The sequence below is a fragment of the Galleria mellonella genome, unplaced genomic scaffold (genome assembly GCF_026898425.1).
Source record: "Galleria mellonella isolate WM207_F2 unplaced genomic scaffold, CSIRO_AGI_GalMel_v1 utg63, whole genome shotgun sequence".
In the NCBI taxonomy this organism is placed as follows: domain Eukaryota; kingdom Metazoa; phylum Arthropoda; class Insecta; order Lepidoptera; family Pyralidae; genus Galleria; species Galleria mellonella.
In genome coordinates this window covers 14649153-14892945 of record NW_026442130.1, presented here as the reverse complement: position 1 = coordinate 14892945, position 243793 = coordinate 14649153, and the positions used below count along the sequence as shown (strand labels likewise).

Sequence of the window (243793 nt, the reverse complement as noted above, 5' to 3'; positions counted from 1 at the left end):
ATTGATGGAAAGTGGTAACCGTCGCATTAGACGTTAACAGTTCAATAATCACCAGAGGGAGACTTTGTACAAAAGTCAATTGCTTGGGTATCTCTATCCTATTCGTGTTTCTACCGTGAAGCAGTTGTGTTTACATGGCTGTGTTTCGGTTTGAAGGGTGGGATATGGCTTGAATTTACAGGGTACACAGGAATAACACCTGAGTCTTCAGGAATGGCAACGCATGGGGGGTATCATGAGCGAAACAGTATTCTCTGTTATGTCCATGGTACTGCTCATGTCTATAGGCGACGGTTACCACTTTCCTTCAAATGTACCGTCAGCTTGTTTGCCATTCTAAGTTGTATAAAAAAATATATATTAATACTAACATTTAATCATCTAATTAAACATCCATAATCATTAATGCAAAAGGGGAGTTCGTGAAAGGTTTAAACTGTTCTACTTCAATGATTTTGTCTGAGCGTTAAGGACCACCTTGTGACACTAGTCATGTTTTATATGTGTCTATTGTACCTATAATATCCCTCAATACCTCAATACCTCTGGTATTACGCGCGCGTTGCCGACCCTGAAGAAACCTCTTTACCCCCTTTTGATGTTACCCCTTAACTGTCCACTGCTGAACATAAGCCTCTCCCTGGGGGGGATTTTGCCAGTAATTGCCACGCTTCGCCTGCCAAGCAACCTGATTGGCAACCGCTGTTAGGCTTTAGAGGTGTTTTAAGAGGGACCCCGCTGCTCATCCCTCGCTTAGTCGCTTCTTATAACACCCACAGGAATTAAAGGGGTGGCCTATTCTATGCTGGGGCCATATGGCCATTACTAAAAAGCAGTTGTTATTACTACAGCTGTAACCGTTCTATAATAGATATACACATAAATAAATACAAACAAATAAAAACATATTTCATTATTAAACATAACTCTCCTTTTAACACCTTTAAAAGTAATTTTGGTGCCCCTTTGACTATCGACTGTAAATTACTCGCTGTGAGTAATTTAATTCATAAATTATTATGCCATTCGACGTAAAAATATATTATTGGATTCAAATTATCGAACGCTTTAGAAAGTAAACTCGACTGGTTTGTGATAAACGCCCGGTATCCAGGCGAACTGTCTACTTGTACCCACCGAGCAAGTTTTAGTGCATCAATACTCGTAAATGTTCAAGTTCATGATTAATTTACTCGATTTACAATTGTCCGAATGACATACATTTCACCGAAATACACTATATATATATATATATATATATATATATATATATATATATATATATATATATATACAAATAATGTTAAACGACAGGTTTATTTGGGATCAATTGAATAGTAAATCACTTAAAGATAATACTAAATACAAATAAATCTACGTAGTTAAAAGTGAAATATAAATGACTGACGTAAAAGTGTCATTACTCAAACCGTGCGAAGATATCTGTAGAAGAACCAAAGTCATCAATACCCATAGTTTGTAAGATATTTCTTTAACAGAAAATTAACAAGGTACAACGAGCCGGTCTTTTCGCTCTAAGAACCATCAAGAGTTGTGAAGTATTGGCACAATGGTGTCAGATCAACAGATCTGTAAGGCAAATGTATTGCAGAACTATTAGAAGCCATCACAACTGGCTGCAGAGAATCGATGGACGCTAAAAGATCAGCTAAAAGCAATGAGTAACAGAAACCATGATGTTAAATCAAACGACTGGACGGTACGAAATAGATTTTGGTATATTCAGGTATTGTTCTGGAAGATATGGAAAAAAACATTACTTGCGATGAAAATTCGTTTTTTGATCCATTATTTCTTATTCCATTTTATTCAAAGAAGGACTTGCAATCGTAAGATGAATCTCTCAACTCAATAAAATCTTGTTAACACGAGACTTTAAAGGATTTATCGTTTTCAATATTCGTTTATCAGGCAATCGATGGACCAAATATAGTTTTAAAGTAACACTGTGTTCCTAATAAAACTACATAATTGTAGCTTAAACTGCAATTCCTTTACAGTCAGGACGTTTTAGGACTACTTACAAATATGCACTTTTATTATAAAAGTGTATTTGTCTAATATATCCGTTTGCTTTTGCGTCAAATACTAAGCAAATTAAGAATGTAAACGAAGTTTCCGTTTTTACAAACTTCTCTGAACTAGCAAACAAACAGATAGTGATGGAGTTGTAAATGTAGCCATTTGGTAAGTGCAAAATGGTCGTCTTTTAAAAAGGTTAACATCTCGAATTATAATGTCCTTTTTTTACAACACAGCGGGCAAACGAGCATGCGGCTCACCTGAAGGTAAGTGACTAACACTGCCCATGATCACTCACAACACTAACGGCATTGCATGTGTGCTGCGGACCTTTTAAAAAGGAATATGCTCTTTTCTTGAAGGTTATGATGTCATATCGGTTCGGAAATACTGCTGCTGGAAGTTGATTCCAAATAGTGGTAACGCCTGGAAGAAAGTGTCATAAAGTTTTGCATTTTTTGTGCATCTCGGCTTCTGAAGACATTAACTATAGCCATTGACTTGAAGATTGCACTGGCCAGCTTTACCGTTTAGATGTAAACACAATAGTATGTGCATTGCTGCTTTATAACAGAAATAGGCATGGAACTGGTATCTACTTAGGAGAACAACAGTTAGTCCAAAGAATTTTGTAGTCTATATAAATGTATTACGTATATCCTAGGCACGTTTCCGTTAGTTGTGTGTACGACCACATAATTATGGCCAGCCACCTGCCTATGGATATAAGTAGATACATTTTCAGTTCACTGTCCAGTCACTAAACCCTTTTATTAAGCACGTCGTTAAAGTCGACATTTGCTGTTCTAAAACTTTTAACGCATTTCCAATCAGCTGTTTCCAATATGACTTAGCTAGTGTTAACGCATTCATATCTTATTCAGGAATAGTGCAGCATTCTATTAGTAAGTTATTTTAAAATGTATTAGTTATATTGTATTGTTATTAAACTTGTATTGTTTCATTATTGGGTCTCATTTTTTTAATACTTTTAGTTTTGCCTCTTTTGAGTTCCCTCAAACCAGTCCATTCAGAAACTTTGTATAAAAAGTGTGGCATTTAAAAAATGTACTTTAAAAAATTTATACCTATAAAAATAAAATTTATATAGATATCACAGAATTTATCAAATATTTCATTATACATCAATCTATTGATCACTTTCAATAGCTAGTTAATGAAAACGTCACAGAAAAAGTAATCAAATTAAATAGAAATGAGCAATAAACAAACTAAAATACTTAATAGTTATAATGGTCATTGTACGCAGGAAGGCTGAAGTGAAAATCATTCGCAATCAATCATCGAAGCTATTATTTGGCCTTAACTCCATTAAACGACTATCAAGAGCGCCGCAAGTTATTAATATCGATTAAATTCATCTCAGACTTTCTAGTCGATGCTAATTAAACGGCAAGAGGCGACCGGTGGCCGAATAATTTACGAGTATGACGATTCATATCGATGCGTGACATATTCGCGGTAGAACCTGTTCGAATTAATAACAAAAATAAAGAATTCAAATTTCAATTGTAAAGGGATGGGGTTTTCGATCTATCCGCCCTTTTCTGTTACGCTCGAACGTCTATCTACCATTTCGTTTTGCAGCACTGCCTCCGTGCCGCTACTCAGTTGCGCACACGCAGCCGCGGCAAACGACCGCGTTTGAATTTCGAATTGTTTTCGCGCGTCTATACATCCGTTGGCATCATTGTGTTCGGTTTTCGAATTACGGCCTGCTATGAGATTTTTAATTTTCAATCAAAAAAGTGTTGCGCCGGATTCACGGTGGTGCGCGCGTGTTGTGCCAGTGAGATGCGCACTTTTTGTGCGCCATAGAAAGTGACTTCATCACAAAGGATTACAGTGATTAATGTTGTTGGAAAACACGTGTGAATAGAGCTCTATAGGTAATTTAGTTAGGAGGGAAGACGATTGTATCGATGAGATTGCATTATAAACAAACATTTACATACTGTTATTTTTTACAGTTGTAACTGATATGAACTTTTTCATGATAGGCTCGTTACAATAATGTGAAAATAATGATGATAACGGAAATTTAATCATTGTAATATAAAAGGTTATGTAAAAAAACATTTGAATGAGCAATTTATTTTATTCTTCCTTTGAAATAAATTAACACATTATAACATGAAAATGATTGAAGATTGAAATATATACGCGTACATGAGGTTCGATGATTTGTTGCAAATGCGAGGCATTCTATTGTGAGAACGTCTAGAATCAAATCGTCAGTACTAAAATAGATGTACTTAATTAAGAAATCCTAGCAAACATACATTTAATAATAATACCTTATATTACACAAATTCTAAATTAATCTCCATCTATATTAAACATATAAATTCAAGTTGGACCAAACAGTGTAACAAAATCGCCAGCAACAAATAGATGCTAGTTTGAATCTGCATATATTCGAATTTAAGGAAAAGAAAACAGATTTATTTTGGACAAATATAGAAAATTATAACAAAATTTATTGCTTATACATAAGATATTGTCCAAAATCTATCCAAATAAGTTAGTAATATCACTGATAAATTAGCACTCCATTCAATAATAGTCTAACACGCCAACAAATAATCTTTACTTTTGATACTTAAAACGCCAAATCTTTTCTTGGATCTATACATGTATTTCTTTTAAGAAATCAATAATAGAAACGCATAAAATTTGTGAATAAGAGATTGACATATAAGCTTATTGACATAACACGTTCTAGTAAGTTTATATCTGTAATTTTTCACTTGGCATTATTATTGATATTACTTTGTTTGTAGATTGTTCTAGAACTCGGAGAAAACACTTCATGGAAACTAACCTAATACAATGTATTTTGTGCTTTGGATAAATAAATAAATAACAATATTCAGAATGTTTCTAGTACACCTTGATTGTAACTTAAGTGAAGCAGTTGTGTTTGCATGGCTGTGTTTCGGTTTGAAGGGTGGGATATGGCGTGAATCTACTGGGTACAGAGGAATAACACCTGAGTCCTCAGGAATGGCAATGCACGGGGGATATTATGGGCGAAACAGTATACTCTGTTATGTCCATGGTACTGCTCATGTTTATAGGCGACGCTTACCACTGTCCATCAGATGGGCCGATAGCTTGTTTTTGCCATTCTAAGTTGTATAAAAAAAAAAGTGGCTACAACTCTTCATTGTAATTGTGACTGCTTTTCTCGATTCTAAATAATTTAATTCTGAAACAAAAAATACCCTAATACTTAAATGGATACTGCAATAATTAACTTTTTCGATTTCGGGGAAACACTTGACCGTTCAAATATTGGATCGAAGGATATGAAAGAGATGAGAGCTCTTTATTTGAAATCGATTCAGTCATTTAATTGCTACAAGAATATAACAGTCATCATGCTCACTCGCTCGCACATATATAATTGAACATGGGAAAAATTCCTCCCGACAGTCCGTTAATTATGCAATATTAAATTGTAACCAATTACTGCTTTGCATGTCGATGGCATAGGATGAGTCGTATAGGTAATATGAAGTTTGCTTCTCCGAATATTTACAGTCAACATGCGAACCCCACAAGAAATAAATTATATTACAAGACTCATATAGTTGAAAATATTCAAACATACCGATTTTCCAAAATATAAATTTAACCTAAATTATACATAATACGTATTAAATCAAATATATTTATGTACCATTGTTTGTGTCATGACTTTTTACTAAGTACAAAATTTTAATAACATCATTTATTGAAGGAGCAATCAATAATATGTCACTTGTTTTCAATACCCGGAATATCAGAAGACGTGATTTGCGCACTAGTCCTTCACACAATATATCTATGCAAGAAGAAAACTTCAATAGAATGAAAGGCCAATGCCCATTGGTGTAATATTCATCTTTTATAATGCTAATGTTGATGGCTACAGGGAGTCAAGAATAAAAGAAAGTCAAGAATAAATATCAGAATCAACTATAAAACTGAAGATTCAGTTTAAGAAAGACATCAAATAGGAGAAAAAAATATCACTGATTGGTTCAAAGACTCCTTAAATCCTGAATCATCGTTATGAAATTTAAACACAGTTGATCTTCGGTCAATGAACACTGTTTATTTGAAGCAAGTACTTGATGCCACTAACTTGTTGTTTAGGAACAAAATTACTGTTCGATGCTCACCACGTGGTTTTATTGGTCATAAATATCTTGCATATAAAGAGCAGTTTAATGGGCACGATGATACTCGTGATTATGCAGCTTTAAATACTTTGCATTCATGATAAGTAATTTAATTTATTTATTTTTATCTCCTTCCTTTCCAAGTCTCTACTTGTACCTTCGTGAAACATATAGTTGATAAGTTTTTACATCTACAAGAAATATGAAATTATCATTTTCTCTGTTTTTATCGTAGACACATTGTTTCTTTCATTTCACACAATGTTGTACATACAAAAAGTCCAATCGTTGTCTTGTCGTTGAAAACCCATCAATTATTTATATATTTTATCAGACAATCTTATCTTTCTTTCATCCTATCATGAATTCCATATTTTCATCATATCCAAATACAGAGATATTTCATAGAATCTTCTGGTTGGATGAATCATAATTTACGATCTGCGTAACTAGTTATTAAAATTTAAAATAGGACGAGTCGACAAGTGGCTCGGTAACATTGTAGGAATCTAAGATTCCACGTAATGCAGCTCAAATAGACTGAGTTATTCCATATTTCATTAACAAATGCATTTTGTAATCGCTAGTCGTGCTCTGTATAGGATATATATAGTGAAATATGCAAATAGCTAAGCTTGTTCCATTGTAAATTAAAAACCTAAAGAAGTATAAGTGTTAATATTATTTCGTTTAATTATAATCATTTTAAAACATGAATTTTGAGCTTTTGTCGTTAGATTCAAGAAGCTACATTAATATGTAGCTTCTTGAATTGAAGAATTATTGATAGGTCCAATTTTAGGTAAGTAAATTCCAGTACTTCAATAAAGATTACAAATTTTAAGAAAATCTTACATAGATAGAGTGTTATTATTATCATTGAAAGAGGGTTTTTTTCAGGCAGCAAAGTCTATGACACTACGACCTTTCCATAATAGATTTGTGCTCGCCCTTTTTGAGAGTTTTAGAGAGTTTTACTTAAGTAGCAAAATGGCGAAAGTATCACACCGTAATAACACGAACGGATGTACTTGATTACGAGAATTTGTAGTATTTGATTGTGAACATTTCACTTGAAACTAGTTTTTAGTTTTATGTTAGTGGTCAATCTTCGAGTGTTGGCAGTCACATACATACTAATGGTAGTGGAATTAAACAAAATAATACTAATTATATAACCAGTAATTTTAAGTCTTTAAATCTCAGTGATAATTCCTTATCATTACGTTAGAAAGAAGAAATTTAAAGACGTCAAAACTATGTAGAAACTTATGGTACTGATGTTAAAACAGCTTATTAAGAATGCAACAGTATTAATCTAAAATTCTAAGCCACGCAGTGTAATTTACAGGAAGTTATTCTAATCGCTAGAATCTTATTCAGAGGCAATGCAATTTTATCATCTAAATCATATTTAGAAACAGGTATGTTGCAGACAGTCAGCGACTTGAATATCTTACGTCAGTCAATATCACACAGTAAGTGTATATCTAGTTCTCCAAGAATTTTATGTCATCGACGCTCGAGTGTAAAAAGGACGCATATTTTTCAACACCACCTCTCTCATCTAGCCTTCAACTTGTCTATAAAAGGATACATTGTATTGCCATCTTTTTAATACTGCACCTTTTTATTGGCATAAAAATATTTGCTGAATAAAAAATCTCGAGATTTGTTATCGACCAGGCAAAAGATGTCTTGATTGTTATTGTAGATAGAATATTCTATATGAATATTTATAATATTGCATTTACATGAGACTGTGTAAATATTGAATATATCAATGTACCGTAATTCGTATGCTTTTAGACATCGGACATCATTAATTCAATCTCGTTACCTATCTAGCAGCGTCACTGGCCGCGCGTCACATGTCCCCTGCAGTGCCGTTAGCTACAAATTACTGCTTCAAAGCTAAGCTGAAACGTGGAACTCCCGACAGTGTAGACTAGAGAAATTATGTATCAACTGGAACTGGTTTGACACTGGCTCTCATGAGAACGTGCGAACTTATCACGTTAATAAGACAGGGATTTGGTTTTCATTAGATTACTCCGCCAGATGAGTTTGAATTGACATATTTGTTGCTAGAGTTAATCTCATTTCCTCGACAGATGTGATCGTAGACTAGCTGACGTCTTATTTGATAGAAAATGATAAACTTAATATAGGTATTTGAAATTCTAAGATAATAAGTTTGAATTGGTTTTTGATGTTTGCTTAGATAGATATCTTGGTCTCTTGATGAAAATGATTCAAATATCTTTTTAATCAAACATTTAAAACCATATTTTTAATAATGCATTAAAATCCTACTGCTGAGTACGGATCTCTTTCCACAAGATGAAAATATAGCGTACTTTTGCTAAACTGGCCATATGGGTCAATATACTATATTTCTAGTTTTCAATACCTTACACTCAATATTCATCATATAAGCCTTTTATTGACCATTGCTAAACAATGAGCTTCCCACTTGGGGAGGTTTTGCCAGTATTGCCATGCTTTGCAGGCGGATTGACAATCACAATTAGGATTTGCAGATGTTTTAAGAGAGGCGCTGCTGCCCATCCCTTGCCCTCCTTTAGTCGCTTCTTACAACATCCACGGAAAAGTAAGGGGGTTCTATGACTATGATATGACTACACCGGATATTATACTAAATATTATATTTCGTTTTTTTTAGTCTGCTTTTACCATATCTATAGAAACGTCTGTCCATGTATACTACTTTGCACTGAAAAATTCTTGCGTCAATTCTCATGAATAATAAATTTCTTCTCAGATTACAATTTTACTTTTACATTAATTTATTTTAAAATCGTTACCTAATATTTTGAATACCAAATCAGACGTCTCCAACTCCACATCACTAACCTCGGCGAAACCAACAACCTTTTTCGACAAAACTATTTCGAGACCATCAAATAGTAATTACAGAAAAAACAATATAAGTAGCAGCTGTGGAGGCCTCGGGCAAAACTGGGACTGTAGCACTAACTAGCAACCTGTATACGTTTCAATAATCGCAAAGAAGAATGCACTTTATTTGCTTGGTTACAAAGGTTTTAAATTCTTTATATTGGATAGGCCAGCTTCGTAATGATAGCCGGAGGTCCTTTAAATTGTTGACTCCGTCTTGCCTCCACAGTACGACTGTTTCCGAGATTTCAATAATCACAAGGCACAACGTGGACGTAGGCCTTAGTTTTTTATTTGTGTATATTGTAATAATTTGATACTAAAAAAAGCTAATATTAATTAATAAAAAAATTTTTTTTACTGTGACTATTATAGAAATATGTGTTAGAGATGGTATCAGTCTTCTATATTTTTGTATTTATGTTTGTATCTATCAAAATGATGGCATGCACAGTATTTAGAACATCGCGTATCAAAAAATCTTCAACCAACTTACTAGTTAGCCGACGCGTACTTTTCTAACAAGCTAAACAAAACACACCATTTTCTGATGTTTCGAATAATCACTATAATGTTTCAGTATCTTTTATTCATGAACAAAGTGATGAATCACATAACTCTACAGTCTATGATACGAATTCACTCGTACAAGAATAAAGAAATTGAGCTGTTTTTAGTGGTATATTTTTAAAACGACATGTTAATAAGCTAAGCGTCTCGCATAATACGGACATAGAAGTAGGCGTTATACCAATAGACAGTAATAAAGTTAATAAGTAACTAACAGAGATATTCAAGGTTATTAAAGTAGTATTGACATGGTGTTATTAGTGATGAACAAATATAACTAATTCATGCAATTTCGCTCACACGCCACGACAACGTGTTTAATGTCAACGGTTGATGAAGAAATAAATGTGTTTGCTGTCAGCCAGAGCTACTGTTAGTTACCGTTTACTGTTCTTGTACAAAGGTTGTAATTTTGTTAAATACTAATAATAAAATTGCATTGACATAACCTGCACTGTCTGTCCAGTAAGGTAATAGGAAAGTTTTGCTAAAAAGGTTTGCTTTGGCACCTCTGTTCCATTCGTGTTTCTATCGTGAAGTAGTTGTGTTTGCATGGCTGTATTTCGGTTTGAAGGGCACTGATATGGCAGTGAATTAACAGGATACAGAGTAATAACACCTGAGTCCTCAGGAATGGCAACGTATGGGAGGTGTCGAGGGCGAAACAGTATACTCTGTTATGTCCATGGTACTGCTAATGTCTATAGGCGACGATTACCGCTTTCCATCAGGTGGGCCGTCAGCTTGTTTGCCATTCTAAGTTGCATAAAAAAAAAGGTCCACGGATATTAGTTCGTAGAAAATTCACAGATTTTGGACTTTCGATATTGCTAATATTATGCTACTTCGTCTTGGAGTCAAATTCCTAAATTTCTAAATGTTTATGTAATACCTTAATGTAGATACCACTTAGATTTATGCCAATAATTTATTTGTATAAGCCTTTAACTGATCACTGCTCAATATATTAGGTATATATATTTTTTCCTTAGCCAATTCAAATTCTTTAATTGTTGGGAAATAGATTTCAAGATTTCTCTATTGGACCCATTTTGGGGATATCGTCAGCTCTGCACAGAGGATTTCTACCAAATTTCCTCAAGCTATTCATTGTGGCTTTTTATAGCCTTGTGAATGTATGTTTAATTTCAAATAATTCTAAAAATTTTGTTTCTCTCTGTCTGATTGTTATGTTATCAAGTTTTCTGCACAAACGCTTTAATGCCAGTAAAAGATTCACAAAAATAACTAAGTATTAATCAAATATTAGTTGACTGATGCGATTTTTATTCACTTTATTAATTTACTAGCGATCTAGTTCGGCTTCGCACAGACAGATAGAAATTTCAAAAATACTATAAAGCATATGTTTCCCCTAATGTCTGATGATGTAGTTTTCTGCAGGTAAAAGAATTCTTAAAATCGGTTGAGTAATTTTGAAGTTTTTTCTTTACAAACAAACAAATCAACAAACAATCAAATATTTCCTCTTTATAATATTAATATAGATGATTAATAAGGATTCATAGTTACCATCCACGAGTTCATTTTAAATATTCAGTATGTGGAATAACTGGAGGCGGTAGGTAGTAATAAGATTTCCAACTAAAAATTTCCTTCAGTAGTAACGTACCATTACCATAATAACGTACGCCCAAAAATGAACACGCATATATATAACCGTCACGCTCGAATGTACTGTCGCTGACGACGTGCGAGCGAGATGAGTAACCGCGCTTCTGCGGTTTCGCTTTCTCATTTGCATGTCTGGTGCGTAAGCGCAGGTCTTGGTGTTTCACGTGTAAGGCGATTTATAAATGCGATAACAGTTTTACCAACAAGTTGAATATTGTTTATTTTTCGTTTGTATTATAAAATTAAAAACGTTTACTTTGCTTGATTATTTTACCCTTGATTTCGAATACCACTAATAATAATCAGGATACGGCTTAGAGACATTTAATCACCACTCATTTACAGTTCAAATAATACCTACTACATTTATATAAGCTTATTTATTGATGATCAATTTCTAAAAATATCAAATATATTACATTTTATATCTTCAACACACTTATTAGTCTTGTAGCGTTCGCTCGCAAAAACCTTTACATCAACGCCACAGTCGACCATCGTTTTACGATCCCTGTAATATAGAGACATTAACCCCTTAACGACTTGGTGGAGACAAAGTTAATTAAAAACTGTCTTAGGGTTGTCACCTACATTGCAACCATTATCAGGTATAATGCAAAAAAATACATCATTATCATCATATTCTTATTTATTTATCATTCAACACTGAGTTTGTAATAATTATCCTGATCCCCAATATTATTATTATTTAAAAAGTTTTGTTGTGATAAAAAAAAATAGCAGTTTTTATCGTCAGCAAATGAAATACTAAATTTAATAATCTTTGTTCAAATAGGCTTGTTTACAAGCTCTTTTAAATCGTCATCCTTATGTTTCTACTACTGGGGTTGGATTATAGCTATCAGCTGAGAAGAACCCTCAATAATATGGTAAACCTTATCAATTCCGAAAAGAATTAACAAAATCGTCTCAAAATTGGCAAAGGTGCCTATCACGTTACGATAAAAAAAAGTGAAATACTAAATCTCGTTTTAGGAAGTCGTTATAAAGTCATGCAATTCGTAAATTACCTGATGTCAATTTGACGATGTTTCTAACGATAAACAACATTTTTCTAACAACTTTCTCGTTTATTTCCAGTTTAGTTTTGCATATTGACGGCTAGTTTTTTATTACTTCTCTCAAGTGCACATCGTTGTTCGACTAACATTACTAACTTTGCTATCCAGTAGTCTATTGGCATATTTAAAATTATGTTTCCGGCGACCCTAGTCTCTTTTCTTACGCGACTTAGTATGGCAAACAAGCTGATGCCCTACCTGATGGAAAATGGTAATCGTCGCCTATAGACATGAGCAGTACCATGGACATAACAGAGTATACTCTATCGCTTATGATACCACCGGTGCCATTCCTGAAAGCTAAGGTATACTTGTGCCCTGTAATTTAATTGCCATATCCTACACTTTAAAATGATACAAAAGCCATGCAAACACGACTGCTTCACGATAGAAACACGAATGGGATAGAGATATCCAAACAAACGACTTTTGTACAAAGTCTCCCTCTGGTAAATAATGTATCTCTTAGCTATCTTAGAGATACATTGTCAATGTAATGTATTTATATATTGTACATAATGTACTCATATACTCACCTTCTATAAAAAAAGATTTAAATGACAGTGAAACCAGTACAAAAAACCGTTCCATAATTTATATAGGCATGGGTAATATGTATCATATCGATCCGATATCTATATATCGGATTTCTTTGAACATTGATGGCGGAAAAAAGGTCATCACCCATTTTGATATCGGTCCAATATTTATTTTTCCACATACAATTCTATTATCAGATATGTTGAAGCGTAAAGCAATCATATATGGTAAAAATATCCAATATTATTTTTTAGTTAACAGACTTTTAATATATTCGTCATTGGACCAGTATATATATATTGTAACTAAAATATATAAATATTGATATTACTCATCCCTATATAAAATAAACTAAGAAAAAGACAAACAACTAATTAAACTAAATATATCTCAACCCTAATTCAAAGACATAGATCCTGCGAACTGGTGATTTAATATATCAATATAACGCGAGATAGATCCAGCATGTCTTGTCGTCTTATATTTGACGAGCTCGTTACGACTGCATGTCATCAAAGTAACTACAAGATCACTGATGACACAATCAGCTTCCGACCATATGTTATTATTACTAATCAAAATTTAATGTTACATCATTATTAGGTACGAGACATCGATGATTAAGGTCGCAAGTCTGCAGTGTGGAACAAAAAGAATTTGTTTACCCGTATTTTCTTTTATTGTGACACATAGTATGTGTTGTAATATAAATTTATTATTAATGTTATGCTCCTATCGGAAGTTGGGAATATAAGGGCGCAAATTTTTGAAGCTGCCACTCTAAAGAGCGAGGTGGTGCTACAGCTAAACTACTCCTGCAGGTTCTTCAATCAGGTGTAACGCCTCTTCCCAGTATTTTTACCAGCAATCTTAGCTTGAATGATTATTTGGTGTATTCTGTACATTCTTCTCATGACGTGACCAAAGTATAACATTTTCCGATGCTTAACAATGTTCATAAGCTCCAACTTTTCCTAAGCCTGTCCAATACTTCAATAATTGTGACTCGGTCATGCCTTGAGATTTTCAAAATTCGACTGTATGCCCACATCTTAAACGCCTCCAGTTTCTTCATTGTATGTTATGTGAGCATCCATATCTCTATGCCATATAGCAGCAAAGAGAATATATAGCATATATTGCTGTATATACTCTCTCTCTCTCTCACACACACATACACACACACACATATATATATAGTATAAGTAAACAGCTACAGTGACCAGGTCGATATTATTTTTGATACTCCAATTATTTTGTACGAAATATCTATAAATATATAAAATGAGTCGTGCTGCTGGATCTGCTTATGGATATGGTAGTTAGTTGTTAGTTGTTAAGTATTTAATAATAGATGTAAGCTATATATATATATATATATATATTTCTCTGTACTTATTGTTATACATGTATCAATATTGGTAAGATGTGTTTGCCTATAAAAAATTGTTACACTTAGTTCTAAGCTCCATAATTGAATATATATTTACATTATTTTGTGGAAACAAATGTTGGTAAATCTAAATAAATAAATAAATAAATCCTTAGATTAATATTTAAATCTCGATCACACAGAACTTTACTCATTTTGCAAAAACTCGAGCGAGCTATCTCAAGCTAACATTGATTTCTAGTGGCATGGTCTCCAGTTTTAGTCATCCAACTTCCCAAATACTTCATATTGTATATATTACATTTTTCTAAAATAAATTACTTTTAAAAATATAAATATAATATAATATTTATAAAAGAATTTATGTTCACTGCTTTATTTTTCTCGTGTTTTGTCATAGAGGTCACAGTGCGTTCTGACCTTTGTACATTTTAACCTTTTGTTTCTGGATGTTTTATATTTTCGTGACAGCTAATAAAATGTATTCTTTCTTTAAAATTTATGCAATGCAACAAAAATAAACCACATTACTTGGTGTAATCATGCCCCATAAATAAACTGTGAAGTTAATAATTTGTCTCTTTGCTGTATTGCGTTCCCAAAAATTCATGGGATGTTCCTGTATGACAGTGCTTGATAATTTTATCGTTAAAAACAAAATTTATATGATAGAGACATCAAAAGCGTAATAAAAATACAATAAATGTTACATCTGGAATGAAATAATCTTAAAAATAATATGTAATTTAAATACATTAGAATTTTCTATTCCGACTCGCTAATTCTGTTAATTTAAGATGTAATAAAATATCTATAAAAGTATACATTTATCATTCGAAATAGTGGAATTATGGTGTACATATTATAAACAACATGACATAAATTTAAATCTTATAAGTGGTAAGACAAAGTTAATAACATAATATGTACTGGCTGATACCCGCGACTTTGTCCGCGTGGTGTTTGTTATTACTGTTTAGAATGTATCGATGTATGTACCTACCTATTTATTATGTCTAGGAATACTGCACCAAAATTAACAAATGACGTGTCGTTCTCACTCTTTGCCTTAGGTCAAAATGACTTTACTTAAGTAGGTCGTGTACTAAGCTGTACAAGTTACTATAGTTTTTTAACTATCCCACGGGAACTCTTTAATTTTCCGTGATTAAAAGTATGTAAAATATTGATCGGGGATGTGAGGTATCACCATGTAAAATTTCAATTAAATCGATCTAACAGTTTTCGTAAATTAGCCGCACAAACAGACAGCGAAACAAAAAATCTGGATGAGTTCTATTTTACTTCTAATATCCCCCAGACTGGTTTGTTAGCGTTTTTTTTTCTTTCTATGTACAGACATTCGACCTCTACGCTTTTATTATATGTATAGATTAGGTAGGAAGTCTCAGCTTCTTTATTAGATGTGCATTAATTAATACGTATTAGGTATATATTTGGGGGGGTAAGACAGTGTTGGTCTCGGTGGGGTATATTTCTGCCAGGGAATATACCTCTATAAAAAGCTGAGAATACCGGAAGCGCATGTCTAGTTGGAGCTAGGCAAAAATGTGTGCACTGTTAAGTCCTAATACAAACGTCCTCGCCAGTTCTAAGATTGCCTCTGCAATCTGGGACTGGACCCACATACTAACATCTCTGTGGGTCGTCCTCCCCGGGCAATGTTACAGTTTTAGGTGCTCCACTATCATACACCGATCATAGACTGTAATAGCAATTGTAAAGGGCGAAAGCGAGTCTTCAGCGCTACAAAACTGAATACCTGGCTAGGGGTAAAACCCCCCAAAAAAAAAAAAAAAAACCATGGAAGCAAAGCTAAAAGAGAAACTACCCCAGGAGGGTACCAGTCATACTGGAGAATCCCTCCCTGAGCACAGCTCAGGCAGCCCCTCGTATTCTGGGGGGGGCAACGTTTTGCCAGAAGTGGACCTAACAAACAAAGAGCAAACAAAAGATAAAGAAAAAGGAAATAACAAAACAAATCCAAAAACAATGTTGGTACAGCAAACTATTCATAGGAGTATGTTTCTAAAGACACGTTCCAACTCAGTTGGTGCAGTTCCAAAGAACATCAATATGACAAATTTGACAGAAGGTTCTAAAACCCCTATAGAAACGACTGAAAATGAATGGCAAAAGGATAAAATACCCACCAGCAAGAGAAAAAGAATAGAGAACAGTCCGACGAACAAACTAACAGAGAACCCAAACAAAAAGACACAAAGAGAAAGAACTTATGCGGTACCAACACAAAATCAATTTGAAATATTAGAGGATGAAATTGAAAGTAATAAAGAAATACCAATTAAACCTCCCAAATCAGAGCCTATCTTTGTTACAGGAGTAAATGACATCAGCATGCTAAAAACTATTCTGAACAAAATCACAAGTACTGGAAACTATACAATGACAACACTCAGATCTGGCCATATAGTTAAAATAATGCCCTTAAACACGGACATATATAAAGCCATCAGACAATATTTTGTTACAGAAAATGTCAGTCACTACACCTATCTACTCAAAAGCGAAAGACCGTATAGAGTGGTATTACGCGGCCTACATCCGTCAGAAGATATTTTAAATATTACTAAGGAAATAGAAAATCTTGGCCATGACGTACAACAAGTTGTAAATGTACTTCACAGAATTACTAAGGAACCTCTTCCGGTATTTTATGTTGATCTAAAGCCTAAACAAAACAACAAAGACATATATAAAGTCAAACAACTCAATTATATGAAAGTTACCTTTGAACCACCCTATAAGAAAAAAGAGATTCTGCAATGCAAAAGATGTCAAAGATTCGGACATTCTAAGAATCAATGTCATAGGCCTTTTCGCTGTGTGAAATGTGGAGGAGATCACTCAACAACTTCATGTACTAAAAGTCCAAATACAGAAGCCACTTGTGCAAACTGCCTTAAAAATCATCCGGCCAGCTATAGGGGATGTACAAAGTACAAGCAATATAAGGAACAAATTCTTAAACTCAACCCAAAACCAAGAGAAAACCAGAACACGAAAAGAACAGAAGAAACTCAATTGACTAAAAAAACAGAAGGAAGACAATTTATACCCACAATACACAAACACCAAAATTCCAAACGGAACACAAATCACCTACCAATAAGCCAGCCTGAAATAAATCCTACACAATCAGGTCCAAAATTGACAACCAGCTACAAGGGTATTCTTATGCCCGAACTTGACAGACATTTATCAATGTCGACCAGACCAGGCAAATCCTTTGCCGATATAACTAAAAATAAAAATAAAAACAACGAAGAAGATACAGCTACCGTCAGCAGCGTTCCAGGAACAATTAACCTGGACGTAATTATGGACAAAATGTTCAATAAAATTGAAATAATGATGACCAACTTGATGGACAGAATGATGGATCGTATGATCCAGCTAATCGGCAGCCTTCAGGTTCCGTGAATAACCTACGTATCCTGACATGGAATGCCAACGGGCTCACGGAGCGAAAACAAGAATTAGAAACCATCCTCATAACAGAAAAAATCGACATTGCTCTAATATCAGAAACAAGGTTTACTTCAAAAAGTTACATAGACATTAAAAATTATAATATATATACGACAAATCACCCATCAGGAAAAGCTCATGCTGGGGCTGCTGTCATAATAAAGTCTAACCTAAAGCACTATCCACTTGAACCTTTTTGCACAGAAAAAATTCAAGCATCTTCAATCAAAATCACCGATAATGTCTCGGAAATTACTGTATCAGCAATCTACTGCCCTCCACGGCATGCTATAAGTGCAGAAAACTACAAAGAATATTTGAGTACATTGGGACACCGCTTTGTTTGTGGAGGTGACTGGAATGCCAAGCATCAACATTGGGGTTCACGTCTTATAAACCCCAAAGGAAGACAACTCTTTCGTGTTGTGGGAGACCTCAATCTTGATTGTTTGTCAACTGGCGAACCTACTTACTGGCCTACTGATAGAACAAGAAAACCAGATTTATTGGACTTCTTTATATCCAAAAACCTTTCTCTTAACAGCATGAGTACTGAACAAATAATAGACCTTTCCTCTGATCATACTCCTGTTGTCCTGAATGTGCATTACAAAATATTACTTCAGGAAGTTCCTCAAAAGCTACATACCCGACACACTAACTGGGAAGAGTATCAAAATATAATTACATCTATGATTGAATTAAAAATATCATTGAAAACCACTGATGAAATAGAAGATGCGATAGAGGACTTTAATAGAATATTACATATTGCGGTGAACAGGTCTACTCCGAAGCGCAGAGTACTGATCCCAAAAACACATGTATATCCGACTTTCATAAAAGACAAAATTGCTGAAAGACGACAACTACGTAAGGTTTGGCACAATACTCGGTACACAAGAGATAAAGCTGCTTTTAATAGAGCATCAAAAGAATTGAAAATCTTAATTAGCGACCTGAACAATGGGAATGTTCAGGAATATCTTAGCAAACTTACCCCGACAAGCGACACAAACTATTCTTTATGGAAAGCCACAAAAAACTTAAAACGTCCGAAAACCCAAGTTGCTCCTATAAAAACCGAATCTGGAACATGGGCTCGATCTGATAAAGATAAAGCAAATGCGTTTGCAACTCACCTGCAAAGCGTATTCCAACCACTTTCGTGTAACAGCATGCAACACGATGAGGAAATAGAGGATTATTTAAAATCGGATATACAGATGTGTCCTCCCCTGAGAAGCGTTTCACCTAGAGAACTCAGAAGAGAAATTCGTAATCTTCGGGATAATAAAGCACCGGGATATGATCAAATAGATGCAACACTTTTAAAGAAATTACCAGCGAAAGGGATACTACTTCTCGTTTCAATTCTTAATGCTTGTCTGAGATTACTAACATTTCCCAGCCAGTGGAAGATCGCACAGGTTGTTATGGTTTTGAAACCAGGGAAAACTGCTCAAGAAGTGTCTTCATACAGACCGATAAGCCTATTACCTATCGTTGGTAAACTATTTGAAAAGATAATATTAAATCGGATGCATCAACACCTAGACAAAAACCTACCGAAACACCAGTTTGGTTTTAGGGAGGGACACAGTACGATCGAACAAGTCCATCGTTTAGTTGACACCATAAACAGAGCTCTAGAAAACAAAAAATACTGCTCTGCTATATTTCTGGATATCAGCCAGGCATTTGATAAAGTCTGGCATGACGGGCTTCTATTCAAAATTAAACAGGCGCTTCCTCACTCTTTCTTTCAAATAATAAAATCGTATTTAAATAAAAGATGCTTTGAAGTAAAACATAATGGCGAACTTTCTAAAATGTATGAAATACTATCTGGAGTGCCACAGGGCAGCATTTTGGGTCCAGTCCTGTACCTGATTTTCACTGCTGATTTGCCAACACTCGAGGATGTCACCACCACTGCCACATATGCGGACGACACAGCTTTCCTGTCTGTCCACAAAGACCCAAAAATAGCATCGGAAAATCTCCAAAGGCATCTTAATATGGTTGAACAATGGTTTGAAAAATGGCGAATTAAAGTTAACAAATACAAATCTGTTCATGTAACCTTCACACTGAGAAGAAAAACATGTCCACCTGTCCTGTTACACAATGAACAAGTACCTCAGGCAGATGATGTTAAGTACCTGGGTATGCACTTAGACCGCCGACTTACCTGGCAAAAGCATATATGGACCAAACGTAAACAACTAGACACAAAAATCCGTAGCTTGTACTGGCTTATAGGACGACAATCCCGACTGACACATGATTGCAAAATGACCATATACAAAACCATCATCAAACCTATTTGGACATATGGCATACAGCTTTGGGGCTCAGCTAGTAACAGCAATATAGAAATACTGGAAAGGTTTCAAAATAAGACAATAAGAAACATGCTTAATATACCACAATACATAAGTAATAAATTTATGTATATGGACATCAAACTAAAAACGATAAAACAGGAAATCGAGACATTCAGCAAAAACTATCAGTCCAGATTGAACAGCCATAGAAACGAATTGGCCGCTCAATTACAGGGATCGGGAAGCATTAGTTTCTCTCGATTAAAAAGACACAGTATCCAAGGACTGGTAGAAAGATTTACAGGCAGAGACTGAGAGCTGATTAATGGATTGGCCTCATCATTTATTAAAATTTAAACCTGACATCCAAACAGCAGATTGGATTATTGTTCTATAAGGAACAGATTGCCAATTAGCAGACTAGAAAAAGAAAAAAAAAAAAAAAAAAAAAAAAAAAAAAAAAAGGTATATAGGCGAAAACAAGTTAACATTTAGAAAACAACGGATTAAGAATGTGTACAAATTTACGAGTATTGTGTTATTTTTTATGTGACTACCATAATAATATGCAATATTTTTAAATTTTTTAAACGACTTCCTAAACAAGAAGTTAGTAGAAGTTTTAATATATATATTTTTTTGTAAATATAATGATGATTTTTTTTTGGTGGATGAAAATGGTATGGTAACCCCGCCTGCGCTAACGGGATACGCTGGCGGAGCACCAGTGAAGGGTGATAGATGAGAATGAGAACAGGCCAGTTAGTCCATCATGATGAATTCATCAGGAATTAACCATGATAGTTTCCAGGGAGAACCGCGAGGAGGTCGACCTGGTTGGGTATATTGCCAGCAATGGGATTTTTAGTCTCCATTACTAACAATCCCCTTCCCCCCACTATAATGATGATATCAGGCGTTATCTGTCCACTGCTTAGGGCTTTCCCTATTGGGAGGTTTTTCTAGCAATTGCTACACTTGGCGAACGGATTGGCAACCGCAGTTAAACTTTGGTTATGTTTTACAAGAGACGCTGCTGCTCATCCCTCAAGTTCCCTTAGTCGTCTCCTTCATTATCCACGGGAAAGGAAGGGGGAGAAAGGGCAGTCTATTGTTTGCCGGAACCACACGACCTATGATTGTGACTATATTACGCGATTATATGGTCAATTCGCGACTTCAATAGGGTTTACTTCTGTAAATGATGGATTAAATTACAATGTGATCTATATTGTTTTTTGCAAATTAAAATCCTGCTTGTCGTATCATTATGTACCACTTGAAGATTCCTCTACATTCGACGCACGACTCTACGTTCTAAATTCCAATATTTTAAATCGACACCTCTATGAATCATCTCGTCTACCTAACGGTGCGTTCTTTTTTTAATTAACATAGTGTTTATTAATTAACGAGAAATAATTACATGGGACAGACGAAGAAACCAAAAGGTGTCGTGTCGAATAAAGAGGTCAAAGATATGGCCTGGGATAGAGCTGGCTGGAAGAAATTGCGTGAATTAGTTGCCTCAAAAGAGGAAAATCTTAAATAAAAAAAAAGTAGTGATTACTAATAAGTATTACGTTTGTCTAATTTTAAAATAAGAACAGCGAGATTACTGGTCATCTACAAAGTAGCATGTCTCACCAATCAAGGCAGAATATACGAAATTCTTACGCTAGGATCATCGCTAGGATCGACGATAGCATCGTAATTGTAATGCGTCGAGCCTCAACCACCGCTGCTAATTAGAGTTGCTCAAACATTACTGGCTCTAGATCTTTATCGATCCAATTTCGAACCGTATCGCGATCTAAAATTACTATGATATTAATTTATCTCTTGATTGAAAGATGATTTTATTGTTTGAAACACGACGTGCGTAGGAAGAACAAAAGTGTACCTAGAAATTATAGCTGATGGGGAACAATGAAAATATAGCATCTGCTGTAGCCCCTATCAGCTGTAATTTTAAGTCAATTTTAGAAGATAACAATGGTATATGGAAGGGTTCTGATTACGATGATTTATCTTGAATAAATGAATTATTTGTGTATGTTGTTTGTATCGGCTAAAAATATCTTCCAAAATCCACCATTTGCAAAAAATCCTTATTAATATTTAGTATTGAGTTTGTTTATTTGTTTGTTACATTATAACGTCTTAACTAATCACTATGAAATTTGGTATACAAGTACTATATAGAATGAAGAAAGATATAGGTTACTTTTTCTCCGGGTAAGTAAACATATCCCGGTCTAGCGAACAAAGTCATTGGTAAAAACTAGTAACATATTAATGATTGACAAAACAGAATGATATTAGGAACGGTCTTAACTAAATTATAAAAATCAGAAAGATTCATCAGAGGAAAGAATCAAGTTTGTGGAATTAGTGAAATGAATTATAAAAGAATGGCATGTAAAGATAGAAGTAAACAACACTTGGTTCGCTCTGCAAAGGATTTGGCGTGAATTTAGATATAAAACACCATTTCAACACTACAATTTATGTAAAGACACGTCATCATTCATGTTATAAATATATACACATGTGTACACAGAAATATCACATTATGACCAAATTTAAATTCAATGTCTTGATTTCGGGTCGCACCTACAATAATTACGAATACAACTATAAGACTTTTGTTCAAACTTGATAATAGAAAACGCTTTTTAATGGTCATTTCAACTAAACGTTTGTTTATATCTAGTATAAATTCCATTAATATTAGTTCATTGTTCGCATATTTTCTTCAACAGAGCAACTGAGCTAACGGCAAACTATAGTCTGGAAGGCTTGATTACAGTACAATTTCATTTCGCTTCTGCGGTTATATCCCATTAAGTTTTATTTATTTTACCTCGACTCTCCTGCACAATGTGATTTACCGTCTAATTGTGTTCTGATGAAAACTATCCGTTGTCTAGATTTTGTCTGTTATTTATTACACTGTGTTCTCAATTATAGTATGATGATTTAAGAACATCGTCATCAGATACTACTGTTCTTGAAGTATTAATAACTTTTATTTGAATTGTCAGTATTAAAAAAGGAAAGTTTTCAATTCATGTGTATTTTATTTATATTACGTTATATTCTTACCAATTCTGAATTGATTTTAATCATACTTTTTAATTTTTTTATTTAATCTCAAAATTTTTCACAGAAAAAAAACTAGACAATTGTCTTCAAACCAAGTAATAATTTTCCCTAATTGATCTCATTTTAAATACACTCTAATCCTGTCATCTAAAAGACATGATAAAATATACGACGAATCAATTATTATAGTACTATGATTCATAATAATTTACTGGATCTAACCCAGGAATCAGCGGCAAATGCCAGTCGAACCACTTTGAAGTGTCAGTAATAACAGAGGATGTCGGCACGCGGAACATCACGGGGCAAGATTGAAAACCACTGATAGAAGGCTAATATAGCTGATCACATCTGTGACTTAAAAAAATAACTTCAATATTAAAAACTAGAACTTTTAAACGATTCGGATGATTTTGAAAATGATTTTCAACAATTCGTATACATATAAGATAGGTTTTTATCATTTCCTATCCTAATCCTAAACCTAACTCCTAAACGATTACTTCAATGAAAGCGTGTATGGTGTTAGTTGATCATGCACGGGCTTTTTAATGACCATGTAATTTTAGACATAGTACATTTAACTAAATACACGTAATTTATTTAAAATTTAAAAATACAAATAACAATTTACAGTGGTACCCAGCAGTTTGGTTATGTTTTGTTAATAGAGGGACTGGCTGTAAACCAGCGCTGTGCAGCCGTTCACATTGCGCTGGGACACTCACAGCATCAGCTGAGCCGGTTCCTTTTGCCGGGTGTGGGACACTTTTTGTATATGTTATTTATATTTTATATTGTAATTGTGTGTTTACTAGCAATAAATGTTTCTATTCTATTCTATAATGTTAACAGAGATTTAAAAGAGTAACTGTTGAGTTTCTTGCGGGCTCTTCTCAACAGATAATAAATTTCCAAACCTTGCAGTAGGTTTAAAAACAATAACGATTTAAAAGTGTTTGTAATCAAATTTATTATAATTTTTATTTTATTATCTTTATTTAATTATATCTATAATTAATTATATTAATCATCTTTATTGAGATGATTTGAATTTGAATTTAATAATGATGTACCGCGTTCGTGATTCACTGTACATTCCAAAGGTTGAATGGTAGAGAATGCTACTAGCATTAAGTCAGCTTTTTGTATCATATTTTCATTTGGCCAATAAAGTTATTTAAATGAATAAATATTATAGCAAAGAAGCTGCCTAAATATAAACAACACCATTAAAATTACAGAATATATAATTAAATTATTGTTACAAAAGATTTTAAAGTAGATTTAATCCTCTATGGAGCAGTAGTTAACCACTCTTGTGATGGTGGTACCTTCTGATATGAATAGTTTCTAGGCAGCATTCATTAATCACGAAGACATTTGACGTAATTGACGTCACTGTTTAAAAAACAGTCCCCATAAAAATCGTATAACTAAGTTGATATAGATTGTAAATAGATAGAAACACAAAGCAAATGGCAGTCCATTTCAAATTATCCATACATAAACTTGATAAATTTTAAATTGTAAACTTGGATTTGATCTTTAGATCTTCTCAGATTCATCACTGAATATTGTAAATATACAAGATATATAACATCCGTTAACCAATATTTAGATAACACTAAAAGAATAATGAGTAACTTCCTGTGCGTATTTGTACTTGAATTGAAATATTTTGAACACAATAACGAGACCTTATTATTAAATGACAACTAATTTTCCAATGTCATTATACAATAACCAACATCATCAAATAAAAAAACGTCAATTCATCATTGCAATCTGAATCTATGCAATCAATCCCTCTAACTACTTACCTTGTTCTGTGTCAGTGATACAGCAAAATGTCTGCGACGGCCACTCGTCATGTGAAATCATCGAACTCGGCGAATATACTTATGTGCAAACAGTGGTGGAAAGTGTGTTGGATGCACGGCGATCAAGAGAAATACTACAGACAACTATATGGAAAGAGAAAGATCAATAACCTCAACACAAACTTCATCAATTTCGAGTCAATCGATACCAAACGTCCCGGAGCACAAATAACTGAGTTAACGGATGATTTTTTCGAAAATAATTTAACTACACAAATAGAACCAGCACCTGATGAGACAGAAACTGATAATACAAAAGAATTCACGTTTGGAGTTGAATCTGAACCTATATATGGATTTGATAATCAAACGACATGGCAAAGAGACCAAAGAAGACAACCTATACAGCAAAACTACGAAGAGTATATGAACACGGCAGATCTAGATCAAATATTAGGCTCAAGTATAACTGCAGATAGTATAAAGAGTATGTTAGAGAACGGTCTACCTCTGGAATCTAAATCAAAACAATTATTAGATTCTAAAGAAGAGATACTCAGAAAAGGCAATGTGTTTGGCAAATCAACAAAGACAGTGTGTAGAACTAAAAAGGGCGCGATAGTGACCGAAGATACTGAAATATCAACTGATGGGAAGACATTAGCTAATTTTAGGTTTCAAAGGTCGACAGTGAAGTCTGGGCCGAATAAAGTTAAAGAAGTGTTACAGCCTTTGAAGGAGGATAAAGTGCTGGATGAGTGTTCGAGGAAGAAGTGCATTGGCGATAAATTGACGACGACTACGACAACGCTGGTCACCGTCACGCAGAGCACCACCACCTGCTGTAATGAGTAAGTACATTTTAAACAAATCTTTTTATCTTTAACTATAAAAATAACAATTTTATCTAAATGACGATCTACGTGACGCAGTGGTGGGCTTGTTGCTTTGTAGAAATGAGGTCCTCGATTTGATTCCTGGTCGGGTCAGTTAAAGATACAAACTTTTCTGAATTGGCTGAGGTTTGGATGTACTAGGTTGTGCCCTCAAATATTCGTTGCCGTTGTATATAGGTTAAGAGTCATAACACATTTATCCTATCTTGTAATCTAGGCCATGGGTGTGATTGTGTAGCACTACTACTGGTACTATTATTATTCTGTATGTGTCACTAACCGATGGGTTCTTGAGTGGTGACCCCGTATGGACAAACACAGTATAGAACGACCCCGCACTAGATGGAGTGACGCCCTCAAATACTTTGCAGGAAGTCAATGGATACAGGTGGCTCAGGACCGTTCCTTATGGCAGTCTATGGGAGATACCTACGTCCAGCACAGGACGGATAATGGCTGAAATGATGATAATGATGGTGACGTGTCACTGATAGAAAAGTTTTATTTTAATACAATAGTATATAACAACATTATATTAATAGTCGTGGGCATATTTATTTATTTTATATCTTTTCTACGTATATACATTTCACAGAATCACAAAATAAAAAAATATATATAAAAAATTCAACAATCAGTCCCATTCATGATCCGATATATTATATTAATATATTAATTCCAAATAAATTATTATTATTATAAAAAAAAATAAAAAAAAATTAAATTAAAATAAAATTAATATGTAAATGCACACTTCTTATTCCAATAACTAGAAAATTCTAGAATTTTCGAATATCTATTGTTGTTTAGACACTACAAGAAAGTTTAACTCAACTGAGAATACTTATTACATTTACTCACCAATCCAAATAAAAACTGGCCTCAAAGATTTATGGACATAAACCAACTACTGTAGCCAAGCTGTAAACATGTACATCTAGATTGAGAAATTGTTACGTAAAACTCTTTATTATTTTTTATTACCTTGCAATAACTCTGTCCTTTTCTGAAGCTGCAGTTAAATTTCTTATTCGCATCCTTTTACTTGCAAGTGTAAGGTCCTTTTAAATATGCAATGAAAGTTACAATACACGCAAATCTTTATAGACTTAGCGACATAAATTTCCAGGCTTAGGAATGTGTCGCAATAGACAAGAGTTGGCGTTTAATGACAAGAATCTATATATCAAAAACTTTGTGCTACTTTTTACGAAAATTTCGCATTGGAATAATATAAAATTTGGTACACTTGTAATTAATATAGAGAAGGAGTGCAGAATGCTAATTTTTTTTAATTATGGATAAAAAATAATTATCAAACTAATAAAAAAAAATACCATGTATTTAACACACACACGCATATATACTCTTTTGTCTATTGTTAAAGTCTGCGGTCAAATTGAGAATAGATTAATATTTTTTGTCTTTAATATTATTTGTCTATAGTCTTACTGAATGTCAAACATAACCGTAATAAATTAATTTATTACAATATATGTTGTGGTCGAATTTCGACCACTGGGCGACCACTAGTCTAATATATAAAATTCTCGTGACGCGGTGGTTGTTACCAAACTCCTCCGAAACGGCTTTACCGATTTTTATGAAATTTTGTGTGCATATTGGGTAGGTCTGAGAATCAGCCAACATCTATTTTTAATACCCCTCAATGATAAAGGTGATCCACACTTAATTTTTTTTTTTAATTTTTTGACAAATAATTTTATTTTTATTTTATTATGATTTAGCATTGAAAAATACATACAACCTCAAATTTTCACCATTTTACGATCAACTCCTGTTTTTTAATCACGATTTTTATATTCCGCAATAGGGTTGCAAGATGGCAATCCAATATAATAATTGTAGTAGGATAAATTTTCATGTATAGTTCTCGAAATAACGTATATGGTAAAACAACGTTTGCCGAGTCAGCTAGTATGATATAAAAACAGACAGATAAGTCGACATACGGATGTTAAAATAATAAGTCTAAATTTGAAAATAAGTTTGAATAATAACAAATAGGATCAATGTTTTAACTGCAAGAGTTTTAAATTAAACAAAAGGCTTACATATTTCGCGTGCGCTCATGGTTTTGTTTTGAAATATCGAGCTGTAGTTACGTATTGGAAGTCGCACGTCCCAAAACCGCGCAATAACAATTTAAAGCATTGTGCGCATGCGTTGCCGGTGTTGCCACTCGCTCGCAATAATGATGTTACCAGGAATTTTACAATGCATGCAATGGCTGAATGCAGTGTGGTATAAGTTATAGGATATATACGATTGTTAGGGGGGAAGGGGTTGTTAGTAATGGAGACTGAGAATCCCATTGCTAGCAATATACCCAACCAGGTCGACCTCCTCGCGGTTCCCCCTGGCAACTGTCATGGTTAATTCCTGATGAATTCATCATCATGGGCTAACTGGTCTGTTTTCATTCTCATCTATCATCCTTCACTGGTGCTCCGCCAGCTTATCCCGTTAGCGCAGGCGGGGTTATCATTCCATTTTCACCCATTAAAAAAAAATTGGGTTCCGTATCACCTAAACTAAACCACTTTATGGTGGTTTTATTATTGAAATGTAGAAATAAATTACGACCGTTACTCCATTCGGCTAGTCGTTCGTTCATTCATATTGGCAAGTGGGCTGTACCTTATAAACATTGGAATCAACATTTTTCATATTCAACCTTATTTACATAAAGACAATAGCGTCGAATATCCTTTGGTGAGATGTAACATTTTATTTGATACTTATCATCACTCTCCACTACTACCACTGTGACGAACGTAACCTTCCTCCATAGACGAGGAAAGGTCCTGATTCACCTTCATTCAGCTTGCACCGGTACAAAGCGAGGACGGGTCACTGGTCTCTCATATTTCGCTCCACTCAAAACTCAGGCCAGCGATGAAAGTTTGCTAAAACCTCGACGGGTATACGTAAGTTATTACCGGCAACATTACGGGCAATTTATTTAATTGACAACACGCGATCTGGCATCCCGGGATGTGCTCGGCTCATTGTACTACAATTATATTACCGTTTGGCTAATTCAATTTGCCATTGTATTACATGTGCAAGCTTTCATTGCCTGGAAAGGTTTTTTTTTATTAATGAAAATGGAACGGTAACCCCGCCTGCGCTATCAGTATACGTTGGCGAGGCACCAGTGATAGATGATAGGTGAAGATGAAGGCAGGTCAGTTGGCCCATCGTGAACAATTTGACAAGAATTAACCACGATGGCTTCCAAGGGGAATCGCGTGGAGGTCGACTTGATAGGGTATATTGCTAGAAATGGAGCTTTTAGAACCCATTACTAACAATCCCTTTCCCCCTTGGAAAGAGGTTCAAGTACAGTTATAGGAATGATAAATAATAGATCAATGTAAAGGTACATTCGCCATGTAGGTCCTGGCATAGAATGGCTCTTTCTTTCCCGTAGGTGTCGTAGGAGGTGTCTAAGGAACTTACTGGTCGAGGGATAGGCAGCAGCGTCCCTTTTTAAACATAACCAAAGTCGAACTGCGATTGCCAATCCGCCTGCCAAGCGTGGCTACTATTGGAAAAATCCCCCAACAGAGAGAGGCCTTTGTTCAGCGGTATTGATGAATATTGATGATAAAAAAAAATGGATCCTTTAAGTGGTAGTAAGAGTCAAAACAACGGTCTAGATTATCGTTTCAAATCATCGTCATCATCATGATTCATCTGTATTTCAAACATCATCAATTCGTTTGTATTTTTTTTTTATTTAGAGCAAACGTCGTATCTTGCCTTTTAAATACATTATCATAAAAGCAATTACGCCATACAAAACATTATAAATCATAACTTACTTATTCAGCTGTGTTTAATGTATTGCCAATAGCAATTTAATCCACAATTTAACGACATTAAGAAACACGGTTCCTTTGCCCGGCGGCGAAGAGAAAAAAATAAAATAAAAAAAGAATATGGCGTCGCGTCGGTCGAGCAGAGCAGAGACAAGCTGATGCTATCTCTGTAGCTACCGTTTACAGATTTCGATGTCGCCGGGACTTGTGTTGCGTTGATGGATGAATGTCCCCACGTCCAGATTTCTGTATCTTGTTTCATAGTTTTATTGATATTCAAATTTTTTTTTATATCAGCAAACAAGCTGACGGAGCACCTGAGTGAAATGTTAACCGCCATCTTCTTTAAATAAACATTACACCATCATATAGATTACAGATTAAAACCGAAACAATTAACTTCCAGCAGCGGTATTTCCGAACTGATACGATATAGTAACCTTCAAGAAAAGACAATATTACCTTTTAAAAGGCCGGCAGCACACCTGCAATTCCTCCAACATTGTGGGTGTTTATAGGCGGCGATAGTCATTTACCATTAGGTAATCCGTATGCTCGTTGTATTATAAAAAAATATATTATAACTACTACTCTATCAAGAATCATAACATTAAATTACGTACATTTATTATCACATTACCTACGTAGGCGATTCCCTAACCAACATAATCAAAACTTAACATGCACGCCGTTTCGTCTAGATCGCTCCAAAGTAATTACTGTATCTTTAAAAATAATCACAAGTTCCACGCCTACGTGTGTCGCCGGGGGCAATAACTAGTTTAAATATAGATTGGAACAACCGCGACGATCAAAGTTATGATTATTTTTTAACACCGCATTATTTTTTTAATCGAATACTTTTAGTCCGCCAAGCCCAGATCCGCCCTCCCACTGTTACTGCTGCATGCCATCTTAACCGACTTGTTTAATAATATTTACTATCTAATATTATTTTACTTATTATCATAAATATGAGCCTGTTATATTAGCCTCATGATGTTGATGCATCATCCGATGATAGCAATTTCGATCTCCACTCAACACGATAATATTTTTTTTCATTAATATATGGGTTGGTTTATCTGTGAGCCATCAGTTTGTTTCCCTTATCCAGCAATTTTAAAAAAAGAACATATTTTCGTTTTAAAAAAAGAATTTTTTTTTTACTAATATTTAAATGGGTTCTTATGTCGTACAAATCATGTAATTTGAGAACCCCAAGCTTTTATAAGCTTCAACAATATGGCTTCCCGATATCCTTCCATAGCCAAGTGCATATTACTAAACAGATTTCCTGGATTTTTTTTTACTTTTTTTTTATCTTTTTAGCACTTTTTACTATACGTTTTTATTACCAACAGATTTTATTGTACAAGAAAAAAAAATAGAAATAGGGGCGTCTATCACGACTAAATTATTAAAATTATGAATTCTATTATCAGAAAAAAAGAAATATAGAAATAAATGGTTGGAAATAAATTAAACAACAAAACTGTATACTATTATATAAAGTCTGTGATCACCATTCTTAGGGTTCTGTACCGCCTAAGGTAAAAATGGAACCCTTATAGGATCGCTTCGTCGTCCGTCCGTCCGTCTGTCAAGACCCTTTTTCTTAGGAACGCGTGAAAGTATCAAGTTGAAATTAATATTATATAACTACTCAAGTCTGCAATTTCATAGTTGTGAAAAAATCAAGCTTCTAAATCGACGCAATCAAAAGATACGGCCGTTTATGTTTCATTTTAATCGCATACTCGTATTTTGACATTTACAGAGAGAAACAAAACCTATGTATAGAGTACTTCCCGTTGATCTAGAATCATGAAATTTGGCTAGAAGCAATGTCATTTATTTATTCTTTATTGACCATATTACAAAACAATGTATGGTACAAAAGGCGGACTTAATACTATATAGCATTCATGTAGCACAAGTAAAGGGAAAAATCCAAAAACCGTAAATTTGTAGTTATTTCTCAAAAAAAAACTTGATGATTTTGTACGGAACCCTCGTTGCGTGAGGCCGACTCGCACTTGACCGGATTTTTTAAGCATCTCTTAACTTTCTCCGGTATTGGCAACGGGGGGTCAAAACCCAGTCAATTGCTGTCAATTCGAAAAGTAATAAATGTCTTTGGCAGACTAATAGCACGTAACACCGGTGTTACTCCAAACGAAGCTTATGTGCATGCTTTTACAAAAGACGGATTTAATGCTAGTAGCATTCTCTACCAGTCAACCTCTGGGATGAACAGTGAATCACGAACGCGGTACTTTATTTTTTTTTTAATAGATGAAAATGGAATGGCCACCCCGCCACGCTAACGATATACGCTAGCAGGGCACCAGTGAAGGGGGATCGATGAGAATGAAAACAGGCCAGTTAACACATCATGATGAAATCATCAGGAATTAACCATGATAGTTTCCAGGGGGAACCGCATGCAGGTCGACCTGGTTGGGTATATTGCTAGCAATGGGATTCTCAGTCTTCGTTACTAACAATCCCTTTCCCCCCTGGTACTTTATTATTAGGACAGGTAAAGAAAATAACAACTAAGAATGTATATCTATACAAAATAAATAATATATCTATATATATAAAAATTAATGCCACTTTTCGTTGTAATTTTATAACTCAAGAACGGGCTCACCTATCCAAACCAAATGTTCAAGCTTTGTTCGGACTATTTAGTAGATGGTTTATGTGAAGTTTGCACAATATCGATCGAGCGGTTCTTCATTTATCACATTTTTTGTAACAAATAAATTCAATAAATGGCGGATAATTTTGTTAATGGGGATTTTTGCGTCAAATTCAAACTTTTTTTAATGATGGCGATTGTGCTGTCAAATTGAATGTTTTTTCAGTGTTGACAGTACAAGCATGTTGTCATTCATGCGGTCATTTAAAATATTTGTAAGTAATGCAAATAAATTATCTATCTATCTATCATAATAGTTTTATTTAGATTAAAGTTTCATTTTTTTTGCAGAACAGTTTAAATTACGTTTCGTGCTATTTAGTTACTAACTATACCATACAATTGATAGATAGACAGACCTCAAAAAGCACAAAGTGATTAATCAAACCTAATGAACAATAATCTACACGCTACTAACATAGTTGTAACTGTAACGTGGTCGAGTCCATTTCTCATATTATACGATAAAACGTGACATGGACATACCTATTTGATTGATAAAATTCAATGATTTAATAGGTAGATTTTTCTATGAAAAAAATTTGCAACTTCAACTGTGTCGAAATTAATAATGACTGATAATCAATCACTGGTGAATGTCACTGTATATTCTGTGGTGACCATGGTACTGTTAATTCTATAGGTGTAGGTTACCATTTTCCATCATATAGGTACTTAGATCATTTGGCCAATTTAAAGAGTAGTGTGCCATGTTAGAGATTTTTATGTTTAATGAATTTGGTCTAAAAATTTTTGACGCCAGCGGGCGCCATACTCACTAGAGTATAGTAGTAATAGTATATAATATATGTACAGTAAACAGCTATATTAATGGGTTATTTTATATTAAATTCTTAATTTTAAGTATTTTGAGTGTTTCGCCAGGGTTGCCAGGTGCATTTTTTATTTTTAATTAATTATTCTATTATTCTTTTTAAATTAATACAATTTCCTTCACTTGCTCCTAATAATAGTATCAATTTCCACTACGTTTTACCATACAATCCCCTAGTGAACAAAATCCTAGAAAAAATCCCTCTATACCTTCCTACATAGTACAGTTTATAAATACAAAAAAGTTTCAAAAAAATAACCCAAGCTCATTTCACGTTTCTTCAAAAAATTCTCCAGAGAATTTTTTACCCAAAATTGCGAAAAACATACCCAATCTGGCAACGCCTGCATTTCATCTGTTATCTTTACTCTTTTAAGATTATAGCTTACTAAAATCCAAGGGAATGCTTTCTCCTCGTGTCTACCGAGTAATAGCTAGTTTATTACCTTCAAACTCATCAGCAATTTTAATTAGCGCATAAATCACCATACGCCATGGCATTCCAACTGAATCTCATTATAAAGCAAATAACTCAATAGTTTCCGTGCTGGCTCACCGTAAATCTGTGCGCGCGCGCATTATTTAAAGTCTAAATCCACAGTATTAATATATGCAGTAGTGTGACACGATATGCTTCGACACACAGGTAGTGATTGATGTCACAAAGGACTCAGTTTGTTAATCTTACGTTAAGAGATATTAACTAAGCATGTCAAAATAACCAATACGGTTTCTTCAGGGTCATAGGTCAGGCGTTTAGTCTACAGTAACCACTTAACATCAGGTGAGCCATATGCTTGTTTGCCACCTCAGTGGTAAAAAAAAACGGACAGAGTAAACTGTATTGATTGAAGAAAAAATTGGTAGAGAAATTGTAGCAAAGTAGCAAAATTTATTTATTTATAAGACTAGCAACATAAGATACAGCTAATCATTTCAATACAATACACTGGCAGATTAGATCTAACTGTTCTTACATTTATAGGCAACCACAGCATGCCTTGTGTTTGATAAACATTAAAATATAATTAAATTATTAAATGTCATTAAATAAGTAAAAATATTAACAATATGAATAATAACATAATATAAATAATAGAAATTGCAATGTAATTATTTTAAATTATAAATAAATAAAATGCAATGGCGAGGTACATCAACATTTTAATTTAGCCATAAACACAGACTATCGTTGTGAATATCGAGTTCAGGCTTGGTTTTTACAATATCATTATAAAGACGCGTTATGTGGACGATAGGTGATTCGCGGCCCAAGTTTGTTCGGCAAGCTGCATGTTTAAATAGATTGCATTTATTCAGAATAAGTGAAGATATTATAAGGAGAAATTGTGTACATAAAATCACTTTACAAGTTAGTCATTACTTGTATAACGAAATCTTATTACTTCAATAATTATGCATATTAAATTACAATGTAAAAAAATAATTTATATATGGTAATTCTTAATTATATTTTATGGCCAAAGTCGGAAGCAATGAGATATTCAAAACATGGACGATAATTATAGTGCGTAATTGATTGTAATTCAAAATTACAGCAAAGCAGTAAATGATAAGCAACTTTCATTAGATTAGTAGGCGTACAACCGGAATATTAGTAGCGCGGACCACTGCGCGGGTTTGTTAATCTGTGGCTAGAAGCCAATAAATCGGTGCGCCTGCGCACGCGTATGATTTCAAACCACACTCGCCGCGCCATTGATATCGGCTTGGTCGCGAAACATGCGCGTAATCGTGTACTGGTAATAATCATAACGGTATTTCGTATAAAATGTTTTATTACAGTGATAATATATATATATAAGAAAAAAAAACAATTCATTTTGCTGGTTGCTGGAGCCGCCTCAGCTGTTGCTATATATGCACAACTCCAGCGAGATACAGCGCTACCTATACAGCGCTGATTTTCAGGTGGCCCCTTACCTCATTTAAGTTTAGCATGCGTGCGGGTCGCCAATAAACGAGAAATGGGTTCTCGGATGAGAGACCCAATACACTTAACAAAAAATAATATATCATAGACACCAAGTAGCTATAGATGCGCTGCGCAACCGAGATGTATGTTTACATTCATATAACCCACTCTCCGCTTGTATGACCACGAATACACAATACAATTCCAATAACAAGCTCCAAACCAACATCTCCAAAATCGAGTGTTCACGAATTATTTACTCACACATCGCCGTCTCATTCGCTCACACTACTGTCTTATAGGAGTGAGGGGGACGTAACTATTGAGATGCGAACGATGTTTGATTGTTTGACAAGCTCTTCGCCTCTCTAAAACAGGTGGTAGTTGCTACTGCAAATGCAGACCGGTTAAAAAGGCTTTATGTAATGAGCTTGGGTTTGCTATTGTCGTGAAAGTGCTTATCCAACCGCGACGATACTAAAATGGTTGTGATTTTTAATCGACCTCAAGCGGTGGTCTCGATTCGGGCTGCTTCAAAAACAAGAAGCTTCTCAATTCGCCTGTATTTTTCTTGGACGTTTGAGCAAATTTTGTGCACATCTTAGGAGTGATCCATTTGTTTCGCCTTTGATTTTGTTACTTACTTTGTAAGACCTTTGAGCAAATTTTGTGCACATCTTAGGAGTGTTCCATTTATTTTGCCTTTAATTTTGTTGAATTGAGAGAGTTTATTTCCATAATGATCTTTAATGACTTCTTCACGAGTGAAATCAGTGAAGTCACTATTATTTCGCAGAGCAATACATTAAAAACCTGTTTAAAAACAAACTAAAGTTCCATCCCAACCATCTGAATTAGGGGCGGTCCTCCATCGTGCATTTTTAAGGCTGTTTACTTCCACAAATAAGCACTCTTTGGAATCAACTTCCAACAGCAATAATTCCGAACCAATATGATATCGTAATCTGCAAGAAAAGAGCATATTCCTTTTTTAAAAATCCCCGGGACAGATCTGTAATGCTAGGTTGCATTACGGGTCCTTACAGTCGGCGGTAATCACTTACCATTAGGTGAGCCGAATGCTCGTTTGCCCCCTGTGTTATAAAAAAAAATATATAAAAAGAACTAAATTTTTAATTATTCAATTCCGAAATTATTTACATGATGATTTTTATAAACGTACACAATAAATTTGACCCAATATGAATTATTGGGGGGAAGGGATTGTTAGTAATGGAGACTGAGAATCCCATTGCTAACAATATACCCAAACCAGGTCGACCTCCTCGCGGTTCTCCCTGGAAACTATCATGGTTAATATCTGATGAATTCATCATGATGGGCTAACTGGCCTGTTTTCATTCTCATCTATCACCCTTCACTGATGCTTCGCCAGCGTATCCCGTTAGCGCAGGCGGGGTTACCATACCATTTTCACCCATAAAAAAATGAATTATTTAAATCTATTCAGGATTACCAAAGATATTGGAATTTTCTTCGTATCCTCTCTACCATCAAACCTGAATTCGCGATATTTCTACGAAGGAACGAACGAAAATATGCGTATTCACACATTAGAACCCGTATAACCCTTACAAAGTTACCACCGCCTTATAGGGCTCGTCCAAGATATAAATAGCATAATGAGCGGTAATGTAAGCAACGCCGGGCGGCGAGGCGGTGTCCCGTCCTCATTACCGTCTAATTAGCAATGTGTATGCATTAACTCGAAATGTTGCGAGCTAATTGCGGTGCGGTGTTAGGAATGCACCTAGAAATCTTATATGGCGACCGTCGTTCTGGACCACTATGTTGTACTCGTATTTTGCCACAGAGTAAAATAATTCGGTATAAAATGTAAAAGGGCATTAGCCTTTGATTTTCTCCCTACCATAGCATCTGGGGGCTTGTTACAAACTTGTAAAAACCTGATAGGTCAACTGAGAGCAGGACAAAAAAGTAAATTATTTACATTCATATTAAAAACATTGTCAAATTTAAGACACAAGCCTTTACTCTAAGATTTCAAACTTTTATTTAGGTAATTTATCTTTTATTACCGATTTACAATTTGAATCTGTAATTAATTTATTCTGTAGAACTATATGTTTTTAAGTTCTCATAAATAAAATTTCAAAATATACAAAGAAATCCTTCTGAAATACAATTGATGATTTTTAAAATACTCTTTTAATATTTTATGCCTTACTGATGACATTTGTAAATTGATTGTAATGTTATTTTTGACAATTATTATTGGTTATTTTGTTGCTTTTTGTTTTTTTTTTTGTTTTGTTATTATTTATGATATCTTCTTGTTATTTATAAAAAAATGTTCAACACAATGCAGTATTGTAGCGAATAAATAAATTGGATTGAATTATATTGTCTTCTATGTGTCGTAGTATAATGCGAGTGACAATTGATACGTGGGCAGTTTTTAAGTTCACCCATGATTGCCTCTTCATGCATCTCTCATTATCCATCTTTGCACCAAGTCTTTTGAAGGGTAAGCAGTTGTAAGTCAAACGAACAATCATATTAAATAGTATATCACTGTGAAATATTGTATTAAATATGTCAATAACGTAGCATATTATAAATATGTAAAGATGTCTAAACGTTTGTAACTAGCCTACTCTATTATAATCAATTATCCGCGTGTGCAGAAAATATAACAATGTATGCAAGGACCTTAATATCTTCCAACAATCCTTGTAATGTTACATTAAGGCTGCCAATTTGTTACTTTAAATTTATAGCCGTCATTCCTTTAATGTATATAATATCGAATGTTACGCAGAGCAGTTATTGGAGTGCAAATTTAATGCCATTTTATGTAATATTTATTTTATAAATGTATTAATTTGTAATCTGTTGCCTTGCTATAAATAAATAAATAATCAAAAATAAAAATAATAGATTTCTTTTTTTTTTTTCAAATAAACTAAATTTCAAACATTTCTGAATAGTCATATTTTACGTGGCAGAAGCCGCCCATTCGGAATGCTATTGCAGCTTAGAAGAACAGGCAAGAAATTCAACTGCTGCTTTTTTCAACAAAGATTGTTTTTACAATACATTTGTGTCCGTACAGACTAGCAAACGGCACAACAGTTTTTAAATTTGGACAAATCAAGTCTATTATTGTAATTATTGTATTGAATTATATGTCAAACTCAGTTTTTTTAATATATGAATGAACGAATGAATTTTATTACTAAAAATGTGGTACAATAAGGTCATATGGTAATATTAGAGTTCCAGACATTTTGTCATTACTATGACAAAATAATTCTTTAATATGTAATTTTCTTTTATTTTTCATTATAATAATTACAACATTACGACTGCAAAAGCCAAATCAATGTTATAAACCCAAAATTATAATAAAAGTATTTAACCCGACTATCAAATAATATTATAAACATAGATAATAACGTTCATTTCATTTAAATTTCGTTTCATTTAAATTTTTCTTAACGCAACTTTTAATTTTAATAAAAATTCCAACACATATTTCCAAATCTTGTTTTATAAATTTTAACGCCCATTTCCCATAAATGAACAATTTACGAGTAGTTTTTCTAAACGATTCTGTTGCTACAAGCTCTATGATAAATAAATAAGCTTCAATATGAGCATTCTCAACAGTTGGTACAATTCAGTAGGAGTATTTAAAATGCAAATAAATATCATAAAATAAACGAACAACGGTTAATAGGTTAGTTAACTTTATTCTTGTAACTCGTAAAAAAGAAAGTCTATTGGTTCGAGTCACGGTTGAACAAGTTAACTGATCTAAACGAAGATCGTTAAAGATAATTTGAAATGCAATGCACGCTGCCAAATGTGAATTTTTACCTATTATGATTTTTTTAAGAGTTTAACATTAAGGTAACAAAAGTAACTCATATATATATATATATATATATATATATATATATATATATATATATATATATATATATATATATATATCTTCACCAGAAGGAAGACTGTACAAAAGTTGTTTGCTTAGGCACCTCTGTCCCATTCGTGTTTCTACCGTGAAGCAGTTATGTTTGCATGGCTGTGTTTCGGTTTGAAGGGTAGGATATGACGTGAATTTACTCGGTACAGAGGAATAACACCTGAGTCCTCAGGAATGGCAACGCATGGGTAGTATCATTGGCGAAACAGTATACTCTGTTAAGTGTGTACCTTCAAGAAAAGAGCATATTCCTTTTTAAAAGGCCGGCAGCACACCTGCACTGCCGTAGGTGTTGTGAGTGACCATGGGCGGCGGTAGTCACTTACCATCAGGTGAGCCGCATGCTCGTTTGCCCCCTGTGTTGTAAAAAAATAAAATAAAAAAAATATCCATAGTGTTGGTCATGTCTATAGGCGACGGTTACCACTTTCCATCAGATGAGCCGTCATTTTGTTTGCATTTTGAACGAATGACTTATAAAGTTTCATAATTTGTATGCTCATTGTAAATTCCCCTGCATGTTTCCATCTAAATTAGTTTAGTTACTAGTATGATATTACATTATAGAGTACATTATCTGTGGTTTAGAAGACATTATAGCGATACCGCTGCGCGCTGTTCGTGTTACATGCTCCTGCGCAGACTGTGTTCCAGTTATACCCGTACAAATACGAATAGATACATAGTTTCAATGTTCGCTCGGAGACGTATACGCCTCCGGCATACTCTTCTTAAGGTACTTATAAGATACATAATTAAATATAAATCTAGAACTGACATAGATCTAAGTAGGTATAGATGTATCCTAGATATATTTAATTGTATTTCTTATTATAAAAAAGTTAATATATATTAAGACAGTGTTCCACAAAAAAAGACTTTAATTGTGGCAAAACCAGTTATTTTGATTTAAAAATGAAACTGCTGAACTGTTTTTGATAAAATTTCTATGGTACCAATCTGTAACTATATATTTTTTGACATAAAAAAAGAATTTTCCAAATCGGTTCATAACTGACGGAGTTATGAGGTAATAAAGATAAAAAATATAACCGAATCAAGAACCTCTTTTTTTTTAAATCGGTTTAAAAATTATGTGTCACGATCTTAAATTGTATAGATAGTATCGCCATAGAAATGCTTCGAGGGAAACGTGTAATTTTTTTCATACAATTTTTTGTGATAAATACTCGTAATTATGAGTGATTCCTTTATCACTTTTACACACTTATTTTGTCTTATATTTTTTTCATCTTTATAAGTCGTAAATATACATTTTATTTATTAAATAATTAAATAAAGATACGTTGTGTGCGCAGGTATATAGAACGATAATAAAAAAAATAATTAGCTGACAAAAAGGTATTGTTGTTATTGTTCTGGTACATTTAATCTATAGGAGTAAATTATATTAAATTTCTTCTATTATGTATAATACATCATATATTACAAACAGTAAGAAATAATGGAACAGTAATCCTTACTAATATTATAAATGTAAAAATAATAGATATAGGATATTCAGTATTTTATACTCTACATAAATATATACATATATATATAAACAAAAAAAATAGGCTACTTCACATCAATAGGTCACGAGGAAATGACAACATTCTTCTTCTTTTTGAACTCAACTGAAAAAAAAAACAATATTAGAAAGAAAGAAAAGAAAGAAAGAAATAATTTAATCGAAGAAGCACGCGGCGCACACAGTAGCGCACAAAACGAGAACAAAAGAAATCAAAACAAAACAAACAAAAGAAAATAATAATTGTATACAAATAGAAAGCAATTAAATTATAATAGTAATCAATAAACAAACAAACAAACAAACAAACAGTAGGACAACTCTTGAATCCGACATCGATCTCAATCCAAATCTATTGCTAATGACAATTGAATACTGCACTCATGTAACAACAGTTAGGAATTAGCTACAATTAGGATCGGTTTACAACAGTTTGCATTGGCAAGTTGCACCAATAATTCATTTCATATTCATTTAACACTTCATAGTTCATAAAGTAAATATACAATATGTATTGCTTTTTTATATGTTTATTACAACGGTATAATTCCGTACAACGTCACCGCACACAATGCGCTCTGATTACAACCCTAGTTTCACTTACCGGTGGGACGTCCACGTTCACTTTCATTTCAATACAAGTATCAATAACATAATCTATTTGTCATTGAGCAACAATTCCTATAGAGACCACTTTATCTGAAATCGGAAATCTGTCAGTGTTTCTGTCAACAGGGGAAATAACTGGTAAACATTTGTCCCGGGCTAATATATTGTGGCGATTGTATCGATACACCGTTTGTAGGTTGCAATAGGTCTTTTATTACACAAGTTGATATTACACGGAACTTAGTCCGCACAAAGCTGGCCACTGATCTGTATCATTTTAATGTAATACTAGTTTTTGCCTGCGATTTCGTACGCCTCTCTCGTACTCGCTGTGCCCAACAGGGTACATAATTGAAATGTTATCTACTAAGTATATTAGTCGTCCTCCGTGGCGCAGCGGTCAACACGCCTGCCTGCGACGTGGAGGCCCCGGGTTCGATCCCCGGCCAGGTTATGATGGAAAAACCGATCTTTTCCTGATTGGCCTGGGTCTTGGATGTTTATCTATATATGTATCTATTATAAATATAGAGTACCGTTGAGTTAGTATCCCATAACACAAGGCTCGAACTTACTTTGGGGCTAGCTCAATCTGTGTGATTTGTCCGTATATATTTATATTATGGAATGCAATAAAAAATAAATAAATAAATAAAAACAAAGAATGCAAGATAGTGATGTTATGTACTTACTCCATCACTACGTAAGCAGGCAATGTCAACACGAAAGCCTTTTATTATATCCATCAGATATCCATTTAGTTAACGATTAACGAAAGCATCGGTGAAAGGTAATTATTGAAAGCATTGAATAGGCCTCTAAATCATGGCAGATAACGTGCACTTGGCGTTTGCACTGCACGCCGTGTACTAATTGACGTTTTTACGTTATGCACTCACAAACAGGGTATTGAGTTATGGGGACGATGTGTTTGAGATGCAACGTGATGTCGTACATGGGGAAAAACATATTAATGAACATTTTTTCTGACATATACCAAGATATATGGATTTACTTGCCATATTAGAGAAAGAACATGAAGTTGTAAACAAATAACGGCTTTGATAAAACATAAAACCCTCTTAGACGATCTCCTTGATTGTTTTTTAGCTTTTTTCTCGATTCGTATGTATTTTTGTCTTTTGCTCATTTGTTAAGCGATATTTTAGGTAGTGAATCTGAACCGATTTTGATAATTATTTTTGCAATCGATAGGAATCTCAGGAATGGTCATTCCTGAGGACTCGGATGTTATTCCTCTGTACCCTGTAAATTTTGCAAAGCGACATCTTGTATTTATTTTAAGTAACAAATTACATCATTATTGCAGCCAGCAGGATTTGCGAGTAAACAAACCGTGGTTACCATATCATTATGTTGACCATACTGTTTAGTAGCCACGATCCAGACAACAACCTACCACGGTCCACTGCGCCGACGTGTTGATAATTCACCTGCAACGATATAATGAAAGTGTTTCAAACTGACAGACGTTGTAAACGAAAATATATATAAACATATGTACTGCCTATATGTATAATAAGACTATGGGGAATTGTCTGCCTGTGGACTGTACTTGACACGTGGACATCACTGTGAACTTCAAAATAAGTACTAAATCTTTAGGCGTGTTGAACTTCTATTATTTTTATTTGTTTTAATCTGTGTTTAATCTGGGATATTTATTTATTTATTTATGTATTTACACTTTATTGCACCATTTATAAAATAGTAAATACATTTAACTGTAATAAGAAATGATACAAAAGGCGGCCTTATCGCTAAGCAATCTCTTCCAGACAACCTTTGGGTAGAGAACATTGAGAAAAGAAAGAAAAACAAAGGGTAGGTGGCGCACTATTATATATAAACAAACATATACCAAGATATATACATATAAACAAATACATACATAAACATACACAAACTTAAAAATACACATACAACAGGAGAGAGTGACACTGGAAGATGAAGATAGAAAATGAGAAAATAGTTACTTAAAGGGAGAGATAATGGGCTTTAACAGAGGTATTTGTTTATTAATATTTTTTTTATGCAACATAGAATGACAAACAAGCTGACGGCCCACCTGATGGAAAGTGGTAACCGTCGCCTACAGACATGAGCAGTACCATGCACATAACAGAGTATACTGTTTCGCTCATGATACGCCCCATGCGTTGCCATTCCTGAGGACTCAGGTGTTATTCCTCTGTACCCTGTAAATTCACGCCATATCTTGGCGTGAATTTACAGGTTGAAACACGAATGGGACAGAGGTACCCAAGCAAACGATTTTTGTAAGTCTTCCTCTTGTAATATACAAAGGTAATAACCGTACAACTAAACCAGTAAAAAATGCATACTAAATACAATAATGCGGGGCACCAGTAAAGGACGATAGGTGAGGATGAAGCAGGCCAGTTGACCCATCGTGACGAATTCAACAAGAATTGTTCACGATGGTTTCCAGGGGAAACCACGTGGAGGTCGACCTAATAGGGCATATTGCTAGCAATGGGGCTATCAAACTCCATTGCTAACAATCCCTTTCCCCCCAGAGGCCATTTTAAGTACGTCATTACAATAACACCAAAATAAATGGTACCCAGTTGCCATTGTCTATTATAGTAAAGCACGTAGGTAGGCACTGTGCTACCACACGGACAGCCTCGCCGACCGGTTCGTGACATGTCTATTATGCAGTGCAAGTGTTACAAGAGCTTGCTTGTTATAAAAATTCCTTTTGTTTCTACTGCCTCGGAGAGTGAACGGTAATTGTTAGGTGTGCACTACACGGGCGACTAGTCGCGAGTGTTTTTTTTATACCACGTAAGTGGCAAACTAGTATACAGCTGATGGTAAACGGTCACTGTAACCTATGGACGTATGCAATAGTTTTTAAGTACACTTGCTAACAAAAATGGATTCAAGTTGTCTAAAATAAATGAATAAAAATAATGCCAGCGGACATGACAGCGCGCGTTGTCGAAACCTTAAATCATCCCTCTTTATTGATATACTATCGATTTGCCCTGGCTTCACAGAGCTTTTTTAAAATAAATTAAAGCTCGTGTTACTCGCTAATAATGTAGCTTTATGTAGGTGAAAGAAATTTTAAAATTGGTTGAGTGTTTTTTTTTTAATTATTTCATTACAAACAAGTTTTTTTTTTAATTATTCCATTATAAATAATGTAGTAAATAATTAAATATTAAATAAATATGTCAATTACCTATATAATATAACCTAACTGTATGTAAATTCAATGGTTAATAATTGCATGCCATTTGATGTGGCGAAACATAACTGACATCTTGTAAACTTGACAAATGCAACATCTTATGTACAAAGTTTCTGGCAAATAAATTTCATTTCATTTCATCATATTATGCAATTGCATATTATCAATGCATTAGTGCAATGATAACCTCGCCTGTACTAACGTTGGGGCACCAGTGAGAGGTGACAAATAAGAATAAATATAAAACTAAGGTATTCACATATTTATTTCGTTTCGTCCGCTATTATGTTTTTGTTTTTCTGTAAATATATTTTTTTTTATTATTATTAGTTAGTTGTAAGGTGTATATGTTATCTGTGCGGTGTTTGTATCTACTACTACTACTGTACTACTGTACTAGTATAGAGTGTTAGAGTAACAAACATCTATCTATCTATCTATCTAAGTTACCTGTATTATTTAATGTTGCAAGCACTTGCATAAATCTATTAGACACAAGTCTGCGCGTTCACCGCAAAAAAGACACCGTTTGTCGTATCACCTCACTTTCAGGGCACTTCCCTTGATAATAAGTCGAGTCTGGGGATTCTTGGCGTCGATATATCTAGCGACGTCCAGTTTTGCGGTCATCTGGAGGAAAAAGCTAAGATAGCTTCCAAAAAGTTGGGGGTGCTCAATAGGGTGAGACGGTATTTCACGCCAGAAAACCGCCTGAAACTGTATAAAGCTCAAGTGAGGCCACACATGGAATACTGTTCTCACCTGTGGGCAGGAGCGCCACAGTACCAACTCCTTCCGTTAGACCGCATTCAAAGTCGGGCAGCTCGAATTGTTGACGATCGGCGTCTTACTGTCCGGCTCGACCCACTGAAACTGCGTAGAGATGTTGCATCTCTGTGCATCTTCTACCGAATTTATCATGGGGAGTGCTCTGAAGAATTGTTCGGATTGATACCTGCTGCAGATTTTCACCATCGTACAACCCGCCATAAACTAAAATTTCATCCCAACCATCTGGACGAGTGGCGGTCCTCCACCGTGCGTTTTTCAAGGCACTTTCTTCCACGCACAACCACTCTTTGGAATCAACTTCCAGCAGCAGTATTTCCGAACCGATACGACAACATAACCTTCAAGAAAAGAGCATATTCCTTTTTAAAAGGCCGGCAGCACACCTGCAATGCCGTAGGTGTTGTGGGTGACCATGGGCGGCGGTAGTCACTTACCATCAGGTGAGCCGCATGCATTTTTGCCCACTGTGTTGTAAAAAAAAAAAAAAATATATTAAGAAAAAATACGTAAATTTAAATTCAATAAAAAAAAACATATCTGTAAAATATGTAAAATATTATATAAATTATAATAATGATTTTTTTTTTATTGTTAAAAGTTTCGTAAGCACACATTGTAACTAGTCGAAACAAGTCGAGCTTTTTCAATTAAATTTAAAGCTGTAGTTATTATATTAATTGTTCTTTTCTCTTAATGTAAGATCTAAAAGTAATTACAATTATAAAATGACGACCATGATGTCGGATGTCACTGTTTCATTTTATCATTGCATATATATATATATATATATATATATATATATATATATATATATATATATATATATATATATATATATATATATATATATATATCGACTATTATCAGATTCGTTTGCCACCAATCTAGAAGACTGAAAAAAAGCAATGCGACCAATCGCGCGTGTGTAGTAGTCCTACGATTTTTTTTCTTTGAACTATTTATTTGATTTAGTATTTTAAACGCTCACTTGTACTTACATGCAAATGTTAAAGGTAGCTTTTATCAAAGTGACAGCTTTTAATATAAATTAAGATTACGTTCCCTCACTTACAGTCTCTTGATATTTTTACGCAATAGAAGTGACTTTAAATTACCAACGTACCTGAAGTATATATGTATGAGAATATGTTACATTTTATAACCATACACACACATTTACCATACATACATTTTGTAACCACATCGCGAATAGGACGTAACTTTGCCAAGGTTAATCTTTTAAACGTAGGTGCTAACTCACTAAGAAATAAATAGAACTGACAGGAAATCAAGTAGAAACGGAATAAAAGAATGGATGGAAAGGAAGGAAAAATAAGGAAACTAGCTAAATAATTAAAAGTAATAGATGCATAACCTGGAATATCCGGGGAAAAGCGTGCTCCGAAGGGGGAGCCACAATAAAAAAAAATAAAAAAAAAGTTAGGTGCCTTTCTTATAATCAGATAGAATAATAATAATATTTTTTATTCAACGAAACTTAATCATAAACGTTTTATAGATCATTGAATTGAATTTACTGGGTGCAGAGGAATAACACCTGAGTCCTCAGGAATGGCAACGCATGGGGGGTATCATGGGCGAAACAGTATACTCTGTTATGTCCGTGGTACTGCTCATGTCTAAACGCGACGGTTACCACTTTCCATCAGGTGGGCCGTCAGCTTGTTCGCCATTCTAAGTTGTATAAAAAGAAAACGATCATTATTTTATAGCGCCTACCGCCTATTCGAAATGCAAAATTGAATGAGAATAAAAGAACGAACAAGAAACACAGCTGTTGTTTTCTTTTTTTGACAAATGTTTTGTTTATAAATAAAGACAGTATGTAAATGTATATAATGATTCACAAACTTCATATAGATAGAAAAATATATCTTAATACAGAAGTTGGATGAAAATTACAATCAATCGCAGCATTGATAGAAGAGATCGCGGACTCTTCTCAACAGATAACAACATCCTGGATCCAGCGGTACAATCTGTTTTTTACTGACTATTCTACAGTCTCCCTCTGGTTCTTATTTGTTACCTTCTTGGTATAAAAAAAAAAGTTATTATTATACAAGGCATAGATAATCGTCACGTCACGGTCCGCGATCGGAGACGTAACGGAACCGTGTCGGTCACGGTGGGCTCCCTCCGTCGCATCGTCAAGGACGAGGTCCCCGCGGAAGTTGATCATTACTGTGCAATAAATACTTAAAATATGTAACGGATTTTTATAAAATAATTACGATTTATATAATTATAAATTAAAAAAAATATAGTAAAAATGTTGTTAAACGACTTTTATTTTAATTTTTCTCGAAAAAAAAATGTATCTAGTAAAACTAATTTAATTTGATTTTTGATCTACGTGTTCTTCTTTTAATGATACTGACGATAAATGCTAGCGACATCTATCTTTTAGATGCTACAATTTTTTTTTTTATTTGGACGACAAACTTGCATATAAATTATATAAATGCAAATTTACTAAAGTAAATAATAGACATAAATACATATAAACTACTCAACTCTTTCTGGATTCATATATAGTAATAGTTATCGAAAAAATAGCTGCACTTGTCAACCCGCCTGCCAAGCGTGGCACTACTGGCAAATTCCCCCAATAGAGGGAAGCCTATGGTCAGTAGAGAACATTTAACAGTTGATATGTTGATAATGGTATAATAATTAATAATTTAACTTCACTACAAAAACAAAACATCTTACAAACCATATTTGACATCGGTTTTAATTTTTTTTTATACAACTTATGGTAGAATGGCAAACAAGCTGACGGCCCACCTGATGGAAAGTTGTAACCGTCGCCTATAGACATGAGCAGTACCATGGACATAACAGAGTATACTGTTTCGCCCATGATACCCCCCATGCGTTGCCATTCCTGAGGACTCAAGTGTTATTCCTCTGTACCCAGTAAATTCACGCCATATCGCACCCTTTAAACCGAAACACAGCCATGCAAACAACTGCTTCACGGTTGAAACACGAATGAGACAGAGGTACCCAAGTAATCGACTTTTGTACAAAGTCTCCCTCTGGTAAATTTTTATATTCTCTTCGTTAATGATAATTTAAAAAAACGAAGGAGCTTTTAACCTTCTTTTAAGGGAAATTCATACATATATTATTTGATATTATGTTTTCAATTAAAATATTAACGATAAGAAACTGTGGATATAATGCACGAAATAATGCATAAAACTTCATTTCGTAACGGTACCAACAACTGGATCAGTTCACACGAACGTTACCTACATTTGTGTTTGAATTATTTTGAATACCTACTAAAATAACAGCTCTCATTGAATATTCATGATATCTGATGTCCTATAGTTTAGCCTCGATTATATTCTCAAATATAACTACTATATATTTTTATAATATATGTGCATATTTGTCGCAAAAAAAAAACAAGCAACTTCGACTGTGAATGAATGAAAAACGACAAGATGTTTCGTAGATATTTTTTTAGTGGGTGAAAATAAAGTAACATTGTAGGTACATGAATCAGGAATGAAAAAAAAATCTTCGTGATCAGTGTGATATAAATAGAAATATTACCAATATATTAAATGCATATAAATCAATGTGTTTCTTAAGTGGGCTCAGTTCCTGTTAAATTGTGTATTTACAATTATTAAAAAAAAAAGTATTTATGCCATCACCATTATCATAGGTCTTCTAAACGCTCCTAGGAGGGTTAGATGGGGGCCTTTACCCCCTTTACAACATCAACTACCTTCAAGGAAAGAGCATATTCTCTTTTAAAAGGCCGGCAGCACACCTCCAATGCCGTTGGTGTTGTGGGTGACCATGGGTGGCGGTAGTCACTTACCATCAGGTGAGCCGCATGCTCGTTTGCCCCCTGTGTTGTAAAAAAAACTACCCCCGGCTCACTATATCCTCGCTCTTCCCTTATTTGAATGAGGCGTGTTTTATCTTTTATTTTTTCATATTATTCTGGTGGTGACGTGGAACCTCATCTTATCTCTCCAATGAAGATGTGAAGACCACCACTCACCAAAGGGAGACTTTGTACAAAAGTCATTTGCTTGGGCACCTTTGTCCCATTCGTGTTTCAACCGTAAAGCAGTTGCGTTTGCATGGCTGTGTTTCGGTTTGAAGGGTGGGATATGGCGTGAATTTACAGAATACCGAGGAATAACACCCGAGTCCTCAGGAATGGCAACGCATGGGGGTTATCATGGGCGAAACAGTATACTCTGTTATGTCCATGGTACTGCTCGTGTCTATAGGCGACGGTTACCACTTTCCATCGGGTGGGCCGTCAACTTATTTGCCATTCTAAGTTGTATAAAAAAGGACCTACCTTTGGTCTAACTTAACTACTTAGCTTGCCACGCTGTTATGCGATGTTGAGTTACTTAATATGGGCTTTTGTAATGCAAAGGTTAATCACTCCCCAATCGAGCGATTCGAATTTCACTTAATTTTAGTATCTCGAAGTTTCCATCATTGTTCACCTGTAATATAGATCCATTATTTAATTCAAATTAAACATTATGCGTTAAAAACTTAATTTACATAATTACATATTGTTTACAAAAAAATCCTCTCAAGCTATACGATTACTGTAGCGTTGAAAGTCACAATTTTTGAGGTGCAAATTTGAAGTTTAAGCTAGTGACGCATAGTCTAAATTTGCATAAACAAATACTGATCAGAACTAATTTATCGTGAGACCAAAGATATGCAGAGCTGCTGATAACACAGTTTGATTCAAACTTTCTATTGCTCTGATGAAGAGACTAAGTCTGAGTAATTTTGGAAATCGTAACACTGGGTTTTTTTAATGGGTGATAATGGCATGGTAACCCCACCCGCGCTATCTGTATACACCGGCGGGACACCAGTGAAGGGTGATACATGAGAATGAAAACAGGCCAGTTAGCCCATCATGATGAATCCATCAGGAATTAACCATGATAGTTTCCAGGGAGAACCGCGAGGAGGTCGACCTAATAGGGTATATTGCTAACAATAGGGGTGTCAATCTCCATTCCTAACAATCCCTTTCCCCCCCGTAACACTGGGTTGTCGTTGTCAGTCAAATATGCAAATCTATGATAATATCATATAAGAGGAAAGATATTTTTTATATATATTTGTTTATAACGGATGCAAAAACTTCTTAAACTTAAACGATTTTTAAAGATTATTTTACCTACAGAAAGATACATTATCGACTAGTAATATAGTGTATATATATATATATATGTGATGTGATACATGTAATAATATAAATATTATCCCTACTCATTATTATATATATATACATATATATATATATATATATATATATATATATATATATATATATATATATAATGAGTAGGGATAATATTTATATTATTACATGTATCACATCTCCCATATTTAGAACTACCAAAATTTTTCATCGCGCCAAATTGTTTATAACTACTCCTCTCCATCCAAAGGTTGCCTGGAAGAGATCGCTCTCAGCGATAAGGTCGCCCATTGTTTTCTCATTGTGATTATTTCTTGTAATTGTTTATATCTATAATAAGTTTACTATTGTAATCCTTTGGAGGAAACAATAAAGAGTATCTATCTATCTATCTATAGGCTATTTTTTTCTTTGATAGAGATCTAGAAAATTCACAATAATATAATCCATGGCGTGGGGTTACCACTCCATTATTATCCGTTCAAAACAATTGTATTATATTGTATTGTAAAATCTTTATTGTACACAACTCAGATTAAACACTGGTAAATAATTTAATATACAATGGCGGACTTATCCCATATAGGTATGTTTGTAACACATTGGATGATGTTCATCATATGATATCGGTATGTACGAAGTACAAAACACAAAGGGAAGTATCGATACAGAAATATAGTCCCAATAGACAGGAGATTGGTTTATTTTCAAATATACTCGCAGAGCCACATTCCGGAATGGCAAAATCTTTAATTACTATATTTTTGTATCAATAATTCCCTTTATCAAAATAGACTACTGAGATATTATGTATTATCTATTTATGTATCAATGTTTTAAGTATGGAAGTGTATTTTATAAAATTAGGGTATGATGAGGCTGACATGTCCTTATAGGATAAAAGCCTCTAAATAAAAAAGATTAAAAAAAAATCTCATATAGGGATCTCTTACAGTCAACCTTTGGGAAGCTGAAAGAAAATTGTAGAATGTATAACAGTATTGTACCAAGGTTAATGTTTTTTTTTTTTCTTGTTCCAGGTAAGTGATTATTTCCGCGATACGATTTCATTCGATCGTGTTACATCCTACATAGTAGGTATGTAGGTACTGTAAGTACATAAAGCTTAATAAAAAGTGTATGTTCGCCTTGATAACAAGGTCGGTAAATTTATAATCTACGTAAGAAATACGCACTTGTTATACTGTTTGAGGTCCTTAATTTTGTTCCATATATTTATTTTACTTATTTATTTAATTCTTTATTGTACACACCAGTTATTTATAAGATGATGACAGAGGTAGTCAAATGTACAAAAGCTTAATTCTAATAGAGTTCTCTCCCAGCAACACCCAAAGTGGTAAGGAGCATCAATGTCAGCGGGTAGAGCGGTGTACAATATTGTGACAATTTTTAAACAAACTAGACAATTAATTATATTATATTTAATCATATAATGTGGAAGAAGCGAAAGAGGTTTGTTTGAATCGAAGCATTTGGCGTTCCATTGTTTCTGCCTATCCTAATGGGAGACAGGCGTGACAGATATGTATGTATGTATGTATAAATATACATATACATAAATATATACCTACATCTATTTATTTATAAGAAAACCAGGGATACACTAGAATAAATAGATATAGTTTAGAGTTACAAACTGAGCCAGTAATTGGATTTTACAAATAGCAACAGAATAAATTAAAGGCACTGTACACAAAGTAACAAAAATAGGAATTAACAAAAAGAATATATAAAAAAATAAAAATAATAATGAAAAAAAAATAATGAATGAAATACAAAATAAAAATTAAATGTAAATACAATGATTAAAATGTGGCCTTCTTATCCATACAATACATATTCAAATAGTTTATTACTCGAAAAATTGCTTACTCAGTCGGTTTATCGCTGATATTATATTTTTCGAAAATATATATAACATCTACATATGTATAACATACGCAAGTACATTTTATTCCCAAAAAAAAAAACTACGTCAATTGTAAAAAAAACATACCAATGAACAAAGAGATCTTTCATAAATGTGTTTTTTTTTTATGTATGAAAATGGAATGGCAGCTGTACCTGCGCTACCGGTATACGCCGGCGGAGCACCAGTGAAGGGTGATCGATGAAAATGAAAACAGGCCAGTTAGCCCATCATGATCAATTCATCAAGAATTAACCATGATAGTTTCCAAGGGGAACCGCGAGGAGGTCGACCTGGTTGGGTATATTGCTAGCAATGGGATTCTCAGTCTCCATTACTAACAATCCTATTCCCCCCTTCATAAATGTGTTAGGTTATAAATAAATATTTGAAATTAGAACACGGAATCGTGTCAACAACTACTATTTGCTGTACAAACAAAGATGGCGGCTTTAATAGTTATAAAATTAATATAAGACTAAGACAAAAGTTAACTCTACTGTTTGTAAAAAAAAAATTAAAATCAATTCAGATAAATTGAATGCGTGAAACGAAATGATGAAATTTGAAAATGACTTATTTAATTACTTCCGTGTGTTGATTGAAGTGAAATGTAATTTAAATTATTAATTGATATTAAATAAAAAAAAAAAATACAAGCACATAACGGCCGGTAATAACTTCGCCTGTCAGTGCATGTGTCGTTTGATTAATGGTAGATAAAGATTGTTCCCGTTGTACTTTAACTATAACGGTATTGTGCTCTCATGGGCACCATCAAAACAAACGACTAACGTCACAATAGGCCGTGTAATCCAGGCGAAGAGGGAGGAAAGTGATTGTTAGTAATGGAGACTGAGAATCCCTATGCTAGCAATATACCCAGCCAGGTCGACCTCCTCGCGGTTTCCCCTGGAAACTATCATGGTTAATTTCCGATGAATTCATCATGATGGACTAACTGGCCTGTTTTCATTCTCATCGATCACCCTTCACTGGTGCTCCGCCAGCGTATACTGTTAGAACAAACTACAAAACAAAAGAGTATACTCTGTTAAGTCCATGGTACTGCTCATGTCTGTAGGCGACGGTTACCACTTTCCATCAGGTGGACTGTCAGCTTGTTTGCCATTCTAAGTTGTATAAAAAAAATATAAATCTCAGTGGAATCAAACCTAGTTCCGTAAAACGTTGAATCGGTACACTCATTTTTTTTTCTCCCATCCAAAATCAATTTACCGCTGTAATTAGAACTACGATAGAATCGAAAAAGGTAATATACTATAATTATTAATGCCTTACAAATGGACTTACGAACTGATGGAAGCATGATTAATTATTTAAAGTTAATTTAGTATAGTTAGTTATTATTGTAAAATTAATTTTTGTGAAGTTAAAATTTCAAAATTACAAAGTTATACCACAATCCCGGCTTCGCACAGGTTTTTACATTTTAAAAAGTGGCCATTAAGGCTGCACACGCGACGGAAGCTTAAAAATGGAGTAACTTCTCCCGTTTTCCCAACATTTCCCTTCACTGCTCTGCTCCTATTGATCGTAGCGTGATGAAAAGTATACTGTAACCTGGCCAGGAGTATGAAGAATAATTGTACCGAGTATCGTTAAAATCCGTCGAGTAGTTTTTGTTTCTATAACGAACATTATAGCATTTTTGGCATCAGTATCGATCACTAATCACCGCCTGATAGTTATTTTGGAAATATATTTCATGTACAGAATTGACCTCTCTACAGATTTATTATAAGTATAGATGTGAAGGTGAGATTTTTTGTTACCTTGTAGGCGTATATATAATATTAGTGATGTAACCAAACACTATGAAATTTTATATCATCATTCATCATATCATGCTTTAACTGTCCACTGCTGAACATAATCCTCCCCCTTGGGGGGTTTTGCCAGTAGTTGCCACACAAGCGGATTGGCAACCATAGTTTTTTTAATATATGACAATGATTTAACAATCATAAATGGCTTAAATAAAAAGTTTATCTATCTATCTATCTATATGGTAACCCCGCCTGCGCTAACGGTATACCCTGGCGGGGCACCAGTGAGGGATGGCAGGTGAAATGAAAGGGCAGGTCAGTTAGTCCATTTTTGTCATCTTCCATATCTTGTACTTTCATTGTCATTATACTGCCTTTCAAACCGAACAGTCAAATACATGCATACAGCCAAATATTCACTGTATATATATATATATATCTTAACTAGTTTTTACACACAACTACGTCCGCGTCATCGGGATATGTTTTTACTAGTCCATCCATAGTTATTAGTCCATTTTATTATTTAGTCCATCTAACTGAACCTACCTTTTCATCCTCACCTATCATCCCTCACTGGTGCCCCGTCAGCGTATACCATTAGCGCAGGCGAGGTTACGATTCCATTATTATTTCTTAAAAAAAAAAACACAAATAGGACAGATGTACCCAAGCAGACGGCTTTACACAATCTCCCTCTGATTTTTCATATTTCATTGCAAGTTAAAAAAAAATACAAGTATTGATTGCGTGTTCAGTACAAGTTAAATCAGCGGGCACAATGTAACTAATAAAATAACTTGTACAATGTAATCCCAGCCAGTTGAGATGGCAGCACTGATATTATAAAATAAATTGCATCGCAGCCAACCCTGCTTACGGGAGCGGCGGCGGAACTTCTTTTTTTGGTGCCCCGAGCGATTTGATTCAGACGCTGTTATCGGCTGAAGATTGCGCTTTAGGGTTGTCAACTTCTGTATCTTACCTGTATACCTGTGAGTAAAAACACGACAAGTGTGTGTTGGTATATTAGTCCACAGATTATAGTAAAATAATTATATTTCGGTGGCAATTTTATTAAGTTTTATTTATTTATTTATTTATTGGAAAACGTACAGCTGAATTACAGTCAATACATAATCAAATTTATATCTATGTTAAGCCATGAATCGTTCTCACATTTGCGTAATGACACAATTGATCATAGTCATCAATCATCATTGATGGTTTTTATATATGCAAAATATATATATATATTTATATATATATATATATATATATATATATATATATATATATATATATATACATATATATACACATACATATACATACACACGCATACATACACACATCTATAATAATAAAAAAGTTAAAAATTTTAATGAGACATTTAATAGTTGTTTTTTTTATTATTCTTATTATTTTTTTGATACCGCTGAGGTGGCGAACAAGCTTACGACCTACCTGATGGTAAGTGGTTACCGTAGCCTATGAACGCCTGCACTACTAGAGGCATTACCCGGGCTTGTATGTCATTCTAAGTTGGATAAATTACCCGCTACTTCGTCTACATGATCGGAATATTTTAATCGATAGAAAACAGTCAATGACCATCTTTTTTTCCAAAAATACGTACTATGTATATACCAAAATTCATGATAATTTGTTGAGCCTTTAAGACATTAAGAGGTAACAGATACACTTTCATATTAACAATATTAATAGGGATAGACATTAGTTTTTTTTTTTTATTTTAACCGACTTCAAAAAAGGAGAGGGTTCTGTTCACGACATAAATAAAATATGTAGGAACATATTGTAGTTGAATGTAAAAGCCGTGTTTATTTAATGAAGTGAATTATGTTTAATGCGACCATGGTGTGGTATTCCATAGGGAGTGTACAATAAGTCATCATTGCGAGCGACACCACAATGCACGCGCGATTACAGTCAAGTTATGGCAGCGGCAATTGCAACGCATTTGTTGCAATTCAACCGGCCGTTATTGACAATGGCCAGAATTTGGAGGGAAGGGATTGTTAGTAATGGAGACTGAGAATCCCATTACTAGCAGTATACCCAACCAGGTCGACCTCCTCGCGGTTCTCCCTGGAAACTATCATGGTTAATTCCTGATGAATTCATCATGACGGGCTAACTGGCCTGTTTTCATTCTCATCTATCACTCGTCATTGGTGCTCCGCCAGCGTATACCAATAGCGCAGGCGGGGATGCCACTCACAAGTTGTAAAGGGTTTTTTTTTAATGGACGACAATGGAAAGCTTGACCCCACCTGCGTTAACGGTATACGCTGGCGGAGCACCAGTGAAGGGTGATGAGTGAGAATGAAAAGGCAGGTCAGTTAGCCCGTTGTGATGAATACACCTGTAATTCAGCACGATGATTTCCAATGGGAACCACGAGGAGGTCGACCTGACAGGGTGTATTGCTAGCAATATGGCTACTAATTCCTATTATTAACAATCCCTTCTCCCTCCCCCCCCCCCCACCTCCTGCAACGAATCTGGGATACCTGGAGGCATAGCTTGGAACACCCAGACCCGAGCTGAATACTTAGAGAAGAAAACGAACTGACGGACGTTAGTGATTTTTTATTTATACAACTTAGAATGGCAAACAAGCTGACGGCCCACCTGATGGAAAGTGGTAACCGTCGCCTATAGACATGAGCAGTACCATGGACATAACAGAGTATACTGTTTCGCCCATGATACCCCCATGCGTTGCCATTCCTGAGGACTCACTTGTTATTCCTCTGTACCCTGTAAATTCACTGCCATATCCCACCCTTCAAACCGAAACACAGCCATGCAAACACAACTGCTTCACGGTTGAAACACGAATGGGACAGAGGTACCCAAGCACTCGACTTTTGTACAGTCTCCCTCTCCCTCCTGCTGATGTTATGGGTGACATAATATATACTATGACATTCACATAATTGTTCATGTCAGGCGACGCCAACTTTATTGTTAGGACGTCAATTTATTTATCAATCACGGTAGTAAAAAAAACTAATTGACGCCTTAATACATTAAAATATAATCAAGACATACACGAAAAACACTATCCTCCTTCCGGCGCAGTCGGTAAAAACTCACGCTTAGACGACTTAAAATGGCTACTTTAAATGATTCATATAATTGGATCCATGAACGTTCACAATATGACAGAATCTAAATAATCTGTTCTCTTCTAACGATCCAAGTAACTATAGAATATACCAATTCCAGAGTTTGTTAGTACTTCTTGATAAATTAAGTACCTGTAATTTTATTATTATTATTATTTCAGCCGTTAACTGTCCACTGCTGGACATAAGCCTTCCCCATAAAGGGAGTTTTGCCCGTAGTTGACACGCTTGGCAGACGGGTTTTTGTTTTTACAACACAGGGGGCAAACGAGCATGCAGCTCACCTAATGGTAAGTGACTACCGCCGCCCATGATCACCCACAACACCAGCGGCATTGCAGGTGTGCTGCCGACCTTTTAAAAAGGAATATACTCTTTTCTTGAAGGTTATGTTGTCGTATCGGTTCGGAAATACTGCTGCTGGAAGTTGATTCCAAAGAATGGTTGTGCACGGAAGAAAGTGTAAAACGCACGGTGAAAGACCGCCACTCGTCCAGATGATTGGGATGAAACTTTAGTTTGTGGCAGGTTGTACGGTGGTGAAAATCAGCAGTAGGTATCAATCCGAACAATTCCACAGAACAGAACTTCTTGGCAACCACAGTTTGGCTTTTAGGCATATTTTAAGAGGGACGCTGCTATCCATTCCTAGCCCTCCCTCAGTCGCCTCTACGACACCCACGGGAAAGGAAGGGGTGGCCCATTCTATGCAGGGGCACACACGGCAAAAAACGTTGGAGTAAATCTAGAAACTTCTTAAATGCAAATTTAATTATTTTCGCTTATGTAATATGTAAATGTTTCGAGTTATGAATAATATTAGGAATTCCAATTTTAAATTTTTTTTTTTATTAAACAAATAGATAACGGGGGGAAAGGGATTATTTGTAATGGAGACTGAGAATCCCATTGCTAGCAATATACCCAACCAGATCCACCTCCACACGGTTCCCCCTGAAAACTATCATGGTTAATTTCTGATGAATTCATCATGATGGGCTAACTGGCCTGTTTTCATTCTCATCTATCACCCTTCACTGGTGCTCCGCCAGCGTATCCCGTTGGCGCAGGCGGGGTTACCATACCATTTTCACCCAACAAAAAAAAAAACAAATAGATAACTCCTACATTAAAATATACAATACCTAATTTAACCAGATCTTTTAACTTTATATTATACCTAAAATGAATTAATGTTGGAATCTCCTAAAGTTATCATTTTAGACACTGCACAATGCCAAAACAGAATCTCGACGTAGTATTTAAAGAAAAAAAAATCCGTTCCACTTAAATAACATAAGTGGCGACCATCGAAATCTGTTCTGTTCTATTAGTGACAGACAGACTGACAAATCCTTTAATGGCCCGATGTTTTATAGATAACGCCGTCGGTAATGCACTGCCGAGGTGTGCTCTTATTTATTGGTGTTTTTTTTTTTTATTTGTAATATTAGATTTCTATTTTTGTAACAATAACATGTAAGCTTTTCTTGTTTTTTAACCATCTTCAAAAGTAAGAAGGTCGTCAATTAAGACGTATTTTTTTATAACTCCGTCAGTTCTAAACCGATTAATTTTTTTTTTTATTTGAAAAGATGTATTTACAGATTGGTCCCATAAGATTTTTTTCGATTAAATCGATAATTAAATCGATTCAGTAGTTTACTTGTTTTTAAGCAACTTAGAATAGCAAATGGCAAACAAGCCGACGGCCCACCTGATGGAAAGTACAGCGTTAGTATATTCTATTCTCTTAATAAATAAGAAAAAAAATTAAAATTGGAATTCCATAACTCGAAACATTAAAACATATTGCAAAATTAAATTACAAATACATCGTGAATAATAAAATTTCCATTCGAGTTTCGAGTTTCCGACGCTAATCCGATAGCAGCTGTCATCGATTTGAGATCGAGTCGCCGCGCCGCATCGTGTGGATTACGTTCGAATACCATTCGTATGCATCGCCAGGCGGGTATTAGTGACGTCTGACGTGCGATGACAACTCGATATACGAGTGCGGACGATTTGATACCGATTACTGTGCGAGTGCACGTGTTAATTTCGTTTTGTCGTTAAATCGTCGAGATAAATATTGCTGATAACTTATTTAATACTGTATTAGTGTTCGCATTCTCGTTGGAATATTTGCTACTTTGCACTGAAGGATAACTATTTCTTCGTTTTTATTAGGTAAATATTATGTTTTATATAATTAAAACGCATACGGCTGGCCTTTTAAAAAAAGAGATATTAATATACACTGAAAATAAAATCGTTGAGATTAATAATAAATTATTTCAATTTAAAAAAAAAAACCGACATGAATTGTGGCAAATCCTTTTTGATTTGATTTAAATCAGTACACTCTGTTATGTCCACGGTATTGCTCATGTCTATAGGCGACGGTTACCACTTTTTTTTTATACAACTTAGAATGGCAAACAAGCTGACGGCCTACCCGATGGAAAGTGGTAACCGTCGCCTATAGACATGAGCTGTACCATGGACATAACAGAGTATGCTGTTTCGCCCATGATACCCCCCATGCGTTGCCATTCCTGAGGACTCAGGTGTTGTTCCTCTGTACCCTGTAAATTCACGCCATATCCCACCCTTCAAACCGAAACACAGCCATGCAAACACAACTGCTTCACGGTTGAAACACGAATGGGACAGAGGTACTTTTCTTCTTTTTTTTTTTTAAAACTTAACCTAAGCAGTAGATTTGTAAAACCATAATGCACTGCCTTTCAGATGTCGGCTTAAAACATTATAAATGCTTACATCGCTTTATACCGTTCGCAATAAAATAACATTTTAAGTTTAACTTCGTATGCGTAATCTTAATTACCTCTCCACTTCAGGTTTTTATGTTCCTCTCGTATTTTTCAACGGAAAAACCAGTCTGAGGTTTAATTTTAATGACAGGGGAATATCGAATTACATTTCGTGTACCTAACATTAATGCAAGGGGGTATTTTGATGGGTGAAAATGGTATGGTAGCCTCGCCTGCGCTAACAGGATACGCTGGTGGAGCACCAGTGGAGGGTGATAGATGAGAATGAAAACAGGCCAGTTAGCCCATCATGATAAATTCATCTGGAATTAACCATGATAGTTTCCAGGGGGAACCGCGAGGAGGTCGACCTGGCTGGGTATATTGCTAGCAATGGGATTCTCAGTCTCCATTACTAACAATCCCTTTCCCCCCAATAATGCAAGAGGGGAAAGGGATTGTTAGTAATGGGGTTAAATAACCCCATTACTAGCAATATACCCTGTCAGGTCGTCCTCCACGTGGTTCCCCCTGGAGACTATCGTGGCTAATTCTAGTCGAATTCGTCAAGATGAGCTAACTGACCTGCTTTCATCCTCATCAGTCATCTCTCACTGGTGCCCCGCCAGCGTATACCGATAGCGCAGGCGGGGTACTATTTCATTATCGCCCGTTTAAAAAAAAAACATTAATGCAAGTGGTAAGGATATAAAGATTTACAGGCTACGGTAACTATTGAAGCAGTCGTGAAGCAGTTGTGTTTGCATGGCTGTCTTTCGGTTTGAAGGGCGGGATATGGCGTGAATTTACAGGGTACAGAGGAATAACACCTGAGTCCTCAGGAATGGCAACGCATAGGGGTATCATGGGCGAAAATATAGTCTGTTATATCCATGGTAATGTCCATGTCTATAGGCGACGGTTACCACTTTCCATCAGGTGGGCCGTCAGCTTGTTTGCCATTCTAAGTTGTATAAAAAAACAAATAAAAAAAAAAAGTTTTAAAGTATTTACTGTAAACGTCAGAGATTATTCTGCAGAACAGAAACCTTGTCAAAAAAAATGTAGACACAATTAGAAACATATCGTAAAAGAAAACAAAATAGGCCGTCTACACGCGCGGCGATAGTATCGAAACTTGACGGCGCATTATGACGTGAAACGAATTAATCGCTCGCGCCACACATTTACATAAGCCACGATTATCTACGCATCGACTACCTGTCACACGGTGATGGGTGATGGCTTGATTCCTCGGACGTAAATCGATTTGCTACCGATTCGTAATCGGATAATCCGATACTATAGATTACAGACATTTGTTCGTAAATCCGTATAATGTATTGAATTTTTAATGGATTTTATTAACTTGATAAGATCATGTAGCCTGTAAACTAATATGCTCACGACTATAATGTCAAATGGATTAATCATGGTATTTGTAAGCCATAGTTTTTTTTTAATAATTATTATTACTTAACTACGAGTAAATTTATTTATTAATTGAATTTTTATAAAATACAATCAAAAAAGAATAAATAACATAACAAATGCTAAAATTATTCACCACTATAGTAATCCTACATTTATTATGTTTCTGTAAAGCTTCAGGGGCGTTTTATATGAGGTAAAATGGAATGATAACCCCCCCCCCCCCCCACCCCGCATCTACTTTCGGTATACGCTGGCAACAAATGAGACATGATAGGTGGGGATGAAAGCAGATCGGTTAGCCCATCGTGATAAATTCTACAAAAAATAATCACAATGGTTTCCAGAGAGAACAGCATGAAAATTGGCCTGATAAGGTATATTACTAGCTATAGGGCTGTTATATCCCATCACTAACAATCCCTTTCCCCCAGTTTTACAGTTATTATATGAATACGGAATTCCATATTCATTCTAAAAATAAAAACATGATGTTTATACTTACCTAGTCGTTCATTAAGTAAGGAATAAGTGTTTTGAACAGCATCGACCGTATAAATCAAAAGAAAGTATTTTCTATTAAAATTGCATCTAACACCACAACTTTATGCTAAGTGGCAAGTTAACGTATGGCTAACATTTGTCTACGCCTGCGCTGTCGGCCGCACCGGCGTAGGCGGCGCCCGGACGTGGCGACTATCTGTCGACCATCATCACAACGCTGCAAGTTTGAACTACCATAGACAAACTAGTTATATTTTATCCCAAACCCCAAAATAAGTGATGGATTTAGCGCAACTTAAGGCTACATGTTTTGGTATTTTTTTATGGGTGCTTTATAAAATGGCATGGTAACCCCCCCGGCGCTATCGGTATACACTGGCGGAGTACTAGTGAAAGGTGATAGGTGAAGATGAAAAGGCAGGTCTGTTAGCCCATTGTGACGAATTCAATGATAAATTAATCACGATTCTTTTCAGTGGGAAATGCGTAAAGATCGACCTGATAGCGTATATATAGCAATATATGATAGCAATGGGAACTAACGTCAAGAAGTGGCCCATTCTATATCGGGATCACACAGCAAGGAATCATTAGATTCGTTTTATTTTTAGATTTTGAGGGTGCTATCACTGTACATATATTACTATATAGCAGGGGTGGCCGACTTGACTAGACCCAAGATCTACTGTTTACGAAGTTTGATGAAATCCTATGCGATTTTCTCTCGATTATTCTTAGTAAGTACTTATTTATATTAGTGTGAATATTGCGTGTGAGCATATTTCGCTAGATTCGCTATATATATATATATATATATATATATATATATATATATATATATATGTATATATATATATATATATATATACGTTATGGCTTTTTAAATGGATAATTCGCTTAACACATAATATCCTTGTATGAGGATCAAACAATAGCCATTATTACGTATTATTGTTACCGAAACGTGATTTATTTCTAAAATTATTTGTTTACTGTAAGGAGACAAGCGCCCCCGCGCGATTCGCTCACGATCCGCAAGTCTGTGGGCGCCCTACGCGACTAGGAATTTAGCGTTTGTGCCATTGTAAAGTATTCACATATCCGTGATACCGCCATTTTCATTTCAATGAATGAATTACCTTCGTCCACTATTATTCATTGGATAACATATTGCTGTAATCTTTAGTGAAAATCGTGTCTGCATAATTATATTTACTAGCTGCATGGCCCGGGTACGGTTGTATGAAACCCAATAATACTTTTCCCGTGATAATTACCAAACATTCCAGATTCCATTTTTTTAAATGAAGTCTTTGTCATATAAACATTTTGCTCCACAAAACATGATTCAGTTGTAATATAATTATACATATGCATTATATTTATAATAAATTATGTGGTGTGTCGTAGATACATTAGATGGAAAATAAACATTTTTTTAGATCGCAAAATCGTGTGTCTACATGACTGTCTACACTCTATACAAATCGAATTTGCTTCACAACAAGGTAACATTATAACCATGTGGTCCCGGCATAAAACAGGCAGTCTATTCTGGTGGTGGCCCTTCCTTTCCCGTGGGTGTCGTTAGAGACGATTAAGGGAGTGCAAGGGATGGGCAATAGCGTCCCTCTTAAAACACCTCTGAAGCCTAACTGCGGTTGCCAATCCGCCTGCCAAGCGTGGCAACTATTAACAAAACCCCCCAAGGGGGAGGCTTATGTTCAGCAGTGGACAGTTAAAGGCTGATATGAATGAAAAAATAAAATTTTGCTCCACAAAGTAAAAGGTGAACTTCAGTATATTAGAAATAAGAATCATGAAAATCGGAAACAATATCGCTTCATATACACTAAAAATGTGGACAAATAGATGAAACTTAAAACTTCGAAACTTACATGTGCTTCTCTGGTATATTTACCTGCTATCATCGAACGGGATTCGAACCTAAAACTCTGGGTGAACGAGTCACAGCTATCGGCAGTAAGATCGCGATGCCAATACAAGTACAGTATGTCACAGCAAATGTTCCCCTATCTTGCACTGTATCTGTCTGGGGCAGTTGTTCTCAAAGTTTACCACGTGCATCATGTGGATCCGTTTACCAAGGAATGCCAAAAGTCCACAAAAACCCGTGCGCATTTTTTAAAATTGCAAGCAATTAAAGTTATCATTCATTCATTCATTCGCGTTTTGATTTTTTTTTATAATATTTTTTCCAAATGTATAGAAAAATAATACTATTTTATTACTGCTTTATATTTATACGTTTTTTTCTTCAACTAATCCCTGTCATCATATCTCCTATAATTTCAAAACAGTATTGGCTGAACTTTATAAAGGCTAATATTATTTTAGACGCAATTCGTCCGTTTATTCTATCATATAGTCTATGAATAATTCCAATATTTTGAGAGCCAGTGGACGATGCATCGTGTGCGTTCACCGATACGATAAAGGTGCGGTTAGTATCTACAGTCTGATTGACACCGACAGGGCGCTGCGACGCGACAACGGACGGGGCGATTACGTTTAATTCATGTGTCACCTGCCCACTGAAATCGTAAGACGATACAGCGAAATACAATCCCATAAAAAAAGAAGTCACAGGTCTGTGCATACTGCATGTGGATTTTCGTAGCTTTTGATGGCAATAGCAGGGACAGGGAAAGTGATGTTGCTGGATTAAATTACACTTGTTATATAAAGGAATTTCGGTGGAATATTGACTTTAATCACCTACTTCGTCTCACACTTAGGTGCTGGTTCAGGGCTCCCGTAATTCGCTTATCGTTGTCTACTTTTTCTCGATTTATATGTATGTATATATATAAAAATAATAACCTAAACTCACCCCAAATAACCGAAGATTGTTAATATTTCCAAAAACTGCCGTAGAGGTCAATGTTTGTTCCCGCGTCAAAGTCACACACTGGCCTTGTTGCACGACACTCACACCAGAGGGCAGGCGTCTCCATATATCCCGTAATGAATCATTTTGAAGGACGATATATATTTATGTATGTGTGTTGTAGAATTGTGAAAGTGTAGTGCCGCGAAGTTATTCAAAATATTGCAGAGAAATTAAACAACACTGATGTGTTTATTTCTTCATTCCAGAGATACATTGAGACTTGAACGAATTATTAGATTAAGCTTAATTGTAGGAAATAATGAATAGTAATTTGTATGACGAAAATAAAAAATATAGCAACCACAAATTATGATAATCTTACTTTTTAGTCAGGTTTTTGAGATTGTGATATTATCATGTCTTCTTTTTTTAATTTAATCCCAGTTTTTATATTTTACATTCTACAGATTATTACACAGATTTAGTGTTACATTTATTTATCACATACAAAAAGTGATATGAACATCTTCCAGATACACATTAAGTGTAGCAATTAAAGGCAATTATATCGATTTTTAAGCTACACAAGTAATTAATGAATGATGAGAACTATTGTTCCCTTCAAAGAATAACAGTAATTATAGATAATAAAGATAAAAAATACTTTCACAAAAACATTAACTAAACTTAACTACAAAAAGCAAGATAAAGAGGCAACAGTGGGATTACAGTTATAACTTTTTACTGACAATTAAATACGCCAGCAGCTTCATAAAGTAAATAATTCATTTAGATATGGTCATATACAAATTTGAACAACGGATCTCGTAAAAGAGAATTGATTGACGATAACAATTTCATAAACATACTACGAGTAATATGGTATATAGACAAATAAAAGAATTAAAAATTTCATCTCAAAACAAACTGTTTACCTTAGGCTTCGAGCAACGATCTAATAATTTGCCTGAAACACGTGTCGCAAAACGTGCGTGAACAAAATGATAGTCAAAGATTGATAGCTTATATAGAAAGTCGTGGAACTTCTGGTAGTAAAGTGACGGTCAATCTTTGAATGTTGGCAGTCACACACACACTAATGATAGCGGAGTTAAACAAAATAATTGTAATCAAATAACCAGTGGCATGAATTTTCGCAAGACAACACTTAGTTCAGTAAAATAATCTAAAAATAAATAAGCGTAATATTGTGATTCTGTCGTTCGTCGCGTTCAGTCTGAATCAGACTTGGGCGACATTGTAAATTACTAAGCGCAGATGACTCGATAAGGGAGGCGGTCATTACGTTATTTCAAGATAGCGAGTAATGTACTATTATGTTATTTGACTTTAAGGTTACTAACGTGGTTATTGCGGGATCTTCCCACTATTTACATAAGGGTATCGCCTTTTATGTACCTAAATATAACGCTTCATCGATCTAGTCCTAGATTTAGGTGCCCATTTCCATGCTTAAATTAATAAGGTGCTAACTATATAAATAAAATAAAAAATAAATTCATACTCAACATAAGCCCCTTGGATTTTTTTATCCAACTTAGAATGGCAAACAAGCTGACGGCCCACCTGATGGAAAGTGGTAACCGTCGCCTATAGACATGAGCATTATCATGGACGTAACAGAGTATACTGTTTCGCCCATCATACCCCCCATGCGTTGCCATTCCTGAGGACTCAGATGTTATTCCTCTGTACCCAGTAAATTCACGCCATATCCCACTCTTCAAACTGAAACAGAGCCATGCAAACACAACTGCTTTACGGTTGAAACACGAATGGGACAGAGGTGCCCAAGCAATCGACTTTTGTATCTACTTGTTGAACACAAATGTCACAAGATACATCATAAGATATAGGTAAAATATATGTGTATGTATATGTAGTACATATTATTTGCTATAATAAGTAATTTAATGAACAATATGTATTTGATGTTTTTGTGCATTATACGTAACAATTATTATTTCATTCTTGCGCCACCTACCCACTTCTATCTGTTCTCCTTTAACCAAAGGTTGTCTGTAAGAGATTGCGCTAGCGATGAGACCGCCTTTTGTACCTTTATATGTATATTTTAATCTGTACTCTACGCTACTGTATTTCACTTGAATTATTTATACGTCATTGTTTATTTTTATGTTTCTGGTGCAATAAAGAGTTAAATAAATAAAATATTGTACATTGAAATATAACAAATTCCGCGATACTCACAGTACCAACTTGGTAATGTGCTAATTTACATTATAATTTTAGCATTAAGCACCAAGTTTATTGCTGTGCTGAATCCCAACAGCCATTAATACCAAGACAAAACCTGATATCCCACTTTTCGTATAATTTCGTCGCAGCAAATGTCATATGAGTGAGCGAGATGGAAATCGCAATTAGCTTACTAAAAATTCATATTTCTCTTTATGCATTCGCAATAAGAGCGTAATTACAGTGCATTTTAGCTCAAAAACTTATGAGAACTAATACATGTGTTGCACTCAAAAGATGCTTACTTTTTATCTCCCATAAAATTCATTACTGCGGCCTGTGGTCGTGTCATCATTTTAATATCTCAATGTAAAACCATAACGGTTATTTTTCTGAAATGGCTTTGCCAATTATCATACCCATAAGTTAGATAGAGTCCATCAACTTTCTGTTCTCTTTATCTACCTCGCATTGAACTTTTTTTTTATACAACTTAGAATGGCAAACAAGCTGACGGCCCACCTGATGGAAAGTGGTAACCGTCGCCATGGACATAACAGAGTGTACTGTTTCGACCATGATACTCCCCATGTGTTGCCATTTTTGAGGACTCGGGTGTTATTTCTCTGTACCTTGTAAATTCACGCCATATCCCACCTTTCAAACCGAAACACAGCCATGCAAACACAACTGCTTCAGGGTAGAAACACAAATGGGACAGAGGTACCCAAGCAAACTTGGCATAAAAATAGAGTTTTTTAATAGATGATTATGAAATGGTTACCGGGGTAACCATTTCATAATCATCTATTAAAAAACTCCGCTATCGGTATACACCGGCGGGGCACCAGTGAGAGATGATATGTAAGGATGAAGCAGGTCAGTTAGCCCATCGTAACGAATTCAACAAGAATTATTATATCCAGGAGGAACTACGTGGAGGTCGACCTGATATTGCTAGTAATGGGGTTATTAAACTCCATTGCTGACTATCCCTTCCCCCTCGCCCCAGATAGATATATTAGGTTTAGGCTATTCCAAACTGCTCCCCGCAGTGAACATCTCTCTTGAAAATAGAAGAGGCACATGTAAAGTAACAATTAAGGAACCTTTCTTTTTATACGTTAACTAGCGGCCTGCCCCGGCTTCGCACGGGTGGACATTTTTACAACATTTTAAAAAGTGGTTATTGTGGCATAACGATAATAGTTGGACATATAGTATCGAGAAGTTTTTTTGTAGTTATTGATATTTTCTTCAATATTGTAGAACATACTTTTGTTCTATCACCAATAGTTTCCGCAGCGCACGCGACGAAAGATATTTTATAGCATTTTTTTTACACCTTGAGTTACGTTACTAATGTTTTATTAAAGATCCCTAATCTCTTCTAGCAATAAATATAGCCTCAACTCTGGGTGAATGTAGTTTTCTAATGAAGAAAGAATTTTTGAAATCGGCAAAGTAGTTTTTGAGTTTATTAATTACGAACATACATACACACAAAAATACAAATCTTTCCTTTTTATAATATTAGTGTAGATTAAAATATGTATGCAAACCTAGACTTGATTTACCATCGTCAATCCTCCAGAACTGATAAAATAAGACAAGTTATTAAAGTGAATGAGTCAAAAAATACATTTACCTAAAAATACCTTTAGAACTTTTTCTATCCCGTAAGAGGGATGGGATGAAGATAATGAATTCCCCTAGATATATCATAAAGTACCGTCTATTCCACACAAATATTTCTTTTATTATAAAAGAAAGAAAGAAAGAAAAAAATATTTACTGCTTAATTTCATACATAATTACAAAAATATTTACACAATAAACAAAAATAAAAAGAAAAACAATAAAATGGCGTCACTCAGCTACATATATGGCATGTTCTTTAGTGCATTACGCTGATTTACATTGGCGCCAATTTGTTGGAGGGAGAGTACCGCTTAAAATCATATTATCTGGGACCGAACCTATAACTTTCGGATGTTGAGGCAGTACGTTTTTTTTTTTTATTGGATGAAAATGGTATGGTAACCCCGCCTGCGCTAACGGGTTACGCTGGCGTGGCACCAGTGAAGGGTGATAGATGAGAATGAAAACAGGCCAGTTAGCCCATCATGATGAATTCATCAGGAATTAACCATGATAGTTTCCAGGGGGAACCGCGAGGAGGTCAACCTGGTTGGGTATATTGCTAGCAATGGGATTCTTAGTCTCCATTACTAACAATCCCTTTCCGCCCGAGGCAGTACGTTAAACCGCTATACCACTAGGTCTTTCTTAAAAAACACATTTAATTAAACAACCCCTGGTTAATGCTAATAACTTACTAATCTTCATATACTTCGACAATTAGAACACGGATCGCTCTCAAGAATTTTAATACGTACAACATCATAGTCGTTCGGTGCAAAATACACGGACCCTAAATAACCTTTTATCCGTGTAAACGTTCAAATGAATATGTATTCTTTATTGATTGCAATAAAGTGCAGTATGGTATGCGCCATTTGGACGCATCCAATAGTCCATACTCCCATTTGCATATTAGTGGCGCGTTCATTAAAGCGAAACAAATTATATCCCCGCAGCGCATACGGCAAATGGGTATTACACTATTTCTTGTAAGGTTTGCTTGTAAATAGATTTTAGATTATTTTGTTTGGTCAAGTATAGTAACTTGTATATAGTATTTACAGATACCGTGTGGTTCCAGCATAGAATGATCCACCCCTTTTTTTCCCGTAGTCGTAAAAGGCGACTAAGGGAACGTAGTGGTAGAGGAATGGGCAGCAGCGTCTTTCTAAAACTTCACCAAATCCTACCTGCTGTGTAGTTCCCGGCATAGAATAGGCCACCCCTTCTTTTTCCATGTCGTATGAGGCGATTAAAGAAGCTTATGATGGAAGGATCGGCAGCAGCGTCTTTCTTAAAACTTCACCAAATTCGACCTGCTGTGTAAATCCCGTCATAGAAGAGGTGGTTTCTTTTCCCATGGCTGTCGTATGAGGCGAAGGGAGGTTAATGGCCGAGGGATAAACACCAGAGTCCGTCTTAAAACATCACCAAAAGCCTAACTGCGGTTGCCAATCCGCCAGTCAAATGTGGCAATTTTTTTTATACAACTTAAAATGGCAATCAAGCTGACAGCCCACCTAATGGAAAGTGGTAACCGTCGCCTATAGACATGAGCAGTACCATGGACATAACAGAATATACTGTTTCGCCCATGATACCCCCATGCGTTGTCATTCCTGAGGACTCAGGTGTTATTCCTCTATACCCAGTAAATTCACGCCATATCCCACCCTTCAAACCGAAACACAGCCATGCAAACACAACTGCTTCACGGTTGAAACACGAATGGGATAGAGGTATCCAAGCAATCGACTTTTGTACAAAGTCTCTCTCTGGTATAGAGGAGGCTATGTTCAGCAGTGGACAGTTAACGACTAATACAACAAAGCCTAACTACAGTTGCCGTCCCGCCAACCAAGCGTGCTTACTGGCAAAATTACTCCCTTATGCGGAAGACCTAAAGGCAAAAAATAAAACCTCTTAGCATTGTTACACTATAACTAAGCACCGCAGCGCTGAAATGAGGGATATGCTCTTTTCTTGAAGGTTATGATGTCGATGATAAAGAGACGTTGTGCGTAGAAAGAAGTGCCTTGGAAAACGCATGATCGAAGATCACCATTCGTCCGGATGTTTGGGATGAAATTTTAGTTTATAGCAGGTTGTACGATATGAAAATCAGTCTCTATATAATACCAGCCATACACTTAAACATTATTCTTCTATTTTGGAACAATACGAGAAGCGTGTAACAATACAACAAAGAATTACAATTAGGGCGTATAACCACGTAACACAATATGAGAGTAGACAGGAGTACAGCAAACGGGGACCGTGGTAGGCGGTTTTCATTTCATCTGCATGTATTGTGCTACCTTAGACAGTCTTTGTCTAAGGTAGTACAATACATTCAGGTTGTTGCCTTATGGCTCGTTCAAGACTTCCAATCAATATATAATGAAAATTGGACTCCATTCACCACCCTTAGGGATAAGTAAAACTGATCTTCGAAAGATTATCCTTTCACAAGTCTCTTCAATGTATTTTTGTTGAAATTACGCTATGTATAAATGTACTCGAATATAAGATTTGAAAAAAATGTATTAGGGTCCGATTTGCATGTAACTCTATAATGTAATAGGCTTTTATAGATCATTTATTTATTTATTCTTTATTGCACAATAAAACTTTGTACAAGTGGCGAGCTTAATGCCATATGGTGTTCTCTACCAGCTAACTATTAGGTGAAAACAGAAAGCGTATGAAGGGCATATGTGGTTAAAAATATATGCTACAATTATGAAATCTGTTATCTTTGTGATATTTTTTTTTTGCAACTTAGAATGGCAAACAAGCTGACAGTCCACCTGATGGAAAATAGTAACCGTCGCCTATAGACATGAGCAGTACCGTGAGCATAACAGAGTATACTGTTTCGCCCATGATAGCCCCCATGCGTTGCCATTCCTGAGGACTCAGGTGTTATTCCTCTGTACCCAGTAAATTCGCTGCCATATCCTACCCTTCAAACCGAAACACAGCCATGCAAACATGACTGCTTTATGGTAGAAACACGAATGGGATAGAGGTGGCTAAGCAAACGACTTTTGTACAAAGTCTCCCTCTGGTAAAATAAAAAAGTATATTACACTTATTTATTTTTATCCACTTTTTTATTTATAAATTATTCAATGATACGTTTATCAGTGTGCTGGAAATATTCACTCTTAATGCTTCATTCTTTATTTCACAGTTAAAAAGTACCAAAGAACCTCACTAATGATATTAACAAGGACCAGTTTTTTTTTTTTTTTATGGGTGAAAATGGTATGGTAACCCCGCCTGCGCTAACGGGATACGCTGGCGGAGCACCAGTGAAGGGTGATAGATGAGAATGAAAACAGGCCAGTTAGCACATCATGATGAATTCATCGGGAATCAACCATGATAGTTTCCAGGGGGAACCACGAGAAGGTAGACCTGGTATATTGCTAGCAATGGGATTCTCAGCCTCCATTGCTAACAGTCCCCCCCCCCCCAAGGACCAGTTAGTCCAACTAAATCATTAGCTTATGATGAGTTCCAAATTATTAATAACTCACTATGAATATTATTCAAATAAAATATTATTTACAAGTAGACCACCAAGACATGTTTGATTAAAAAATTCAAGATTTTTTACAGAATTGCCAGCCTAATACATTCTTTATGATAATGCATGACGATATGTTCAAATAATGATCTGTCCGTTATTTTTATCTGTAAAAAGACCAAAAGTCAAAATAAATTTTATATTTCACTATAATAAATGTATTTTTGGAGGTTTTTTTTTCTATCGATTTACGATAGAAATTAAAGCATATAGCAAATTATGTTCAAAAATCAATCTAAGTCTACATATATAGCCATGCTTGTTTGCCACCTGTTATAAAAAAAATATAGATTTAATTTATTGATAAACCATAAGAATTTATTTATTTATTTACACATTATTGCACCATTTGAAAAATACTTTATTTTTATTGATTAATAAGTGTTTGGAAGATGCGTTTTACATATGGATCATTATCGCAAAATCCAATTTACACAAAGAGAAACTGCAACTTTAATCGTCACTAAACTAAAATGAGACCAACATAGAAGTAAACCCTATCGATTATAAAAAGAAATATGAAAATCGGTTCAAGATTGAAGACTTAATCGTTTGGAAATTTTACAACACGCTGTCTAAACTCGAACTATAGGGGGCGAAGAGATTGTTAATAATGCGGACTATCGGTCCAATTGCCAGCAATATACCCTATCAGGTCGACCTCCACGTGGTCCTCCCTGGAAACTATCGTGATGAATTCCAAGTGTATTCATCACGATTGGCTAACTTACCTGTCCTTTCATCCTCTCTAATCACCCCTCACTGGTGCTCCGCCAGCGTATACCGTTAGCGCAGGCGGGGTTGTCATTCCATTATCATCCATTGGAAGAAAAAAAACTCGAACTATAGCTTATAATATTGGTACTAGACAACTGATAAAAATACTCAAATAGTTTTTTAAAATTGCAAACCTCCTTTTTGAAGTCGGTTGAAAATATTTGAATATTTGAATATTTGAATATATATATTTTTTTTAATCGATTGATAATTTATGTAAAATACAGGTCCTATTGATGTTCGGCCACTAATTCGATGGCATTAGTACTTCATAATTCATACGATCTCACCCACCTATAACGGTGATCTCTCACACGGATCGAAATATATTTTCAACAAAAAGATTTGTCATTAAATCATTTGTGTTGTGACTTCTTAATGGAAACTCATTATACAGGTTATATAACAATTAATCAAAATGCCGACACTCAATTTATTTAATTTGTAAATATTTTTATTAAAAAAAAAACTTGCTTGTATTGTCGTAGAGGAGTTTTTTTACACAACTTAGTATGGCAGAGAAGCTACCGGCCCACCTAATAGAAAGTGGTAACCATGCGTTTCCAAAGAATATTGCTACCCACTCAAGACAGTGAATTTACAGGGTACAGAAGAATAACACCTGAGGAACACCACTCAGAAATGGCAAAGCAGGGGGGATTCTATTGTGTCCATGGTACTGCTCATGTCTATAAGCGACGGTTACCACTTTCCATCAGGTGGGTCGTCAGCTTGTTTGCCATTGTAAATTGTATAAAAAAAAAGCATGAAAAAATTTAAATATATTATTTGTCAGTGCCTAATTAAGGTTATTTATGATAATTTACTAACCTCACAACATTATTTAGAAATATATAAATATTATAAAACTAACAAGCCTAAAGATACGACGTAGGAGCTTACAAATTACCATGGTAATTAGAAATAGTTACAGCACTAACAAATCAAAATGGCGCCATCGACGGCAGCCATCTTTAATCATGGTGTGTTATTTATGGCGGGATTTAATAAATATTATATTGATTAATGTATAATTAATTAAGTTTTAGCGTTAATAGATGTTGGCTTGAATAAATATGTAACTAGTACATTTTGTATCAGAGAAAAACGCCAATTTCGCAACAAATACAACTATTAATGGCGTAATGTTTTGTAAATACTGTACTAAGAATATTATAGTAGAATAGTATAGATTATTACCCATTCTTTACCGTGGGTGTCGTAAAAAGCGACTAAGGTGTCTTAACAGTCGAGGGATGGGCAGTGTCCCTTTTAAAACATTATCAAAGCCTAACTACGGTAGGCAACCCGCCTGCCAAGCGTGGCAACTACTAGCAAAGTGGCCAGTTAACGGCTGATATTATGATAATGATGGTATGATGAATATATTTAAATTTAGAACGCAGTTTATATCTAACTCTTAAAAAATTTTATCAAAATCGATTCTGTAGTTTTTCCAATAAAATAACTAGTTTTACCACAATAAAAGTCGGATTTTGATTTTTGTGGGACACAAATTTAAGAACTTAAATTATTATAAATTTAATTTATTAAAAATAAATTAATAATGACTATCTGTTTTTTTTTTTTTCTTTTTAATGGGTGATAATGGAATGGTAATGGTAACCCCGCCTGCGCTATCGGTATACACTGGCGGGGCACCAGTGAAGGATGATAGGTGAGGATGAAGCAGGTCAGTTAGCCAAATATAAAAATAAATCAGTCACGATGGCTTCCAGGGTAAACCACGAGGAAATCGACCTAACAGGGTATATTGCTAGCAATGGGGCTACTAATCTTCATTACTAACAATCCCATAACATAACTAGCATACCATAACTGTACTCCCCCATAACATTAAAACGTGAGTTTTATTTATGTAAAAACTTATAAAAGATTGTTTTATGGCTCTTACCGTCTAATTAAGTGAGACCTTTAATGAGAAACATATAGATCAGTCGCCCAAATCGTGTATTCTTTGTCTGGCCCACCGCGAACGTTCAGTTATGATTAACAAACGGAGCCGGGTCGTTAACATAGTTGCCGGATCTCGTTTCCACACTTTCGAACCAATTATAATAAAAACTTATTTACATACCCGGAGAATGCAATAAAGTGTGTACGGACTAATAAATATTGACCGGTGAAATTGGAACGTCGCTTTGAACTAGATTACCTTTAGGTGTTATCAAAATGGCGTATGGCCGTGCTAATGTCGCCCATTGCGATTTTTTATTTCTGCCCAAAATTTCAAAAGTTTTTTTTTCAAATTGTTTTACTTTCTAACCTACTTCATAAAGAAATAAATTCTCAGTTTTACTGCACTTTTTATTTTTTATGTTTATCATAAATAATCACCAGAGGGAGACCTTGTACAAAAGAAAACCTCTATCCCATTCGTGTTTCTACCGTGAAGCAGTTGTGTTTGCATATCTGTGTTTCGGTTTGAAGGGTGGGATATGGCGTGAATTTACAGGGTACAGAGGAATAACATCTGACTCCTCAGGAATGGCAACGCATGGGGGGTATCGTGGGCGAAACAGTATACTCTGTTATGTCCATGGTACTGCTCATGTCTATAGGCGACGGTTACCACTTTCCATCAGGCGGGCCGTCAGATTGTTTGCCATTCTAAGTTGTATAAAAAAAAAGATTTCCAGTTTTCCATATCGTAGTGAGTGGCAAGAGCTTCACCGACAAGAACGCAGCTCTTAAATAAGATAGATAGATACTAACAAAAATGGCTCCAAGTTATCTAAAATAAATAAATTAAATTAAATATGCTACTTTTTGTCCCCGTCAGTGAACACATCCTGATCACACGGACAAAGCCGCAGGTAAAGGATAGTAGTAGACTGTAATTACATATTAATATTGTAAGTACTTGTTAGTTATGAAAGAGAGCGCTTTCTTAACATGAAGCTTTATATTTAACTTAAATTACTTACGGTGGTGCTTGTCCCAAATGAAAAGCGCGAGCGGAAGCGAATTACTAAGCGATAGCGTCTTTTTGATGAAACGATAGTGTCGCCATGTTATCTACATATTTCCACGACGGTGTAACATTTTTATAGATGTTTTTGCAATTTTGCTTGAGGTATAAAAAATCAATTTTTAAGCCAGAATGGACTTGATTTTTGAGATTCTCTGAATAATCTTCATAACTGAAGCTCTTAATGTAACGGAAAGTGTATCAGAGTTCAACGATAATTTATAAATTTAAAAGACTTAGGTTTTTTTAAAGAGTTGTTTTTTATATCAATCGTGTTCAGGTCATAATATGAATTATTATATAGTACATATTTTTTAAGTATGGAATTTGCATAAATAAACAGAGACTAGGGAAATATTAAAAATTCAAGATTTCAATTGCAATTCAAGTAAATATTTGACGAAGGCCATATTAAAAAGAAAATTTATAAAATTCAATACATTGTAGGTGTATGAAAATTATAATACATACATAAATACATACAACAAGAACATAAATATGATAAATAGGAGACACTAAGCGTAGTTAGCGCTAAATATATATACATATAAAGTAATAAAGTCCTCCATTCGTCCCCACACGTAATAACAGCTTATGGCGAAATGTGCCATGCATACAAATGGATATGGGCACGATTGACGAACCCGGAATTTGAGACACGAAGTCAGTTACAGAAGTCGTATTTGTGAGACTTCATCTAGCCATTTAATAAAATATTTCTATATAGAATAATAATATTTAATTAATATAGTAATGACAAATAAAGTTAATATTTATTCTTGAAATAGGTAACTCAACAGTCCCTACTATGCTTGCCTAATATAAAAAATTGGGGGAAAGGGATTGTTAGTAATGGGGTCTCATTGCTGGCAATATATACTATCAAGTGGATCTCCACGCAGTTCCCCCTAGAAACCATCGTGTATAATTCCAGTGGAATTCATCACGATGGACTAACTAACCTGCTTTCATCGTCACCTATCATCCATCACTGGTGCTCCGCCAGTGTATATCGATAGCGCAGGCGGGGTTACCATTCTATTATCAAAAAAAAATGTAAAAAAAATGTGAAAGCGAATTTATTAATATTGTAAGTTTATTTATTCGAGGTGTTTTAATTAATGAATCAATAAATCATCATTAAATAAGAAATTACTCATATTATATACGATTGAGAAGGACATAGTCTACTTTTTATTCCAATAACTATCAATATATGTGAATGTGCTAATCACACAGATGCAGCACAATCATTGCAAGCATAACTAGCTACGAATAACTAGTGTTGTACCATATTTTTTCCTATTTCCTCACCAAACTATGGACACAATATATCATTGACGGGCGTCAGGCGTGGATTTTTTATCTTAAAATACATGAGTTACCCGTAACAGGTGTAAATCATATTTTTTTATACTATCTGTCAAACGAGAAATGTTTTCAAATATTTCTTAGCATTTTATCCATACACTTTCACACAACTCATGTAGATAACTACGATGTTTGCTTACATTATTTATTAATCACCTTTTTTTTTTCTAATATAAATTCGAATTAATGAATGGTTGAAAGGCTATAAAACCTTTTTGAGAATGCTACGTTTGAGTACGTTTATGAAATTCTATGCTGTCAAAATAAATTATTTCCAAGTAATAATGTAAGTTTCGAATGCTACTACTTGTATTAATAGCTGTACTTATTTACTTTTTTTATTTATTTATTCGAGCTATCAACCAGACATCAACTATGATTATAATGTATTTTTATTTCATAATTGACGTATATTAAAATGCTCGTTTAATTGCTGGTTTCCAGGCCATGCATTAATTATATTAGAAGTTATAATTTAACTACTTTAACTAATTGCCATAGAAATATGACGTATGCAAATATATATAGACATATATGTCAACTCACAGTTCTATATTTCAATAAAACAGTGAGAGTGTATCTCTCGAAGCGATATTACACTTGCAAATTAATTAAATACAGGAATGGTGTCTATACAGTGAGCAATAAAAACGTCCGCAGAATATATATCACATAATATTCATAATGAATAAAGTCTACAGCGATACAATCTCATGTGGAAAACTAGCTGTCGCCTATGGCTTCGCGCGCGTAAAACGTTTTTTACAAAACTTTACTTTTATATTTCTCAAAATTATTATTTGTGTATTTACAAGCTGAATTTTCTTTCTTTTTTTACAATTGAAATAGTTCCACGAGTGATCACAATTTCACCTGATGGAAAGTGATCATGTGGTAAATATATAATATAATGTATATCAATAATTAGTAGTACCGCATTCGAGTATTCTGACACTTCCCTATGGTTGACTGGGAGAGAATGCTTTTAGCATTAAGTCCGCCATATACACATATTTGTACTAATGAATAAATAAATAAATGTATATAATATTTAATTTTCCTCTTCAAATAACTCTGTTTTATTATAAAAACAACTCACTAATATTATTTTTCTTATTTAATAACACACAACAAATGTATTCAGAACAACTAATATGCTAAATAATTTAAAAATATTTACTTTTAAAATGCTCACAAGTGTGATTCCAGGTGAGGTAGTTACAAATAGTGTCAGATTGTTAACGCCGGTGAATGCATCAGTTAAATTGTGCATAATTTGCTTATATCGCTTTTGACCACAACAGAATATCAGTGTTTTGCTATTTTGAGGGCAAAACAATAAGTTGAGTTGTGACCATTTTGTGTTGCAATGGCACACGCACGAAAGAAGATAAAATATAATATTATATATATTTGTATATGTATATTTTTATCTCTTTTTATTGTGTATGTCTGTCTATATCTGTTGTATTCTGTATGCGTTAAATAATGCAAATAAACTATATCTGTATTGTCAGCCATAATGGAGTCTACAATAACAAAACTGTCTACCATTGCCTCGAGGATTGAAATAATAAAAATACATTAAAAGAAATAATCATACAAAGCTTCCCATCTTTATAACTTCATTAAATCATGAACGGTAATTTGATTCCAATCCGCCGATGCCCATTAGTAATTGATGCGTGCGCACTATCGCGACATCTGATCGCTTGGACCATCGCGACAGACGCTAGAGACGGGAAAACTTAATACCTGTTAATAAGTTAATTCTGTTAATCGTCGGTTAACCGTTTCCTCGCTACTAATAGTTACCGTTGGCAACGAACATAATTAACGTTGCAGACGGAAAATTGAAATAAACTGATGCTTTTGCTGGGGAATATTGAAAAGTCTAACTTATATTATAAATGTGAAAGTGAGTTTGTTTGTTACCTCTTAGCGCCTTAATGGCTAAACCAATCACTATGAAATTTGGTAAGTATACACTATATGGGATGGAGAAGGGTATAAGATACTTTTTATCTCAATCCCGCTCATGCGGACGAAGTCGCAAGTAAAAACTAGTATTTGTTATATAAACAATAAATATGTACAACACGATATATCGCACAGCATCATCTAGTTGGGAGGAAAGGGATTATTAGTAATGGGGTATGACATCGCCATTGCTAGTAATATACCCTATCAGGTCGACCTCCACGCGGTTCGCCCTAGAAACTATTGTGATTAATTCTTGTATTAGTCCCGATGGGTTAACTGACCTGATTTCATCGTCACCTATCATCCCTCACTGGTGCCCCGCCAGCGTATACCGATAGTGCAGGCGAGGTTACAATTCCATCGTCGCCCATTAAAAAAAAACACCAGTACTCTAGTCCATAACGAAAACTTTTCTACTTTATCCCAGCAGTAAGTACTTTATATTATTCTCAATTTCGTGCATAATATAGTATATGCCATATATGTGTAAGTATACTAGTATGTATGTATACCAATAATTAGTAGTACCGCATTCGAGTATTCTGACACTTCCCTATGGTTGACTGGGAGAGAATGCTTTTAGCATTAAGTCCGCCATGTACACATATTTGTACTAATGAATAAATAAATGAATAAATAAATAAATAAATATTTAAACTTGTTTAGTTAAACATAAAATGTTTCTATTGCAGATATTTTACTTCTAAGAATTAATTAATTTTACATGCTTTAAATAAAAAACAAAAGGTTTGGTACATCACTTATTTCGGTCTAATACCCGTATCGAGGTCGTTGACATTGTCTACGGTAAAAAAAAAAAAAACATTAATTAAGCATCCAATAACACTGTGACTGACTTGCTTAATAGTAAAGTCGAATACTTTTTCGTTTTTCTGTAATTTCTATGCCTTTACAGCGACGTTGAAACGAGAATTGTGTTCTAAAGCAAGTCAATATGGTCAATTTAAAGGTTGAATGGCTGAACAGATTAGAACGAAAGGATTCACCTATTGAAGTTCACTTCTATGGTAAAATAGCTTATTACTATAGATTTCTGTGACGGTTTTTTTTTTACAATTTTGACAACCGACTTCAAAAACAATGAGGTTTTCAATTTGGTTATAATTTTTTTATGTTTATTATCTCATAACTCTATTAGTTCCAAAACTGATATGGATTTTTTTATTTGAATGGAAATACTTACAGATTAATCGCAAAGAAATTAACTTAAAAGTTTAGTTAGTTTTTAAACAAAATAACTACTTTATAATTGTAGTCGGTTTTTTTTCGATATATATATATGTATATGTATATATATATATATATATATATATATATATATATATATATATATATATATATATATATATATATATATATATATATATATATATATCTTTGAAATCGATAGAATTTACTTCCATGCTAATAACATAACTAATTCTATTATTATTATAGTAGCAATAGACGTGAATGGGATGGAAGGGAATGGAATAATAAAATGTGTATTTTTAATAACGAAAACACTGTTCTTCTTTATATCACTTTTTTAATTCTTTTCTTACATTTTTGATATAATATAAATCTTTATTCTTAGACATTTAAATCTTTTACAGCAAATACAGAGCTCCAATTAAAGACAATTAACCATAAATCTTACATCTATTTTTTTTACAGAGACAAAACCATAGATAAAATACATAAAGGTTGAGCCTGTTCTTTTTTACCTCGACATGGAAGAGGGTATTCCGTGCCCACCCGTTCTGTAGTAATTATGTTATATTTATTTATTTACATATTTAAATAAATAAATAAAACATACATACTTTCCAATAAGATCTCACGAACCAAAACAATACATAAATAATAAACAACTTTCGTTATAATTGCATATTATTATTCACCAGCTAATTGTTAGTTAATAACAGTTATTTATTAACGCCGTGTAACAGTTATCAGTGAGAGTAGAAGTTTAATCTGTAACAGTGGTGATGCGACGACTTTTTGTCTCAGCGTAATTGTGTATGTAATTATTCCCACAGTAACCGCGGCTTATCACACAATGTAATTTTGTATCGTGTATTCTATTTGTAAAAAAATACAAATGAATAGAGAACTCTCTTTGAAAGTCGGTTAAAATTCATACACGTTTATGTTGTAACATTTTGGTGGATAATAGACTCATACATCCAAAACGCTATCACTATAGACAAGTAGCAAACGAATGTGTTAATGGAATCGTTATAGTTTATTTATTTATTTAGGTCCACCAACAATTGTTTCCACAAGATAGTGTAAATATATATACAATTATGGAGCTTAGAACTAAGTGTAACAATTTTTTTATAGGCAAACAGCATATATTGATACATGTATAACAATAAGTACGGAGAAATATATATATATATAGCTTACATCTATTATTAAATGCTTAACAACTAACAACTAAAGCCACCATATCCATAAGCAGATCCAGCAGCACGACTCATTTTATATATTTATAGATATTTCTTACAAATAGTTACATATTCCATGGGATAGAATGAGACAGCGATATCCGGTGTCTTGTTCCTTCTCATGCGAGCGCTTACCGAAACGATTCTATCGATAGAGTCGTTCGCCATTTGTTTACGGTTGCTAGTAAGCCGACCGTAGCAAACACGCAAACGACCCGCTTGATGGGAAAGGGTTACCTTCACCACAGTGCAATTAATAGTAGTAAAAGACTTTAACTAACTCCCATATTCATAAAAACTAAATTTATTTATTTACAAGAAACATGGTAAGTGTATAGATGTTACAATATGTATAAGTTCTCATATTTCGCCATAATTAGGCGTGCAAATAATAAAATTTAAAAGAATGAATGTTAAATAAGTCATTAAAATTCGAAATATTATATAAAAAATACATCAAAAATGTCGGACACTTGTCAACAATAAAAAAGAAAGAAATGTCACTGTTAAATCATGGACTATTGGTAATCTCCTACGAACAAGTTAAAATAACTATTATACTGTTTTGTCATTTTTATTCAAACTTCATTACAAAAGAAAGAGACAAAACAATTCAATAGCTAAAATAAGCTTTAAGAGGTTTAACGTTTTTATAAAGAAGACAGTATTTAAAAGCATGTAAAACCAAGAATATTGATATAAGAACATAATTTTGAATTTTCAGCTAAATGCCTTCAAATTTATATCTTCAACTCACGTCTTAATACCTTCAAAAACATTTTACACTCAGCCATCAAGTCTCTTTGACATGTTCATATTTTTATGTATTTTTATTATTTGCATGTACTTTATTGTTATTTACCACATTCATATGCTTTCTTTATATAACTTTATAATTTAACATTGTTTGCCGACTGCTTTAACCGTGCTGTGTGTACACCTGTCTGGGTCTCAATCTAGTTCAAACTATTATCTTTATATAAATGTTTATAATATTATTGATTGTAACCTACTGTGTATACCTTTTAATAAATAAAAAAAAAATGATATGCACGTGGTATATATTCTTTTTATGAAAAGTGACTGGGTCTCAGACAACATTATTCTAGTCTTTTTAAAATCACGAAGCAAGTACAAGAGGTCTGTTTATACACGGATCATTTGGCATTTTATTTAGTCTAAAGAATTCCCTGTCTTGGTTTTCCTAAACGCTACAGTATGGGATTCTTCAAGAAGAGCATATATTTCTTCAAAGTCGTCGTCAATATGCAACACTTTTGGTACTTATTTATTATACATACATACATATTCGTCACGCCTGCCTAGGGTAGGCAGAAACAACAACAACTAACTTATTAATAAATAATATATATATATATATATATATATATCTGCCAAGTGTCGGCACAAACGTAAACCTTTTTTCCTTTTTATTTAGTATATTGTTTAAAAAAAATTCTTATAAGAGACTAGTACAGTGGTACCCTGCATTTTAGTTGTATTTTGTCAAGAGAGGGCCTGGCTGAAAACTAGCGCTGTGCAGCTGTACACATTGCGCTCGGACACTCACAGCATCAGCTGAGCCCGTTCCTTTTGCCTAATATGACACACTTCTTGTATATGTATTTTCTATATTTTACGTTTTGTTTTATACAACTAAGAATGGCAAACAAGCTGACGGCCCACCTGATGGAAAGTGGTAACCGTCGCCTATAGATATGAGCAGTACCATGGACATAACAAAGTATACTGTTTCGCTCATGATATCCCCCATGCGTTGCCATTCCTGAGAACTCAGGTGTTATTCCTCTGTACCCAGTAAATTCACGCCATATCTCACCCTTCAAACCGAAACACAGCCATGCAAACACAACTGCTTCACGATAGAAACACGAATGGGACAGAGGTACCCAAGCAAACGACTTTTGTACAAAGTCTCCCTCTGGTGATATTGTGATTGTGCGTTTATTGGCAATAAATTGTTTTCTATTCTATTTTATATATTGTAAATTACATTTTTAAATAAATGATAGAACCTATCAAACCTGGATCCGCTATTTTCTTTTTAACACGAACTAGCACAATAAAAGCTACTGACCTTTCGTCGCGTACACGACAGCAGTTTTGTATGCGCGCGCGCACCACGCCGGGACGCGACGTGGGAATGTTTGTAGTGTACTAGTATACCATTAACTGCTGGATACGCTTCACAAAACTGCTATTTGTTTATTTAATTTAAACGACGATGTCTTTACATCGCGTGGAGATCGATCTGATAGGGTATGTTGCTAGAAGGGGGACCATTTTTTTTTATGAGTGAAAATGGTATGGTAACTCCGCCTGCGCTAACGGGATACGCTGGCGGAGCACCAGTGAAGGGTGATAGATGAGAATGAAAACAAGTCAGTTAGCCCATCATGATGAATTCATCAGGAATTAACCATGATAGTTTCCAGGGAGAACCGCGAGGAGGTCGACCTGGTTGGGTATATTGCTAGCCGAAAGGGGACCATTAGACCCCATTCTTAAAAATTCCTTCCGTGAAAATAATTATTTCTGCTGGTAGAAGATTTCCTTAAGAGAATGCTCACAATTTTGATATTTTATGACAGGTTAAAAAGTTAACCTGCAGCTCGATCTGATGGAATTCCAACTCACAAAGTCGAAAGTCAATTTCCAAAAAATATTAAAGGGTAAAGAGATTTCTTCGGGATCGCCAACGCGCGCGTAAAGCCCTTGGTATTGCCAGCGTTCATAGGCTACGGTAACCGCTTACCATCAGATAGGCCGTATGCTTGTTATACCACCTCAGTGGAAAAAAAGGTTATATTTTTAATTGTGACATTCTTTTCTATCTACAATTAAATGCCATATTTTTTTTAATTAATGTCGAATTTGTTAATTTTTTTTTCAAGGTGTTATTAATACCTGCCTCTCCATCTAAGCAAATTAGATAATACTCCATCAAAATTCACCATTGTGAGCATCCTTACAAGATGTCCTTAACAAAAACTATATGTCCAAACCCGTACTTACACCACACGTGATTTGACTATGTATCACGCCATGAATAAACCATGAAGTTTATAAAACATGTCAAGTGTGATAGCTGTAATAGTGTTATGTTATCTGTGGCCAACAAGTACGAGAAATAAACTGATTCTTACAAGCTCACTAGCAACCGCCCTGTCTTTGCTCGGACAGTGACTATATAGTTTATAGATAAATAGATAGATAGATACCCTTTATTGTTTCCTCCAATAGATTACAATAGTAAACTTATTATAAATATAAACAATTACAAGAAATAATCACTGTGAGAAAACAATGGGCGACCTCTTCCAGGCAACCTTTGGATGGAGAGGAGTAATAATAATTATTAACAATTTGGTGGGAGGTATGATGAAAAATTCTGTTAGTTCTAAATATGGAGATGTGATACATGTGATAATATAAATGTATATTCCTACTCATTAGTATATACATATATACTTACTTATAGTTCACTGCATAAATAGAAAGATAAAGTGGAACAAAAGTTTGTGATGTTTTAAAACTGAATGAGTTGCAGATGGCGCCACAAAATACAATGATAATAAGTTGCCTCAAAACCCGCAAACGCTGGCATTCACTCAATTAATTCATTAAGTCGTATTTCAATAAAGTATCAAAAAAGTTTACTTTTTAATTTAGTTTAATTTTTTTTATATTAGTAAGTAAATATTTTCGTATTAAGCGTTTTTATAAATTTAGAAAGATAAACTACACTGTGTTTTTTTTTTCTGTAATGTCTAATGTATACTTTTAACTGACTTCAAATAAGAAGAAGGCTCCCAATTAGTTTTTTTATCTAAAAACGTGTACTTACAGATTGATCCCGTTGAAATTTTATCAAAATCGGTTTAACAGTTCAGTTTTTAATTCAAAATAACTAATTTTACCATAATTGAAGTCGATTTTTTGATGGGACACCATTATAAAATATTTTGTTACATACAATAGATGATAATAAATATGTCACTGGGTGTTGTGAAGGAATTACTAGTAATAAGATCTGGCAATAAAAGCTAAATCTAGCTATTAAATTGCCTACACAGGTTACACTCTGGATTTGTTGTACGCGTCCGTGTAGCCTAACTTCAGGCTGCAGCTGAAAATCAGTGCTTTGCTTTTAAGCAAAACTATCACCTATTTGGGTCACTGCGACACACATGGTGAAAACATATTTCCATATTTTATCTTTCGTTTTATATTTAAAAAAAAATGTAAATAATCTGATTGTATAAACTCATTTCTTAATTTACGTGTGTGTGTGTGTTTATCTATCTATCTATCTATCAATAACTGTATAACCTAATAAGTCGAACTCCACAAGAACCTCCTGGGAACCATCATTAATTTTTTTTTATACAACTTAGAATGGCAAACAAGCTGACGGCCCACCTGATGGAAAGTGGTAACCGTCGCCTATAGACATGAGCAGTACCATGGACATAACAGAGTATACTATTTCGCCCAGGATACCCCACATGCGTTGCCATTCCTGAGGACTCAGTAAATTCACGCCATATCCCACCCTTCAAACCGAAACACAGCCACGCAATCGACTTTTGTACAAAGTTTTCCTCTAGTAATCGTCGTTATGGACCAACTGACATTCCTTCATCCTCGCCTATCATCCCTCAGTGATGCCCTGCCAGCATTTCGCGATAACACAGACGAGGTTGGCATTTAATTTTCTTTTTTAAATATTATACATAAAAGTATCATCATCATCCATACCATTATTCGTCCACTGCTGGACATAGGCCTCCCCCATAGACTGCCATAAGGAACGGTCCCGAGCCACCTGCATCCACTGAGTCCCTGCAATGCATTTGAGGTCATCACTCCATCTAGTGGGGGATCTGTTAAATACTGCGTTATCCCGTACGCGGTCGTCAACTATGAACATTATTTTTTTCCGTATCCGTTGTCAGTTCTTCGAGCTATGTGACCAGCCCATTGCCATTGCAGCTTGCTTATCCCATACAAGTATATACTTACATAATTATAGATTTTAATACGTGATTGTTTCTTTTTTTATACAACTAGCTAGAGTTTTTTTGCAAACTGATGGCCCTGATGATATGATATTACACGATGTTAAATATAATACTTTACAAAACACCAGTATACAATATCCAATTAGGACTTTACAAGCCGAAAACTGCCCACGTAACCGTTCTTAGCTATCAGGACATCATAAAAATGTGTCGAAATAATTTTTTTTATAACCCTCCGCGTGGCCGAAGTCGTAAATACCGACCCGCTACGTTCCGAGTCCAATTTGTCGTTCACAACCTGTTGACCAACACATTGTCGATGTGTTTGATAATGCTGATATGGGTTTGCTTATTTGTCGCTGCCATTTTAAGAGTGGAGGACTATAAATATAATTAAAATCTATCAGCGGTGTCTTTATAAACGTCAACAGTTTCTAATTTAGTCGATACTACGAATATTGATACGGAATGAGCTCCCTGCCGAGGTTTTCCCAAGAGACTACAGCATGGGGCTCTTCAAAAGGGGGGTAAAGAGGTTTCTTCAGGGTCGGCAACGCGCGCGTAATTCCTCTGGTATTGCAGGCGTTCATAGGCTACGGTAACCGCTTACTATCAGGTGGGCCGTATGCTTGTTTGCCACCTCAGTGGTATAAAAAAAATATTATGATACGTTTTTTGTTATGCAACTTAGAATGGCAAACATGCTGACGGCCCACCTGATGGAAAGTGGTAGCCGTCACCTATAGACATGAGCAGTACTATGGACACAATTAAAACATCACGAAAATCCTAACGGCGGTTGCCAACCAGCCTGCCAAGCGTGGTAATAACCCAACCTTACGTTCAACAGTGAATAGCAATTGGTTAATATGACGAAATTAATATAAAAAATAGTAATATTAAAAAAAAAGAAAGAGTAGCAGCGTGTACGGCGATTGCGTATACACTTTGCAGATTCGATCACGGTAAACGAGTTTTTTTTTTTGCGTCAGGAAATGAGGCGATTGTAAAACAGTCCAATAAAGCAATCATTTTGATACTTTTTTTGGAATCGCCATTCGTTTAATTAAGATCTAGAAACAATTACAGTTGATTATTTATAATAAAGTTAAATAACATCAATACGTATTAAAGATTTTATAATAGAGTTAAGTAGACGTTTAGACAAATTAAAGAATTTTATAATAAAATTAAGAAGCATTAATACAAATTGAAAGTTTTTATAATAAAGTTAAGTAGCATTAATATAAATTAACAGTTTTTATAATAAAGTTAAGTAGTATTAATACAAATTAAAGAATTTTATAATAAAGTTAAGGAGCATTAATACAAATTAAAGAATTTTATAATAAAGTTAAGTGGCATTAATACAAATTAAAGAATTTTATAATAAAGTTAAGTGGCATTAATACAAATTAAATAATTTTATAATAAAGTTAAGTGGCATTAATACAAATTAAAGAATTTTATAATAAAGTTAAGGAGCATTAATACAAATTAATGGTTTTTATAATTAAGTTAAGGAGCATTAATACAAATTAAAGATATTTATAATAAAGTTAAGTAGCATTAATACAAATTAAAGAATTTTATAATAAAGTTAAGTAGCATTAATACAAATTAAAGGTTTTTATAATAAAGTTAAGTAGCATTAATACAAATTAAAGAATTTTATAATAAAGTTAAGTAGCATTAATACAAATTAAAGGTTTTTATAATAAAGTTAAGTAGCATTAATACAAATTAAAGATATTTATAATAAAGTTAAGTAGCATTAATACAAATTAACAGTTTATATAATAAAGTTAAGGAGCATTAATACAAATTAAAGATATTTATAATAAATTTAAGTAGCATTAATACAAATTAACAGTTTTTATAATAAAGTTAAGGAGCATTAATACAAATTAAAGATATTTATAATAAAGTTAAGTAGCATTAATACAAATTAACAGTTTTTATAATAAAGTTAAGGAGCATTAATACAAATTAAAGATATTTATAATAAAGTTAAGTAGCATTAATACAAATTAACAGTTTTTATAATAAAGTTAAGGAGCATTAATACAAATTAAAGATATTTATAATAAAGTTAAGTAGCATTAATACAAATTAACAGTTTTTATAATAAAGTTAAGGAGCATTAATACAAATTAAAGATATTTATAATAAAGTTAAGTAGCATTAATACAAATTAACAGTTTTTATAATAAAGTTAAGGAGCATTAATACAAATTAAAGATATTTATAATAAAGTTAAGTAGCATTAATACAAATTAAAGGTTTTTATAATAAAGTTAAGGAGCATTAGTACAAATTAAAGGATTTTATAATAAAGTTAAGTGGCATTGATACAAATTAAAGAATTTTATAATAGAGTTAAATGAGCCACACCTAATTGCCTCGTGTTGTCATTTCGAGTTCAGGCAGAGAACAGTTTTTAACAATTGAATAAATGAAAAAATGAATATAGTTAAAAGTTTATTGTTAATTTCAACTAATTGCGTTACTGCGACCCACATGGCGAAAACATATTTTTATATTTTATGTTTTATTTTTATAATAATGTAACTCATTTGTTTGTATGAATTGAATTCTTAATTTACGTGTGTCATAAATGACTCAAATAAATAGTTTATCTATCTATCTGTCTAGTATTATTTACGAAATACGATATAACTTTTAATGCGAAACATTCCACAGGTATGTTGGACGATTTTTGAATGGATGTATTAGTTTGCGATACCAACGTGCTAATATTCACTTTCACTTCTGTCGACTTTCTTTTTTTATTCGAAAAAGTAAACTTTCGGGATTGTCTCATGTTATTTTTAATTTTGTATTTTTATTTTTATAACTTGAATATATTATTTTATTAATTAGATTATAATAATAAAATAAATGACAGGGAAAATTTTACGTCACAGACTAAGAAAAATATAGCGTACACTAACTTGTTAAATTATAAAAGTAATTACAACGAACAAAGTAACAAAAGGTCAACGTAAATTTTTTATAACACCATTAAAGCCGCCGGCAATACACTTTGAAACATGGGAAAGATCCCCGTACAACGATAAAACAATAAAATCTACTATGAATCGGTATCAATCTTGCGGTGGCATTCCGTATCTTTTTTAACGGACAAGAGCATCCGTTGAGCGATTACATTCAATCGAGTGATGTATCGATTCGGCCTGATCGATTGTATCGAGTCGTGAGATCGGTCTGCGCGACCGCCCGCAACAGCGGACGGGTTAGCTGAATCATTGTGGGTAGGTTTATCTTATTACACTAGTTTAGTGCTCCCGATCTATTTGTACTTTAGATTAGAGTAAAAAATATTTGATAGTAACTGTTTTCTGCGACTTTACCCGCGTGAATTTATTTATTTATTTACATTTATTCGCATGGCACATGGTACAAATTAGTTATTATGGGGAAAGGGATTGTTAGTAATGATGTTTAACAGCCCCATTGTTAGCAATATACTCTAATTGGTCAACCTCCACGCGGTTCCCCCTGGAAACTATCGTGAACAATTCTTGTTGAATTCGTCACGATGGGCTAACTGGCCTGCTTCATCTTCACCTATGATTCTTCACTGGTGCCCCGCCAGTGTATACCGATAGCACGGGTGGGGTTGCCATTCCATTATCACCCATTAAAAAAAATGAGACACTGCTTATATTTATTTATTATTATATATGTAATATTCCATATTCATCATGAAAAAAAAAAACAAACTTGACGACTGACGACTAGCACGGTCACTATATGAAACCTATTTACAGGTGCATCTCTTATTTAAATGCAAGTAAACAGTAAAGTCAAATGGTCGTGTCGGTTCGATCCGGCCGGGCCAGTGTCAAGTCAATAAAGTTAATTTTATTGGTACGGCAGCCTCTATGCATGTAATCGACGGCACTCAGGGCCGGAGTGAAATTTCAAAGGGCCGGTACTAAATTAAGATATATTTTTATTTAATGAACCGTCCGTTTTGAGCTTCTTGCAGTTTTAAAAACTATTTTGTTTGTTGATTTTTTTTTTATACAACTTAGAATGGCAAATAAGCTGACGGCCCACCTGATGGAAAGTGGAAACCGTCGCCTATAGATATGAGCAGTACCATGAACATAACAGAGTATACTGTTTCGCTCATGATACCCCCCATGCGTTGCCATTCCTGAGGGCTCAGGTGTTATTCTTCTGTACCCAGTAAATTCACGCTATATCCAACCCTTCAAACCGAAACACAGCCATGCAAACACAACTGCTTCACGGTAGAAACACGAATGGGACAGAGGTACCCAAGCAATCGACTTTTGTACAAAGTCTCCCTCTGGTAATGTAGGCCTAATTATTTCCAAATATATGTATAAATAGCAAATAAATTCGCCCTGACTTATATAATCCGACCCTGGTACAGTCATTCGCAAGTAGTCCCAGAAACCAGTGTAAGCTTTTCTCTCAGCGATACCCTATAATGTAGATGATCTAGAAATATCTAATTTGTATGCAAAAGTATTCTGTGTATTGATTATTCACTTAAAAATATAGTTTAGGTACTAGCTTTTACCTGCGACTTCGTCCGTGTGACCGAGATATATTTACTGACCAGCATATATAGTAGCCGACATACTAAACATAATATCCTTCTCTATTCTACATTGTTTTTTTTTTATACAACTTAGAAAGGCAAACAAGCTGACAACCCACCTGATAGAAAGTGGTAACCGTCGCCTATAGACATAAGCAGTACCATGGACATAACAGAGTATACTGTTTCGCCCATGATACCCCCGTGCGTTGCCATTCCTGAGGACTCAGGTGTTATTCCTCTGTACCCAATAAATTCACGCCATATCCCACCCTTTAAACCGAAACACAGCCATGCAAACACAACTGCTTCACGGTAGAAACACGAATGGGACAGAGGTACTCAAGCAAACAACTTGGTATGCGGTTTTATCTTTGTATGCGGGGATGGTAAACGGTTGGTAATTGGTGGTACATACGAACCGTCAACGGTGAAGAGTCGAACAGGCGGGCTCTCACCACACAAAACACTATAGCCGATATAATAAATGTTCAAACACCATCTTCTACAATTGATAGATTAGAAACAGTCTGACCCCAACTTTAGATGTTGCGCAAGAAGCCAATGCCTTTTTACCTGCGTCCACTAGGGCTGGAAAGCCTAGAATACGTATGAGATGGAACAAACACGTAAACACATTCATCATGCGTCAAAAATATGCCATGAAAGAAAGAAAGAAAGAAATAATTTAATCAAAGAAGCATGCGGCGCACACAGTAGCGCACAAAACAAGAACAAAAGAAATCAAAACAAAACAAACAAAAGAAAATAATAATTGTATACAAATAGAAAGCAATTAAATTATAATAGTAATCAATAAACAAACAAACAAACAAACAAACAGTAGGATAACTCTTGAATCCAACATCGATCTCAAACCAAATCTATTTTTTTTTTGATGGGTGAAAATGGTATGGTGACCCCGCCTGCGCTAACGCGATACGCTGGCGGAGCACCAGTGAAGGGTGATTGATGAGGATGAAAACAGGCCAGTTAGCCCATCATAATGAATTCATCAGGAATTAACCATGATAGTTTCCAGGGGGAACCGCGAGGAGGTCGACCTGGTTGGGTATATTGCTAGCAATGGGATTCTCAGTCTCCATTACTAACAATCCCTTTCCCCCAATCCAAATCTATTGCTAATGACAATTGAATACTGCACTCATGTAACAACAGTTAGGAATTAGCTACAATTAGGATCGGTTTACAACAGTTTGCATTGGCAAGTTGCACCAATAATTCAAGAGTGTGAGTTCTCAATTCCAATATCGATGTATTTGAATTTATTTCAAGAGCGACCAGCGGCATATACGAATGTGTACGCATGCGCGCGTGTGCGTCGCGATGTTCTGTGATGTAGGTCCGTGCTCAGCATATTGCTGCAGCGCTTGAAGCGCTACAGCGCTGTTCTTCAGCAAGAACCAGAATTTTTCAGAATGTTTTTCAGAATGAACGTACTTACATATCCAAAACTCAACCAGTCCCTGTTCAACATGCCATCGATGAATCACAATTTAATCATTCAAATTATAAATCATTGTTATAACGTACCGTCAGATAGGTCAGCACACGTTGATAATGATGTCTCGTCACGACCAAATATTGTTGTCGATAGAGTCGAACTTGGGACTTAATTGTGGCCTATATGAATACCATATGTCTCTTTCGTAGACGCAATAACACATGCCTAATGTACTGATGTAGGAGAGAAGGGATTGTTAATAATGGGGAGGTTAGTCCTCATTGTTATCATTATTCCCATCAGGTCGATCTCCACGCGGTTCCCCCTGGAAACCATCGTATTCTAGTTCTCATCCTATAAAAAACTGCAAGAAGTTATAGAATTTATTCAGATATCTATAGGAAAGTCTATCCATGTTGTTAAATTATTTAATTCATAATTTCTAAAGCCTTATTCTCTTTTCTTTCCAGGCCTGTCTGCAGAAACTGCGTGGTATCACCCACCGGATCATCGCCACCTCCTCTCCACGAGCAGGCATCTTCACCGCCGCCGCCAGCGCCGTCATCACCCACCAACTCACCGAGACTCTTGCCCTCCCTCCCATCACCGCAGCCAAGCCACAGCGGCTCCTCAGTACCTAGCCAATCGAATTCCCCCCACCCGTACTCCTACCCTAACTTTCGGAGAAGTCAACCAGTCCAAAGCCAGAACTATCCAGACTACAATCTGCTGCATAGCCATAGCGTTTCTCAGATAAATCAACCAGGTCATAATTACCATTCCCCCCAGTCTCCCCAGTCTGCGATGTCGTTATCCCCCCATCCTGTTCCTCAGGGAAAGTTCAGGGGATTGTTGGAGCATGCCGAGAGACTGATGAAGCCTGGCGATCCCCACAGGCACTCCCAGTCCGACGATGACTCGGGCTGTGCCTTGGAAGAGTATACATGGGTCCCGCCAGGACTGAGACCTGAACAAGTAAGTGACTAGTCATTTCATATTTTTTTAACCGAATGAATGAATGAACATTTATTTGACAATCCAATATACTGTGACATCGGTTGTTATCAATCATCAGAGTTTCTTATTTCGACTATTTTATTTTTATGATCAGCAATATCTTTGCCGAATTCTGATTAAAAAAAAGCTAAGGGTTTTTAAAAAGGGGGGTTTTTTGTAATTATTCATATTTTCTTCAATATTGTAGAAATACTTTTGTTCTATCACCAATAGTTTCCGCAGCGCACGTGACGAAAGATAGTTTTATAGCATTTTTTACACCTCAAGTTACATTACTAAAGTTTTAGTAAGGATCCCTTATCTTTTCTAGCAATAAATATAGCCTATGTTACTCAGGGTGAACGTAGCTTTCTAATGGTGAAAGAATTTTTGAAATCGACAAAATAGTTTTTGAGTTTATTCATTACAAACATACACACACAAAAATACAAACCTTTCCTCTTTACAATATTAGTAATCTAGAAATCTATATCATTCTTTGAAGGGCATAAAAAAATGTTTTCATTCATTCATTTATAAATAAGTCATTAATAAAAATACAATGCAACTTAAAAATGCAAAATTCAGAAATTTAAACATGCATTTTATTCATGAAAAAAAAAAAAAATAAACGTCCACTGTGATTTATTGTCTACATTTTTATAGAGTGGTCACCATTGTAGTGGTCGGAGTGTTCCCGTCTCTGTGCGTTCACAGCTCCATTGTTTTTCCATGCAAAATTTGTACGTCTCTGACACAGCGGTTGGCTTTTTCATAAGGAAAGTGCTCACGGTACCTGCTTATTTTTTACCATATTGGAAAAAATGTTTCTTGTATTTTATATATATTTTTTTATACTAGTTGTTGCATAAAGGAATTTAGGTAAAATATTGACTTTCATTGCCTACTTCATCTCACACTTAGGTTGCTGGTTCAGGGCTCCGGTAATTCGCATTATCGTTGTCTATTTTTCCTCGATTTATGTGTACACGAAAATAAACAGTAAAAATAATATATAATCCCTAAACTCACTCCAAATAAACCGAAGACTTACACTTATTTTCAAAAACTGTCGTACAGGTCGATGTTTCTTTTCCCGCGTCAAAGTCACGCTATGGTTGCACGGCGTCCGCAACAGAGGGCAGGAGTCTCCATACATCCCCGTAGTGATTCAATTACAAGAGCGATATATATACATGTGTGTGTATGTACGTGCGTGCGTGCGAGCGTGCGTGCGCGCGTGCGTGCGTGCCTGTGTGTGTTTGTTATGGAATTGTGAAAGTGTAGTGCCCCGAAGTTATTAAAAATATTCCAAATAAATTAAACACTAGTTATTACTTTCATCTGCGTGATTGAAATAAAACCAAATACTGTTATACCAAATTTATTGATGGCCAGCATTTACCCGCTACTTAGTTCATTAATCGGGATAAAAAACATTCATCCCAATTAATAATAGCAAATTTCATAATGATGTATTAAGCCGTTATGGCGCCAAGAAGTAATAATTTACAACTCGCGCTCAGCCTGCCGAGGCGCGATGTCAGACTCGTGCTCGCGTCACAGTCGCTCATAATTAAAGATCACGAATTGATTCCGAAACTAGTCGAGCTTTTTCGATCTAATTACACGTAAATTAAACCGATAGTTATTACATTAAAATATAATTTGTACTAACAAAAATTTTTAATTATTATTTATATATTTTTGTTATGCAACTTAGAATGGCAAACAAGCTGACGGCCCACCTGATGGAAAGTGGTAACCGTCGCCTATAGACATGAGCACATGGACATAATAGAGTATACTGTTTCGCCCATGATACCCCCCATGCGTTGTCATTCCTGAGGTCTCAGGTGTTATTCCTCCTTGAATTTACTGGGTGCAAGTAAATTCACGCCATATCCCACCCTTCAAACCGAAACACAGCCATGCAAACACAACAACTTCACGGTAGAAACACGAATGGGACAGAGGTACCCAAGCAATCGACTTTTGTACAAAGTCTCCCTCTGGTAAACATCCCCCTGACTCGGCTTTTAGTGTTTTTTTCTTCTATGTACAGAGACATTCGATCTCTTCAGTTTTATTATATATATAGATTACGAAATTCTACCATAATCGAGGTACCTAAATCACCAGCGCGGGTGATAGCGACCATTAGTGACAGGATCTTGAAGCCCAATTACTTACAATATACCCTGTTTTTTTTTTTATGGGTGAAAATAGTATGGTAACCCCGCCTTCGCTAACGGGATACGCTGGCGGAGCACTAGTGAAGGGTGATAGATGAGAATGAAAACAGGCCAATTGGCCCATCATGATGAATTCATCAAGCATTAACCATGATAATTTCCAGGGAGAACCGCGAGAAGATCGACCTGGCGAGGTATATTGCTAGCAATGGGATTCTCAGTTTCCATAACAATCCCTTTTTCCCCTAATATACCCTGTTAGGTCGACACATGATAGCTAACCTGCTTTCAATGTCACTTATCCTTCACTAGTATATTACTAGCATGTATATACCGATAGCGCAGGCGAGGTCACCATTCTATTTTCATCCATCAATAAACTCTCCGTAGCCAAGCGACAGAGATATCACTGCAATAATAAAATATCTATATTGAAACGACGTTAACTTTACATATTTATATTCTTTATTGCACCAAAACATATAGTAATAACATAATTAGCAAAGGCGAACTTGTCTCTAAAAGAGATCTCTTCCAGTCAACCTAACGCAGTGGCATAGGAAGTAGTGAGTGAGGCAATAGTAGTGCTAAACAGAAATTATATATATATATATATATATATATATATATATATATATATATATATATATATATATATATATATATATATATATATATATATATATATATATATATATATATATGTAAGATAAATAAAAGAGAACACAATGATGACAATCTTCTAATCAATTATATTTCAACAAAATTGGAAAGATAGAATGATTTTAATCTTTTCTTGAAGGAACTGCTAGACGGGCTGTTCTGAATACCCAATTAATGTACAATAAATATTACCAACATAACAACAACTAACAAGGCAACACTTACCAAACGCATTCTTCCGACACTTGATTTCTCGCGCATAATGACGCTCTGCTACCATAAAACGTATACGTACGTTTTATATTAAAATACATGGGAAAACAGTAAATTACATTAACAGTCGTGTTTACGATACTGTGTTCTATAAAACGATATTTACCGCATTCTATTACAAGCGCCGACGGTAAATTATTTGAGTATTCGACTGTTTCATAAATTGTGGTGATTGTGGTATAAAATTTGTTGAACGATAGCCGCCATGTTGTGGGTATATAAATTGTCTTTGTGAAATTGTAGCTAATGGCGTGTTGACATAGGAAATTACTGCATTACAGCTTCAATATAATTAGCCAGCCAGAACAGTTTTAACAAAACAATCAAACATAAGTTTCATAAAATAATTTCTTGTATAACAACTTGTATATATATAAACATATTTATTATTTCCTAATAGAAACAGCTATTAAGAGACTACCGACTAAACAGTCTTTCAAAAAAAGCGTTCACGCTCACTTTTTATTTTTATCCGAGCAGTAAGTACTTTATATTATTCTCAATTTCGTGTATAATATAGTATATGTCATATATGTGTAAGTATATTTGTTATTTATATATATTTATTCGTTTATATATGTAATTTTAGTATGTATGTATATCAATAATTAGTAGTACCGCATTCGAGTATTCTGACACTTCCCTGTGGTTGACTGGGAGAGAATGCTTTTAGCATTAAGTCCGCCATGTACACATATTTGTACTGATGAATAAATAAATAAATAAATAAACAGCTATACTGTTTCCTCCTCTTATTGTACGCATACTGCCCGCTGGTAAATAATGCTCCTTTCCACTCAGGGTCTGCTAGAAGAGAACTCTTACAGAGTTAAACTCACCTGTTGTACATCTTTATTTTATATAAATTATATGTATGTAATTGTTTATGTCTAATAAAGTATAAATAAATAAACTTTCTGATTATTTAATTATATTTATTTTGTTTAATTCCGCTACCATTAGTACGTGTGTGACAGCCAACATTCGAAGATTGACCGCCACTATTACTACCAGAAGTTTCACAACCTTCCATATTAGCCATCAATCTCCGACTGCCATTTTGTTTTCGCGCGCATTTTGAACAAGTGTTTGACCTCTAAACGAGACATCTTCAGGCAAATTATTAGATTGCTGCTCGGAGCCTAGTATTTTTTTTTATGATGGGTGAAAATGGAATGGTATCCACGCCTGCGCTATTGGTATACACTGGTTGGGCACCAGTGGGGGATGATAGATGAGTATGGAAGCAGGTCTGTTAGCCCATCGTGACGAATTCAACGATAAATCAGTCATGATGGTTTCCAGGAGGTACCGCGCCCGTCGGAAATGTGGTGAGTGCGAAAGCGAACCCATGTCTCCGACATATGGCACCTCGAGGGTATATCGTCTGGTTTTTAGTGGGTACACCCCCACCTTACGGGGGGATTCCCACAGTACCCATTCACCTCCCACAAGGTGTATGGGTCTGCATAAAGCATTTTCCAGACGTTAAAAAAAAGGGGGTACCGCGTGGAGGTCGACCTGATAGGGTATATTGATAGCAATGGGGACTAACCTCCCAATTACTAACAATCTCTTCCCCCCCGGAGCCTAGTATTAACTGTTAAACACCGAAACTGTGAATGACATTTGCATGTCAATCAAATAACCAGTGCTATGGATTTCCGCAAGATAACACCTAGTTCATTAATTTTATTTTATACAACTTAGAATGGCAAACAAGCTGACGGCCCACCTGATGGAAAGTGGTAACCGTCGCCTATAGACATGAGCAGTACCATGACATAACAGAGTATACTGTTTCGCCCATGATACCCCCATGCGTTGCCATTCCTGAGGACTCAGGTGTTATTTATTCCTCTGTACCCTATAAGTTCACGCCATATTCCACCCTTGAAACCGAAACACAGCCATGCAAACACAACTGCTTCACGGTAGAAACACGAATGGGACAGAGAGAGATACCCAAGCAAACGACTTTTGTACAAAGTCTGCCTCTGGTATAAATGTAAAAATAAAATAACAACTTATAATTTGAAATACAATTCGGTGCCACCATAAAATAGATCACTACCATATATATCCTTTCTTATAATAAAAACAATAAGAGGACACCATAAATAATACCATAATACCCGGGAGACGCTCCGTTTTCATTGGCGTCCGTATTTAATAAGCGCGGCTAATGAAATCTCTACGTGTTCAGCATCTATATGGAATAGCGTGAAGTTTGCTTATTGGAGAAGCGTAACTTGTGGTTACTGAAGAAATATACTAAGATATATATATATATATATAATAACTAATTAAGCTGTTAAATTGTATAATAAATTACCCACTGCATTAAAAACTATTGAACTTTGGAGAATTTTGAAAATAAAACTTTATACTCTTTTGTTGGAAAGGTGCATCTACTTAATTGATGATTTTTAAAATACTCTTTTAATATTTTATGCCTTACTAATGACATCTGTAAATTGATTGTAATGTTATTTTTGACAATTATTATTGGTTATTTTGTTGCTTTTTGTTTTTTTTTTTTTTGTTTTGTTATATTTTATGATATCTTCTTGTTACTTGTAAAATTTATTCAACACACACACACACACATATATATATATATATATATATATATATATATATATATATATATATATAATAAATCTACCCTATCTTACTAACTAATAAAACTATACCAGACGATATCTGTACATAGGAGATATTTAAAACAAAAATATTTTATTTTTTACAATACAGTGCTAAACCTGTGTTAAAACGCCGAAACAATTGTCGGAAATAATAAAAATACAATGAGTTCATTTATTACCCGTTAAATATATATGTATATAGGCATCGGTTAAAAAAATAACGCAAGTTTTAAAAATACCATTATCTATTTATCAAAATTTATTCAAAACGCACAAAACTAAAATCGAATCATCATTTCGAAGACGCTTGAAAAACCTAACTGGAAAAACACAATTACAGATATAAAGACAAATAATCATAGATATATAAATGGCAAGTTTCTTCATTACCGCCGCAAAAGTAATAAAACTGCTTTGAATACCAAATACCGACTCGGTATTTATAATTACAGCAAAAATAAAGTATTAAGAAGTCCGGGGAGAAGGCAGCCGAGCAAAAAATTAAAACGGCCCTCGAGGGTACGACCCACCCCGCGATCCGTCCTGTGCCCTGCAGCCATCGGACTTTATAAACGATACTTAGTTAAGCACACTTCTTATGTCTGATATTATTAAGTAGGTATTTAACTTGTTTTATAGCCTTTAAGCCTCTTTTGTTTTTTTATAGGATAGAACTCCCCGCTTTTTGGGTGATTATAGAACGATAACCTCGCCTTTGCTACCGGAATATGCAGGGTACCAATGAGGGATGACACATGAGGATGACAGATCAGTTGGCCTTTTATGACGATTTACCTCTGTCCCATTCGTGTTTTAACCGTAAAGCAGTTGTGTTTGCATGGCTGTGTTCCGGTTTGATGAGTGGGATATGGCGTGAATTTACAGGGTACAGAGGAATAACACCCGTGTACTCAGGAATGGCAACGTTTGGGGGGTATCGTGGGCGAAACAGTATACTCTGTTATGTTCATGGTACTGCTCGTTTCTATAGGCGACGGTTACCAATTTCCATCAGGTGGGCCGTCAGCTTGTTTGCCATTCTAAGTTGTATAAAAAAAAACCATCAAGAATTAACTTAAACATTTTCTAAAAGGAACTGTGTGGAGATTAACCTCTCAAGGCGTTAGCCTCTGGATTCTTCGATTTTGTATCTAGTGTTTAAATATTATTCTTTACTAGATTTCTTCTTTATGCAACTTAGAATGGCAGACAAGCTGACTGACAGCCCACCTTTAAGAAAGTAGTAACCGTCACCTACAGACATGAACAGTACGGGCATATTGTTAAAAGTTTTGTAAGCACACAATAGTGTAATTAGATCTAATTTTTTTTTTATTTATTTTTTTATTTAATTATCATACATAAATACATTAAAAAATTTTTATTTTTAGTACCACTTAAACCTCTTGGGCTTGTGTGTGATACTTTACATTCGGTGTGATAATTTACAATTACATGTAAGGTTTGGTTTTACCGTGTGATCCCGGCATAGAATACGCCACCCCTTCCTTTCCCATGGGTGTCGTAAGAGACGACTAAGAAACGGCAAGGGATGGGCAGCAGCGTCCCTTTTAAAACATCTCTAAAGCCTAACTGCGGTTGCCAATCCGCCTGCCAAGCGTGGCAACTACTGGAAAAACTCCCAAAAAGGGAGGTTTATGTTCAGCAGTGAATGATGATCATATTTTAATTATTTATTTATTTAACCCTTTATTGCACCAAAAACATAAAAATAAACAATGACATATAAACAATTCAAGTGAAATACAGTAGCGTAAAGTACAGATTAAAATATACATGTAAAGGTACAAAAGGCGGTCTTATCGCTAGCGCAATCTCTTACAGACAACCTTTGGTTAAAGGAGAACATATAGAAGTGGGTAGGTGGCGCAAGAATGAAATAATAATTGTTACGTATAATGCACAAAAACATCAAATACATATTGTTTATTAAATTACTTATTATAAAAAAATAATATATACTACATATACATACACATAAATAAATACATAATAAAGCTTTTTTATTTATACAACTTAGAATGACAAACAAGCTGACGGCCCACCTGATGGAAAGTGATAACCGTCGCCTATAGACATGAACAGTACCATGGATATAACAGAGTGTACTGTTTCGCCCATGATACTCCCCACGCGTTGCCATTCCTGAGGACTCGGGTGTTATTCCTCTGTATCCTGTAAATTCACGCCATATCCCACCCTTCAAACCGAAACACAGCCATGCAAACACAACTGCTTCACGGTTGAAACACGAATGGGGCAGAGGTACCCAAGCAATCGACTTTTGTACAAAGTCTCCCTCTGGTTAGTTAATGATATGATGGCACGTAAGTTAAACTGGTAGTTAATACATTAAAATATGGATATAATATAGTGTACAGGTGACCGAAAAATCTTTTTTTTTATTTTTATGTTGTATTTAAAAAAAAACAACTCGTGTTCATGATAATCATCAAAAAGCCACAAAAACTATTACTCCGTTAATAGCCTAACAACAGAGAGTAATGCACATATAATGACAAAAAAATATGTAAGATTCCGTGCGATAGCCGTGATGAGATCTCGGCGGTTATTATGCGATTTGAAAGAAAAAAAAACGGTATTTTTTTTTAAATTGTCAAGAGATTAGGTTAATAAGCTTGATTCGCCAACGTCTCAATCACTCGTACCTTGTTTTTTTTTTTTTGATGGGTGAAAATGGAATGGTAACCCCGCCTGCGCTAACGGGATACGCTGGCGGAGCACCAGTGAAGGGTGATAGATGAGAATGAAAACAGGCCAGTTAGCCCATCACGATGGATTCATCAGGAATTAACCATGATAGTTTCCAGGGAGAACCGCGAGGAGGTCGACCTGGTTGGGTATATTGCTAGCAATGGGATACTCAGTTTCCATTATTAACAATCCCTTTCCCCCCAACACTCCTACCTTGTATCTATCTACGTTGAATGTAAAAATCTCTGATGAGTTTTTATATATTTTACTAACAGATGAAATGAAAGTTGTGTGTAAGGATAAAAAAAAAAATTAAACAAGTAAACATATAATATAAAGGACTTACTTTACCAGAGGGAGACTTTGTACAAAAGTCGTTTGCTTGGCCACCTCTATCCCATTCGTGTTTCTATCGTGAAACAGTTGTGTTTGCATGGCTGAATTTCGGTTTGAAGGATGGGATATGGCAGTGAAATTACAGGGTACAGAGGAATAACACCTGAGTCCTCAGGAATGGCAACGCATGAGGATCGTATCATGGGCGAAACAGTATACTCTGTTATGTCCATAGTACTGCTCATGTGTATAGCGACGGTTACCACTTTCCGTCAGGTGGGCCGTCAGCTTGTTTGCTATTCTAAGTTGCATAAAAAAAATCGTTTTGGAATGTAATTTCAGCTGATTTGACCGGTTATTATAAACTAACCCCTTATTCATAATAACCAAAATTAACTACAAAACTGTTATAACTATTAGAATTTTGTGACTGTCTTCAAGATTGAGAAATTCACGCAAAGATAAGAAACAAAACAATTCAATAGCTTAAATAAATTAGACGTTTCTATGAATCATCGTTATTGGCATTCCACAGAAATTTCTTGGCTAGCGGTTGCAATCTCATGTAATGATTTTTATTTTATTTTTTTCTATGTTTCTCTTATTAATATTTTCTTTTTTTTTTTTTTTTGCTTTATCCTTACCACTCAGTTAAAATTATATCAAATTATACTCTGAACTATTTACATTATTTTTATTATACACACACCGCACAGACAATCACCAATAATATTGCTCTTTTTATTTTATATTTATTTTAATTATTATTTTCACGTACCCTCAAATGGGTTAAAGCTGAAAATCATTGTTTTGTTCCTTGAACAATATTGCACGCTGAGCTTCGACCTTTTTGTATTGCTGCAGATCACACATAATAACACAGTTTTATAAATCTTATGTTGTTTTATGTATTATCTATTCTTATGTACATGTTGTGTGTGATTAGTAACAAACAAATAAACGATATATCTATCTATTATTTGGGAGCGTCGTAATATGTTCTTCTCTTCCATTCTTCTCTATTCCCAGTCATTTCCGCATTCACTCCCATTCTGGCCATATCATCTTTCACACAGACCATTCATGTCTTTTTAGGTCTTCCTCTGCCCTTATAGCCATCTACATTCTATGAATAAGCGAGACAAATATAGATAGATATAGGACTTGAACTTGTCTAGTTCTTTTTTTGTTAAAATTGTCACCATATTGTACACCGCTCTACCCGCTGACTTGGACGATCCATTCCACTTTGGGTTTGTTGGTAGACAACTCTTTTAAGCTCGCCTTTGTACATTCACTTACCTCTGCAATAATTTTATGTATTATTCTAAATGAATAAATAAATATATTTGGAGATTATTTTTTATGGATGATAATGGAATGGTAAACCCGCCTGCGCTATCGGTATACACTGGCGGGGCACCAGTGAGAAGTGATAGATGAGAATGAAACAGGTCATATAGCCCATTATCTTAATTTACCTGGGATTCAGCACGATGGTTTCCAGAGGGAACCACGTGGAGGTCGGCCTGACTGGGTATATTGCTAGTAATGGGACTGGAGACTACCAGTCTGAATTACTAATAAACCCCCCAATATATTTGGAGTGGTTGACTAAACAGGAGTACTAAAGTTACCATTGACCGTTTCCAGGTGCACCTGTACTTCTCGGCGCTGCCAGAAGACAAGGTTCCGTATGTGAACAGTGTGGGCGAGCGGTACCGTCTCAAGCAACTGTTGCAGCAACTACCGCCGCAGGACAACGAGGTAAGAATCTAACGACTTTCTTTTTAAATCAACAATACAAATCTCGTGCCTTCCACCAAACTGTTTATAATTACTTCTCTCCATCCAAAGGTTGCCTGCAAGAGATCGCTCTTAGCGATAAGGTCGCCCATTGTTTTCTCACTGTGATTATTTCTTGTAATTGTTTATATTTACAATAAGTTTACTATTGTAATCTTTTGAAGGAAACAATAAAGAATATCTATCTATCTATCTATGTATATTTTTCTGAACTATTATTTCCAAGCTCTTATTAGAATATAGTAACTATATTTTTGTTAGCTGACCAACATATCGTCCGTGTGGTCCCGGCATAGTATATCCCACCCCTTCCTTTCCCGTAGTTGTAGTAAGAGGCAACTAAGGTAGGGCCAAGGATGGGCAGCAGCGTCCCTTTTAAAACATCTCTAAAGCCTAACTGCGGTTGCCAATCCGCCTGCCAAGCGTGACAACTCCTGGCAAAACCACCCAAGGGGGAGGTTTATGTTCAGCAGTGGACAGTTAAGGGCTGATATGACAATGATGATGATGACCAACATATGATGATATAAATTAGACTTAATCCTACCTAAATATTCCTTTTCTATTCCTAGCAACCTTATCCATTAAATCAGTATTCAAATATTTAAGATTTGCCAAATAGGCCCTGTATTATTTGTAATTGGTACTGTATTTCGGTTTGAAAGGTGGGATACGGCAGTGAATTTACAGAGTACAGAGGAATAACACCTGTGTCCTCAGGAATGGCAACGCATGGAAGGTATCATGGGCGAAACAGTATACTCTGTTACGTCCATGGTACTGCTCACGTCTATAGGCGACGGTTACCACTTTCCATCAGGTGGAGAGATTTTTTAATTAAATATAAATTATATGTTCACCATATTCCAGGTGCGCTACTGCCATGCGCTTTCTGACGAGGAGCGGAAAGAGCTGAGGCTGTTCAGTGCGCAGCGCAAGCGGGACGCGCTCGGTCGGGGGCAGGCGAGGCAGCTGCATGCGCCGGCGCCGTGTGAACGGGTGAGTACTAAGCATGGAGTAATACCTATATATTTTAATTATATATATATATATATATATATATATATATATATATATATATATATATATATATATATATATATAAATCGCAATTAAAATACAGGGGTTGATCGTAAAACGATGAAAATTTAAAGTTGTATGTATTTTTCAATGCTAAATTATAATAAAATAAAAATAAAAAAATTTGTCAAAAAGATAAAAAATAAAATATTTTGGGGTGGGTCACCCTTTACCATTGACGGGTATGAAAAATAGATGTTAGACGATTCTCAGACCTACCAATATGCACACAAAATTTCATAAATATATATATATATATATATATATATATATATATATATATATATATATATATATATATATATATATATATATATATATATATATATATATATATATATATATATATATATATACGTGAGGGAACGTAATCTTAATTTATATTAACAGCTGTCACTTTGATAAAAGCTGCCTTTAACATTTGCATGTAAGTACAAGTGAGCGTTTAAAATACTAAATCAAATAAATAGTTCAAAGAAAAAAAATCGTAGGACTACTACACACGCGCGATTGGTCGCATTGCTTTTTTTCAGTCTTCTAGATTGGTGGCAAACGAATCTGATAATAGTCGATATATATATATATATATATATATATATATATATATATATATATATATATATATATATATATATATATATATATATATATATCTCACACAATAACAACATAATAAAATTTACATCTACATAGGTTACAAATTAAAACAATCTTTGCGAGAGACTGGTGTCGGTACTAGGATTACCCGTCTTACAGATCACCACGCTGCCAAACTCAAGGGCATCTATTTTACTCGATTTGTAAAGCAACTGTGTTAAGTTCATTAAATATCTCACCATATTGTCAACTGTCTAACGCAAAGCTCCAATTTATCTAATTACGCCGGTATTAACGCCGCCACCTCGCTGTATAATCCGTAGCCCGTGCAGTTTAGACTGTGGACACGTTAAATGAACACATACAACATTGCAATTTGCAATTAAATAAAAATTATTTACATTTATACAGCATTTTTATTTAAAATCATGTTATGACATAACAATACATTATTTACTAGCGACCCGCTCCGGCTTCGCGCGGGTACACATTATATCACGCTACATTAGAAACCTCTAAAATTATCAGTGTTTCTCTACAATATTATGCATGTATTATACATATAAACCTTCCTCTTGAATCACTCGATCTATTAAAAAAAAACCGCTTCAAAATCCGTTGCGTAGTTTTAAAAATTTAAGCATACATAGGGACGGACAGACAGCGATATATATATATATGATATAAAATTATATATTAACAAATACTTTGGCTATCTGTTACATTTAGATAGTTAAAAACGGTGTATTACATTACCAAGTCAATGTATTTGTCTTTGTATACGCCTGTGTAAAAAACAATGTGTAAATCTATTACATTACATAACTCATTTATAAACATCGTGCGACAAGCGTCACCATCATTTCAGCCATTATCCTAATTAATTTCTTTAAATCCAATACACGCTACATTCCATTTATTTATTTTATTCATTTATTTACACAATTTGCGTCCATTTTTGTTAGTTAGTGTACTTAAAAACTATGTTGATACTTAATCACTAATAATGATCTAGTCCTCTCGGCGAGCATTCTCACAAGAGGACTGTCTGATTTATTTACAAACATGTTCAGGATACTGTTGCCACTCCCGCGTATTCTATGTAGGAAGAAAGCTGTCTTTTTACACCAGACATTATAATATAATATTATTATTATTATTATTTATTTGGTTTGGCTATTTGGAGAGAATGAATGAAAGAAGAATTACGAAAGAGATTTATCGAGCAAGAATAAATGGAGATGTCGGTAGGGGCCGCCCTAGACGGACGTATGTCGACCAAATAGGCGACGTGCTGAAGAAGGGCCAAATTAAAAGTACCCGTAACCGGCGAGCGTGTATGAAAAGATTGATGAATGTGGAGGAAGCGAAAGAGGTTTGTTTGAATCGAAGCATTTGACGTACCATTGTTTCTGCCTACCCTAATGGGAAACAGGCGTGACAGATATGCATGTATGTGTGTATTATTATTTTAAAAAATATTTCCTATTTATTATATACTATAACTTCAATTTAGACATTAAATTCGCTTTCCGCCCCGCTACCCGCCTCGCTACCCGCCCCGCTGTCCGCCGGTCACGATGCTCGCGCTATACCCCATGTTTTTCCCTTGCCACGTAACATTTTAATCCAACTACACATTAATCATACGGAACCCCTCCTGTCTACTGCAATTGATACAAGCAATTTTTTTGCTCCGTTTGCCCCACTGGTTCTATCGCCAATATTGTGAGGTGAAAAACATTTTAAACATTTATTTTAGCACTAAATATTTAAGTACACATAAAAGTTTTTGTTTTAGTATTTTTAGACATAAGATTTCTTATATGAATAAAAACGATGCTAGTTTAAATACATCTTTATGTTTTCCCTCAGTACTTATTTACAGTCATTCATCACCTGTTTTTCAATTTTTTTTAAATAGATAACCTTTATTACCAGTATTAAGAAAATAAAAAATTAAAACAATAAAAAGAAAAAAAACAATTAATGTTGCTGGTTGCTGGAGCCGCCTCGGCTGTTGCTATATATGTACAGCTCCAGCGAGAAGTACTTATATAGCGCTGATTTTCAGGCGGCCCCTTAACTCCTTTACCTTTAGCATGCGTGCGGGTCGCCAATACCTCGGATGGGAGACTCAACACGCTTAACAACAAATACATAAAACATTACAACAAATACATAAAACATTACAACAAATACATAAAACATTACAACAAATACATAAAACATTATAACAAATACATAAAACATTACAACCAAAACTGAAAAGAACAAACTCTGAATCTCTCTCACCTCTATCGCACCTCACAATGACAGCATCATAAAAAAAATAAAAAATAAAATAAAATAAAAGAACTTGAAGCGTCAGTTTCTCAACTGTTTCGCTGTATAAACTTCAGAGATAAGGGGGGCTATATATATTTTTTTTTATATAACCTATCTAATATTCGTGTTATCTATTCGATATGCGGATGAATTCATGTATTGTGACGAATTAAAATGAAAACTAATTAAACTAATAAATTACCTCTAATAAATCAAGAAATTTTATTTATTTTTTGTGTATTTTTGTACATTCACGTATAATATAGATATTAGGTTATAACAAAAATGTATACAGGCAGATTTATCCCTTAAAGGGATTTCTTCCAGTCGACTTTGAGAACACGAAAAGGGAAAGTGTCTACAGGGTTTATTTATAAAGCGTAACATATATGGTGCAAAAATAATACGGTAAATAATAAATTATTATTACTCGTAGCTATATAATTTTATTAATAAAATAATAAATTCATTTGAGAAAATTAATGTAAATCTTATACTGGAGTAGACCCGTTCGAGAAACTTTAAAGGCAATTCGCTATCGACAAATATATCGATTTATATATAAAAAGAGCAATACAGTCCAATCGAGGGGAAAGGGATTGTTAGCAATAGAGTTTGAGTGCCCCATTGCTAGCAATATGCTCTATTAGGTCGACCTCCACGTGGTTCCCCCTGGAAACCATCGTGAACAATTCTTGTTGAATTCGTCACGACGGGCTAACTGACCTGCTTCATCCTCACCTATCACCCTTCACTGGTGCCCCGCCGGTGTATACCGATAGCGCGGGTGGGGTTACCATTCCATTATCACCCATAAAAAGTCCAATAGAAAATATCCTCCTTTTCGAAATTGGTTACAAAAAGCAATTCCCATAAGAATAACCATGAAAATCAGCAATCCACATTCTCGCAGAGAACCCCCTGTTTTTTTTTTTCCACGAGAAATTTGTTAAGACGGAGTTATATTTAATTTCATTGCGTTCCCAAATTAAGAGCAGTAATTAAACTTCCTGGCCGTTACAATCGAGTGCCGGGCGCAGGTTCTGTTCCCCGCCGCGCCGCGACGGATTGCTCTCTCCTTAAATCGTCCAACTTTAAAAGGTTCCCGTTAATGACTTCTCCCGTTGATTTTCCTCTCCTGCAAGCGGTGGATAATTTAAATTTTTATTGGTTAAGTTATGATCATTTCGAATTTTACTCGCACTACGAAGCAGATGGATGGCTGCAAATAATCTCCCGGATTATGTTCTCGAGTTGAGACAATTTAAAAATATAACATCTAAATTAGCTCGCTTGGTGCTAGATATAATAGATAGATAGGTAAATTATTTATTTACCATTACAAGAACAGAATTGGACGTGTGATCCCGGCATAGAATAGGCCACCCCTTCCTTTCCCGTGGGTGTCGTAAGAGCCTAAGAGAGAACGAGGAATGGGCAGCAGCGTCCCTCTTAAAACATGTCTAAAGCCTAACTGCGGTTGCCAATCCGCCTGTCAAGCGTGGCAACTACTGACAAAACCCATGGGGGATTTTGGCAATAAAATGTTGATTATTTGCTTACTTTACATAGTATAGTTTTTCTCAATAAGGCAATGATGAAATGATTCCCAAACTAATGGACAGTGATATGGGGTAAAGCGTTGACTGTATAAGTTAGTGTAAATTTAAAAATACATAAAACATTAACATAAGTTTTTTAAGTAAAATGTACAAATAGCTTTGCTCTTTTTGAATCAAAAATTCCCTCAGAATATTTTATTCACTTTACGAGAGCGGTAGGTAATCTAAAATTCGAGGCACGGTCGACTCCGCCGGAGAGCTAACTCCAGACGGGAGTAACTCGTTTAACTAGCGTCCGAGACTCCGACGGGATGAAGATGTTACGCGTACACTTCTGATGTACCGGCAAAGTGCTACTAACACTAGCTGTAAACCGCGGCTTTGTCCGCACATATCAAATTCAAATCGTGTTTATTCAAATAGACTTATTTCCAAGCACTTTTAAATTCTCATCTTTTATAATTCAACTGCTGGATTTGGGGTATTTATTTTTTAATGGATGCTAATTGAATTGTTACACCGCTTGCGCTAACGGTATACACCGGCAGGGTACCAGTGTGCGATGATATGTGAGGATGAAGCAGGTCAGTTGGTTTGTCGTGACTAACAATTAAACAATCACAATAGTTTCCCGGGGAACCGTGTGAAGGTTGACCTGATAGGGTATATTGCTAATTAGGGGAAAAGGATTGTTAGCAATGAAGTTTGGCAGCCCCATTGCTAGCAATATGCCCTATCAGGTCGACCTCCACAATGAGGTTTTTTCATACATATACATACATATACATATCTGTCACGCGTGTCTCCCATTAGGGTAGGCAGAAACAATGGAACGGCAAATGCTTCGATTCAAACAAACCTCTGAGGTTTTTTCATTGATAAATAAATTATATATATATATATATATATATATATATATATATATATATATATATATATATATATATATATATATATATATATATATATATATATATATATATATATATATATATATATATATATATATATATATTATTTAGTTACCATCTAAACGCAATACCAACAAAACGTCTTATAATGGAAGTAATGAAATTTCCCAAATTCCAAAATCTACGTCGCATGAAATGACAGTTATTAAAATCTACACTGTCACAGCCACAGCTCGTGGTGCGTGGGGGACACCCCTCGTAACCCCCTCGGCCAATTAGCGATTAATGTAGTGGAAATACTTTCAGCCCACCGATCTTATTGTCTAGTCGACGCACTCTTTGATTTTAAGATATCTCTCGACTCCATTGTTTATACGGACACGACACGATAAAGTTAGGAAAAAACCGTTCCATTACATTTTTGTTTTTATAATTTTATTGTCTTATTATAAAAAAATTTTGGGACACTTGATACGACACGACGAACTTATGAACATTATAATAGAGGGTAAGATAGAAGGAAGGAGGGGAAGAGGGAGACCGAGGCATAGTTATATCACGTAAATCAAGGAAAGAAGTTGGTGTCGTGTCGTATCAAGAGGTGAAGGGACTCGCTGGAAATCGTAGTGAGTGGCAAGACCTCCAGCGACAAGAGCGCAGCTCTTAAATAGGATAGATAGATTGTAAAAAATAGAAGTCTCGATCCTTAATAATATTATAAATGTGAAAGTGAATTTATTTGTTTATTTATAGCCTCTTAGCGCCTCGACGGCTTCATAAAGTGCTAATTTTGCTATACTTATACAATATGAGACTATATTGAGCGACTGACGGTTACCGGCTAGATGGGCATAGAAAACGACCGAAAAAGCGCAATCAGATTAAATCAGCGGGTCTACTATGAAATGAAATTTCGAACTCAATTTCGTGTTTTTGTTTATACCAAAATCGGACCAATAAATGGAGTTTAACATTTCGTTCTTCATACATCCTATCATAAAAGTCCGAAGGAACAGAATTTTAACACTTTTAATATTTCCAAACGGCATGTATTATGTAATTTCAACATCAAATTTCTGTTTCGTTTAGCTCCGAAATTTCGAAAACCATTTCATGGTAAACCCTCTGTATGTCTATATATACTACATTCTACATTACTCTCAATGATGACAAAGATCATCACAAATGGAGAATATTTACAGAAAACATGATCCATGGGAAAGTTATGATCACCAATAATGAGAAATATAACGGGAACGGAAGTATGTGGCTTACATAACGAGAAGTAACTACTTGATGTTACGTGCTGTAAAACACTTATAACGAGCAAAGCTGTGTACATCTACTCGATTCTATTTCAACTGAAATAAAAAAAAAATATAAATATCTATTTTGACGTATGACAATGCGAACGTAGCCAGTCTAGCGCTCTTTGTCGCCAAAGTAGCTTTAATGGCCGCGAGTGGTACTCGTTTGGTCGAATTTAACGCCCTCTCTGGAGTGAATGGTCCTTTACAGTGGCACACAGATTTCCCCTTTGAGAATGCATTTGCGTTTTAAGTTTTATAACTGAAATGCATTTTGCATTTTAAGTATCTATTATTGTTTTTAGATATCTATTATGTACCTATTGTTTAAAATCGAAATTCCTTGTTGAAAATAGCAATCCAATGTTTCTGCCTACCCTAATGGGAGACAGGCGTGACAGATATGTATGTATGTATGTAAAATAGCAATCCATTAATGTCCTACTGCTAGATTTTTTTTTCTCAAAGCATATTTAAGGGGAAGCCAGGTGGATAATGCTTATCCCAAGATACGGAGGAGAAGATTGTTAGTAATAACAAGGTTAGCCTTCTTTACTCACAGTATACTCTGTCAGGTCGACCTCCAAAAGGACTCCCTGGAAACCATTATGGTTAATTGACCATATACTGTCTCCATGGTTGCTCAGGATGGTAAAATCACAAGTCATATTGCAATAATAAAAAAAAAATAACCATGATGGTCTAACTGTCCTGACTTCGTCTTCATCATTCCATCACTAACTGATGCCCCGCCATTGTATACCGTTAACAGAAATGCATCAATTCATTTTCATCCATTAAAAACCCCCCAGGATACGAAAGGAACTTTCAGTTATGCTCAAACACATCTGAGAATACATATTTTATAAAACCTCCTTGAAATATAAACTTAAATACGCTAACATCTGTAATAGGCGGACATCATAATCCCTCCCTACAGTAGCCTGGAGGTGCAAAAAGTGATGATACATGGTTTTCCTACACCGTCACCCCTTCACCAAGTGGAGAACAAGAAAATAACTTTTTATTCAACTTATAATGGCAAACAAGCTGACGGCCCACCTGATAGAAAGTGGTAACCGTCGCCTGTAGACATGAGCAGTACCATGGACATAACAGAGTATACTGTTTCGCCCATGATACCCCCCATGCGTTGCCATTCCTCAGGACTCGCGTGTTATTCCTCTGTACTCTGTAAATTCACTCCCACCCTACAAACTGAAACACAGTCATGCTTCACGGTAGAAACACCAAAAGGACAGAGGTAGCCAAGCAAATGAGTTTTGTACAAACTCTCCCTCTGGTAATAACTGTTTTTATATTACCTATGACTTTATGTTAACACCAGAAAGAGGCTATCATTTTATGGCGTGTACATTCTGCGTTATTTATACCTATTTCAGTCTAAACTTACGACACAAGAATGTTTCGTAAGTTCTCAGATCATTAATTCATGTGCTACAAAACAGATGGCGCTGTACACCGATGAATAGATACGCGGGAAAACGGAGTTGTGAAAATGTGATATTAAATTTTACTTTATTGCCATGTCTCGTTATATTTCTCACTATATTTAATATTATTGTTCATGTTATGAAATCGTATTAATATTTTATTATAATTACACACTTGTATTCGTGATAATTAAAGAAAATAAAAAAAAATATTATTTTAAATGTTAGAATACACATAATATAAAAAAAAGGTTATCATGTTACAGTGCTTACCATTAATCAATTTTCTAATACAATAATCAAATAGCTCATACTATATGCTCTACAGGGGGGAAAGGGATTGTTAGTAACGGAGACTAAAAATCCCATTGCTAGCAATATACCCAACCAGGTCGAATTCCTCACGGTTCCCCCTGGAAACTATCATGGTTAATTCTTAATGAATTCATTATGATGGGCTAACTGGCCTGTTTTCATTCTCATCTATCACCCTTCACTGGTGCTCCGCCAGCGTATACCGTTAGCGCAGGCGGGGTTACCATACCATTTTCACCCAACAAAAAAAAAATGCTCTATAAAATACCTATAAATACTTTGCCAGAAAATATGACATTAAAAATTTAAGCAAATTGATATGACAATGTTACAAAATAATGGATATATTTTTTTATTTATTTATTTATTTAAGGACAACCAACTAAGCATACATTTATATCTACTTAAAATACATGATAATATGGTTACATTATAAAATGCTGCCTCAATTAAACGTCGCCACGACACGCGTATTCATAATATATTATTATTATTAAGAAAATTTATAAAAACTACAATACTAGTTATACAATAAATAGTTGGACTTCAAAGATTTGTACACTTATAATCTGTACATATGTGCAACGATACATGCCATGCTGTTATTAAGCTGAATAAATTTAACAAAAGAATCTAAACAAAGTTTTTTTTTAAATTCTAACAGTTATAGTTCCCCTATTTATATTATAACAATTGTAACTTTGCATCTTTTCTCGCTTTGCATCTTTGAATGAATAAATTATATCTAAGATATGGTTCAATCATTTAAATATAATTGAGTAACAAACATACTAACAAATCTGCGCTCCGCAGCGGAGACGAATCATTTATCTAAACTTTATAAAAATCCTATTATTGTCATATATGCCCACGTAAATATATAAAATCCCACCTTCTACTTATATTGGGGTAACATATGATTGAACATGTTTGAACCAGTTACCCTTAACATTTCATTTTCAAAATTCTCCAACGAACAGCACAGGAATTTTGTAAATTATTCATTTGCAAAAACTGACGCTTCTCTTGATAAATTACTTTTTTTTTTATGTATTCCACTATCACTTATATCTTTTTTTTTATACAACTTAGAATGGCAAACAAGCTGACGGCCCACCTGATGGAAAGTGGTAACCGTCGCCTATAGACATGTGCAGTACCGTGGACATAACAGAGTATACTGTTTCGCCCATGATACCCCCCATGCGTTGCCATTCCTGAGGACTCAGATGTTATTTCTCTGTACCCTGTAAATTCACTCCATACCGCACCCTCCAAACCGAAACACAGCCATGCGAACACAACTGCTTCACGGTAGAAACACGAATGGGACAGAGGTATCCAAGCAATCGACTTTTGTACAAAGTCTCCCTCTACTCTTAATTACTATTTATCAAAAAAAAATTAATCAAAAAGCCATTATCACAATGTTTTTAATTAAACACTTATATTAGCATGAGATTCGTATAAATCAGCGATAAAATCTCACAATGGCTGCTTAGAAGGAGCCGCGCCACATGTGGTTCGGAAATAGTCCATTATACGGGTCCCTGCGGTGTGGCGGCGCTGGTACGGGGAACAGTTAATAGCCTTCATTGTGCAGTAAAAGTGTCTTTGTTTGTTCCAAAATATCAACTAAATAGTCGATTATTTCCTCTCTATTATTATGGCTTGTCGACTGTTTTAAGACTTAACTGTGTTAACCCTTCTTCGCATAATGGTGGAAATTTCCATCATAACATTGAATGCCCAAAAATTATATAATAGAACAAGTGCACTTTAAGTTAATCATGTCTGGATACCTTTTTAATGTCCATTGTAGAAAAAAAAAACATAGCTGTCAAATTTATTTTTTTAATTACTTTTTCTTTAATTTTGAACATGAATTATATCACCTTCATTTATTTCACCAATAAAAAAAAACATGCAAAGAAGGATTAATGATGAATAAAGTATTTATTTCGCACGACATTTATTTTATCAAAATACGCAATATCCTTGATGCAACCTTTGGGCTACGGTATGGCAAACATTGTCTGAATTCTAAGTTTCCATCGTTTCGTTTTGAAAAGAGTCGTGGTAGACAGGGCCGAATTAACCACGTCAGGGCCCCTGGGCAGTGCACGTTTTACTTATTAAAAAAAAAACAGTTATAATATGATTTAACACTAGCTGGCTATGTTTTTTTTTTTTATATATAGAATAAATAAGCTTTATATAGGTCAAAGAATTTTTACAATCAGTTGAGTTGTTTTTGTGTTAATCCATTACAAACATTGTTTGTTTGTAATCAAAGCATTCCTCTTTATACTTTACTAATATTATCTATTTTTAATTCTACATATTATAATAACTTGAAATGCGTTATAAAATATACTAAAATATGACGATGTAATATAAAAAATGCAAGGGGTTGTTAGATACATATCTTCACATTCTCAAAGAAAAGATAAAAAATCTAAATAAATATTTATCGGGGCGCGTAACTTCTAGCCGATGAGGGGCCCCTATACAGTTGCCTACGCTGCCCAATAGATAATCCGGCCCTGGTAACAGGTTCTGGAATATAGATAGTTTTTTTTTAATGGATCGTAATGAAATGGTAAACCCGCTTGTGTTATTGGTACTGACAGGGCACCAGTGAGAGATGATATGTGATGACGAAGTACGTCATTTCGCCCATCGTGATTAATTCAACAATAAATCAATCATGATGGTTTCCAAGGGAAACCGCGTGGAAGCAAGACCTTAGCTAGAACAAAGTTTAAAGTAGGGCAAAATAACTTTTTCGTAAGGCAGAAGCCATAGTGCAGTGACTTCGACAAAATGAATCCGTCTAATTTTCTTGGAGTCTTTCATTTTAAGGTAGAGCATTCATAGGCTACGGTAACCGCTTACCATCAGGTTGGCCGTATGCTTGTTTGCCACCTCAGTGGTATAAAAAAAAAGTATTAAGCCTTTTAAGGTAGGGCATTGCCGTCAATGCCCACCTTCCCCTAGCTACGGTCATGCGTGGAGGTCAACCTGATAAGCTATATTGCTAGCAATAAGATTGCTAATCTTCATTACCAACTATCCGCCCCCCCCCCCCCTAGTAGTTTAATTTATGTCCATAGACTTCTGTTATTAAATGGTATTGTGAACACAGCTGTAAAATTAAAAATGCTTATCAATACTATAAATATGAAATCGACTTTGTTTTTTTTTTGTTACCTCTTAACGCCTTTACAGCTTAACCAATTACTATGAAATTTGGTATACACATACAAAATATGAGTAGAATGAAAATATAGACTACTTTTTATTCCGACCACATGTACAAAGTCGCTGAAAAGTTAATAATAGATATATAATTCATTTTTTATTTTAATTCTGTTGGAAATTAGCTTAATATAAATAAAACATGAAGATTTTTATTGAAATTTTATTTTTATACAACTTAGAATGGCAAACAAGCTGACGGCCCACCTGATGGAAAGTGGTAACCGTCGCCTATAGACATGGGCAGTACCATGGACATAACAGAGTATACTGTTTCGCCCATGATACCCCCCATGCGTTGCCATTCCTGAGGAATGTCAACAAAGTCTTCCTCTGGTAAATTCTACACAGGTGATGAAATAAAACAAACCTGTATACAGTTGTGTGTTTAACTAATATGGAGCGTATGAAAGTATTGCAAAGTTTCAGTAATTTAATTTTCAAGGTATGAATTGAACTACCTTCTTCTTTCCCCCCTCTCAAGTTTTCATCTAAAAAGCACTTTTCATAATTATTTAGAGCTTCGTAACTTTGCACCTGCAAACGTCTCGAACAAAGCTCGTAAACACAATCTTTTGCCAGACTCACCCCGAAGATAGATCGTGAAACTTGTGGCGCCCTCTGTTATTGTACTTATGATTTATCGTCCAATGTAATGAGCACATGTCGTCAACAGATGGCGACACAGAGTTGTTTATTGGAATCTGGTGGATTTATTGCCGAGGGTGGGCAGACATAAACAATAAATAATCTAGAAGAGGGTTATTATTTGACAATAAGAAGTATTTTCGCTATTTTTTTGTCACATTTCATTATTACAAATTGCGTAATGATATTGTTTTTATTAATTTAATAATAACAAACGCAATTAATAATAAAAGGTAGATAGAAACAAAAAAATATATCTACATTGAAAAAATTTTATGTTCATAATTAATTTAGATATATACATTGTTTTTATGTGTATTTTTTGTACTAGACTAACTTAAACAATGAATCGTACTTAAACTACGTTACTATTTTTTATAGTGCATTACTATAAAAAAAAAATGTTTTATTTCTATGACATCTTATAGTTTAATTTGAAACAAACTAAACTGTTGTGTGAGTAAATACATATTTACAATAAAATATATTTAAATTAGATATCATGATAAGAAAACGAAAGTACTTTCAAGAAAGCTACCAAGATATAATTGTATTTTAAAATTGCTGTTTTCTATTCGTAATAAAACCACTGAATGTATGAGAGAAAGCACATAATAACATTGTATCATAAACTATTTACAATTCACTCTTAGTATTTTATCTGCAAAATGGATAAATCGAATTGTTGAGTTGGCATTTTACTTTCAGCTTTGAAAGGGTTAACTTGTGTAATAGTTTGTGATTAAATAAACGCATTTTTGTGATTAAGAGCAATAACTTTAACCATGACAACTAGCCGATTTATAATATCCAAGACTATTATGCAAGTAAGTAGTTTTTTTTATATACATATTTTTACATATACCCAAGTAACCAGATACATATATTCAGGTAACCATTTACCTAATTGATTTGTTTTTTATTAATTTAATAATTTTTTCTAAACATCATCAACAGTTGCCATAAAGAATTGCACATCTGTATGAATGAAGAACCTGAAGAATATAAATAATTTAATAAATAGCTTCAAAGATTGCATTTTCTTTTTAAACAATGAAAATTACGTAAAGCTGCCATCTATCGTATTATGTCTGTAACATTTAAGGTTTATACTTCATAATTTAGAAAATACTAAAGCATAGACTTTCTTTTGCATCTAGCGTTACTTTCACTGTTAAACAGATGGAGCTATCTTACAAATTTACAAATCCATAACTAGATGTCACTAGTAGTTACACATCTATAAAAGTTCCGCTCATCCCAAAGAAAGTTTATATATCCATTAATATTTTACATTGGTAATAAAAGCACCTTAAAGCCTTTCTGCGAAGGTGTGAAAATGATTTTTGTTCTTAGTATATATATTTTTTTATTATGTTATTTGAGCGTGGGAACGGGGCAGGTAGCGTATTCATTTATTCATATAAAATGAGCGTCGTAAAAGTAGACGCCGAGTAGTTGTATGGTTTTATTGTTGTTTTTCTCTGGTTGCATCACGTTCGGCCGAGTGGCTGGCTGGCGTGGCGCATCGTAGGGCCGCGCGCGACGTGGCCTCACGCCTTTTTAGCGACCTCCAAAGGAGGTGATTCTCGATTCGTTTGTATGTTTTTTGTGTGTATGTTACGCGATTACGTCGCCGCTACTGAGCCGATATTGATAATTCTTTTTGTAATCTATAAAATTCACACTTGCATTGGTTGTTAATTTTGCGACTTTTGCTTTGTAGAGCAAAGAACTACTTTTAGACGATCTGCATTTTAAATTAAAATACATTAAAGTCATTTAATTTAATATTTCAAAATTCTAATTAAACAAATATATCTACATAATATGTATTACTACATATATATTTCATTATTTAAAATAATAAAGTTTGTCGTGTAAAGTGGTCGTATTTTCTTTTAACCTTTGTTAAATAACCTCATAACTCTGTCAGTTGTAAACTGATTTGGGAAATTTCTATTTTTATCTGATAGAATATCCTTACAAATTAATCCCATTAAAATTTTATCAAAATCGGTTCAGTTTAGTTTAATTTTTAAATCAAAATACCTGGATTTGCCACAATTGAAGTATTTTTTTTTTGTTATTATGGAATAAAATTTAACTATTATTTAGAGCAAAACTTCATTATATCCCAATCTATGTATTAATTGTATTTCCTATGGGAATTATGTATTTCCTAGGTGTATTATATATTAGTTTTTACTAATTTTATATACTTAACCCAAAAATAATTGTTCATGCTTCAAGACACTTTGTAATCTAGTTAAGTGTAAACTGTAAACCTCAAGTTAGACAATGATCCAGATGTAGATACCTAGGTAGATTAGATACATATCTAATCGGCGCGCCTACTTAGTTTAAAATAACAGTACATACTGTATCACCGTTTACTTTACATTTATACACATACAACTTACAAATACAGGCTTCATTCTATGAGAACTTAGTGCTTTGTTTTATACACATACAACTTACAAATACAGGCTTCATTCTATGAGAACTTAGTGCTTTGTTTTATACACATACAACTTACAAATACAGGCTTCATTCTATGAGAACTTAGTGCTTTGTTTTATACACATACAACTTACAAATACAGGCTTCATTCTATGAGAACTTAGTGCTTTGTTTTATACACATACAACTTACAAATACAGGCTTCATTCTATGAGAACTTAGTGCTTTGTTTCATACACATACAAGTTACAAATACAAGCTTCATTCTATGAGAACTTAATGCTTTGTTTCATACACATACAACTTACAAATACAGGCTTCATTCTATGAGAACTTAGTGCTTTGTTTCATACACATACAAGTTACAAATACAGGCTTCATTCTATGAGAACTTAATGCTTTGTTTCATACACATACAAGTTTCAAATACAAGCTTCATTCTATGAGAACTTAGTGCTTTGTTTCATACACATACAAGTTACAAATACAGGCTTCATTCTATGAGAACTTAATGCTTTGTTTCATACACATACAAGTTACAAATACAAGCTTCATTCTACGAGAACTTAATGCTTTGTTTCATACACATACAAGTTACAAATACAAGCTTCATTCTATGAGAACTTAGTGCTTTGTTTTATACACATACAACTTACAAATACAGGCTTCATTCTTTAAGAACTTAGTGCTTTGTTTTTAACTAACTTTCTTTAAACAACACTAACTCTATTGTAACCGAATGGAAAAAGGTAAAAGGTCGATCTGATAGGGTATATTGATAGCAATGGGGCAAAATAACAATCCCTTCGCCCCGCCCGGCCAGTACATACCGATAGCGCAAGCAGTGTTACCATTCCACTATCACTTATTAAAAAAAATAACTCGTACCGGTCACGCAGACGAAGTCGGGGGTAAAAATTAATTATAAAAATTAACTATTATTTAACAATGTGTTCAGATATAAATTTCTAGTTTAACTTTCAATACAACGCCATACATTCCCGGTAACATGGGGACATCGCTGTATCGCGATGTTTCCCAGTACGCTATATATAGGCGCGTGGCAGTCCATTCATGAAATTGTTCGGCGTGCTTGATTAATGACTTACCATTGTAGTGAACGAGGGATATGGGATTAAATGTCTAATTTTATACAGTAATGATTCACGCGTCGTCAGCAAGAGGACTGGACAGAATGGCCAGTGTGTATCGTACCAGGGCTTACGTTCACTACGTTCGCGCTTCACTCGACAAGTTTGTATGGAAATATTTTTCTATAAAATACTCATATTAATGATTTTTTAAACGACTTCAAGGTTTTTTTTATACAACCTAGAATGGCAAACAAGCTTACGGCCCACCTGATGGAAAGTGGTAACCGTCGCCTATAGACATGAGCAGTACCGCGGACATAACAGAGTATACTGTTTCGCCCATGATACCCGCCCATGCGTTGCCATTCCTGAGGACTCGGGTGTTATTCCTCTGTACCCAGTAAATTCACGCCATATCCCACTGTTCAAACCGAAACACAGCCATGCAAACACAACTGCTTCACGGTTGAAACACGAATGGGACAGAGGTACCCAAGCAATCGACTTTTGTACAAAGTCTCCATCTGGTACTCGTACAATGTTATTGATTTACACCATCTTTGACATAAAAAATAAAATCTTAAAAATGACAATGCACGGGAGGTACCACGGGCGTCACAGTGTATTCTGATATGCCATAAACCTATTCCTGTACATATAGGCTACGGTTACCACTTCCGATCGGCGAGGTATCAGCTTGTTTACCATTCATAATGTATAATACAAAAAGCCCATAATTATAGTCGGTTTTCGTTCAAATTGAAGGTACCTAATAAAATTAATTGTGGCAATAGAGTTAAAAAAAACCGGTGTCCTCTGCCTTTTTTTTTATATAAAAAAACAATATTCAAATCGTGAGGGAAGCTTTTTACCCTCCGCCCCACACCTGCTGCCATCTGATGGAACAGCTTGTCCCTAACCTTCTGTATACACATCAACCAAAAAAAATACTGCTTCGATAATTTTTTTCTTTTTCAAAAAATCCTCCCTACAAAAAATCCTAGATACACAGAGATTAAAAAACAACAATGAAAATTGAGTGCTTTGAAACAAATCTTGCATTCATTTCCAATGGCGTTTGTATGTAAACGGGCCGAAATATTATTAAAAAAGTAACAAAAATATGTACTTCCTTCCGATGTCCAGTCTTAGATTTTTTTCCTATTTACTGTATAAAATTATGTGTGTGTGTGCGTGTGCGTGTGCGTGTGCGTGTGCGTGTGCGTGTGTGCGTGTGCGTGTGCGTGTGCGTGTGCGTGTGCGTGTGCGTGTGCGTGTGCGTGTGCGTGTGCGTGTGCGTGTGCGTGTGCGTGTTCGTGTGCGTATGTGTGTTAAATAGTATGACTAATGAAAGGAAATTTAACGCAAAATATACGTAAATATCTCATATTGTTAATAATTTGCACGCCGACATACAGGCAGAATGTATATGGGAAATGTAAACCTCTTGCATCTAAAACCACCTACATTCTAGCAAAATAAATTCATTTCATTTCCCAGATATATTCACTTACCGAGATAAAAAGTAACCTATATCTTTGTCCATCCCATATAACACGTGCGAACCAAATTTTGTAGCGATTGGCTGAGTTGTTTAAACTCATAACCTTCAAGGAAAGAGCATATTCCTTTTTAAAAGGTCGGCAGCATACCGGTCATGCCTCTGGTGTTGCGAGTGATCATGGGCGGCGGTAGTCACTGGATAGTAGATCAGGTGAGCCGCATGCTCGTTTGCCCCCTGTATTAAAAAAAAAAAAATGAGGTAACAAACAAACATACTCACTTTCACATTTCCAATATTAGTAAGGATTACCAGTATATACCTATCAATTGTGAAACGACTTCTTTTTATACAATTTAGAATGGCAAACAATCTGACGGCCTACCTGATGGAAAGTGGTAACCGTCACCTATAGACATGAGCAGTACCATGGACATAACAGAGTATACTGTTTCGCCCATGATACCCCCCACGCGTTGCCATTCCTGAGGACTCAGGTGTTATTCCTCTGTACCCAGTAAATTCACTGCCATATCCCACCCTTCAAACCGAAACACAACCATGCAAACACAACTGCTTCACGGTAGAAACACGAATGGGACAGAGGTGTCCAAGCAAACGACTTTTGTACAAAGTCTCCCTCTGGTCTCTTCTAGATTGTTTATGGAAAATGTCAAATAAAGAATGTCTTCACTAGCACTTTCCCATGAAGCCATAGAAAAGTTTACATTGAACTCACAAATAAAACTACACATAACCTATATAACTGCCATGCTCAATCGAAACATGGTTTTTATTTTATGGAAAGTGTACAAAATTACACGTGCAAAAACCAGTAATTACTTATAAGCATGCGAAATTTTAACGTTGTTTTCTTTTATTTGGAAACGCCACTCAAAGCGACCGCTCCGGGGCAAAATGTAGCTGGTTTCGTGTAAGTAGAGCAGCTAAATGGCTGCCTTCTTATGTAGATACTTATTGTTTATTGCGTTTCGATAAAATTGGGATATTATTGAAAAGCGCGCGAGATTAACTTTTTAGAAACCTACCTACCTATAATATGATTTGATACATTTTGTTTTAAAAAAATATTATACTTTTCCTTTAATGGGTAATAATAGAATGGTAACCCCCCGCCTGCGCTATCGGTATACGCTGGCGGAGCACCAGAGAGGGATAATAGGTGAGGATCAAGCAGGTCAGTTAGCCCACCGTGTGGAATCTAACAATAAATCAATCGCGATGGTTTCCAGGGGGAACCACGTGGAGGTCGACCTGGCAGGGTATATTGCTAGCAATGGGGATACTAATCCCAATTACTAACAATCCCTTCTCCCCCCAACAATTGGACTATTAGACCTTATTACTAACAGTCCCTTTCCTGGGGGGAATTCGTAACATTGTACCAACTGACCTGCTTTCATCCTCGCCTATCATCTCTCACTGGTGCCCCGCCAGTTTACTCATTCACTAACAGCGCAGACAGGGTTACCATTTCGTTTTTACCCATTTAAAAATAGTATTGCATAGTTAGTTTGCAAGTTCTTTAGCAAGTTTGCTGTTTTAGTCCAGTTTTTGGAAAAATCGTAGTTCATATAATTTAAGACGGCCGTGCGATTCCGGCGTAGAATAGGCCATCCCTTCCTTTCCCATGAGTGTCGTAAAAGGCGACTAAGAGAGGGCAAGGGATAGACAGTAGTGACCCTCTTAAAACATCTCTAAAGCCTAACTGCGGTTGCTAATCCACTTGCCAAAGATGGCAACTACTAAAACATGAAAATATATGAAATGAAGTTTCTTCTTTTATAATATCGATTGGAAATCATTAAAAATATACGTACACAAATAAAATAATATAATATAATAATAAAATTGTAAAATTATCGATTTTCACAAATTTTTGCACAATAAATATTAATCGTAAGTAGCATCGAAGTAACAAATTCACGACAGATGTCCTGCGCGTGCGCCACCGCACATCAGTCAGGGCTGTCACAGCTATGTTTATGAAATTACGGACATTCCGAGCGTTATGTCACGATCAATGTCCAATTTGTCGATCAATGATTCGTAAGCCATTAAAAAATAACTCGGTGAAAGAAAATGCTTTCAACTTATTTCTCTAGTTTTTGTCGTATTAATATACTCGTGTTATTAGCGATTTTAAAGACAGATACTCAATTCACTTGTATTTTTTGCGTGTTTTTTTTTTATACCACTGAGGTGGCAAACAAGCATACGGCCCACCTGATGGTAAGCGGTTACCGTAGCCTATGAACGCCTGCAATACCAGAGGTATTACGCGCGCGTTGCCGACCCTGAAGAAACCTCTTTACCCCCTTTTGAAGAACCCCATGCTGTAGTCTCTCGGGAAAACCTCGGCAGGGAGCTCATTCCATAACCTGAGTGTTAGTGGGAGGAAGCATCTCTGAAACCGCGTTGTACGCGACCATTTAGGCTGTAAGGTATGAGGGTGAACTCCCTGTCGATGGCGAGCGATGATAGAAAGTGGCCGTGGGCATCATATTGAATAATTCCTCTGAGCACAATCCGTTGTATAAGCGGTAGAACACGCAGAGTGAGGCAAAATCTCTCCTAAGACTTAAAAAAGTGTTTGTTTGTATGTATCTTCGTCCATTATGGACCGATTTTCATATATATGTAGATATATATTAATTTTATCACTGTTAAATTTCAACGACCGGTACCAGAGGGATGAGGGTTGAATCGGGATGCGTCGATGGGCGACAAATTTCAAGACAGGCGCTGAAGTTAAAGACGGACGTCACGGGATAATTTCATAACAATAAATAATATAATTTATTTGATAATAAAATCACTATCTTTAAAATTAAATCCTTAGCATAAAGCCTTGTTAAAATTGGTATCCTATATGAAGCTTAATAATGAACTGCATCAAATTCGATGTTCGTACTTTGGAGTGAAAACCAGAATCCCGGTGACTTTCTTTTTATTTTTTCGCTATCGCCATTCATCATCGTCATCATATCAGCCTTTAACTGTCTACTGCTGAACATAAGTCTCCCCCTTAGGGCGTTTTGCCAGTAGTTGCCACGCTTGGCAGGCTGATTGGCAACCGCAGTTAGACTTTAGAGATGTTTTAAGAGGGGCGCTGCTGCCCATCCCTCGCCCTCTCTAAGTCGCTTTTTACGATACCCACGGGAAGGAAGGCCGCCTATTCTATGCCAGGATCACACGGGGTTCTTCAAAAGGGGGGTAAAGAGGTTTCTTCAGGGTCGGCAACGCGCGCGTAATACCTCTGGTATTGCAGGCGTTCATAGGCTACGGTAACCGCTTACCGTCATTAAATACTGAAAATTCTTCACTTTTTAATTGAAGAATTTTCAGTATTTGAAATTGAATTTTTTTTAATCGAACACGGTCCGAAAAATATAATAATAAAATATATAATAAAAATATATAATATCTAACCTCTTCAATATAATCATATAAATTAGTCGAAGTAACGTATAATAATATTATAGCTATAAATTTTTTAGAATAACAGATAAATTATTATTTTATTTTTTTTATTTTTGCTTCGGTTATTTTTGTCAACCCTGTCGCGCCAGGAGGCGCCTCCCATAACATCCTCTATTTAACCTCAAAATGAGCGCTTTTTGTGATAAGTTTTTATTGAACTACTGCCGTCTACTAATATTATGCTTATGTTTCCATTTTTTCAGTCACTTATCTCCGCTCTGGGTGTTTGATGAATAAAAAAAATTGTTTTTATGTACGCTGAGGTCGCGCATATGGTGCGGCCGCGGCGCGTGCTCCGAGCACATTGCGTCTGATTTTTTTCGCATCCGATTCGAAATTCAAAATTCAAATATGGCGGTGCATGTGCGCGGGCAGATATTGTAGTGGGTTTTTGTTTGCTTTTTTTATTATTCTCGAATAAAAGACGCCGGCGTCTGCCCCCAAGTGCCCTCGATCGGCATTGTCTAACTTACCTCGGAAAGGAAATTATACTAACTAGCTCGCTCAGTCGCGGTTCTCCCGCGAGTTTTTTTACAAATTAGATTAATAAATGCTTTAAACTCCATAGCAAGATTCTATGTAATGCAAAGTAATCACTACGTTATTTAGGAGTCGGCACTGCCGTTATATTTACGAAATTGCAAAAATGAATCTATGCAACCGTCTATAGCCTGTATCGATTCAAAACATCAATATCGACATGCATCTTAAAAGTTGTAATGTAAAATTTTTAAATTTAATAAACTGGTTACATATAATTCATACAAATGTTTTTTTTTCATACAAATTAATTAACACTCATTACCCCTAAAAGAAATAGCACGAAAATAGACAAATTGTATCTGATTCTCGGATTCATTTTTTATTTAGTACTTTTACGTAATATAGTATGTAAACAAATATTCCAGCTTTCAATCTGTAAGGAAATCGTGCTCCCCCGCTATTTCTTGCGGTAGGGTAAATGTACGTATGCTGTGCCACACTGAATTTTTTACCATCTTTTTTATTCACCGTCTGCTGTTCCTCAGTACTGCGACGTTGTTTATAAAGACTCTATGTTTTATAGTTAAAAAGGGAGTGTCGATTATATTTTTAAATGCTTTCTTGACGACTTATAATTAATGGCACCACAGGATTAGCACTTTCTAATTTGTATGCCTTTTTTACGTCTATAACCCTTTGAGGTGTTGAGTTTTATGATCTGTCGGTTTTATTTATATTTATAAAATAATGAAATGGCTTTTTACGTTTGTTTTGGTGTAAATAAAATATATTTAAAATGTTTAGCTTATTTTGCCAGAGGGAGACTTTGTACAAAAGTCGATTGCTTGGGTACCTCTGTCCCATTCGTGTTTCTACCGTGAAGCAGTTGTGTTTGCATGGCTATGTTTCGGTTTGAAGGGTGGGATATGGCGTGAATTTACTGGATACAGAGGAATAACACCTGAGTCCTCAGGAATGGCAACGCATGGGTGGTATCATGGGCGAAACAGTATACTCTGTTATGTCCATGGTACTGCTCATGTCTATAGGCGACGGTTACCACTTTCCTTTTTCGCTGTTCTAGGTCACAGAAAAAGCTAATAATGTTTGCGTCTTTTATCCAACCGCTGACGTGAATAAAAAAAATAGTAAAAACCAGAAAAATATTGGTTTCTTTAGTTAATTAAATTAAAAAAGGTACATGAACGTATCTTTGGCCATTTAATAATTGACAAGTAAATTTATTCACCCTATTTTTCATATATAAATTCGCACATGTAAATAAAAGGTAAAGAGATATTTTGGCACAATTACTATAAAAGGTCCCGTTAAGTTTTCTTTTTTATCAACCGACGACAGCTGCTACTCGCAAGTGTAGTGTGTATTACTAATGAAATAATTAAATGTACTTGATAAGTTAATCGTAATACATTGGACATGTTATAACGTTAATAAACTGTTTAACATATTTTTTTTATCCAACTTTGAATGGCAAACAAGCTGACGGCCCACCTGATGGAAAGTGGTAACCGTTGCCTATAGACATGAGCAGTACCATGGACATAACAGAGTATACTGTTTCGCCCATGATACCCCCCATGCGTTGCCATTCCTGAGGACTCAGGTGTTATTCCTCTGTACCCAGTAAATTCACGCCATATCCAACCCTTCAAACCGAAACACAGCCATGCAAACACAACTGCTTCACGGTAGAAACACGAATGAGACAGAGGCACCCAAGCAAACGACTTTTGTATAAAATCTTCCTCTGATAAACCCAGGATATAGCTCCCACAGGATATACAAAAATAATTAATAAATTACAATTTTTATTTAAATAATACGTATTATAAAAATTGAATAATGTTATCACATATGTGTCTCGAAGGCCACGTGTTGCCGCTGTTTTTTCCTACACATATAATATTTAACGATACATTAAACATTTCCTAATCTATTAAGTGCCTATTATGCTTACTATTTGTCTGAGCTTTCAAATTACACCGCTATCAATAATGGCTTTGAATAATTTTTTTTTTTTTTTAGTTATAGACACCTGTCAATTTATAGATAAACTTTTTATAGGGACTTACACAGAATATGATACGATGTGAGATCATTCTTGGAAGATTTCATTGTTGTGATATTTCAGGTTTATATACCTGAACAGCATATTAGGGGGAAAGGGATTGTTAGTAATGAGTCTAATTGACCCATTGCTAGCAATTCCTCATGAAAACGCCTGCGCTATAGGTATACACTGGCGGGGCACCAGTCAGTGATGATTGGTAAGGATGAAAAGGCAGATCAGTTAGCCCATCGTGACGAATTCAACGATAAATCAGTCATGATGGTTTCTAGGGGTACCGCGTGGAGGTCGACCCGATAAGGTATATTGATAGCGATGGGGACTAACCTCCCCATTACTAACAATGTCTTCCCCTCCCCCCACAATGGGGCAGTTAGATCGAATTACTTTTCGTTATTTTTCTTAAAGTCCTCTAACTAAAGGTTGTCTGGAAGAGATTGCTTAGCGATAAGGCCGCCTATTGTAGCATTTATCATTAAAATTTACTGCATTTTATTATTTTTATAAGTAGTGCAATAAAGTGTAAAGAAATAAAAAAAAAAATACTAACAATCCCTTCCCCCCACAACGCGAATAGTCGATCAACCATAACTGTATTTCTCGTCACTACTTTGACATCTGACGTGTATCAATCTTGTGCTTCTTACCCGTGTGAGGTCATTGCGCAGACGCACGTCGCGCCTGGTGGGCGAGCCGAGTATGGTCTGACCATAACACCGTGTCTGTACAGAACGGTCGTAAGTGTCTGCTTACCCTAATGGTGGGACCATATTAGTCAATCACAATATTTAGGTTCTTTCTTTTGACCCCAAAACTAACAATTCCTTTTGGGAAATAAGGGATGTTAATTATGGGTTCTAAAAGTCCTGTTACTAGCAATATACTCGGACCCTAGCAGGTCGATCTCCAAGTGTTTCTCTCTAGAAACCGTAAATTAGTTCTTGACGAATTCGTCACGATGGACCAACTAGCTGATCTATTTTCACCTATCATCCCTCACTAATGCCGTGCCTGGGTACGAGTCCACCTTTATCGCGGGCAGGATTACCATTCCATTATCATCCATTAAAAACAATTCCCTTACTCCCCACTCCTCCCTCCTCTTGTGGATTTAATTCTGCGCTACATGGAGTGATGGTTACCAGAAGGAGACTTTGTACAAAAGTCGATTGCTTGGGTACCTCTGTCCTATTCGTATTTCTACCGTGAATCAGTTGTGTTTGCATGGTTGTGTTACAGTTTGAAGGGTGGGATATGGCGTGAATTTACAGGGTACAGAGGAATAACACCCGAGTCCTCAGGAATGGCAACGCATGGGGGGTATCATGGGCGAAACAGTATACTCTGTTATGTCCATGGTACTGCTCATGTCTATAGGCGATGGTTACCACTTTCCATCAGGTGGGCCGTCAGCTTGTTTGCCATTCAAAGTCGTATAAAAAAAAATTACTTGCTAGATTTATGACAACCACCATGACGAAATGGCATGAACATTGCTTCGACTAAATAAAGTCCTGACTTCGTCCCTCAGTGTGGAGAATTTAGGAAACAGACTTTTATAAACTGTCTCGAGTCTGTATGTGCAAAGTTTTCATAGAGCGTTCCGTTTATCATAATAAATGGAATTCTAGCTGGATAAAGACACCCTTGGCGACGACTGGCCATGACATTGAGTTGAACGCACTGTTACGAGAGGTTGCTTAACAATTTCTATGTAATAATTTATTATTTTTGGCATCGGTTCAGTCAGACTGCGAATTATTGAGCCTGACCCTTCCTCCCAGCTCTTGTAATAAGCGTAGGCGGTTTTTTTTTCGCATCTAGCAAAATAATAACTAGAGACGATCGACAAATGATATCGACAATTTTACATGATATGTAAAATTATAACATGCACCCTATACTTTTGTATTTATTTGGTTATATTTTCTGTTATTCCTGACTACAGTTGACTGGTAGATAACACCATATTGTCTTAAGTCTGTCTACCTTTTACACTTTTTTTAAGGTGGCAAACTAGCATATGTCTGATAATAAACGATCACTGTAGCTTACGAACGCCTGCAGCTTGCAACACTTCCTAGTGCGTTACGTGCGCATTGCCGACCCTGAAGAAACCTTAATATTGGGTATATTTTCAAAAACCCCATACTGTAACCTCTAGGGAAAACTTCAGCACGAAGCTCATTCCACAGCCTGAGCGTTCGTAGGAGAAAATTTCTCTGTAACCACATTGTATGTGACCATTTAGGTTCAAGCGTGTAAGGATGAATTCCCTGTCGATGGCGAGCGGTGCGATGTTAAAAGGTGGCTGTCATTCTGTCTAGATGTATTGAAGTTTAATAAATAACCCGCCATAAACTAAAGTTTCATCCTAACCATCTGGACGAGTGGCGATCTTCCACCGTGCGTTTTTCAATGCACTTTCTTCCACGCACAACCACTCTTTGGAATCAACTTTCAGCAGCAGTATTTCCGAACTGATACGACATCATAACCTTCAAGAAAAGAGCATATTCCTTTTTAAAAGGCCGGCAGCACACCTGTAATGCCGTTGGTGTTGTGGGTGATCATGGGTGGCGGTGGTCACTTGCCATCAGGTGAGCATTGTCGCATGCTCGTTGCACCCTGTGTTGTAAAAGAAAATATAAATATTTCTATTATATAAATATTTAATACGAGCTCATTTTTCTTGGCTAAGGTATAGCGATTTCAACAGAAATGTTTCGTGGACGCTTTGGAATAAAAACATTTGAATTTACAACACAGGATTTAAAAAAAAATATGAAATTCACCTCAGGCTGTCGATGTTATTACTCGTACCAATGTATGGGAGTACCGGTAACTGTCGACTGCATAAACATAGCCTCCCCATAAGAAGGGATTTGCCAGTAATTACCACTTGCCATAAATTGCCACATTTGGCAAACGAGCTGGCAATCGCAATTTGGCTTTCTGTGATGTTTTAAGAGGTATATTGCTACCTATCCTTTGACCATTAAGTTCTCTTAGTCGCCTCTACGACACACAAGCGAAAGGAAGGGATGGCCTATTCTAAGCCGGGATCACCAATCCTTCCTAAAGAAACCGAATGAAAATTATCAAATCATCATGTAATCTAATTAATATTTAGAATTAACAGATTTTTTCATCGTGCCTCCGTTCAAACTGTTTATAATTACTCCTCTCCATGCAAAGGTTGCCTGGAAGAGATCGCTCTTAGCGATAAGGTCGCCCATTGTTTTCTCATTGTGATTATTTCTTGTAATTATTTATATTTATAATAAGTTTACTATTGTAATCTTTTGGAGGAAACGATAAAGGGTATCTATCTATCTGTCTAATTATATCAAAACACCTCTTTCGAAACTGCTTACTTACTTACTTAAGGAACACTCCTTCCTTTTCCCGTGGATATCGTAAGAGACGACAAAGGGCACGGGATGGGCAGCAGCGTCTCTCTTAAAAGAACACCATAACCATAACTGCCTTGGCTGGGCTCGTTAAAAATAGACCTGAAAGTAACATTTCTGTACTAAGTAATTAGTAAGCAATTGTGATAACGTTGTAAACACGATTCTGTAGTAGAGACTCGCTAATAGATCCCACACTGTGCGTACCAGTGCCATGGTCACCGTGGAACACCATCAGTAATACCTGATAAAGGTTGCTTTGAAATTTATGATGCGATTTTACTGCGAGTTTTATGTATTTTTAGATTTTAACTGCTACTTCGTCCGCATAACTAAGATATGTTTACGGACCAGGATGAGTTTTTTTTTTAATGACGCCATCCCATCATGACCATACCATACCAGAGGGAGACTTTGTACAAAAGTCGATTGGTTGGGTACCTCTGTCCCATTCGTGTTTCAACCGTGAAGCAGTTGTGTTTGCATGGCTGTGTTTCGGTTTGAAGGGTAGGATATGGCGTGAATTTACTGCGTACAAAAGAATAACACCTGAGTCCTCAGGAATGGCAAAGCATGGAGGTATCATGGGCGAAACAGTATATTCTATTATGTCCATGGTACTGCTTATGTCTATAGGCGACGGTTATCACTTTCCATCAGGTGAGCCGTCAGCTTCCAAAAATTATCATGTTGTCAAACTTATTAGAGTATTGCCAAAATTAGCGTGTAAATAAATAGATAGATAGATATTTAATATTAGAATCAAAAATAATAATTATAAAATGTGTTAATATTGTCAAAACATCGATACTGGGCTCATCTCTATATGAAAAGACAAGACAAGTTGGCTGCAATTTTAGTTGGAGGGTTCCCAAGAGGAAGGGTCGGAGACCGCTGGATGGCTTGGCAACGGAGTCCCCATAAGACCATACTATATTCAGCTTAAGATTTGTCTGGAGAAAACTTCATTAGCCTTGAGTTTGACATATTTTAAATATAATATTCTGCCCATGATTTCTTCATTTAGCCAATAGTCATGAGAAAGGGTTTTTTTAATGGCTGATAATAAAATGGTAACTCCACCTGCACTATCGGTATACGCTGACATCCCTCATTCGTACCCCACCAATGGGGGATGGATGATAGGTGACGATGAAAGCAAGTCAGTTAGCCCATCGTGACGAATTCCACTAGAATTAACCACGATGGTTTCCAGAAGGAACCGCTTGGAGGTCGACCTCATAGGGTGTGTTGCTGGCAACAAGTCAGCTAGACTCCATTGCTGACAATTCCTTTCTCCCCATGGGAAAGGATTAGTAAGACATAAGAAGGGATTATTTATTAGAAGGAGAGGATTGTTAGTAATAGAATCTGGTATCATTTTTAGCAGAGTATGTTTTTTTTAATGGATGTCAATGGAATGGTAGCCCCGCCTGCGATAACGGAATACACTGGTGGAGCACCAGTGAGCGATGATAGGTGAGAATGAAAAAGCAGGTCAGTTAGTCCATCGTGATATTTTTGTTTATACAACTTAGAATGGCAAATAAGCTGACGGCCCACCTGATGGAAAGTGGTAACCGTCACCTATAGACATGAGCAGTACCATGTACATAACAGAGTATACTGTTTCGCCCATGATACCCTCCATGCGTTGCTATTCCTGAGGACTCGGGTGTTATTCCTCTGTACCCTGTAAATTCACGCCATATCCCACTCATCAAACCGAAACACAGCTATACAAACACAACTGCTTCACGGTTGAAACACGAATGGAACAGAGGTAGCCAAGCAAACGACTTTTGTACAAAGTCTCCCTCTGGTCTTACACCTGGGATTCAACACGATGGTTTCCAGGAGAACTACGTGGAGGTCGTCCTGACAGAGTATATTGCTAGCAATGTGAGTACTAGTCCGCATTACTAACAAACCCTTCCCCCCCCCCCACGCAGAGTCCTATCCATCAAGTCGACCTCCACACTGTTCCTTTGAAAACCATAATGGTTTATTCCTCGCCTATCATCTCTTACTGGGGGGAAAAGGGATTGTTAGTAGTGAGGATAAGCAACCCTATTACTAGCAATATATCCTGTCAGGTCGACCTCCTCGCGGTTTCCCCTGGAAACCATCGTGATCGATTCATTGTTTAATTTGTCACAGTTAGCTCATTGTGACGAATTCCACTAGAATTATCTACAATGGTTTCCAGAGGGAACCGCGTGGAGGTCGACCTGATAGGGTATGTTGCTAGCAATGGGTTCATCAAACCCCATTACTAACAATCCCTTTCCCGCCCATTATCATCCGTTAAAAAAAAACCATCTCTCACTGGTACCCCGCCAGTTTATACTGGTAACGTAGGATTTACCATTCCATTGAATTCAAAAGCTGGGTCAATCAAGTACTTATAGCAATATTGGATATAAATCATTCCTTATGACCGCAATAAAGGATCGGCCCTCGGTAATATAACGATATGTTTTGTGTTCCCAAATTTCCATATGGATGAATGTAACAGGCCATTTCCTTGTCAGATGGCCAAGGCTCTGTGTTATCCCCATTTTCGATGCGTATGGGGGTATTGGTTTACCATAACTTTCAATATATGAAACGTCATCGCAGAATGATAGTTTAGTTAAACAACTATAAAATATATATAAAAGATCCTTTACCAGCCGTGCTACTTGTGGATTTTCCATCCAATGCCTGTCCCTAAGAGTCAGTCCTTAAATATTTTTAAGAATAGACTTAAAGAGCATCTTCTTTGTTAGCAGGTATCTGCATGTTTAAATATATATTTATGTCTATGTATCTCTGCATGTGTGCATACGATTAAATATGGTATAATTAGCTATGTATAAACATAATCTTGTAAAATTTTTTTTTTGTTTGTAAATTGTCACAATATTGTACACCGCTCTACCCGCATTGATGTTCCTTACCACTTAGGGTTTGCTGGAAGAATTCTTTTAGAGCTAGCCTTTGTACATATGCTTACCTCTGTCACGTTATTGTATTACTAGTGTGTACAATAAAGTATATATAAATAAATAAAAAGGTCATTTTTATGATTCTACTACTGGATTCCGAATATTATCTGCTGCAAACAACCCGCAAGTAACTAAATAGTTACTTTTTCGATTTACATACGAATATATACAAGATAATTTAACATTTGTACAGGTACCAGTGGGAGACTTTGTACAAAAGTCGATTGCTTGAGTACCTCTGTCCCATTCGTGTTTCAACCGTGAAGCAGTTGTGTTTGCATTTTTTGTTTCGGTTTGAAGGGTGGGATAAGGCGTGAATTTACTGGGTACAAAGGAATAACACCCGAGTCCTCAGGAATGGCAACGCATGGGGGGGTATCATGGGCGAAACAGTATACTCTGTTATGTCCATGGTACTGCTCACGTTTATAAGTAACGGTTACCACTTTCCATCAGGTGGATCGTCAGCTTGCTTGCCATTCTAAGTTGTATAAAAAAAAAAGGTACTTCAAGTAACATTGGGTTTTGTTTAATGTGAAATAGACACGTAAACATGTCTTATAAGAGACGGGACTTAGCGCGATGATTTATATAAACTATGATAATTTGCCTGAAGCTTTTAGAGATGTTTTAAGAGGGACGCCGCTGCCCATCCGTCGCCCTCTTTTAGTCGCCTCTTACGACATCCACGGGAAAGAAAGGGGTGGCCCATTCTATGCCGGGACCACATGTATGTAATATAGTATAACTTGTTAGAATAGATTCCAGCAAGCCACTCATGAGGCCCCGCCTCAACTTAGCAACGGATTGTTCGCTAAAATTAAACGGCACCGACTCTAAATATACACAGACGGCTAAATAAGGCGACACCGTATATTTTCGCGAGGACTCCACGTCTAGACAACTTATTTCGAACTGTTTGACGTTTCGACACTCCGCTGTGGCAGTTTGTGGAGCATAATTCATTTGGACTGATTTAAAGATTTGAATGTATGTTGATTTGTAAGTAAATGTAAGAGATTTCAAAGACCGCTAAGTGGTAGTCATCAATTAGAAAGGGCGAGTTGATGATTCTTTTTTTATACTACTTGAAATGGATGGACTTAAAGCCTATGCTATAGGAAATGAGACATCAATCCCTCTTCGGTGAAGATATTGCATCAATGCAATCGTTACTGAATTATTAAGAGGCAAATGTAAAAAATAATTTTATTTATTTATTTAACACTTTATTGCACCAACATAACAGGATTTGTTAAACGATTTTCAATACGTAGATAGTGTAGTACAAAAGGCGGTCTTATTGCTAAGCAATCTCTTCCAGACAACCTTTGGGTAGAAGGAATTAAAGCATAAATAGGTAGGTGGCGCGTTAAAAAGAATAGATCTGTAAAAATAAATATCTGTGAGAGCATAGTCATATACACATACATAAATAAACACATACATCCAAATATATACATATATGTACATACACATACATATATAAATATATATACATACATACACATATACATACATATATACGCATAAATACAAACAAATTACAACACTAACACACATATATATAAAACACATAAAACTGGAAATACGTAGGACTAAGTGATTATAAGGATAGGTAGTGGGATTTAACTAAATTTTAAAAAATGGGCAACGATTGAGCGCCCTGTATAGAGTTGTTCATTGTTTTCTCACTGTGATTATTTCTTGTAATTATTTATATTTATAATAAGTTTACTATTGTAATCTTTTGGAGGGAACAATAAAGAGTATCTATCTATCATCATATCAGCCTTCAATTGTCCACTGCTGAACCTAAGCCTCCCCCTTGGGAGGTTTTGCCAGTAGTTGTCACACTTGGCAGGCGGATTGGCAACCGCAGTCAAGTATAAGAGATATTTTAAGAGGGACGCTGCTGCCCATCCCTCGCCCTCCGTTAGTCGCCTCTTACGACACCCACGGGAAGGAAGGGGTGACTTATTCTATGCCGGGACCACACAGCTATCTATCTATCTATAACAGTAGCAAAAGAAGCATCAAAATCGGTACATAATTCACAACTTAATCGCATAGCATAACCACAAAATCATTTAGACGAATCGAGTACTTTTTTTTCTTTTGAACATCTCTTGAAAATACGTGACAATTGCCTCTCTTGTCAATTCTGGTAACAATTTAATAAAACAAAATTTTAATAACATACGTATTACTCAGTTGGGACATGAAAAACGAAGCCACCAAGTCAACAATCGAATTAAAAACTGGGCAATATACTCGTACCTCTAATTACGTACCTGCACAGCGAGCACCGTTGATTAATGTGGACAAAAAAATAATTAAAATGAGTTATTTCGCAAAAAAAATTAGTGTTTTATTATTATAAGTGCACTTTATAGCGTGCGATAAGAAACAATTCACACCATTAAAGTGAAATTAATTTTGTCGTGGTCTAAAGCTTTCAATATTAAAGCGACAGGAAAGCGCTTGTCGACGTATCTATACACGATCAAAGATCTGTACTGTGTGCACATTAAAATGTCATTTCTTAGTACATTTTAGTCATTTAGCAAGTGCTATTAAGTTTAAAGCACGATGTACTGTTGGTAGAATCAAATGGTGTAATTACTCGATTTTAAATATAGAATAATTTTACAATACAATATAAACCGTGGTTTTTTTTAATGGGTGACATTTATACCCCACCCGCGCTATCGGTATACACTGGCGGGGTACCAGTGATAGGTGAGGATGAAGCAGGTCAGTTAGCCCATGGTGACGAATTCAACAAGAATTGTTCACGATGGTTTACAAGGGGAACCACGTGGAGGTCAACCTAGTAGGGTATATTGCTAGCAATGGGGCTGTCAAACTCCATTGCTTACAATCCCTCTCCCCCCTATGAACTCCGGTTAAATGTTACATGATAAAAGTTAGTTTGTCGATAGAATGATAAAGATAAATAGTCATCATTTGTAAAAAATAACGTCTCATATAAATATGTTTTGTTTCACTATACAATTTTAAATGTTATGTTTTGTATACTGTTAACTGTTCCATATATTGTACGCTTATATACCAGGACATGGAGATACTATCTAACTGATGTAATACCTTAATTTGACCTATGATCCACAATAAAGTCATTTGTATTTGAAAAAAAGAAATTTATATTTAGTTAACTCATAATTTAGTCAATATTAGATATAAAATATGATAATCTTGCGCCACTTGCCCTTTTCTATCTGTTCTCCCTTAACTAAAGGTTGTCTGTAAGAGATTGCCCTAGCGACAAGACCGCCTTTTGTACCTTTATGTGTATATTTCAATCTGTATTTATGTTACTGTATTTCATTTTTCACTTGTCATTGTATATTTTTATTTATGGTGCAATAAAGAGTTAAATAAATAAATAAATAAATAATCAAATTGTATTAATAAGAGGACATATGATCGATTCCCGTCTTTTCAATTTAATGCGGCTTCTCCACAGACTTTATTCCCAACTGAGCGGTAGATCCATAAAAAAAATGACTATTCAAAAATGCTTGTTATTACTTAAATAAAAATTATTTTAAGTTTATTTTTTATTTATTTATTTATTTATTTCTATCAACCGTCGTAACTAGGCTCACTTCTATTTTATCCATTATCATTCTTCACATTTGTTTTTTATACAACTTAGAATGGCAAACAAGCTGACGGCCCACCTGATGGAAAGTGGTAACCGTCGCCTATAAACATGAGCAGCACCATGCACATAACAGAGTATACTGTTTCGCCCATGATACCACCCATGCGTAGCCATTCCTGAGGACTCGGGTTTTATTCCTCTGTACCCTGTAAATTCACTGCCATATCCCACCCTTCAAACCGAAACACAGCCATGCAAACACAACTGCTTCACGGTTGAAACACGAATAGTCACATGGTCCATCCACTTTTTTCAGTCCCTTCCTTTGCCGCCATGTTAATTTTTAATACCTTCTATTTACATACATACCTATATAAACAATAATTAGCTATTTATTATTCACTTATATACATATATACATATTAACCATGATGTTACTAAATTTATACAAGTTAATATACAACATTGTATGTGTATAAATATAATAATGAATAGGGATAATATTTATATTATTATATGTATCACATCTCCCATATTTAGAAATAACAAAATTTTTCATCGTGCCTCCCACCAAATTGTTTATAATTACTCCTCTCCATCCAAAGGTTGCCTGGAAGAGATCACTCTTAGCGATAAGGCCGCCCATTGTTTTCTCATTGTGATTATTTCTTGTAATTGTTTATATTTATAATAAGTTTACTATTGTAATCTTTTGGAGGAAACAATAAAGAGTATCTATCTATCTATCTAACATTGTATGTGTATCGTATGGTGTACATAAATAAATAAATATTCATACACGTGATCGAATATATTTTACTAATTCCGTTTTAAAAAAGATACAGTTTGTACTAAATATAGTTGCTTTTAGCAGCTCTTCTTTGCAAATAAACTGCATACTCTGTGCGTCGGCCCCCAACAGACCGATGGCGAATAGAGCTATCTAATTATTAGAACTGAACATTTACACACATATTTTGTTATTTTTATACTTTTTTCATTAAACTAATTGTAATTTTGCACTATTTTTACTATATAGACATATATAATAAAAAATATAAACATAATAATCTATACCTATAATAAATCTGTAGGGAGGTCAATTCTGTACATGAAATATATTTCCAAAATAACTATCAGCGGGTGATTAGTGATCGATACTGATGCCAAAAATGCAATCAGTATAATTTTTGTCTGTCTGTCTGTATATTCGTTATAGAAATCAAAAACTACTCGACGGATTTTAACGAAACTTGATACAATTATTCTTCATACTCCTGGCCAGGTTATAGTATACTTTTCATCATGCTACGATCAATAGGAGCAGAGCAGTAATGGGAAATGTTAAAAATGTCCATCCGTGCGACGCCGGGATGGGCCGTTAGTATTTAATAAATTTTAAATGTAAATATTTGAACACAACGTTATTGCTTTACTTCTATATAAAGTTAACAATTCGTTTAATCGCCATATCTAAATGTACGTAAATCTGTAGTCGCGGTGATCAAAGAGTGCATACGGCGGGATGCGCAGACGACGTCTCGACGCATCCCCCCCCCCCTCCACACGCAACCCCCCCTCGCATCGTGGCGCCTCAACTATTTGCATGTGTGCATAATTGATTCAAATTGTTGCATTGACTGACTATATTGATCACGTGGGAGTGTCACAGTTCAATTTACGATATAATCACAGACATTTGATAACAATTAATAAATCTTTGATAGGGTTTAATGTTGCATGTTTAAACAATAGAATTAACATATGTACTTAATTTTCTTTATTGCTGTGTTGGTTATATAAAGATATGTATTCTATTAGTAGAATTGTTATTAATTGCTCGTATTATGTGTATAATATAGACAGACAGATACTCTTTATTGTTCCCTCCATAAGATTACAATAGCAAACTTATTATAGATACAAACAATTACAAGAAAATTTTACACTTAAAAAAACAATGGGCGGTCTTATCGCTAAAGGCGATCTCTTCCAGGTAACCTTTGGATGGAGAGGAGTGATTTAAACAGTTTGACTGGAGACACGAAACTGTTAGTTTTTAAATACATATAGATATATAGCATATATAGCATAATATAATGTTTTCATTTGATATAAAGTTTTTTTATTTCATATTATATATAATAATACTAGCTTACCCGGAAAACGTTGTTTTATACCCTACCGCCACCTATCGGATTTAATTTAAATAACGGGATAAATCGATCCTGTCTCTTCGACTTGTGAAATAAACAACGTTTAGGTACAAAATGTTATTAACATCAGTTGAACGGTTTTGTTAATTAACATGAACAAACAGCGTTACAGATTTGTGTATATGTACATATATTATAAATGTCAATCTTTTAAAATGGAGATCGTAGAGCTAAATAAAAATATTTTAAATATTTATATGGCTTGAATTTACAGGGTACAAAGGAATAACACCTGAGTCCTCAGGAATGGCAACGCATGAGGGGTATCATGGGCGAAACAGTATACCCTGTTATGTCCATGGTACTGCTCATGTCTATAGGCGACGGTTACCACTTTCCATCAGGTGGACCGTCAGCTTGTTTGCCATTCCAAGTTGTATAAAAAAAAATTGTTATTACAATCAACATAACGAGGATTAACTGCCATTATCTCCCAACTAACACGGACAAAATTTTACAACATACACACAATACATCCTTATTATTATTATATTTTAAATACGAATAAGCCAAAATGTAAATTACTTTTAATATAAATTGCCAAGGTATTAAAATAAAAATAAAATCTCTATGTAACATAGAAAAAGAGATCATGTTAGAACAGTTAATAAACGTCGATATTGAACGACCGTAAAAAGTAAAAAATAACAACAATATTAATAATCTAAATTCGTTTTCATATTTAATCATTAAATTCTTTATATAAAATACCACAAAATGTTTAACATTTTTGTAAATAACAAAAGCCTAATGTGAAACAGGTTTATTAGAAGAAGGCAAATGTCAAAAGTCAAAACTGACAACGGTTTTCTATAGAACACCATGAATAAAGCCATTATTTGTGACAAATATACTTTTGTACAAAACGAAATTATCATTGCGAAAGTTCAAACTTTGACATTTACATATACGCCGTCAACAAACGAAATCTGTTCGTTGGTCTCTCTTTATCTTCTAACATATTGTTGTTCGGCATTAATTAAATGTTTATTATACATAATTGTTTTTAAAATGCTTTCATTGTGTTCAGAATTATAAATTCTGGTTAATTATTGTTATAATTACGAATTAACCGTAATCTACAAAGATCTAAATTTTTTATCAAACCTTAAATAAGAAGATAGACAAGTCTTGCTTTTATAAATGGATATTTTTTTTATACAACTTAGAATGGCAAACAAGCTGACGGCCCACCTGATGGAAAGTGGTAACCGTCGCCTATAGACATGAGCAGTACCATGAACATAACAGAGTATACTGTTTCGCCCGTAATACCCCCCATGCGTTGCCATTCCTGAGGACTCAGGTGTTATTAGGAAGTTTATTAGTACTTAGTTAGTAGTACTTTTTTTATTAGTAGTATTTTATTTTATTTTATTTAAATGTATTCACTAGACACTCAATTCCAAACGCATTATAAACCTTTAAACGAGCTAGAAATAGCAGATAAGTTGCTTCATAAAACCAAATCTGCAATTGAGAGCGAAATCCAGTTTACTGAGCTAGTATAAAACTATCGTGTTACGTGACCTATGACATTTAATTCCATTGTTGAATACCAATTTAGTTTTCTGTTCCCTAGATAATGTAGCGTTTCACACTAACAGTGGCACAAACAAAAGGCAAGCATACTTCACCTACGCAGCACATTTTGAGGCAGACAATGAACTTTTGCTATAAATTACAAAATATGGCGACGTCTTTTGTACCTTGTGTATCAGAGAGTGACAAAATTGAGCTCAGCCCACCATAAATAGGCTTCATCTTGTAAACATACTATACAAATAGAAATACAGGTGCTTTACTAATTAAGTAACTAATTTAATTAATTGGCAATAATAATTATCATTTATTAGAAAAACAAATAATCTATACACTACTATTTAGGACCAGAAACAAGTTTATTTATTTATTTAAGGAACACCAACAGCATATTGCATTATAACATATAGGTATAACAAACATTAAATACAATACAATATTAATGCACACGCCTATTATAGGTATTCACAGCTTTCACTTTAACATAATTATACAGTGTAAGAAATTTAAGTAAATAACAAAAACAAACATGTAATCTAAGTTGTGAGCAATATCAGAAAATAAGATTACGAGTGAATTAAATAAAAAAAAAAAATATTAAAAAAATATATATTATGACAAAGTCGAACGAATTAATTATGTCTTTCATTTAATTAGCTTACTAAAAGATAGAAAATTATTAAGTAAATTTGACATTTTCTAAGTAAATATTTTTAAGTCGTAATCTCCGCTCGTGCCTTAGTCCGCCTCCCAAAGTTATTTCAGAGCAGACACACAAAAGAAGGTTACGATGTGTTTTAAGGAAATTGCAATAAGGTAAAAATAACCGTGGGCGTCGTAATCACTTAATTATTACCAGCACAATTGCCTTCTCGAGTTATTACAGGTTCAATGTGTTTACAGGTACATACGATTTTATTATTCACAGGCATACACGTCTACGAATACATTCTAAGTCCTGAACGTTCCTACAACATTTTTCTTTTTTTATTATTTTCATAAATACCAGTCACTAGATTTTGTTGTAAATAGCAGGATGCAGTAATAAAACATATATGTATTTGCGATATAAAATATTAAGTTTAGTGAAAAAAATACGAGACATGTCTTATAAAAATCTGACATAGAACAAACTTAAAAATAATACATTGTTCTAAAAAACCTCAGTGTCAACAGCCAGTATTAAAACTCCAACAGATTTTAGGATTTACAATGATATGAAACACGCGCGTAATCCCTCTGAAATGGGGGGAAAGGGATTATTAGTAATGGAGACGAAGAATCCCATTGCTAGCAATATACCCAACCAGGTCGACCTCCTCGCGGTTCCCCCTGGAAACTATCATGGTTAATTCCTAATGAATTCATCATGATGGGCTAACTGGCCTGTTTTCATTCTCATGTATCCCCCTTCACGGGTGCTTCGACACCGTATCCCGTTAGCGCAGGCGGGGTTGCCATACCATTTTCACCCATTAAAAAAAAATACCTCTGAAATAGTTCATGAGTTATAGAATCCGGTTACCATCAGATCATTCTTATACTAATTGCCACTTTTATTCTATAAAAAAATAAGCTAAATGTAATATATTAATAACATATTTATACAACAAACAAATTATGCCAACAAATAAAAATTCCAAGATATAAAACAATCTTAAATAAAAGAATAATGCATCCAATGCACCCTCAGGATATGTTCAGTTATTTAGAAACGTACAACAATAATATTTTTTCTAACGAGCAACAGGATCTGATAAACCGCTACACATTGTAATGTGTAAATGCAAAAACAGCTTCATATACGAATGACATCTCGAAATCAACTAGACACGCCATCTGGTGAGCCTTGGCGAAATATACACATGTCTTTTTGTCCAGATGACTTGCTTGCTAGATCACTGTGTACACGTTGTACGTGCAACATAGAAAACAGTTGTTTAAATCTAAATCGTTTAAGCTCAAAATTGATTGCAAAATTTTTGGTAAATTTAATTCGTGCTCTTATTGAACTTTGAACCTTTAAAATTGATTATAAAGCACATTTCAGCGTGTAGCCGCTTCGAATTTTTTTCGGAAGTAGAATAATTCATATGGTAAGGAGCGTGTCAGGTTTCACAGCAGATGCGTAGGTACCGGGCGCGTTTTAATTCCGCGCACGCGTCGCAGTCTCGATGACGATGAATTTCAAGCTCCACTTAGTTTCCAGTAATTGTTTTTGTTGTTGTAGGTTGTAAATTTTTGTCCATTGCTATTTGTGTTATTACCCAATGGGCGCACACATTTCATACTAAAAGAATGCTGACGGATATACCGAATGATTATCAAGTGCGGTTTCAAGTTTGCCTAATTCAATGATGCTTTTTAGTTTCAAATCTTCAGACAGATTACCAGAGGGAGACTTTGCACAAAAGTCGATTGGTTGGGTACCTCTGTCCCATTCATGTTTTAACCGTGAAGCAGTTGTGTTTGCATGGCTGTGTTTCGGTTTGAAGGGTGGGATATGGCGTGAATTTTTTAGGGTACAGAGGAATAACACCTGAGTCCTCAGAAATGGCAACGCATGGGGGGTATCATGGGCGAAACAGTATAATCTGTTATGTCCATGGTACTGCTCATGTCTATAGGCGACGGTTACCACTTTCCATCAGGTGGGCCGTCAGCTTGTTTGTCATTCTAAGTTGTATAAATAAAAATTCCTTTGACGATCAAAAAAAAAAGCTTGATCATCTCTCGTCATCATCATCTCTAGAACAAAACTGACTGTTCTTAATAAGTTCCCCCGAGGACTGTTAGTGATGGGCAGGTTGCTCCTCAGTGCTAACAAATTATTCTGACAGGTCGACCTTCGCGCGGTCCTCCCTAAAAACCATCGTGGTTAATTTATAACTTTTTAATTCCTTACAATAGGCCAACTAATTTGACATCATTCTCACCTTACTCACTGGAAGCCCACCAGCGTATTTTCATCTCTTGAAGAAACTGACCCTAGTTCACCTTTATATTTCTAGCTTAGATAGATAGATAGATACTCTCTTTATTGTTTCCTCCAATATATTACAATAGTAAACTTATTATAAATACAAACAATTACAAGAAATAATCACAATGAGACAACAATAGGCGACCTTATCGCTAAAAGCGATCTCTTTCAGGCAACCTTTGGTTGCTTCTAGCTTAGATAGAACATAAGGCGTAGACTGTTGGGACAGGTCTAGTCGTCATCTCGTAGCATATGGTAGATACATGCAAATTATGTCAAGTTGTCACGTGCACTGCGCGCAAAAACAGCCCAGCTGCGCGCGCAGCTGCGCCGTGGACCGCGCGCTAACTGTACCGCGCATGCGCCGAGATGCGCCGCCAGGTGGCGCGCGCGCACTTTAAGTAAGAGCCCGCGCACACGACTCGGCACAAGACGTAATATTAAAAGGCTTAATACACTATTAGGTCCTTACATATGAAATTAGCGTTTTGACGTACTGACCATTTTGATCTGAAATATCTACTATTTGATTAAGAATTCCAAATTTAAAATATATAAATTCATTTAGCTGGCACATTCGAATTTTGAAAACGGTCATTCATTTGTTTTTTCCTCATTATTTTTTACCTTGGCGTCGCTTATTACCGCGCAATGGGAAACATGAAATATCGGTATATTTTTTTTATGGGTGAAAATGGTTATGGTAACCCCGCCTGCGCTAACGGTATACGCTGGCGGAGCACCAGTGAAGTGTGATAGATGAGAATGAAAACAGGCCAGTTAGCCCATCATGATGAATTCATCAGGAATTAACCATGATAGTTTCCAGGGGGAACCGCGAGAAGGTCGACCTGCTTGGGTATATTGCTAGCAATGGGATTCTCAGTCCCCATTACTAACAATCCCTTCCCCCCCCCCCCCAACTAACGCAGTTATGAGGTAATAAATTAAAAAAAAATACAAGCGAATTAGAATAAAACCTTCTTCTATTTGAAGTCGGGTGATAATAATCCGGAACACAGCACGGTGATCCGTGCCGAGTCATGGCGTGGTCAGACCTCTTATATAACATCGCATTATGAATAATTCAGGGCAGCCAAACAAATAACAGGCCAGAGATTCTGCATAATTCCTTAACGACTTGATTGTGCGCTGCCACGGAATATTGTTTTGAAGGCGAAATCGTCCGAATGAGAGATCGATATGGAACGATTGTAACAAATAATAAGATAGTATACCTATTTATATTACTAATTGGTCGCCTTGTATTTGTGTTGTCCATGGAGATGGGGCACTGGCGACTTGTACAAAAGTCGATTGCTTGGGCACCTCTGTCCCATTCGTGTTTCTACCGTGAAGCAGTTGTGTTTGCATGGCTGTGTTTCGGTTTGAAGGGTGGGATATGGCGTGAATTTACTGGGTACAGAGGAATAACACCTGAGTCCTCAGGAATGGCAACGCATGGGGTGTATCATGGGCGAAACAGTATACTCTGTTATGTCCATGGTACTGCTCATGTCTATAGGCGACGGTTACCACTTTCCATCAGGTGGACCGTCAGCTTGCTTGCCATTCTAAGTTGTATAATATATATATATATATATATATATATATAATAAAATAATAATCCATGTCCTTCTCCAACACACATGTTAGTGCTTTAAGAATAAGAACACTTGCAGTTAATGCGTTAAAAGGTAACAAACAAATACACTTTTAATTTTACACTTACCCTACACATGCCACGCGATAGTCATACATCCATTGCGTCAACCACAAAAACTATCACAAAGTATGCATTAAAATAATATAATATTATGAACATTATTATATTTTAAAACAAAAATACAGACGCTTCGTGCATTGCAGGTGAGTGAGCCACTAACAACGTGCAATTACTTTCGGAGGCGTATCCGAACGCACGCGCCGTTCTATTTTTGAAATTTGAACTTTTGCGATCGGTGGTGTTTTTCTTAATTCTTATTTTGTTTTGTTTTTTTTTTACACGGCCAGTGTTGTGCAGGCTGTATGATTATGGCACAATATACAGTTGGCCAGTGCCACCGAACTGGTTATTGTAAAAAAAGTTTTTTCTATTTTACTTTTATTTATTCACAAGCTGTGCCCGCGACATCGTTTATGTTACTGGGACTTAACTACTACTTGAATATAAGTATGTCTTTCGGGATGAGGAGTTAAAAAAAATCTCGTTTTCAATTTAATATTATACCTAAACACAAAATTATATTCGGATGGATTTCATGAATAGATAAAGAAAAAAATTAGTTAAATTATTCCTATTAATACCAGAGGGAGACTTTGTACAAAAATCATCTGCTTGGGTATCTCTGTCCCATTCGTGTTCAAACCGTGAAGCAGTTGTGTTAACATGTCTGTGTTTCGGATTGAACTGTGAGATATGGCGATGAAATTACAGGGTACAGAGACATAACACCTTAGTTCTCAGGAATGGCGACGTATGAAGAGTATTATAGGCAACACGGTATACTCTGCTATGTCCATGGTACTGCTCGTGTCTATAAGCGACAGTTACCACTTTACATCAGGTGGATCGTCAACTTGTTTGCCATCTAAGTTGCATAAAAAAACTTCAGACAAAGATCAGATACTGGTATTAAGTTTAGACATTAACTGCATTTATTTACTTTTTTAGATTCATTTTAAATCATCATTATTGACGATTTACATTTACCAACCTGAAGTCACTTTATACAACAAAGTCTGCACTAATAACCAACACAATTGGACTCACCAAAGCGTATATTTAGAGCATTAAAAATCATTTAAAGGCTAAAGGCGGGAGTTTTACGAGAAAATTGTTACCGACCGCAATTGAGCTACTTAAACTAAATTAAATGGCGGCTCGCATATAATTCCCTAGCCGCACTTAGGGGTCGCGATTTCTGGAGGAAAAAAAAAATAAGAAATAAAAAAATTAAAGAGTCAATGCCCCTTCAACGCCATCTGGCGCGCGCCGGCGTCGGCTCGGGCGAACCTAAAAGAGGCTTTTTTGTTGATACACCCCGTAGCAACGCAACACAAGTTTAATCTCACATACTGAATTCGTAACACATAATCGACCTTATTCCCTCCTCATAAGACATGAAGTCTCTTATGAGCATATTTTTAAAATTAGGTAAGTTGTATTATGAGGGGTAAGTATAGCTATTAGGCTAAGATGTTGTAGCTAACCAAAAAGACAACATCCCTATTACAAAGCAATAGGGTTCAAAATCGATTTATTTTTCCATTGTTAGATGTACATTTCTATCAATAGGAGATTAAATTTAGATAAGGGAGGTATTATAGAGCATTTGCACAGTTGCACGCGCCGCAAAGGATTTTTTTTAACTATTTATTAATTGTATTATAAATTAATCAGAGATGTAAATTTTGTACTTCGTCCAGGCATAGAATGGACCGCCCTTTTTTCCGTGGGTAACTAACGTACGAGGCGACTTAGAGAAGTAAGTAGTTGAAAGAGAAATGAATGAAAAAATGGGCAAAAATGGGTAAAACCTACATTCAGCAGTGGATAATGACAAATTTTATAGGCTATACTAAACTCATTAATCTTACTAAGATAATAAAAGTATGAAATATCGTTTAAATCAATAAGAATACACTGCCAAACTTCATCTCCAAGCTCAGTGACCTCCCCTTCCGTCACGCCAGCCCCAGTGGGGGGGGGGGGGGCTGGCGGTGCCGGTGAGCCTGTAAGTAGGTCTCTCGCAGCACGTGATGTGGCGTGCACCCGCGGACATTTGTCAACCCCAACGATTTCAATCTTGCCGACATATTGTGAACTTATATGAAATTGGCGCAATTTTTTTTTTATTTTTACTAATAAAAATCTATTATAAATTATATAATGTAATATTAAATTATAATATGATTAAACTATTATTATTATTATTCTCAAAGAGGGTTGACGTCAGGCAGGCGACCGGTCGTAAAACTAAAAGCCAAATCTTTTTGTAATATGGATAAAAACATATTACGCCGACCACAAATAATAATTCGGACAAGGCTAGGAATATGATGATTTATTATTATAAATATTATTATTTTAAACTATTTTAAATTTACTATCAAAACTTAACGCGACACGAATACAACTAAATATTATCAACTAACTACATTTTTATATATATATATAACTTAGAATGGCAAACAAGCTGACGACCCACCTGATGGAAAGTGGTAAATGTCGTCTATAGACACGAGCAGTACCATGGACATAACAGAGTATACTGTTTCGCCCATGATACTCCCCATGCGTTGCCATTCCTGAGGACTCAGGTGTTATTCCTCTGTACCCAGTAAATTCACGCCATACATACTTGTACTGCTGACGTTTTTATGTAAATTGCACCCCATCGTGGCGCGGCAGGACTGAAACGAACGACTCGACGACTTCTTCTGACAGTTCGCATTTTTAAAACAATTCGAAAATTTAAAATTAAACTAGCTTTTATCCACAAGTAATATGTATTAATTGCCTATATCCTTCTTCACTCCAACTACTGCGTGTATACTAAATTTGATAACAATTGGTTGATCCGTTGAGGCATTAAGAGGTAAATAACTCAATCTAATCAGATATTATGTGGCCATATTAAATTTAAAACAGTGTATTAGAATTCGCGGCATCGTGTGTCTAAAAGGAAGAGAATCAATCACCAATATTTTGTAATTAAAGTACATTCAATCAACAATCATTCACTCTGTCAATCAAAAGCTGCAGTTTCAATTGCTACAAAATTACACACTACATTCAATCAACAATCATTCACTCTTTCAATCAAAAGCTGCAGTTTCAATTGCCACAAAATTACACACTAAAATACATTCAATCAACAATCATTCACTGTTTCAATCAAAAGCTGCAGTTTCAATTGCCACAAAATTACACACTACATTCAATCAACAATCATTCATTCTTTCAATCAAAAGCTGCAGTTTTAATTGCCACAAAATTACACACTAAAGTACATTCAATCAACAATCATTCACTCTTTCAATCAAAAGCTGCAGTTTCAATCGCCACAAAATCAAAATAGGACCAACAAATAAATGCTGTCAATTGTAAAAATAATTGTAAATGTTGATTTAAAACTGGCAATATAATCGTCTTAGAATACACGTCTGACGTAATAAAAAAAAAATTCAAAACCTCCTCTCTTAAACTCCTCAACTGTTAAATTTCCTGCATTCACTTCCACGAGACAGGCTTTGCCAAGTGTGGGATCACAGTTATATTGTACCATAGGCTAAATTTGTTTAAGGAAATAAAGTTATTACCTTTTAATTTCGCTTAAAAACAACCAATGCGCAACATGTCCACTAAGTATTAGTCCCCGAAGGCAGACTAGTTTAAATGAAAAGTCACTAAAAAGCGACTATAGAATCGCCACCCGTATACGTTCGTCACAAATATAGGCCGATTTGAGAGGTACATACTCTGTTGGCGTCGCCTCCCGACCTCCCAAAACCATCGATTTATGGTAAAATCACCCAAACGTGAACATTTTTACAATCATTAATAGCGGATAATAATCTTATACAATATATCATAATAAATATGTCATTAATTTGTGATAATAAATGTACAGTGAATTAATGACAAAGATGTACATAAATATGTAACAAAAACTGTGGCCCCCATAGTGTAGTGGTGGGCACGTCGCTTTGAGTAAATTAGTTTCTGAGTTCAATTCCCGGTCAAGCCAATTTAGTTAACGAACCCATGTTATGACGGACCGGGTAACCAATTTCTGAATTGGTTACCCGGTTACTCATAACATGAGATATGCTGGCTTGAAGACGAAGCGATCGGTGTAAGGTAATTTGCATAAAATAGATATCACAAAAAAAAACAGATACATTACTTAATAATAAAATTATGCAAAAATAATTTATCTTGCAAAAATTTCGCCCCATAAACAGAAAATTTTGATGGAATTGTTTTTTTTTTTTCGATATCACGATTAAAGGCCCAAAGGTTTTTTTTTTGTTTGCTAAAAATAGTCTTATACTATTATATACTTGTTCCTATTTTGTTGATTCATTTTTTGTAATCGAAAGGGTTTATCCTTGACTTACATGTAGTGAATAATTCTTGACTAATTTTGGCTTTACTCTTTTAATAATCTCATTATTAACATTATTATCATTATTATCAAGATTGAAATAGGTCTAATTCTGTCTTGAAAGCTTGTTAGAAACAGATTTGTAAATTATTCATAAATACTATTTACACAAAACCTCTCTATAAACATTAAACAACCCACAACATCACAAATAGAAACCCATCAGAAACGATTGACCCCCTCAATTCCAGAGCCCTTATAATTGGCACAAGCCCGCTCAAGGACTCCACTAAATCAGCAATACAAACTCACAAAGCCGGAAAAACATTATGGCGATCTAATTCTGTTTATATTTGTGCCGTACGGAAGTCGAAAGCTGTGTTAGTTTTTCTGCGATACCACCCTCCGCCACGTGTCTCGAGATTGTGAATCTAAAATAAGTGCGGTCCTAAAGCAGACCCTTGCGGCACACCTGCGTTGGTAGTCGTCGGAACCTAATTATTTCATATACAAAAACGATCCTTATTGCTTTCTGATAGAGTTCATTGAAAGACAACGTATCTATGTAAGTGCATACCGTATATTTGGCAGGAAGAGGGTGTCTATTGAATTATATTTAGTCGTAAGCTCCCTTGGTTATGATTTAACAAACGATACGCGACAAGGTGTTCAAGTCGAGACATGTTATTGATTCTGATAATGAAATATAAAATATTCATACATCTTTCTATAATAGAGTTACAAAATATTAGAAGATAGAGAATCAGTTTTAATCTGCAGAGATAAAGGGTAACTCCAAAAGAAATAGTGAATGTTGACACTGTAACTTTAAAACTGCAGTTTAGATAATAATTTAAAAAAATGCTCAAAAAAAAAAAACAGATAATTGTAACAAAATTAAAAGGTGCGCGAGTTGATTTAACATTTTTTTTATACCACTGAGGTGACATAAAGCATACAACCATCTGATGGTAAGCTGTTACTGTAATCTATATATGCCTGCAATACAAGAGGTATTACGCGCACATTGCCGACTCTAAAAAAAACTTCTTTACCCCCCTTTTGAAGAACCCCATGCTGTAGTCTCTTGGGAAAACCTCGGCAGGGAGCTCATTCCATAACCTGATTGTTCGTGAGAGAAAAGATCTCTGAAACCGAAAAACAGTTAGCAAAATCATTTCACAACTAGACAATATATCTCATGTCATATCAGACGTCAACTGTCCATTGCTGAACCTAAGCCACCCCCTTGGGGGGTTTTGCTAGTAGTTACTGCGCTTGGCATGCGAATTGGCAACCGTAGTTAGGCTTTGGTAATGTTTTAAGAGCGACGCTACTGCCCATTTACGATACCTATGGAAAAGAAACTGTTACATTACTTGTAGTCATTAGTAAACCCATCAAATATATACATGTGAAATATACCAAACCAGTTTCAAAAGGTCGACCTCCACGTGGTGCCCCCTGGAAACCATTGTGGTTAATTCTAGTGCAATTCGCCGCGATGGGCTAACTGGCCTGCTTTCATCCTCATCAGTCATCTATCACTGGTGCCCCTCCAGTGTATACCAACAGCGCGAGCGGAGTGATCATTTCAGTATCACCTATTTAACACCTGAGTCCTCAGGAATGGCAACGCATGGGGAGTATCATGGGCGAAACAGTATACTCTGTTATGTCCATGGTACTGCTCATGTCTATAGGCGACGGTTACCACTTTCCATCAGGTGGACCGTTAGCTTGTTTGCCATTCTAAGTTGAATAAAAAAAATTAAAAAAAAAACAATTTCAACGACACATTTTCAATATGAAAATTAATACCTATTTCTGATAAAACAAGACACGAAACTGTACCAATAACTGCAGTATCACTATTGCATACAAATTATACAGTTGCGGATTCCCTTTCGATCAACATTTGCACCTTTCTTGCACTATTTATAATGATCGGGGCTCGATTTTATAGATCCACCATCTGTTACACGACTTTTTCTATGTATGCCATTGTATTTTTGTCTAATAGTGTTTTTTTTCTTTCGTTTCAGGTATGTTCGCAAGTTTTGTTGTAAAAAAAGAGGGGAAAGGTGAATCCTGTGGTGGGTGCCGCAGCACGTGAGTGACAATTTGGATTAAACGGAATTTATTGATCACATATGTGAATCATAGGAAGTGAAATACAAAAGAGCAAAACATCTGTCGATAAAATGTTAAATTTTTTATTACTAATTCCTATATTTAATATTTAAAGTTTCGTAAACATACATTATACGTATTTTAATATATTATAACTACTGGATTAACTTGCATGTATTTGAATTAAGAAAACTCGACTAAAATACATGCCTCGAATCCCAGAGGGAGACTTTGTACAAAAGTCGATTGCTTGGGTACCTCTGTTCTATTCGTGTTTCAACCGTGAAGCAGTTGTGTTTGCAGGACTGTGTTTCGGTTTGAAGGGTGGGATATAGCAGTGAATTTACAGGGTACAGAGGAATAACACCTGAGTCCTCAGGAGTGGCAACGCATGGGGGGTATCATGGGCGAAACAGTATACTCTGTTATGTTATGGGCCGTCAGCTTGTTTGCCATTCTAAGTTGTATGGAAAAAATGGTCCTGAAACTAGTCAAGCTTTCTCAACTAAATCATCATCATCATCATTTCACCTGTCCACTGCTGGACATAAAGAACGGTTCTGAGCCACCTACATCCACTGATTCCCTGCAATGCATTTCAGGTCGTCACTCTATCTAGTGGGGGTCGTCTTACACTGCGTTTACTCGTACGCGGTCGCCACTCAAGAACCTTTCTCCTCCATCTCAACTAAATATATATAATTTAATCCGGTACTTATTACATTAAAAATATCCTATATTATCAATTCAGAAGAATCTTACTATATTTTTTTATTAATATCGGTATAAGAAGATATTTGGGCAACCAAAAGGATTGATGTCATATCTTCTACAAATAATATGCTTATTCTACGTTTTCTAACTAACAAATACAAAGACTTGTACAATTTTTATTTGACAAGTGTACAAATGTTAAGTAAATTACATTTCTAAACGGAAAGTATACTTACATTTTTGCTTATAAAAATAAATTGAAAAGAGTATAAAAACAGATCACTCCATTAGAAAAAATGCTAAAATTCGTGGTATTTGATGTTAAGACCCGATGTTCAAGAGATGCTACATACTCGTAATGAGTAAAATACTTTATAATCGTTGACCTCACCTGACCGGTCATTGTTAACAATTACATCTTATTAAGGTAGAGTTTTTATTTATAAATTTTTCATCCATTTAGTGTAACATATAATATAATGACCGTGTGGTCCCGGCATAGAATAGGCCATATCTTCCTTTCCCGTGAGTGTCGTAAGAGGCAACTAAGGGACGGCGAGGGATGAACAGCAGCGTTCTTCTTAAAACATCTCTAAAGCCTACCTGCAGTTGTCAATTTGTGCCAAGCGTGGCAACTACTGGCAAGACCCCCCAAGATATATTGTCTATAAATGTAAGAACAGTTAGCAGTTGCCTAATGTAAAAGTCTTTTACAGACGAACACCACATGCACTATTATAATATATAATAAATTATTAACAATATCTGAATAATAAGTAAATTAAGAACTTATGTCTAAGATTTTCCGCAATAAGCTATATCTGCTGTTGATGGGTCCAAAATTGATGTCAATTTGATCGCTGTGAGCATTCAGAATCCTACATAATCTGGGTACAGGCGAGTTGGCTCCTAACACTGTTCTTCTTAACGGAGGACATAAAGGTGTTATCTATTTCCGTGGTATTCTAGAGAGGACACGAAAGTTAAACAATTGAAGCATTTGTGGACAATCTATTATATGCGTCAGTATTTTTAAACCAAAAGAAATGTCAATAAAATCTCTATAATATATATATATATATATATATATATATATATATATATATATATATATATATATATATATATATGTTTAAATGATAATAAAAAAATTTCAAAATCTATATAGATACCATATCAGTCAACAGGAAACAACGGCAGAAAGGTTATTGTACAAAGAAAATATAAGTGCTCGAGTAAATTACGCAATAAAAACTAAAACAAGGCACCATGACGGGCAGACGGACAGACAGGTGTGCTTGAAACAATCACGATCCGAATCGAGCGTGAAATCGACGACACAACACCGGGGGTAGCTTTCTTTGACCTTTGGGAATAGCTCCGTTTGAAGCATGAGTTGTCACGTCTACAAACTTGGTAATATAACACAATTGCAACTAGGCGACGTCTGTACATGGGAGAGTGGGGGGAGGGATTGTTAGCAATGGAGTTTAATAGCCCCATTGTTAACAATATGCCCTATTAGGTCGACTTCCACGTGGTTCCCCCTGAAAACCAATTTAAACAATTCTTGTCGAATTCGTTGCGATGGGCTAACTGACCTGCTTCATCCTCACCTATCACCCCTCACTGGTGCCCCGCCGGTGTATACCGATAACACGGGTGGGGTTACCATTCCATTATCACACATTAAAAAAAAATGTGTACATGGGAGAGGGGGGAAGGGACTGTTTTTTTTTTAATGGATAATAATTGTTCACGATGGATTCCAGGGGAAACCACGTGGAGGTCGACTTAATAGGGCATATTGCTAGCAATGGGGCTGTCAAACTCTATTGCTAACAATCCCTTTTCCCCTGGGAAGGGACTGTTAGGAATGGAGACTAAGGATCATATTGCTAGCAATATACCCAATTAGGTCGACCTCCTCGTGATGGCCCCCTGGAAACCATCGTGCTGAATTCCAGGAGTATTCATCGCAATGGGTTAACTGACCTGCCTTTTCCATTCTCACTTGTTATCCCTCACTGGTGCCCCGCCAGCGTATACTGTTAGCGCGGGCAGGGTTGCCATTCTTTTATCATCCATTAAAAAAAATTTACATGAAAGATATTTAAAAAAAAATTAATATGGGGAGATCTTAACAAGAGCAATGGCCAGAGCCAAAACAATAAGTTTTTTTTTAATGGTACAAAGGAGTAACATATTAAACATGAATACACAGAGAGATGAAGATATGAATATACACTCAGATTGTGGAATGAGCTCCCTGCCGAGGTTTTCCCAAGAGACTACAGCATGGGGTTCATCAAAAGGGGCGTAAAGAGGTTTCTTCAGGGTCGGCAATGCGCGCGTAATACCACTGGTATTGCAGACGTTCATAGGCTACGGTAACCACTTACCATCAGGTGGGCCGTATGCTTTGGAGGGAGACTTTGTACAAAAGTCGATTGCTTGGGTACCTCTGTCCCATTCGTGTTTCTACCGTGAAGCAGTTGTGTTTGCATGGCTGTGTTTCGGTTTGAAGGGTGGGATATGGCGTGAATTTACTGGGTACAGAGGAATAACACCTGAGTCCTCAGGAATGGCAACGCATGGGGGGTATCATGGGCGAAACAGTATACTCTATTATGTCCATGGTACTGCTCATGTCTATAGGCGACGGTTACCACTTACCCATCAGGTGGGCCGTCAACTTGTTCGCCATTCTAAGTTGTATAAAAAAATTCTAGACAGCTTATAAAGATGAATTATGCACCAGATTTTAAAGTAAACCTTCGAGAATATAACTGTGAAGACTGTATATAATTTAGTATAGTAGTTTTTGGGTGATATCGGAAAAATATACAGACAATATTTTTTATACCATTGAGATGGCAAACAAGCATTTTATTTATTTTTTTTATTTTTTTATTTTTATACAACTTAGAATGGCAAACAAGCTGACGGCCCACCTGATGGAAAGTGGTAACCGTCGCCTATAGACATGAGCAGTACCATGGACATAATAGAGTATACTGTTTCGCCCATGATACCCCTCAAGCGTTGCCGTTCCTGAGGACTCGGGTGTTATTCCTCTGTACCCTATAAATTCACGCCATATCCCACCCTTCAAACCGAAACACAGCCATGCAAGCACAACTGCTTTGCGGTTGAAACACGAATGGGACAGAAGTACCCAAGCAATCGACTATTGTACAAAGTTTCCCCTGGTGAAGTAATTCGTTTCATTAGTTTTTTTACTTCTGAAATCCACGTGTACAAAATAGCAGGCAAAAAGCAAGTAGTGGATACGATTTCGTATTACGATCAATTTGGACTAAAATAGATAGATAGATACTCTTTATTGTTTCCATCAAAAGATTACAATAGTAAACTTATTATAAATATAAATAATTACAAGAAATAATCACAATGAGAAAACAATGGGCGACTTTATCGCTAAAAGCGATCTCTTCCAGGCAACCTTTGCATGGAGAGGAGTAATATATATAGGTAATAATATATAGGTAATAATATATAGGTACATTAATATATAACTAGTCTATTTCAATAGAATTTAAATAAAATTGTAAACAAACGAATCAATGTTCCGACCATAAAGTAGCTTGCTGGTAATAGTACTAACTAAAATTCGAATAATTGATTTTTTCAATTTATTATTAATTTCATTTAGATTTATATTTCAGTAGCAATTTCGCCAAAACTTAATCACCTTTTTATAAAACATATACATACATATATATCTATCATCTCTCTCTTCAGTCGTACACTCTTGGCAGAGTGGTCGTGGTTTACACAATGACGGTGGATCGTCGGTGAGGCTCTCCTTCGCGATTGAGGTCCTCGCAATATGTCTCCACCTACTTCTGTTCGCCGCCGAGCGAGCGATATATCTATCATACATACATATAATGGCTTCGATTCAAACAAACCTCTTTCGCTTCCTCCACATTCACCAATCTTATCCTTTTAATGAACTTTTATCACGTCTATTAATTATTCCATTTTTGACGTATTTTATTTGAGGTCTCCATACAAAAATTAAATATTTCGATTACTTATATATTATTTTTTTTAATAATTCCACTATACATATATGACATTCGTATAATTTTATTAAAAAAAATAATAATTTAACTTCATTTGGAAATTATGACGACCACTCTTTGGAAAAACTCGCTACATTTAAAACGAACAATTAGTTTCTACTTAATTTCTTTTAAGCGTTAAAAGGCTCTAACCGTTATTTACATACATAAAAACAATATGACATTCTGCGTGTTTGCGTGATAGGAAGTGGATAATAGGCGTTGAAACATCTCGTAAAACAAACAGTCGTTTTCTCAAATACCTAGCTTTAAATGTCGACTGTGTATAAATTTTTGTATGGTCGTTAAGTGACCCTAAAGTTGCAGCCAATGTTGGCACAAACCTTTGTACCAATCTTTGTTAATTTAAAACAATATCAAATGCGAAATATCTGGTACCCATGTCTAGGAGGAAAGGGACTGTTAGCATAGTTAGACAGCCCCATTGCTAGCAATATGCCCTAACAGGTCGACCTCGACGTGGTTCCCCCTGGAAACCATCGTGAACAATTCTTGTTGAATTCGTCACGATGGGCTAACTGACCTGCTTCAACCTCACCTATCATCCTTCACTGGTGCCCCACCGGTGTATACCAATAACGCGGGTGGGGTTACCATTCTATTATCACCCATTAAACATATATCGACTGTCTGTTATTATTCTTATTCCTAGCAACAAAATAAGTCCGCTTGTGTACATTTTGGAATAACCTAATAACTATATTATAAGTGAATATACAAAAACATATAAATAAACAAATAAATAAAAAATATTATAAATCTCACCATCATATCAGCCGTTAACTGTCCACTGCTGGACATAGGCCTCCCCCTTATGAGAGGTTTTGCCAGTAGTTGCCACGCTTGACAAGTGGGTTAGCAACCGCAGTTAGGCTTTGGTGATTGTTTTAGGAAGCACGCTGCTGCTCATCCCTCGACCATTAATCTCTCTTAGTCGCCTCTTACGACACGCACAGGAAAGAGAGGGGTGGCCCAGTCTATACCGGGGCCATATGGCGAAAATAATTATAAAAATATGTTTTCATTTAACAAGTGACGCCATCAAGTGTCGTGGTATTGAAAAGTATTGTGATGATGTCCGTAGTCAAAACAAGTCGATCACTCGGTGTAGTTTTTTTTATGTTTAAAAATGGCATGGCAAGCCCGTACCACCCGTACCACCCGGCGGAGTACTAGTGAGAGGTGATAGGTGAAGATGAAAAGGCAAGTCAGTTGGCCCATCGTGATGAATTCAACGATAAATTAGTCACGATAGGATATATTGATAGCAATGGGGACTAACCTCCCATTACTGACAATGCCCATTCCCCCGGCTCGGACGTACTTAATAGTTATTTTATTAAATATGCCCAAATTTATATAATCGATTAACTATACAGACCATGCTATCAAAAATTTTTGCTCTAGTTACAATCTTTAGCATCAGGGTGCATGAAATAAATTACGAAAACATAGTAAGGTGAAATAAGAGATTTGCAAAAGACACAAAATGATAAAAGGTCTTTTAAATCGCACCATGGAAAAGAACATTTACGACGTATTTGAAAACGTAAAATAACCTCTTAAAGAAAGAAAGAAAAGATATTAAGAAAAACAAACAAATAAAATGTTTAAACGAAAGAACTATATAAAGGTCAATAGGTCCATGACTCCACAAATAAAGTCCATCATTCGAATGTATTAAGAATCCAAATTATCCAAACCTATTTATACGGTGAAAACGAGAAATCACTACGCAAACTTGCTAACACAAATATTGTGTGTTCAGTGACCGTTATAAACGACCTAGACTGGCCACTAAACAAACTCCCCAGACTTGTAATGGCCGAAAAAAAAAACAAATGAACGACCACAAAACGCGAAGGTCGTTCCACCGACCTAGCAGCAGCCGGTAATTACATTGGACCTAGGCACGATATGTCACCCCGCCCTAAAACCTAGGCTAAACTAAATACTGTCACGCACAGAGAATTTTATTGCCCATTCGTCACCTTCGTCGACATGTCTCACTGCGAGGGTCCTGCGAACGAATCATAAGCATAATCTTCGAGTCTTTAAGTCTATAGCGACACTTTGCCTCCCTGTACCTTTTCTACCACTTGTATAACGGGTTGTGATCTGAAGAACTATTTGGAATGATGTCCACAGCCATCTTTTATCATCGCACCGCCCGCCATCGACAGGAAACTCACACGCTTAAACCTAAATGGTCACGTACAGTACGGTTACATTTTTCTCCCGCAAACGCTCAGGCTGTTTAATGAGCTCCCTGTCGACATTTTCCCTAGAGACTATAGTTTGGGATTTTTCGAGACAGTATACTCTGTTATGTCCATGGTACTGCCCATCTCTATAGGCGACGGTCGCCACTTTCCATCAAGTGGGCCGTCAGCTTGTTTGCCATTCTAAGTTGTATAAAAAAAATAATTCTAAATGATAACTTTTTATTAAAAACTCGTATATCTGCTTTCAAGATTTGTATCAGCCCTTAACTGTCCACTGTTGAACATAGCCTTCCCCATAAATGGAATTTTACGAGTAGTTGCCACGCTTGGCAGGCAGGTTGGCAACCGCAGTTTGGATTTTGGTGATATTTTAAAAGGGACGCTGCTGCCTATCCCTCTACCATAAGTTCCCTTAGTCGCCTCTTACGACACTCATGGGAAAGAAAGAAGTGGCTTATAGAATAAGCCACTTCTTTCTTTCCCGTGAGTGAACAAGACATATACGATTTAAACGGCGTTTTCAAAGCACTTTTATTAATTTTTTTCCTACATTTTGGCACTTTAGTAGTTTTTGATTGTCCATATTACTACGCTACTGGTCGTCTGTGAGACTATAGCCTAATTGTAATAATATTCACATTTTACTCGAGAAATAAGTCATAATTTTCGTTAACGAAACGGTCTACATGGGAATTGCGATAATGTGCCTTTAATAGCCGAATAAGAGGTACAGGCACAAAGCAAAATGGTCCAAGTGCTAATTTATACGCTATAGAGTCGCGTGACAAATTTTCAATGACTTTCGTATGTTAATCCAAATATGAGTTAAGGTAATAGGTTTACACCCTTCAAAAATCAATCCAAAAATCAGGCAGGCCTCTGGTGTTGCATGATAGTTTTTTTTTTTGATGGATGAAAATGGTATGGTAACCCCGCCTGCGCTAACGGGATACGCTGGCGGAGCACCAGTGAAGGGTGATAGATAAGAATGAAAACAGGCCAGTCAGCCCATCATGATGAATTCATCTGGAATTATCCTTGATAGTTTCCAGGGAGAACCGCGAGGAGGTCGACCTGGTTGGGTATATTGCTAGCAATGGGAGTCTCAGTCTCCATTACTAACAATCCCATTCCCCCCTTGCATGATAGTTACCTACCATCAGGTGAACCGCATGCTCGTTTGCCCCCTGTGTTATAAAACAAAATTATTCAAGTAATTCGTAAATATATATTATTGTGAATTAAATTAAACTAATCAAAACATGCATTTATAAATACAGTTTGCTTCTTAAAAAAATAACGATAAAAATACAAAATATTTTAGTATTTTTTTTAAAAAGGGTATATTAAGGTTTTTTCAGGCTCGCCAATGCGCACGTAACACCTTAGTGTTGCAGGCGTCCATAGGTTACAGTGACCGTTTACCATCAGATGAGCTGTAGGCTTATTTACCACTTTTGTGGTATAAAAAAAAACTCGGAATTGTGTATCTACAAGTGAACTGAATTTATTTACTTGTAGAAGTACTTTACACTAATAACGCAATAATATTTTTTTTGCTCCACCAAATTACATGTTTTTATATAGAATAACATAAAACCGAGATAAAAGAGAATTGGATCAATAGGAGCAATAGGAATTATCAACATCTGTTTTAATTACTAATCCTTCATATTTCTTACAGCAAATCGCTGCGTGACAGAAATATTAAGCGCTTAGTCGCTTGAAAATATAAATACGCTTTGGCTTTTGTATTTCGATCTGGAGCAAGAAAGAGCAGTGCAATCTTTAAAACATGAATACTAGATTAAAGATAATAACTCATTCTGTTTCTATCTATCAATCAGTTTATTTATTCTATAAAATCTATGATGTTGATAGGGTAATTATGAAATTAACTCATCTTTAGTCGACAATTGTCATTTCCCAATTGGTAGCATCGGCTTGTTTGCCATTCTAAGTCGCATGAAAAGAAATGGCGGTATAGTCTGCGTCAACCAATTTGGAACCCAATAATATAAGAGGACGTTTTCTTTCATCTATTCTGTGAAACATTCTGAACAATACTCCAATTATATTATTTTGATGTATAAGAAAAATATAATGTAATTTACGTAGCTTGCCCGCCGTGATCGAGCCCGTTCGGGGAACTGACTGTTTCAGACACAATAATTGTCTTGTTTACAACTCTCGATCTCGTTGCGTTTCTGTTCGGATCTCTTTTATTTTATTTCTTCTTTCACCGAATTGGTATCCTCCGAGCACGCCATTTTCGAGATTTCGGGAGTTCTTTGCGTGTTTTTGGGATAACTTCAATTTGCTATGCAAAATTTCGATTAATTTTTATTTTTATTATATAATTTTCTAATTGGAGGTTATTTAATATATATCTACATATATGCAAAAAAAACTAACTTCAATTGTGGTAAAATCAGTTATTTCGGTTTAAAAACTAAACTATTGTACCGATTTTGATAAAATCTCTAAAAGACCAATTTGTAAGTACAACTTTTCAGATAAAAAAGAAGTTTCCAAGTCGATTTACAACTGACGGAGTTTTAAGGTAACAAACTTAAAAAAAATACAACCGAACTGAGAACTTCCTTCTTTTTAAAGTCCGTTTTTTATGCAATTTAGACTGGCACATAAACTGACGGCCCATCTGATGGAAAATGGTAACTGTTACCTATACACATAAACAGTATCATGGACTTAACAGAGTATACTGTTTCACCCATGATACCCCCCCCCCCCATGCGTTGCCATTCCTGAGGACTCAGGTGTTATTCCTCTATACCCTGTAAATTCACTGCCATAACCCACCCTTTAAACCGAAACACAGCCATGCAAACACAATATAATACTTTTAAATGTATCCATATTTAAAAAATTCGAACAATGTGATTGTTCCCTTAATGTTAGGTGAACATGTAAAAATCTAGATTTCTCCCCTTTCCCCTTAATTTGGGAGGCCATTGATTTAGTTCAATGCTCCTTTATCAGCGTCTAGAATCGTTTCCACGATTTATAACGTCACTTAGAAAATAATATTAAGTAGATTTAGAGATTTCTTTTATGTTTATACCTTATTTAATATGTTTCCACAGCATTATAACAACTCCTATAGCCTAATGGTAATAAATAATACCCAACCAGGTCGACCTCCTCGCGGTTCCCCCTGGAAACTATCATGGTTAATTCCTGATGAATTCATCATGATGGGCTAACTGGCCTGTTTTCATTCTCATCTATCACCCTTCACTGGTGCTCCGCCAGCGTATACCGTTAGCGCAGGCGGGGTTACCATACCATTTTCACCCATCAAAAAAAAAAAAAAATGGTAATAAATAAGATTTTTTTTATTTTATTTATATATTTATTTAAAGGAACACCAACAGCATATTGCATTATAACACATAATAAGAAACATTAAATACAATATAATATTAAAGGCACATGCCTATTATAGGTATTCATAGCATTTACTTTAACATAATTTTACAATATGAAATGAATGAATGAATGAGTATACTTTATTTGCATTATACAATATAGGAAATAAGCAAGGCAGTTTACAAACACAACGATACAATTGTATAAGTACAGTAAGGCGGTCTTATTGCTGAGAGCAATCTGTTCAAGACAACCTTAGGGTAATGGACTAATTGTTGTACAAGTAGGTATGATAGTGCTGTATAATTAAAAAATAATCTTTTGCAAATTAAAAATATATAAAAATTATATGCATACATACATACATACACACACATTAAATAACAATTATAAGGAATTAAATAATACTAGACTACGAATTATATATATATATATATATATATATATATATATATATATATATTATTACATATAGACTATTATTACTATATGTCACGTTGTTTTTCTTTTTATACGATGGAAATGGAATGGTAACCCTGCCTATGCTACAGGTATACGTTTGTATATCACAGAATATACTGTGACGCCTGTGACACTCATGCGTTGCCATTCCTGAGGATTGTGCTGTTATGCCTCCATACTTTACAATTTCACTGCCATATCATCATCTTCATACCAGCCTTCATATTCTCCATAGCTGAATATAAGCCTCCCCCTTGAAAGGTTTTTCCAGTAGTTGCCACGCTTGGCAGGCGGATTGGTAACCGCAGTTAGGCTTTAGAGATGTTTTAAGAGGGACGCTGCTGTCCATCCCTCGCCCTAATTCGTCTCTCACAGCACCCACGAAAAAAAGAGGGGTAGCCTATTCTATGCCGGGACCACACAGAGGGAGACTTTGTACAAAAGTCGTTTGCTTAGGCACCTCTGTCCCATTCGTGTTTTTACCGTGAAGCAGTTGTGTTTGCATGACTGTTTCGGTTTGAATATGGCAGTGAATTTACTGGGTACAGAGGAATAACACCTGAGGTCTCAGGAATGGCTACGCATGAAGTGTATCATGGGCGAAACAGTATACTCTGTTATGTCCATGGTACTGCTCATGTCTGTAGGCGATAGTTACCACTTTCCATCAGGTGGGCCGTCAGCTTGTTAGCCATTTTAAGTTGCATAAAAAACACGGCCACTATCAATTCTACCCTTTCAAATCGAAACACGCGTGCAAGCATACTTGCTTTACAGCATAAAGTCTCTAATAAACTTGCTTATTGTCGTTAAAAAATTAATGCGTTCAGCAATGAACTAGTCAGAAAGTCACCGTATCACCATTATTGGCGACCGGCCGATGCAAAGTCTTTAGACAATATTATACTATTTTATATACATTTACTTTTAGAATGTTCTTATAACATACTCGTACATCATATTGTTCTGTTCCTTGCTTGCTGTTTAATACATTTTATTTCGCTACTAAATTCCGTGTCTACCTCATTTCATCACCTCATCACAGTCCACCGCTCCGTAATATTTGGTCCATTCGTAGCCATAAGTATAAAGAACCGATTTTTTGCTTTTTCATTCAAAATTTTTTTCCAAATTTTTCATTTTCATCTCACACGACTTCACCGTATATTTTTTCCTAAATCGTGTCATTCTTCATTATAATGGTGCAGACACGCAGTAAGAGCATATCGTTTGTGTATTTAGCAGTAATAACCATCTTCTTGTATATGTTACTGCTTATTTTTACCAAATTAATCCGCCTTCTATATCAAAGACGGTTGTTTTTTATCAAAACAAACATACCAACAAGAGGTACGTATAAAGTTAAAAGCAAAATATTTCAACAACCTTGTGTTTTCCGTCGAAAGGCCGAGGATCTCTTGTGCCGAAGCTGTTTTTGGGTGCGAACGAGGTTTGTGTTAGTAATGGATGACTCACGCAGTAAATGGGTCAATCCATTATCTCTGTACCGATCTGATAAGGGATCGTTATATTTATATTTATTTTCTTATTTGGCCGCCCGCGGCGGATTCCGATCGTGGTTGCCGGCGAGCTCGGAGCGACTGTGCTCACTGTCACTTGGATATTCTAGTACTTCTTTTGTTTTTATACCACTGAGGTGGTAAACAAGCATACAGTACCTGATGGTAAGCGGTTACCGTAGTCTATGAACGCCTGCAATACCAGAGGTATTACGCGCGCGTTGCCGACCCTGAAGAAACCTCTTTACCCCCTTTTGAAGAGCCCCATGCTGTGGTCTCTTGGGAAAATCTCAATCGAATTCTAGAAGAACGAGGTTTACAATTCGTGTACGTAACGCACCATATTAGTTTTCTTTTTAATTTTATTAAAAAAAAAAGTAAGTAGTTTTTTTGTAGCTTGAAGTAATTGTCATATTTCGTTTGTTAATTTTTCTAATTGTATCGCCTTCCTAAAGACACCGTATTTCTGTACTAGCTTACAGTCATTTCGCCCACAATTCGATTGTATTTTTTTAAAGTTCGTTAAAAAAAAACTCATAACTCCGTCAGTTATAAACCGATTTGGAATTTTTTTTTTTTAGTCTGAAAGGATATACTTACGAACTGATCCCATAGAAATATTATCAAATTCGCTTTAGTTTAGTTTTAAATCAAAATAACTGGACTTATCACAATTGAAGTCTGTGTCGCCCATGATACCCTTCATGGGCGACACAGACTTTAATATATAGTATACTTTATTATGTCCATGGTACTGTTCTATTCGTAAGATGGACTGTCAGGTTGTTTGTATCAACCGTTAAATGTCCACTGTTGAACATACCCCCATAAGGGGAGTTTTGCTAATAGTTGTCATGATTGGCAACCGCAGTTTGGCTATTGGTGATGCTTTAAGAGGGAAGTACTAGTAACATATACTAGTAACTATTGCATAGTAAAAAGATATCAATTCCAGTCCTCGCAGTATTGAGTGCCTCATCCAAAACATTAATGTGCCGATGTGTGAACCTGTTCCAAGAACACAATACACTGATTGTCGCTTAGTATCGAGACGCGAGCGCACAGAAAAAACAATGACAACTGCCCTCGCTCCCAAGTGTGGAGGCGCCATACTACGCCACGCCACCCGCCATGGAGTTACAACATCGTAAACGTACGCACACGCTGGAAGAGCACTGCATGACCGGTTTAAAGGGTGGGATATGGCGTGAATTTACTGGGTACAGAGGAATAACACCCGAGTCCTCAGGAATGGCAACGCATGGGCGGGGTTTCATGGGCGAAACAGTATACTAAGTTATGTCCATGGTACTGCTAAAATCTATAGGCGACGGTTACCACTTTCCATCAGGTGGGCCGTCAGCTTGTTTGCCATTCTAAGTTGTATAAAAAAAAAAGGAAAACATAAGCCCCTTCCTTGTGGTGTGTGTATATATATATATATATATATATATATATATATATATATATATATATATATATATATATATAATATTAGTATGTCTTTCATACTTCGCATATTATAAACCAGTTGGGGCATTGTTCTTGAATGCTTCCTTTTATACAACCTTCAGTGGATGTTTTATTGCTTTCAACAGCTTTATTACAATTTAAATAACTATATTAAACACAAACAGTTAATTTGTTTACACTTAACCATCGTTAACTCTTTTAATTATGCTACGGTGGCGATAATTAATTAATTAATTAATTTTATTTGTACTTTATTGTACAGAAAAATTACAAAAAAATAATTTATACTAAATAAAGATGTACAACAGGCGAGCTTAACTCTGTAAGAGTTCTCTTCCAGCAAACCCTGAGTGGAAAGGAGCATTAATTACTAATAATAAATAATTAATATTTATAATTATGTGAATATATCAAGTATTGTTTTATATTTCCTCTATTCAATATTGCACCGCCTACGTATTTCTCTGTTCGCCCAATGGTTGACTGGTAGAGAACACCGTCCGGTGTTAAGTCCGCCAAATGTACATAGAATTTCACTATGCATTAAAGTTTAAATAAATAAATAATTGTTGATGATTTTAGTTTACTATTACTTAATAGTATTTAATGATTTGTTTATTAATTTTCAACAATTTACCATAATGTTTTCCCTACTTAAATATGTAAATAAATAAATATTACCCGAAAACTACTTACATATAGATAACTTATTTAAACCTCATTAATTTGCATCTTTATACAAAACTAGCTACGTCCCATGGCTTTGCTTGTGTGAATTAAGATAATAAGTGCCATATGAGTTAATCTAGTATATATTACACCTTTATATCAGATTTCATTCAATCCTATGTTTTTTTTATACAACTTAGAATGGCTAACGAGCTGACGGCCCACCTGATGGAAAGTGGTAACCGTCGCCTATAGACATGAGCAGTACCATGGACATAACAGAGTATACTGTTTCGCCCATGATACCCCCATGCGTTGCCATTCCTGAGGACTCAGATGTTATTCCTCTGTACCCTGTAAATTCACCCTAAAAAACAATAAGGACAACTATAGGCTACTATAAAGTAGCCTATAGTAGCCTTCTCCAGACCGCATGCCATTCTCCGTATTTTCTCCAGATGTATTAAAGTGAGTGAAGTAACATATTCACACATATTTTTAAAGTCCTAACGTCCGCAAACCTCTTAGTATATGTAGCATGGAACTATAATCAGTAAAAAAACAAACAAGTCGGCAAAGCGCGCGTGACACTCCTGCTGTTACAGACATCCATTGGCCAGCCGTATAGGGGGGGGAGGGATTATTAGTAATGTGTTCTAACAGCCCCATTGCTTGCAATATTCCCTATCAAGTCGACCTCCATACGGTTCTCCCTGGAAACCATCCTAGTTAATTCCTATCGAATTCTTCGCGATGTACCGACTGACCTGCTTTCATCCTCACCTATCAACTATCACTGGTGCCCCGCCAGCGTATACTGACAATATAGGCGGGGTAACCATTCCATTTTCACACATTACAGTACCAGGATATAATAAAAAAGAGATAATAATCACAAAATAAATGCCCCATCTAGGAGCGCGACATCCATGGCGGAATACCCCAAGGCGCCATCTCGTTATCAGTGACACGATTTGATGGTGGTCACCACCGTCCCACCGTCACTTTATTATACATTTAATTTGCCGATAAAGTGAACAGATACCACTAAATGGTCAACGATTGGGTTATCGCGGCGCCAAAATTTATAACAGCGTGACATATAGATTCTCATTTTTAGTACATTTTTGGTTTGTTTGTCGATGTATCGCGTATTTTATATATATTCTTTATTGCACTTGTAAGTTAAATATAAAATAAAGTATTTATAAATATTGTGAGCAAGGGTGGACTTATCTCTGACAGAGATCTCTTCCAGTCAACCCAGTACAGTAAGAAAGCATTTCGTTAGCGGTTTAGAAATTGTAAAAATATCGTGTAACGTGCATATAAAAAAAAAAATATTTAAACAACTTAGATACTTATGCAGTTATTCATAAAAACTAAAACCCTTTATATACCTCTTTTAATTATTACGCCGTTTTGTCACTTTCTTTCCAATAGGAAATTTAACGTAAAAGAAAGAGACAGAACGGTTCAATAGCTAATCAATTATTAATGTTTTTATGAATAAAGAAGTTAAAATGGAATCTGAAACGCCAACATCCAATACATAATACACTATTTGCATTTATTAATCAAGGATGTGTAATACCCAATTTCTAATACAAATGAGGATTTTTAGTCATCAAGAGGCGTAATATATTGCTTCTGTCACGGTTAGGGTTGTCAACTCCTGGGAGAAATTTATATTTAAAAATTTTATCGAGGGGGAGAGCGGGGTGTTAAAAGAAATTCCTTAATTAATTTTTAAATTTATATTTATTTTGATTTTACTAAAGAAACACTCATTCGGTTTCTTTGCATGCTCCATACTTGCTCTATAATGCTGAATACGCGTTCGCATGTACCTAACATTAGAGACCGCAAAGCGAGTGAGTAGCGACAAGCAAGCGACGGATACATTTAGATTTTAGAGAAACTAGAGAAATTATTGCTCCCGGAGTGCCATAAGTCGGGAGGTTTTTTTTTTAATAGGTGAAAATGGAATGGTAACCCCGCCCGCGCTAACGGTATACACCGGCGGGGCACCAGTGAAGGATGATAGGTGAGTAGTCGCCACGCTTGACAGGCGATTGGCAACCTCAGTTAGGCTTTTGGTGATGTATTAAAAGGGACGCTGCTGCTCATCCCTCCACTATATCGAACATTTTATAATTACTCCTCTCCATGCAAAGGTTGCCTGGAAGAGATCGCTTTTAGCGGTAATGGATAAGGTCGCCCATTGTTTTTTCATTGTGATTATTTCTTGTAATTGTTTATATTTATAATAAGTTTATTATTGTAATCTTTTGGAGAAAACAATAAAGAGTATCTATCTATCTATAAGTTCTCTTAGTCGCCTCTTACGAACTGCTCTTATGCATTTTTGCTGATTTCAGCTTTGTATATATTTCAATGGATGCTACCAAGTTTTTCTTATGGATGATAATGGAATAGTAACCCCGTCTACGCTATCAGTACACGCTGGAAAAGCACCAGTGAGAGATGTTAGATGAGAATTAAACAGGACAGTTGGCCTATAGTAACGAATTCATAAAGAATCAACAAGAGGATTTCCAAGCGGAACCGCGTGGAGGTCGACCTGACAGAGTATATTGCTAGCAATAAAACTGTTAGGTTCCCATTATTAATAACCCCCCTCCCCTTTAGGGGGAAAGGGATTCTTAGTAATGGCGTCAAATAGCCCCATTACTAGCAATGTACCCTGTCAGGTCGACCTACACGTGGTTCCTCCTGGAAACCGTTGTGGTTAATTCTAGTTGAATTCGTCAGGAATGGGCTAACTGACCTGCTTTCATTCTCATCAGTCATCTATCACTGGTGGCCAGTCTATACCGATAGCGCAGGCGGGGTTACCATACCATTATCACCCATAACCCCCCCCCCCTCCTCGATGCTGCCAAGTTTGTGGTGTAGTGGACAAAGCGTCCTATTTATAAGAGGTCAATTGTGATGCGAGTCACACGCGCGACGTCACACCGGCGCGCTCCTCATACGGACATTAGCATCGGTTTCCGCTAAACCGAGGAAACAGACAGACGGAACAACACGTACTGCTATATAGATGCAAACATGTTCATGTGACTCCATTTCACAGAACGCAAATGTCGATCTTCGCGACTTGAGTTTAGCAAATCTTATTGGATTTAAATACTGCTGTTTTGCCAAAACTTTATCTTATAAGCCAGGTTAAAGTCCACAAATTAATACCAAAAGGTAATGATTCTTTTTATTGTTAGAGAGGCAAACGAGCAGTCGATCCTGGTGGGAAGCTACCGTCGCCCCTGAACACCTTTCAAATGTTTGTAGGTACATTCTAATATTATTACTAGGGGGGCAAGGGATTGTTAGTAATGGAGACTGAGAATCCCATTGCTAGCAATATACCCAACCAGGTCGACCTCCTCGCGGTTCCCCCTGGAAACTGTTATGGTTAATTCCTGATGAATTCATCATGATAGGCTAACTGGCCTTTTTTCATTCTCATCTATCACCCTTCACTGGTGCTCCGCTAGCGTATCCTGTTAGCGCAGGCGGGGTTACCATACCATTTTCACCCATCAATAAAAAAAAACTCCATCTAGTGGGGGTTATTATACCTACGTCTTTATATCAGTAAATAAAGGATTGTCACTTATTAGTTTTAACTATTGCTTAGTAGGGGGGAAAAGGATTGTTAGCAATGAAATTTGACAGCTCCATTGCTAACAATATGCCCTATTAGGTCGACCTACACGTGGTTCCCCTGGAAACCATCGTGAACAATTCTTGTTGAATTCGTCACGATGGGCTAACTGACCTGTTTCATCCTCACCTATCGTCCTTCACTGGTGCCCCGCCGGTGTATACCGATAGCGCGGGTGGGGTTACTATTTCATTATCACCCAAAAAAAAAAAACAAAAAAAAAACTATTGCTTAGCTTTACTGCTTCCAAGATGTAAAAACAAGACCGGCTTCCGAATGATGTATATCCTATGATTCATCCTTTATGTTCTATTGAATTGGATTTAATATGATAACACGATGCCCTGACAGCAATATTAATGGCGTACCGGTTCTGACAAGTTTGTCCTTTTTTATATGTGACAATATGTTGTGTTTAACAAGGTCAGACTAGCGGAATTATTGGGTCGAAGACTGGAACTGTTAGACTAGGATACATTTTTCATCTTGCAAAAGATCGAAATGTAAAAACGATACTTATTTATTTACTAGCTGACCTCGTAAACGTTATTTTACCACTTATTGCGAAATATAAAAATCGCGATTAAAATGCAGGGGTTGATCGTAAAACGATGAAAATTTAAAGTTGTATGTATTTTTCAATGCTAAATTATAATAAAATAAAAATAAAAAAAATTGTTAAAAAAATAAAAAAATATTTTAAGGGGTGAGTCACGCTTATCATTGAGGGGTATGAAAAATAGATGTTGGCCGATTCTCAGATCTACCCACTATGCACACAAAATTTCATAAAAATCGGTAAAGCCGTTTCGGAGGAGTTTGGTAACAAACACCGTGACACGAGAATTTTATATATTAGATTTATTTATTCATTAGTACAAATATCGTCATAGTGGTAGAATACTGACGGATCTGACGAATATTACATATACAGATCCGTCAGTATTCTACCACTATGACGATATGTGTACATGGCGAACTTAATGCTAAAAGCATTCTCACTTCTTGGCCACAACAGAATATCAGTGTTTTGCTCTTTTAAAGACAAAGCAATAAACAGAGCTGTGACCATTTTGTGTTACTATGGCACACGCATGAAGGAAGGGAAAGAAAGGAGATTGTTACTTTATATATTTTGTTTTATTTTTATTTGTGCTTTTTTTTTATTTTCATTCTTTTATCTCTTTTGCTGTGTATTATGTGTATGTTTTTTTTTATTGTAATTTGTGTACTGTAAGTAATGTAAATAAATTATCTATCTATCTATCTCTTCCAGTCAACCATAGGGAAGTGTCAGAATACTCGATAGCACTTACCTTATAAATAACAATCAATTTACTAAATCAGACGTGAATTTTATCTTTAGCTGAAAACCAGCCTGAAAGAGCAGTAACTAATATACAGCTGATTCCAAAAAAATTAGAATTTCTAAAAGACTATTACCACTTTCAGTTTTCTTCTTCGTGTAATATATGTAATATAATAGCATTATCATTATTGAAATGAAAAGTATTATAAATAAAAATATATCTATCTTTATTTCATACAAATAAATGAAATGAAGTTTTTGGGGAATGGGCAGAAAAAACCGAGCGCCAATAGCCTTTATCCTTACATAGATCTTTTGTTTCCTGCACTTTCTTAGCTCGTCTCACACGTCGCATACATGACGGTCGATCTAATTGTAATAAATTAGTCTAGGTCTTGGGAGAGACTTACGTCCATCCACTTCACCAATTTATTGTCAATATTTCACCTGACATGCCTTCCACATGCTCAAACCAAGAGAAACCTACTATATTTATTTATTTACCAAAGGGAGACTTTGTATAAAAGTTGTTCGCTTGGATACCTCTGTCCCATTCGTGTTTCAACCGTAAAGCAGTTGTGTTTGCATGGCTGTATTTCGGTTTGAAGGGTGGGATATGGCGTGCATTTACTGGGTACAGAGGAATAACACCCGAGTCCTCAGGAATGTCAACGCATGGGGGTATCATGGGCGAAACAGTATACTCTGTTATGTCTATGGCACTGCTCATGTTTATAAGCGACGGTTATCACTTTCCATCAGGTGGGCCATTAGCTTGTTTGCTATTCTAGGTTCTATAAAAAAAAAAACATTTATTAGCATAATTAATTTATTGTTTAATTAAAAAGCGCCGGTCGTTCTATTAAATCCTTGAAAAAAATTTTCACGGTAAATATTATTGGAGCTGCCCACGCAAACTTGTGATATAGATTTTATTATGTTCCTTCAAGTCAAATCCATTAAAATTTCAAGCCCGCGTCGCTTGCTCCGTGCACACCATAAAAATCATTTCGGCCATTCTTTATGTGTAGGTACCTCGACACAATCGCGGCCGTCCCAAGTCCCAACACGCCCGAAATAAAATTAAGTTATTCAAAACCAACCCTTTGTGGATAAAGCGATATAATTCTTTGTTATCAGAACGTATCTAAATCGATTAATTAAAAATTTGAAGCCTTACACACTCGGATTTAAAGTTTGGTTTCGTTTAAATTTAGTTATAAAATGAAACTAAACAATTTTCATACAGAGATAAATAAGATTTGATGTATGTAAAATTATTAATTCTACAATAAGTAAGAGGTTTATTTGTAATTCAAAGTTAACAAAACAAAATTGAATGACTTTTGGTTCATTAATAATGTAATAACTGCGCTGGTTAAATTTTGTGGTTTGTTGAGGTAAATATTGCATTTATTTGTTGCTTGAACTGGATTGATCAAGTAATTGCCCAATACAAAAACCCCATAATACCTTAGTTCTCAGCGATGGCAGCACATAATATATCCCAGGCATTACAATATCACAGTTTTCATGAACTTAATTCAACTTCCTTTGTCATGTCCGATACTTAAAAAAATAAATTTTTGCACACTAGTGCATATAGCACTAGTTATAAGTAACTAAGCACATTAATATTATATACTGACAAAGCCTCCTAGGATAACCCCCCACTAGATGGAGTTTTTTTTTTATTGATGGGTGAAAATGGCATGGTAACCCCGCCTGCGCTAACGGGATACGCTGGCGGAGCACTAGTGAAGGGTGATAGACGAGAATGTAAGCAGGCCAGTTAGCCGATCATGGTGAATTCATCAGGAATTAACCATGATAGTTTCCAGGGGGAACTGCGAGGAGGTCGACCTGATTGGATATATTGCTAGCAATGGGATTCTCAGTCTCCATTACTAACAATCCCTTCCCCCCCCCCCACTAGATGGAGTGACGACCTGAACTGTAATGTACTGCAGTCAAGTCGTCCATTATATAATATAATATTAAATAGTTATTACATTAATAGAAACAATATCATAAGACTTCTAATAAGAAAAATCAAAGTTAAACGCAAAATGAATTGTAAGATTGATTTAACGTTCGCACACTAAAAACAAACCAACATACAAATAGAAATTTTGTGCAACACACTATTATGATATCCCACCTAATGAAGGGCAAATAATATGCTACCAGAGGGAGACTTTGTACAAAAGTCGATTGCTTGGGTACCTCTGTCCCATTCGTGTTTCAACCGTGAAGCAGTTGTGTTTGCATGGCTGTGGTTCGGTTCGGTTCGGTGAAGGGTGGGATATGGCGTGAATTTACTGGGTACAGAGGAATAACACCTGAGTCCTCAGGAATGGCAACGCATGGGGGGTATCATGGGCGAAACAGTATACTCTGTTATGTGCATGGCACTGCTCATGTCTATAGGCGACGGTTATCACTTTCCATCAGGTGGGCCGTCAGCTTGTTTGCCATTCTAAGTGGTATAAAAAAAAATGCTAATATAATATTGTATTGCATATATAAACGTCTTTTATCTAAGTATTAACTCTTCAAACCCGTTCAAACCGAAATAAAACTGCTCTCTCAAAAAATTGGTCAGTACTCCAATATATCTTTAATATGCATATGTTTTTATCAAATTTCAGAAATTTTTAATAACAAGTATATTGATAAGATTAAAGGACACGCGACTCAAGGTGCGTTCATATCGGGATCACTCTTACAAATATTGATTCTTTTATAAAACCTGCAGCTCGTGGTTATCTTTGTAGGTGGTTTTTTTTTTATTTTGTTTGTCACGGTGGCAGGTGCTTCTATTTATAATTAGGTTACCAAATAAATGATAAGTTTTTAACAAGTCACCCTTGTGATACTTGTTTGGACCCTCGTGGTGTTGGTAAACAAGCAAGTAGTGTATCATATCTTTGACTGATGACTACATTTTTTTTTTATTTCTGTTCGCTTTATTGATATTTGTGATAAAGGTACAAAAACTGTGAATAGTTTTCTTTAGTTTTGCTCATGACATTTTTTTATTTCCTTATCATGATCAATTCCATGATGGTTAAATTCTAAATTCTACTTTGAAATAAAAAATTTTATTTCAACAAATGACAAAATATTTGTGTTTATATAGTTCTTATTTTACTAAAACACACTCATTATTTTAACATAAAATTAAATCAATTACCAACATACAAACAAAATATACTTAAAATGCAACAGGTATTTGCTATCATTGTTATAAATATATAGACAGATACTCATTATTGTTACCTCCAAAAGATTACAGTAGTGGACTTATTATAAATACAAACAATTACATACGTTTATTATAGCAATAAAAGAGAAATTACACAAAGAAACCACTAGGTGTCCAGTCCAAATTGTTTTATTGCATCCTTCCCACGTCCGCGCACTATACTTACAGTTTCACCTAAACAAATAGAGCGGACATGATCTTACGGCTGTCTGCCAAATATTTAACGGTAGATATAAACGAAAAGTGAAAAAAAAAAATGACCAGCAGATATCCCGGTGGGCCGAGTGTGCTCGCCGGCGACACAAAAAACTTTTGTGTTGCATCTTATTATTGAATTTACACCTTCGCGTGAGTACGGCATAAATGTGTTCAGAAAAAAAATCCTTTAATAGCTACGGAAATTGTCCCCCAAATGAGTTTATTTTCGCCAATATCTGTTAGTGTGAAGACACCGACCGATTGTTGAATGGAAGCAGGTTACAATAATGCCAAATTTACTTAGAATTGGTGTCAGGATTGTCGCGGACGTTCGTAGATTTGTTAAAGAAAGTTTGAGGACGGATAAACTGCGGTCGCCGTGAAGGGCCACCTAGAATGTTATTGTAAACACTTATACAACCATTCATAGAATCTTGAATGGTATGCATATAAAAAGATCTTGTATTATGTACGCAAAAAACGATATACGTCTCATAGGCTAATTCCGAAATCTTAAAAACTATGAAAGTGATAAATTTTAGACGCAGAAGTTTGACAAACTGGCTGATGACCCACCTGATGGAGAATAGTAACCATCGCCTACAGACAGACATACATTGTGATATCCGTGGTATCTCTCACGTGTATTATAAAGTATGTCAAGTTCCCCGTGGACTGCACATACACATACATAAAAAAAAAGAAATAAATATAAACTTTACACAGAAAAAAACACATTGTTCATACCAATTGGGTAGGTAATAAATAAATAAATAAATAAATAAATAAATATATATATATATATATATATATATATATATATATATATATATATATATATATATATATATATCAAAATCAAGTAAATACATAGCTACGAGGAAAAGTAATGTTTCTTAACACACTAAATTTTTTTTTCAGAATTGCCAGACTTTAAAAAGTTCTTAAAGTCCTCTCTAATGATGACAGCAAACATTTCCATAAGTCGAGATGACGTTGACGTTGACTCTACACGAAAGTCTGAATAAACACAATACATTTCTATGTCATACAAAAGTACGTTCACAATAGTAATTTCATTACTTAGTTTTACCTCAAACCTGACATAATTATACTTAATGTTGCATTTAAGCATTGAGATGTATCGACAGAATTTTATGCCCATTTCACTATAATGGCCCCGAGCCCCTGACAAACAAGCGTGATGGATGTGATGCGGCTATCACAAAGGGTCCCATTGACGGCGTTCACCTACCTCTGTGCCCAATTATCCCCTTATGTCGAAATGTAAAGATTCACAGACGTGCGGGTGGACAAAATCTTTTCATTTTATCCGCCGCACGCCGTCTGGCGGTCCACTGGTCACAAAAAATGGTAAGAAATATTTCGCTTGGACATGTTGAGATAAACAAAATACATGTGACAATAGATTTATTTATTTTCTGTAATTAATACGTTTCACACAAAAAAATACGACACGATGTTTAGATTGTAGACACAATTTTTCTATATATAGGTACAAATATGGACAATATTTCTAACATTACCGCAATAGCATGAGACTAGAATCAACATCATGGGGCTTCCCCAGTCTCTTAGCACAAGATTGCTGGTGCAGGTCACAGCAGTATGCCCTGGTGAATCGCTGACCGCAGTACTGACAGGCAAACAGGCCAGAAGGACTGCGTCGCTGCGTATCTAGAATGTGACGGCATACACAGCAATCCCTGGAAGATCACTGCATATAAATATGTTTGCGTTATGCGCAAAGTGAAATAAATTGTTACAAAATTAAAACTTTTCACTGCAAACTACAGATATTTAGGAGATTTTTTATCTCAATTTATTGGGAGACATAACAATATTTAAATCTTATAAAAAATCTACGTCTGTAAATTCTATCATTGCCATGTACACATTTCATCTAGTAATTAATATGTGAAAAATGTTAAATTTAATAATATAATTTTCATTGATTACCTTATTTCTCCTAAATTGTGATTACGAATGTGATCACTTAACTGTGACGATCTCCCAAAGGCCGCTGCACAAATATTACACTCAAAATGTGATATACGGTTCGTCGGTACTTGCGGTGTCATCATCATGGATAAATACGAGTGATAAGGTATATTTGGCATGTATGATAACAACTGCCTTACTGTCTCTCTAGACACTCTGAGTAAAGCTAATAAACCTAGTGGGTCCGTATTCACAGCTATTGTCATTCGGCTTTCATTTCTAGAAGGAATTTTCGACATTTTATCTATAATTTCTTTCTCTACCTTCTCAAGTTTAGTTTTTGAAAGTGACTTAGTAACTTCAGTCGATCGTTCTTTAGTCGGTACATCAAAACTTATCTGAACAGCACGAGGGCGGTGCGTCTGTCCATTCAATATGTCCTCTATATCTTTCTTAACTCGGTCAGTCTTATCCATTTCTTCGATGATTATTTTGTCAAACTTAGAAGGCGCATGCCGTCCGCAACTTGAATCAAATTCTGAAGTTGCTATGTTGCTTCTAGATGTATCTGTTACCATTCCACAAATTATCTGCTCAGCTTTTCTAAACCCACGGGGATCACTCTCAGATATGTTAATTTTATTAATAATACTACTCGATTTGCAAGACACTGAAGTACTTATTTTATTTCCTTGCTCTAAAACATTCTTCGCCTTCACTTCATTTATAAAACAATTTATAGATTTAATTAAAGTATCTAATTTATTTTCAATACTTGTTAAGGAATCGTATTTTTGTTGAATTTGTGAACCATATATTTTCTTTTTTAACCTTTCCACGTTTTCTGCTACAGTGTTATACTTATCTTTTAAAGTTTCTTTTTTCTCTATAATATGAATACCTTTATGTTCTAGTTCTTGTGAAAAAGGTAGTACTGAAATATCTGTTTGTATAGATAAACTTTTTAGTAAACTATTTAATTGATTTTGAGGTATCGATGAGCTTTTTGATCGAGAAATCTTAATTTTTTTACTATTATTATTTATATTTGGGTCTACTACTATCGTGTTTCTATAGTAACGTCTGTTCGCAGGACAATTATCCCATTGATTTGCAAACTGGCTTCTTTGTTTTTCTTTATTTAACATCATCAGCCGGCTTTGTGAAGATATAGGATAACAATCAGAGTGATTTTCATACAGATACTGTGAATAATGAGAAGGTGATATTGTAGTGTCATTTTCATATCTACTTAATGGATACTTATTAGAATAATTAGTTAGCAATGTATTGCTTTCCCCATAAAAATCCCTTAAGTTTCTACACATATATGACTGCGCCCTGCCATGTTTGGTACTATAATAATCGTTGATGATATTTGAACAATCGGGTGCTTGAGAATTATTTTGAAGTATAATCTTATGATGATCATTATCATGCAAATGTTTATTTTTCAAATCATTTATGTAATTATTCCAAGCTTCTGTTTGCTTCTCTTTCTGTCGAGCTATTGCTAATTTCCTTACAATCCGCTGTAATCTAGTATTCCTTTGCATAGTCTTATATATCGATTCTTGAGAGTAAAAGTTGTGCACAGGACGGCAATATGTGGATTTTTCTTTATATTTCTCATCACTCATTGAAGATTGAGATATTTTTTCATTATTTATAATGAAACTGTCAACTTTGGTAATTTTGTCATTTCTTTTAAATGTCTCTTTGTTCTGGTTAAGTAAATATGTTAATAGCTTCTTTGTATCTATTTCAACATTGTCAAACTGAGCGTTGTCATTAAAACTTTGTGTATAATGTGTGAATTCTGCATTATTCACAATCAAATGTTTATTTGTAAATTTACTTTTTTCCCCCCTATCTTCGTTGCCATTAGTCTTTGGTTGCTCTTCATCATACAAATTTTGCTCTAGTGAACTCTCATTTATAATTTCGTTTATAAGAACTTTAGAGATAGTAGAATATGCTTCTCTAGTAGTTTTCTTGTTAAAAACGTCACGAGTTTCAATATTTCTATCGATAATATTACCTCTAGTAGTGTACTTTGCGCCTTTCAGTTTATTGAGAAATGAGCTTGTTGTTTGGACAGATATGTGGGTTGTGTTCGATTCTGATAAACGACTTTGGGTGGCCGAATTTTCCTCGACCCTGTTATTTGTCAAATTTTCCTTGTTGTCCATTGTTTAATACACGGAAAATTTAACGTTAGACGAATGTACCAGACATTTTGACATTTGAACTCTCGTGAACTTGCCAGGTTGACAAATTCTAGAGAAAAACGACGGAGTATACAATATTTTTAAATTAAAACCTTTTTTAGGATTTCACAAGCAGTAGGTACTATAAAAATAAATATTAGGGGAAATACACAGTGTAAATTTTCACCGTGGGGTTCAATTCTACAATTTAAACTATGTGAAACTACACATAGTGAGGGATGCCCTACACGAATATTAATATTATTTTCGTAAGTAATAATTCTGAGCTGGAAGCCCCCCAGTCAGGGAAAAAAACGCATAGTAAAAATTCATTCATTGTCCTAATAATTGTAAAATAAATATATGTACATATACATAAAACTAAACAAGTTTCCACAAACAGTACTGTCGAAATATTAATTTTTACCTTTTTAACTAATAAACAAACTAATCATACGTACATAAAAGTACCACTGTAACCACAAAAGCAGACGATCATGCGATACCGAAGGCACAATGTGAAGGACAGACGACATTATACAACCTATTTAGATAACACATCATCACAAACAGTCCTTTTTTATTAATTTCCAAACTTATGGTTGCATATTTATTAGTTTTTTTCAATTGGGCTAGTGATGTGACTTCGGACAGTCCCTTACATTAAATTGATTGAATGAATTAAGTACGTTTAGAAGAGCTTATAAGACAGCATATGCTATGTTTACATATAAATGAATGATTTAATATAAAAAGGTAACAAGAAGGTAAACAAGATCGCATTAACTAATGTCCGATTTTTTTTTTAATAAAACAAACTGAGTTCAATATTAAAAATAGAAAAATGGGCATAGATCTGTTTCCATTTGGCAAAAACTTTTAAAAAATATACAATACAATGGAAATCTTTTTTATCGATTTCAATACATTAAAATTTTTCCTCTTTTTGAACTTGATTAGAAAGTGTTCATCATCAGTTAAAGTGCATTAAATTCACATATTAAATAAAAGATACCTTCACCATCATTATTTCAGCCATTGACTGTCCACTGCTAAACATAAATGTTCAGAATAGAAAGAAAGAAAGAAAGAAACTTTATTTTACAAGAAATATCTGACAACACCCACACAGGGGGAATAGATAGCTTATATTAAGATTGTAATAATAGAATAAGTATTTTATATGTAGATTTTTTTTTATTTATTTTATTTTTATAAGATGGTAAAATTTAATAAAAGTTAAAAGCCTTGAAACTAACATCCGGGGCGGGCGTATTATAAAAAAAAACATAAGCCTTCCCCCATAGGGGGAGTTTTGCCAGTAGTTGCCACGTTTGGCAGGCGGGTTGGCAACAGTTACGCTCTTAGAGATATTTTAAGAGACGCTGCTGCATCCTTCATACCATAAAACTTACCTTAACATCACACAATTCAACGATATACCTGATAATAAATTGTCTTCATTCAATCGAATATAAATGTCTGTTGCACATCACTAGATTTTTTTTTTCTTTTCAAAAGCCACACCCATGCCTCGTTCGCGGCTTGTTAACTTGTTCGTCATACTATTATGCTAATACAATGGAATATTCATTCGAAGACACCCTTATACTTTATCCAATGTTACTATTTCACCTCGCTGTCGCGTCGTGGCGCAATGACGTTTGACGGGGCCCATGTCTTTTTTACTATGGAATTATTAAGGGGCTATTACACCGTCTTATTTATAATGTCAACTTTACTTGTTTGAATAGGGACATAAATTATTATATGTGTTGGTGTAGGATATGTGAAAACTGTGGTAAAAGCCAACTCGCTTATACCCAAAATATGTAAGGTTTTAAACGCCCAAAGCACTCGGATTTTTTTACACCACTAAGGTGGCAAATAAGCTTACGGTCCACTTGATAGTATGCGGTTACCATAGCATATGAACTCCTGCAATATCAGGATCATTACGCGCATGATACTGACCCTGAAGAAACCTCTTTACCCATTTTTTTAAGAACCCCACGCCCTGAGCATTAGTGGAAGAAACATCTCTGAAATTGCGCTGTACGTGACTATCTAGGCTTTGCAGTATGGGGGTTAATTTCCCGTCGACAGCCAGCTTTACGATGGTAGAAAGTGGCTATGGGTACTCAACAACTCCTTTGAGATCAGCTCATCTTTGACATCAATTTCGGACTCGGAGAACATCTTAGATTTAATCTCTTAAACTGTTTACGTAAGTGACGCATACTATTTTGTTAATAATTTCGCATGTGGCATTCGCCTGTAAAAAACTTTTACAATAAGTACCGTTGTTATTGGCCATGTGGTCCCGGCATAGAATAGGCCACCACTTCCTTTCCCGTGGGCGTCATAAAAGGCGACTAAAAGAGAGCGAGGGATGGACAGCAGCGTCCCTCTTAAACATCTCTAAAGCCTAACTGCGGTTGCCAATTCGCCTGTCAAGCGTGACAGCTACTGGCAAAACCCCCCAAGGGGGAGGCTTATGTTCAGCAGCGGACAGTTAAAGCATGATATGATGAACGTTGTTTTTTTGTTATCAATTAAATAGTAAAGATTTATTTATTTATTTTCACCTATAACCTTAACAAATAAATAAGTCTATGTACCTTAATTCATACAATTTCGTCCAACCATTTTTTTAATGAATGATAATGGAATGGTAACCCCGTTTGCGCTATCGGTATACACTAACGGGGCACCAGTGAGGGATGATAGGTGAGGATGAAAAGGCAGGTCAGTTAGCCCATTGTGACGAATTTAACTAGAATTAGCCACGATGGCTTCCAGAGGGAACCACGTGGAGGTCAACCTGACAGGGCACATTGCTAGTATTATATATCTATTGAGCTATTTGACGCCATTACTAACAATCCCTTTCCCCCCCGCGACTCCGTTCTGACAAACTCAGTATCTTCTTTCCCTAGATGAACGATAAATTAGTTCCGATTACTTTTCCAGAGGGAGACTTTGCAAAAAGTCGATTGCTCGGGTACCTCTGTCCCATTCATGTTTCAACCATAAAGCAGTTGTATTTACATGGCTGCGTTTCGGTTTGAAGGGTGGGATATGGCGTGAATTTACAGTGTACAGAGAAATAACACCTGAGTCCTCAGGAATGGCAACGCATGGGAGGTATCATGGGCGAAACAGTATACTCTGTTATGTCCACGCTACTGCTCACGTCTATAGGCGACGATTACCACTTTCCATGAGGTGGGCCGTCAGCTTGTTTGCCATTCTAAGCTGTATTAAAAAAAAAAAGGTATCCACATGTTATTGATGTAATTTTATAAGCTAACGATGTTGTTTGTCTAGTAATAAATGTTTGTTGTATTAGGCTGTACTGGTAGTATGGAATTAGAGTAAATGTACTTATCACTGGAAACAACACAGCAGGGTATACACTCAGTGTATACGACTGATTATTGTATTAGATTGTACATAATGTTGTAAATTACCATTTGATGTACATATTCTATATGTGTATTACTGTATTTACCTATAATATATTGAATATATATTGTTTTTATTATTTACTTAGGTAATTTTCTCTCACTGTACAACTATGTTAAAGTGAATGCTGTGAACACCTATAATAGGTGTGTGCATTAATATTGTATTGTATTTAATGTTTGTTATACCTATATGTTATAATGCAATATGCTGTTGGTGTTCGTTTAAATAAATAAATAAATAAATATTAGTTGCGTCCCACGACTTCACCTGAGTATAAGAGTAGATACATAAAGTATCCTGTGTACTGTAAAAATAAAAAATAAAATTAAAAAGAAACAAATTTAATTGTATCGACTGTAAATAAATGTAATTTATAATTTTTGAAATGTTGTTACGTGGTATCTATCCTATACGATGAATTTGAATAATTAAATAAATAAAAATACATAAATAAATACTAAGTTAGATTATAAACTGTCCGTGTACCAAATTTCATTTAAATCTGTTCAGTACATACATACATACATACATACATACATACATACATACATACATACATACATACATACATACATACATACATACATACATACATACATACATACATACATACATACATACATACATACATACATACATACATACATACATACATACATACATACATACATACATACATACATACATACATACATACATACATACATACATACATACATACATACATACATACATACATACATACATACATACATACATACATACATACATACATACATACATACATACATACATACATACATACATACATATCTGTCACGCCTGTCTCCCATTAGGGTAGGCAGAAACAATGGAACGCCTAATGCTTCGATTCAAACAAACCTAACCTGTTCAATACATTTCTTGTGATAAAGTAACGAACATCTGCCCTCATAAACTTACGTACGTATACTTATAAAAGTATGTCAGCATATATGTTATAATAATTATATTTTTTATTTATTTATTGCATCAGGAATAAAAAAAAATTACCATTGGACAATTCAAGTGAAACACAGTAACATACATACAGATTGAAATATATACATAAAGGTACAAAAGGCGGTGTTATCGCTAAATAATATACAATGTTTTAATGCTCCTTTCCACTCAGGGTTTGCTGGAAGAGAACTCTTACAGAGTTAAGCTCGCCTGTTGTACATCTTTATACAAAATAAATTTGTATACAAAGTAAAATGTAATTGTTGTGTACAATAAAGTATAAATATTTAAAAAAAGTTAGTAATTTTTAACCAATTTCCAAAACACATTATATCAGTCCATTTATTTAGCAGTTATGATGACACAGACAGACATACAACTATGTCAAACACCTCTTTTTACGTCGGAGGTTAAATATCTTGAATCCTGCCATACCTAATTAATTACCTAATGTACTAAAAGGACTCCCACAATAAGCTCACACGTTACTTGACGGCTTTAAACTTTACGATTCGACTGATGACAAAATAATCTGTGTAGGGTTGTCAACAACGCTGTAATTAATTTAATAATTATCAGTATTAGCAATAACTTTCCAAAAATGTTTCCATGAGGCATACACCTTCAAACACTGTAAAAACATTGAATTAACATGTTTCATAAATGCAAGAGCTCTGAACTCAGTCTTACCTCTATTACAAATACAAAAATTTGTAATAGAGAATGGATGTATATTACTATTTAACGCAAAAACTATTGAACGGATTTAAATTAAATTAGGTACTTGAAACTTAGAATACTATATATAATGATTTACACAGGCGGAATCGTGGAGTACACCTAGTATTGGGTATAAAAGCTAATTCTCAACTTTTGAGCATTTTCGAATTTACCATATCTTTAAAATTCGCTTTATTTTATAAGCACTCGATTAAATTGGAATTCAACATTTGTGACAAAGTGCTTGGGTACCACTGTCCCATTCGTGTTTCAACCGTAAAGCAGTTGTGTTTGCATGGCTGTGTTTCGGTTTGAAGAGTGGGATATGGCGTGAATTTCCTGGGTACGGAGGAATAATACCTGAGTCCTCAGGAATGGCAACGCATGGAGGGTATTATGGGCGAAACAATATACTCTGTTACGTCCATGGTACTGCTCATGTCTATAGGCAACGGTTACCACTTTCATCAGGTGGGCCGTCAGCTTGTTTGCCATTCTAATTAGTATAAAAAACATAACTTGACTGTCCTCACAAACAGCAACCTGTAAGGTGTACCACGGGTATCACAGTATATTCTGCGCCGTCTGTCAGCTTAATTGCCATTATAATTCGATTTAAAAAAATCGTGTATATTAAATGATTAATTATAAATAAATAAATAGATGTGACAACCCTAAGTGCGCGCGAGTGTGAGCCGCAACAGCGACGTACAAGCGCACCGCATTGTGTATGTACAATAGAGGGCTGTCTACATGAGGCCACGATTGTGTGTGCATTCTTTTTTTTTTTATTTTATCTTATTATTCATAGGTAAGCATTATTGTAGCAGCCAGTTTTCGGGTACCGCTTCTTCAGGGTTCTTAGCTTTTTATATTCCTTTATTAATGCCATCGAAGTGGACTGAAAGACGATGTAGTGACAAAAATCGAAATAAGAATGTTGCGATGGTTTGGTCATTTGGAGAGGATGGATGAAAGAAGAATTACGAAAGAGATTTATCGAGCAAGAATGAATGGAGATGTCGGTAGTGGCCGCCCTAGACGGACGTATGTCGACCAAATAGGTGACGTGCTGAAAAAGGACCAAATTTAAAGTACCCGCAACCGGCGAGCGTGTATGAAAAGATTGATGAATGTGGAAGAAGGAAAGAGGTTTGTTTGAATCGAAGCATTTGGCGTTCCATTGTTTCTGCCTACCCTAATGGGAGACAGGCGTGACAGATATGTATGTATGTACGAAGTTAACCCAATAACGTCTAAATATCACTACTTAAATCGGTAAATAGGTGCATAATAATTCAAAGTAAAATAAATTGTTTAAATAATTTGTAGTGATATATGGGAAGAACCTATCACCATCGTATTAGCCATTGACTGCTAAACATAAGCCATAAAAGGGGTTTTTCCAGTAGTTGCCAACCTTGGCAGGCAAGTTGGCAACCGCAGTTAGGATTTGGTGATCTTTTAAAAGGGATCATGCTGCCCTTCCCTAGATCATTAGGTTCCCTTAATCGCCTCTTACGACATCCACAGGAAAGGAAAATGTGGCCAATTCTATGCCGGGACCACACGGCGGAAAACCTATATTGCAGGTAACGACAAATTAAAATGATTTTCAGGACGTGATGAATTTTCAAATTTAATTGTCAAGCTGAAGTTACATATGTCTAGTTTATTTAGCACAACTTAACTCTAGCTTAACCACAATCCCTACAAATGTTGTAAATTTGAAAAAGAGTTTGTTTGTTTGTTACCTTATAGCGCCTTTGCGGCGCAACTAATCACTAGGAAATTTAATATACACGCACTATAAGGGATGGATAAAATACTTTTTATCCCGGTCACGCAGGCGAAATCGCGAGTTAAAACTAGTATATTTATAAACGCTAAATAATTGAAAAAAAGAAATACATTTCCTACTATTTATGACACAATTTTTTTAAAAAAAAGTTAAGTCTGACATTCATGTATTGCCTCTTATTAAATATAAAAAAAAGAACTAGGTAAATGGCATTTGGACTAACTTTTTTATAGTATTAAGGAATATCTTGTACATTAAGCTTGACATTTTAATTATTTCACCCCTTCTATTGACATTTTCCTAATTTATATTATAATTTTGATTTTCGCTTTTTTTTTTATAAAATGTAAATATTTACATGTCTACATCGCTTAAGGCAGTTAAACAGTTGCCAAAAAACTACGTGGCTTTTTTTAAACAAAGCCCCTTAAGTATTTTAAAAATTAAAATATACCTTTCCCTCCTCTTTTTAAAATCGCCTAAAAATATTCCAAATCTCTTCGTACAAACTGTGAAATCGACTCGACATATTTACTGACGTACGGGACCAAGTATAATGGGCTAGTATACAACTTGGCGATGGTTTTTTTCACCATCTCATGTGAGGAATGCGTAGTTTCGGAGATTAGAAGCGCGGCGGTACAAAGTCGATCCGCTCACAGTCCGCCATTGTACGCCCTCAATGGCACCCTTACATTATTGTATTTATTTCCATGAAATGAGAATTCGAATAGCTTTGTCAATATTTGGTGCTTTATTGATCGATATGTTCTGGAATAGTGACCGTGTAGTAACAAGTGAAGTTTTTGTTTTTTTATACAACTTAGAATGGTAAACAAGCTGACGGCCCACTTGATAGGAAGTGGTAACCGTCGCCTAAAGACATAAGCAGTACCATAGACATAACAGAGCATACTGTTTCGCCCATGATACCACCTATGCATTGCCATGCCTGAGGACTCCGGTGTTATTCCCCTGTACCTTGTAAATTCACTGCCGTGGGATATGACAGTGAATTTACAAGGTACAGACCGAAACACAACTATGCAAACACAATTTCACGGTAGAAACACGAATGAGACAGAGGTACCCAAGCAATCGACTTTTGTATAAAGCCACCCTTTGGTTGTCTAATTTAAGTCTTATTTCCCGATAGTCCATAAAAGTAGTTTGTTATTTTGTTTAATTTTATTTCTTTTAGTATATGCATGCATTATTTGCCATATTCAATATGCCACAGCCATCTGGGGGTACAACTCAGAACCCCAAGTCGGAGACAATTCAAAAAATCATTTTTATAAATTGACCCGACTGGGAATCCAACCCATTACCAAACGCAAAGCAAAGCGTCCACCACTACGCCACGGAGGCTGTCCAACTCTGACGTCTTCCAAATGCTAAGATGATGTAAATTTTTAATTTTATGTAAATTCCGCTTATTTATCCTTTATTGACCACATTCCAAAAAATCGATACAAAAGACGTACTTAATGCCACATAACATTCTCTCACAGAATACTTTCGAAAAACTATGGAAGTCAAATATTAATTTTGGAGATAAAAACAGAGAATGGCACCTCAGTATCGGCGCCATTGTCTATGGTGATAGGTGACAAAGCGACAATCGTTCCTGAACGCCGATTAGTGGAACGAGGGGCGCGTACCGAACATTATTGGGTGTCGATAAGATAGCAGGATCCCATGCCGTGGCAGAGTTCCCACGCCGTCCAACAGTGACGAGTGTAGCGCAAACACTGTATTTAACTTTAAACAAAAGATAAAACGAACTGAGGTATGACGCAGGCATTATACACTAGCCACCCGCCCCGGCTTCGCACGGATAGAGAAAATACAATACAGCCATGTCACTCGCTAACAATTGCTAATTTTTTTTACAAAAAGTTAAGTTTTGAGTTTATCGATAACAAACAAAAAAATATATTTTCTCTTTGTAATGTTAGTTGGCGTGTGGTCCCGGCATAGAATGGGCCACCATTTCCTTTCCCATGGGTATCGTAAGAAGCGACTAAGGAAACTTAATGGTCGAAAAGTGGCTAGCACCGTCCCTTCTAAAACGTTACCCAAAATCTAACTGCGGTTGCGAACCTATCTGCCAAGCATGACATTGACAACTACTGGCACAATCTCCCCAATGGTAAACTGCCATAAGGAACAACTCCTTTCCTTATGACAGTCTATGGAGGAGGCCTATGTCCAATAGTGGACAGATAACGGCTGATATAATGATTAGAAGGATTTAGCGATAAGGTCGCCCATTGTTTTCTCATTGTGATTATTTCTTGCAATTATTTATATTTATAATAAGTTTACTATTAATTTCAAAAATTCTTTCACCATTAGAAAGCTACATTCACCCTGAGTAACATAGGCTATGTTTATTGCTAGAAAATATTAGGGATCCTTACTAAAACATTAGTAACGTAACTTGAGGTGTAAAAAAATGCTATAAAATATCTTTCGTCGCGTGCGCTGCGGAAACTATTGGTGATAGAACAAAATTATGTTCTACAATATTGAAGAAAATATCAATAACTACAAAAAACTTTCCTATACTATATGTCCAACTGTTATCGTTATGTCACAATTACCACTTTTTAAAAATGTTGTAAAAATGTCCACCCGTGCGAAGCCGGGACGGCCCGCTAGTTTTTAATATTAGTAAAAACTCAATCGAAACGTACAGTTGCGGACAAAAGGTCTCTAATTCGAAACCCAGGTGGCGTTGATGTCACCGTCAAGGTCAGTGAATGAATACAACACATTCTTCGTTGCATGAAATAAATCTGTATTCAAATAAAAACTAGAGTGCGTTAGACGGTAAACGGTTAGAGCAAGGGTTCCCAAACTTATTACGTCTACTGCCCACTTTGAGAATAAATTATTTTTTAGCGCCCCCATTTTTTCACCTACTTAAAAACCACTATTACTTCAAAATCAACAAATCACCCCCCAAGCCTCTACACAACGCCCCCATTTTTTTTCTGGGTCTCTTACTGCCCCCCTTTAGGCCTGCAGCGCCCACAAGGGGGCGTTATCGCCCACTTTGGGAAAGGCTGAGTTAGAGAATGCCCCAATATATTTAATCGTTTTTGTATTTCACCACGCCCCCCAGTGGTTGGAATTTTAACTAAGCTTTTATTATTTTTTATCTTTATTTTTTAGAGTTTAACAATTTATATATTGGAAACCGTTCAGTACAACTACAGGCAAAAGGTGTATCACCTTAGTTCAAGATTATAGAATCTAACGCTAACGGTATACGCTGGCGGGGCACCAGTGAGGGATGATAGGTGAGAATGAAAAGGCAGGTCAGTTAGCCCATCGTGATGGATACACCTGACTGGATGTCAGGTGTATCCACGACACGTCCCACGGCACGACAGTTTCCAGAGGGGACCACGGGGAGATCGACCTGACAGGGTATATTGCTAGCAATGGGACTGGTAGTCTGCATTACTAACAATCCCTTCCCCCCAATATTTAACTAGTAACTATATTTATTTATACTTTATTGTACACAAAAAAAATACAATTAAATAATATATATTAAATAAAGATGTACAACAGGCGAGCTTAACTCTGTAAGAGTTCTCTTCCAGCAAACCCTGAGTGGAAAGGAGCATTAATTACTATTACGTTATTACTATATAGTAATTAATTACTAACAATTTATGATTTGATTACTTTAATATAAGCATGTCTCATTGTATCTCACTGTGATAAATTGTGAAGAGAAAATAAATCTATAAAAAAAAAAGAATAAAAAAAAATTAAGCTCGCCTGTTGTACATCTTTATTCAAAATAAATTATAAACATGTAATCTATGTATATGCAGTTCAGTATAAATATATCGTCATAGTGGTAGAATACTGACGGATCTGACGTTTATTACATATAAAGATCCGTCAGTATTCTACGACTGTGACGATATGTATTATACGAATCAGTTCTTTTTTAGTGATTAAAAAGACATTTTAACCTACCTGCACTATGAGTACAGGCTGGCGGGGCACCAGTGAAGGACGATATTATGTAAGTTGGCCCATCGTGACAAATCAACCGGGAATTAACCACAATGATTTACAAGTGTCCGTGTGGAGGTCAAACTGAGGGAGTATATTGTTTACTTAGATCATATAGATAGAGCATCGAGCCTCTAAAACAGGTAAATTTTTTGTCAACCAATTGTCAAGTTAGCTAATAAAAAAAATCACGTATTATTTAATAAATAAAATGTGTGTTTACGTATTAAAAAGATGCAGAAATTATAAAACAAAATAAATATAGAAGTCATAAAGGAATCACTCGTAACTATTTATCACGAAAAATTGTATGGAAAAGTTGAACCGTTTTTCTCGAAGCATTTCTATGAAGACACTGCATCTATACAATCTATGATTGTTTACTATAAATTGGATAATTAGATAGATTATTTATTTATATCAATTATAGGACACAAGTAATAACAAACACAGATAGACTAACAATTCCCTCCTTCTAGAATGACACAGTGGCTACCCCCTCCAAAAGAGAGAGTCCCTCTGGGAGTTTTTTTTTTACAACACAGGGGGCAAACGAGCATGCGGCTCACCTGATGGTAAGTGACTACCGCCGCCCATGATCACCCACAACACTAAAGGCATTGCAGGTGTACTGCCGGCCTTTAAAAAACGGCTCTCTGGGAGTCTCTGTCATCTGCTAGTTAATACTAGTAGTTCTCATGTACATGGTACCATGCAATTGTAAATAGACAGTTACATACATCTTTACTCTTTCCTCCAAAAAGTTACAGTAGTAAACTTGTTATAAATACAAACAATTACAAGAAATTATCGCAGTGAGAAAACAATGGACGGCATTTTCGCTAAAAGCGATCTCTTCCAGACAACCTTTGGATTGTAATAAATGTTGCATGGGCGAGAAGGTGAGATATAGTGTCCAAAAAACTGGTTACGCATAGCACTACTGTTTAAAACTTGCAAATATCAGCGAAACGATCAAACTACAGCTTATATTAATTATTTACTTTGTGCCTAAACGTCTAACGCATCAGCGGAGGTGTAGTTTTACTAAAAGGTAAAGCAACAAAATCGACACCAAACCAATCAATTAGTCGACGCCTCGAAAGCCAATTGGATTAGATTCCTGTGAACAAAAAATGGTGGCCACAAAAAAATATAGATAAAGCCGAGAGCCTCCTCTTAATTATCGCTTACCGACGTATTGTTTAACTGACGAGAATTAAAAAATACGGTCAACGAAGATAGGAACTTGCGCCCTGCGGTTCACTCCTACGGAACTATGGAATTCCTAGAATAATATTATGTGTCATTGCATTCTAGAGATTGTATTTTTTTTTTTTATTATGAATTATATATCATACTAGCTGACTCGGCAAACGTTGTTTTACCATATACATTATTTCGAGAACTATACATGAAAATTTATCCTACTACAATTATTATATTCGATTGCCATCTTGCAACCCTATTGCGGAATATAAAAATCGCGATTAAACAACAGGAGTTGATCGTAAAATGGTAAAAATACATACAACTTCAAGTATGTATTTTTAAATGCAAAGTCATAATAAAATAAAAAAAATTGACAAAAAAATATATTTAAGGGTGGATTACCCCTATCATTGAGGGGTATGAAAAATAAATGTTGGCCGATTCTCAAACCTACCCAATATGCGCACAAAATTTCATAAAAATCGGTAAAGCCGTTTCGGAGGAGTTTGGTGACAAACACCGTGACACGAGAATTTTATATATAAGATTTATACATATATCAGATCATCATCATTTCAGCCATCCGTCCACTGCTGGACATAAGCCTTCCCATAGACTTTTTTTATGGGTGATAATGGAATGGTAACCCCACCCGCGCTATCGGTATACACCGGCGGGGCACCTGTGAGAGATGATACGTAGACAAAGAAGACCTAATATTAAAGGTCTGCATCATACCATACATTTCCTAAAAGAGGAATTTAAAATCCGATTCCTGTGTTTACCTTGATACGACGTCAAACTCAAATTTTAGATTCCAATCATGTTTATTCAAATTTGTTTTACAAGCTCTTTTAAACCGTCATCTTTTAGCCTCCTACTGCCGGGTTCGGAATGTAATTTATCTTCTGAGAAGAATCGGCAAGAAACTCAAGAGTTGCTCGTTTAAATAAATTTATTTAATGATAACAGAGTAATATATGTATGTATTTATTACATCTATAAATTTAAATTATTAAATTTTTATTTTTTTTACGTCTAAAATCACGCGTAAAAAGTCGCGGCTGATCTATAATGATTTCCGAATAGCTCCGTGCCAACGTTGCCAGAGTGGGTAATTTTTCGCTATTTTAGGTAAAAATTTATTTGTTCGTAAATTTTTAGAATATAGATAGATAGATACCCTTTATTGTTTCCTTAAAAAATTATAATGAATAATGAAATAATGAAATTATTGGAAAAATTTTTGGAGAAAATTGAAATGGGCTTTGAAGAAACTTGAGTATTTTTATTTAACAGTTTTGATACTTGTAAACTGAATAGCAGTATGTAAATATAATAAAATATACTTACAAAAATAGAAAAATAAAGGTTAGAAAAAGTTAAGCCAAGTAAATTGCCTTTTTCGGCGTTAGCTTAATAGCTACATGGCAAAACGTAATGAAAATGGGCAAAAGTTTGTGACTGATTGAAATGAGAGAAATCGTATCAATTTGTATTAAACAAATTTTGCTATTTGGGTAAAAATAAAAAATAACACCTGGCAACCCTGCTCCGTGCCTACACAATGAGCGTGTAGTGAGACATGAGTTTTTCTCGGGTCCGACCGACGTGGCGCGGTGATTTCACGCGGCGGCCGTTCCCACCCGGGGCCGGCCGGACCCCCAGGTTCGATTTTTTACAAGTGACGTCTATTTTAGAAGGCCTGTCGATACATTGTGTAGCTGATAGTTTATTGGAGTAAATAAGTTTTATGGCTGCAGGTTTGGATGGCGCTACGTGTGGCTTTAGGGTTCCGCCTTGTAACACTGACAGACTTTTTTAAATCATTACAAAAAGGTTATTGTTCTGTAAAACTTAGAATAAAGACAGACATGGCCTAATTATATTCTGACCCGTGTTTTAGACCTTAAAAGTACAGAGTTAAAGTCTGGCCGAATCCAAACATTTTGAATCAATTTCCGACTAAGTTTCAAATGATGGGAGTATGGCGTCCGTAATAACCCTCCCTGCGCTATCGGTATACACTAGTGGGGCACCAGTCAGGGATGATAAGTGATGTTCATCATCACTTATCAATAAAACACACAAAAACAACAAAAAAACCTCACAAAAAAAAACCTTTTTTTTCAATAGATGATAATGAAATGGCAACTTCGCCTGTACATCAGTATACGCTGACGGAGTACCAGCGAAGGATGATAGGTGAGGATGAAACCAGGTCAGTAAGCCCATCGTAATGAACTCCACTAGAATTAACCACGATGGTTTCCAGGAGGAACCGCGTGGAGGTCGACCTGATAGGGTGTATTGTTGGTTGACGCCTTTTGTACAAAGGCTCCCTCTGGTAATATAAAGATTACAGTAGTATATACTGCGATACACAAAATACACTGTGACACCGATGATACCTTCTTGCGTTGGTATTTTTAAGGACTAGGATATTTCGTACAGTGATTGCCAAAAATCCCGCATATTTTTCCACTATAATTAGTACATTTGATGTAATTCCAAACGCTTTAAAATATCCTCAAACGAAATAACAAAGTAAAAGATATATTATAGAAATGGAAAAAGTACATGCAATGGGACAAACAAACAAACAACGGGAGGAGCACTCGAGACGCGACGGCAACTCCCACACCGGCGCAGCGCCAGCGCTTCACAAACAAACAGACAAACACACATAGTTCATACCAGTGCTACGGTGGAGCGTGTTATGCAAGACATAGCTATTGCAACAAACTATTTTTTTTTATGGGTGATAATGGAATGGTAACCCCGCCCGCGCTATCGGTATACACCGGCGGGGCACCTGTGAAGGATGATAGGCGAGGATGAAGCAGGTCAGTTAGCCCATCGTGACGAATTCAACAAGAATTGTTCACGATGGTTTCCAGGGGGAACCACGTGGAGGCGACCTAATAGGGCATATTGCTAGCAATGGGGCTGTCAAACTCCATTGCTAACAATCCCTTTGCCCCCTATAACAAACTATTATATAGCCGTGTGGTCCCGGCATAGAATAGTCCACCCCTTTCTTTCCTGTGGGTGTCTTTACGCCAAGACTCTTGTAAGGTAAGCAGAGGGAACTGAATTCTAAAGGCTCTGTCTTTATAGAATATATATGGTAATTGTCATCGTATCAGCTCTTAACTGTCCACTGCTGAACATAAGCCCCTTGAGGGGTATTTCCAGTAGTTGCCACGCTTGGCAAACGGATTGACAACCGTCGTTTGGCATTAGAGGTGTTTAAAAAGGGGCACTGCTGCCCATTCCTCGCCGTCCTTTAGTTGACTCTTACGACACCCACTGGAAAGGAAGGAATGGCCGGGACCATACGGTGAATTTATAATATTAGTTAAGGATATTCAAATTTTATTCCTTTTTTCTTTCTTCTTTCTTTCTTTCTTTCTATTCGGCCCAGTCAATCGCCGTCATGAGAAAAAAAAAACACAAAAAACATATTTTTTTTTTATGACTACCTTAGTAAACTTTAGTTATTTAACATTAGACTCTAGTTATTTCGTAAATATATTTTTAGTATTTTTTTCTTACACAACTTAGAATGGCAAACAAGCCGACGGCCCACCTGATGGAAAGTGGTAACCGTCGCCTATAGACATGAGCAGTACTATAGACATAACAGAGTATACTGTTTCGCCCATGATACCCTCCATACGTTGCCATTCCCGAGGACTCAAGTGTTATTCCTCCGTACCCAGTAAATTCACACCATATCCCACCCTTCAAACCGAAACACAGCCATGCAAACACAACTGCTTCACGGTTGAAACACGAATGGGACAGAGGTACTCAAGCAATCGACTATTGTACAAAGTCTTCCTCTGGTGAGTAATTATTTAAACCTTCATTAATATAAATCTCATTATGTAGGTACTTGTGAATATATTTCTATGTAACACGTTACGATAAATCAAGGTAATTCGTTTAATAAATCAGTCGCATACTAAGTACAAATAAAATTTGCTTTTATAATAATTCTGATTATTACCTTTATAACTCACATTTTCGTTAATTTCACTAAAAATGAAATATAAATAATTAGTACAATATTTATTTGTGCACAGTCAGCAACTAAATCGTTGTACACATACTGATTTTCAAAACCAATTTAACGTATCAACAAAATCATCAATCAGTAGAATAGAATAGAAATATTTATTATTCTAATACACTTCTTTACAAACTCTTTTAAATCGTTATTTTTAAGTTTATACTGCTGGGTTCGGAATTTTGTTATCTGCTGAGGCAAACCCGTAACAAACTCAACAGTTACTCTTTAATGTACAATGTATTTTTTTTTTTACCCCCATGCGTTGCCATTCCTGAGGACTCAGGTGTTATTCCTCTGTACCCTGTAAATTCACGCCATATCCCACCCTTCAAACCGAAACACAGCCATGCAAACACAACTGCTTCACGGTTGAAACACGAATGGGACAGAGGTACCCAAGCGAACGACTTTTGTACAAAGTCTCCCTCTGTCTGTCTACCATCCGCTTTTTGCTTGCCATCACTTGATAACCACCATCGACTTTAAAAACAAATAATATAAATTTTAAAGTGTATTAAAAAAAAAGGTTTTAAATCGGCCTATGTCATACCTTCGTCAATTTTGAGCCGATTTCGATAATTCTTTTTACAACTGATAAGACTTTTTGCAAGTTCACTCCCGTGTTGATCTCATTTTAATTATGTCACGAATTAAGATGTCGTTTTTCGCTTATTAATGCATAACGCTATCCCATCGATACTTTAGAGAGCCATGAATACAAGGCAAACAGAAGTGGATAAGTTTGGACAAACATCGGATGATAGCCCGTTTTATCCCCCCAGACATCCACAAAAGCTCGTAGAATTGATACAAAAACTATTTTATTGTTGTACGTATTATACTATTCATAATAAACTTTTTTATTGTGAATTTTGTTTAATAAAATGTATTTTTTGTTTATACAATGTGTGAATGGGCAGCAGCATTCCTCTGAAAACATCACCAAAAGTCAAACTACGGTTGCCATGCGTGGCGACTACTGCCAAAGCCTCCTTTATGGAGGAGGCTGATGATCAGTAGTGGACAGTTAACCTAGTTATATATATATATATATATATATATATATAACTATAGAATTTACTGAATACAGAGGAATAACACCCGACTCCTCAGGAATGATGGGGGGTATCATGGGCAAAACTGTATACTCTGTTATGTCCATGGTACTGCTCATGTCTATAGGCGACGGTTACCACTTTCCATCAGATGGGCAATCAGCTTGTTTGCCATTTTAAGTTGTATATATATATATATATATATTCACTCAACTCCTCTGAACAAGTCCTACGGTGATTCATACAAAATGTCCGACTCTAAATTATAAATTGTAAACATTGTATTAAAACGAATGGACTGTCAGTGAGAAATGTAATGGATGGATTAAAAATTACAGTTTGATATTACATCAAAATTGTTATTCTAAGCATTGGTATGAACTAAATTTGAAATAGAATTGAGTAAACTTGTAAACGGTACTTCATAGTCAGTTCTTCGAAAGTTTCTTAAACTGTCTATGTACCATACAATACCATTTGTTTAAATTTTATTTCATTGCATTTAATATAATATATGTAATTAAAAAATTTCTTTCACAAAATATAAACTTCAATTACGTTAAAACTAAATTGTTGAACCGATTTTGATAATATTTCTATGAAACTAATCTGTAAATATATACTTTTATATAAAAAAAGAACTTTCCAATATAAGGGAACTGAATGGTCAAGGGATGGATGGATAGCAGCGTCCCTCTTGAAACACCACCAAAGCCTAACTGCGATTGCCAATCGTAGAGCGTAGCAAATACTGGCAAAACCCCTCTTATGGGGGAAGCCTATATTCAACAGTGTTTCTACCGTGAAGCAGTTGTGTTTGCATAACTGTGTTTCGGTTTGAAGGGTGGGATATGGCATGAATTTACTGGGTACAGAGGAATAACACCTGAATCCTTAGGAATGGCAACACATGGGGGGTATTATGGGCGAAACAATATACTCTGTTATGTCCATGGTACTGCTCATGTCTATAGGCGACGATTACCACTTTCCATCAGGTGGGCCGTTAGCTTTTTTGCAATTCTAAGTTGTATAAAAATTATATGGTATTTGTACACCTTCTGGATTGTTCATAGAGAGCTTGCTAAATGTATTTTAACAATGTATTTCACAAATAAATTATTAATTGAGTGTCTATTTAATTTAATCTATTTAATTCCTGTAACTTTGTAAATTAATCTTATTACATTTTCTACAATACATATTAAGGAAGTGAGCAATAAATCGGTGTCTATGACAGCTTCCAACTGTCTACCAGTTTGTCAAAACCTTTCGCCAACAAACACCAACATACCGACGTGATGCAGTTTAGACATGCCCCACACTCTTACAACATCATTCTATTTTTCAACTTAAAAACTTTACATCCATTACTTTCTTTCTACCAATCTTTTGAATTATCATCAATACATAACAAGCATAAGATGCTGAACAAAGTTTTCGGTAGTCAACACAAAAAGTCGATAGTCCAGGGACGCGCTGCAGGTATCGATGGAAAAAAAGAAGAAAATAAAGCAAGTGAAGACAAGTGCGGCGCGTGATGGACGCGATGTCGCTATGGGAACCCGTCTCGAGACATTGAATTCCAATGGATTCCTGTTGAGATATCACATTCCATTATATTAGAAGAAAAAGTGGGATTTGCAATGTGTTTATCAATCACTAGCGGCCCGTCCCGGCTTCGTACGGGTGGACATGTTTACAACATTTTATAAAGTGGTTATTGTGACATAACTATAACAGTTGGGTATATAATATCGCAAAGTTTTTTGTAGTTATTCATATTTTCTTCAATATTGTAAAACATACTTTTGTTCTATCACCAATAGTTTCCGCAGCGCACGCGACCAAAGATATTTTATAGCATTTTTACACCTTGAGTTACATTACTAAAGTTTTAGTAAGGATCCCTAATCTTTTCTAGCAATAAATATAGCCTATATTACTCAAGGTGAATGTAGCTTTCTAATGGTGAAAGAATTTTTGAAATCGGCAAAATAGTTTTTGTGTTAATTAATTACAAACATACACACAAAAATACAAATTTTTCCTCTTTGTAATATAAGTGTAGATGTAGATACCACATGCACTCTAACATCAATAAATCACTGGCATATATAAATAAATGATCATTCTGTATTTAAATTGTACAATATTAACATCATCATTGGATTTAAAGGAGTTTTTTTGTTTTAATTATAAACAGTTTGGTCGGGAGCTTGATATAGTTTTGTTCGATTTTTAAATGTCATCATCAAGCCTTTAACTGTCCACTGTTGGACATAAGTATACCCCTAGGGGAGTTTTGCCAATACTTGCCACGCTTGGCAGGTGGATTGGTACCCGCAGTCAGGCGTTAAAGATGTTTTAATAGGGACGCTGCTGCCCATCCCTCGCCCTCCCTTAGTTGGCTCTTACGACATCCACGGGAAAGGAAGAGGTGTCTTATTGTATGCCTATTATATATCAGGTTCACCTCTTCGTGGTTCCCCCCGAAAACCAAGTTAATTAATTTATTGTGAATTGAACACAATAGGTCAAATGGCCCGACTTCATTCCCACATATCATCCTCCACCGTCTTGCCCACGTAATTAGATAGCGCAGGCAGGGTTACAAAACCATTTAAACATTAGAACTTTAGTTTTTTTAAAACCATTTGAAAAAACTAGAGCTCCACCGTCGCACCCCTAACAAATCGCCTCGCAATGTAGGTGGTCGGTCACTTACTAACACCAATATTTGCGCCACATTTATTCCCGCATCATTTACGTGGATACACTGTAATCAATTCGCCGAAATGTTTGTCCAACGCCCGCCATCAATTGATGTTAGTTTTTGCCGAAAGCAAACCAAATTATCATCGTCAATTTCCAAATTGACGAATGTACCTTAATGTCGAATGATAGAATGCGTGTTTGGACTTGTCTAGAGGTAATAGTGCGTAATTAAGCACGACGCGAGCGGTTCCTTTCATGTCGAACGTAGGGCGGTAACTGATCACTGTTTGATGGTTCACCGCTCGCGTTTTTCAACAAATTAGCGCTGATTTGCCCGAGACCCTATTTAAGTTGTGATGAGTTTTTTTTTTTTTTTTACGTGATCGACCTGTTATTTTTCTCAGCCAGTGTGGTCCTGACGTTTGTTTTGGCCGTGATTATTGAATAGATACCTCACGAATTGAGTTTAGTCATAGAGTTTAGAAATTTGATGATGTATCATTTGGATTTATCAATATTTGTATTGTTAAAACGTTAGTTTTAACTTTAAACTTTCACGTTATTTACATTTTTTTTATGGGTGAAAATGGTATGGTAACCTCGCTTGCGCTAACGGGATACGCTGGTGGAGCACCAGTGAAGGGTGATAGGTGAGAAAAAAACAGGCCAATTAGCCCATCATGATGAATTCATCAGAAATTAACCATGATAGTTTCCAGGGGGAACCACGTGGAGGTCGACCTGACAGGGTATATTGCTAGTAATAGGGCTATTTGACCCCCATTACTAACAATTCCTTTCCCCCCCCCCCTTATCACCAGTAATTCATTCCCGTTTATCCAAATATCTTTACATACTTTCATATTTATATTGTTAACAAATTTACACATGGGACACTATTGATTTTAATCGACACGAGCAAATCCGCGGGTTCTATCTAGTATACAATCAATTAAAATGTTAGTCTGCTAGGAACTTGATCAGTTACTCATGCCCCCATTAGGTATTCAGCTCCGGTCCCACAGAGGCCCTCCCCCAACCTACGGTAACATCCCGTGGCGTCACGTCCTGCGCCGTTTCCGCCGCTCAGCTGTTCGTCCGTCGGTCTGTCACGTCTCGAGAACAATATCAGTGAAAGTTCCTATGCTTACTCATCAGTCATCGGACAATTGGTTGATGATCAAAGTTTACGATTGCTTCATACAATTTGAAATGGCAAACAAGTTAACGGTGGACAGTGGTTACCAATCTTAAAGATCACAGACAGAATACACGTTCTACAAGTTCTACAGAACTCCGTTTACCATCAGGCGGGCCGTATGCTTATTTGTCACCGTAGTAATAAAGAAAAGACACTGTGACACCCACAGTAGCCTTTGTTGTGTTACCATTTCTAGTTAGTAAGGTAATTTCGTATTATTGGTGTTATAATTCGTGGGATATGGCGTGAATTTACTGGGTACAGAGGAATAACACCTGAGTCCTCAGGAATGGCAAAGCATGGGGGGTATCATGGGCGAAACAGTATACTCTGTTATATCCATGGTACTGCTCATGTCTATAGGCGACGGTTGCCGTCAGCTTGCTTGCCATTCTAAGTTGCATAAAAAAAACTTCAAAAATAATCCAGCAGGGTGCGTTGGCGTAGCCATCACTCCGTATAATTTCTATATTAACTACGCTCCAACTAAACACATGCTTTTGAAATAAAAATCTATGCTCTTATTAATTCAACCATTTAAATAACTCAATTCAAATTGAACAATACTTAAATCTTGAATGAATGAACGCACCAAGCCTGATGGCGTAAGTGACAGACTTTGGGCGGGAAATATTTTCAACTACAATTCCTTGCAGTAAATATGTGGTCGGGCATAGAATAGGCCACCCCTTCCTTTCCCGTGGGTATTGTATGTGTCGTCGTAGGACAAGGGATGGGCAGCATAAGCATATATAAATATATTTTTTTAATTTTTTGGTCATTTTTTTTTTTATTTTATTATGATTTAGCATTGACAAATTGGCGATTTTTATATACCGCAATAGGATTGCAAGATGGCAATCGAATATAATAATTGTAGTAGGATAAATTTTCATGTATAGTTCCCGAAATAATGTATATGGTAAAACAACGTTTGCCGAGTCAGCTAGTTAAATACGTCCGCCGACGTCTCGTCGCTTGTTGACTCGTAGGAGAGGGGCGGAACTGTGAGTCAGACGCGGCGTACGTCTGCGGAGCCAGACGGAGAGCTATGTGCGCCGACATCCTTACTGCCTCACGTGTTCACTCCCCTACAATACCACAATACATATGATTTTGCGCCTTTCTCAAAGTAATAGGCAGACAACACAAACAGCCGCTGTCTTATAGACAGAGATCTTGCATCGAGCGAGTAATATACAAAAAAATGGCCGAATACCTAATTATTATATAATCTATAATTTAATATTTTTTTATACAACTTAGAATGGCAAACAAGCTAACAGCCTACCTGATGGAAAGTGGTAACCGTCGCCTATAGACATGAGCAGTACCATGGACATAACAGAGTGTACTGTTTCCCCCATGATACCTCCCATGCGTTGCCATTCCTGAGGACTCAGGTGTTATTCCTCTGTACCCAGTAAATTCACGCCATATCCCACCCTTCAAACCGAAACACAGCCATGCAAACACAACTGCTTCACGGTAGAAACACGAATGGGACAGAGGTGGCCAAGCAAACGACTTTTGTACAATGTTTTGTAATAAAAAACGCCGATTTCAATTGTAGTAAAACCAGTTATTTTAATTTAAAAACTAAACTTCTGAACCGATGTTGATAAAATTTCTTTAGGAATAATTTTAAAGTATACTTACTCTATCAAATGAAAAATACTCTCAAATCGGTTTATATACGACAAAGTTCTGAGGTAACAGTCACAAAAATAATACAACCGAATTGAAAATGTCCTCCTTTTTCAAACGACATCAAAAACTTCATGGTTTTGCCGCAAATGAAGTCAGCTTTTTTTTGTGGTTCGCAATCTTAAATTATTTAAAGTTAGTTGTAAATAGAAAATATTTCGAAGCAACATCTGTCTTTATCAAACGATTTAAAAAAAGTGTTTCTCAATTTGATTGTATTTTTTTTTATGTTTGTTACGGTAAAAACCGTCAGTTGTAAACTGATTTAGAAAGTCTTTTTTTTTATCTAAAAGGATATTACAGATTGGTAAACACATAATATAGTAACACGTTGATAATGAATTAAAATAATAAATTATCTATTTATTTATTTCCATTTATTTATTTACCAGAGGGAGTCGTTTGCTTGAGTAATGCCATTCGTGTTTCAACAGTGTAGCAGTTGTGTTTGCATGGCTGTGTTTCGGTTCGGTTCGGTGAAGGGTGGGATATGGCGTGAATTTACAGGGTACAGAGGAATAACACCTGAGTCCTCAGGAATGGCAACGCATGAGTGGTATCATGGGCGAAACAGTACATCCATGGTATTGCTCATGTCTATGGCGACGTTTACCACTTTCCATCAGGTGGGCCGTTAGCTTGTTTGCCATTCTAAGTTGTATAAAAAAAATATTAAATCATAGATTATAAAAATAAAATGCCCTCTTTTTTTTGTAACTACAACACCTTTAAAATAATGACTGATCATAGACAAGACATAATTATTAAAACAGACTGAAATTGCAAAGACGGTTTACAAAGAAGTCCCAAATAGATCCACCTATCTCGACAAATGGTTGAAGGTAACACTAGCATTCTATCAAAGACTTTGCCGACCACCTGGGCGCTCTACTCACTGTGCATGTTGCATGCATGTGCATACAAGTTTAACAGTCTTCAGTTATGTTCAACAATATGCCTTCTGGGAAGGTTCGGGACACTACGTGCCTACGGACTCGTGGCCGAGTACCTACACCACGCGAAATATTCACGTCCCCATAAAACCTCCAAAAAAATTGACATTCCATACACCTCTATAAAGACGTTAAATTTTTGCCCATGATTCCAATAAAAGATGTATTTTTTATTAAATACACCAAACATAATGGAGAACAAACAAGACTATTGAAGATATTCTGAACGCATCTATTTACAAAATGTAAACGAATGTTCTACAATGCGCGCGTAATACCCCTGGTATTGCAGGCGTTCATAGGTTCAATATCCGCTTACCATGAGGTAGGCCGTATGCTTGTTTGCCACCTCAGTGATATAAAATAAAAGAATAAGTTATTCTTGGGCCCGTGATCTCCATCTTACGTCACATCATCACTTCCCATCAGGTTTTTTTTTGTTTTTTCTTTTTTTTTTTAAATGATAGTGGAATGGTAACCCCTCCTTCGCTAACGGTATACACTCGTGGACACCAGTAAGGGATGATAAATGAGACTGAAAAGGTAGGTCAGTTAGCTCATCGTGATATATTCAGCACGATGGTTTCCAGGGGGACCACGAAGAGGTCAATCTGATAGCTACTAATGGGAGTAGAAGTCCGTATCACTAACAATCCCTCCCCCCTTTCCATCAGATTAGATCGTAATCAATTGCGAGACTCTTCAATAGTAGAAAGAAAAATTTGAATACTTACTTGTTACTTCATACAAGTGGTTTTTAAAAAATAAAAAATAAAACAATGAAATACGTCATTTCTAGCGTTGATACACCATACGATAAACCATACACCATATTTTAAATAAGATCTTCAAAAACATAAAGCCGCATCCAATTTGGCGGAGTAAATTTTTTCGTGATGCCGAAATGCACATACAGACATACGACGTCTTCAATCGTGGCAAAACCAGACATTTTAATTTAAAAACTGAACTACTTAACCGACATTGATAAAATTTCTGTAAGACCGATCTAAAAGTATGACCTTTCATATAAAAAAAGGATCTTTACAAGTCGGTTTAGATATAATGGATTCCGAGTTCTTACCTGAAACCTCTTAATTTTTTGAAGTTTTTACATAAATGTTTTAAGGTTCACTCCTTTTATGCTATTTATTTGAGAGTGATGACGCCGAGTTGTCCCTTTGACAGCTCTCTTAATCCAGCCAACAACATGGCCGCCTCTCCTACTGTTTGAACACAATAATTTTTTAACAATTTTTTTTATTAATTACACTTCTAACGCCAAATAGCTACCGCCTTTTTATTTTTTCCTCTAACCAAAGGTCGTTTGGAAGGATCTCTTCCTTTAGCTTCACTTTAGAGATGAGATCGCCTTTTTTTCACCACAACCATATTATATATTCTTTATTTATATATATATTCTTTATTGCACTTGTAAGTTACATATAATACAATGCATTTATAAATGTTGCGAGCAAGCGTGGACTTATCTCTGACAGAGATCTCTTCCAGTCAACCCAGTACAGTAAGAAAGCATTTCGTTAGCGGGCAGCTGAAGTGCTACAACTATAATACATAATTGGCAACAATAACATAAAACTAAACATAGTTGTGGGAGACTGGCGTCTAAATTGGGCAGCGAGCTGCCTGTGTCTTAGATCACCAGGCCACCCTCCTTAGAAACAAACATCTATAATATAACTGCCATCATGACAAAAATTAAATACAAAATAAATACAAAATATGGTAAAATACACAATAATATTTTATGAATGTACGTACTATTGAATATTTATATTGAAGTTTTAATACTGGCTGTTGACACTAAGGTTTTTTAGAACAATGTATTATTTTTATGTTTGTTCTATGTCAGATTTTTATAAGACATGTCTCGTATTTTGTTCACTAAACTTATTATTTTATATTTCAAACACATATATGTTTTATTACTGCATCCTGCTATTTACAACAATTTAAATGGTGCAACAAAGAGTAAATAAATATCTTATATATAAAATTCTCGTGTCACGGTGTTTGTTACCAAACTCCTCCGAAACGGCTTTACCGATTTTTATGAAATTTTGTGTGCATATCGGGTAGGTCTGAGAATCGGCCAACATCTATTTTTCATACCCCTCAATGATAAGCGTGACCTTCCCCAAAAATTTTTTTTTATTTTTTTAACAATTTTTTCCATTTTTATTTTATTATGATTTAGCATTGAAAAATACACACAACTTTAAATTTTCATCGTTTTACAATCAACCCCTGTATTTTAATTGCGATTTTTATATTTCGCAATAAGTGGTAAAACAACGTTTACGGGGTCAGCTATATATATATATATATATATATATATATATATATATATATATATATATATATATATATATAAGTCGATTGAAAAATATTCGGTCTCACTGGTAAAACACTTTCTTGGAAAGATTCTAATCATATATATATATATATATATATATATATAATTATATTATATATATATATATAATTATAACACAGTTTATACAATAATATAGATTATAACAATAGAGCCACTACGTCAGCGACGTGGAATCCCTTTCATTGATGTTTATTTAAGAACTGCATACACTGATTCACGCATTCCGCGTGCAACTTGCGCCCGCGCACATGTGTGTGATGCAACATATAACTTACTAGCTGTCTCACGCGGCCTCGTCCACATATATCATTATATAAAGTGTCCTATTTTAGAGCATAAAATACAGTATCGTAAAGGGTGGTCATCATTATCCAGTAGAACTTAATATATTAATATCGGAATATATAGAAATCGTAATTAACAGATATCGGAATATATAAATATCGGAATATATCGATATCGGAATATATAGATATCGTAATTAACAGATATCGAAATATATATATATATCATGATATAGAGATATCATATATATAGATATTGGAATATATAGATACCGGAATATAGAGATAGCGGAATATTTAAATATCGGAATATATAGATATCGTAATTAACAGATATCGGAATATATAATTATATATCATGATATAGAGATATCATATATATAGATATTGGAATATATAGATACCGGAATATGGAGATAGCGGAATATATAAATATCGGAATATATCGATATCGGAATATATAGATATCGAATATATTTTTTAATGGTTGATTATGGATTGGTAACCCCGCGTGCGCTAACGGTATACGCTGGCGGGACACCGGTGAGGGATGATAGGTGAGAAAAGAAAAAAAAAAACAAGTCAGTTAGCCCATCGTGATGAATACATTTGGAAATCAGCACGATAGTTTCCAGGGGGAACCACGTGGAGGTCGACCTGACATATACCTAATATACCCATATTGCCAGCAATAGGGCTAGAAGCCCGCATTACTAACAATCCCTTCCCCCCGATATCGAATCTATAATATTAATATCATCAAGTTTTTTGAATAGTTAATAACAAACATTAACAAACGTACAAATTTACTTAATATTTTTATAAGTTATTACAATAATTTATTTATTTTTTTCAACTCATGAGATGGTAATCTTCTGAAAAAAAAAACTATTTTAACACGAACATAATTAGTAACCATAGAGTCGAGTGAGCGGTCTACAATAAAGTCTACTTACCATACTCGGCAGGCCGTTCCTTCTGCACCATTCAGAGAACAATCGATGACCTCCTGTGACGAACCAAGGACGTATTATCATATAGTAGCCATTATTATAATTAGCAGATGAGAGTTTAAAATTAAAATACGTATAGAATTGAAAAGAGGTGCAGAGCAGTGATTCCAAAATTTTTAAGGTCATTATTTTTAAACGAATGAATGAGTATACTTTATTTGCATTATACAATATAGGAAATAAGCAAGACAATAAATAAATGTAACGATACAGTTGTATAAGTACAGTAAGGCGGTCTTATTGCTGAGAGCAATCTTTTCGAGACGACCTTAGGGTAATGGACTAATTGTTGTACAAGTGGGTATTGTATAACTAAGAAATTTAACAGAATAAAAGATTAAGGAAAATAATTATAAGTATATATAAGTATAATATTCACCAGAGGGAGACTTTGTACAAAAGTCGATTGCTTGGGTACCTCTGTCCCATTCGTGTTTCACCCGTGAAGCAGCTGTGTTTGCATGGCCGTGTTTCGGTTTGAAGGGTAGGATATGGCGTGAATTTACAGGGTACAGAGGAATAACATCTGAATCCTCAGGAATGGCAACGCATGGGGGGTATGATGGGCGAAACAGTACACTCTGTTATGTCCATAGTACTGCTCATGTCTATAGGCGACGGTTACCACTTTCCATCAAGTGGACCGTCAGCTTGTTTGCCATTCTTCTACACCCTTCAAACCGAAACACAGCTATGCAAACACAACTGCTTTACGGTTGAAACACGAATGGGACAGAGGTACCCAAGCAATCGACTTTTGTACAAAGTCTCTCTCTGGTCTCTACTTAAAATTAGGGGGAGAGGGAATATTAATAATGGAGTCTAATTGCTAGAAATATATCCTATCAGGTCGCCCTCCACGTCGTTCCTTCTGGAAACCATCGTGATTAATTCTGAATTCGTCACCTGCTGTGATCCTCGCCCTTTATCTCTCATTGGCATCCCGCCTACGTATACCGATAACGTAGATGGGCTTACCATTCTATTTTTATCCATAAAGTACTTAGAACCTGTCAATACCAATTATTTACATAACCTCTATCTTCCACAGTGTGAGGAGACCATGTCAGCGGGCGACATGTGCGTGTCGGCGGCCAGGGCGGGACCGTCAGCGCGCTGGCACCCCGCCTGCTTCGTCTGCTCCACCTGCCAGGAACTGCTGGTCGACCTGGTCTACTTTTGGAAAGACGGGCTACTCTACTGCGGCCGTCACCACGCTGAGAAGCTGAAGCCGAGGTGTTCAGCTTGCGACGAGGTAAGGAAGATTTTTATTTTTATAACCCCTGATTTTGGCGACCCGGTTTTCTTTCAGTCATGAACATGTCTCGTTTGGAATCCCTATGCTTTCTTTTTCGTTATCAAACTACCTCGCTTTTGATTTTTGTTACTGAAGTCTGATTTTACCAAAACATAGTTGAGAACTATAGTTCTCAACTATCGGTATACCGATTAAACCGGCCACCATTTGGCAACTATCATGCCCATTTGGCAACTGTCAAGGTACAGATAGAGACTGTTCAGAAACACTGATATTAATTTATTTTATATTAATATTGTTTTTCGATTTATTTGCTCATCATGCTACACCGTTAATTTTATTTTCTGTTATTCCTGTCTACAGTCGACTGGTAGATAACGCCTTGTGGTGTTAAGTCCGCCATTTAAACTTTCTAATTGTATTAAAGTTTAATAAATATATTTTGTAATTTAATATTTTTATAATTTGATTACCTTAATATAAGCATGGCTCATTTTATTTCGCTGCGATGAATTGTGAAGAGAAAATAAATCTATTTATTATTTAAAAATCAATTACTTAATCATAACATCCCATTTTTATATCAGGGACTTAGGTATATAAAGGTATAAACTATATCTCTTTAAAATTGAAAAATCTCTGGTCTACTTGAAGTGTAGATATATCAAGTTGATCAGAGATTTTTATTTATTTTTATTTGATATTAGAGTTTTGAACAATTTTATTACATGTACAGTTTGAAGGCCATAATAACTAAGTGAAGCAGGATATCATTGACTGCAGCTGGCTTGAAAATGGATAACAACCGCCTTTTTTATATTCGATTGGAATATTCTTTCAAAATAAAATAACAAATGCCTTAATAATTACACACCCACTACCTAGTACGTGTGGATTTTAAAAGTAAGAAAGGCAATGTTATAAACTATTTCTAGATACCGTATCAAAATTAAACATAGAGCAGACTTTAATTTAGACTTTCAAGAATACAACTGTAAAAACGGCATGCAATTTGGTGCAGTAATTTTGAGTAATACTGTAAAAAAAAACATACATACGAAATTTTCAAAATTTGTTATTTTGCCATCTATTGGCCTTATTAAGACCCCCTGTGTTAATTATTCCTAAACATTTCCCATTATCATGGGGAGTGCTCTGAGGGATTGTTCGGATTGATACCTGTTGCTGATTTTCACCACCGTACAACTTGCTACAAACTAAATTTCTATCCCAACCATCTGGTCCGGTCTTCCACCGTGCGTTTTTCAAAGCACTTTCTTCCACGCACAACTACTCTTTAGAATATATCTCACATCATAACCTTCAAGAAAAGAGTATATTCCTTTTTAAAAGGCCGGCAGCACACCTGCAATGCCGTTGGTATTGTGGGTAATCGTGGGCGGCGGTAGTCACTTACCATCAGGTGAGCCGCATGCTCGTTTGCCACCCGTATTATAAAAAAAAATGTACAAACACTGTGTAATTATATTAATAAAATTTCTGCAGTGAATATACAATGAAATTCCTTACTGCTACCCAATTTCATACCATTAAAACCCGTTGCAATATAAATAACCAGAACCCTTCTAAATTCCATGGCCTGTACAAAAATACACCCCTTATTTCACACACCAGAGGGCGCAATTACGAAATGCCAAAATGAATTAGCAATGAACCTATATCCTGCCGGAACAGAACCGAGATACTATCACCGAAACACCATGACGGCAGCCCGGATCTTCGGCTGTTCCATAATATATTCCACGTACTGTCCGCCAATTTAACAAAGTTGATTTACGATCGACAATTATGTTTGCAAAACTTCTGGCACGTGCAATTTTTGCGTCAAATAATATGCAACTATTGCTTTTTACGATGTTATCTATAAGAATCTATAAGTACCAGTATTGTAAATACATACATTTTTTTTATACAACTTAGAATGGCAAACAAGCTGACGGCCCACCTGATGGAAAGAAGTAACCGTCGCCTATAGACATGAGCAGTACCATGCACATAACAGAGTATACTGTTTCGCCCATGATACCCACCAAGCGATGCCATTCCTGAGGACTCAAACGACTTTTGTACAAAGGTTATTGACCATTAGCGATCTATAAATTTGCCTAAAGATGCCTCGTTTAGAAGTGAAACACGTGTCGCAAAACATGTGTGGTAGAAATGGCAGTCGGAGGTTGATAGTTAATATGGAAGTATGTAGAATTTCTGGCAATACGGTTGAAATAAACAAATTAATTCTAATCTTCCGCAAAATAATAACTAATAAATACAACCGTAAAGCAGTTGTGTTTGCATGGCTGTGTTTCGGTTTGAAGGGTGGGATATGGCAGTGAATTTACACGGTACAGAGGAATAACACCTGAGTCCTCAGGAATGGCAACGCATGGGAGGTATCATGGGCGAAACAGTATACTCTGTTATGTCCATGGTACTCATGTCTATAGGCGACGGTTACCACTTTCCATCAGGTGGGCCGTCAGCTTGTTTGCCATTCTAAGTTGTATAAAAAAAAATACATACTAAATTAGTACTTAATCAACTGTCATATTATTATTACTATATAAGTCCAATGATACAACTGCAGGCTTTTACGGCGGAGTGCAACGACCCCGGCAGTTGTGCATCAATAAATCAACGGAACCCTTCGCTTTCAGGGTTCCGTGGGCAACGGAAACGTCGGCCGGCCCTTCATGAATCGTCTTGAAATCGACCGATAACAACATTTGGGTCGAGGGTGGCTCGGCGGCCGCTTTCAGGCTTATCAATATTTTTCTTGCAGACTTTAAATAAATGTAAACGTATGTCGTAAAATTCATGAAAAAAGTCCCTCACGTGTTTCTGCCGTGAAGCAGCTGTGCTTATATTACTATTTTTTTTTATACCACAAAAGTGGCAACCAAGCATACACCTAATGCATACAAGGAATAACACCTGAGTCCTCAGGAATGGCAACGCATGGGGGGTATCACGGGTGAAACAGTATACTCTGTTATGTCCATGGTACTACTCATGTCTATAGGCGACGGTTACTTTATTTTTAATGGATGATAATGGAATGGTACCCCACCCGCGCTATCGGTATACACCGGCGGACACAAGACCTGAGGACTCAAGTGTTAGTCCTCTGTACTCTGTAAATTCGCACCATATCCCACCCTTCAAACCGAAACACAGCCATGCAAACACAACTGCTTGCAACACGGTTGAAACCCGAATGGGACAGAGGTACCTAAGCAATCGACTTTTGTACAAAGTCTCCCTCTGGTAAATACAATATTTTCGTACGAATTTTAAATTTACTTATCACAAACCGCCACAAAATCTCTGTAAGTCAGTTAACTCGCGATTGTCCAATTATCCATTTCTTATCTACATTGTTATGGATAATTGTTGATTAATTAACATAAGGCCCGAACTATCTTCTATTGATCTTTGCTTATAATAAGAGGTTTAAACAAATTTCTCTATTATATAGTGTGGGAGGTAAATACTTACTAAAAAATAACTTCATTATATGTTCGCGTGTTCAGAGGAGAATAAATAACAAACGACTTGATAAATTTTACAGGTATTTCAACGAATTAATCAAAATATAATAATTTTCATGATTAGGCTGAAAACAAAGAGAAAAATATGTTTTTTTTTAATATATAAAATTGTGATAGTCCCTTGTTTTTTTTTCTTCTTTATTTTACTAGAGGTGTTAATTGTCAGAAAATATCAAAAAGCAAACTCAAAAACTGATTGATAATACGCATTTAAAGTAATCACAATCAATGGCCAGTGAAAAGAAAAATACGAAAAAATTAATTGATAAATAAAAAAAAAATTATCACTAATCACTACAATTAGTGACAGAAAAAAACAAAAAAGTATAAAACAAAGTCGCTTCCCGCTGTCTATCCTTAAATCTTTAAAACAACGCCACGAATTTTGATGTTGTTTTTTCTAATAGATAGAGTGATTCAAGAGGAAGGTTTATTTATTTTATTTATTTATTTATTAGAAATGAACGGCGTTACAGTTAATATTTACAGACTAGTATTTAAAATATTAAGGCTAATAACAGGTTTCTTATTTTTATAAAAGTACAAAATTGGTTTGCGCAAAAAAAGAAAAGTACAATAAAGCACACACACACACTAACACCATGCAAATACAGTCACACCGACCCAAAGATTTTACTTAATTACCTATTGATTCATTGATTCATAGTTCTTACAACAAGCTTCTTAAATGTCAACTTAGATTGAAAGAATACGAGTAGATCACGTTATATGTATAATACATGCATAATATTGTAGAGAAACATTGATAAATTTAGATGTGTCTAATGGGCCGGCGGCGCTGTTTAGTATTAACATTGTACCCGTCAAAGCCGGGGCGGGTTGCTAGTTTATAAATATCATCATTTCAGCCATTATCCGTCCACTGCTGGGCATAATCCTCTCCAATAGATTGCCATAAAGAACGCTCGTGAACCACCTGTATCCACAAATATTATAATATTATTAAGATATTTTGTCAAAATAATAATACGGTTTATTAAACCGCCATAAATTGCAAGTTTTTACCAAGACAGCGGTCGCATGTCGATACAGTGATAAGCGCTGCGCCTTTATGTCTGTCTGTCACGACAGTATATTAATATGTCAGATAAGATATAACGCTCATTAGTTGTACGACATTCATGGCATGCTTGGCTGGTGGCGGCCACCGGGAAATGGCGGATTTCTAATGTCACACCGTTACTTGTTCACGTTACCAACCCGCCTGCCAAGCGTGGCAACTACTGGCAAACCCCTCCAAAGGGAGGCTCATGTTTAGCGGTGGACAGTTAAAGGCTGGTATGGTAACAATGATGTTTACTTATTCACGAAATGTATGCCTATTTGTCAGCTAATACCTTGGGTGATATGGATAAAACATATTACGCCGATCCCAAAATTTATATATATATTTTATACAACTTAGAATGGCAAACAAGCCGACGGCCCGCCTGATGGAAAGTGGTAACCGTCGCCATAACAGAGTATACTGTTTCGCGAATTTCTCAATCTTGAAGACAGTGCTAAAAGACTACCAGTTATAACAGTTTTGTAGACGATTTCGGTTATATTGAATATGGAGCTAGTTTATAATAACCGGTCAAAGCTTTCTCAGCTGAAATTACATTCCAAAATAAATATATATTTTTTTAATACAATTTAGAATGCCAAACATACTATACATGAGCAGTGCCATGGACATAATATACTGTTTCGCCCATGATACCCCCCATGCGTTGCCATTCCTGAGGATTCAGATGTTATTCCTCTGTACCCAGTAAATTCACGCCACATCCCACCCTTCAAACTGAAACACAGCCATGCAAACACAACTGCTTCACGGTTGAAACACGAATGGGACAGAGGTACCCAAGCAAACGACTTTTGTACAAAGTCTCCCTCTGTTCTAATTTTGTATACAATCATCGCACTCATACATAATCATCGGTCATCGTTTGCTAAAGAGATGGTTATGTCAGGTGCTTAAATTGTAAAGATGACTTCATGGCGACGAGGGCCAGCTACGTGACATATGTGATCGTATTTGGCAATTACTAATTGTAAATAATAATCTTTAAGTACTTTTAGGGTTCCGCAACCAATGGCTAAAATGGAACATCAAAGGAAAAGTTTAAAATGTCTTATAGAGTACCGTCAAAGGTGTTCCGTATGTTTTTTCATTGACATTTCATAGAAAAATTCAGTTTCAAAAAATTGAAAATTTAATCCTTCCATTCTCTTCGCCTCGATCTCAATTCACTTGTATTGTCTTTTGTGTATATGTTACACAAAACCTTCTTAAATTTTTAACTGATTTTGATAATTCTTTTTACATTCAATAGAATCCCTATTCTTTCCAAATCGTTTTCATGTAAATTTTATTACGATTAAAGCTGTTGTTTTTTCGTGGAACAAAATTTTAAATCGTTTAAATTTGTGGGTCGGAGTGGAAGTACTTATGAAAAGAAAGATTTATTAAAGTATGAAATTTTCTTTTCGAACCGGTGTTCATAAAATATCATCATCTTTATCATTTCCACTGCTGAACATAAGCCTCCCCCTTGGGGGGTTTTGCTAGTAGTTGCCACGCTTAGCAGGCAGATTGGCAACAGCAGTTGGGCTTTAAAGATGTTTTAAGAGGAACGCCGTTGCCCATCACTCGCCCTTCCTTAGTCGCCTCTTATGACACCCACGGGAAATGAAGGGGTACCCTAGTCTATGCTGGGACAACATGGCCATAAAATATACCTATAAATAACTAAATTTGGTTAAAATTATCATAGGAAGAAATTAATTAGTATCAAATAGAAACATTTAATCAATCGATTTTGAATTTGTGCTAGATTTTTGTTTAAGGCAATTCAAATAGAATGGTAACCAAACCTGCGTAATCAGTAAACGCTAACGAGGCACCAGTGAGAGGTGACAGGCGAGGATGAAGCTGGTCAGTTGGCTGACCTTAAAAAAATCGACAACAATTAACCACGATAGTTTCCAGAAGTAACCGCGTGGAGGGCGACCAGATAAAGTATATTAACTATATTATTATAGGAACTGTTAGATTCCGTTACTAACAATCCCTTTCCCCTCTGTGCCACTATTGCACATCAGCAGATCAACTTATAGTCGGACCAATCAATAATTTGTTTACATTTTCAATAATTCCTGTTGAAGCCAATTATAATATTAGAATCCCATAATGCAGCTGTGTGGTGATGGGGTTACGTGATACCTTTCCGCAATTCCGACTACGTACCACTGCAATGCCTATAAACCTTGACATTTACACGTCTGCTGCATAGGATTTAATTTAAGCCAAAAATTATGGTGTTATATATAGCCTTCAATATATTGAGATGTTGCTTTTATACAAAATGTTGATGGTAGATTGGCAGCTTTTATAACTATATTTACCTTTGTAAATACATAATCGTTATATATATAAAATGTATGAAAACCTTATAAATTGTGTTTGTGGTTTGGCCAGTAAATTATAAATAAATATTTTGGAAATATTATTAAAATATGAAAACAATGTATGATGCTGATCAATGAAATTGAACAATTTTCCCAAAAAAAACCCTGTTCGAAAGATAACGTAAAATTTCGAACTCCCATACTATCACGGCGAATATCAGTTCGAAAACTCTTGCTCCTTTATATTAAATATTTTTAAAACACTTTCTGGGGTTTAAAATATTGCCAAGCTTAATGGTGTATCCACGAGGAAACCACATAAAGCGGAGGGAAAAGTATTGTTAGGAATAGAGTTTGACAGCCCCGTTGCTAGCAATATGGCCTATTAGGTCGACCTCCATGTGGTTCTCCCTGGAAACCTACACTGGAACAATTCTTGTTGAATTCGTCACGATGGGCTAACTGACCTGCTTCATCCTCACCTATCGTCCTTCACTGGTGCCCCGCCGGTGTATACCGATAGCGCGGGTGGGGTTCCATTATCACCCATTAAAAAAAAACTACATATAGCAATCTATTGTTACTTTATCCATTAAACTAACCATCTAGAAAGTAATGTATTACGATCAAGTGATAATTGTTAAAATGAAGATGTTTGCGTCACGCGAAGGCTATTGCTTTATAAAAAACCTTGGCCTGCTCGCTGTAGTTGTAGTTAGGGTGTGTATATGAATTATATTGGCGTAATATGAGGCCAGCGAAATTTTATCAAACGGCATCTAACGGTCAATAGATTTAATTAAAAACTTTGGCATGCCATGAAAGGCAAAACATGGTTGTATCTAAAAATATATATGAAGTTAACATTTATATATGTAATTTATCTTCTTAAAATTTTTTCAAAATAAATAAAATATGTACATAAAAACCTGAAATAAAAATTTTTCATTAAATAACCAAAGAGTTACCAGAGGGAGACTTTGTAAGTCGATTGCTTGAGTACCTCTGTCCCATTCGTGTTTCAACCGTGAAGCAGTTGTGTTTGCGTGACTGTGTTTCGGTTTGAAGGGTGAGATATGGCATGAAATTACTGGGTACAGAGAAATAACACCTGAGTCCTCAGGAATGGCAACGCATGGGGGGGTATCGTGGGCGAAACAGTATACTCTGTTATCTCCATGGTACTGCTCATGTCTTTGTATGTATTTTTTTCAATGCTAAATCATAATAAAATAAAAATAAAAAATTTGTAAAAAAAATTTAAAAAAAGATTTTGGGGAGGGTCACCCTTACCATTGAGGGGTATGAAAAATAGATGTTGGCCGATTCTCAGGCCTACCCGATATGAAAACAAAATTTCATAAAAATCGATAAAGCCGTTTCGGAGGAGTTTGGTAACAAACACCGTGACACGAGAATTTTATATATAAGATATACATTAGCCTATATAATAGGCTGTTAGTGTGTCTGGTGGTTTTGACATAATATATGACTATATGCCAACTGGTGTGGAATTCTCGCGGGTGCGCGTTCACGTGCGACCATTGTGTAAAGCTGATGTAACGCCCTTTAACTATGTTTATTAAAACATCTAGACCGAGAGCTGGAAGCGGTTTTTAGAAGGCACTTATATAACCTGCAATACAATACGCATATACAATATTGCCGTGTGGTCCCGGCATAGAATAGGCCACCCCTTCCTTTCCCGTAGGAGTCGTAAGAAGTGAATAAGGAAGCTTAATAGTAGAGGGTTGGGCAGCGTCCCTCTCAAAACAACCAAATCCTAACTGCAGTCACCAGGGGGGAAAGGGATTGTTAGTAATGGAGACTGAGAATCATATTGCTAGCAATATACGTAAACAGGTCGACCAGCTCGTGGTTCTCCCTGTTAACTATCATGGTTAATTCCTGATGAATTCATCATGATGGACTAACTGGCCCGTTTTCATTCTCATCTATCACCCTTCGCTGGTGCTTCGCCAGCGTATCCCGTTAGCGCAGACGGGGTTACCATACCATTTTCACACATTCAAGCATATATGTGCTAAACTATTGTAATATAGCCTTCTACGTTATAACAGCACTAGTGAATGGCTCCGGCTTCGTACAGTTTTTTTTTTTTTAACAAAACACTACCCATGTTACTCGCTGATATTAAAGCTTCTGTTTTTAAGCTCGATTAAGTACTTTTAGTTTATCCATTACAAACAAAAAATCTCTTTTCTCTTTATAATATTAATTTAAATGAAAATACAGATCTACTATATATTATGAGGTTTTTTCCATTTCCACAGTATAGGGTTGTTCAAAAGGGGGGTAAAGAGGTTTCTTCAGGGTCGGCAACGCGCGCGTAACACCCCTGGTATTGCAGGCGTTCATAGGCTACGGTAACCGCTTACCATCAGGTGGGCCGTATATTTGATTGCCACCTCAGTGATATAAAAAAAAAATTCACAATGGAAAAACCAGATTCAGTGTTTATCATATAATGAGCATAATATTATTTCTCTCATACGAGATTATATTACAAAAAAGCGAAACTACATGATACATGTAATATTTATACCCAATTTGAAGTTCCCACTTCAATATATTAATGTCATTCAAAGTGAAATACGACACATTACGCCCTTGCCATTGTACTAACTTACATAATAAGAATAATTCTCAACTAAATTCTAATCCACGTATGTGAATCCGGCATTCGTTACATTGTGTGCTTATTTGAGTTTCAACTTTTATAACGCCCACCGGTTATTTAGTGTCACAATTGTTTGTAATCGTAAATAATTAATTTCAATTATTTTATTTAATAAGTCATTTCATTTGAGAAAAAAAAATTATGACAAATCTACCAAGTGTAGGTACATTTTCACACTTTGATATGGTTCATAGAGTTTTAATTTTAGTACCTACTAAATTTAACAGCCAGCTCTTAGACTAGACATCAGACAGACACAAGCCACGTGTCGTTAGAGTTAGTGTTTAGTTCTATACCAATCATGAGTAGTCTGTGAGACTTATTATATAATTTAAAATGCCTATGAACGCTAGACCATCATATAAATAATCAGGTATAATGGCAAATGTCGGGTGCTATAATCCGCCTACCAAGCGTGGCAACTACAGGCAATACCGCCCTAGAGGAAGGCTTATGTTCAGCAGTGGACAGTTAAAAGCTGATATGATGACGATGATGATGAATGGGCTATGAGAAAGGAATAACAAGTGATGAGATTTGAGGAAAACATATTGGGATCAAATCGTAATCTCATTGAATAAATGTCAAATAGTTTTTTTTTTTTTTTATACAACTTAGAATGGCAAACAAGCTGACGGCCCACCTGATGGAAAGTGGTAACCGTCGCCTATAGACATGAGCGGTACCATGGATATAATAGAGTATACCTACTGTTTCACCCATGATACCCTGCATGCGTTGCCATTCCTAAGGACTCAGGTGTTATTCCTCTGTACCCAGTAAATTCACGCCATATCCCACTCTTCAAACCGAAACACAGCTGCTTCACGGTTGAAACACGAATGGGACAGAGGTACCCAAGCAATCGACATTTGTAGAAAGTCTGCCTCCTTCTAAATTTACCTAATCAAGAAACAAACTTGCAACATATGTTTTTACGTATTTTTGACATTATTCTATTGTGATTGTGATGATAAGTCTTTGCAAATTTTAAAAGAAAAAAATATTTTCAAAAATTATTAGCTCCTGACATCTTCTAGAGTTGCACGTATCTAACCATAAGGTGGGCCGTATACTTGTTACGGCCTTAGTGATACAAAAAATATGTATTCGTCCGATTCGACCGGTCAATGTCGCGCCAATCTCCACCGCCCCTATCATAAATACTTCGTCTCGTGTGCAAACTGATAAAACTTGGGTACACCATATCGGTCACCTTGCTACGAGTCAGTGACCTGACCTCTGTAACTAAAACCGACAAGTACACTTTTATACTTGGAAATGTCTCGACTTTGGTAATTTAATTGAATCAAATTCTCATTATCGTCACTGACTTCTTGCCTCGGAAGACACGTCGGAGACCTCAGCATGTAAAGAAAGCACCCTAGAATATATTGGGGGGAAAGGGGTTGTTACCAATAAAGTTTGACAGCCCCATTGCTAGCAATATGCCCTATTAGGTCGACCTCCACGTGGTTCGCCTTGGAAACTATATTGTTGAATTCGTCACGATGGGCTAACTGACCTACTTCATCTTCACCTATCGTCCTTCACTGGTGCTCCGCTGGTGTATACCGATAGCGCGGGTGGGCTTATTTCATTCCATTATCACCCATTAAAAAAAAAACTAGAATATATATTTTTTTAATGGATGAAAATGGTATGGTAACCCCGCCTGCTACTACACCAGATGGGTCTATCTTTGGACACACTGTGCAGACTGTGTGGGGAGAAATCGGAATCATTGAACACTTGATGTGCAACTGCGATTCGTTGGCAAGTATGCGTATGAGTCTACTGGGAACGGCTTATCCAGAACCAGGGGACTACAGATATCTTAAACCGCGGGATATTGTCAAGGTAACACAAAGGATCTATGAAATGATGGTATAAGGCAGGGGGAAGCACAAAAGATCTTAATGGGTCGACGTGCAATAGCTTAGCTGACCCCATATGCGAATATAAGATAAGATAACCCCGCCTCCGCTAACGGGATACGCTGGCGGAGCACCAGTGAGGGGTGATAGATGAGAATGCAAACAGGCCAGTTAGCCCATCATGATGAATTCATCAGGAATTAACCGTGATAGTTTCCAGGGGGAACCGCGAAGAGGTCGACCTGGTTGGGTATCTTGCTAGCAATGGGATTCTCGGTCTCCATTACTAACAATCTCTTTCCCCCCGACCACTGTAGTTAGGCTTTGGTGATATTTTAAGACGGGCGCTGCTGCTCATCCCTCGACAATTAAATTATCTTATTTGGCTCTTACGACACCCACGGAAAAGGAACGGGTGGTCCATTCTATACCGGGACCACACGGCTAATGAATGATAAAAAAAACTCCATTTATTTAAATGTAATTTTCAACCCAATAAATACCAAAAAATTCGTCATTTTCTTCTGTTGTATGTGTGCTATTAAGTATGTGTATATATGTGTATATGTACATGTATGTATATATGTTTGTATATAATATAATTTCTATAATAGTGTGTCACCTGCCCTTTGTCTTTTTCTCAATGTCCTCTACCCAAAGGTTGTCTGGAAGAGATTGCTCAGCAATAAAGCCACCTTTTATAGCACTTCTCATTGATATTTACTGTAATTGTTATTTCTCTTTTTACTTGATAAATAAACTCAGATCCCCACATACTGCCAAGAACTAATAACAATTTCAAATCCAATTATTAATTGTGACATAATTGTTATTCGACAAGAAAACTTATAATTATAAAACCAACTGTACGTTACGTACAGTGAGTGATGCAAAACTTAAATCTGCACAGGAACAAAATCTAGGTCCAAGCAGACGGCAGACAATGGCCGTTGTGTAATCTACTGATAATGTTCCGATTACGCTGGCTCCCATGCCCCTGTAATTCATGTGTCGGTCATGTCGGTGAGAGCCGCCCGACCTGGACTGGGAATGAGAGTACTCGTTCATTTTCAATAAGGATATTAACATTAAGGTCTTTTATATATCATAAAGGTGATAAATAAACATACAGCCCGTCTGACGCTAACGCTGTAGCCTATGGACGCCTGCAATATTAGGGTTTTTTTTTGATGGGTGAAAATGGTATGGTAACCCCGCCCGCGCTAACGGGATACGCTGGCGGAGCACCAGTGAAGGGTGATAGATGAGAATGAAAACAGACCAGTTAGCCCATCGTGATGAATTCATCAGGAATTAACCATGATAGTTTCCAGGGGGAACCGCGAAGAGGTCGACCTGGTTGGGTATCTTGCTAGCAATGGGATTCTCAGTCTCCATTACTAACAATCCCTTTACCCCCGCAATATTAGGGGTGTCACGTGCCAACCACGGGTGTCAACCCTAAAGAAACCTTAACTCCATACTGTAGTCTCTAGGAAAAATTCGGCAGGTGGGGAAAAAGAGTCGACTTCATCGCGGTTTCCCCTGGAAACTATCATGGTTAATTCTTGAATTAGTAACTGTGGACTAACTGACCTCCTTTCATTCTCACCTATCATCCCTCACTGGTGCCACGCCAGCGTATACCGTTAGCACAAGCAGGATTACCATTCCGTCGTCATCCATTAAAATTTGGTAAGGAGCTCGTTGTACAGTCAAAACGTAAACGGAAAGTATCTCCTTTGAAACTGAATTAGTTTTATGAATTCCCGCCCAGTTCAGAATGGAATTTCAACTGAGAAAACTAGGGAAGAAACACAGCTGTTGCTTTATAAAATAAAAATTTAATTTACAACAAAAAAAATTAATAGACAAATTGACTATCCAAAACTTCATATTGATGTAAAAAAATTTATTATAATAAATAATATTTTTATACCACCTGATGGAAAGTGGTAACAGTCGCCTATAGACATGAGCGGTACCATAGACATAACAGAGTATACTGTTTCGCCCATGATACCACCCATGCATTGCCATTCCTGAGGACTCCGGTGTTATTCCTCTGTACCCAATAAATTCACGCCATATCCCACTCTTCAAACCGAAATACAGCCATGCAAACACAGCTGCTTCACGGTTGAAACACGAATGGGACAGAGGTACCCAAGCAATCGACTTTTGTATAAAGTCTCCCCCCATATAGAACAATATATATGTAATTTTTTACTGTAATAAATATTGAAGTCAATTGGAAATTTCGAACCATTGACTTGTGTTGTATCAATAAATCATTGAATAAATAATACGACTTTGATTTTTGTTGATAAAACTTACAAGGTTAAAGATTACAGTCGAGGTTATATTAATCCATTTTTAATATTGTGTGCCGTGTATACTGAAAAGATATTTGAAATTTAATAAACAGACTCGAAAAAGCAGTATTTTGAAGTTGTTTTCACGAAATTCAGCTATGTAGGTTTAGATTTAAAACATTAATTCACTATTGCTCTGAATTAGATGCGGTTCCTACAGTTATATTCCTTAATGCCTAACTTAAAACCCGGTGTATGCTTTGTCTTGATATGCCATCTTAAAGTATTTTATTGGATTAGCGGGCAAAAAGCTAGCAAAATTTCTAAAGTGAAAAAAGTGTTGTCCTCCTCTCTCCTACTCGCTGTGCCCAACAGGGTCCATAATTGAAATGTTATCTACTAATTATATTATGGAATGCAATAAGAAATAAATAAATAAATAAAAATATATATTATTTTTGTCCGTTATTTTATATTTAATTAGACGGACTTAATACAAAAAAAATCTCAGCCAGTCAACCATAGAGAAATGATTGAATACTCAAGTACGGTACTAGTGATAAAAAATACCATTTCAAATCTGAATAATTCACCTATACGTACTTATAATATGCGAGTGGGTTTAAAAAGCACACAAGCAACACAAATGCTCATCACTTGCATTTCTTGACACAAAATACCGTTTTGAAATATTAATAATGGGCGGCTAGTCCACTAATGAACAAGAGCAAGCGTGGACCGTGGGAGCGCTTCCCAAGCCATTGTTGGCAGCACAACTTTCTTAGGGTCGACAGCATGGAACCGGCGAGCCTCGCAATCACTGATCACCGCGATGAATAATAATCGTAATTAAACTTGTTTATCCAGCTAATTAATTAGACAACTGATTTAGGGATGTTAAATAGTATACGCGTACATTGACACTAGCCGATATGGTTTACGGAACTGACTTGAACAACTTCGAAACTATAAAGCTTTTCGAGATGGTATCAATACACTTTTTCTTTATAAACTATATCTTTTTGATCCTTATTAAATTTCTCTCTTCTTCTCCCTACAGATAATCCTAGCAGACGAGTGCACGGAAGCCGAAGGACGAGCGTGGCACATGAAGCATTTCGCGTGCGCAGAATGCTCACGGCAGCTTGGCGGCCAACGGTACATCATGAGAGAAGCGAGGCCCTACTGCTTGCCCTGCTTCGACAACTGCTTCGCCGAGTACTGCGACGCTTGCGGGGAACCGGTCGGCGTGGATCAGGGCCAAATGTCCCACGAGGGGCAACACTGGCACGCGACCGAACGATGCTTCGCCTGTCACACGTGCAGAGCCAGCCTATTAGGCCGCCCCTTCTTACCACGCAAAGGAGCTATCTATTGCTCTATAGCTTGTTCTAAAGGTGAGCCACCGACACCTTCCGATTCTTCGGGCCCCGGACCTCGACCACCGAGAGTGCCTCGACCGAGAAGAGCACCCTCCCCGAAGTCTCCGCCACGAACACCACAGAGAGATCCTTCACCTCATAATATCGACGCAGATTCCGAACCGAGTGGCTCTTTATGTCCAGAGTCCCCTCCACCTCACCCTCCACCACCTCCACATGCCTGCCTTAGCCTTGATAGAGCGTTAGCAGATTTAAGATTAGAACAGTCCATGACAGAGCACCAAATACAACCGACGCCAACGTCGGAAGAACACAGAGACGAAGAATCACCTGAAGATTGGAAACCACCACACCCTGTCGAAGCTCAAGCGGTAGTTACCCCCGGGCATTCGTCATCGATGCCAGAATTGACAGTAGTTGATGGAATGAAATCAACAAGGAAACCTAGAGGCGGAAGAACAGTGCGGTTCTCGGGTGACGACAACGAAGCCTTCGAGCCTGACGAGCCTGTGAGAAAACAGAAGGTCAGAGACGACGACGCGAGCAGTTACTGCAGCACGTGTTCTTCCTCGTCCTCATCAGCTGAATCCTACACACTGCCGACTAGGAGAGCTTACGGCGGTGTTAGGATATCGTACATTCCGAACGACGCGGTCGCGTGCGCGAAACGCGAGAGACAAAGGAAAAACGCTCAAAACGACAAGAACTGCATCATCTCGTGATCTTGGGTTCTTATAGTGCCTCAAAATCCCTCCTAGTGACACCGACCTCCGAAACTAAGACTGACTCAAATAGTTTTGTAGCCCCTTAAAGCCATAGTATTGTAAGAAATTTAGTGAAAAAGCAACTGTCTTCCTCATAGCGCACTTTGTACTCCTATATTAACTTCGCCAATAAAAGCTTTGACAAATGGTATGCTACGATAAAGGGTGTACGTTACTAATAATATATTTATTGAGCCAGGTGTGCGCGTGCGTGCATACGATGACGGCGTGACAGTAGACAGTCGTCGTGTTGTGACGTCCACGCGGGCGTTACAACTTCGGCATCCAAATAAAAGACTTACCAGTGAATAGAGATTTCGACAAATTTCTATTCCAATTCATAATTCGAACATAATCGCTTCTAAATGTGACGCTTCATTTATGCGATTACGCACCTTTTCTCAATCGAACGGGTTGGCTCGCTTCGCTGTTTTTTCTATGTAAACTGATTAATTGAGGCCTAAAGTTAGTGATCTGATATTATAAGTCGTCAGCTTTAACTTATTCGGGAGTTTAATATATTAATCGTTAAATTAATCGACATATCGCATGTAATTAAAAAATACCATATCGTATTCATAGAATGATTAATTTAAAACATATCCCACTTTGCCACTTAGGTTAACTTTAGTTGTATAAGTATTTTAGTATTAATTTAGTGAAACATTTGTACATTATAAACGAAATAAGTACAAAGAGACGCGTTGTATTATTTTGTATTTCAGCTATATTCGAAAATGTGTGTTCAAATTATTTTACCTATGTAAATAAAGGTAAGAAAACAATTTATTATGGTTAGATTAGTTTAAAATTGCCTTATGTATTTAAGCAATTGTATTATTGTAAAAATTTGATAATAATATTGTGTATAATATATAAAACAACACCGGATACTAAAATAATATTAGATAGATTGTTGATTTTAAAGACAAATGTGACATACTTACACATAACATGTTATATTGACGTCGAAAGATGGCGTTCTTAAACAGTATTTATTTAATATTAATATCTACTAAATTTAAATAACATTACGGACACACATTGCATAATCGACAGTCAAAAGAATGGTATCCTTTTATGTATGTATTCATAGATTAAAAAATAAGCCAGTGAAGTGAGTTAGAGAATTCACTGGCTACCTTTGGCCCTGTTTTCACCAAAATACATGTCTCAAACACAACGTCCTAGTATTTTGGGACATGTATTTCGTTTTTAGTAAAAATATCAAGTTTCATACATGTGTCAGAGCATGGTATGAATGCTCCACCTACATCATATATGGTACATGTATTTACTGAAATTTGATTATATTATCTAGAGAGTAAATGGAGATAGTTAAAATTTTTTTGCCATAGTCGCTGCAAACGTATTAAAATTGCACCTTAAATGAAAAATGGGAATTAAAGAAAGAATAGAATATTATGTTTAGGTATATAATCAATATAAAATGCAATGCATTCACGTCATAAAACTTTCCGACGTTCATCGAATTCATGGTTTTTTTTTATGTGATTTATAAAACTTTTATGGAGGCATAAAAATATTAGAATACTTAGCGACCGTAATGTTACAGTGCTCCCCTCCAAATACTTATTTTGTAGCGTTTTGTATTAGTGTATAGTATTTTATACAGATACCTTTTTTTGTGTACAAATAAATAAATGATATTATGTAATACGTAAAGTTTTTAAAGTTATTTGTAATAACTGAAGACGAATAAAATGTTTTTCAATAATATAGAATTTGTTTTTACATACCCCTTTCCCCTGTTAAGGCAAAGAGACATAGATTATAATGGTATCTAAATAATTTATCAACTAACAACGAAAATCCGAAATGTTCTTCTAAAGTTTAGTTACGAACATATGCTGAAGGCGAAAACAATACAAAAATTGCAAAGCAAAATAATGACATTTAGATGTCCATCTATCTATAACGTTTCTAGATTAGTTCTCTTCAGAACGTGTGAGGGTGCATATCTAAAGAAGTTAAACAGGTAGGTCATGGAATAATTAGATGTGGAGGAACACAACAGTATTCCTCAGGTATTGCCAATTTTTTTTATACAACTCAGAATGGCAAACAAGCTGACGGCCCACCTGATGGAAAGTGATAACCGTCGCCTATAGACATGAGCAGTACCATGGACATAACAGAGTATACTGTATCGCCCATGATACCCCTCATGCGTTGCCATTCCTGAGGACTCAGGTGTTATTCCTCTGTACCCAGTAAATTTACGCCATATCCCACCCTTCAAACCGAAACACAGCCATGCAAACACAACTGCTTCACGGTTGTAACACGAATGGGGCAGAGGTACCCAAGCAATCGACTTTTGTACAAAATAATTCCCTCTGGTAATTCTAAACACTATGTCATATCTCTGTACCCTGTAATTTCACAGCCTTAAGCACAACGCTATGCAAGCCCAGCTGTAGATTTTAAAGAACTTTATTAACCAAATGAGAATACGGTAGATTTTTTTTAATGCATGATAACGGAATGGTAACCCCGCCCGCGCTATCGGTATACACCGGCGGGGCACCAGTGAAAGATAATAGGTGAGAATGAAGCAGGTCAGTTAGCTCACCGTAACAATCAATAATAATCAGTAATCTAACAATAAATCAATCACGGTGATTTCAATTATTATTACAATTACTGGACCGATTTTGATAGACTTTCTACAAGTACATCCTTTCAGATGAACCAGTGTTTTTCAAAGTGTGGATCGCGACCCCTTGGGGGGCGGTCCCTATTAAATAGAGTAATAAAATGTATTCTAGAGGTAATACATTAATCATCATCATTATTTCATCATCTGTCCACTGCTGGACATAAGCCTCCCCCATAGACTGCCATAAAGAACGGCAGGACCGTTCTTTTGCATCCACTGACTCCCTGCAATGAATTTCAGGTCGTCACTCCATCTAGTGGGCGGTCGTCCTACATTGCGTTTATCCGTACACGGCTGTTAACGCTATAGCTGATTAGGACTCTCCGCCACTCACAGTGTACAGAGCCAAAATGCACGTTAGGAATGACTTGGTGGAGCTATTGAGACGTCTGAAGTTATCAGTGAAAGTACTTGTATCTATCTGTCTGTGCAGTGCGCGTGTGGGAACCCGCCCACAATGCGTTTCAGACAGACGTATCATAGCGTCATACTCAAACAATGCTTAAAAAGAGATTTGCCGTTAGGCAGTACATATTATTATAGCTATTCTGACTGCTATGAGAATTGTCGATGATCCCAGGCTTACAAGCGGCATCGAACCCTTAAGTCTTAGGAGAGATTTTGTTACTGCGTGTTCTACCGCTTGTACAACGGATTGTGCTCAGAGGAATTATTCAATATGATGCCTACGGCCACTTTCTATCATCGTACGGCTCGCCATCGACAGGGAGTTCATCCTCATACCTTACAGCCTAAATGGTCGCGTACAACGCGGTTTCAAAGATGCTTTCTCCCACTAACACTCAGGTTATGGAATGAGCTCCCTGCCGTAGTTTTCCCAAGAGACTACAGTATGCGGTTCTTCAAAAGGGGGGTAAAGAGGTTTCTTCAGGGTCGGCACCACGCGCGTAATACCTCTGGTATTGCAGGCGTTCATAGGCTACGGTAACCGCTTATCATCAGGTGGGCCGTATGCTTCTTTGCCACCTCAGTGGTATAAAAAAAAGTCTTAGGAGAGATTTTGTTACCACATAACTCCGTAAGTTGTAGACCGATCTGGTAATTTCTTTTTTTTTTTTTTTTGAAAGGAGAAACTGACAGATTTTTCCCGTACAAATTTTATCAAAATCAGTTGAGTAGTTTAGTTTTTTTTTAATCAAAATTGCCACAGCTGAAGTAAATTTTTTGTGGAATTTATTTTTACATTTTTTTTAAATTTTTTTACAACACAGGGGGCAAGCTAGCATGCGGCTCGTCTTTTTTTTACACAACTTAGAATGGCAAACAAGCTGACGGCCCACCTGATGGAAAGTGGTAACCGTCGCCTATAGACATGAGCAGTACCATGGACATAACAGAGTATACTGTTTCGCCCATGATACCCCCCATGCGTTGCAATTCCTAAGGACTCAGGTGTTATTCCTCTGTACCCTGTAAATTCACGCCATATCCCACCCTTCAAACCGAAACACAGCCATGCAAACACAACTGCTTCACAGTTGAAACACGAATGGGACAATCCTGATGGTAAGTGACTACCGCCGCTCATGATCACCCCTGGAAACCATCGTTGTTAATTCTCATGGAATTCATCACGATAGGCTAACTGACCTGCTGTCAGCCATTAAAATAAATCATAAAGGTACAATAACATAACCTTCAAGAAAAGAGCATATTCCTTTTTAAAAGGCCGGCAGTACATCTGTAATGCCATTAGTGTTGTGGGTGATCATGGGCGGCGGTAGTCACTTACCATCAGGTGAGCCGCATGCTTGTTTGCTCCCTGTGTTGTAAAAAAAAGGTATATAAAAATAAAAATTAAAAATATTTCTTATTTTTTATGAGTCAGAAGAATAACACCTGAGTCCTCAGGAATGGCAACGCATGGGGAGTATCATGGGCGAAACAGTATACTCTGTTATGTCCATGGTACTGCTCATGTCTATAGGCGACGGTTACCACTTTCCATCAGGTGAGCCGTCAGCTTTTTGCCATTCTAAGTTGTATAAAAAAAACTAAGAATTTTATTTTCTATATCAGTCTAAAATACAACTAAAAAGGATAATTAACGGGTGATAATGAAATGGTTACCCCGCCTGCGCTAACGGTATACGCCGGCGGAGCACCAGTAAGGGATGATCCATCCAGTGAGAATGAAAAGGCAGGTCAGTTAACCCATAGTGATGAATGCACCTAGAATTCAGCTCGATGGTTTCCAGTGGGGATCACGTGGAGGTCGACCCAACAAAGTATATTGCTAGCAATAGGACTGGTAGTCCGCATTACAAACAAACCCTTCTCCATTATACCAGGCCGCCTGGTCAGTGAGATCCGTACCAAGCAGTTTGGTAAAATAAGCTAAGTTGTAAAAATTAAACATATGTACAAGTGACAGCCCTTGGTTGAATGCTTCAACGACTCGTATAAAGTTGGACGCCATAGCAATATCTAATGTCCTCGCAAAGCAAGTTTATAGTCGAAATTCATCCAGGCGGGAACTGATGACAGTTAAGTCTAGACATTTGCTGATAGGAAATAGATTTATATTTCATGTATATTAATCAAAAAGTAGTTAAATAATTTTATTTAAGACTAGCGGCCCGACCCAGCTTCACACGGCTGGACATTTTTACATTTTAAAAAGTAGCAATTAAGGCTGCACACGCGACGGAAGCTTAAAAATGGAGTAACTTCTCCCGTTTTTCCAACATTTCCCTTCACTGCTCTGCTCCTATTGATCGTAGCGTAATGAAAAGTATACTATAACCTGGCCAGGAGTATGAAGAATAATTGTACCAAGTATCGTTAAAATCCGTCGAGTAGTTTTTGTTTCTATAACGAACATTATAGCATTTTTGTCATCAGTATCGATCACTAATCACCGCCTGATAGTTATTTTGTAAATATATTTCATGTACAGAATTGACCTCTCTACAGATTTATTATAAGTATAGATAAGGGTTCTAAAACTGGAGTGAGAGAGAAAGAAAAAAAAACCTTTAAGAAAAGAGTATATTCCTTTTTAAAAGGCCGGCAGCACACCTGCAATGCCGCTGGTGTTGTGGGTGATTATGGGCGGCGGTAGTCACTTACCATCAGGTGAGCCGCATGCTCGTTTGCCCCCTGTGTTGTAAAAAAAAAGCCACCTCAAAGAGTATAACATTTTTCTAATTATAACTTAAGCTTGTCTAGTTCTTTTGTTTGAAAATTGTCACAATATTGTACACCGCTTATACATAATAGGTATTTCATATGGATTATGTATTATATTCTATATATAATAATTGCCGTGTGGTCCCGATATAGAATAGGTCACCTCACCCCTTCTCAGACGGCTCAGAAAATATAAAGGGAACTTAATAGTGAGGAATAGACAACAGCGTCCCTCTTAAAAAATCACCAATACCTTACTGCGGTTGCCAATTCGCCTGCCAAGCGTGGCAACTACTGGCAAACCCCCCAAGGGGGAGGCCTATGTTCAGCAGTGGACGGTAAACGGCTGATATGATGATGGTAATATATGGTATGTAATACCATAAAGCATGGGTGAACTCTCATGTACATGCTGACTATCCCGTTCAGCGTAAAAATACAATATTTCAGTGTAACGTCAGTCTATTTATCTGTCTGGTGTTTAAATGAGTTAGGGTTGTTGATATCAAGACATCTCCTATTTAGACTACACAAAATTGACAAAACAACGTTCCAGACAAGTTTTCAATTAACTTTATTTACATAATAAATAAAAAAATTCGAGTATCTCAAATTATATATATATATATATATATATATACATATATATATATATATATATATATATATATATATATATATATATATATATATATATATATTTAATTATGAAATTTTCCAATAAATCATCACCTTCTTCCTACCCTTGTCCCAATTATTATTTGGGGTCGGCGTAATATGTTGTTATCCATATTACAAAAGGATTTGGCTTATAGTTTTACGACCGGCCACCTGCCTGACGTCAACCCTGTTCGGGAAATTTAAATTTTCCGATAAATATAGAACTAAAATATTTTTGTATTTCCTCAGAGTTAACCCTATGTTTTATTAAAATGATAATCCGCTTATAGTACTATTTTGATTTGATCACCAATTATTATTATTACAGCAAATTGTTAAATTATTTAGGTGGCAGCCCTGTGTCCATACCAAATATGCGTCATTTAGCCTACGCGCCATAAGCCGCCATTACGCCGGCTAGACTAAACCCGTGCCCGATGGGAAATGGCAATGGGGTTGAGTTAATATTTTATGCATAGCCACAACATATTAAATGGGAGGCTTCGTTATTCCTATTTACTAGCTAGGTTTAACTTAACTATTTAGTTAAATAAAATTAGATGCTAATAACTGAATCGATTTAGCAATTTTTTTAATTCATTAACGAACGATGTCATTCTAACTTGTTGTTCCCGTAAAATTGGCTCACTAATCTATATTTGTAAATCACCGTGTCTTGGTGATCCCTTATGGACTCCCGCGATACAGGTTCGCCTAGTGCGGGATACAATGTACCCACGTTGTAAATTTCTTGTATTTAATAAATAAATAAATAATTAACTCTTGTGCTACCTACCTACTTTTATCTGTTCTCCTTTAACCAAAGGTTGTCTGTAAGAGATTGCCCTAGCGATAAGACCGCCTTTTGTACCTTTATGTGTATATTTCAATCTGTATTTATGTTACTGTATTTCACTTAAATTATTCACTTGTCATTGTATATTTTTATTTATGGTGCAATAAAGAGTTAAATAAATAAATTTACAGCTGATCTGTCATACTCTCCTATATCCCAGAGCGTGTCATTCCCTAAAATTTACGCGTCTCCTGGCGTTTGACCAGAACAGAGGACCTACTATGATATGTTTTTCAAAATTTCGAGACCGAACGAAGCTAAAATTTGATGTTAAAATTACATAATACTTACCGTTTAAAATAATATAAAATGTTAAAATATCGTTCCTTTGAACTTTTATGGTATTAATTATTTAGACGCGATCACGTTACATAGACACAAAAAAAAAACTATAGATCATAAGAAAACCTCTGTTTTTAATGGTCGCTTAAAAATTAGCTCATCAGCTGAGATGTTGAAACGAATTTAATTACATCGATGAAATTAATATTGAATTATTTAATTATTCAAATCTTTATGAAAATTTAAGGATCGTCGCCCTCCTCGCTTCTAATTGCTGTCCCCCACAGGGTCTACAATGTACCGTATCAATTACTAACATCTTTTATAATAATATTGTAGAATGCAATAAATAAATTAAAATGAATTGACTTATCATTGATACAAGATTGTGTTCCGCGAAAAAACCGATTAAAATTGTGCCCAAAAACCAGGCACTTTGATTTAAAACTTTAGTAATTTACTACAGAACCTATTTTGGTAAAATTTCTATAAAACCAATCTGTAAGTGTATCTTTATAGAAAAAAAAAGAATTTTCAAAATTAATATATACTAATATAATATACCAATTATTATTATTATTAACAGACAAAAAAATATAACCGAATCGTGAACTTCCTTTATTTAATATCGTTTGTAAACGATAGCATTTACACTAATCGATTCACACCGAAACAAGCAATTTGAGCAAATTAAACGTTACAATTAATAATTATACGTTTTTGTACTTCCCAATTAGAAGGATCGCCCTCCAGTCGTCGCTAACAACCTTGAAAAGCTACGCTCAAAACAGAAGTTTCAATAGTAAGTCACCCTTTCGGTTCGCCAGTGAAGGGTGGCTAATATTTTAAGCAGCGTATGCCACACTCAGTCATTAAGTCATTAAAGGTATATTAACATTGTGATTAATGACGTTTCGCGGCACTAACCACGGTGAGAGGGTTGAAGAATAAAAAACTGCGTAGACACGAACAGGCGAGAACATTAAAATGCCTACATGTAACTTATTTATTAACTTTACTAACTGTATCCCGCAGCTCCGCTCACGTGAATCAGTGTCAAGTATCCTGTGTGCTAAGTTAAAATATAACCTACTTATGTAGCAAATTTCATTCAAATCCATTTAGTAGTTTTGGCGTGAAAGAGTAATAAACGTTCACCCATGTTTTTATAAAGATAAAATTTCGCATTTATAATATTAATAGAATTGTTCACGTATATAATAATACATACAGATATAAAACAATAAAAAACAAATCTAAAAGTTTTCTGCCAGCAAACTCATGGTAGAAAGATGCATCGAAATCAACGGATAGTACGATATCTGACAATTTACGCTGTCATGTTTCCGCTTCTGAGGCGAAAACTATTGCTACATTGTTTCAACACACAAATTGTGTCACTCCGCTGAGTGTTGCTGAACACAACACTGGACGTGTCTTTCTCCAATGTAATTTATCACTATTTACGTTACTACTAATAATTATAATTAGACGAATTAACTTTATATAAAATCAACATTCTATATGTATGTACAAAAACTTCACTGAGCTAATATTATACTATCTAACAAGGGTTGAGCTCTGTTGTCTGAGATACAGGCTTTATAATCTAGTTCAGACATAGATGTTTAAACTAATCCAAATGTACAAATGCTGAATTTGTTACACTCATGGTTATGCAATAAAGTTATTATTAAAGATATTTACCAATCGAAAGTCAACAAAAGTAAATACGGGATTGAGATTCTTCTTCTTTTTAAAATCGATTAAAATAGGCATAATCTACAAGCGCCGTCACGTCGCTTCTGCAACTGTTACGCTTTGTGAAACAAGGAACGCGTATACAGAAGTGAATTAGGGTGGAAATTAACCCCCTGTTATTATTTTGTCACTTCAGTCGAGTGGTGTATTTATAATAGCTAAAGTCGATTGAACAATTATATTTTTATCTCGATAGTGCTTACACATTGCGAAGAGGGAATAGTTCGTTTAACTTTTACCCACGCGTCCGTCTGCATGGCGGATTATATATTGTTTTTTTTTTAATGGATGATATCCCCCCCCCCCCCCCTTCCTGCGCTAACGGTATATCCTCATCATATCAGCCTTTAACTGTCCACTGTTGAACATAAGCCTCCCCCTTGGGACGTTTTACCAGTAGTCCATGGTACTGCTCATGTGTATAGGCGACGGTTACCACTTTCCATCAGGTGGGCCGTCAGCTTGTTTGCCATTCTAAGTTGTATAAAAAAAAAATAGAATACAGTAATTTGAAAAACGTTTGGACTTTGTAATATAATGTAGGGACTAAATACAGTTTAACCTCTACGGGGTGCTGCATGTTATGCATCTACTTGTATATGTAACATCTAGTGTTACCAGGTCCGATTTGTTCTAAATCCGTACATGAAGTCAGAAAAATCGGGATTTAGGGTTACAGATCGGAACAGTAAACAAAAATAAGGGGTTTTTAACTCTGGGTTCAATTTATTGCGTTTTAAACTACTAGTGCAAGTGTAGTATTATATTAATTGTCTAAATTAAATATGTATTTAATCTTACATAACAAGTAATCAGTCTTGCTAGGCTAGTAGAAATTTTAAAATAAAATCGTACTTTAAGTGTAAATATACACAATACGTAGCGTAAATATACATTTTTGCATGAAAAAACTTCTTCATTTTTTGATTAATCGGGACATTTAAAGTCCCGATCAGGTACGAATTGGGACGCGTCCCCAGACCCCTGAAAGTCGGGACGTCCCGCGCAATTCGGGACACCTGGCAACACTAGTAACATCTTATTTTACCATGGAGCAAGCGAACAAATATGTATTGATTTACATTTACAATATTAGCAAGGATTGCATGTAATATTGTGTTGTGATATAACTATGCCAACGACACCTGCATCGCTGTACCAGTCATTCGAGACCGATTGCCTCAAGTACGTGGCAATGACAGTAGAAATCAATAAGCGATCAGGTGCGCCCGCGCACCGTAACGCCACCTGTAGGTATGCATTGTTCACGCTCGCCGCTCGCGCGCGGGGGTAGACAGCTCCGTGGCCTGTCAATGGGGTATTTTTTATTGGGCCCGTGAAATCGATCGTTGATTATTGTAACGTGGTAACATATTAGAATTTTATTCCTCCCCTTTACATTGTTTTATTAGCTGCTTTTTCAATTATAAACTATGTATATATTCTGAACTGTATTCAACGTAGAGTTGAACTATTGTGTAAAAGTTTTTTTTTAAGATTGAAAAATAAATTTGTACATAGCATATGGCTGCAACTATCAACACTGGTATTGATTGTACAGTTATTCTTGTATTTAATAGTACATTACTGCTGCGGCCAGCAACTGAGGCATTGATGGACGAACGTGCAAATGTGGGCCGAGGCACAGCCGAGGCACACATACGTAAGTCCATCAATGCCTAGTTGTGGCCAAGGATTGTATAGTACTTTTCTCAAACAATGCGCGGAAATCAAAAACACAATTTTACTTTTTAAGTTCAATGACGAATAACGAACAATAATAATTTTTCACGCGCCATAATGTTCCTTTATTTTCTTTTTTCAATAAACAGCTTTCTATTTGCAAGCCAGTTCGAAATTTAAATAAAACCTTTTATTAGTTACCTCCTTGGTAGCCATGTTTCGAAGTAAAAGGTCATTCCATTTTTAAATTACAGGACAGATATGAGTTTACATAGTAATTTATCTGGCCGCAAAACACGACAAATATAGATTTTCATACAACTTTTGCCGGCCACTGCCCGCATGTATTTGGCCAGTACGGCAATTTTGATGTATCTCGAAGAAGATTGTCAAAATTCCAAGCAGCAGCATTCCAATTTGCTCACATTTCCAAGCATGTTTGAGAAAATAATATAATACAATTGTTTATTATTCCAAAGAAAGTGAAAAAAAAAACCATGACTGGTACGTGCAAACGTAGTATAAGACAACCAACTAATAGATAGAGTATGCTCAGGACGGTTCCTTATGGCAGTCTATGATAGAGTACTATGATCAGCAGTGAAACAGATGGCCGAGGTATTGAAGATGATGATGATAAACTCTAAACATTTTTAAAATTTTTTTTATGCAACTTAGAATGGCAAACAAGCTGACGGCGCACCTAATGGAAAGTGGTAACCGTCACCTATATACATGAGCAGTACCATGGACATAACAGAGTATATTGTTTCGTCCATGATACCCCCCATGCGTTGCCATTCCTGAGGACTCAGGTGTAACACAGGTTTTACAAATTTTCACTTTTATAATTTTTAATCTACTTTTTTTTTTATTAAATCTATATAACAGAAACAAATAAATTTGATACGATATAGGTATGTACTAAGAAAGAATTTTTGAAATCCTGAAAAGCCACAAGCTACAACTTACAAATTATCAAAATGTAATTGTCAAAATGTCCTCTTCAAATGATCCAGTCCTAACATCGCTGGGGGGGGGGGAAAGGAATTGTTAGGAATGGAGATTGACACCCCTATTGTTAACAATATACCCTATTAGGTTGACCTCCACGTGGTTCCCCCTGGAAACCATCGTGAACAATTCTTATTGAATTCGTCACGATGGGCTAACTGACTTGCTTCATCCTCATCTATCATCCTTCACTGGTGCCCCGCCGGTATATACCGATAGCGCAGGTGGGGTTACCATTCCATTATCACCAATTAAAAAAAAATCGCTAAGGGGGGGGGGGGGGGGAAGATTGTTAGTAATGGGGTCTACCAGTCCCATTGCTAGCAATACGCCCTGTCAGGTCGGGCACGTGCTCCGCCTTGGAAACCATCGTGCTTAATTCCAGGTGTATTCATAACGATGAGCTCACTGACCTTGGTTTTCATTCTCACCTATCATCCCTTACTGGTGCCCTGCCAGCGTATACCGATTTTTTAATGGATGATAATGGAATGGTTACCCCGCCTGCGCTAACGGGATACGCTGGCGGGGCACCAGTGAGGGATGATAGGTGAGAATGAAAAGGCAGGTCAGTTAGCCCATCGTGACCATTAATTCCACTAGAATTAATCACGACGGTTTCCAGGGGGAACCGCGTGGAGGTCGACCTGACAGGGTGTATTGCTAGCAATGGGTCAATTTAACCCCATTACTAACAATCCCTTTCCGCCCAGCGTATACTGTTCGCACGGGCGAGATTACCATTCTATTATCATCCATTAAAAAAAACATTGCATTTAAATACATTACATAAAAAGCAATGTCTGGTACAAAGGGCGGACTTAATACTGTATAGCGTTCTCTCGCAGTCAACATTTGGCAAAACAGTACATCTCTAATAGAGTCCAATGAGTGACAATTTCGCTTCTCACAAACAGTTCATATTCGAACAAGTTAACAATCTGTTATTATTGTAATATAATTATTTACTGCTTAATTATACGGGCCATTTTGCTTAAAGTATTCGACTATTAACATAGCAAGGTTACAAGTGTTGCTTGTCACGAAACGAATACACCGATATAAAAAAAATAAAGTCCACATAAAATATGGCCGTCATAACTGGTAATTTATTGCATCAGGGACTCATTACTTCAATATACTGATTTGGGAGGAGGGATTGTTAGTAACGGGGACGTTAGTCCCCTATCAGGTAGACCTCCACGCGGTTCCCCCTGGAAACTATCGTGACTAATTTACCGTTGAATTCGTGGGCTAATTGACCTGCCTTTTATCATGTGGGTATCATGGGCGAAACAGTATACTCTGTTACATCCATGATACTGCTCATGTCTATAGGCGACTGTTACCACTTTCCATCAGGTGGGCCGTCAGCTTGTTTGCCATTCTAAGTTGTATAAAAAAATAAAAAAAAATCTCTCAGTGGTACTCCGCCAGTGAGGGTAACGTTAGTAACGTTAGCGCAGGCGGAGTCACCATACCATTTTCACCCAGGTGACGATGAAAACGGGTTACTTAGCCCATCGTGACAATTTCTATAAAGAATTAACCACGACCGTTATAATTAATTCTAGACTAATCGCGTGGAGGTCGACCTGATAGGGTATATTCCCAGTAATGGAGCTGTTGGACCCCATTACTAACAATCCTATTCTTCCTTAATCGACTGTTGCTATGTGCATGGATTCAAAAGTCGTAAATCTATGGTTTTAAAAAAGTTAGGGTATATTTCTTATTTTAAAAGTTTTTAACTTTAACTTCACTAATGTATTAACTACTGGTTTCCATTGCTAGCAATATGCTCTATTAGGTCGAACTCTACGTGGTCTCTCTAAATACATAATAGTTAACACCTAGTGAATTAACCACGATGGACCAACTTACCTGAGTTCATCACATACTTCATTGGTACCCCGCACGCACGCCCACCATTAAAAAAATATTTTAATTAGGTATTTATGATATATTTTCCCACATATATATAAAGCCATAGTTACAATATAAATATTTCGTTTACGATCCCTATGTACAATTCCACAGCAGCTTTATGATTAGTGAGCTATTTACAATAGTTTTCGGTCACGATATCATTTAACAAACACCGCCATATTTATCGATAAATTAAAATAATTGCACGGTTCACATTGAAAATTGTAGCTCTGAGTAATTTAAGTTTTAGTTGCGCAAAAAATTGCAACTTCAAACGACAATCGTGTTAAAATTCATACGAAACCAACATTGCAGTCGATTCTGTAATTGTCAAAATCGATTTAAAATTGAAGTACAAAGATAGATAGATACATAATTTATTTGCATTACTTACAGCATACAAATAACAATTAATATAGATACATACACAAAAAAGGTATAATAGAATACATGTACAAAAAAAAACAAAAGACAAATACATAAAAGAAGTAACATAAGTTGCGTAACATACAAGAATAAATAAGATTGTATTGCACAAAAAACTGTCGTCAATTTTGGCAAGACTAGTTATTTTGATTTTAGAAACTAAAGAAAGGTTGCATTGGTTTGGCCATTTGGAGAGGGTGGATAAAAGAAGAATTATGAAAGAGATTTATCGAGCAAGAATGAATGGAGATCTCGGTAGGGACCGCCCTAGATGGACGTATGTCAACCAAATAGGTGACGTGCTGAAGAAGGGCCAAATTAAAAGGACCCGTAACCGACGAGCGTGTATGAAAAGATTGATGAATGTGGAAGAAGCGAAAGAGGTTTGTTTGAATCGAAGCACTTGGCGTTCCATTGTTTCTGCCTACCCTAATGGGAGACAGGCGTGACAGATATGTATGTATGTATGTAGAAACTAAACTACTGAATTGATTTTGATGAAAATTGTATGTGACCAATTTGTAATTATTTTTTAATCCTTTCAGATTAATAAATAATTTTCCAAATCGGTTTACAATTGACGAAGTCGTGAGGTAGCAAACATGAAAAAAATATAACCAAATTAAGAACCTTTTTTCTAAAGTCGTTTAAAAATATAGATAAAGTTGAGATCATTTTCCATTTTGAAATCATAAAATACTCTGAAAATTAAAATTATGTGTGAGAAGACTATTTTACAACCAATTAAACGTAGCCCTGTTTGTTCTAAATGCAACAGCACAGAATTGTATTAACATGAAATGGATAATTGTTCCTGAAACTTCCTGAAAAAAAGCCGGTCAAGAGCATGTAGAGCACGCATCAATCGCATTTCAATTTCCGTAGAAACAATCAATATGTACTCACCCAAACTTGAAAACAACATCATGTAACAAATTAATGAATTTAAATGGCTCTATTGTGTCAATATTAATTTATTAAAACCCCATTAATTAATTGAATGTTTTAAATTGCCACATTTATAAAACGTTTCTGTGATAATTTAAACAAAATTTAACTATCATCTCATTATGTTTTGTTGGGACAAACTACAATTATTATATTTGGAACACCAAAATCAAAATGACAGAAGATAAAAAATACCAATTTCATTAAAAGACACTTCACGATTTTATCTTTTCAACAATTCGAAACATCTAAATCGAAAAAAATAATTGAATAATTTGAAAGAACAATTATGTATATTATACTGTATAATCAGAACCCTTTGTCTTTCCCTTTAAGATAAACAAAACTAAAAAAAATATCTAAAAAATACAAAACGAGAATTTATTTTCAAAAATTTTGGCAATACGTCAAGTATTTTAGACAACTAATATACTTAGAATTGCAAACAACAGAGGGCCCACCTGATGGAACTATAAACATCACAGAATTTAGAGTTTTTTTTTTTTTTTATACAACTTAGAATGGCAAACAAACTGACGGCCCACCTGATGGAAAGTAGTTACCGTCGCCTATAGACATGAGCAGTACTATGAACATAACAGAGTATAGAGTGACGCCCTCATGCATTGTTATTCCTGAGGACTGTGATGTGATGCCTCTTGACTTTGTTATTTAAATGCCATATCCCACCTTTCAAATTGAAAGACAGCCATTTAAGCATAAAGGTGGCAAAAAAAACATACAGCCCGTCTGATGTTAAACGGTCACTGTAACCTATCCGTCAATTAGTCATTCTAAGTTGTATAAAAAAATATTAATTTAAAAAGCGTGCGGTGCGCACCTTTCGGTCTGCAAGGGTCCTTTAAACATTAAGCGTAATAAAAACTAAATAACATTAAGCCTAAACTCGCTAACGACCCGAAAAACCGATAGAAATGCTTCACGGTGAAATTCCAAAACACATTTACTGGAGCTACGTCATTTTTAACCCTACACGTGTAAACGGGTGAGGTTAAAAATGCCATCGGCGTTAAACAGTAATGTTATCGCTGTGGCCGTAATTGGGCCGATTTCTATCGATTTTTTTTGAGACACGCAAGTGCGTTTCGCGTACGATATGTCGGCTAAGTCGACCAACCGTTAGATTAAGAACGGTGCTTAAAGTCTTAGGCAATGCAGAAAACTAAAAGTAAGCTTTTAAAAAATAATGTAATTTCTAATTTATTGCTTACCCATGGAGGGTATCATGGGCGAAACAGTATACTTTGTTATGTCCATGGTACTGCTCATATATATAGGCGACGGTTACCACTTTCCATCAGGTGGGCCGTCAGCTTGTTTGCCATTCTAAGTCGTATAAAAAAAAAAGAAACCCACCTGCCAAGCGCAAACAACTGCTGGCAGAAACCTCCAGTAGAGGGAGCCTATGTTCATTAACGGACAATTAATGACTGATATCATCCATTTACACATTTACTATACAAATATATATATATATATATATATATATATATATATATATATATATATATATATATATATATTATTCATGAGTTTCAGTATAAAAATCGCCTGTCCGTCTGTGGGTATTCTTGATTGGTTATATTTCTATTTAAAGGGTGGGATACGGAGATACAAAGACATA

The 243793-nt window shown here is 35.7% G+C and overlaps 1 protein-coding gene across 1 annotated transcript; it reads left to right on the top strand.

Moving 5' to 3' along the window:
• Nucleotides 1–3667: 3667 nt before the first annotated feature.
• LOC116413058 (protein espinas-like) lies at nt 3668–228487 on the top strand. The gene is made up of 7 exons (XM_052899754.1): nt 3668–3953; nt 25165–26000; nt 93831–94335; nt 104861–104974; nt 105884–106012; nt 210522–210725; nt 225668–228487. The coding sequence occupies exons 2-7, from the start codon at nt 25177–25179 to the stop codon at nt 226709–226711; spliced, it is 2820 nt and encodes a 939-aa protein (XP_052755714.1). The 5' UTR covers nt 3668–3953; nt 25165–25176; the 3' UTR covers nt 226712–228487.
• The last annotated feature ends 15306 nt before the right edge of the window (nt 228488–243793 follow it).

Coding starts and splice junctions, on each gene's coding strand:
- LOC116413058 (XM_052899754.1), top strand. CDS start 25,177: ATGTCTGCGACGGCCACTCGTCATGTGAAATCATCGAACTCGGCGAAT. Junction 94,336..104,860: donor CAGGACTGAGACCTGAACAA/GTAAGTGACTAG, acceptor GACCGTTTCCAG/GTGCACCTGTACTTCTCGGC. Junction 106,013..210,521: donor CGCCGGCGCCGTGTGAACGG/GTGAGTACTAAG, acceptor TATCTTCCACAG/TGTGAGGAGACCATGTCAGC.